Here is a 241,334-nt window from a genome sequence, read left to right as displayed (position 1 = left end):
TGCTATATCTATAGATGGGAGGAGATGGCTGGAGGGGCATCATACCTAGGAATATAGTAATATGAGTGACACTGCTATATCTATAGATGGGAGGAGATGGCTGAAGGGGCATCATACCTAGGTATATAGTAGTAATAGTGACACTGCTATATCTATAGATGGGAGGAGATGGCTGGAGGGGCATCATACCTAGGAATATAGTAATATGAGTGACACTGCTATATCTATAGATGGGAGGAGATGGCTGAAGGGGCATCATACCTAGATATATAGTAGTAATAGTGACACTGCTATATCTATAGATGGGAGGAGATGGCTGGAGGGGCATCATACCTAGGAATATAGTAGTAATAGTGACACTGCTATATCTATAGATGGGAGATGGCTGAAGGGGCATCATATCTAGGAATATAGTAATATGAGTGACACTGCTATATATATAGATGGGAGGAGATGGCTGGAGGGGCATCATACCTAGGAATATAGTAATATGAGTGACACTGCTATATCAATAGATGGGAGGAGATGGCTGGAGGGGCATCATACCTAGGGATATAGTAATATGAGTGACACTGCTATATCTATAGATGGGATTAGATGGCTGGAGGGGCATCATACCTAGGAATATAGTAGTAATAGTGACACGGCTATATCTATAGATGGGAGGAGATGGCTGAAGGGGCATCATACCTAGGAATATAGTAATATGAGTGACACTGCTATAGCTATAGATTATTATTATTATCGTTTATTTATATGGTGCCACAAGTGTTCCACAGCGCCTTACAAGGTACATAACCAAAAAGTGACTTACAGTAAAATACAATACAATGAAGGACAAGGACATGGATAATATACATTGATACATAGGTGGCCATAACACCCAATTAAGCAACAAAGCATTGTAGAGAGTCTGATGGGGAGAGGGAGAGAGTTCCAGAGGTGGGGAGCAGCACGGGCAAAGTCTTCGAGGCGGGAGTGGGAGGAAGTAATCAGTTGGCATGAGAGGCGATGTGCATTTGTTAAACAAAGAGGGCAGACAGGAGAGTGAAGGGAGATGACGTCAGAGATGTAAATGGGAGAGGAGTGTCAGGGCTTTGTAAGCGAGTGTGAGAACCTTGAATTGGGTTCTGAAGGGGAAGGGGAGTGCTTGTAGGAGAGGGGAGGCAGATGTAGAGCATTTGGAGAGGAAGATAAGCCATGCAGCAGCATTAAGGATAGACTGGAGAGGAGAGAGATGGGATTTGGGGAGGCCAGATAGGAGGAGGTTACAGTAATCCAATCTGGAGAAGACCAGTGAGTGTATTAAGGTCTTAGTAGCATCCTGAGTGAGAAAGGGTCTGATCCTGGAAATATTTTTAAGATGGAAATGACAGGACTGTGAGAGGTTCTGGATATGTGGTTTGAAGGAGAGGGAGGAGTCCAGGATAACTCCAAGACAGCGCACTTTGGGGCTAGAGGAGATAGTTGTGCCATCAATTGATCAAGAAATGGTGGGAGGTGAGGTTATGTGGGAGGGTGGGAAGATGATCATCTCAGTCTTGGACATATTAAGTTTAAGAAATCGCTGGGACATCCAGGAAGATATAGCAGAAAGACAGTTGGAGTTACAAGTGAGGAGAGAGGGAGAGATGACAGGAGAGGAAAGGTAGATCTGATTGTCATCAGCATAGAGATAATGGAGGTCAAAAAAGCTGATGAGTTCACCTAGAGAGGATGTATAGAGGGAGAAAAGGAGTGGTCCAAGAACAGAACTTTGGGGAACACCTACTGTGAGAGGATGTAGGGGGGAAGATAAGCCATGAGAGGAGACAGAAAAAGATCGATCAGAGAGGTAGGAGGATAGCCAGGAGAGGGAAGTGTCACATAGACCAAGGGAGTGAAGGATTTGCTGCAGGAGAGGGTGGTCCACAGTGTCAAAAGCAGCAGAAAGGTCAAGAAGAATGAGTAGAGAGTAGTGGCCTTTGGATTTGGTAGCAAGGATTTTGTTGCTGACTTTAGTGAGGGCAGTTTCTGTGGAGTGGAGAGAACAGAAGCCAAACTGAAAAGGGTCAAGGAGGGAGTGGGAGGAAAGAAAGGTGGTAAGGCGGTTGTAAACAATACGCTCAAGGAGTTTGGATGCAAAAGGGTGGAGAGAGATGGGTCGGTAGTCGGTGAGAGTGTTAGGATCAAGAGTAGGTTTTTTAAGAATGGGGGAGACAAGGGCATGTTTCAATGCAGAAGGGACAGTGCCAGATGAGAGGGAGAGATTGAGGAGGTGGGCAAGATGGGAACAGGCACATGGAGAGAGGTAGCGGAGGAGACCTGAAGGGAATAGGGTCAAGGGGGAGGTGGAAGGGGGGGAGGACTGGATAAGGGCCATGACTTCCTCTCCAGATACAGGGGAGAAGGATGTTAGTGTAGGTAAAATGGAAGGGGAGGGATGACCCGGGAAAGGAGGAGGTGTAGTGCTGGGGGACTGGTGGGATATGATATCCTGACGTATGGAGTCAATTTTAGATGTGAAGTAGGAAGCAAAGTCACGGGCAGAGAGCAAGGAGGGAAGGCGAGGAGGGGGTGGGCAGAGGAGGGAGTTCAGGGTGGTGAAGAGACGCTGCGGATTTGAGGACTGGGAGGAGATGAGGTACTTGAAGTATGACTACTGCCCTTTCCCTCTCTAAACTGTAGGATGAGAGCATAAATTTGAAATTGCGAAAATCTGCCTTAGAGCGTGACCTTCTCCACTGTCGCTCGGCGGTTCGGGAACACTTTTGCAGATATCTGGTGCATTTGGAATGCCAGGGTTGAAGTGTGGATCTGCGAGGGTGAGTAGTGATAGCCGGAGCAACAGAGTCAAGAGCAGAAGTAAGGGAGGTGTTGTATAGGGAAGCAGCTTGTTCAGGGCAGGAGAGAGAGAGAGAGCAAAGGAGAGAGAAGCGAGGTCAAGTAGGGGAGAAAAGGATACGGTGTCGATAGCCTCAATGTTACACCTAGTGATAGTGGCCTTAGGAGGTAGAGGGGGGGAAGGAGAGAGGGATAAGTTAAAAGAGAGAAGGTGATGGTCAGAGAGGGGGAATGGGGAATTGGAATAATCAGAAATATCACAACAGTGAGTAAAGACCAGATCAAGCGAATGCCCACTCACATGGGAGGATGAGGAGGTCCATTGGGAGAGACCAAATAAGGATGTGATGGGTAAGGAGTTTGGATGCAGAGAGTTCAGTGGGGATATCAACTGGAATATTGAAGTCACCTAAGATAATGGAGGGAAGGTCTGAGGAGAGAAAGTGAGGGAGCCAGGAAGCAAAGTTGTCAAGGAATTTGGAGGGAGGGCCAGGGGGATGGTAAATGATAGCTACTCACAGGTGTACTGGTTAGAAAAGACGTATAGTATGAACCTCAAATGTAGAGAATGTAAGGGATGGTTCAGGGGGTATAAGTTGGTAGGTGTAACCAGGGGATAGAAGGACGCCAAAACCACCACCATGGTGACCCCCAGGCCATGGGGTGTGAGAGAAGGTGAGGCCCCCAGAGGAGAGAGCTGCAGCAGAAGTGGTGTCAGAAGGTGAAATCCAGGTTTCAGTAATGGCTAGGAGATGCAAGTTGTTGGAGATGAAAAGGTCATAGGTGGGAACCAGTTTATTACAGACCGATCTGGCATTCCAGAGGGCACAGGATAAAGGGACAGTTTTGTGGGAGAGATGTGAATGAGATTTTCAGGATTATTGTAACGAGTATGTGAGATTGATTTGGGAACCAAGATGAATAGAGTGGAGAGATGGCACCAATGCTGGGAAGGGAACCTTTAGGTGGTGAGTAGGGGGCTTAACGAGATATGTATGGAGGTGGGATGTGGTGGCATGGAGAGGAGTGTTGGAGGAGGGATTAGCAGTGGGGTAGTAGGACCATGGAGGGGTAGAAGAGAGTGCAAGTGTAGTAGTGGGAGAGGAGAGGGAGGAAGGCAACCAGGGGAAGGTGAAAAGGATAAAGGTGGAAGAAGGGGGCAGAGCAGAGGATTAGGTAGACACTGAGTGAGGGTGGAAGATGGGAGGAGTTGGCTGGAGGGGCATCATACTTAGGAATATAGTAATATGAGTGGCATTGCTATATCTATAGATGAAAGATGGCTGAAGGGGCATCATACCTAGGAATATAGTAATATGAGTGACACTGCTCTAGCAAGAGATGGGAGGAGATGGCTGGAGAGGCATCATAATAGGAATATAGTAATATGAGTGGCACTGCTATTCCAATTGTAAAGTGCAACGGAATATGCTGCGCTATATAAGAAACTGTTAATAAATAAATCTATAGATGGGAGGAGATGGCTGGAGGGGCATCATACCTAGGAATATAGTAATATGAGTGACACTGCTATATCTATAGATGGGAGGAGATGGCTGGAGGGCATCATACATAGGAATATAGTAATATGAGTGACACTGCTATATATATAGATGGGAGATGGCTGAAGGGGCATCATACCTAGGAATATAGTAGTAATAGTGACACTGCTATATCTATAGATGGGAGGAGATGGCTGGAGGGGCATCATACCTAGGAATATAGTAATATGAGTGACACTGCTATATCTATAGATGGGAGGAGATGGCTGGAGGGGCATCATACCTAGGAATATAGTAGTAATAGTGACACTGCTATATCTATAGATGGGAGGAGATGGCTGGAGGGGCATCATACCTAGGAATATAGTAATATGAGTGGCACTGCTATTTCTAGAGATGGGAGGAGTTGGCTGGAGGGGCATCATACCTAGGAATACAGTAATATGAGTGGCACTGCCTATCTATAGATGGAAGAGAAGGCTAAAAAGGGCATCTTATTCATTAATATAGTAATATGAGTGGCACTACTGTGTGACTGAAGACTATACTATGAATGGGAATGTGTAGGGTGATGGTGGAAATGGGCAGTGACATTCATTTGTCTGATTTAACCCTTTGCCCTATTTCTCATTGTGTTCCTTACTAATGCAGATATTGGTCAATGCAGCTGCCTTATTTTTCCCTATCTGTATTATTCTCTATATACAGTTACCTTAACATACATAACCTGGTAACCTTTTCCTCCCGTGAATACACTCCATTTACTACAACTCTCTGCAGGATTGGAGACAGTTGTAGTAAATGGAGTGTATTCACGGGAGGGAAAGGTTACCAGTGGAGTACCTCAGGGATCTGTACTTTGTCCAGTGGTTTTTAATACCTATGTTGGTGATATTGCAAATGGTATTGAAGGGAAAGTATGCATTTTTGCAGGTGACTCAACAGGGTAGACACACCAGGAGGGGTAAAACAAATGACTGAGGATCTGGGTAGACTAGATGAATGAGCAAGAACATGGCAACTACAGTGTGATGTCAAAAAATGCAAAATCATACACTTGGGTCTCAGTAACCTAAAGGCTAAATATAGTATCAAGGACACTATAATGGAAAATACAGAGGAGGAAAGGGATTTTGGAGTCACCATGTCAGATGCCTTCCTCATTGATTTGGTGCATTGCTTGCCTGCCTTAAAGTCAAGTCAGATGCTTGGTTGCATAGGGAGAGGAATCAGTAGCAGGAAAAAAGAACTGATGATACCACTGTATAGGTCATTGGTACGTCCTCATCTCGAATACTGTGTTCGGTTCTGGAGGCCATATCTCCAAAAGGATATAGATACATTAGAGACGGTACAAAGAAGGGCAACTAAAGTGGTGCATGGCCTACAGCACAGAACTTACCTGGAAAGACTAAAAGATCTTAATATGTATAGTTTGGAACAGAAGGAAAAGGGGGACATGATAGAAACTTTCAAATACATGAAAGGTTTTAACAAGGTACAGGAGAGAAGCATTCTTCAAAGGAAGAGATGTACAAGAACACAAGGACATGCAGTGAGACTGGAGGGAGGTAGGCTCAGAGGAAATTTGAGGGAAAAATGACTTCACAGAAAGGGTAGTGGATAAGTGGAATAGCCTCCCATCAGATGTGGTTGAAGCTAAGACGGTGGAACAATTTAAACACGCTTGGGATAGGCACAAGAATAACCTTAAGAGAGAGATGTAAGGAGCAAATAGGGTTGAAGTTGCCAAAAGGTTAAATGAAAAGGGGCAGACTAGATGGGCCAAGTGGTTCTTATCTGCCGTCAAATTCTCTGTTTCTATACATATACTCTGGGATTAGGGGGCTCATTTATCACATCTTTCCCAGCTGGATACAAAGTACTGTAAATGAATATTACTTGCTTATTTGGTAGTGTAAACTGGTCTTGTTACTTCAATTTAGTGTAATCACATAAAACTATTAAAAAAAAAAAAGTCAGTGTTAATATACGACATTCTAGCAGACCCCAGGGACAGGAAAGTGATCAGCTGTCTTCACGTAATGGAGAATATATATATTGGTATTTCTATTAGTGTATCTAGATAGTTCGCCTAATGCACAGTGGCAACGCATTTGTGTATCTCACTGCATGCTATGAGCTGTGCCAACACAACCGGGCCTCTCATTGCATGCTACGCGCTGCTCCCACAGTGCCAACACAACCGGGCCTCTCATGGTACACTATGTGCTGTTCCCACAGTGCCAACATAACCAGGCCTCTCATTGCACGCTATGCGCTGTGCCCACAGTGCCAACACAAAATGGGCATCTCATTAAATGCTACGTGCTGTGCCCACAGTGCCAACACAACCAGGCTTCTCATTGCATGCTACGCGCTGTTCCCACAGTGCCAACACAAATGGGCCTCTCATTGCGCGCTATGTGCTATTCCCACAGTGCCAACACCACTGTGTACTTTATTGCACGCTACATGCTGTGCAAACAATGCCAACATTCTCATTGCATGCCAAGCGTTGTTCCAACAGTGGCAACACCTCCGTGTACCTTATTGTCAACTGCAGTGGGAAATTGGGGACAACCATATGTTCTTTGCAGGAAGAGGCATTCCAGACAAAGTGTAGATTGCTGTTTTAAATAGTTATCTGGTCTTCCTACCCTAACCCTCCCTCTCTGGTGCCTGAGCCTAACCTCCCCCTCTAGTGCCTAAACCTAACCTCCCCACACCCTAAACCTATCCCCCCTCCCTAGTGCCTAACCCTCCTCTCCACCCTGCTACTTACCTTTGGCATCCCTATGGTCGGGATGCCGGCGCAGGGATTTTGACCGGCGTCGGTTTTATGGCACCGGCAAGGTAAGCGTCAGCATCCAGACCGCTGGGACGCCGAACACATACCGTTCTAGTGCCATGAGGGATACTCCATAACCTAAAGGAACTGCATTGTCTGGGCTTATTGCCAATGTTAAGAACTGTGACAGCCAAAGCCAGAGTTACATGTTTTAAGCATCTGCATGGATCTTCTCCAGGTTCACCGGTTGTGTTTATTTCAGCTGCCAACAGCCTGCTCTTGTAGGTACGATACAAGTGGGGTAACCGCAGCATATCTGTCCCTCTTCAGATTCATAATTGTATCACATTCATATAAAGGCTATGCCTGGGACCTAGCAGTTCAGGGTGTGCTGGAACTGATTACCCAAGCCTAGACCTAATGAAGGGGCCCAGCAGCAGGGCCAGATTAACAATGGGCAGGATTGTGCTACAGCTCCAAGCCTCCACATAACAACAGGCCCATCATCACAGCAGCATGAGGATGATCAGCTACCTAGCTGGCCACACAATTGGCCATAAATCAGTTAAAAAAGTATTTAAACAGTATTTCTAATTTTTTTCACCTTATTCAGCAATTTTTCTATTTTTATGTATTTAGTGAGACAGTGTAGCTGATGGTGTAGAGGGGTGTATACACCCACTAGCCACACCCTTACAGCACTAGTCACAGCCTTCTCAGTATAGGCCTTTAAAATTTTTCAGCCCCAGACCCATGTGACCCTTTTTCCGGTGGGGCCACAGGCCAGCTGATGAGGGGGACAAATGCGTGTGGCGTGGCTTTGGAATAGTACATTACATTGTATTTTCGTGGGTGGCATAGCCATACCTCCTGGATTTTACCATCCCCCTTCCTCAGTACCCGGGCCCCGTTGATGTCTCGACGGCCCTGGGTATTACAGCCAGAGATGTTTGAGCTGTCTGTAGAATGTTTCCCCTGGGGCATGTCGATTGCAGCACACTGGCAGCATTCATTAGAATCCTGCCAACTTTACTGGAAATGGATTCAGTGCTGCTGCTGTCTGATTTGCACGAGGTGGACCCAGTTATAGCAGTCAGAGCTGCTAGCTTCCGTCTCCCATTTGCATGTTTTCAAACAAGGCTTGCACCCAAACATCATGGAGGATTTCAACGCTGTCTTTTCCCATACTCAGCGCTTAGGAGTTGGGAGGGCAGCCAACACGAGATGGGATGGGAGATTTCCTGATGCCATAGTGTACAGGAACCGTGGCAGTGGCAAATACAGGCAGATGCCTACTGGCCAACTAGAGTGAGTTTAAGTACAGATATAAACATTTTAAAACCATTTATGCATTTGCAAACACATTTATTAGGTCACATTGCACTGATGTGATTATACACAGCATGGATAGGAGAAGGAGAGCAATGGTGCATTAATACTTTAATATGTTCAGGAATAAAGATTTTACATTTAAACATGGTGCATTGGTTGACGCGCAGTGTCCCTCAATGGATACAGAGAAAAGGATTAATTGTAAAAGGAAAGGGTTTTTCTCTATCATCCAACTGGACACTGATGATGTACCAAAGCTGCCTGATTGGAAGGGTACACTCACAGAATAGGAGTGGACAGTAACCCCAAACTTATGATGTCCTTAGCTGCACAAACATTGGATTAGTAAAACTTGCTAAATGTATGGATGACGTAGCTGCCAGGCACAGCTGAAGCACCATACCACCCACAAGGTTCTCGCAGATCTGGTGGAATGGGTCTTCAGTTTGTAAGGAATGGCTTTTTCTATGGCAAAGTATGAATTGTTTGTGTGATGTCTAATGTCTGTATAGTATAGGACCAGCGCAATTTTCTGAGCTTAAGCATTCTTGCAAAATTTATGTTTAAAAGCCCCAACCATCCCCAAGTGATGAAGGGATCCTGCTCCATAGACTAATTCCAACCTAGTACTGGAATTACAATGTCTTGATTTATATGGAAATTGGAAACAACTTTAGGCTGAAAAGATGGTTTTCATGCTGAGAACAACCTTATCATCATTAAAAAAAAAAAAAAAAAAAAAAATGGGGGATCTGCAAGACAGAGATCCCAGCTCTGACACCATCCAGGCCATAAAAACGGCCATAATGTAATGCTTCAACACAGAACTAAAATCCCAGGGGACTAATGGAGGACTGAATGGTAATGTGCCAGACACAGCAAAAAAAAAGTCTGCACTACCAGAATAAGTGCTACCATATTATGGAAGTAAACTGAGAGGGCAGAAAATAAACCTTTAAGGAACGTTTTAACCCTTGATCTTAGTCATAACTGTAAAAACTGGAGCAAACAAGCTAAGAAGAAAGAAGTTGGACACGTCTACCTCTTTCACCAAAAGAGTTTTCAGGCTCTGTGATAGTTCTTCCCCAAACAGGCTTTTCACATGGTTAGTACCACATTGCTAGAGAACACCTTATTTTTCAGGATCAGCCGCACTATTGAAGGTAAAGAAAATTAATTTGATGACAATTGATGTCAGCACACCTGTAGCACTGCAGATCAGGTGTGTGAATTAATTAACTTGTTACACTATTGTATTGTTTCTTTTTCTCATTTAAATTTGACTGGTGAAGAAATTTGTAGCGATCACAAATAGGACATAACACTGTAAGCATTATACACAGTTGAGTCACATTATTACCACCAGCTAATAGCCAGAGTAAATGTTGTGTGCAGCACGGACAGCAGCTAGTCGGGCTGGGAGTGACTCAATAAGGTGCTGGTAGGTTGGCACAGGTATCTGGAGCCATGCTGACTGCAGTGCATCCCACAGCTGCTGGAGGGTGCGTGGTGGAGTATCCATAGAGCAAACACAATGATCGAGGTGGTACCACAGATGCTTAATTGGGTTCAAGTCCACGGAATTAGGGGGCCAGGGAAGTAATTGGAGGTCTTGGTTGTTCTCATCCAACCACTGTCTGACATCTCTAGCCATGGGACATGTCGCATTGTCTTGTTGGAAGATCCTATCCGCCTCAGGGATGACAATCGGCATGTATGGGTGTACGTGCTCTGCAAGGATGGATTCATAACCAAATGGTTTGAGGGTGCCTTCCACATGGATGAGTGGGCCCAGAGAATACCATGAAAACATTTCCCAGACCATAACAATGCCACCACCAGCTTGTGTTTTTCCAGCAGTGGTTGCAGGGTGTTTGTTCTCCGATGTTTCTCGCCTTACACGCTAACGTCCATCCGTGCGGTGAAGCAGAAAACGTGACTCATCGGAGAAGGTAACTCTTAGCCAATCAGCGGAGGTCCAATTTCAATACAGGCATGAAAATTGAAGCCTTTTCTGCCAATGCACCTTTGTTAGCATAGGTGCAGTGACCATCCGTTTGCTTCGGAGCCCCATACGCAGCAGGGTTCGCTGAACTGTCATATTAGACACACGTCTGGTGGCCCCCAGGTTCATTTTGACGGTGAGTTGCTCCACTGTAGCATGTCGGTCGACCCTCACACATCTTCGCAGCCGACGTTCACCCATCACATCAATGGCACATGGTGCTCCGCAGTTTCCACGTTGGTTGTTCGCAATGGTGCAATTTGTCCAGTCACGATACACCTTCACCAAAGTGGCACGTGAACAGTTCACAAACTGGGCTGTTTCAGAAATACTGCCATCCTTGGCCCGAAAGCCAATAATCATCCTTTTTGCAACTCGGATAAATCGCCCCTTTTACCCATGACAGCAAAGAGTGAAATGTGTGCAGATGGCCTATCGCACACATTATGTACCCACCAAGCCAACGCACGGCACATGACGTACTTCATGGGCTACGCTCTGCCGACGTCAAATGTAGGAGGTAGTCATAATAATGTGACTCCACTGTGTATTTTTTTTTATACAGCTAGTCCAGTGGTTCCCAAACTTTTTTGAACCACAGCGCCCTAGGGTATAAGCATTGTTTTCACAGCACCCCTAAGCCAAAAGTTTGATATTGAGAAATTCAGAAAAAATGTAGTAAAGTGAAGTAAATTCTCCTTACCTATCATACTTAGGGTCAGTTATGTGGTGGTGGACAGATTTGAGCTTCTGCTTGTCCACATATTTACATTACATTGACCATAAAGAATTTGATTTGGTGCTGGACCACCATCCTGAGGCACCCCTGTAAATGTCCCGAAGCACCCCAGGGTGCCATGGCGCACAGTTTGGGAACCGCTGAGCTAGTCACTCTAATTCCTTATGGTAAAATGGTCTGTGAGATGACAGGGTCCCATTTTTGAGGCAAATGTCCTGATGGACCTGATTATGATGATCATTAATAATTTATTTAAAAGGCACAACAAGGGTTTCAAATTGACATATGTACATACTAATACGGATAGTATAATCTCACATAATTTTAGTGTGAAGTTATAATTATGTAGAGATGACAAAGGTATGAGGGCCCAGCTCATAGGAGTTTACAATATATGGGGAATATTTGTGGCCTACAGAGTTAGGTGGAGCAATGGTAAACTAGAATAAAACAAAGTAGTTTAAAAGGCATACTCACTTGAAGGCTGGGACGCTGGATGAAAGTCTAATGGAACAAGGGAGGACATTCTAAAGGAGTGGCCTGTGGGCCTGATTCAGGTTCGATCGCAAGACTGCATTCGCATGCAGTCAGCCGATGTTTGCATTCTGCCCATGCGCGAACCGGCCACTGTGATCGGGAAGCGAACGCAGTGAGCACGCAGAGTCCTCACACAGTGATTGACAGGAAGTTACCGTTTGAGGGTGGTGACAAGGGGTGGTCAGAGAAAAGCAGGCGTGTCGGCATTTAAACGCTGTTACAGGGGTGTGCATAATTAAGCCCCTTCGATAGCATAAGCTGGCAGAATTCTAGCAGGCGACAGGAAGTTTAGCAGTTTTTGTGGTAGGGTCAGGTCAACCACAACTGTGCGGATGGTTCTGATGTTACCGATGTTTTCACTGACTTGTGGATGTATGTCATGGGAAGTGGGCAGCTTTATACAGAGTTGGGCATCTTGGTATAGAGCTGCGGTTGCCGTGTGATTGCATTCATTAGCATATTTTCGCAGTGAGCAGGGTGCATGCGAACGCAGCCTTTCGATTCGAACCAACCTGAACCAGGCCCTGTGATCAATCCTGAATGAGAAGTGGTGATTAAGGAGGTGAGGCAGAAGTCATTAGCAGAGCAAAGAGGGTGAGAGGGCGTATGCAGGGAAATGAGGATGGAGACATAGGGAAGAGCGATGATATTGAGAGCTTTGTAGGTGAACGGCATTTGGATTTAATTAATAAATATACAAGTGGAAATTGCGCTCTCTAGGACAAAACAAAATAATGCGACTTAATGATAAAAGTACCATCCAGGAATAGTTAATATCCCCCAAAGTTCCAGTGTCCTTCAGTCAAATTTCTTGAGTGATCAAATTAATTCTCCTTCTCCACATTCCCTTGAGACACCTCTGTTAATGTAGACCTCAAAAAGAACACAAGAAGAGCTCCACATAGCATAACATCGTTTAATCACCATTCGCAAAACGCTTGCGATCATGTGATTATTATATCACATGTCTAGTGTACCAATGAAATGGGTTATTGCAAATTGCCTATCAAAAACTCTTCCGCATCATGTGATCATCAAGACATAAGTCTGAACTTCTCATTAGTCCGGGATCAGCATCATGGATCCCGGATGTAAACAGTTATAGATCACAGAGACAATACATCAAATATAATGAAGGGATCAAGGTAGGTATAAAGGGACTGTGTGACATCTTTGACACCTGGATCCGGTAATCTATCTGTGCCATTAAGGGAATATATAGTACATTACAATTATAAAGTCCAAGATTGTCAAAGGACTTTAATGAACCATGAAGTCCTAGAGTGCATATAATACTATGTTTTAGCTTGTTAGTAGATACCTATGTATCCATTATTGGTGATTTTATTGTGTTAATAAATGTTTGAATTACTTATTTAAAACCATCCACCTTCATTTATTTTTATAATTTTATATTAGTGTGCAGCGCTGGTAACCATTATCTATTCATTTGTATCTACCCTAAGAGGCTGACACCCTCTATACCAGCTGCTCTCTGTCAGCGCTTGTGGCTTTTTTCTATTGCTTTAGCCATGAATAAAGAATGGTACCAAAATATCCTCCAAGAGCAACTTCTCCCAACCATCCCAGATCAGTTTGGTGAGGAACAATGCCTTTTCCAGCATGATGGAGCACCTCGCCATAAGGCAAAAGTGATAACTAAGTGGCTCGGGGAACAAAACATCGAAATGTTGGGTCCATAGCCAGGAAACTCCCCAGACCTTAATCTTACTTCAGTATAACATAGTAACATCTGACAAAAAGGCCTAAAAACACTGAAGCAGCAAACTTTGTGATAACCAATACTTGCGTCATTCTCAAAACTTTTGGCTGGCTCCTAGCAATGCAGGAGAGAGACCCTCATATACTTCATTATAACTCAACAAATAGATTTGGAAAGTAGTTACTGAGTCGACATTAATGCTGTCAACAGTCAAAATGTTGTCAGCATTTTGTCGGCAGGGCAATGACAACACGGTTGTAACATTATTTAGAGCATTTTAACCTCAATAGCATTATAACTTTAAACATGATTCTTTACTTTAATGTACAAGGTTATAATGCCAACACAGTTAAAATGCTTTATATAACATTACAACCATGTTGGAATTGCCCCTTCAACTTAATGCTGTTACCTCCACTAAACAACAGACGGTGCATCATGAGAGTCGCTGATCCACCGATGCTAGAAAGAAGCAGCTGTGCTTTGCCTGTACAGAAATGTTCTTAGTTTAATAACCCAGGAAAAAACAGAGCTGACTATGAACGTCTTTTCATTTATATATTATTTATTTTTATATTTTTTAAATAAACATTTTACACATTACAACAAAGTGTGGGCCTGTCACTTCTCGGGGGCTGTACAATGACACTGATTACTTCTGCAGCAGTCACACAATTGCTGATGTGCAGGGTAACAGACTGAGCATGTACAGTTTCTTAGGAATCCACAAAAAGAGCACATTGAGTGCAGATTTATATACATTTAAACCTGTTGATTATCACTTCACTGTAGTGTACATAAGTCACTATCTACTGATCATCATCCAGCTGCTGCAGTAAGGTACATCGTCTCCTCTCCAGCTCTCCCTCACTGAGCTCACTCTCTGATGTGTCCCAGCCTGTCTGAAACATTGGGAATAAAGAGGAGCAGATATATGGAGTTATATTAAATAGCCAAACGGAACAAGAGATCGTAAGAATGTCAGGTAATATAAATGTCCAACAAAAAGCAAGACCACAAAAATCTAATAGAGTATATGGCAAATTCATATTAGCAGAAGTAACATCTATCTATTCTATATATATATATACATACATTTTCTATATTTATATATGTATATACCTTCTAACTCATATTCAGGCTTCCACCAAATCAATCCTAGACTAACGGAAAGTGGTCTCATACTCATGTAATGAGGAGAACTGGTTCTAATAGTAAAGACAACAAGATGCTGGCAGAAGTATAATTCTGTAAACATTTAATTTGATTGGGACTAGAACCTTATTAGAGTTTTGGTAATAGGGATATTTCTTCTGGTGAGCCCATGGCAAATTTAGACACAGCGTACATGGTATGTAAAATAATAAAATGTAAGTGTGAATATACAAGGTTCCCTCAGAATGAAGCACAGCACCTAGCTGATCCGTATCCCTAACATTGCTCCTTATTGGCTCTTACACCACACATGAATAGTGCTGTGATTAGTAGAAATGCTGGCGGCCAATCCTTGCTCTCCAACAGCTAATCACTTTTAGATGAATGCCAATTGGCTCTTGGGGATCAAATGAAGAGAGATAATGAAGATGCAAGCCAATCACAATGCCGGCTGCCTGCTACGGTTCACCAGAATGGTCACCAGATTTGTGGCCTGGCCTGCAGATATTGTAGCTGATGACATCCTCCTCATTTGCAGCTAGCCCTAGTTATTGTGTAGATGTGCCTGTGTACGCTGCTCTGTCCTGGGTAGTAACACTCACTTACTTTCTCCTTCCGCGTGGCTTGCTTTAGTGATCTGCGGCGACTGTCTGCAGATTCCACTTCTTCATAATGGTCTCTCTCTTTCTCTCTCATCTGTTCGCTATCTTGCTCTCTCTCTCTCCTAATTTTCTCTTTTGCCCTCTCTGATTCGCTCTCAGGACTGTTCTAAAAGAGAAATGCCATTTCTTTTCTGACATCTTTTCTGGTAGTGAACACTCTAAAGTACTTTATGAAAGAGAGTGCTCTCTGCAGACTCACCGATTTGTGTCTCTTTTTCTTATTCTTCTTTTTTTGCCTCTTTGATTTCTTGGAGCTATGTTCTGGTCACAAATACAAATGGAGTAAATAACGGGCATCTTACACGTAGAACCTTACACTGCAACTGCATGGCTCTGAGCTGACACCACATAAACAGGATCAGGACAAGTTCTACCTGAATCAACTGAAGATGAGGCATCAGATCCAGACTCTGAATGAGTTCTCTTCTTTCTTTTCTGTGGACGTTGCTGGTGATTTTCCTCATCTGTGTCTGAAGCCTGGAAGAGCAAAGCACAGAAAGGAAACCAAAAGGAACAGCTGCTTGGTTGGAACACTCTAACTGCACACATCACATAGAGAAAAGGACAGCAACTATCCACATCCCTCGCAGCAGATACCTGGGCTGATGCTCGGAAGCCTTTTCTGCATCCAAAAATGTATTTACTGCAGCTAGATAAGTACATATGAATAGAAACATTTGCTATATACCCAGCTGTATTATTCATTTCCCAGCCATGAAAATGAGAGGTGGCAGGTTCTTCCTGAAAGGTGACATCCCCATTAGACTACTAGTAAGTAAGGTAAAATATCATATGCATTCATGGGTAATATGTTTTCTATTTTCCATTGAAAATATACATTTAGAGGCAGAGGTTCATTCAGAATCTAAAACAAGCCATTTCAGTATAGTTTACATTACAATATTTATTAAATATTAATTACAAGTTCCATATATAATGACATGAGACAATAACAACATGATTACAATGTTAATTAGAAGTTCATTCATACATAATGTTGGTGTGATTCTGCCAGGGCTAATGATCTCAATAAACATCTGATCCAATGGGGACAACCGGCAAACTAGTTGTACAATGCGATAACGTCACTTGTTCTGTCACTTCCCTGCCACATTACTTGTGCCCATAGGATCAAGCTGTCCAGCCCAAGCATCAAAAGGCCTATTTGTAACACATGCGTCTGGCCAAACTGGACATGGATCCAATGACTTAGGTCAAGCAGCCAGATCATCTACTCTGTTGTTTCTCTCATTCTAGTACAGAAATACCTATATACACATACTGAATATCGGTTATATTGTGTACCCTGTTATTTATACATGACAATCTTTATGTATATAATAAATAAAATTACTGGCTGCATATCATATAAAGAACTGTACATTTGTTTTAGTACCAGCGTATACATATATTTATCATAATACATTGCTCTAAATTTTGCACATAAGACTGATGATTAGACAGTTATAATGTATACACACGGTCAGATAAAAAGGACGATATAAATTATAACAATATCGTTTATCGTTTGATCGTTTATATTGTCCTTTTTTTTAACCCCTCCAACAACCAAACGATGGTCGATGCGTGGGCACGGATGGTCGATATCGACCATCGCCCGTGCATGCAGGCCAACCTGGTCGATATGGACCAGGTTAGCCTATTTACTATAGGGACCCATGATCGTTGAGTCGTTTGGGGGTTGGTGCATGTTGCTGGATGTTCGATATCGAACATCCAACTCATGCAGGACGATCAGACAACGATATCTGATCGTCCCGTGTGTACGGGCTTTACTATCTAAATGTACTGGCCAGACCAAAGGACATCCAGACCTTCGATTAAAAAAAAATAATATATACAGTATATATATATATATATATATATATATATATATAGAATATAGGAAAAAGAGAGGTCATGGGGCTGAGACTGAGTTGAACGTAAGCTTGTTTGCTCATCGTATCTTCTGCATATTCACAATGTACATGCTCAGATAATTAGGCCTTGCAAATATGAAAATGCAGATTAAACAAATCTATATTTGTGACCGCATACTTGTCGACATCTCGCTCCCTCCTTCCGGGAGGGAGCTGTCGGGCATTCTCGGCGGGGGGGCGGGTCGCAGCAAAAAAGGGGCGTGGGCGTTAAATGATGCAAATTTGGGGGCAGAGCTTGGGCGTGACCACGCGATCGCGTCACTGTGGCCCCGCCTCCTCTTCACAATGCCGATATTAATGGCATTGTGAAGCAGGGGGCGGGGCCACGATGACACAATTCAGTGTGAATCGCATCACCAGCCCCCTGCTGCCGAGGATTTACACTGTAAGGGGGCGGGTGGATGGGTCGCCGGGAGACTTGCCTGCATTTCTGGGGGCCAGGAGCAGCACCCAATTTTCGGGAGGCTCCCGGCCGCATCGGGAGGGTAGGCAAGTATGCCGAGAGACTGAACAAGTGTGGAAGAAGCGTTCCCAGGGCCTGATTCAGAGATGGACAGTATTGCACAGCATCAGGGAAGCGGCAAGGCAAGTACCATCCAAACAGAATGCAAGTACAGCAGGAGGTGCCTGTAAGAAATAGACACCTCCTGCATGCATCTGCGATCTAAGTGCAGCATCTGTAGAATGCTGCCTCGGATCACCATTGAGACCATCGCAACTATCCGTCGCAATGGTTACTGCTTTGGCCAGGCTGCGTAACCTGAAACGTACTCAGCCTGGCCGTCAGAACTGGACAGCCGGGTCCAGGAAGTCTGCGTACGATGATGCAGACCCCGGGCTCGGCAAGCCTCCAAAACAGGGCGTCTCTCCCATATTTTGGAGAACGGTCCTTGGGTCTGCCCCCAAACACCACCGCAGCATGCGGCTAAGAGGGGACTGTGAATGATCACATGTGCAGACCCCCAACAATCGGAGATGAACACAAACCATCGGGTTTGCGTACATCTCTGAGTCAGGCCCTCACATAGGCAAAGCTCAGTAAGAGCATTTGCTTTCAAATAAGGCCCATGCAGACCAGCACATAGGCGTATACATGCCAGCCGCTATAGGACAGGTGACCGCACACAATGATGAAGACGATGCTTTATAGTAAATCAGGCATATAAGCATCTGCAGATGTGTGCAGCTCAGCATTTGTGTGAAAATACCCTATTTTACTGTGTGCATTTCTTTTGCGTAATGTCGCCCCTTGGACTTCCAACTACGAATCTGCCCACTAAAGGCGTATCTGTACTAGATAAACTGAAAACAGAGAGGTGATTTAAATTCCTAAAAAAAATATATACAGTATATATATATATATATATATATATATATATATTATATATATATAATTTCACAAGAAGTAAACTGCAGGTTCATTTAGGCATAGCTTGAACAAAGGGCACATAGGGCCTGATTCAGAGCCGCTCGTAAGCGGCCGCTCGTTCACTCCGAGCGATGTTTGTCCAACTGCGCATGCGTACGGATCGTTATACGCATGCGCGAACCAGTCAGTGCAGTCGAAATTCATGTGCTCGCAAAATAGCGAATGCCTGATAATTTGAGTGACAGAATGAGGCGTATGTGGGTGGTAACAGGGGAAGGTGCTTGAAAATGGGGAGTGGAAATCCGAACGCAGGCGTGCTTAAAGGTCAAAACGGGCGTTTTATGGGTGTGCATAATTAATACAGCAGCGTCATTGACCACGTCACTGGGTTATTTCATAGCCAGAACTGCTCGCAAGATTGTGGTAGCAAAAACCAACCACAAGAATAGCGAGCAGTTCATACCCTGGTTGATGTACTCGATTAATCTAATAAATAGTGGACATGACGTAGGATGCGAGCGGCCAGGGGGTGTATTTTTTCAAAAAACGACCGCAAGTTTTGTTCGCTCATTCAGACCTAGAGGCGTGAACAGACCGCAAAGAGCGAACGGTTGATTTGAATAGCTACCCCTATTTTCTGGACGAACGAGCGCTAATTGCGTCCGGCTCTGAATCAGGCCAATAGTTGCCTGAAAGATTGCTGTATTAAATACGCTGTATGCCTAAATAAACACTTTTGGTGTTTGGAATCTGATCTTGAAGTGACGTATTCTTGTTAACTACATCAGTGGTTCCCAAACTTTTTTGAATCACGGCACCCCAGAGTATCAGCAATGTTTTCAGCGCACCCCTAAGCCAAATGTTTGTTATTGAGAAATTCAGAAAAAAATGTAGCGAAGTAGTAGAATTAAGTAAACTGTGCTGACCTGTCATCCTTAGGGTCAGTTATGTGGTGGTGGACAGGTTTGCGCTTCTATTTGTCCACATATTTACATTATATTGAGCATAAATAATTTGATTTGGTGCTGGACCACCAACCTGAGGCACCCCTGCAAGTGTCCCGTGGCACCCCAGGGTGCCGCAGCGCACAGTTTGGGAACCACTGAACTACATAATTACCAGAGGCGTATCTATAATTGGTGCAGGGTGTGGGTCCCTGGGTCCAGGGGGGCCCCACACCGCACACCCTGCGCCCATAGTATTACTTACCTCTCCGGAGTCCCACGTCGGCGCGGCGGTCCGGTGCTGTAAAAACGACTGGGAAATGGCCACCACGGCCATGTTCCCGTCGTTTGTGCATGCACAGTACAGGGAAAATGGGCGCCACGGCCATTTTCCCAGTGACCTGCGCATACTCTATAGACTCTGGGCGTCCTCTAGTGCCCAGAGTCTATAACTCCGGCGCTGGCCACGTACAGCTCTGTGCGCTGCCGGCCACTGGACAGAGAGATGGGGGCTCCTGTCAGAGACTGCACACGGGCCCCCTCCTCTCTAGAAATGCCCCTGATAATTACCACATCCAGACACCCTGCTTTTCTATATATATATATATATATACATTAAAACCTGTAACATTAGAACTGTCTAGTACTTGTAAGTCATGTACAGTCATATTCCGATGTGGCAAGAAAAAAATAAAAACTAGGGGAGAGTGAGCAGTTACTAAATGTCAGATGGTAGAGAGGAGATGTAAGTAATCACTTATACCCCTTTTCCACCTAAATTCCGGGTCCGACCCGGAGTTGGAACAAAGTTCCTATCCGGATCAGACCCGGAATTTTGCCAGCGCCGACTCGGGATATTCCCGAGTCAGCGCCGCTCACACCGCAGTCGGGTCTGCATAGACCCGGCTTTTGAGGAGTGAAAGTGGTCGCTTGGAGATGACATCTCCAAGCGCCACTGAAGCCGGACCACTCGGCCGGCTAGCAGCGCACTTCAGGTCATCGTGACCCGGAGTCCGCTGTTCTCACAGCAGGGTTTCACGGGCTACGCCCGTGTTAAACCCTACTAGTTACCTGGGTTGGATAGCCGGGTCACTCGACCCGGCGATCCAACTCTCTCCCCTTTTACACCAGGGAGCTGCCCGGGTTAACCCTTCAAAAACCCGGGTTTTAGCTCCGGTGTAAAAGGGGTATTACATTACAGTGACAGCAGATGAAAAAGCTTCATAATTCTAATTCAATTTTTCCCCAAAACACTTTTTCTGTTCAGCTCTTCCTTGTGTTCCAGAAGGGACGGTGTAATATTTCTGAATGCATTTCCCCAAATAGATAACTTGTGTTCCTCAGGGGAAAAAAATAATGTCTGTGCCTTTGCTATAAAAGATATTTATAGTTACCAGCTGTATTATAATTAGTTCCTTTGGTTAATTGACTTGCTCATTGAATTGATTTTCATTTTTATTAAGTTATCTATAATACTCCTTAAAACATAAATAGGTTTATATGGATTCCAGTTATTACATCTATACAATTATTTCCCCAAATATCAGACAGAGCGCCCCCACTATCCGCAGGATCTCCAACAAAGGAAGGATACGTTCCAGTAGATTCTTTATGGATTGCTATTGCAATCGCAGCTGCGATTATGCACACACGTGTGCTGTGAAAATATGCTAATGACTGTAATCGCAAGGCCGTCACACAGGCAGCATAGAGGCGCCCACTACCGCTATCTCTCATCCGTAATACCTTGCAGTCCTGCGTATACATCAGGAACATCAAGTAACAGTGGCCCCTCACGCAGAATTACAGCAGACCTGACCTTACTCAGAAATTGCTAACCTTGTCGCACGTAGTGTGTACTCAAGCTGCGTATTTATGCACGCCGTTCAGGCAGGCGCATCTGCGTTTCTCTTACCACTCCCCCATCACCAACCCCAAATGCTGATGTCTGTCCCTTGATCTGCGATGGCTTTGTATCTGCGCAGGTGACCGCAGTGCGATTGCAATACCAACTCACGCATTTGCACTGCAATACATACACATGCGCAGTATGCACCATCGGCCGATCTGCGTACGCTTTTGTGACCCGTAATGAATCAGGCCCTAAGTACTGTTGATAAAAAACCTTATTAGCGTTCTCACTTATCTGGATGCATATTGAGCTTTTTAGATTGTTCTTGATTTTTGTTCATTCCTGAAGGTCTTCAGTCTCCCATCTCCTCCTTCCAACTAAGCTTTTGAGGTTCTTTATGAACTTAATATAAGTAATCTGGTGTGGCTCCAAAAATGCTATAAGAGGAGAGATACTAATTTTGTAATTTAAGCCACTACAGGGTTTAGAGGATAAAGAAGTCAGCATCTATGGGCCTGGAATTCGGTCTAAAGATCTACAGTAAAAAGATAGACAATGTCTAGAAAGACACCAGGGGGTAAATTTACTATTGGTCGATTTGAGGAGTGATTTAGCACTTCTCAAATCGACTCAAATGGAATGTTTGAAAACCAGTGATTTTGCCAAATTTACTTATATTTGTTTTGAAGGTTGATTTGGCAAAAAAATTAGATTTGAGTCGGTTTTGAAGATTGATTTGCAGTTCGATTTGACATGTTCATGTCCAAATCGAACGGAAATTCACCCTTCAAAACTAACTGCAAATCCCCGACACACGAACTGCTTCATGCTTTCACTTTCAGCATGAGCAGTTCGTTGTCACACAGATACATACAGACATCAATGAGATGCCTGCATGTATCTGGCTGTAAAAAGTGTGTAAATAGTTACATTTAAAAAAAAAAAACCGTGAGGTCACCCCCTAAATCAGAACCAGCCCCGGACTGCTGAAACCCAGTTCTGGTTGACTAAGTACAGGGAAAAAATTACGTAGGGTCTCCCTGTACAACCAGCACTGGGCTATGGGAAGCAGGGCTGGTCCTGGATTTACAGGGAAAGAATTGCGTAGGGTTCCCCTGTAAGATCCAAAACCAGCCCTGGACCCTTTCTAACGGGGACTGATGCCACGGCCAGGGGAGCCCCATCACCGGGCCCCCCAGCCGCAGCATCAGCCCTGACCGTTAGTCAGTCCATGCACGGGATCCCTGGGGAGTTGGAGAAAAAAAAGGGGTCTCCCTCTCCAGGGCACCCCTAGCCTGGGTTGATAGCCCGGGGCTATCCCCGCCACCCCTGGGCGGTGGGTGGCGGGTTGATTGTTTAGGTGTTGTGTAAAAATAGATAAAAATAAACATTGTCTTTCCAGTAGGACCTGCAGTTCTACTATAAAGACAATGACCGTTAGTCAGCCCTGGCCTGGGCTGACTAACGGTCAGGGCTGATGCTGCGGCTGGGGGGCCCGGTGATGTGGATCTTACAGGGGAACCCTACGCAAATTTTTCCCTGTAAATCCAGGACCAGCCCTGCTTCCCATAGCCCAGTGCTGGTTGTACTAAGTACAGGAAGACCCTACGTAATTTTTTCCCTGTACTTAGTCAACCAGAACTGGGTTTCAGCAGTCCGGGGCTGGTTCTGATTCGAAGGGGGCGGGGGGGGGGGGGGAACCTCACGTCAATTTTTTCTAATTTTAACTCTTTCTTTGCTTTTTACAGCCAGATACATGCAGGCATCTCACTGATGTCTGCATCTCCCTGATGTCTGTGTCAATCCGACCTGCTCATGCTCAAATCGAAAGCATGAAGCAGGTCTATTGTTTTGGGGATTTGAAGTTCGATTTGAAGTCCGATTTTGAGGTCGATTTCAAATCGAATGATAGTAAATAAGGGTTTTGTGTGTTGGGCTATGTAAAAGTAGCAATGTTTTTCCGATGGTCGATTTGAGTCCAAATTCGATTTGAAGTCCGATTTTACATTCGATTTGGCCTTTAGTAAATGCCCAAAAGCAAAATCAAAGCCAAATAGAATGAAAATCGCACCTCAAATCACTCAAAATGCCAAATTGACCTTTAGTAAATTTGCCCCCAGATGTTAGACAGGCAATAGGTCTACAGGGACAAAAGGTCGACACACTAAAGGTCAACATGTAAGAAGGTCGACAAGTACAAATAGTCGACAGTGTCAAAATGTCGACATGTATATGGTCGATGTGAAAAGGATCGACACATATATATATAATTTTTTTTTTTTTTAGGGTTAGACACTTATCCAAACGGTTAGGCACTTACCCCAACGGTTAGGGTTAAGCACTTACCGGAGGGCTAGGCACTAGAAGGGACGATTAGGGTCAGGCACCTACCCCGACAGTTAGGGTTATGCACCAGGAGGGAGGGTTAGGGTGAAGATTAGGGTTAGAAAAAATATAATAAAAAATATGTCGACCATTTTCATGGCGACCATATGAATGTCGACATTTTGACCCTGTCGACAATTTGTACCAGTCAACCTTCTTACATGTCAACCTTTAGTGTGCTGACCTTTTGTCCCTGTCGACCTATTGTCTGTCTAACATCTGGTGTCTATCTAGCCATTGTCTACCTTTTTACTGAAGATCTTTCAATCCACATTCTATGGGCCTGGTGCAGAGTTGTATGCTAATTGCATCACTGCTAATTCCGCAGGAGGCGTCCTGTGTAAATATAGGTCTCCTTTCAGTCTTTGTGATCAGCTGCTGCGTCCAAGGATGCAGTCATCGGATCACTTGCATGAACATCGGCCACCTGAGTAACACGCAGGTGAAGTTGCGTTGAGAGGCGCAGACACTGGCCTCGGCGCACCCAAAAAATGGGGCCGACGCCTCTGTCTTCTGGGACATTAGCAGTCGCCGCCCATTCCCTACCCCCAATTGGCCTCAGGATGTCAATCATGCTGCGAATTAGGGGGCACTAGGCGATCTCGCAGACACTGATTGGCACATACACCGTCCAAAACCTGCGCATGTGTCGATCGCCCACCATGAGAGTTGTATGCAAACCATCAGGTTTGAGTACAACTCTAAATCAGGCCCTATGGGCCTCATTCAGAGGCGGTCGTTAGATGCAAGCGGTCACTCTGAATCAGGGCGGCCGCTTGTATCCTGAACGGCCGCCTCCTTGTCGATCGTTAAGCTGTGGGTTAACACCCACAGCTCTAACGACCGACATGGGTGATGATCGCGATGGTCTTGCGTGCACCCCTTGCATGTTGCAATGCAAGGGGTGCACGCAGGGTAAATATTGGCTACTTTTGCATGTAGCCCACAAGTGCTTGGCAGTGTTATTTTTACACTTATTTAGATTTGAGTTTGGACATGACCCTCTCACATCTAAGGGGTCTATTTACTAAGCTTTGTTAGGAGATAGAGTGAACGGTGATAAGGTACCAGCCAACCAGCTCCTATTTTACAAACACAGCCTGTGAGATGGCAGTTAGGAGCTGATTGGCTGGTACCTTATCTCCGTTCACTTTATCTCCTAACACAGCTTAGTAAATAGACCCCTTAATCTCTATGCACGTTACATCTGCCCAAGCTACAATGCAACATGGTTTTGACAAAGTGCACAGTCACTTGCTCTTTCTTGCTTTACTCTCATCTCAGAAACAGACCCATTGACTCAGCTGTAAAGGAGCCTACACACTTGGCGATATTTTCCCCGATCTGGCCGATTCCGACACATCGGAACAACAGATAGTGTAAAATATGCTCAAATCGTGGGTCCCCTATCACGATCACGGCGTGATGCGCGTCCCCGCTGGTCGCACATCGCATCGTCAGATCTGCCGTGCTGTAGGGCAGATCTGACAATCTGGAACACGATGCACTGAAAAAAAAGAAAGGATGCACCATGTATCGTTTGTACATACACCAAATTGTGTGCCAAATCGTGAGCAGGACTGCCGGGGAGCTGCCGGGGGAGTTTCAAGGGAAATCGTACACATTGTCGGATCGGCAGCACATCGCCAAGTGTGTAGGCACCTTAGGCTCTGCCATATGTTGTAAAGTACAGATCTCCCAATTCTTCTTGAAAGGACTTAAATAGGATGACCATGTGAATCCCCATTTTTTTGCGCTACAAGGAAAATCTAGAGATTATTTGTTGCATTTGTTTAAATATTCAGGTCGGGACATGGATCAACATGGTTGGAAAATTTTGATCCAAGAAGACTTGGTAGAATTTTTAAGTTCCTTATTTGTCGGTCTTTATATCTTTAGTATATAGATAATTAGGAAGGTGCCAGTATAAGAAAATTCATTGATCTTAAGGTGCCTATCCACTAGAAGACAGGCAAAAGACTGCACGATTATGACATTGTAATCGTGCAGTCATTTGTCAGTCTGTGATGTGCCTACACTGAACGAGCAGTCGTTCAGTGTAGGCACATCAATCATCTGCTAACATGCTGAACCTGACGTTATCGTCAGGTTGACCAGCATGTTTGCACGATGATAGATGTCTAAAGACCAATTTTTAAACAATCTGCAAACGATTATTGAACAATATCAATATAGTTATCGTTCAATTGCTCATTTTAATCGTCTAGTGGATAGGCACCTTTAGATTTTAATATTACAGAATCTAGGGCTGATTCTGAGTCACACGGCTCTCTGTACACGGATGCAAATGGCAAGTATTTGGATACAGTATATGCGCAGATGAGATTTTCCACATTTTTGTGTAATGTCTGCCCTATTCTGAGTTGGAAACAGCTTGGCCGGATTTGTTGTTCCGTGAAAATGAGACTTATGATAAGAACTTACCTTGGTTAACTCTCTTTCTCTGAAGTCCATAGGGTCCACAGGGAGACCTTGGGGTGTAGGTTGGATCTGGATCCCGGGCACCAGTTAAAGTTTTGCTCCCAAGATGCACTGGTCCATTCTCCTTATACCCCGCCCCTGAGTCACCTCAGTTGGTAAGTAGCCGGAGGAGGAAAAAGAGAGAAGGAAGACTGGAACACTTGAGAATCACACTCACAGAGAAGGAGACGGGAAACCGGTGACCAGCAACATAGTCCATATGAAGCCAGGTGCGTCAGTGTGAGTGCCCTGTGGACCCTATGGACTTTGAAGAAAGAGAGTTAACCTATTTAAGTTCTTACCATAACTCTCATTTTCTTCCTCAGGGTCCATAGGCTCCACAGGGAGACCACGGATGTCCCAAAGCAGTCCTTTTAAGGGTGGGGATGCTCCTGCGCTGAGAGGAGAATTCGGTGCCCAAAGGAAGCATCCTGAGAGGCGAAGGTATCAAATGTATAGAACCTTAGAAAGGTCTGAATTGAAGACCATGTGGCCGCCTTACAAAGCTGAATAGCCGAGGCGCCACAGCGAGCTGCCCATGAGGGGCCCACAGACCGAGTAGAATAACAGTAACAGAAGCCGTAACAGGCAAGCCTGCCTGTCTGTAAGCCTCTGAGATAGTCATACAAAGCCATCTGGACAATGTTTGTTTATTGGCCAGCCATTCTGTCTTGTGAAATCCATAGAGCACAAAATAAGTAGTCTGATTTACGAAGGGAACTGGTACGGTCCACATAAATCTGGATAGCACAGACCACATCTAATGAGGCCTCAGCGGCCGAGAGGTCAGGTGACTGAAAGGCCGGTACAATAATTTCCCGATTAATATGGAAATTAGAAACCACTTTAGGAAGAGATTCAGGGCAAGTGTGAAGCACAGCCCTGTCCAGGTGAAATATCAGAAAGGGAGGACGACAGGAGACCACCGCCAATTCTGACACTCTCCTGGCAGAAGCAATAGCCAGGAGAAAGAGAGTCTTAGCCGTTAACCACTTGAGATCCACCGAATCTAGTGGTTCAAAGGAGGACCCTGGAGAGCCTGAAGAACAACCGCCATATCCCAAGGAGCCACAGGGGGAAAAAAAGGGAGGTTGAATCCGGAGAACACCTTGTAGAAAGGTGTGGATATCCGGGAGCAGAGCTATCCTTCATTGGAACCACACTGACAGTGCGGAGACATGTACTTTCAAAGAGGCCAGGCAAAGGCTGAGGTCCAATCCTGCTTGTAGGAATGCCAGAATCCTGGAAATACGAAACACCTGAGAATCATCAACACCAGTGGAAATATATATGCCACACCCTGTTTTATATATTGTGGCAGAAGCAGATTTACATGCTCGGAGCAATGTGCTGATGACTGAGCTGGCGAATCCCTTGGACCTTAGGATGGATGTCTCAAGAGCCACGCCATCAAAGACAGATGATCCAGGTCTGGGTAAAGGCAAGGACCCTGAGACAACAGGTAGGGATGTTGAGGCAGCAGGAACGGAGTGTCGATGGAGAGACTCCGAAGATCTGAGTACCAATGATGTCTGGGCCAAGCTGGAGCCACCAGCAGGACAGTGCCCCGTCTTGCTTGAACTTCCAAAGAACCCGAGGAAGCAGGGATATCGGAGGAAAAAGGTACGCAAACTGGAAGGTCCACCGTACTGACAGAGTGTCCACCAAGCTTGCTTCGGCATCCCTTGTTCTGGACCCGTACACTGGTAACTTGTGATTGTGTCGGGAGGCCATGAGGTCCACCTCCGGGAGGCCCGATTTGTCCACTATGAGTTGAAATACCTCTTGGTTAAGAGACCATTCCCCTGGATGCATGTCGTAACAGCTGAGAAAGTCCGCTTCCCAAATGAGAACTCCTGGAATGAACACTGCCGAGATTGCCGGTAGGTGGTAATCCACCCACATCAGAATGCGTGACACTTCTGTCACTGCTGCCCGACTTCGAATGCCTCCTTGATGGTTGATGTAAGCCACTGTGGTGGCATTGTCGGACTGAACCTGCACAGGCTTTTTGTAAAGAATGTGACTTGCCATCTTGAGGGCCTTGTACATGGCCCGAAGTTCCAATATGTTGATGGCAGAGCTGCTTTGGCCACTGTCCAACGGCCCTGAAATGAGTGTGGGCCGGTCACTGAGTCCCAGCTCCGGAGACTGGCATCCGTTACGAGGCATCCAGTCCGGGATCCAAAAGGGGTGACCGTTGGTGAGATGAGGAGTCAGTAGCCACCAAGACAGAGACAGGCACACTTCCGGAGAGAGCACCATCGGCTGAGCCTTGATCTGGTGGGCTAAGCCATTCCATCTGGAGAGGATCAGCCTTGAGTGAAACTGAGCATATTCCACCATGTCGAATGTGGACACCATGGACCCCAACACCTGCATCGCTGAGTGTACTGACACCCGACAACTGCATAGGAATCTGCACACTCGCAGTTGCAGCGAGGAGATCTTTTCTGGAGTTAGGATGATTCCCTGCTGGTGAGAATCCAGAAAGGCTCCCAAATGAACCATCCTCTGAGGAAATTAGGGAGGACTTTTTCCAATTGATCAGCCACCCGTTTGCTAGTAGACAAGAGTAGGTGGTGCTGAAGCACCTCTGGAGAACCTGCCAGGCCCTTTTTAGAATCAGCGTCCGTCTTCCAGGAGCATAGCCACAGGGAGCGGTGAGCAGACACTGCAGCGGCCGAGACTCTGGAGGTCAACAGACTGGCATCCAAAGAAGCATCACCAATATAAGCAGCCGCATCTCTAATGTGGCCCACCAAAGACCTCTGAGTTTCAGGAGCCTACTCAGGTAAATTGTCCTCCAGAACATTTGCCCAACCTTCTATTGCCTTAGCCACCCATGAGATAGCCATGGACGGATGGGCAACCGCTCCTGAGAGCGTAAATTGATTTCAGGCACGTCTTCACCATCCTATCCGTACAATTCTTCAAGGAAGAAATGGAAGGCATGGGTAGTGTGGCACTTTTTATTAAGCGAGTAACATGAGAATCCACCACAGGAGGTGATTCCCACTTCTTACAGTGACCCTCACAGAATGGATAACATGAGGCCAAACGCTTTTGCGGTTGATACCTCTTACCAGGTGCTTGCCAAGCCTCTGCCATATAGTCTTACTGGCTGGTCAGAGAGAAGAAAAACTGCCGAAGTCACCTTAACCGGGTTAAACTGAGGGTATTTGAATTTAGGGGCAGGAACGTCATCCTCTATATCTAGTATGGATTGGACCGCCCACACCAAAGCTGGAACATTAATATTTGATTTAGGCTCCGTCTCCTGTGAAGGGGAATCAGAATCAGATGCATCAGACACTTCCCCATCATCCGATGACACGTCTGTATCTGATAGTTGTGTAGACTGGGATGACAATTCAGGCGTTTACATGCCTTCTTGGGTTTTTCATTCTGCAACATGGTCTGAAAGGCCATAGATGAAGCTTCCAAACTCTGAACTGAACTAGATAAAACATCCACCCAGGGTGGTTGTACAGGTTGCGTAACCCCTGGTAGGGAAAGACAGACTGTGGTACAGGAGTAGACTGCAATGCGGGATACCCTGAGAGGGAAGGATGGTTTGTTGAGGTAACCCCATATGGGGTAAAACAGCCAGGACCACCAGGGGACCCACAGTAGAGGCCAAGACCTGAGAAAAAACAGCCCGAGGGGTATCCTGTCCCGTCTTTGGGGGGGTTTGAGGGGCCAGGCAACTGATAGCACCTCACACATAATCCATCCTGAGTTAAATCCACCTTACATAGCATGCAGGAGAGTGGGTGCAGCATTGCGCTCAACCTCCTCGCCAACTATGTCTGACAATATATATATATTGGAAAATCAGGAAGCGCTATACTGGGCACTCACAATGTATGCAACTCACTGGTCCAACAATATGGCACCGTGCAGCACACAGCCGTATGTGACAGACCTCACAAATACTGTAATTTATATATGTGAGGAGAGAGAACCACCCTAACTACACCTGTTAGGACTGGTAGTAAAGGAAAGGAATAGATAAAAACTGACAGAAGAGAGAAAAGACACAGACAGTCAGTGCTAGCATAAGTCACATACAATGCAGAAATATATCATATTCTGCAAATTGGCACTACCATCAACTGCCCAGATTCAGTGCCTGGGAAGGCTATAGTGCTGCAAACACTGACCCAAGGGAGAGGTATGCAGGAAGACTGGACCGCACGCTGTCCTGAGAGATCTGCGATGTACCAAAAGCAAATGGCCGCCGGAGGCCTCAGAGGGGGCATGGCTGCAGGAGGAAAGAGCTCAGCAAAGCCAGACCTCAGAGGAGCTAAGGGGAGGAGCCGCTAAACAGGGAAGGCTGCCTCTCCGGGACGCTGGCTCCCTTACCAACTACAAGTCCCTGGTGATCTAGTGGAGCCCAGGGTATTGTGTGCCTGCCTCCACCGTCAGCGCCTCCGGTGGCACTGCTAATAAGCAAGCGGTGATCCGCCTTACCTATCCTCGTACATCCGGGATGTCCCGTGAGGCCTGGCTAGCACAGACCCCGGGGTCCCACTGAGATCCGCCGATCGATACTGGCATCACGGCACCGGCAGGGTGATGGAGCAGCAGCGCAGACGTCCTATGGACAGTCTGCTGCTGCCTGCTCTGAAAATGTTTAAAGACTAACAAAACATAAACTAAAATCAGCTTTGGGGCTGCTAATCAGCCCCCCTGCGTAAAACAGTGACCCGACTTCGCTGGGCACCAACTCAAACTGAGGTGCCTCTGGCTCGGGGGCGGGATATAGTGAGGATGGACCAGTGCATCCTTGGAGCAAACTTTAACTGCATGGTGCCTGGGATCCAGATCCAACCTTACACCCCAAGGTCTCCTGGTGGAGCCTATAGACCCTGAAGAAAAAATAGGACATTTTGGGGTAGCAACTGGGTGGCAATAAAGTGATCACATGGAACCACCATGACTTGTCATGTCATGGGCGTTTATCAAAAGCTCTGTGAGATTCTGAGCTATGCGTATGGAGAAGGGAAGCCTGTCTCTGACCGACCTCTTGCACCTAGCATGGGACTTGTGCGAGTGCAGACACTAATGATGATGGTTGCAGTGGCTGGCATAAAATCAATGGGCAGCACTGGTTTCCCTTACACACACAAATCCCTGCATTAGTTGATTGGATGCATTAGCATGAGGTGGTCAATCCAGCTACTGCGGCTACAGCCACTTTGTGTGCTTTTCAGAATCAGCTCCTCTGCGTTTGTGGATCCAAATTTTAAAGGGATGGATAGTAATCGTGGCAATATTCAGATATTTCTTAAGCATTGTAAATGAAGTTGCCACCTCTGTTTTTAATAAAGGTTATATGGTTGGGATGTAGTCAATTTACCGACGGTCAGCATGCCAGCCGTCGGAATCCCGTCTGGGGATTAAAGGTAGGTGTCGAAATTTCGATGCCTATCCTTAGCCTGACGCCAAAATCCCTACAGACGGCATCCCGAACCCCCGGGGGACTTGGGGTTAGGTACCCCCTGGGGAGGGAGGGTTAGGCACCACCGGGGGAAGATGTTAGGGTCAGGCACCCCCCAGGAGGGTTAGGTTCAGGGTGGCTTAAGGGGGGTTAGGGTTAGGCACCACCAGGGGTGGGAGGTTAGGTACCACTAAGGGAGTGTTAGGAGGGGGAGAGGGGTAGGGTTAATATACTTATGATCCCGTCGGGATTTTCACCTTTCGGCATGACGCTGTCGGGATATGAACTGGCGGCTACTCAGCTGCCAGTATTTCATACCCTACCCATATGGTTACTTCTCTGTCTTTTTCATAACATTTTAGTTGGAGACATTTCCTCGGCTGCTTTCTTACAGATTATACTTGATCAATCTGACCCCTGAAAGTAATCAACATAGGATAGGTTCTGTGAGCGCCAATCTGTGCCTAGCCAACTTTTCCAGGTTAACAAAAGTGTCACCAAATGAGCCTCCTAAAAGATCAGATGGGACATTTCAGAACTCTTATATGTGTAAAATTCTTGAATTGTTCGGCAACTGATGCGACACTTAATGCAGAAGAAACTCTTCTTAAGCCTATATTTCTGGTGGGAGGAGGTATAAGGAGAATAGAACTAGAGCACAAGTTCTCAAACTCGGTCCTCAGGACCCCACACAGTGCATGTTTTGCAGGTCTCCTCACAATCACAAGTGTAATAATTAGCTTCACCTGTGGATCTTTCAAAATGTGTCAGTGAGTAATGAGTACACCTGTGCACGTGCTGGGTGACCTGGAAAACGTGACCTGTGTGGGGTCCCGAGGACCGACTTTGAGAACCACTGAACTAGAGAATAGGAAAAACAGCAGACTATGATGGTGTATGTGCTCTGAGGATCAGCTAGTGATGTGTTAATTGTAAAGGAGACTCTGCAGAGAACTAACATGCCTCTGTTTTTCATCTGCCAAGACATAGTATACTTGAGTACATTTTCTTGATCTGATTTTGGGGAGGGCACTTATGTTTAGTGGTCTAGAACAAGATCTGCTGATTATATTTTAAAATGTTGTAGACCATTTGTGTGCTGTTTGTGGGATTTGAGGCTGATTACATTAAGATATATATTTTTTAGGCTTATGGTGATTAACATGGGCCAGGTAACTCCAGAGAGGGGGACATTAACATAGAACCATCAACAATAAACACTCCAGGTGGATCTCACATTGTAGGACCCACAGCCTGAAAAGCTCAATGTAGTTATAGTCATTGATGGCATCTCTCAATATCTGCTGGAAACAACTCATCACTCCTTCATGAATATTCTTTGTTCTTATATAACAATATGGTGTAGCAGGGTGCGTGATGTGGGCATGTGCATCCTCTCAACGCTATATCTGGTGCAGTGACTCCGCCTGGGTCTTCTACTGTAGCTTTTGTGGCATGTGGTCGGAGGAGACTCCCACCAGGGGGTGACTAAGGCGGGCCCTTGTACATGGGGACCGCACAAATGGACATGCCGTTTACTTTAAAAAACTGCTTTGATTTATTTGTGGCAGGGACGTGTAGTCAGGAGGCTCTGCCTCCCCTGTCATACTCTCTGTCAGACTGCAGCATTTTGACTATAAAAATGATTAGAATAATTCAAAGAAGATAATTATAATATCTTATTTGTATTATTCTGGTCGTTTTTGTAGGCAAAACTCCCCAAAATTGCAGCACTCCCTGGAAATACAGGGAGAGACAATAGATGAGGCAGTAAGGGTTCAGCCTCACCGTTGATAGCTCCGACACTGTCTGGAGCTAGGGACTGGGCCACGAAGCAGCCAATAAAACACAGAGAAAAAAGACTAATAGAGCCGTGCCTCACTGTGAGGGGGCATGCCTTGAGCTCTGATGGACACCTCTGACGATCAGTCTAGGAAGTACTCAGGCATCGGAGCTCAGCAGCACTGAGGAGGGAAGGAAGATGGAATATACACACAGAGGAAACACACAAAGGAGAAAAAGGTGAGGAGGGGGAGATGTTTGTGTGTGGGATTTTTTGCGTGCTAGGGGGATCTTCTGTGCTAGTGGGATATATGTGTGAGGGTGATCTATGCTACAAGGAATCTGAGTGCAGGGGAAGATCTGTGCAAGTGGGGCAGGTTCATCTATGTGTGTGTAAATCTGGCTCTGATACTAGCCAGTGCCTCCCCATCCATTGACCTCACCGCATGTCCCTGATTTGTGGGTATGTAGGATAAAGGGCAAATTAATAGAAAGGGGCTGCAAGTGTTGGTATAAGCAACAATACATGCAGTGCATAACAATAAACAATAAAATGGTATACAGCAGATTACAATTGAACAATAAAGATAATAAATAATAAATGAAGACATTCTGGCAGTGTGAATTGAGCACCTTCACACAACATCACACTGAATCAAGCGCACAAACATATGCCGGTATCCATGACTAACTAATACAATATAAATTTAACTCAATATCAATGTACTGTATATGGAATGGTACCATTGGTGCTTGAAGGGCATTGGTAACCCAGGCTGCATGTAAAGGTGGGTAGGTACACAATAGGCGACCCCCCCGATGCGACGGCCGATGGTGCTGATGAACGACATATAGGGTGGTCGGTACACACTGCACGATCTGGTGACCAACCACCCAATATGTCGTTCACTGGCACCATTGAACATGCCAGCGTTGGCTGCTGGGTCACTCCACTGACTGTGCATGGATGGACAACTGAATGACCTCGATGTCAGGCAGCGGGGGTGTGCATAGTGGGTGCACACTAGTACACACTAGACGATGTGCCCGATATGTCGGACAACATATCATATAGTGTGCATAACTCTTTGGATAAAAAAAAAACTTTGTATAATTCACCAAAAGAAATACAAGGCCTGATTCAGATGTGGACGCTATGACAATATTTACGCTGATTGAGCGATTGTTAGCCATTGCACATGCATGAAAGCCGCACTGCGGACTTGCAGCGATTGTTTTACGATTATGTTCACATAAAGGATTAATTTGTAAAGCGAGTGATAGGTAATCAGCGTTTGGGGGAGGTAACGGGTGGGTAGTTAGAAAAACGTTTAAACACTGTTTTCTGGGCATCCATAAATTAGCCACTGCGTCTTTCCCCGCAGCAGGAGAGCCCCCTGCGTGACTGGAGACCAGCTAGGTCTGTGACAGCTCAGACTTACTCAGGAGGCTGATGCCACCTAATCTGCGTTCAATGTTTCGAAAGTTTTCGGTTTTGTGTGTTAGAGGTGGATGTGAGTTGCTGTCAGTGAGAGTCTCTCTAAGCACTGGGCGGCAAGTGAGTCATTATCCTATTTTAGCAATTGCAATCCGTGAGACATTGCTGCTGCAACGGTATTTACATCCATATCTGAATCAGGCCCACAGCCATTAATATGATATACTATCCACGGTAGGGGTTTGGGTCTTGAACAATACTTTACAAAGACAAAATCTACAAAGTATAATTCCAATTTATGAGGTAAATACATTGGCGCTAAATACTTTTGACTGCAGTGAAATATAGTAATATAGTTTTTTGTATTTAAACTAGGTCCAACGGTAATTAAAGATACATTTAACTGTCTTGAGGAGGCTGCTACATGTATAAGGCCGCCTCTTATTTCATGACATTCTCCTAGAAAAGAAGTCTGTCTATCTGGTCTTAGACTAGCTTAAAAAGTCCAATAACTCACAGGGCTTCCAGGAAGGCCTCTTCTGCTTGGCTGCAAGCAAAACACTTCCCACATCCACAGCAAGCATATAGTCTTCCTCTTCCAGCCCTCATATGCCTCTCTATCTTAGAGCTCCTCTCCCTGCTCCTTTACCCTCGGTGCCCGCTCTTCTGTCACAGCAGATATTCAACTCTCTATCTTCAGCCAGTTTCTCCTCTCACTTCTTGCAAACCACTCTCCGCTTTGCATCCAGGGATGTGCATTCAGGGTAGACAGAGGAGGCAGAGCCTCCCTTGTCATACTCCTGAGATTTTATATAAAAATGATGAGAATAATACAAAGAAGATATTTATAACTTATAAATATCTTCTTTGTTTATTGTAATCATTTTTATAGTTAACACTCACCAGCTTTGTGAAGTTCCCTGGGACTGCAGGGAGACGAGAGATGAGGCAGCAACAGCTCAGCATCGCTTCTGTATAGTTAGACATCGCTTGCAGAGCTGGGGACTGGGCCACACCACGGGCAGTAAGCTGCACAGAAAAAGAGCTATTAGAGACATGCCTCTGAGTATCGGGGGCGTGCCTTGAGTAATGATGGACACCTTGCATGTGTCATGTGACTAGGAAGTGCACTGCAGTGTTTAGAGATCGAGCTCAGTCAGCAGCAGCAAGAGAAGACACAGTGATGCAGGTAGGAGAATCAATGGACACTGAAGTTTAGTGTAGTGAGGGGAGAGTTACAGTGAGTAGAGGGTGAGACAGGCTCCAGGGAATCAGATCCATCTCCATGTGTGCCTCCCCAGACATTGACCTCACCGCATGTCACTGTTTGCGTCCAACATACCTCTTTACCATTGCTTTCCTTATCCTTGGCAGAACCTGCGAGAGTAGTCGCACCAGCAACAAATTTCTATTTTGTTGGCAAAGGGGCAACACTTATGTTATTACATCTGGGGTCATTTTCCAGAACTTCCATTTGATCTTTAAAGTTTCTGAGTTTGGAGCTCTTGCAGACTGTGTATTACAACTGTTCTCCTGCTTCAGGGCATCTGTGCTCATTTTTAGAGGTATGACCAGCTGTGACTCCTCAGTGATAGATTTGGCTTCTGTCTGTCGGGTTGTTTTGACATGCTTCTTAATGTCACCCCATTTAGTTTGTGACTCCTCTAGATCTGAAGATGCTCAGCAGAGCTTTAACATTGAAGCATTTCAGTTGTTGTTTGGGACATGGTGAATTGGAGAAGGCAAATATGAAGGTGGTATAATCCAAAAAAAGAGGGGTAATTGACAGAGTGGGCACTTTCTCAGGATCTAGGGATAGACAATGCACCTGTCAAGAAGGGAAATTGTGCAATAATCCACAATATTACAAAAGAAAGAGAACTTGACTGTGCAGAGTCTTCCTAAAAAAGGGATCAACTATATTAATAATAAATGTCTCAGGAGTTCAGTCAATAATATATATAATTTAATAAATACAAAATTAAAACCACATAAAATATCACATAATAAAAAAAAACATTACAAGTAATATTCACTTAATGTGGATATAAGACTTTCCTACAGTATACATGTGTTGCTACAAATGTATGTTTTTGATTACACTGCTGTCTAACTGTAGACCATTACAAGGTAATAAGAATCAGTGATTAGACTGAATATATTAAAGGTCAATAGGAATAAAAAGATAAAGCTCATTAGTCGGTAAACAAAGCATATTATTAAGACAGTACTTTGTTTGGAACAGTGGGCCTGATTCAGAGCGTCTCGCTCTGACAAAGCGCTCGCTCTGAATCAGGGCCGGGCTTTTTTTTTTGGAGCATAGCTGTGGGTGACCACCCACAGCTATTGCGAGCGGCCATGATGATGGTCGCGATGGTCAAGACCATCGCGACCATCGGGCTTGCGACGAGACCCTTGTGGTAGGGTCTCGTTCATCGCAATCCCCAGAGAGCTTTCGGCTCTAACAGAGCCGGAAGCTCTCCACTGACATCACTCGTGATGTCAGTGGGGCCACCCCCAAATGGCAAGCGTTCCCTCTGGACACCTCCGTTTGGGCAGCCACCCCCCCCGGCCCGCCCACAAAACGGGGCGAGCTGTCACTCAACATCGACAGCTCGCCCCCTTTGGTGCGAGACCCGGAGCGACGGATTGCCTGTCGCTAGCCGGGACTCGCGCATGCGCACGATGGAGCCGGCTCCATCGTGCGCATGCGCTGTGGGCCACCATCGATCCGGTTGCGAGCGCTCAGCGCTTGCGACCGGGTCTGAATCAGGCCCAGTGTCTCCAAATTCAAAGTTTTAGTCTTTTGTGTGTTAAAAGGCTCAATATCCCATAGTGTAGTAGGTGATGTGCAGGGTTTCAATCAATCCTTAAAGATCCAGAATTTGTTGGACTGAGGTGCCAAGCTGGTGAATGCACCAGGGTGTGCAGTTAGCAAGAATTCCTTCTATACAGCTGGGCAGGTAGATGTGAAATTGATTTCCGCTATTCGTATATGCAGATGCTGTGAGCGGGGTTCCATTGCGGCAGCCTGTATTGCGGACTGAAGGTGCGTTGGGCTGTACAATAGAAGCTGCCAATAGGTGAAAGCAGAAGAGTATGGCCATACTAGAGAGCAAAAGGTGCTCATCACAAAGCTTGCATAGCATACTTGGAGACCACTGGCTGGTTGAAGAGAGAAATCCAAAAGAGGGTAGCAGGTGATTATTCCTGTATACCAGACTTTATGTATCCCATACAGATTCGTAGCAATGCAGGCTTCTTAAAAAATTTGCTAGTTAGTAGAACAGCCCGGTTGGTCTGCAGTTAGAATCAGGAGAAGCAAGTGCTCAATCTGTTTCTGTACAATCAGTACTTTCCTCAGGGGTGTTATATATGAGTTATTACTTAACCTGCTATTATGTTTATGAGGTTGGAAGAGTTTAGAGTGATGAGAACCTACAGTATGAGTGATGCGGCCCCAGATGGTTGGATGTAAAATTAACCAATGCTAAGCCATGTTTGGCTAGATGGCGATGTGTCCCAACTAACTAGCTGTAGGTCCAGGTGCCAAGACTTGAATATTGCAGGTAAAGCTGATTGAATTCAGTCTGTCATACCATACAGATGTAAACAGATCAGATAGATTAGTAATGAATACGTCTATTATATCTAACATTGAAAGTTTTAATTAATATGGTTCACATACTCCCTCAAATTGCACAGGTATGCTGCAAAGATATGACCTGGAACATATTAACTGAGGCGTTATGTGTCCACAGTCAGATCAGGCAGATGGCATTATCAAAGTGTTCCATGGGATGTTAAAAAAATTTGAGTGTGTAGCTAGGGATGGAATTGTGAGACTCACATTGGAACTTGATGTTTAAAGACGAAGCGAGAATCCCAGATCAGTCATATCAGTCATCATTATCAGTCAAGCCATACACCACTTCCTATTCCTTTATAAATACTACATACATGTGATTAATGCAGAAATGTACATCCGATGTATATCCGATTTAGAATTCTAAAAAACACCTTTCTGTTTTCAGTTTCTGGTACTGATGCACCCCAGGTCTCTTTATTCCTTGATAGATATATTTATCAGTAAAGCATCTACAGTTCAGAAAAATTACATTGAGAGTTTGAGACATACAAAATTAACATGGTAAAAAATCAGGATGACATATATAAAATACAGAAGGGTGATTGCCAGGAGTCTTTCATAAATTGATATGGGTTCATTAGATGCTGTGAAAATACCTGATTTTTCATAATTCCAGAGAAGGAACTACCTTTTGCTAGCATTGCACTGAGCAGTAGTAGACTTCATAAAGGCCTTGATACATGTATAATCAATGTGAACTGTGACCACAATCATTTGGGTTATGGCATACGGAGACTGCAAACAGTAAGAAGGCTTGTTGGGCAAGAGCAGTCCATTCTTGTAGTAGGACCCAGTTTTCAAAAACTATTCCATTTATTACTTAGCCAATGCAGACAATAAAGCACTGGCTCGTATACAGAGTGATAACAGATTCAATGTGCACTCCTCCAGTGTTACATACTTAAATGGCATGCCACCAGCCTAGGTACCTCACCTTCTCCCCTGCTCCAGCATTGTCCCATGTAGTAAATGTGTCTGGAGCTTTCTTCTTCCCCCTCTCTGCAGAGCTTGGGGACTGTGAATGAGAGTGCTTACGGTGGTGCTTCTTGGATTTCTTCGAGTGCTTCTTGCCTTTGAAGTGATGATGTTGACATTCATTCTACAAAAGTTATGAGTATGTGTTGGAGGCAATATTTTAACTTGTAAACTGGAAATCAGCAACAGCAGATACATAATGGACTTTTGTTTAACACAACCAAATAGTCATATTAATGCAAATTAGTGCACCATGGCTGAAAGCAGATATGACAATGTTAAGTGGAAACAATCTGCATCTCCATAGATCTGGAGCATGTTCAGTGGTCATTGGGCCTCATTCAGAGGCGGTCGTAGGATGGAAGCGGTCATTCTGAAACAGGGCGGCCGCTTGCATCCATGTCGGTCGTTAGGCTGTGGGTTAACACCCACAGCTCTAACGACCGCTAAGGGTGACGGTCGCAATGGTAAAGACCATCGCGACCATCGGGGCTTACGATGAGACCCTAAAGTAGGGTCTTGTCAACCTTAAGCCCCAGGGGGCTTCCTGCTCTGTTTGAGCAGGAAGCTTCCCACTGACATCACTGAAGATGTCAGTGGGGCCACCCCCAAACGGCAGGCGTTCCGTCAGGAACGCCTCCGTTTGGCCGGGCATGCCCCCGGCCCGCCCAGCAAACGGAGCGAGCTGTCACTCAACATCGACAGCTCGCCCCGTCTGCTACGAGACCCCTAACGACGGAACACCCGTCGTTAGCCGGGTCTCGCGCATGCGAACGACGGAGCCGGCTCCGTCGTCCACATGCGCACTGGAGGAACATCGACCCGGTTGCGAGCTCGTAGAGCTGACGACCGGGTCTGAATAAGCTCCATTATGTTTAAACTCTTGATGATTACTGATGACAGAGGCAGGGCCGGCACTTCCATTAGGCAGCTGTAGGCAGCTGTCTATGGCACAGGGACCTGAGGGGGCAGCACACTGAGGCTGCCTGGGACAAAAAAAGAAGGATGTCTCTGACATCTATATTATAATTACTGTTGGTGACAGCCCCGGATCTCTAAAGCTGCAGCCGCGGCTGCACCAGCTAATCTTTAATTACACCGGCAGCAACCTGCTTCTCTGGCCGTCAGTGTCATTAGCCTGGTACAAAAGGCAGGCAGCAGCTTGGACACCCATCCCCTTCCCTCTCCTCCCTTTCCCTCTCATACAGTCAATTATGCAAGCTCCGGCTCCCAGGCTGTACAAGAAGAACGAGGAGCCATATGAGCAACAAGAGCCAGGCAAAAGAACTTTTTAATGGCTTTTTGGTGTAGGTGATTGAGCTAATGGGGGAGTGAAGGAGTGAATTGTTTAATGAGTGCTATGGAGGAATGTATTAATTTGTGCTTTGTAGGGAGTTTAATGGGTGCATGGATTCACGGGTGCTGAAATGGGGTTAAGGAGTTCTGGGGTGAATGAACTAATGGATGCTGAGTGGGGGAGGTTAATAGATTATTGGGGGTTAATGGATGCTCATGGGGGAAGATAATGGGCACTGATAGTGTGAATTAATAGATTCTTGAGGGGAAAGAGTTCATGGGTTCTGGGTGTGTGGATTGGTGGTGAACAGATAAATGAGTCCCCTGTGGAGGGACATTAATGGGTGCTGACAGTGTGGATGAATGATTTAATGGGTTCTGGAAAGGTGAATTAATTAATGGATTCTTTTAGAGGATCGGGTTAATGGGTGCTGGTTGGGGGAAGTTAATGGATGCTGAGTGGGGGGTGAATTGGTAAATGGCGTTGATGGCCACCTGGGCATCTTACCTTTTGTCATCAGGTCCTGTTCATCGACTCTGATACGGTATGCTCTCCCTTATCTTGTGTACAGGGTCAATAAGTGCCAAATTGCTTCCCTTCCCTGTGATTTACAACCGCTAGCAATTACAATTATTATTACTATCTTTTATTTATATGGTGCCACAAGGTGTTTGCAGTGGGAAGTAGTCGGAATTCCGGCACCAGGATCCCAACCGCCAGCATCCCAACGGTAAGTATTAGGGTTAGGAGGAGGGTTAGGCACTAGGGGGAGGGCTGCTGTCAGTGGAGGAATGGAGAGGGCAGAAGGGAGTGCGAACAAAAAAGTGGTTGTAGATGTTGGAGGGATTGATGGCTTTATATGGAGAGTGAGGAGTTTGAATCGTACTCTGAGGTGGATGGGGAGCCATTGAAGTAGTTGGCAGAGGGGTGAAGTTGACACAGAGTGGTGGGAGAGGTAAATGAGGTGGTAGCAGGATTAAAGATAGACTGGTCAATATGTTGAGAGCAAAAAGAGCCCAACAGGCTATTACCAGCTTATTCCTAATAGCTAGTACCAGCTATTAGAGACAAACACCTCAACACCATCTATACTGTAAATCCCCTTACAATCACCACACAGCCGAACATTACACCTTATCTAATTTGGCTGCTATGTATTATCTTGACCAATGTGGACTTCCCAAACTTGACAAGATTTCGGCCTGCAAACTGAACTCAGGCATTACAGAGGAAGAAGTTGCTGAGACACTCAAGACCCAAACGCCCTCTAAAACCCCAGGACCCGATAGGCTACCTATGTCCTCTTATAAGGCCTTCTTCCCCGTTTGCTACATTCAACTCAGTTATGTTCAGTGTACAATTTCATGTTTACTCTACTAATTCTAATATTATTGTGATCCCAAAGTCCAATAAGGACCCCTCTAATTGCGCTAGCAATAGGCAAATTTCCTTAATATAAATTTGCAAAACTTCTTGTGAACAGACTTAACCACTATTTACCTTTCCTTATTGACCCCATCCAAAAGGACTTTGGGCCTGATTCAGACCCGGTCGCAAGCGCTGATGGTGGCCCAGAGCGCATGCGCACAACGGAGCCGGCTCCGTTATGCGCATGTGCGAGACCCAGATAGTGACGGGCAATCCGTCGCTCCGGGTCTCACACCAAAGGGGGCGTGCTGTCGATGTTGAGTGACAGCACGCCCCCTTTGGTGGGCGGGCTAGGGGGGTGGCTGCCCAGACGGAGGCGTTCCCATGGGAACACCTATAATTTGAGGACGGCCCCACTGACATCACAAGTGATGTCAGTGGGAGAGCTTTCCGGTCTGTTTGAGCCGAAAGCTCTCTGGGGCTTGCGGCCATGAGACCCTACCACAAGGGTCTCGTCACAAGCCCGATGGTCGCGATGGTCTTGACCATCGCAACCATCATCCTGGCCGCCTGCATTAGCTGTGGGTGGCAACCCACAGCAATGCGAGCGGCCAGGGGGCCGCTCCATAAAAAAAAAAAAAAAGACACCCTGATTCAGAGCGAGTGCTCTGTCAGAGCGTCCGGCTCTGAATCAGGGCCTTTGTTCCCACCAGACAAGCTCTTGATATTAAAGGGAGAAATGTTAATTTGATTGCCCTTATTAACAAATCGAATCTCCCCTCAGTTGTTTTGGCCTTGGACATGGAGAAAGCCACCTCCTCCATTTTAACAATCAGTCTCTGTTCCCCAATGTTTTCAGTTAATAACGGGATGCGTCATGGCTGCCCCATCTTCCCTGGTTTACGCTCTTTAAATTGAGCCGTTAGCTGCCAGGATTCGATAGAACTCAGATAGCTCACTCTCAATACAGAATCTCTCTATTTGCGGATATGTGTTGCTGGACATAGAAAAATGGCAGTACAATTCCTGCCTTGGATGCCAAGATGCCTTAAGCCATCCACAGCCCTGTCTATTCCCACTGTTCAATCCCTATGAGACCAACTAAATGAATAGCTTGATTTAGCTACGTATCCGTCCCCCTTGACCCCTATCTTGCAACAACCCACATTTTCCCTCTGGGTGTTACAACGTTTTTGCACATACATGGCTTTCCTCAGGCATTGACTGTTTTTTACACTTAGCTAAGGATTTTACTCCACGGTCCTTTGTGGACACTTGTGACCGATATTATGTATCTCCCACCCTGCATTTTAATATAAATAGTTGAAAACGTTTATTCAACATCTATGTAAAACTCCCAAACTGCAGCGCCCTTTATAGTTTGAATGGAAATGTATGTATAACCCTGATGATAGCGTGAATTTCTCTTCTCTATACTACCGTTATGTCCCCATCCTACTCTTCTGAGGAATCCTTCGAGGTGGCCTGGGAACAGGACCTAGGGATGTCAGTGGGCCGGTAGGGGTGGTTGCTTATCCACCAAGATATAGCAGAGACCTTCATTAATACGACTATACAAGAAAATGCCTATGAAGTCTATACCAGGTGGCATTTATTCCCCGCAAAGATACAATCCATTTATCCACATGCACCTGACCTGTGCTGGAGGAGCTGTGGCTGAGAGGTACTTACCTTCATATCTGATGGAACTGTCGGACTATTATAAGATTTTGGGATGATGTTGTGGCCCTACTGACCCGCATTTTGGGTGTCCAAGTTTCCAAGGACCCCCTGACCTTGCCGTTGTGCAAACCTGTTTGTTTGCTCCCTAAACCGGCAGACAAGCTTATTCAACACGTGTGCAATGCAGTAAAACTGCAAATAGTCACGGACTGGAAGGAGCCCAACTCACCTTCCATGACTGCTGTTATCAATAAAATTTGGTATGTGGCATCCATGGAATATATCACCAGCCTTCTGCACGATAATATTGAGGCCTTCTATAGGGTTTGGCATTCTTTGTACTCCCATAATGGTCGCTCTCCTCCAGGGGACACTTAATTTTGCACCTATGCATTCTGTTCCTTCACTCGTATATCATACACACTACACGATATTGTTATGTTTTTCTTCGGGGCCAGCTGCAGCCAGTGTGACCCTCTTCCCTGTTCCCCTTGTTAGTAATTTTATCTCCTTTTGTCTTTTTCTCCTTTTTTTGACTTGCCTGTGACTAAATTACCAGGATATTCCTTCCATTCATGTCCTCTTTATATCTGTATAAAAAATTGTTTGACAGCTTTATTTTTACACACTGTTCCAAAAGATACCTCATATAGTGACTGTTCCTGTCTACCCCACTCATCGTCCCCCATTATCGCTAACTGTGAGCCCAGACAAATGCTTATTTCATATACTACTCTTTGCTGAGGAGGCATTACACTATGGACATGTTGTTTCTTCTCTATGTATTATGCCTCTCATTACTGATGTCTCTTTATTCTTATTACCATAGCTGCTGTTACTTAATAAATAAAAATAGAGTTAAAAAAGATAGACTAAAGTGAAGAGATGCATGTGAGAGGAAGGCCAGAAAGGAATAGATTACAGTAGTCCAGGAGGGAAATTACATATGTTTTGGTGGCATACATTGGGAGAAAGGGTCTGTTTCTAGAGATATTGTGAAGGTTGAAGCGACATGGTAGTGAGATAGACTGGATAAGGCGTAAAGGAGAAGATGGGGTTATCAACAGGTAGAGGGTGGAGGCTAGGTAAGTGGCTCCAGGATGGGTGAAATACAATGAGTTCGGTTTTGGACATACATTATTGAAATTGAGAAAGTCAGGCGTAGGGGTGGAATTGGAGGAACAAGCAGTTGATAGGATCTCCAAACCAAGGAGCTGTAAAGGGAGAAAAGAAGGTGCCCAAGAATAGACCACTGGGAAACACGACAAGTAGATGGAGTCAGGTGGAGTTAGCAAATGAGATAGAGAAGGAGCAGTTATACAGTATATGTTATATCAATGCTGCATTTTTCTTCAAGTATAATTGAGTGTCATTCAAGTGAAATATGTTTGTTTCTATATTGTGATGACTTTACAAAGCATATTGTCCCTCATACAGTACTTTTGAATGTAATATTAATAATAGATTAATTATAGGACCTAACTAAAAAGTAGGACAAAAGCCGTAGATATGAAAGCACAATCAAACCTCAATAGACAGAAGAAACTCCTTAAACAGACGGATCCTTTCCGATTCCACTGTGATCTGATCAAAAGCACTGTCACCCACAAATCGCTCCCGTACCTGCAGGAAAATAGGAATGGTCTCACATAACAATCCCAGAAACATTGGAATGACAAGGACATTGTTCCTCATGTGATAACAGCTTAAATAATAAAAGTGATCAAAATAAAGGTTATTTAGGTCTTTCGTAGAAGGGTACTATTATCATTCAGCAACTTATGCTGCCTATAGACACAGGTCCGTGTCATTTATATATGTTTAGATTACTAGTTATATTGTCTGTTACCTGTCAGAAAATGGATTAACACTGCACAGATCTGCCTCCATGTGCATCAGGAGACAATGGACCTCATTCAGAGGCGGTCGTTAGTTGCAAGCGGTCGCTCTGAATCAGGGCGGCCGCTTGCATCCTGAACGACCGCCTCCTTGTCAATCGCTAAGCTGTGGGTTAACACCCACAGCTCTAGCGACCGACATGGGTGATGGCCGCAATGGTCAAGACCATCGCAACCATCGGGGCTTACGACCAGACCCTAAGGTTGGGTCTGGGCACTCGTAAGCCCCAGGGAGCTTTCTGCTCTGATGGAGCAGGAAGCTCCCCACTGACATCATTGATGATGTCAGTGCGGCCGCCCACAAAACGGTAGGCGTTCGTTAAGGAACCCCTACATTTTGGAAACCACCCCCCCCCCGGCCCAGCTACCAAACGGGGCGAGCTGTCGATCAACATCGACAGCCGCCTCTTTGGTAGCGAGCTCCACAGCGACAGAGTCCTGCGCCGCTGCGCGTGCGCAGGACTAACCATCGAGTCGGTTGCGAGCGCATCGGCGCTTGCGACCGACTCTGAATATGGTCCAATATCCCAAAGCAGTAAATGACTGTCAAAATGCTTGGCTCATCAGAAATGATCACACTCAAGTATAAACAATATGTATTTAAAGTGATATTTCCAAAGTAGTAAATTGTTATGTGCACAAGGGTATGTTTTTAAACATACTCGATGCTGAATAGCCTCAGGAGGGAGCCCCCGGAGCTATTCAATTCAATGCAATGCTTGGTCCGGCTAAAGGATTGCTTCTCACACCCTCCTGAGGGCGCGAGGAGAAACCCAACAAAAGTGCCGGCCGCGTGGCTGTTTACCAGCTCAGCGCGGCGCTAACAGCCTCACTTTAGTCTGAGAATGCCGGTTCTCACGACTAAACACCAAAGTTAAGTCGCGAGAACCGGCATTCTCTGACTTAACAGCGCGCTGAATTGAATAGCTCCAGGAGCTCCCTTACGGGGCTATTCAGCATCACATTGAATTGAATGACGGCCATTATGTCAAAATGAGAATGTCGACTTGGATATAATGTTGACATTGAACATTCGGCATGTCAACACTGACGGTATGTAGACATTGTTGATATGTTGACATACTGTTTTGTCTGTAATTCTGGGGCGAGATGTACTATAGCGCCTCTTTACATCTCATCAGCAGGAGTGGGGAAGTGAAAACTCCCCTTTCCGGAGATCCCTGACAGAGCCCACAGCCAGATGTGCTGTGTCTCACCTCCCGGCCGGCTCAACTGGGCATACGCGAGATCTGGCAAACATTGCAAGATCTCACGTGCAGCCCGGAGCCCAGCAGCTGCCGCAGTAGCCGGAGACAGTGCTGTCCCTGCTGTGGTTGGGCAATGACTGCTGCAGCTGTCAAAATCGGTCGCCACTGACCGTTCATACATTGGGTGACACATTGGCGCACTATCTTGTAGACATAACGTGAGCTAATACCGCTAAACCCCCATATCACCCCTTCATACATGTTCCCCTCTGTCCCTAACCTTAACAGTAACCTTAAACCTAATGGAAATGACAACATTATGACAATGTTAACATTTTGCAGGAGTCAATATTAACCATTTTAACCATATCAACCTCATCAATGTCAACCTTCTGCTGTTGATAGTCTGACTCCATAGCATTTCTAATCATAGTTTTTTCTGAGAAGTGAACAACAGATACAAGAATACTCATAAATAGATAATTGATACCTATGGTGAGATGCATGTACTCTCCAATGCTCTTCCACAGTGACGGAACAGGGAGGGATATAAGCAGACCGCGGCCTCTTCACCTATCCCTGTTCTGTCACCGGAACGGGTTCGATTCCCGTCAGCGGCAGCCCGACAGGAGCAGAGTTAGAAGCAGCGGAAGCCCGACAGCGCTGGAAATCCCGATCGTGGATAGGTAAGTATACACTAACCTAACCCCCCTAACCCTAATCCTCCTTAGGGGTGCCTAACCTAACTTCCCCCCCAAGTGCCTAACCCTAATCCCCCCTCTAAGTGCCTAACCCTAACCACCCCCTTCCCCGCTGCCTAAACCTAAGTCCCCCGGGGGGGGTGCCTAACCCTAAGTTCCCCCCGGGGGTGCCTAACCCTAACCCTCCCTCCCCCTAGCCTAACCCTCCCGGGGGGTGCCTAACCCTAAGTCCTCCCCGGGAGCCCTAAACCTAACCCTCCCCCCCCGCGGCTGTCCGCTCGTGGCGCCCGGCATCACTACGATCGTGATGCCAGGCGCCGGTCTCCCGGCGTCGGGGAAATGCGGGCGTCTACATCTAGACGCCCGGCATTTCACCCATGCCGGGATAAGACAGTCGGGAAGCCGGCTGCCGGTATTTAGGCAGTCGGCTTCCCGATTGCTTCCCGTCACCATCTCTACTCTCTCTATCCTTTGTCTAATAGTGTAACAGAGGATAGATGGCTCAAAAGCCAAAAGACACATGTGTGCAGAAAACATCTGCATATTAATATTATATTAGAGCAAGCACTGTAAATACCGTAGGTATTTTATCAGAGTAATTACGTGGCAGCTTATGACACTCATACAGGCCCTACACCATGTATCAGAAGGACAGCACTGTGAATGAGTATAATAAGCACTGAAGAATGCAATGCTAGCTAGGCAAGCTATCCCAATACTCCCTTCTTAACAGAACACTGTGGTACATAACATGACACTTATCTACACGTGCCACATGAATGTATAAGCTGCTATTATAGCCAATGTTGATATGTAACTGTTTACAAAAGGTTAAATCGGTGGAGCAGCAATGTGCACAAATCACCCCTTACATCTTCCCAGATGCAGTCTGATTCCAGAGGAGGAGCCGCTTGCTTCAACATGCTTTTAAATGCAGCTTCCTTCCTTCGAAACTTGCGAGCTTCCTCCTTTCCTCGCTCACGCTCCCGTGCCTCTGCTTTCTCCAACAACTAGGCCAAATGAAACAGGGTTAGTGCTTTGTGCTGGCCCTTCTCACACTATACATCCTTCCCCCTCTAACACTTTCCACACTTGGCAACTGCATTGTTTCACTTACACTATTAAATGTTAACTTAATGTTTCCTGCATCGAGTGTAGCTGCCCGCTTGTCAAAACTGATAATGTGAGCAAAGTCTTCAAAAGTAGTATTCACTTCCACGCTGAAGTTACGATCCTGAGGGGGATGAAAAGCGGACAAAATGTAGAAGACAGGTAGCAGTGCAATACAAAATAAAAGTTCAAAGAGAAGACGGCCCAAAATAAATCTTTAATTTTATCCCCCCTAATTCCATGAGTAGGCCGCAAAATTGTCCAATGTCTTGCATGCTCTGCAGTTTGGGGAATTCGAAATCCCCTGTCCACCCAGTGCTTCTATAATGGAATATTCTCTGCCGTTTGGATCTGAGCTCACTAAAAATGATGGCAGCTGCAGCTATTTAATCAGTGCTCAAAAATCAACGTGCTGGACAGTTCAAGATCAAGTATATTGTGACTTGATATAGTATTTTAATAGATATTTGCGTCATGTTGGCTTGCTTCTTGGCGGATTTGATCTCAAAATTGAAAATAGCACTAATATTAAGTGCAAAGCTTGACATGTTTTGCAATAAATATTAGCGCCGCTTCAAATTTTGAGGTCTAAGAGGCTGCTCTGTAAATAATCCCCTAAGATTTATTAAGTAGCTATTGTGTGCTAGAGCTCCGAGTAGAGTCCTCGGTGCATCAAAGACATTTTACTTGTGGATTATCAAAAAAAGCATAAACACTGTTGGGTTACTTCGAGAAAGCAGATTTTAGTTTTATTTTACTAAAGTGGTAAAAAGGGGCTCAGAAGTCTTTCATTTCTTTAAAGTTTATTTGAAACAAAAATGTGTATTTTTATCTATATTTTCTATTTACATTTGGTATTATTGTATATATTATATAAAAAGAGACATCTCCCTCATATTTCCCAACTGATAATACAATTAAATACCAAATATTGCTGTTATTTTTATGCTGACCTGTTGCAAATAAGAACATATTAAAGATATATGCCAGATAATAAAACTAACTTGCATTGTGATTTTTGAAATAAAGCTATTCTGGTATTTTATATGCCCTCCCATCAGCAATCATTGCAACAGTACTTCCAGGGGATGCTAAATGTTTGGTTTATTACTTTGGAAATAATGCTATACAGGTTGAGTCTCCCATATCCAAATATTCCGAAATACAGAATATTCCGAAATACGGAATAATTTTGGCATGACTGAGATAATGAAACCTTTGATTTTTGATGGTTCAATGTACACAAACTTTGTCTAAGGCACAAATTATTAAAAGTATTGTATAAAATTACCTTCAGGCTGTGTGTATAAGGTGTATATGACACATAAATGAATTTCATGTATGTACACAAACTTTGCTTGAGCCAGAAAACTATTGAAACTATTGTATAAAATTACCTGCAGACTGTGTGTATAAGGTGTATATAACAAGTAAATGCATTATGTGTGTATATTTGGGTCCCATTCACAAGATATTTCATTATGATATGCAAATATTCCAAAATACAGAATATTCCGTTATCCAAAATACCCCTGGTCCCAAGCATTTTGGATATGGGAGACCAGGGGCGGATTGGGACGCTTCCCGCTGGGCCGGCCCCTTTTTATGCTTTTTAGGGGCCGGCAGCCGCTTTTCCCTCACCCACCCCACTGCCAGCCCAGCTGCTGCGATCGGAGCTCAGCTCCGATTGGGCAGCGTTGCAGGTCCTGCGCATTGCTGGCAGCCACCCTTCCCTCAGCCACCCCTCTGCCGGCACAGCTTTCTGCCGCGATCGGAGCTCAGCTCCGATCGGGCAGTGTTTCTGAACCTAAACAAATATGGCCGACGGGGGAGCTCCCCCATAAGCCTTTGCAGAGCTCGCGTCAGTCACTACTGACGGCTCCGCCTTCACCTCCAGGACCATCTACTCACTGTATGTGCACGGGCAGCAATGGACTTCAGTACACAGAGGCACAGCAGTGGCCAGCACAGAGGAGCCGGCAGCCTACTGTGACAGTCAGTAAGTACTGTAAACTATTTATAGCCAACATATATCAGCCTGCCTATATATACAGTCAGGTGCATAAATATTGGGACATTGACAGAATTTTCATATTTTGGCCTCTATTCACCACCACAATTGCTTTGAAATGAAACAAACAAGATGTGCTTTAACTGCAGACTTTCAGATTTAATTTGAGGGTAATTACATCCAAATCAGGTGAACGGTGTAGGAATTACAATGGTTTCTATATGTGCCTCCCACTTTTTAAGGGGCAAAAAGTAATGGGACAAACTAAACAATCCTAAATCTAACTTTCACTTTTTAATACTTTGTTGCAAATCCTTTGCAGGCAATGAAGTCTGGAATGCATAGACATCACCAGACGCTGGGTTTCATCCCTGGTGATGCTCTGCCAGGCCTCTACTGCAAAAGTCTTCAGTTCCTGCTTGTTCTTGGGGCATTTTCCCTTCAGTTTTGTCTTCATTAAGTGAAATGCATGCTCAATCGGATTCAGGTCAGGGGATTGACTTGGCCATTGCATAACATTCTACTTTTTAGCCTTAAAAAACTCTTTGGTTGCTTTTGCAGTATGCTTCGGGTCATTGTCCATCTGCACTGTGAAGCACCGTCCAATGAGTTCTGAAGCATTTGACTGAATATGAGCATATCATATTGCCCGAAACACTTCAGAATTCATTCTGCTGCTTTTGTCAGCAGTCACATCATCAATAACTACAAGGGAACCAGTTCCATTGGCAGCCATACATGCCCACGCCATGACACTACCACCACCATACTTCACTGATGAGGTAGTATGTTTTGGATCATGAGCAGTTCCTTTCCTTCTCCATACTCCTCTCTTCCCATCACTCTGGTACAAGTTGATCTTTGTCTCATCTGTCCATAGGATGTTGTTCCAGAACTGTAATGGCTTTTATAGATGTTGTTTGGCAAACTCTAATCTGGTCTTCCTGTTTTTGTGGCTCACCAATGGTTTACATCTTGTGGTGAACCCTCTATACTCACTCTTGTGAAGTCTTCTCTTGATTGTTGACTTTGACACATATAAACCTACCTCCTGGAGAGTATTCTTGATTTGGTCAACTGTTGTGAAGGGGTTTTTCTTCACCAGGGAAATAATTCTTCTGTCATCCACCACAGTTGTTTTCCGTGGTCTTCCGGGTCTTTTGGTGTTGCTGAGCTCTCCGGTGCATTCTTTCTTTTTAAGAATGTTCCAAAGAGTTGATTTGGCCACACCTAATGTTTTTGCTATCTCTCTGATGGGTTTGTTTTGATTTTTCAGCCTAATGATGGCTTGCTTCACTGATAGTGACAGCTCTTTGGATCTCATATTGAGAGTCGACAGCAACTGATTCCAAATACAAATGTCACACCTAGAATCAACTCCAGACCTTTTACCTGCTTAATTGATAATGAAATAACGAGGGAATAGCCCACACCTGTCCATGAAATAGATTTTGAGTTGATAGTCCCATTACTTTTGGTCCCTTAAAAAGTGGGAGGAACATATAGAAACCGTTGTAATTCCTACACCGTTCACCTGATTTGGATGTAATTATCCTCAAATTAAATCTGAAAGTCTGCAGTTAAAGCACATCGTGTTTGTTTCATTTCAAAGCAATTGTGGTGGTGAATAGAGGCCAAAATATGAAAATTCTGTTAATGTCCCAATATTTATGCACCTGTCTGTATATATACACATATACACAGTGAATGTATGTATATATATATATATATATATATGTGTGTATGAACGCGCGGTCCATATGAAATATAATAAAGACTGCGGAACTAGAAGCTTGTTGTAGAATTCACACCTTGATAAAGGAGCTTAGTGCTTCGAAACGTTGGTTTATATTTGTATGCGATGATGGGTGTGTTGTTAGAGTGACACACAGGAGTGTTGCTGAAAGTAGGTGCGTGCAGAGAAGCTGAATCACTCACATTGGAGGCCATAGGCCATACTTAGATGGATAATCTAGCAGACGGTGCGTCTAATGGTAATGTCTAAATGCAAAAGTGGGTGTCTCAGTCCTTGCACATTCGGACGCACGGCTGTGCACCATGCAAGGGGTTAGTAGCAGCCGCGACTGCGTCTAATTTAGAATCAGAATGAGGGAGTACCCCATTACCTCAGCAGACCCCGCCCCCATCAGGGCTGCTTTCAAAAATTTCCCTGGCTGGTTTTCAATTCCAATCCGCCCCTGTGGGAGACTCAACCTGTAACACTAGGCAAAAACAACTAACCCTTTCATTTGCAGAGAGGCATAAAGAGAGTTTCATCAAGAACAGCAGATAAATACTGTACATACAATTATTTGCAGTTCATCTTCATTATTAATTGATAGAAATAAATAAATGAATGAATGAAACATAGAAACAAAGAATTTGACAGCAGATAAGAACCACTTGGCCCATCTAGTCTGCCCCATTTTGAAACATATTGTTACCTCAACCCTTATTGATCCTTACTTCTTCTGAAGGATATCCTTATGTCTATCCCATGCATGTTAAATTGCTCTACTGTCTTAGCCTCTACCACCTCTGAAGGGAGGCTATTCCACTTGTCCACTACCCTTTCTGTGAAGTAATTTTTCCTCAAATTTCCCCTGAAACTACCACCCTCCAGTGTCAGAACATGTCCTCTTGTTCTAATACTTCTCTTTCTTTGAAGAATGTCTCCTTCCTTTACATTGTTAAAACCCTTTATATATTTGAACGTTTCTATCATGCTCCCCCTTTCCCTTCTCTGCTCCAAACTATACATATTAAGATCTTTTAGTCTTTCCTGGTACATTTTGTGGTGTAGACCTTGCACCATTTTAGTTGCACTTCTTTGTACAGTCTCTAATGTATTATCCTCCTTCTGGAGATATGGCCTCCAGAACTGAACACAGTATTCGAGATGAGGATGTACCAATGACCTATACAATGGTATTATCACTTCTTTCTTTCTGCTACTGATTCCTTTCCCTATGCAACCAAGCATCTGACTTGCCTTCCTCATTGCTTTGTTACAATGTTTGCTTTCATTTAAGTCACCTGAAATAGTGACTCCTAGATCCCTTTCCTCTTCAGTAGTTTCCAGTATAATGCCATCAATACTACAGATTGAGTCTCCGATATCCAAAATGCTTGGGACCAGGGGTATTTTGGATAATGGAATATTTTGTATTTTGGAATATTTGCATATCATAATTAAATATCTTGGGAATAGGACCCAAATATACATACAGAATGCATTTATGTGTTATATACACCTTATATACACAGCCTGAAGGTAATTTTATACAATAGTTTTAATAATTGTGCCTTAGACAAAGTTTGTGTACATTGATCAATCAAAAATCAAAGGTTCCATTACATCAGTCAAGCCCAAAAAAATTCCGTATTTCGGAATATTTGGATATGGGAGACTCAACCTGTATATTTAGCTTTTGGATTTTTGAGACCCAAGTGCATGATCTTACATTTTTTGGCATTAAACTTTAGTTGCCACGTTCTTGACCATTCCTATAGTCTACCTAGATCATCAATCATCTACCTAGATCATCAATCAATCTGTTTTGCAAGACCTTAACTTTCTCAATTAGGGAGGAGTCGCTGGACATGCCGTGGAAGGAAAAGGAAACTCTGTCATTAAAGCGTTGCCTGCGGGGAGGGCCTCTGGTCCGGATGGTTTTACTAAACCATTTTATAAACATTTTGCGATCACTGTTGCTCCCATACTGACATCTTTGCTTAATTTTGCTTCAGGCCAGGACACCTTACCTACGGAAATGTTAGACGCTCAAATTATCACTTTACCCAAACCAGAAAAAGCTCCCACTTCTTGTTCAAATTTTCGCCCAATAGCACTACTTAATTCCGACATTAAAATGTACATTAAAATGATATCCACTCGTTTATCCACTATGATTCCTCAGTTGATCCATCTGGACCAGGTGGGCTTTGTTGGTGGCAGACAGGCATCAGACAACACCGGTAGAATTTTTGACCTGGCAGGAGCTGATGTTGAGGTGTCACCAGGAGTTCATTCTCTTTTCCGTGATGCCTAGAAGGCATTCGATTGCCTTCATTGGCAGTTTCTGAATGAGACTTTGCTGTGCTTTGTTTTTCAGGGTACAAATGTGGAATCAATTAAGGCTTTATATAGCAACCCTATGGCCAGGGTGTTTAGTAATGGCTTTTTATCTTCTCCTTTCCCCATTAGCAATGGCACTAGACAGGGATGCCCCCTCTCTCCCTTGATGTACGTATTGGCTATTGAACCTTCTGCACCTGCATTTAGAAGCTCGGGTGTTCTTCCCTGGTGTGGATGTTGGCCCTACGTCCCACAAATTATGAGGATATGCTTTTGTTTTTGACCAGCCTGAAGACCTCATTGCTCATCCTGCATAAAATGATAGATAGATAGAGTGCAGCTTCTCTATCTAAGTTAAATACTACTAATACCGTGGCACTACCATTTAACATAACCAACACGGTTTTGTCCTGTCTACATCCCAATATAGTTAGAAATAAAAATCTGAAAATTTCCTTTATCCTAAATCATAATGATGGCTGAGATACATTTTGATCCAATCCTTAAACACATAACTGAGTTTGCTGAACAGCTGGTTTCGCTTTGAGATCTCTTGGTTGGGCCATCTGGCGGTATTTAAAATGATGGTACTGCCGAAATAAATGTATTTAGTCTGCACCATCCCTTTTTTGGTCCCGAAACGATACCTAATCTGGGCTTGTAAATTGATAGTGTCCTATATTTGGAAGGGTAAGACACCACAATTAGCTTAACAACCTTTCACTAGGCCTAAACTTCAGGGTGGGTTGCAAGTTCCAGACCTAGTTGCATATCAGTGTGCATGCTTAGTATCACAACTTAGTGATTGGTCACTCCCCCCCCCCAATACTAAACTATGGGTAGTTTTGGAAAGGGTGTTGATTTTTGATTACCCCATGGTTGATTTAATCAATCTTATCAAAAGACTCATCTAGAGTGGTTTTAGATTCCCTCAAGACGTGGGATGACATATTGTTTAAGTATAAATGTCTTAAATTGCCAGCTAAAACTGTATCCATAGTTGCACTCGTTTGTTTAATCCCTGATCTTGTTACAACTACAATCTTAATTCCATCTGCCGCCTGGTGAATGATTTACCTATTTCCATATTCAGCATTGGGTGGCTAGTTCTGTCAAAATGAGCGGCTCTTTAGAGTTGCCATCCCCAGATCTTTTATTTTTTAACCACAATTTTTATTAAAAAAAAAAAGAAAAAAAAAGGAGAATACAATAATATCGAAATCAAATTTTTAGAGTTATAAATAACATCAATAAAATTGAAGTCATATCCGCAGCATATTATACAACACAAGTATTCACCTTAAATATTCATATCAATATTAATTGAATTAAAAGAAAAAGAGAGATAGAGAAGGAAATAGAAAACCAAAACAGGAAGAGGGAGGTGGGGGAGGGAGGGGGGGAAACCAATCTGAATACCTATATGTAAAATATCTTCTTCATAGAGAGGAGTATAATCACCTTATCTTGATATATAGGAGGCCGGGGGTGGGGTCCAGCATTTGACAATATCGTATTAGAACCCATCCTATGCACATAATACCACCATAGCATTTCTAAAATATAGTATTTAGAGAGACAAGGCATCAATCCTAGGGATAGTAGTAGTTGAATAATTAAACCATGGGTCCCAAATCTTATTAAATTTATCTGATTGATCCCTAAGAGCAAAGGTAAATTTTTCCATATTAGCAATAAACCAAATCTTGGAATGCATCCCCAGATCTTTTATCTAAAATAACGAGAGGTAATTCTAAGTGGCTTATTGGCTTCTGGTATGCCCATTGTCTTGGTGGTGGTAAAGCAGTTAAGACTAAAGCTGGGTACACACTGACAGTTATATTGGCCGATCAATTGATCGGCCAATATATCTGGTGCCTGTCGGCCGGTGTGTACCAGCGATATGTTTGTGAACGACGTCGTTCACAGACATATCGCGTCGACTGTGCTGCACAGCCGATGGACAGATATATCTGCAGATATATATGTCCATCGGGCAGTGTGTACAGGTGGTCTGCAGGACCCGCAGCTGCCTGGAAGATGATGGTCGTTCAGTGTATATGAACGACCATCATCTACAGATATATCTGCAGATCACTCAATCTGCAGATATATTTGCTAGGTGTGTACCAAGTCCCAAATTCAATGGGAATGGGATCTCCAGGAGTCCTTCTCATCCCAGCAATAGGGGTCTATTTATTTAACCGCCCACAAGTTGTCCAAATGCTACAGCAATTTGGAGGTACAGTACAAGGTGCTCCATCGGTTATACTTCACCCCAGCCAGATTACACATAATGAGGTGTTGGAGGAGTGTTGGAGATGTATTTCACATATTTTGGGGATGCTCCCAGTCAAGACAGCTATAGCGCAACTATGGAAAACTCCTGTCCTGCCTTCTATCTGTAAGGTCATTCATATGATACAGTTTGCCTTCCTGATGGAAATGTTGGACGCTCTGTATTCTACGTCTGCTTCCTTACCACTGATGCATGCAATGGTTTAATTGGCACGAATATGTAACCGACAGTGAGGGTGCGGACCTACTGCTTAGGGACACGCCTTTATCAACATAAGTTCTCTACACCAATAGCCTCCATTTTTAGTTCTGTACATATTTATAGTGCTGTCTGTTTTGCTTATTACTGTATTTTCTTTCCTTTCTTTTATGCTCTATTTATTGTACTGTATAGTTTTGTATATATGGACTGTGGTCCCCTTCCCACCCTTCCCCTGGTTTTCTAATGTACCTCCCATTTTTTTCTTTTATATTTCTGTGTGTTCTTTGAAAAATTAAATAAAAATTGTTGATGAAAATAAATGAATGAATGAGCACATCTCTGCAGTATGATACCACTTTTGCACACATCTCAATATACTGAGTTGTTTGCTGGTTTGCTAGCCTTACCTTCAAAATATCCTTAATGATTTTTTTCTCATCATGGAATCGAGCCTTTAGGTCCTCCACATAGAACTTAAACAGATCAAGCGGTGTAGAGCCTGAGGAATAAAGGAGGAAAAGGACAGGGAGAGACTCTATGTTTTTATTTCACATTTGGGCACCATTCCAGAGCATGAGAGCAAAACAGGAGTCTGGGGAGCAGCAGAAGAACCTAGCACTGCTCTGGACATATATGTACTTATAAACAGAAAAATACATTTAAAAGACCTAATGGCACTTAATCACATGTGGTCCGTGATTATTAAATAATTATAATAATATGTATCAATATATACTAAAAATAATCATTCAAAAAATATAATAAATCAATGCTTAAACAGGCCTGCAGCAATTTTTTCAAAAAGTACTCCAATCCTCTCAAGTTATATGATCTAAACAAAAGAAAAGAAAAATAAATTGTGCTGACCTGTTTATGCAATGGCAATACCCAACATAGGAGTCTGGTAATTAATAAACAAATACATTTATTATTAAAGATCATAAAAAAATATTGTATAATAAATTCACATTTAAGAACCATATTAATTAAAAACTGAGCAACCAAAATTTGTACAAAGTGCTACTGGAATGAGCTTTAGGGCAAAATTTACTAAGCGGCGGTTTGACGGCAGGTTCTATTCTGTTCTAAACCCCGGGGGGTTGGTGGCGGTTTTGCAGCGGTTTCTAAATGACAGCCCTATTCTATTCTAAAATGTGTTTTGATGGCAGTTTTGCAGCGGTTTTGGCCTTACTAAATCTGCATATAGCAAAACCGCTGCCAAACCACAGTCGAAACACATTTTAGAATAGAATAGAACAGGGCTGTCATTTAGAAACTGCTGCAAAACTACACCAAACCCCCTGGGTTTAGAACAGAATAGAACCCGCCACCAAACCGCCGGGGTTTAGAATAGAATAGAACACGCCGTCAAACCGCAGTTTAGTAAATTTTGCCCTTTGAGTCCAAATACAAAGTAACAAATATGTGGCTAAATGTTCCAATTGGATACTGTGCAGTTTCTTTTGAATCCTAGGCCTGTATTGAATTACAGGCGAAAAAGCCGAGATCAGCGAAAAGCGAGATGTTTTTCGCCTCATTCGCGTGTTTTGAGGCAACATTTTTGCCTGCTTAGTCAATGCGCACACCCACTTTTCGCCCTATTCAATTGTAAAACAGGAGAAAACGCATATGGGCAACTGCAGCAAATAGCGGAACCGGCAAAAAGGTCAGGTTTTTTTGGGGGAAAATGAGTCTGTACCCCCAATAAAGCTATCAATATAGAAGTGTATTATTAGCCATAATAAAACTAATTAGGGATCTTATTTTGAGTCAAAGGGCTGTTTTCTGCATATTTGCATAAGTGTGGAAAAATTATATTAAGCAATGTTTTTTATGAAAAATAATTGCTGTAGTTAAATTGGGGGTACATGTAAATGGATACTAGTATATTTTGGGGTTTGTAAAGTGCAGAATAAATAAATGTTAAAAACACACCTGCTGCAGCTACCTGCAATACTGAAAACACCAGTCCCATCCATACAGCACCCCAAAGTACCCATCCCAGTACTTAAGCCCCATTTTCCAACACTTTTTAAATTTTCGCCCCAAAAATGGCATATCTTCTTTTGGGGTGAATTAAGATATTTTTTTTCTTTTTCTTGCTTAATTAGTCACTAGGGGGGGGTCTAAAGGGTTCTGAACCAAGTCCCCCCATTTTTACCCCAAAATATGGATTTTGCACTTCTTTTTCTCCTGCCTTTTGGTGGAGACATTTTTTCGCCAGTTTTTGCCTATGGAGTTTTCGCCTAGGCGAAAACGTCCTGGAATTGAATAGGGCGATACTTTGAAAACTGGCGAAACCATGCACCGGCGAAAACTTATCGCTGATCGCAGCTTTTCACCTCTAATTAAATACAGGCCCAAATCAGAAAGACGCTCATTGCACCCCACAGTGCATACATAGAATCCTCTGTTGGAAATATCCAAATAAGAATAATGGCTACTAAACTTGGATAGTATTAATACTCTGTCTTTTTAGAAGATCTAATCTTACCCATTCTCCAGAGAACGTTAGAATACTCAGTTGTGCTCTCCCACTTCAGGTAAGTAAACTTTTATTGGATCCACTATACATAGATGTCCGGTATACTAGTATGCATAGTGATGTTCCTTAGATGGACTGATTCCCAGAGATAGCCTCACTGAGATGTCGCTGCACTTGTTCTTCTCACTGGTCCGGTGTGTAAGAAGTTTTTTTTGTTGCTCACAGTTTTTAATTAATATTGTTCTTAAATGTGTATGTGAATTTATTATACAATATTTATTTTATGATCTTTTAATAATAAATGTATTTGCTTTTTAATTGCCAGACTCCAATGCTTTGCATTGCCATTGCATATATGTACATGGTGGTCTCCTTATGCACTGAATAACAGTATTAATAATTACCCTATAGATGGTCAATAGCAGTGCAACCCTAACAGTGCATGTTTTCCAGATCTCCTGGTTGGTACACACTTCATTACTGGCTGACACATGTTAAAAAATCCACAGGTAAAATTGTATTATATACTGTACTATATCTTTTGTGGTCATGGTGTGGAGTGGGGAGGGGGTTTCCAAGCAAACGGAACCCCCCTGCATTTGCCTATGCTGCTCTCATACCTGCTGGGTTTCTTAACACCAATATTTATTTCAGGATTGATCCTTTGTAAGAATATTTTGTAAGAGGATTATTTATCATTCTACTATTGTGGAATTATTATAAACTTTTAGTTATAGTCACTATTTTCTATTAATTGATTGTGATCTGCTGAAAATGATGTGTGTGAGGAAACTCTCTATCTAACTATCTTGCACTCACATTTAGTAGTACAGCTGCTGGGGTGCAGACTTCAAGTAGGGGTCCAAAATGTTACATATCTGGGCTACTCCATATAATACAGATTAGAAGCCACTCACCAGACCACAGAATGACAGAAGCTGTACGTACTGGAGGAGATCAGGAGTACTGTATGCAGCTGCTCTTGTGGTTCCATACTCCAGGGAGGGTGATCGGCTGCTGAGGCTTAGAATGCTCAGTGCACAGCACTTATCTGACACCTGTCACAATCCCCAGGGTTGGGGAAACCTACTAATATCCTGCAATGTTTAGTCTATTTGGCTCATATTAGAGCCACTGAGTCTGTGAGTTAATCTATGCTGCTATATTTGGATTATGTATATATAACAATTGTTTTACTCTTCAATGTTTTCTCTTATACTTTCCTTATAAGAGTCCAGTAATATTTAGTTGGGAGGTATTTTCCAGCAAGTGTTGGGGTTTATTTAGTATTGTCATGCTTGGTTTTGTACACGGAGTAGGCACTACTTATATTATTTTCCTTAGTACTGGCTGATCACTAATTTAAGTACTGACGCACCGGACATTTATGGATTTACATTTTCATTAACTATTTTAAGATTTTTGTGAATTGTCTGTATAGAAATATTGCAGTAACTCCTATAAACAGTGATATTTACTGTGCTATTTAGTTGAGAATCACCTGTCTGTCCCAGCATGCTAGCAAAGCGCGAGTCAGTGCTTACTGACGGATAAAGCTCCATCCATGTGGACATGGAGTGTAACTGGCCAGTCTCATGTAGCTCATCCAGAAACACCTGAAAGACAGGGCGCACAGACATGCACATTAGCTGAGAGGATCCTAATGGGTATTGTCATTCATGAAAGACTGTGGAGCACAGATGTTTAGTAAAGTACAGATTGTCACTCATATACCTAAAGATGTAAACACTTCAAAAGTACAACAAAAACCCATAAAATAAAGAACTAAAAATTGCATAATAATAGAATATTTTGTTGGCCAACGGCAATATGAGTGCAGTAAAACTCTGACAGACTGATCTAGAACAGCATGGGAAATCAGAGGATACCAGGAGCGACCCAAATGTTTAAGCAAAGATTACACAGCATAATACTATCTGCTTCCAGGGATTCAGCAATTCCTACACCACAGTATGACAAAGTGATGCAGCAGTCAGTGTTTAGGTTACCACACCACATTACGAACATATTCATTTTTTAGTCGCCAGCTGTTCTACAATATAGGGAACAAACTTGATATTGGGCGTATACCACATAAATGTTTTTTTTTTTTCAAAAAGGAGAAACAACTAATCTGAAAGTAACACAACAACATTATATTATTATTTGATGCATTTATGGGAAATTTAGAGATGGTACTTTCTCCAGGAAGGCTGCGACTTCCAACAGCCAAGCATTGTTTTAGAATTTTGGGAAATGTGTTTTTGGAGATTTTTGTACTTGCTAATAATATTCTGCGCTTTTTATTCAGAACCCTGAAAAAATCAAGTAGGCAACTTGCAACGATACGAATGATAAAATCATTTAAGACAGCAGGTGGTAGAAACTCTATGCCAGCACCGGCTTCCCCTGACTTCTCGTGCGGACAGACGTCAGGTGTGGTGGAGGGTGACACATTGAGGATTTTGCCTTAGGAGCTCTTAGACTTCCATATGTGGCTCCGTGTCTTGGTTTCCGAGGTTGCCGTCATGGGAGCCGCCATGTTAGTCTTTCTCACCTGACTGTTCCTTCACCAATGGTAGCGTAGTCTCGGTCAGCTGACGCTCTTCTCCAATGAACTGCTACCGTAGGGTATATAACTGGATTCTTGACACCAGGAAGTTGCCTGTGCAACATCGTCACTACTTGTGTATGCTTGTCGTCATTCTGTTCTAGGTTCCTGTTCCTCACTCTCCAGTTATTACCAATTATCATCTCAATACCACCCTCCGTGCGTCTGGATTTGCACATTGTGTACTCAGTACTCAAAACTGGGTACAACTTTGAGTTATTGCCAAATATTATCTCGATATCACCCTCCATGCGTCTGGATTCGCACGTTGTGTACTCGGTACACACGACTGAGTACAACTACCGAACCATCCTCCGGTGCATCTGGATTCGCACGTTGTGTACTCAGTACTCAAAACTGGATGCAACTTTGAGTTATTGCCAAATATCATCTCGATACCACCCTCCGTGCGTCTGGATTTGCACATTGTGTACTCAGTACTCACAACTGAGTACAATTACCAAACCATCCTCCGGTGCGTCTGGATTCGCACGTTGTCTACTCAGTACTCAAAACTGGATACAACTTTGAGTTATTGCCAAATATCATCTCGATACCACCCTCCGTGCATCTGGATTCGCACGTGGTGTACTCGGTACACACAACTGAGTACAACTACCGAACCATCCTCCGGTGCGTCTGGATTCGCACGTTGTGTACTTGGTACACACAACTGAGCACAATTACTAAACCATCCTCCGGTGCGTCTGGATTCGCACGTTGTGTACTCAGTACTCACAACTGGGTACAACTTTGGAACCACTCTCCGGTGCATCTGGATTCGCACATCGTGTACTCTGTACACACCAACTGAGTACAATCACTGAATCACCTTCTGTACCAACGGTGCACCAGTATCCACACTCCGTGCAGTCAGCATAACCACCACCCTCCTCCAGTGCCAGCAGACTATCCTACTCCTCAGTGGACCTTCCCTCTTGTCATTCTGTACCACTACTGGAAGCAATCCCCATTGTGCCAACTCTGTACCGAAAGGTATAGAATACGTATTAGTACTTCTCCAAAGTACTTCCTCTGGGCCATAGCGGTGTACCTCTCTCCATTTCCCACTCGTATCAGATACCTGACCAAAGGGCCAAGACCTGCTTGCCGGGAGCAGCTAAACCCATATCCCGCTTGGAGGGGTCACTGGTGAACACCTTTCCGGCAGGTTAGACGCCGCACCTTTGGTCAGGTCTCGTCAACATCTGATACTTGTGGATGAGGAGAACTTACATTCAGGCCCTCGCCTCCGATTCCTTCCTCAACCCGGGACCATAGCTTTCAGCCCCTCAGTAGGGGAGCCCAGCGTGACACTCTACCTAGCTCCTAGCGCTAATCAATTAATATGTAGAAAATTGGCACGTGTAGAACCAGCAGCATATGTGGGGAGTCAAGTATCAGACTTCAAAAATGCAAAATTTAAACAAAGGAGGAAAACACTCTGCGTTTAGTAACGGCCTAATTGGTAAGAATGTAGCAGATTTTCCAATTTATTATTATTATAATTATTATTATTATTATTGTTGTTGAAGTGTATAGCAATATTGCTGTTAAAATTCAATGCTTTATATTAATCAACGTCAGATATATACATGTGTATATTTGTGTTGTGTGTGTGTATGCTTCCTATGTGTATATATGTATAGCTACTGTATATGTATATACATGTTTTTGCATATAGGGATGTTTATATGTGGGCATATACTGTATTTTGTGTGCAAAACATATTTTTTCTTATATTTTTCTACATTTTTCTTTATTTCTATTAGGTTAGCATGTTATGCTTTGCTCTGGTTTTTTATTTCAGTCGTAGAGAAATAGTGTTAATCAATATATTGTTCAAACTGAAAAACAAATAATGAAAAAAACAATATACATTAATTTAATCGAAAATTCATTTTTAGAAATTATGTGTGTTTGTTACATATACATTTTTTTAACTAATTAAACATATAATTATATATACACAGTATATATATATATATATATATATAGATATAGATATATATATATTATATATATATACACAAATGCAGAACACGAACCGGCACTCAGTCCAAATATCACTCACAGGCTGCCCTGGTGCCTCCCTAACACAAGCAGATAGTCAATCCTCGGATAAACTCAGGCGGCACTCCGGGACTTGAAAAAATATTGAAGTATATGACACCAATATATTTTTTCAAGTCCCGGACTGCCTTCTGAGTTTATCCTAGGATTGACTATCTGCTTGTATATATATATATATATATATATATATATATATATATATATATATAGCAACCCTCCAATTGAAAGTCAGTCTTGAAAAAGTCTCTAGGCGAACAGAGATGAACGCGTTGACGCCAGCGTTGCTGTATCCACAATTTTATTAGCAGCCAATTGTTCGGATTCACTACCTGACCTTGCCTCATAACACTGGCCCATTAGTGGCCACTATTCATCATAGCTATCTGCAACGGAGCAGCTATTGGGACGTACTAACACTGCCCGACATACTCCGGAAGGGTGAACAGTGTGCACACATCTGCAGACACTGAATAATCCAGCGGACTCTCAATGTCAAGACTCTAGGAAAGTTGGCCTCCTGTGATGGATCAGACTCTGCGGGCTGAGACGATGGTAACAAGAACTGAGAAGGTTTCAGATAGCTTTTCCTCATAGGGGAAATAAGACTTGAATCCTAGGTTTTGAAAGAATACGAGGTTTTATTGAACAAACAGAGGAGAGTGGGGAATGATGGGCAGAACCAGACCAAAAAGTCCAGAATAATAAGAACTCGAACCTTGAGAATCTGTGACGAGAAGGTATGAAGGTGGCAGCGTAGCAGGAGTGGGACGACTGATATTAGTGCGTGAACTCCACAACAAGCAGGACACTAGTCAGATGATGCTGAGTTATCCTCATTAGATGGATGCAGGAATCCTGAGTCCGAGTCACCGGGGTACACCCAGCAAGACAAGACGGAGATCCTAGGACAAAGGTATAGAGGTATATCCAGCTAGACTGTGATGACCTTGGCTTGCGATGAGTGTGGGTCCTGGGTACACAACGGTGCGTCGAACTCCAGATGTAGAACACTGAGATGCATCACGGAGATATGGACGAAATGTGCAGGTGTGCCACTATAGGTGCTTCGGGTTTTGTACCCAAAGTAGCGTCTTTAGACAAAGAGCAGGACACGGAGATATAAACGAAGTCAAAGACTAGACGATATCAGGAGCCAAATACTAGGACTTGAGAAGACGTTGTACAGGCACTGAATGAAGTCCATGAAGAATTTATATAGGCAGTGCCTGTCGCTGATTGGCGGCAGATTCCCAGCAGACTTGAGGGCTAGATCTGATTGGTCGATCCAACATCACATGGCAGAAGCAAGATGGATGCGCCCATGAACCGGCGTCCTCGCTGATGGTATTGGAGGACGATGCATTACTGCAGAAGAAGTATCAGTCCTCACTGGAGCGAGAGTTTGAGAATGATGGGATCCATGCTCGGTGCCAGTGAAAGAAAGGTCGGGGGTACGTAATTCTGCTGAGTGGACTTTGCATTGAGGCCTGGCGAGCGATCACATTCCTGACACTCAGCCTACTTTGGAGGGGTGAATAGTGTATACCCCTAGCCGCAGGCACGCGAACTCTGACCGGCTCATCATACTGGGAAGAGGTGAGATACCGGAAGATCGACTGGCTCACAGTACATCTTGGAAAGGTGAGCAGATTGCTGTGCGTAGCTGCAGCTATGGGCACCCCGGCCTTAACACGGTGGAGGTGAGAGGTGAGCGGATATATCCATAGTTGTGATCACGAAAATTAACCGTCCCCTATCTAATTCAAAGGGATTACTGGATAAGGGAGTTGCTTTCCAACAATTGAATATTGTGCTTTCATGCACTAGTGTCTGTGCTGGGACGCTAGCACAGACATAAAGACACATTTCTTTTAATAATGAAATCTGTGACTAGCTGCTATATACTTTTCTACTTCCTTACAAGTGTATATTGTAAGGAAGTATATATTGTATATATTTACAAGTGGATAGACACTAAACTACTACTAATGTTGGCCTGCATTTGAACTTGATAATTACAATAGCTCCTTTTAATAGAAGAGCAGCATTCTTATTAATCAACTGCGACGTTTCAACCCGATTGTTTTTATGTCTGTTCATATGGGTGTAAGATGTATTGATTACATTTGTGATACCTATTAGATTGTGTTATTTGATTTTCTTTTTTATGATATAAAACCTTATTATTTTTTATCGAATTAGAAAACCTGCTACATTCTTACCAATTAGGCCGTTACTAAGCGCAGAATGTTAAATCATGGCTTTCTGTCGATTTTACGGAGATTAGCATTTATTACATGTCACTTGGCAGTTCTCCAGTATTTAGTCAGAGCTCAATCGATCTTACAAAATTCCAGGTTATTGTATTCCCCAAGTGAGTCAAAAATTCGGGCATATTAACCTACTACTTTATATCAAATTGGGAATAGGAAATATGCCATGATTTGAATAGACAACAATAATTAATGGTCATAATATATGTAATGCAGAGCAAAGGCAGGATAAGTGAGAACTGGACCCCCAGCTGCAGCTCTCAAATTCTGAAAACCCCAACATTCACAATCCATACAGTGCCCTGGATGTAATAGTGTAGTCTGAACATCAATGCTAACTACTGTAATACTGCGCTTCCACAAGGCAATGGCATAGTAGTTAGCATTGCAGCCTCGCAGTGTGTGACCAAGGTATTATTTGTGTGACTTTTGTATGTTCTCCCCCATGTTTGCCTTGGTTTCCTCCAGGTGTCCTGGAGGCAGGGACTGATGCTAATGATGTTATATATTCTCCTTAACATGCTGTGTAAATGCTAGCACCAAATAAAGAAAAGATAATGAACAAGAGCAGGAGTGCAATCTTGGGCTCACTTATTCTGTGAGGATAGAAATCAGGACATGTTAAATTGCTTCTTCTTGCTAATTAATTATTCTCTATAAAGTGCTGTGTAATATGTTCTGCTATATAATAAAGGATAATAAATAAATACAATAATCAGATTTAATTAATATCTTTCCATAATACAGTTTGTTGTACTAGATATACAATGTATGTATGGTTGCACTTGTTTATCCAAGTCACTTTCGAGTTTTAATTCCTCAAAATCCTTTTAGCTCTCACCCTACTTCTGTAATGCTCTTCTTCAATAGTAGGGTGTTCTATTACTGCCACCTGCTGGTAGCAATTAGTCATATTTTCTAGAGGTGCAGCTCTTGTATTGATCTCTACTAATATAATGGGCAAAATTTACTAAGCTGCGGTTTGACGGCGGTTTCTATTCTATTCTAAACCCCGGCGGTTTGGTGACGGGTTCTATTCTGTTCTAAACCCCGGGGGTTTGGTGGCAGTTTTGCAGCGGTTTCTAAATGACAGCCCTGTTCTATTCTATTCTAAAATGTGTTTTGATGGCAGTTTTGCAGCGGTTTTGGCCTTAGTAAATCTGCAGATAGCAAAACCGCTGCCAAACCACAGTCAAAACTCATTTTAGAATAGAATAGAACAGGGCTGTCATTTAGAAACCGCTGCAAAACTGCCACCAAACCCCCGGGGTTTAGAACAGAATAGAACCCTTCACAAAACCGCCGGGGTTTAGAATAGAATAGAAACCACAGCTTAGTAAATTTTGCCCCTAAACTGAAATCCCCGTCAATCCCTGGTGGTTTTTAAATGACTACCCGCCGGTTCTATGTGGCAGTGGTTTCTGTTCTATTTCACTGTGGTTTCTATTGAAACCACTGCAAATTAGAAGCTATTCTATTTATATTAATTTAATAGTGCTATTATAGAAACAACATGCAGTTGACAGCATAGAAACTGATCACTGTGGAATAAAGCTATTCTATTCATTTTCTTTTTTTTTGTGCTACTCTTTGTTATAGAAAATCTCATTCAATTTATACAACAGAAACAGACCACAGTGGGTTAGAAGTTATTCTATTCATATAAATGTAATGGTGCTTTTGCAGAAACAACATTCACCTGACATCATAGAAACAGGCAGCCGACTACTCTTACTTGTGGGTTTATGAGGAGTGTAAGTGGTTTTGGTCTTAGTAAATCTGCGGACAGCAAAACCGCCCCAAACCGCCGTCAAAGCACACTTAGAATAGTACAGAATTGAATATCAAATCACCATGAATGTTTTAGACCATAGAAGAATAGAATAGAAAACCCAGATTTATCAAGCAGGGGTTTTGAAAACCATCATAAAACAGCCATCAAACCCACCGCTAAAACTGACAAGCCTTAGACAGGCGTTTTTGCTGAAATAGCAGGTAAATGTATAGCAAAACCGCCATCAAACTGCCGGGGTTTAGAACCAGCCGCTTAGTCAATTTTGCCCTATGTGTGATGTTAATTGTGCAGCTATTTTTTACTACTAAGGTATTGAGGTACCTGAAAGCATTCACGGTTTTTACGTTGCTGGCGCCTTTCCCGAAGCCTGGTTTTCTCCTTCTCTTCTGTTTCATCTTTTTCCAGGGCTCGGATGTGTTCCTCGAAGCAAATGAGTGCATCTTCCTTATCCATATCTAGAAATAAAAGCAATATAAAGTGACAATAGCAACTAATAGTTACACTTATTTTCTTTATTTAGTAACTTTTCTAATGTTATTTACTAACAGTGGTGTAAGTCCATTCCATGCACAACTAACTTGATTGCACATGATGTAAATAATCCCAAATGCTTGCCTATAAGATCATTGCCAACGTGTGCGGTTAACATTTCTGCAAGATGTGTATTAGGACTCTGTATCTATAATTTAAATAAAAAGGAGTAATAGCATAAATGACAGATGTCTCTGTGCTGTGCACATGGAGTCACACGGATCCCTGTTCATGGACACAAGCAGTGAGTTTTTACATAAAGAGCATGTACAGAAGTGAAGTTACGCATTTTGCGTATGTCCGTCCTATTCTGAGTAGGATGGAACTTGGCCAGATCTGTCTTTCGGTGAAATAGAGTGAAATAGAGTGTTTTGACAGTGGGAACTGGTCATTGACAATGCGATCGCACATAATCGCCCGGACTTGTGGGCATGTATTAAAAGCTCAGTGCAATTCTGAGTCGTGAGAATGGGGCTGGTGCAAGTGCAGACACTATGATGACAGTGTCGGCGGCCAGCCACGAGCTCCCACATTAGTTGGACAAACACTCGTATTAGCATAAGGCAGTAAATGTGGCTATCACACCATGATCTCAAAGTTTTCACATAAAGCCTTGTCCAACACTCAGCAGAATGACACAGTCCGATAGTTACACAGGAACAAAGCATGTCAATTGTCTTCTGTTCCTTCCACAGGTTGATAAATGCTAAATGCATAGTGAAACAAGCAGCACTACGTTCAGACAATAGAAACCTATTGAAATGGGAGAGCATGAATAAAGGTAACCAGGACATAACTCAGTGGCATTTTGTATAATTCTCCCAATGCTTCCCTGTTCCTTAAGTAGCTATGCAGCTTTGTGGGTATGGACCTATTTATTACTAGTTATTTCTATAGCGCACACATATTCCGCAGCGCTGTACAGAGAATATTTGGCCATTCACATCAGTCCCTGCCCCAGTGGAGCTTACAATCTATATTCCCTATCATATGCGCACACACATACACACTAGGGTTAATTTGAGTTGGGAGCCAATTAACCTACCAGTATATTTTTGGATTGTGGTAGGAAACCGGAGCACCCGGAGGAAACCCACGCAGCACAGGGAGAATATACAAACTCCGCACAGGTAGGGCCATGGTGGGAATCGAACCCATGACCTCAGTGCTGTGAGGCAGTAATGCTAACCATTATACCATCTGTGCTGCCCTATATGTAGTATTTTCCTCTCCCCTTCCTCCTTTGTTCAGATTACACTCCTTTAACCCATTCCCGCTTCCATTCCACTTATATTTTCATTTTGTCAGACTCCGGTGATATCTGAAGGTGAAGTGGCTCACACTTTTTGTGCTATGTGTCCATTCATTTGTACCACTAACAACTTCTCTTGTGTCATTTGTACTCTTGACACCTTTATTGTATCACTTTCTTCATTTGAGTTTACCATACTAACATACCAAATAACCAGAGTTGTAAAAAAATGGCTGGGGTCTCATGCATTGGAGGTGCAGCCAGGAGGAGCCTGCACAAAAACATCTTGGCATGGGGTATATTTGATCAGGCCCCCGTACATACAAATATAAGGAGACTGCAGCTATACAGGGGGCTGATGCAGAACGGATAGTACACCTGCTTGTGGATGTTTTCTCACTGCGTAGAACAGAGCGTATGCAAGTACAGGTGATGCAAAGTCATACAAATATATACGGATGATTTCATTTCAATTTTGCATCAGGCCACAGGTGTTTAAAAACTATGCATACTGCCAGTGTATTGTACAGACATTTATTGCATAGTATTTGTTTGATTTGTATATTGGTGAGAACAGACTCACTCTGCAGTTCTTCATCCTCTGCAAACATTGGATTATCCATGAGGTACTGCTGTGCCTCTGACCACGTGGTCTGGAAGCTGACATTGCTCATATTATCCAAGATATTTTTCAATGCTTGAACATTGCGTTTCCGCAGCTGCTTTGCTTGTTCCTAAACAACCAGAAGAAAAGTTTGTGTCTAATTTTCACCTTTACCTTTCATTGTGTTCTGTAGCATAAATATACACACTTTCCTTTTACTCAAATTATGTTACATGATAGAATATCAAGACACTAAGGTTGGCATAATGATTGTCTAACTAGCATCACTACAATGCTATATCCCACTACAATGGTACTAAATACTGAACAACAATGATGAATGTGTCAAACACTTGCCAATTTAATGCTTCCTTTATTGGATTAATGCTTCCTTTATTGGACAGTTGTATAGTTAGTTAAAGCATTGTAACCATGTCGCCATTATAATTTTAAAATTAAAGTTATAATGTATAAAGTTATAATGCTGACATGGTTAAAATGCTTTAAATATCATTACAACCGCGTTGGCATTGTCCTGTCGACATAATTGCTGTCGACATTTTGACTGTCGGCAGAATTAATGTTGACAATTTGTATGTATCCCATTTTGTTTAATTAAATCAGTAGTTACTGTCAACTTAATAACTACTTCCCCCAAAAAACTGCTGTATTTATTACATTCTGAAACTACAAAGCCTGTCTGCTATCCATGTTATCCACACTATTTAATTACAACTTTCCTACTTTATCCCAAATATGGCTCTTAGGAGCCTCATGTCTCTATTAAATAAGTCATAAGAGTAAAAGCACGTTGGATCTGTGGGCCTGATTCAGAGCCGCTCGTAAGCGGCTGCTCGTTCGCTCTGAGCGATGTTCGCACAACTGCGCATGCGTATGGGTTGTAATACGCATGCGCGAACCAGTCATTGCGGTCGGAAATTGTGTGCTCACAAAATAGCGAATGCCTGCTATTGTGAGTAACAGGATGAGGCCTTTGTGGGTGGTAACGGGGGAAGGTGCGGGGAGTGGAGATCCGAACGCAGGTGTGCCAAACGGTCAAAACGGGCGTTTTAAGGGTGTGCATAATTAACAAAGCAGCGTCATCGACCATGTCACTTGGTAGTCTTTTAGCCTGAACTGCTCGCATGATTGCGGTAGGAAAATCCTACCACAAGCACTGCGAGCAGTTCATACGCCTTTCGATGTACTCGATTAATCTAATAAATAGCGGAGATGACGTAGGATGCGAGCAGCCAGGGGGCGTTTTTTTAAAAATAGCGAGCGCATGTTTCGTTCGCGTCAACAGACCGCAAAGAGCGAGCGCTCTGTTTAAATATCCGGCCCATTTTCGGAACGAGCGAGCGCAAATAGCGTCCGGCTCTGAATCAGGCCCTGTATTTTCTGTTAAATCTGTAATGTTTCATTATTCTTACACTGTATTTTGAGTGCATATAGATGTGTTTCTGTTTTTCTGTTTAGAATGTGCCTTAATGGTAGAAAAGATGTGCTAGTAAAAGTCCTGGCCCATGCCAGAGCATAGAAATATGTCAGCTCATCCTGCCCAGTTGGGTGGAGGTTTGGTGAAACAAAAACTTATACAATGTGTTACCAAGAAGGCACAAGCGGGTGGCTGCCCACAGATAAGAAATAGCTGTTACCTTTTCTTTCTTTGCAAGGAAGAATAGTACATCATCATATATTTCTTTGCGATCTCGCTCTGGAACAACCGACCAAACTTCTTGTTCCCCAAACATCTGCTCAGCTTTCCTATAAAAACAGATCGTTTTACAGCATGTTACCAAATAAAGGTAGAAGGTGTAACTAAGGATGAGTATGTAACCAATACACTTCCGTAGCTCATGTTTTGTGCTGTTTTCTGTGACGCCATTTCAGAGCCCTCCAGTCTCCTGAAGTCAGTTTTTTAGCTTTATTAAGATATGTATTTTATCATACATCTGTAAGTTCAATTATGAGGTTTTCTGCTGTGGTAATAAATTTGCATCAATATAATATTTATACAGTAGCAAAAAATGGTAGAAGATAATAATTTGAAAACAAAACAATATAGATATGTTGTAATACCCTAGCACTAGTGGATATATATTTTTTTATTCATCATCATAATTATGAATTCACATTAAGATGTTTATTAAATGTGGGACATATGAAGAATAAATTAGTCAGCTTGGATCGCTATTGCGATCGCAGCTGCGATTATGCACGCAGTTCAACTGAGATAGTGATCGCTATGCTGCCGCAGCACTACGTCAGGACGTCCATTTTACCTTACACACATCCGTAATGTTTAGCAAGACTGTGAAAACATCAGTACAATAGAGTACCATCGCAGCCTCACGCACACCTGCACAAGCCCTGACCTTACTCAAAACTTGCTAACTTCAGCGCATGCCATCAGGCCTCAGACTGCAAAAGCCATTGCAGTGAATAGTTTATGCACGGCCATGCAACGGCGTTCAAACGCACTGGCATGCCTGCATTTCCCCGACCACCCCCGTCACCACTCACAAATGGAACTTCCTGTCACTCTGCGATGGGTCTGCACGCATGTGCAGTATAGAACAATCGGCCGATTGCGTGCGTATTAGCAACTGCGATCCAAGCTGAATCAGGCCCACTGTCAATAACAATCCCAATGATCTATAACTTGGCACATCCTCTGCCTTTATGTGTAGGACTTATCGTGTTTGTGTAAGGCCCTATTTGTGCTATATTGTTAATAACAAGCTTGAGTACATTTGTCCCAATATTAGAGCAAGGCTGCTATGAGTGTAAAGCAGTGATCTGTGAATGACCAGGTTGTCTGCTTTTACACAAGATAAAAAGCATAACAAAAAAACAACAAGTGGGAACCTGGTAAATTCCCCTTAATAAGATCAAGTTTAATTTAGGTATTTATTGCATTTTCTCTTTAGTTTCAAAGTCATTCATACCACATACTTGGCTACTCTCCGAGAATGTCTGGGACACTTTCGAAATTCAAAGATGGTCCAAAGATAGTAGACAACCCTCCCACATTGCGTGCACATCTGCATTGAAGTGGGCAGTGCGGAGCTGTGATGATAAGATTCGCTGTGATTCGTGTCATTGTGGCCGCTCCTCCCACTGCAAATGTGATGAATTGTGACATTCTGCAGTTTGTTGAAGCCGTAATGATGCAATACACAGTGCCACGCCACTTCCAGTATCTTCCAGAGGCAGTCCAAAAACGTAGGCAACTATGCTTTATGTCCAACGGTAAATATGGCCAAGCAGTTCCATATCTGAAGGCCTGATTCAGACCCGTTCGCTATCTGCATACGCTTGCTAGATGCATATGCAAATTTTTCAAAGTGACGCCACGGGAAGCGATCGCTCGTCAAGGCATAAACACGCCCACCATGTCTTAGTGAGCGGCCACTTTGTGTATGCGTACGCCCAATCGCACAGGCAAAGCTGCCCACCAGCAACACGTCATCTCCTGGAAGTCTATTAGAACATTAGTACATCGAGCACCATCGGATGCGAACGCAGTGCTTGAGGTAGCTTTACCCTACCGCAAGCATTGCGAGGAAATCAGTGCAAAAAAAAGGCAAGTGACGTGTACTATGATGCTGCCTGTTAATTATGCACGCCTCTAAAATGGCGTTGAAACACCCAGGCACGCCTTCGTTCGCATCTCCAACCCCCCCTGTTATTAGTGTCCTGCCCCTGTTAGTACTCACAAACGGCCTCTCCTGTCACTCATTACCCTGGGCTGCCTTTGCTGGGCGAGCGAGAGGGTTGCGATCGCAGTGTGTAGTTCACACACGCACAGAACGAAGCGTGTGAATGCGCGTACGCAGAACATCGGGCGGCTTGCAAACGCAAAGCGCTAGCGAGCGGCTCTGAATCAGGCCCTGAATTCCTTATGTACATAAGTATTCATCACAGGCATATTTCTTTCTTGTAGAATGTACAGTGTGTTCTGTAACTTGTTTCCGATATTGATTCCTAAGCATCTCAATGTTTCTGGTGTGTCAAAAGTTGGGGGTGTCAATGAGTTCTTTACAACACAAGGAATACTAATAACAGTTCTGTTAGTCATACCAATGTTTGTGCATAAATCTTTCATTTCCATACCGTCCCTTCCAGGTATTGTAATGCTTCAATAGGTATTGTACAATATGTAACTAGAGGCTCTATGAGGTAATGTGTAAGTTATCCAGGGACAGTAACTGTACATGTAGTACAGCATAAGCAAGAGAACTGTAATACTTGAAAAAGTGGTTAATATCATAATGGATCCAAACTTGATAGTGCCTCGTCCTCTGGAGGTCCCACTGGCCTTCACTGGAGCCAAAAAACTACTTAAGTCATTTGCCTGGACATCTATTTGCTCATTGATGCGCTTGGGGAGTGAAGGCTAGCCTGTCTGGTCCTATCAAACAGAAGAGCTACTACAGCAAAAATTGCTGAAAAAGTTAAGGCTGGCTATGATAGAAAGGTGTCAGAACAAACAGTGCATCGCAGCTTGCTGTGTATGGGGCTGTGTATCCACAGACCAGTCAGAGTGCCCATGCTCACCTATGTCTGAAGAAAGCACCTACAATGGGCACGTGTGCTTCAAAACTGGTCCATGGAGCAATGGAAGAAGGAGGCCTGGTCTTATGAATCATGTTTTCGTTTACATCATGTGGACAGCCAGGTGTGTGTGCATTGTTTACCTGGGGAAGAAATGGTACCAGGATGCACTATAGGAAGAAGGCAATCCAGCGGAGGCAGTGTGATGCTTTGGGCATTGTTCTGCTGGGAAGCCATGGGTCCTGGCATTTATGTGGATGTTACTTTAACATGTACCACCTACCTAAATATTGCTGCAGACCATGTACCCCTTCATGGCAGCAGTATTACGTGATAGTGATGGCCTCTTTCAGCAGGATAATGCGTCCTGTCATACTACAATAGTTGTTCAAGAATGGTTTGTGGAACATGACAAAGAGTTCAAGGTGTTGACATGGCCTCCAAATTCCCCAGTTCTAAATCCGATATGCTGGAAAAACAAGTCCGAGCCATGGAGGCCCTGTTTCACAACTTACAGGACTTATAGGACCTGCTGCTAATGTCTTTGTGCCAGATACCACAGGACACCTTCAGTGATCCATGCCTTAAAGGGTCAGAGCAGTTTTGGAGGCACGAGGGGGACCTACACAATATTAGCCAAGTGGTTTCAATGTGATCGGTGTAAATTGTAAGCTCCACTGAGCAAGGGACTGACATTATCTCTGTAAAGTGCTGGAGATGATGTGCACGCTAGTGTTAATATATAAATAACCCCTCCACGATAAAATTCCAAACTCCAACAGCAGTTCCAGGACAAGGGCCAAAAGTAGCTAATGCTAATAAGGACAATTGGGGCAATCTAAAATGATCTATTAAAACCTGCGAATTACCTTCTCTCCTTTTAGCTGCGATATATGGTAATATAGTCTCTTCCCAAAACAAGCAATTGAAAGCTTCCTCCATCGACCATTATTTGCAAATATGCAACCTTCCTCATTTATCAAATAGTTTTTGAATCAGACATCACCTCCAAAAAGATATCCATAGCTATTAAAGTTATGAAATCTTTGCCAACACCTTGGGCCTGATTCACAGTTGTACACTGTTAGCATCGCTGCTGCGTCCTTGGACACAGCAGCGATGCTAACATAAGCTAATGCAACAGGAGGCATCTGGTGTAAATAGACGCCTCCATCATGCTTGTGCGATCTACAGCTGCATCCGAGTACACAGCCATCACATCAATTGCGAAACCCTCAGCATAACCCTGAAGTTATTCAGATGGCTGTCTCGGAACCATAGCCGAGGCCAGGAAATCTGCGTCGGAAGACACAGACCCTATCCTTGGCACTCCCAGAAAATGGGGGTGACACACCCTTGTTTTCTGGAACGCTTGCCTGCCCCGCCCACAAACGCCACAGGGTTTCAGGCTGAGGCTTTGGGGAACTGCAAGAGACCTCTATGTATATCAGTCACTAAAATGCACCTCTCCATGCTATATGCCGCACTTTGTTACATGGATAAGGTGGGCGCTCACTATAGTTGCTCTGATGGATACACAGAACCTCAGTACTGTACCTGTAGCGAGTAGTTGAGGTCATCCTCTCATGTTGCTCTAGGAAACGCTGCAGCTTCTCTTTAGCTTCCTTAGCTCTGAGTCTGGTTTCCTCCTTTTCCTCCTTCTCGCGCTGTGATTTGTAAGCGTTGAATGCTTGCTTCTTCTCACTCAGCTTGGGCAGGGCACTACAGGAATATAAAGTTGTCCGCAAATAGCGGGCATCAGGCGGCAATAACAAGTTAATAAAATTCAAAACAGTGGGCGCATTGTTCTGAGAATACAGTCTTAAGAAAGTTAAACAACATTTAATACTTTCATTAGATGTAGATATAGATAACTCATTAAAGCATCATTGATAAAGACAAGAAAGTGACAGCAACCACTACTTTTTATATAAAGTTAAGGCCCCCATACATCAGAGATTGATTGCAGCAATTGTGCAATTTGCAATCGATTGTGTATAAAAATCTTTCCCTTTTTCAATCGATTGCAGATTGCAGAATTGCCACAATCGATTGAAATAGGGAAAGATTTTTATACACAATCGATTGCAAATTGCACGATTGCTGCAATCAATCTCTGATGTATGGGGGCCTTTACCTGCATGCACAGATGAAACAACATAGTAATCATTTGTAAAAGTGGACTTAAGCTGGGTACACACCTTACAGATATATCTGCAGATTAAGTGATCTACAGATATACTGTATCTGCAGATGATGGTTGTTCATACACACTGACCAACCATCATCTGGCCGAGGGTCCCGCTGGCCGGGGGACTTGTCGCACCCCCTCCCCACGGCCTTTGCTGCAAGTGTACCCGTAAATACTGCATGCAGTCCCAATATATCTGCAGATATATTGGGCATCGGCTGTGCAGCACAGCCAAAGCGATATGTCTGTGAACAACGTTGTTCACAGACATATCGCTGGTACACACTGGCCGACGCACACAATATATATTGGCCGATCAATTGATCGGTCAATATATCTGCCAGTGTGTACCCAGCATTAGTGAAATGCTGTAGCTGTGAAATTGCTGTTGTAGCTGGAAATGACAAAGTATAATGGTTCGGAAGAATCTGTCTCTGCCAGGAGCTCGATTGGTGAGTCATGAGAACATCTGTATATAAGAAGATGATGACATCATACATTAGTGATGACATCATATATTAGTCATTTAATTACCCACATTCTGCCATGGTATAAGGGTGCAATCAGAGCAAAATGCATGCCAAGCTGGTCTGCTAACTTGTGTATAAACAAATCCATTTTTAAAATATAAACTTGTAGTTGCTTACTTATTTTGTCAACCTAAGTCTGTGGAAGTGAATTAATACAGCAGGGTGATTTCACTCAATGCCCTAGACATAAAAAGGAGATATTTGTACTAAACCTAATTCCCTTTTTCTGAGGATACAGAGGGACACAGGTGATGGTTTCAGTTTGCCCTAGGGCAGTGGTTCCCAAACTTTTTCGAATCACGGTGCCCTAGAGAATCAGCATTTTTTCCACCGGAACTCCTGGGAAAAAAGGTTTCTTATTGAGAAATTTGGTAAGAATTAAATTAAGTGAATTGTGCTTATGTCACCCTTATGTTCAGTTATGTGGTAGTTTATGGGACTTTGTTTCTTTTTGTCCACATATTTTTTAATTGGCAGCCATTAGCACTGGTTTTGCCTATCACACTGACTAAACCGAAGGCACCCCCTGCAAGTGCCCTGAGGCACCCAGTTTGGGAACCACTGCCCTAGGGGTTACAGCACTGGAAAAAATAAGAACTCACTACTCCGCTCTAGAACAACCCTGTTCCCTTCTCAGTTCACATCAAGAAACAAGGAAAGCAGCAGAATAAGTTCATTCCTGGGTGAGTTGCTTTGTGATCCCCTACAGCAGTCCTATTCAACGAGGGGCCAATCTGACCCACAACACGATGCAAACTGGCACGCAAGACAGGGCGCTGCCAAGCAAAAATGCAGTTATTTTAGGTTTTTTACTTTGCCTTGTTACAGTATCTTGCACATGTGTGGCAGATGAGATCAATGTCATGATGTCATAACATCTCGTTACTTAAGTGAACAAGGAAAGAAGAAGATAAACATGGAGAGAAGAGCTTACAAGAAGGAAGTTGGGGGGCAAACAAAATCAATAAACCTATATAAAGGGTGCGGGCACAGAATCAATAAATCTATATAAAGGGTGCGGGCACACAAATAATGAATCTAGGAAAAGGGTGGGGTACACAAAACCAAGAAAGCTATACAAAGGGGAGGGGACAAAAACAATCAAATAGGGTCATTCAATATAATAACTGAATACCCCTGCCCTACACCCTGGATTAACACTATATCTGTAAGCATGAAAATCACCAGCAGAGGAATACAGATATTGAGATGTTCCAAACCCATCTTCAACAGCAAGTGAGGAATGCTGAGGATTGAGGATCCTCCACAGAGGTTGTGGCAAAAGCAAAGTTCCAGTTCCAGGCTATTAAAAATAAGGGTATGACCTTATTTGCTTATATAGCTATTTGCTATATAGTACTGTAACTGAAATATTGTATTGTATAAAGTACTCTTTTTAAATGTAGCAAAGCAGGTTTACTGGCAACCACTGTGATTTCTATCACTTGTCTTCAATGGGGTAACAAGCCAACTAGCACCACACTGACTCTAGCCAACTGAAGAATTTAGCCAACTGAAGGATACAAATGTGCACCTGGACAAATCATGTTGCAATAAAAGGTGCAAATACAATTTCTGCATGCAAAAAATGCTGCCTGCTTTTTGCATGTACAGATTTGTCCACACACACTTAGCCTCCTTGTGCATTAAACAGTCCTTCTAGTCGCGGCAAGCCATGGCATGACTTGGTAGCACTGAGTTTTCATGTGACTGTTTCCTTTAAAATGCTTCAAATTCGCAAAGCGATGCGAATAGGACGCATAACAGCTTATCCTGTGTAAATTTAAGTGCGGCATGCCTATATTCTGTGTGCGACTGTGGCTGTATCTGCATGTGAAATGCTACGTTATAGGGTCAGGGTTTCGAATGCAGATATACGCAGTCGCACACAGAATATAGGCATGCTGCATATCATTTTAATCAGCAGAAGCTGCTTGTGCATACTATTCACATTGCTTTGCAAACAAGAAGCATTTTAAGGGAAAAGTTGCACAGAAAGACGATCAACGCTATTACGCGTTATGTGTAATGCAACTTGTAGCGCAGGGAGGATAGATGTATGTGGACACATCTGTAGCACACAAATACTGGGCATATTTATTTTAATACAGATGAGCTAGGATGCAAACCCCAACACTAAAGCTGGCATATATCTTGCTCCGACCACTTCTATGTCCCCAGTCATAGCTAGTATTCATGTAGACTTATCAATCTCGTCACCTTGTGTACTTAACATTTAAAAGTCCAGGCTTCACTGAACCTGTTTAACCTTGAGTAATGGTTCCATGACTGTTTACACCCAGAAATGAAAATGGATGAGACTGACTATGTTTTAAATGTTCAAGGCCAAAACTACCACCCTACTAAGGTTTCCAAATAAGTAGTCAAAGGAATTGTTTGAGGCTCCTTTTTCATTATCACTCCTAGTTTTACCATTTTTATAACTTGGGGAAATGTTCACCATAAAATTGGCAGAGAAGGGGAACACGTGCATCGGGGAACGTGGCACCTGCAGGTTTTTTACTTTCCTTGAGAGGTTTGTAAAAAACAAACAAAACTAAATATGGGACCTAGCTCAGGCTTAGGTAGGTTTCCGGGATGGAAACAGCCATGGTAACCGCATATCCCTTGCCAGGGTGCTTTAGATAGATGATTAAAGCAGTCCAAATACTGACTGGGTCCACTCTGGTATCCCCTCAGATGTCTCAGGGCCTGATTCAGACCCGCTCGCAAGCGCTGAGCGCTCGCAAGCGGGTCGATGTTGCCCGAGTGTGCATGCGCACGACGGAGGCGGCTCCGTCGTGCGCATGCGCGAGACCCGAATAACGACGGCCAAGCCGTCGTTATGGGTCTCGCACCAAGGGGGGCGTGCTGTCGATGGTGATTGACAGCACGCCCCCTTTGGTGGGCGTGCCGGGGGCGTGGCTGCCCAGACGGAGGCGTTCCCATGGGAAAGCCTACCGTCTGGGGCCGGCCCCACTGACATCACTAGTGATGTCAGTGGGAGTGCTTTTGGCTCTGATAGAGCCAAAAGCACTCCAGGGCTTGCGGCTGCGAGACCCTACCGCAGGGTCTTGTCGCAAGCCCGATGGTCGCGATGGTCTTGACCATCGCGACCATCATTTTGGCCGCTTGCTATAGCTGTGGGTGGTCACCCACAGCTATGCGAGCGGCCAGGAGGCCGCTCCAAAAAGGAGCATGGACGGCCCTGATTCAGAGCGAGCGCTCTGTCAGAGCATCCGGCTCTGAATCATGGCCTCAGTCCCTTGGAGTGCTGCTTGACACTGCAAAGATAATGTAAAATGACCTGTCTGACTCGTAAGTAAAACGGTCAGGTATTTGGCACAGACGTAACTGTGGACCACCCTGTTTGCCAGCCCAGTGATCCTCTTTTAGGTCATGAATTTGAGGGAACCAGACATATCCACAATAGGAAGAAAACAAAAGCTTTGCCAAGACTACTGTTAGGCTGGGTACACACGTAAAGATTTTCTGTCCAACCATCCAACTAGTTTGCTCCTAAATGCCAGAAAACAGATGAAAATGGACGTTCAGACAAGTTTGTTAAATGTTTGATCTAAACAATTTGTTCAAACAACAGTTTTTGTAAATTTTACGGCATTTGGGAGCAAATTGATGATTGTCCTTTGCTTTCATACCTTACCAGATTTTAGTTCCAACCAATCAACTAGTTGGATGGTTGGACAGAAAATCTTTACTTGTGTACCCAGCCTTAGGTCCCACGCTAGTTCAGTCCATGTATCACAGTGCTTTGCGACTGGTCCACAAGTCTCATATGCTCAGAGATCTTAATATTACAAAGTAAAGCAGTGTTTGTAAGGCAGACTTTTATGAAAAAATTTATTAATTTAATAGATAAAAAAAAAATAATATACAGAACAATGGTCAAAGCTTGGGGAATTGTGTACGGCAATGGATCAAAAATACAAAAAGCTCAAACTGTCAGTTTTAATCAAATGAAAATAAAAAAAATGCCTGCCTACTGTATATACAAATACATTTATTAATAATATTAACAATTATAATAACCATCAAACAATACATGTCAAGTGGATAAATTATATACTTCTAGAGAACATATAAATCTGGATGAAATGTTAAGACGCAATAAATGCACAATGCCCAAAACTATAACTATAAAAGAAGCATTCCCACAGATAAATCATGGTGAATCTGTGTCTATTTCTGGAATGCTAATCTGACAGTAGTAAATATAATTACATTAGGGCTGCCTATAACCACAAAATTAATATTTCATCCAGTTTTATGTGTCTTATAGAAGGTTATCATTTATTCCACAGGTTCTCAAACTCGGTCCTCTGGACCCCAAACAGTGCATGTTTTCCAGGTCTCACAGAATCGCAAGTGAAATAATTAGCTCAACCTGTGGATTTTTTAAAATGTGTCAGTGAGTAATGACTACACCTGTGCACCTGCTGGATGACCTGGCAAATGTGAACTGTGTGGGGTCCTGAGGACAGAGTTTGAGAACCACTGATTTATTCCATTGATATACATAATATTTGCTCGTTGGGGTTGCTGTTTGGGATCATGTCTCTTTCCCAAAATAGCTCCAACACAGTGTTTCTCACCTGACACAACAGTTGGTCTTGAAATGCCAACTATGGGCCTGATTCAGAGATGGATGCTAATGCAATTTTCTCACAGATTGAGCGATTGTTTGCCATCGCGCAAGCGTATAAGCCACACTGCGATTACGGATGCACAGAAGAGCCCATCACAAAGTGACTGACAGGTTTTCAGTGTTTGGAGGTGGTAACGGGGAGTGGCCAGAAAGACGCAGGCGTGCCTGTCCATTTAAACGCTGTTACATGGGCGTGCATAAATTAGCTACTGTGAGCGCATGCGCAGCTCTGCGTGTCAGAAGAGCTCCCAAGGCTGCGGCAGATCAGACCTGCCACAAGGGTAAGATGTGCACCGATGCATGTTACCGATATTTACGCAGGTATATGTCTCTGCACGCAGGTAAGAAGGCAGCAGTGAACGTCTTTATGTTCAGGTGATCTTTGCTAACATTTCCATAATTCGCTGCTGCTTTGCGTATGAAATCGCAGCTGCGATCGCATTAGCATCCATCTCTGGGGGTATCCAATTAGGAGCAATCGGCGAAAAATAGGGATTTTCGACGATTATCCCCGTTTCTTCGCCAATGTTTTTTTTTTTACCATATCATATTATTTAATCCGAAATAATAGGATATTTCTCCCGAAAACTTATAGGATCCGCGATAAGCTCGCAGACCTATGTGTTTTCGCCATTTCAGTGGTGAAAAAACATCACTTATCATTAATTATTTTTCGGGACACATCGAAAATAAAGACCTGATAAGTGCCAGTGTCGGGCGGACCCCGGGGCTAATTGAATAGCCCCGGGGGATGCATTAGTGCCCGAACAATGTTAGGGGCTAATTTTTGTACCCCCCATAGGGAACAGAGTAGAAAGACAAAACACAAAAGGTGCAGGCCTGAGTGTGCAGGAGACAGTCCTTGCTGGCCAGGTACCAATTGTTCCTCTAGGAATGCTAGACCTGTTAGTGGTGGATATCCAAGCTGCTGTGGCAGACTGAAGTAATTTCGGAGAGTGGAGCAATGGAAGATTGTAGCAGACACAAGCATCTGTACACTTCAGTAATGCTGAATGCCTTGGAATATACTGTTTCTATTTGTCAGTCATGTCAGATTGGCCCCACACTCTTCCAGTGGAAATCTCCAAGGGAGGCCTCCTGGAATCTGATGCTTCTGTAACATGGGCAGAATTTTGGAAAACTCAAACCAGCATTTTACTGGCCCCAAACATGGACGTTCCATTGGTGACCTACCCTGCAGCAAGCCCTGTTGTCTTCCAGGAGGAAGCATAGCAATCGAGCCATCCCTGCCGAGGGCATGGAGGTCACAAGAATGGAAGACCCGCAATGGTGGTTAAGCATCCTCTTGACCCATGTTGTGAATGAAAAAGGGATACCACACTCCAGGGCCCACTGAGGCTGTCCCACAAAGTGTAAAAGGAAGAAGACTAAAATAACAAAATATATACAAAAAGGACAAAAGCCCTGTGCTCACCTTCTATGCAGAGTACTACAAAAAGAAGCAGGGGGGTAATTTGAAGAAGGAAAAGTCAGTTTTTTTTTTCAATTCCCAGTCTGCTAGGGGTAATCTAAGTCACCATCTGTGTCCCTATACTACTGACAGGGAAACCACAATTAGTAACAAATTCTATCAGGAATTTATCATTTTAGAAATATGGACACAAAGCTCTTACCTGTACCGTGGATCATTTATAATCATTTTCATTGCTTGCTCCCATGATGCATTAGAAGGAACACCCTGCAAAAATATACGAGTCACTTAATTTATTACATATTTTGTAATACTGTAAAAAAGTAAGCACTAAATATTTTCTTAATTTATGGATTAAAAAGATGTGACTGTCAAGTAAGGATAGTGTCAATAAGGGTTGGTGCAAACGCTGACTTGTGAGTACTTTTTGTATTTGTATTTGCAGGGCAAGATGGCAGCATCCTGGGAAGTTCACATAATGGTAAAGAGTTGGGCAGGTAGGGTATGTCTTGCTAATGTGGATTAGGCATACAAATATACAATCATGTTGTTTGTCCTCCCCAAGATGCACCCCATATAAGTGAGAGAAAGTTACATTTTTAGTACCTGCGGAATATGTGCCCACACTGTGGAACCACTAGCTGTTCCTTCCTCTACCCTTGGAAGGTACCAACTATCTAGGTACAACAAGTCGTTTTCAGCTATAAAATAAACTGAATCCCCAGCAGATTAGGCAGCTGTAGGGTAAACCGCCTTGGCACCAGGTTATAGCCCTCATCTCCACGCGCCAGTGTTTCATCAGCAGTCTCTCCCTACAGACAGCGCTGTGTTTCTCTTTCCAATGCTATTTCTCATTATGATTTTTTTCCTACAGGGTTTCTGGGCTTTGTTAATCATGTTTCCCAAGTTAGAGTTCTGGAAGGGTAGTTTGTACAGATCACTGTCCTCTTTTATCACCCTAGAGTGGGTCTCTTTCTGTATTTATACGTCCTTCTCTTCTACTGCAGTCTCTTTCCCTTCCCTTGCCTCTTTCATTCCTTGCTTCACCACACTAAAAAGGTGCTAACATCTCAGGCCAGCTCTCCTTTGCAATACTTCTAATGCTATCAGATAAACCTCAGTGCCGTACATTTTCTGCAGGGTATTAGGCTACAGCTTATCCTGCTATGTCTGTACCGACAAGGTCAGTGGTGCATGCAACAGTCTCGTGGTCTATTGCTGTGCTTTAGCTACTTTCAACAGCCTTTTACGCAACTCCTCCATTTTGTCTGTTTAGCTAGGTGGTAAGCAAATTCTGGCTACCCTAAACATCCCACAATGATACCACGTGTGTCACTGACACCTTCAGGATGAGTACGGAGATTTGATAATTAACCAGGCCCAAAGCAATATAATAGTGTTCATTTAGGTGTGTGCAATATATGGTATAGCAGTTAGTTTGAAAGTGGATCTACTTCATTACAGGGCATGATGCCATAACCATCTCCTGTTTTTCTCATTGCCTTACTGTATGAGCACTGAAGTGGAGGTGACTACATATGCCTGCATAGGAGCTTCCAGGTTCAGTTTTATCTCAGAATACAGCCAGCTGATATTGTGGCCAAATTGTCTGCAATATGCAGCAATATAGATATGGAAGTCCTCTGGCTTTGGTTCTCTCTGTTGTTGTTGTTTTTAGCATATATTAAATTCTATATTCTTCCTCTTATTATTATTATTATTATTAATAATAATACTTATTGTTATTTGTGTTTCATTTTATGTTGATTATAATTATACATATAATACCTTTATTTCTAACATATAAGTTATTACGCCCCTCTCCATTTCTTTTATGATCATCAAGTGATATGACAATTGAACTGCTTATACATCTTCAGGACCATTTCACCTGAAAAAGTCTTGCCAGATGACACAAATACGTTTTTGTATCCTTGCTGCTAATTCTAGATTGGTTCCTTGGACTTCTTCAATACAATCCCTTGTGTTTCTATGTGACAGAAAAACCACCTTCTCACAGCTATCTGTTTGACACAGGACTGATATCATGTAGCCACTGTTAGAAGTGTCTACTACCCATATGTAATCCTGAGTTTTTGACACTCTGCTATCTCTATGCTATACTGAGTTTCTGATGTCCTGATATATTGATTGCCCTAAAAACTCCAAAATCATTATCAATTATTGTATGGTTTCAAGTGTAATGACCATTTCTGAAACTTTCATAAGTTAACTGGCTCCACATGTGACATAATTCTTGACAGATGTAACACATATTGAATATATGGGCTGGGTACAGGATGCTGACGCTCTGGATCCCAGCATTCACAATCCCGATGCTGACATCCCGACAGGGTTAGGAAACTGACACCTGCAGGTAAGTATCCTAACCCTACCCCTAAACTTAACACTCTCTTCCCACAGCCTAACCCTAACCCTCCCCCCCAAAGCTTAAACCTAACCTTCCCCCCACAGCCTAACCCTCCCCCCCCCACAGCCTAACCCTCTCATAGTGCCTATCCCTAACCACTAACCCTCCCCTTAACCCCAATACTTACCTTGGGATGCTGCCAGTCAGGATGCCAGTGCTGGGATTCTGAATGGTGTTGGCATTCCAGCACTGGCATTCTAAGCGCCGGCATCCCGACAGCCAGGATATTAACTACATCCTGAATATATACATGGCATTAAAAGATAAAAGTCATACAAGCCACCATTTTATTACCCTTTGGCTTTTCATCACCAATATCAAAATTTAGGGCCTGGTTCAGAGCCGGACGCTCTGACCAGAGCACTCGCTCTGAATCAGGGCCCTCCTCCATTAAAATGGAGCGTCCTCCTGGACGCTCGTATAGCTGTGGGTGACCACCCACAGCATATACGAGCGTCCAAAAAGATGGTCGCGATGGTCTTGACCATCGCGACCATCGGACTTGCGACGGAGACCCTGCGGTAGGGTCTCCCTGCCACAAGCCCTGGAGTGATTTTGGCTCTATCAGAGCCAAAATCACTCCCACTGACATCACTAGTGATGTCAGTGGAGCCGGCTTCAGACGGTAGGCGTTCCCATGGGAACGCCTCCATCTGGCAGGCACGCCCCCGGCACGCCCACCAAAGGGGGCGTGCTGTCAGTCACCATCGACAGCACGCCCCCTTTGGTGCGAGACCCGGAGCGACAGCTTGGCTGTCGCAGTCCGGGTCACGCGCATGCGCACGACGGAGCTCCCTCCGTCGTGCGCATGCGCAGTGGGGAACATCGACCCACTTGCGAGCGTACTGCCGCTTGCGAGTGGGTCTGAATGACCCCCTTAATTGTATCTATTTAGTTCACCATTTTTATTACTATTCATTTCACTGGAAAAACAAGAGGGGTTTTCAAGAATGACTACTACCCTTTAATGATATCAAAGGAGGGGAAATGTATGGTTATCACAAAACATTGTATTTATTTTCACATGAAATAATATCATTGGTCACAATTTTTAAAGTTTAGTAAGTCACTTATTATCATCTCTTACAGTTGAAAATAGTAATTCTCATCTTTACAACTTACCTTTTCTTTCAGCAGGTCCTTAAATAACTGCTTTGCTTCTTCCTTAGTGCTCCATTGATAAAATCTTTTCTCTGGCTCCATTCTACTTCCATCCTCCATTTGGTGGCTATCGCTGCAAAACATGAAAAGCAAAGTAATCACAAACTAGAACATGCATTTATTCTTCCACAGAGGAGGCTCAATATATTATTGAATAAGTTGCTTCATTCCAAGAATCAGAGTCACAAGGAAAAGACAAAAGCAAATATGTATAATATATTACTGAATAAGTTGCTACATTCCAAGAATCATAGACAAAAGGAAATATGTATAATATATTACTGAATAAGTACTTCATTCCAAGAATCATAAACACAAGGAAAAGACAAAGGGAAATATGTATAATATATTACAGAATAAGTGCTAAATTCCAAGAATCATAGACACAAGGAAATATGTATAATATATTACTGAATAAGTACTTCATTCCAAGAATCATAAACACAAGGAAAAGACAAAGGGAAATATGTGTAATATATTACTGAATAAGTACTTCATTCCAAGAATCATAGACACAAGGAAATATGTGTAATATATTACTGAATAAGTGCTAAATTCCAAGAATCATAGACACAAGGAAATATGTGTAATATATTACTGAATATGGCCCTCATTCAGAGCCACTCGCTAGCGGCAGTACGCTCGTTCCGAGCGATGTTCGCACATCTGCGCATGCGTAGGGTTTTTAGTACGCATGCGCGAACCAGTCAGTGCGGCTGAAAATCGTTGGTACGCAATATAGCGAGGGCCTGCTATTTTGAGTGACAGAATGAGGCGTATGTGGGTGGTAACAGGGGAAGGTGCTTGAAAACGGGGAGTGGAGATCCGAACGCAGGCGTGCTTAAAGGTCAAAACGGGCGTTTTAAGGGAGTGCATAATTAATACAGCAGCGTCATTGACCACGTCATTTGTTTTTTTTTAACTCAGAACTGCTCGCAAAATAGCGGTTGAAAACACCAACCATAAGAATAGCGAGCAGTTCATACGCTGTACGATGTACTCGATTAATCTAATAAATAGCGAACATGACGTATGGTGCGTGCGGCCAGGGGGCGTTTTTATCAAATAAACGAGCGTATTTTTTGCTCGCTCGTCCAGACTTAGAGGTGTGAACAGACTGCAATTTGCGAACGGATCATTTGAATAGCCACCCCTTGTTTTTGAACGAACGACCGCAAATAGCGAACGGCTCTGAATCAGGCCCTAAGTGCTAAATTCCAAGAATCATAGACACAAGGAAATATGTATAATATATTACTGAATAAGTACTTCATTCCAAGAATCATAAACACAAGGAAAAGACAAAGGGAAATATGTGTAATATATTACTGAATAAGTGCTAAATTCCAAGAATCATAGACACAAGGAAAAGACAAAGGGAACATGTATAATACAGGTTGAGTCTCCCATATCCAAAATGCTTGGGACCAGGGTTATTTTGGATATCGGAATATTCCGTATTTTGGAATATTTGCATACTATAATGAAATATCTTGGGTATAGGACCCAAAACTAAACACAGAATGCATTTATGTTTTATATACACCTTATACACACAGGACCTCATTCAGAGCCGGACGCTATTTGCGCTCGCTCGTTCAGAAAAAAGGGGTGGCTATTCAAATGAACCGTTCGCTCTTTGCGGTCTGTTCACGCCTCTAGGTCTGAACGAGCGAACAAAACATGCGGTCATTTTTTGGAAAACTACGCCCCCTGGATTAATCGAGTACATCGACCAGCGTATGAACTGCTCGCTATTCTTGTGGTTGTTTTTTCCTACCGCAATCTTGCGAGCAGTTCTGACTATAAAATAATCCAGTGACGTGGTCAATGTTGCTGCTGTATTAATTATGCACACCCTTAAAACGCCCGTTTTGACCTTTAAGCACGCCTGCGTTCGGATCTCCACTCCCCGTTTTCAAGCACCTTCCACTGTTACCACCCACATACGCCTCCTCCTGTCACTCAAAATAGCAGGCATTTGCTATTTAGCGAACAAACGATTTTCGGCCGCACTGACTGGTTCGCGCATGCATATTACGATCCGTACGCATGCGCAGTTGTGCAAACATCGCTCGGAACGAACGAGCGCCGCTTACGAGAGGCTCTGAATCAGGCCCACAGCCTGCAGGTCATTTTATACAATATTTTTAATAATTTTGAGCATCTAAAAAAAGTTGTGTACATACATGAAATTCATTTATGTTTCAAATACACTTTATACACACAGCCTGAAGGTTATTGTATACTGTATTTTAATGATTTTGTGCTTTAAAAAAAGTTTGTGTACATTGAACAATTAGAAAGCAAAGGTTTCACATTCTCAGTCATACTAAAAATATTCCGTAATTCGGAATATTCCGTATTTCGGAATATTTGGATATGGGAGACTCAACCTGTATATCACTGAATAAGTTGCTACATTCCAAGAATTATAGACACAAGGAAAAGGCAAGGAAATATGTATATTACTGAATAAGTGCTACATTCCAAGAATTATAGATATAAGGAAAAGACAAAAGCAAATATGAATATTACTAAATAAGTTGCTACACTCCAAGAATCATAGATACAAGGAAAATACAAAAGGAAATATGTATATTACTAAATAAGTTGCTACACTCCAAGAATCATAGACACAAGAAAAAGACAAAAGCAAATACGTAGGTATAATACATAAATGAATAAGTGCTTTTATCTATGCTTTTTACTCGTGTCATTATACAAGGTTTTCTTAGGCTTGGGACCTTTTACAAAGCTGCTCTCTGGATACAACTAGATCAAATTAGCATTTATAGTAAAACTTATTCAACATAACACAAGAACATGCAATTATTAGTATTCTTGAAGCATTTAAAATGTAAATGCTATTCTGAAGAAAATAAGCATCAAAAAACAGGACAGTGAATAAGAGTACTTTAGGTATTTCTAGGGAAACTGGTTGAAAACAGATGACTGGCCAGACCTATTGATGATCTCTTTCTGGTAAGCTGTAGCATCCTCCTGTGCAGCCTCTATTTCAGCCGTGTCAATGGGCTCAGGTATATGGGGTTGTAAGATAGTCATCTCCTCACTGGGTGCCATCTCAGGATCAGAAGAAGCTGCTGTAGAATGAGGACTGGAAGCAGCAGACTGACTTTTATGCTCAATTCTGTGAAGGAAAACACATTGTCTGGTATAATCTCTTAGTATTTTATTTACATTATAAATTACCAAGAACAGTTCACATACAGTATATCTCAAAAATTAACTGCTGAGTTATACGTCAAAAAAAGAATTAACGGCCTCTCCCAATAACACTATTGTACAAGTAGGTCAATATATAAACATTTGCATAACTGAGGATTACCAGTATATTAAAATCAGGAATTTAGAAATTAAACCAATGAAAAGTTCCACACGTATTAGATTGTAAGCTTTTGCAATAAGGGCCATCATTAAATTTGCCTCAAGGTATGTTCCTATGTTGTGATTAATGTATGCTTGTTCTAACTTCCCACTCTAGCATACACAGGGCCTGATTCAGAGCCGGACGCTATTTGCGCTCGCTCGTTCAGAAAAAGGGGCCGGCTATTTAAATTGAGCGCTCGCTCTTTGCGGTCTGTTGACGACTCTATGTCTGAGCGAGCGAACGAAACATGCGCTCGCTATTTTGTAAAGACGCCCCCTGGCCGCTCGCATCCTACGTCATCTCCGCTATTTATTAGATTAATCGAGTACATCGAAAGGCGTCTGAATTGCTCGCAGTGCTTGTGGTTGGATTTTCCTACCGCAATCATGCGAACAGTTCAGGCTAAGAGACAACCAAGTGACGTGGTCGATGACACTGCTTTGTTAATTATGCACACCCTTAAAACGCCCGTTTTGACCGTTTGGCACGCCTGTGTTCGGATCTCCACTCCCCGTTTTCAAGCACCTTCCCCTGTTACCACCCACAAACGCCTCATCCTGTCACTCAAATTAGCAGGCACTCGCTATTTTGCAAACACACGATTTCCGACCGCTCTGACTGGTTGGCGCATGCACATTACGATCCATACGCATGCGCAGATGTGCGAACATCGCTTGGAGCGAACGAGCGGCCGCTTACGAGCGGCTCTGAATCAGGCCCTCAGTACTGCTAGATGTGGCTTACAAGGTGCATACACACACAATGATTTTTTGAACGATTATCGATAACGATATTGTTTATCGTTCAATCGGTGAAAAATCGTTCACTTTCTGAGTTAAAACGATGAACGATTATCGTTCACGTTTGTAGTTCAGTCAGACTGACCAACTCAACGATTTTCAGTAAGAGAATATGCAAAAATCGTTTGTAGTTAAAAAAAAGTTCATTACATTTTGTAAATGAACGATTTTAGTAAACGATTTTCGTTCATTTTTCCCTTGAAAAATGAACGAAAATCATTTACTAAAATCGTTCATTTACTAAATCGTTGTGTGTGTATGCAGCTATAGAGTTAAACATAAAACTCTTTAGTCGGAATATAAACACATTCATACTGTGCTTGCACACCAATAAGGCATATCGGCCCTCATTCAGAGCCGCTCGCTATTTGCGGTCGTTCATTCTAAAACAAGGGGTGGCTATTCAAATGAACCGTTCGCTAATTGCGGTCTGTTCACGCCTCTAAGTCTGAACGAGCGAGCAAAACTTGCGGTTGTAATTTTGAAAAATACGCCCCCTTGCCGCTTGCACCATACGTCATGTCCGCTATTTATTAGATTAATCGAGTACATCGAACAGCGTATGAACTGCTCGCTATTCTTGTGGCTGGTTTTTTCAACCACTATTTTGCGAGCAGTTCTGAGTAAAAAACTTCCCCTTCCCTTGTTACCACCCACATACGCCTCCTTCTGTCACTCAAAATAGCAGGCATTCACTATATAGTGAACAAACGATTTTCGGCCGCACTGACTGGTTCGCGCATGCGTATTAAAATCCGTACGCATGCGCAGATGTGCGAACATCGGTCAGAACGAACGAGCGGCCGCTTACGAACGGCTCTGAATCAGGGCCATTATATGCATACTTCCGAATCTAGTTAATTACGTATAATTTCACTTGCGTCTCTTTTAGAATGTAGAGGTGGGATGCAAAAGGGATGAGGGAGGCAAATGTAGGCAAAGAATATTAAGGGCTGTAAAAAGGCATTTTGCTTGATTCCTGAAGCAAAGATCTGTGGTGATGTTCCTGATCATCGGTAAGAACCTCTGCACTGTTAAAAATATATATAAACAAAATGTATTTCTCTCTCCTCCAACAAAAGTAAACCAAGCACCAGCACCCAAATTTGCCGACCTTTGGGCTGCACCCTCCAGGAGGGGGCAGCAAGGTTAGTAATGAGGGCATGGCCCTGTTAAGTGTTGGTACAAGGCCTCACTTGCGTCATCAAGGTTCCACCCCGGAACTATATAAGGCTGCGATTACTAGCATTATGAAGCAGGGAGAGGGGCCATGATAATGCAATTCAACGTGACATGGGAAGTGAACGGTCCCCAGGGCCGGCTCCAGGGGTCGGAGCACCCTGTGCCGGCCCTCTCCAGAGTGCTCTATCTTCGTGCGCGACCGAAAATGGGGGCGTGACCTAATTACCAAAGGCCACGCCCCCTACATGACGTTATTAAGAGGTGTGTCCGCCTCCAAATAACGTCAGGCTGGGGGGAGCCTCACTTGCTGGGCTTCCCCCAGCCCTCTCCCGTCACTGAATGGATGCCGTTCGAGTCTCCGGGGTCCAGCACCGCAGCACAGCTGCGGCGGTGGGGGTCCCCAACCCCGATTTAACCACCCGTGGGCCACTTTGGCCCACGGGTGGAACAGCAGGACAGTAATGTCCCGCTTAAATAGGGATGCTGAGGAGGGGTGCGCCCTCTATGGGTGGCGCCCCTGTGCGACCGTTTAGGTCGAACACCCCTAGAGCCGGCCCTGGCGGTCGCAGACAGCCTTTGGGAATCTCGCCCACTTTCAAGGCGTCCCTGGAGAGCCACCTGAGTGTAAGGAGTCTCCTGGATGTTCAGGGAGAATAGGCAAGTATGCCATAGATTGGCCACCAGCATTATCTGTTACCAGGCCCAAACAGCAAAGCATCCACAAAGAAAGCTACATCGAACACCAGGCTATGACATCACATTATAACAGGGAAACTTGCATAAAAATAAAACACGGCCCATACCAGAATAAACCAGCCATATGCTGAAAGCACTGGGGATCCTCCATACACCACTTGCAGCTGTGTGTTGGGATAATTATTGTGTAAAGGCCAAAATTAATAATTAAATATGTGACACCTGAACACAGCAAGCCCTGGCAACCAAAAGCTGCTTGTTTAAAAGCACCAGCATCTAGTATTTGCTGAGACCTATAGTGTCACTTGGTAAAATACTTAAAAAAAAAAACCACCCAAGATGTTGAAAGCCTTTTACTTCAAGTAACAAAGTAAACACACTCAAAATCAGTGTTGTGACTATTATGCATAGTTCTGATGAACCATGGATTGTGATCACCAATTGCATTTGTGTCAATAATATATCTAATTTATAATTTATTCTGTATATGCTCCCCAAAACGCTATGGCCTAGTCACATTGCACCTAGACATTTTGGTGTTGCCTTATCAGCACTGGGCTAGCTTTTATGGTGCCACTTTTTGTGGGCTTAATAACTGTAGGGAATTTAACCTGCATGCTGGTACTATTATAAGGCAACCCATATGCTGCCTGTTTTCCTTCGATATTGCTGATACTGTCAGCACTAGTGCTGGTTCCCCCACTCTTTGAGGGGAGAGGGGGTATTTTTTTATTTATATATCTATTTCTTCACAGTTAATGCAAGGTCCACACTTAAAGCCATGAGCATGGATCTGGTGCAAGTGGGAAAACAGCAGCAAGAGATAAGCTGTGCAAAGTGCATTAATGCACCATTATCATACTAGCCCACTCTACATTACTCCAGTTATAGCAGTTTCAGTAATTCACCTGGCTGGTGACATAAGTGGAGACTAAGGGGTAAATTACTAAAGTGAGAGTTTTTAGAAGTGAGTTTTAAAAGTGATGTTGCCCATAGCAACCAATCAGATTCTAGCTATTATCTTCTAGAAGGTGCTATTTAAATGTTAAGTAGAATCTGGTTGCTATGGGAAACATCACTTTAAAAACTCACTTCTAAAAACTCTCACTTTAGTAAATTTACCCCTAAGGCCCACTATTTGTAAGTTTGTAAATGTGTGATCACGTAATTATATACGGAGAACACCCAGACAGAGATGCAGGTAGGCCTGTCTGTAAACATATCAAGTATGGGTATCTGATGGCTGGTGCAAGTACACACTGATGATAATGATAATGATGATGGTCACCAGAACTAGCTAGCTGCTTTTCTTGCAACTGGTACAGAGCTGGATCCATCTTCAGATGTTCCAGGCTCAGATAAGGACGCTAAATGCACTATTTTTGCATGCAGCTGTTTTGATGCATATATTTCCAACTCCGCATGAGCACCAGGGGGTCTCAGACATTATGCAAGAAGACAGCAGATAGGTAGAGACTATGCAGGAGAACGTATTAGGAGTCTACACATTTATAACATAAAAATCATACTATGCCTCTCTTTAAGTGATTGTTATCAAACAATATTGAGGGTTGCTACTAGCATGTGCTACTGTATCTGGCTTGGCTCTCTCCTTGCTGGCAATAATAGGCAGCATCAGGAGGGTGAAAGGGTAAGTGTCACACCAAATTTATGGCATTTTCTGATTGAGAATATAAATGGCACATAAAGTGGTTAGGGGTAAAGAGATATCAATGTGTTGCCTTTGGAGCTTGTCTACACTCTGCCTTGGTTCTAGTCATAATCATAAATCCCAACTGTCCCTATTTCAGCCTCTAAAGGGGTGGAGTTTACACAAAAGATGGTGGAGTTTTACCCAAAGGTGGGCATTTCAGTTTGAATGGAGGCGGGCATGCACATATTGAAGTCGAGTTTGTCTGGATTTGCATATGTAAATGATGGTAGCTATGCAGAATTACAGTCTTAGGCTGGGTACACATTGGAGTGATATAATGGACAATATGTAACTTTCAGGCAAGTTGGAATGACATATCTTTCATATAGTGTATATGCTCAATCGCACCTTCATGTACATCATCAGCGGGGCGTCCCATCTGATGTGCTCCATGCTGATGACACCATGCAGGTGAATGTGGGATGGAAAGGTATATCATACGTTCCTACACAGGATCGTGCAGTTGCCCAATATATACCGCCTGTGTCATTTGGGAAACAAGTTGTTCCGATTTGTATCTAGCCACAGCCTTGTTCTTTTTATGGAATATATTTGTTTATATGGTCAACCTGTGTCTGGTTTGCACCATTGGTTTGGGATACAAGTCGTTCTGATTTGTATCTAGCCTTAGCCTTGTTCCCTTTTTGGAATATATTTGTTTATATGGTCATCTTGTGTCTGGCTTTCACCAGCTTACATGGTCTGTGTATCTTATTTCCCTGTTGTGCCTGGTCCTTTATTTTCTGTTTGTACTATTGCTTCTCACTCCTCGTCCTGTTACCCTCGCTGGTTTGGGTGCAGTCCTTTCAGTGTCTGTGTACCCAAAAGATCATCCACAGGGGAATAATGGCAGCCTATCCTCCACCAGTGGTTTAGTCTTCAGGTCATTCTCCAGTTCTTGTACCTGTGTGGCTCCTGCATCTGTCTGTTAACCATTGTTGTATCTGTATAATTTCTGATGTTCTGGTTCTGACTTATCTAACAATCATTAGATGATAGAAAACATGTAGTAACAGGTAGCTCCATATCTTTTTTTTTCACATACAGTATGCAGTTATTTTGATTAACTTTTAAGCCCATGGTGTTTTCCACATGGTCTGGAGCTGTGCATACAGTGGCGCCTTAAAAATCAACAAAATCATATTTATTGATATTCTGGGTCTGAATTGTGACCCATGTCTGATAACTCCCCACTGTCGATTTTGTCAAAAGAGTCTGAACCATACTGACCGCAAATATGCTGGTACTGCTTTTGGAAAAATTATCGGTATCTCCCATTTACTGCATAGCAGCAGTGAACGGGTGCCCTGCACACCTGCTATTGGTGCGCACAACAATCAACGGGTGTTAGGGAAGGGAGATAGCTTAAGCTGGGTACACAACTGCTGATTTATTGATCATTTGATCATCGAATGATATATCACAAGTGCATCAACGGGTGTGTGCAACCGATGTTATCAGGTCGGCCCTGCAGCACAGCCAATGCCGATATATATCCGAAAGATATATTGGTGCATCTGCATGTGTGTATGGGATACCTGCCGACCACCCCTACACTGGATGCAGGCACCTCTGACACTGACTTCACAACTGGGCGGGCAAATTTAAATGCTCGCCCAGTTGTGATGTCAGGCCAGGCCAATCTGCTGAATAATCTGTCATTATAGTGTGCATCCAGAATTAGCGCTTCATGAGCAATCACTCCCATAAGGTAGATTGGGCAGAAAGCATTTGGTAAGTGATCTAACAGTGACTGAGGTAAGTGTTCTATTATAACATGAGTCATTACAAGCAGGGTGAGCTAGGAGTTGCTAGGATTATAGGGAATATAGGGGGCTCCACAGGGGAGTGTAATTAATCTTTCGAGGAGAGAGACAACATCCCGTCTCCCCAACTATGCCCTTCATTTCCTCTGTCACCATGCTATCTTTCTGCTTCTTCCCTACAAAGGCACATCATTAATGATTGGGTGTACAATTATAATCTCAGTTTCTTGGGGGTTATTAGGATGGAACACCCTGTATTTTGGATATGAATTCCCACAGCAATTTCTGCCTTTATTTCAGTGGTTTAGAGACTATAGCTATTTGACAAAATAAAATATACACCATTTAAACTGAATTCTCTTTCAACATACATTTTCTATATTTATCATATTAGAAATTTCAACTCTTGTTATGTTTTAAGTCTTATTCTCCTTTAACTTAAAATAGGTTTAGTACAATAAATGAAACACTATAAAGTGTCATTTAGATGTTAGTGGTGTTTTTTATTTAATATATAAACAGAAAACCCCCTTTATTAGATAATTGTAGGTATAACTGGCTACAAATGGCTGTGTGTATGAACTAGGGGAAATGTCGCTGGAGTGAATATAAAAAGCAAAAGTGCAGCGCTAATAAAAAACACATTTAATAATAAATAAAATTAAAGAATAATCCAACAATTCTACTAAATAGTACATTAAACCATAAATGGTTGATTGAGCATAGGCACAAAGATCAATTATAAATCGACATGCATGTCTCACAAGAGCTTGTAAAATAGAAACACCGTAATTAGGCACAAAGTGGGATGCACCAGATCAAGTATTGAGAGTAAGTCCCGTTCAAAAATTAGTGCTTTTCCCAGTCATAAGGATACTCTACCATACGTGGATCAAAGAGTATATGCAGGATACAGTCAATCCAATCATCGAAATGCAGTGGCAAACGCAGGATTTCCAGAGGGGGGTTTCCACAGGGTTAATTTTAGAGGCAGTGTGGCCTGTTGTCAACAATTTGTAATTGCAGCCAGTGGTTGATGTATCATGACATCACCTCACTTTCCCATGAGGCCTGACTAAGAACTGCCATGCATCTGCTTTGTTTTGTGCTGTCAAGCCCAACAGATTTGATTTGTGGTACAAGCTCTACTGTTTCACACAGGCCCATTAAATCCATAAACCACCACTGTATATTCATGCTTTGTAATTTCCAGTTAAACTAAATCTAAACACATCACTCAGTAAACATACAGTCAGGTGCATAAATAATGGGACATTGACAGAATTTTCATATTTTGGCCTCTATTCACCACCACAATGACTTTGAAATGAAACAAACAAGATGTGCTTTAACTGCAGACTTTCAGATTTAATTTGAAGGTAATTACATCCAAATCAGGTGAACGGTGTAGGAATTACAACGGTTTCTATATGTGCCTCTCACTTTTTAAAGGGCCAAAAGTAATGGGACTGTCAACTCAAAAGCTATTTCATGGACAGGTGTGGGCTATTCCCTCGTTATTTCATTATCAATTAAGCAGGTAAAAGGTCTGGGGTTGATTCTAGCTGTGACATTTGCATTCGGAATCAGTTGCTGTCGACTTTCAATATGAGATCCAAAGAGCTGTCATTATCAGTGAAGCAAGCCATCATTAGGCTGAAAAATCAAAACAAACCCATCAGAGAGATAGCAAAAACATTAGGTGTGGCCAAATCAACTGTTTGGAACATTCTTAAAAAGAAAGAACGCACCGGAGAGCTCAGCAACACCAAAAGACCCGGAAGACCACGGAAAACAACTGTGGTGGATGACAGAAGAATTATTTCCCTGGTGAAGAAAAACCCCTTCACAACAGTTGGCCAAATCAAGAACACTCTCCAGGAGGTAGGTGTATATGTGTCAAAGTCAATAATCAAGAGAAGATTTCACAAGAGTGAATATAGAGGGTTCACCACAAGATGTAAACCATTGGTGAGCCACAAAAACAGGAAGACCAGATTAGAGTTTGCCAAACAACATCTAAAAAAGCCATTACAGTTCTGAAACAACATCCTATGGACAGATGAGACAAAGATCAACTTGTACCAGAGTGATGGGAAGAGAAGAGTATGGAGAAGGAAAGGAACTGCTCATGATCCAAAACATACCACCTCATCAGTGAAGCATGGTGGTGGTAGTGTCATGGCGTGGGCATGTATGGCTGCCAATGGAACTGGTTCCCTTGTATTTATTGATGATGGGACTGCTGACAAAAGCAGCAGAATGAATTCTGAAGTGTTTCGGGCAATATTATATGCTCCTATTCAGTCAAATGCTTCAGAACTCATTGGACGGTGCTTCACAGTGCAGATGGAAAATGACCCGAAGCATACTGCAAAAGCAACCAAAGAGTTTTTTAAGGCTAAAAAGTTGAATGTTATGCAATGGCCAAGTCAATCCCCTGACCTGAATCCGATTGAGCATGCATTTCACTTGATGAAGACAAAACTGAAGGGAAAATGCCCCAAGAACAAGCAGGAACTGAAGACATTTGCAGTAGAGGCCTGGCAGAGCATCACCAGGGATGAAACCCAGCGTCTGGTGATGTCTATGCGTTCCAGACTTCAGGCTATAATTGCCTGCAAAGGATTTGCAACAAAGTATTAAAAAGTGAAAGTTAGATTTAGGATTGTTTAGTTTGTCCCATTATTTTTGGCCCCTTAAAAAGTGGGAGGCACATATAGAAACCGTTGTAATTCCTACACCGTTCACCTGATTTGGATGTAATTACCCTCAAATAAATCTGAAAGTCTGCAGTTAAATCACATCTTGTTTGTTTCATTTCAAAGCCATTGTGGTGGTGAATAGAGGCCAAAATATGAAAATTCTGTCAATGTCCCAATATTTATGCACCTGACTGTACATGCCATACACTTGACAGTGCCTCCAAATGACAATGAAACAGCTCTTTATGTAAATGTTTATTACTTATGAGACAATAAGGGTCATTTACAAAGGTAAACTTCCTGATGGGAGTAGCTTGGTAATCAGGGTTGTTTAATTCTGAGTCCCTGCAAAAGAACTTGAATTTTACACATCCTCAGGGGATGGTTACGGGATGCCGGCAGTCAGAATCCCAATGCCGGCATCCTGATCAGGTTACAATCCAGACACCTCCAGGTAAGTAAACCTAACCCCTAACTCTACCCCTGCCCCCCCTAGTGCCTAAACGGTTGGCAGAAGGACCTCTTATGTCACAACTATGTGACCACTACTACAGGGCCTGTCAGCTACCACTTTTACTATCCACGTAGGCGTAGAGGGGGAATACAAACCTGTGGCGAGCGAAGCGAGCCCACGAGGGTATACTTTTGGCCCCATGTTCTGAACCTTGCTCGTCTCCCTGTTGTCGCGGGTCACATGGTTGTGACATCAGAGTTCCTTCAGTCCACTCCATTGTAGACCTAACCTAAACCCCCCTCCAAACAGCCTAAACCTAACCTTCCCTCCCATACAGCCGCAGCCTAAACCTAACCCTCCCTAGAGCCTAACCCAGTACTTACCTTCCGGATTCCGCCGGTCGGGTATCCCAGCGCCAATATTCTGATAACTGTCGGGATTCCGGTGTTAACATTCTGAATGCCAGAATCCCAGCGGTCGGGATGGAGAAAACCAAGTATAGACCTATACTTTCATTGCTCATGTGCTGCAAGACCACCGCAGCACATGAGCATTGCGATTTATATGCATGCGCAGTATAGAAAATATCACCTAACAGCATAATCAATTAGCATTGTGTCCGTCTCTGGATCAGGCCCTATGACACCAACATATCACGATGTGAAACCAAATATGCAGGATGCTCATCTTATTCTATAGATTGTAAGCTTGCGAGCAGGGCCCTCTTACCCTTATGTATGTTATGTATGTATGTCTTTTACAACCCAGTATAATGTTAATGTTGATTCAAATTGTAAAACGCAACGGAATTTGCTGCGCTATATAAGAAACTGTTAATAAATAAATAATTGTTTGAAATGCAGTCTGGTAATCTAATTGTATTCAATTATTTAGTGAGAGTGATCCCTAGACATAGACACATCTTGGAAGTAAATCTCAAGCATGATGTTTAATAACTTATACAGGGCTCCCATGTGTCATGGTTTTCCCAGGACTGTTGATCTTTTCTTTCAGTCTAGTAATCATTAACTCACAATGCTCATTTCTCATTGTTCAGGCTCCTTAGGTACACAGGTAAATAAGACAATTTGAAGTGAGCGCCTATTTTAACTTTAGGTCACATGGGCATCCCCGTTTTTCATTCCAAAATTATGCCCCATGTTTTTTTGATAGAATTGCAAATACTGTGGTTCTGATTCAGAGATTTACAGACAAGCACAGCCGCTCCATCTGCGTCTTTGTATGCAGTGGCTGCGCTAAAGCTGGATACACACTAGACTATTTTTTTTGACCGATTTGCCAGATTCGGATGGATCGGAACGAATTCTTAAAATCGTCTAGTGTGTACCCACTAAACTGGATGGTGCCCGCTCCCGTGTGGTCGTCAGCCGCATCATCAGGTCGGGCCTACATGCAGCTCAACCTGACGATGAGCCCGACGACCCTATGGAGTGGGATGCGGCAAGGGCTGACATATTGGTCGGTCGGGTACCGAATTGTCTAATGTGTACCAGCCGCCCGATATGTCGGCCCGTCGGCGCTCATCAGAAAGCTGGGTACACATGTCGTTTAGTGTGTACCTAGGTTTAGATAAGCAAAGAAGTCACAGGAGCTATCTTAAGTAAAAAGATGCCCACTGCAGGCTTCTCTGATCCACTGATGTGACAGAAAACGCAGCATCAGATCAAATGCGTGAACATCGGATATCTGAGAAACGCTCAAGTTAACCAAGGATGTCCGGCCAAACCACACTGCCAGGACCAGTGAAGCTGTGTCCAAGGACGCAGCCACTGGCTTTAGCATGCCCAGAAAATAAGGCCAACAAGCCCATTTTCTGTACTGCTGCCCGTCATTACCCCCCAAACACCAGCAGCATGTCAATCCTGCTGCGGCTTTTGGGGCTCCGTGACTGACATGGCTCCTGCACATGTGCAGATCAAAACATCAGAGATTTACAGAAATCAATCTCTGAATTAGTCCCTGTGCAATCTTACTTCTACAAAAGCTATAAGGGTGGAAAGGATGAAAGTGACAACCAGATATTCATTATCTAAAATGTGGAGCAGAAGGTACCGGAGTGGTAGGAAATATCTGAGGCAATTACCTTCTTGCTGTAGTCAGCCTAGAGCAGCGGTTCCCAAACTCCTCTATTCATGTGACTTGCACAATTATACTGTGCAAATGTGGATTGTGAGAATGACTCTGAATGCGACATGTTTGTTTGTAGGGACAGGACCTAGGTCTTTTGAGAACTTAGCAATGTAACTGATGATTACTCAGACAATATGGTTATATTAAGTATACTTTGCATATAGTTTTCAGTGTATTCAAACAACATTGTACATATCAGACTATTTTTCTCTTATATACTGTATCTGAGCACGCCTGCCGGGAGGACTCACAGGAGAGGGGCAAGATTTTAAATTCAAATACTGTTTACAGTGACTGTAAAAAGTACAGATGTGTCCTCATACATCTAGCCTCAATACACCACGCAGTGTGACTTGCCTGGCGTGAATGAGCCACCAGGTCCTGTGCTACTCTACTAGCGTCAGGTGTCTTTTTTTTGCTTAACATGCGTCAGGCACAATGTGATGTGACTGCCGATTAATTTGATATATAACACCTGTATATCTGTGTGCGCCGGAGTCTGTATATGAAGCACAGCGGAACTTGGGATGAAAAAAGCTGCAGCCGCTACATTGTAGCACTTCGTATACAGATTCAGTAACACACAGATATACAAATGTTGCATATCAAATCAGCACAGTCTGCCAGTGCATCCTAGTCACATCGCATTGCGACTTAGACGCATTTTCGGTAAAAAAATAAAAAAAAAACAGCGAGTCTCACAGGACATGGCGCACCAATAAGGGCTTTCTGGCGCGACTGCAGCATAGATGTATAAGGACACATCTATATGTTTATTTTCTTACATCATGGAATCAACGTGGATTTATATCAACATAAAATATGCTTTATTGCAAAAAAATAAATAAGAATTAGACATGCGATTTACTTCAAAATTCTAAAACAGAAAACTGGAGGTGTTTTCCATACAAGCAATCACATTCAATTTATCATTTATTTAATATAATATAGAAAATTATAGCTACAATCTGAATGGTTGCTATGGCAACCGAATGAGTTTCATCTCAATTGGTGCACGGGTGTCCGAATGCATAACCAGACAGAGACCAATGAATTGATTATATAAAATAATCTAGAAAAATTATAGCTACAGTCTGATTAGCTGCTATTGCAACACCTCCAATTTAAATTTTTAGAAGTCTTTGTAATGGAGCATACACACGGTCAGATTTGTCAGATGAACGATTGAACGATTTGACCAAAGTTTTGAATGATTTGAACGATTGAACGATTTTTGACTGCATTAAAATGAATGGAATCGTCCAAGTCTGACTGCAAACACATCAGATGTCAGATATCGTTATCTAACAAACGGAAACGCGCATCGTTCATCGTCCAGGCATGTCAGATATGTCAGATTTTCCTTCAGATATGAACGACTGAACGATTTTTAAATCGTTATCATTCAGATCTGAAGGAAAAATCTGACCGTGTGTATGCACCATAAGTGATTTTAAAAGAGATTAAGGGGTGGATTTAATAAGACTTCTAAAAATGAAAAGTGGAGGTGTTGCCTTAGCAGCTAATCAGAATGTAGCTATCATTTTCTAGATTATTTTATACATAAAATTCATTGGTCTCTTTGTCTGTCCGGTTATGCTTTCGGACACCCCTGCACCGATTGGGATGAAACCAACGTGGGGTAGTCCAGTTGGATCCTGGCCAGGTTTTAGAGGGGTTAGGTTCTCGGTCTGAAAATAATAGATTGTTGTTGAGGTCAGTAACGTCCGATCAAAAATCCACATAAATTATTTCTATGCACAAAAAAAGGGTTTCAACTGATTTCAAGCGAATGCACCTATGACCGATCCCGCAGTTGTTTTGGTTCCATGTGATAAAAATACAGAATTAGAACAAATTCCAGGTGAATCATTTTTGTAGCCACTGTAAATGCCTGCTTATCACCAGCTTCTGCTTGTGTACAATATTTTAAGTCACCAAAGGCCAGATTCAGAGGTGCACACAGTACCAATGTTTGCGCAGTTGTTTTGTTACTGCGCATGTGCGAAAAGTCTCAAAAAGATGGCATCTGTGATCAATGGACAGGGTGGAGTCAGGTAACCTAAAGTGATCGCAAACAAAGAGGTGGCATCAGTGTGTTTTGGCATGCGGATGCATTCTTTTTCGCAGCATCGCAGCCACAGTAGCCATATAATGTGAAAGTTACAAGGGAGGCTGTGTGCCAGGCAGGGGATGTTGAGGAGTCTTTGTTAGGGCAGATGGTGCGTCGATGGTGGAGAGAGTGAGCGTTGCTCAGATATGCCAAGTAGGGATGTGCAGGCTCGGATAGGTTCAAGTTTGCACGTTGAGTTCGGATTTTTCCCTCCAAAAAGACGGAACTCAGAAAGAGGCAAAACGTCATCTTACATGGACGAACATCATCATTCCTTTTGTCCAGGAATGATGATGTTCGTCCATGTAAGATGACGTTTAGCCTCTTTCTGAGTTCCGTCTTTTTGGAGGGAAAAATCCGAACTCAACGTGCAAACTTGAACCTATCCGAGCCTGCACATCCCTAATGCAAAGTGGGCGTCGCAGGGTTTGTTCAGTCTGTCGCATGGAAGAACACAAGAGGAATGCTCAAGCTGACATTTGCTCATTTTTGCACTTATGAATCTGAGAGAAATCGCAGCCACAGATGAACTGCGTGCACCTCTGCATCAGGCCCTAAGTGTATGTACTCACATGTGCCTGTATTGTACTACCCTACACTGCATTGACCTTCTAGTTATTGAAAGTGATTGTTACAATAGTAATCTTCTATTTATCCATAACTATCCTCACGGCATTTTTCATGACTTTCTGAAAGATCAGAGCGGCAACTAGTGGCATCTATGGTCCATTCATTGTTTGTAAAAACTACAGTGAGGGATAAAGGCAACACTGTTTTTATTATTTTAAGTTTTGTTGGAAAAAACACATTAAAAGCTAATGGTGAACTATACCACTTAACTCTATTAGGCTCATTAACGAATGTACACAGTACTGTACAAATGCTATGAACTCTGCCACTGAACTCAATGAGGAATATGCAAAGTACAGCACAAATGCTGCGTTGCGACATCATGCAACTATATATATGCGCACCTGTTTGTACTGGTAAGCTGCCCATGCTGGAAAGGCTTTGGCAATGTAACGAGAGGAGCTGGATGGATCAGGAGGGCCTGATACGGCAAGGATTGCAAGTGCAAAAACACACACACCCGGTCGATTGTTGCCTTCTGCGCATGCATCGCAGTGCGCAAGCCGGCCACTGTGATCGGGACTGTGATTGCAGTGACCTATCGCAGAGTGATTGACAGGAAGTACCGTTTGGGGGTGGTGACGGTGGGGTGCTCAACCGAATGCAGGCGTGCCAGTGTGTTTGAACGCCGTTACAGGGGCGTGCATAAATTAGCCCCAGCATCAGCATACGCAGCATGAGCTCGAGCTGCATACAGGAAGTTTAGCTATTTCTGGGTAAGGTCTGACCTGCCTTAATTGTGCGTGAGGCTCCGATGGTACCAATGTTTTTGCAGACTTGCAAGGTATTACGGATGTGAGTAAAGGGAAGTGGGCGTAATTTCGCATAATGTTGCATAATTTCGCAGCAAAACTGCATATGAGCTTGCTGCCGCGATCGCATCAGCGATCCTTGCTGACTCAGGCCCTGAGTGTTTAGCATGCATATGAGTGAACAAGGAAATTTGGTCTGAGCTGCATTCATGGCTTGGGCATATAAACTTATCTGGAATTGAATTCCATATCCAAGCTACCTTCTATGGGACCTGGGGGTAAGGAGGCCAGCAGTTCTGGAGACCTCCACTCTACTTTTCAGAGAATATGAAGCGGCCAGTGCATGTGCAGGGAAGCCTCGTTGGAGCTTCAGTTCCTGGATGCCCCAACATGCCCGTTAAGGGTCCCAACCAAGTAATGCAGCTCAAGCCAAGTATATTATGGGTGCAGGGAAATATCCCAAATGAGGAACCTCTGCTAAAGCACATGCTAAGAAGAAAAGAGTTGGGGTTTCTGGAGCATGAATTGAAGATAATAGGACATACTGTATCTATGTGCATCCAGCATTCACTATTCATACTAGTGCCTAATGAGCTTATCAATACCATAGTTTATTAAACCCTAATAAAAAAGTGCTAACCTTACACCCAAGTGTTCAGAGTGAATGCTGGGCAAAACATGGACATAAGACAAAAGAATATATTAGGACTTGCTGCATCCAGGTGCATGTACAATTCTTTATGAATGCTCGAACCTTGCAGTCAGTATACAAGCCGACCAGCACTTCAGATAAAGTTTATTAAACCCTATGAAGAAAGTTTGGACAACATGAGTGACATGCTGCATTGATGTATACCCAGATTCACTCTGAACACTCATAGTCACTGTATGCACCTTCTTATGGTTCCATAAACTCTACCTGCAGCACTGGATTAAGCTGTGTTTGCCAAATCATGACTGCAGCACATAGTCTAAGTGCCCATGCATATGAGCCTAAAATGGTTATTTCTTTTATTTTTTTAATAATATTTTTATTAAAGCAACAAGTGTTACATCATAGGATAATAGATACACAAATAATGCATACAACAATCACCAGAGAGTACACTTATTGGAAGCAAATGAAAATAAACCATATGATCCTTTGCATCAATTTGTATATCAATATACACAGTAAATGAACACATATTAGCAAAATTTTGCACAAAAGAGAAAAGGAAATAAGAGATTTGCTCATATACCTCCCCCATGTTTGTGTAAAGATGGATTTTTAAGCTATAAAGTTATATAGTTATTGGAGGGTCATTATCTACCATACGAAGCATGTACAGTACCATGTTGTATTTGAAAAATAATTTAGAATTTGTGTTTTGACCACTGAAGAAAGTGTTGCTATATAGCTCTCCCATACTGCAAAAAAAGAACTCAACCTTTGTCTCCCTTTCTAACGTAGTTCATACCCATTCCAACCTGAAAAGACAGAAAAGTTTGGCCTTAAAAAGGCTAATTGATGGGGGCTCATGATGCATCCAGATTTGTAATATGGCTATTCTTGCCGCTGCACAAAATGGTTATTTCTAATGTAATAATAGAATGACAATACTGACAATGAGACAAGAGTCTGGTAATTAAATATAATATACATTTTAATGTTTCCTATAACAGAAATTACACCAGATACAAATTAAATATTTGGAAAATGTACATAAACTTACCTTCCAAATTTAAGAATGATGTAGTGTGTTCTAAAGTGTACATCTCATCTGATTTTATGAGGTTAATGTGTTGGCTGATTCCTGCCCAATTACATTATAAATTTATGACTCAACAATCCATTCAAAACTACCTATACTGTAAATTGTAGTAGCCGTTTCTTAAAATGCTCCCTTTGCTGTATTACATTTTTACTCTATAACTCCCTTTCCCTCTGCAGAACTTGTGCCATGAGGACAGATCCTAGATGCCAGCCTTAGCAGGTGATTGAGAATTTCTAAATTATGGTAGAATAATCCTGGCGCTTCTGCACTAACTCCAGCTGCGCGCTTCTACCGCCTACCGCACACCAGTTGTGATGCTGGGAGGATAGGATTCTGCTCCTTAAGGGTCTTGGCACCTGAAACCTAGAGTAGTCTAATGTGTAAAGGAGGAAAGTGACAACCAGATAATATCAGTGGTAAGAAATATCTGAGCCACTTACCTTCTTGCTGCAGTCAGCCTAGAGCAGCGGTTCCCAAACTCCGCCATTACAGTCCAGGTTTTAAGTATATCTATGATTGAGTGCAGATGGTTAAATCAAATACTAAATTATGTCACCTGTGCTCAAGCATGGATATCTTTAAAACCTGGACTGTAATGGTGGAGTTTGGGAACCTCTGGCCTAGAGAATGAAATCAGATTAAAGCAGGTTATTGGAGCTAGCTGCTAAGAAAGCAAAGCTGTCAGCAGAAGACTTACCCACCTGGAAGGCAGCATAGTTTTAGGCCTCAAAATAGCTAAGCACAGGGAAGGCATCGAGGGAAAGTAGACGAAGGTTTCCCATCTGCGTATGCATCTGTGCCGCACTGCACATGCGTCCCGCTGGTTACCGCACAGACACGCAGATCCATGCAATTTCCATGGGCATTTCTGAGTGGTAACTGGTGAGGTGGCTACCAGATGCAGGCATTGAAGTTGCACGGACACTGGCAGCCATATTCAGTGTGAACATTGTGATAGTGTAGGTTTGGCTAATGGTGTATCTTTGTACACACATCAGTGGATTTGCACCACAGGTAGTGGGAGTGTCAATAGGATGTCCATCAGCCACGGCATTAGAATAAAGGCGCAGTAGCGGCTACGACTAAAGTTGCAGCTGCTACTGCAATAACATCCACCTCTTAATCAGCCCCAGTATGTCTATCACTCTAAGTATTCGTATTTTGCATGAGGAATTAATATTCAAATAAATAAATAATTCATTGTCAAATTCGCACCCTTTTTTACACCACAATTGTTCACTACTCAGAATACCTCTGGCAGAAGTCTTGTTCTACTGCAGATTTCCTTAACTTAAATTACTTCTCACCTGTTTTGATACTGCCCATGCCCTGCCCAAGCAATAAACAACAATCCACCTGTTCTGGAGTTTGACTCCTATTCCATCAGCGCCTCCTTGCTTCCTCCCCAAGTCATTGCAGATCACTTTATAGGTAATGTAAATATATCCAGAGGAAGGTGTCCTCTTTAACCTTCTCTTGTTTGTTTCTTCTTCCCGAATGCCACCTTTTTTACTTGTTTATTCAGCTATTAATTGAAACATTTCTTAGGCTGCCCTCTTCTCTACTTGCCAAAGTGACCCCATTCCCTCTAATCTGATACTGTAAGTCTTCTTCCTCCGACCACAGGGCCTGATTCAGACCCGCTCGCTATGATGCGTTCACACGCAGCAGTTAGCAGCCTGAGTATGCAAATCCCGCGATCGCTAGCAAGGCATTAGCAAGCCCACTATGTCTTGCCGTGCGATCGCGGTGTGTATTTAGACGCCCACCAGCCTGACACAAGACGCCCACTTTCCCTTAGTATCACATGTCATCTCCAGGAAGTATATGAAACCATCGGTAACATTGAGTAACATCGGACCCATATGCAGCACTTGTGGCTGACCAAGCACTGCAGTGTGTAATTCAGCCATGTGACGTGTATGCTGACGATGCATCTTAATTATGCACACCCATGAAACGGCGTTCAGACACGCCTGCGATCGCACCACCACACCCCAGTTACCATTGACCACCCCGTCACCACACACAAACGGCACGACATGTCACTCATTCTAGCGGGGCATCTGTGTACAGGGTGTGAACGCTTCGCGATCGCTTGAACTGGTTCGCGCACTGCATCTTATACGCATGCGCAGATTGAAAACATCGGCAGGCTACGTGCGAACGCAGTCTAGCGAGCAGGTCTGAATCAAGCCCACAGTTCCCACTCTAGTCCCCATCCACTGCATTCCTTCAATAAGCAATAATCACACAAATGTATAAAATAGATCAAATGTAATCTTATGTCTCATCACGTGTACCATTCACCTCAAAATTATTAAAATAGTGATTTTGTCTGGCATTGTTGTATTTGTTTTCATTGCAAAGGACTCCTTGATCTTCTGCCATTTGGATTTTGTAAAGTGCAGTCTAGAGACGGCCCCTGCTTAAGTAGTAAACAATGTTTACATTGTAAATCTAAGGCCCCCCATTTATTAATGATCGCTTTTGCAACGCAATTAGGGCATGTCCACACCACCCATGATTGCATTGCAAAATGCGATCATAGTGGCCGGATGTATCATACGGGTCATGCAGGGACATGGGCTCCGAAAGGAGCACGTCCCTGCGATGTCTTCGGAGAGCTGCCGGCCAGTGCCGGGACTGCTGCACATGAGCAGTCACACTGACTGCACGTGCACAGCCGCTATAGCCGGGGAGGGTTCCGGTGGATCCCTCCACCAACTAATTATGCGCGGTGTAGTCCATAGGCTACAGCGGATAACGTCATCTTCAGATAGCGTTAGCTGCGGGGGCCAATATCTTGAATGGATAGCATTCCATATATTGGTACATTTGGCAGCATCGCATCCCCCATAGAAACCTATGGGGGATGCGGCTGCCAGCGGTAATGGAAGGATCCTTAATACATACGGGGGATACTTAGTATTTACGGTAAACTCCCTAAAACGGGTGTTTTCGGGGATTATACCTCAGATATACTTTGATAAATGGGCCCCTCAATATTAATTTTCTATGCTTATACTACTGCATGAGTTGGCTGTCTCCCACAATGTTCACCACTTTCTTTTCAAAATGTAGTTTCTTCCCTAATCAGTGTGTGGGCCATCAGCAGTTTGGGGTACTCTGTGCAGATTGATGCCCTTTTAATGAACTGATAATTGTGCCCTTTAAGTGGTAAGGTCATGCAATACTAGCTTGAGAATAAATGTTCAGCTGGCAATTAAGTGGTGTGAGATGATACTGGCATCTTTAAAAGAAGAATATATATTGGTAATAAATCTTTCACATAATTTATTTTAAGTAATGCTATAATTGGATGCTGAATAGGTGATTCACTGACTAGCAGCTTCACATATTGTATTGCTAATTGCTCCTAGTTAGCCTGGATCCAGTTTAAGGGCAGATTGACTGGGGACCCAGCATGGAAACCCTCTCTCTCATCACACGTATTTACTTTGGCCATGAAACTTGCAGCTAAACTTCTGCAAGCCAGACATCTTCTGAGCTAGTAGGTCTCACTGTGGGCCAGTTAACCAGAAAACCTGCCGTTAGCAAATGCCCACCTACAGTTGCACTAAAAATTATGTACAGACTCATTAGCACATTCTGGGGTTACATTAGATTGGGAAAAGTCTGTTCATTTTTCTCATTGACCCTATTTCACGCATAATACATGAGGTTTCCAATTCTTAACTACCGTACTTATGTATCCTAATTCATAATAACTTGGCTAAAATTAACCCTATGAATAGTCTTCCTGCTGTACATAAAATTACAGCGTAATGTAAAATATGGAGTCATGTTATCACAATGATATTTCTCCTATAGTTTAAATACCAGAATGGAGTCACAATTCTATATATCGGAAAATCAATCAGACTTATCTTTTATTATGGGATCACAGGATTACCATCTGGGACCAGGTTTTGGCAGATTTTCAGACGTACAATACAGCCACTCTGGGGGCTAATGCAGAGCTGAACATATGCCTGCTTGCAGATTATACTCACATGTGCATGCTGCGGAAATGTGCACACACAAGTACACATTATAATCACATTTATACATAGGACTGAGGTGGTGTACATGGGTTGTAATGTGGCATGCAGTGAGAAAATGTCTATGGAGCTAGGTAGAGTTGCATGTAAGCAAAAATGTGCCTGTGTATCTTTTTCACCTAGTATATAGAAACACAGAAATCGACGGTAGATAGAACCTCTCCTCCCATCTAGTCTGCCCTTTTTTTTTTTTTTTAACCTTTTGGTAGCCTCAACCCTATTTGATCCTTCGGTCTTTGTAACTGCGCACTGATGATAACTAGGAGCAAACCAGACGCAGTCACATCGCAAGATCTGTACAACTCGGCATATGAATAAATATATGCGCCTGATTAACTTACTAGTAACGGTTTGCTGGTGGTCAGAGTCGCAAAGTGCATGTATCCCAATTGTTACCACTCAGAGACGCACTACAGAATCGGAGTGTGGATCTGTATATATTAGTCGGTGTACCTGGGAGGTAACGGGGGTGGCTAAGCTGATACAGGCGTGTTACTAAAAGCGCAGTGTTCTCCCCAGGCTGTTTTTGGAGGGTGCACCACCCGGCAAGAAACAGCCTACCACCCGACACTTTGGAAGCCTCCAAGTGGGGACAGTATCTGGGAGCTGTATAAAAAGGACCTGCGCACACAGGAGGCCATACGCAGACGGAGAAACTGCACCTAACATAGGGCTGGCGGTGTGCCGATGGTGAACCTAAAGACGCACTGAGACGAAAATTCACCACAACTAGTGGGCGTCTCAGTTTGTAAACTAAACTACAGCAGCATTAGCATGAGATGCAGATACACCTGCGTCAAACTCAGTCAGGTAAAGTCACCTTCTTTGAATTCTGGCCCTGATTCAGAGCCGGACGCTCTGACAGAGCGCTTGCTCTGAATCGGGGCCGGGCTATTTTTTTTTCAGAACGGCCGCCTGGCTGCTCGCATAGCTGTGGGTGTCCACCCACAGCTATAGCGAGCGGCTAGGAAGATGGTCGCGATGGTCTGGGGCTTGCGACGAGACCCTTGTGGTCGGGTGTCGTTGCCGCAAGCCCCAGAGAGATTTCGGCTCACATGGGAACGCCTCCGTTTGGGCAGCCACTCCCCCGGCCCTCCCACCAAAGGGGGCGTTCTGTCACTCAACATCGACAGCACGCCCCCTTTGGTACAAGACCCGGAGCGATGGATTGCCCGTCGCTATCCGGGTCTCGCGCATGCACACGACGACTCCGTCGTACGCATTCGCTCTGGGCCACCATCGACCCGGTTACAAGCGCTCGGCGCTTGCGACCGGGTCTGAATCAGGCCCTGTGTGTACACCACCCTGAGCAGTAGAATAGTAGGGAAATCTTTATTGTATGGTAACAATGTTGGGACACAGAGCCTGATGCAGATGTGGATGCTATTTCGATGTTCACGGAGTTGAGTGATTATCGGTGGACTGCACATGCATCTTAGCCGCAAAGCACATGCGCAGCGCTTGAATTTCAATCAAATGCGACTATGGTTGTAGTGAGGAATTATTTGCAAGTGACTGACAGACAGGGGCCATATTGCTGGAGGCAACAGGGAGTGGCGGCTAAAACCTCTGGCGTGTTGTTACCGTTTTCAGGGCGTGTATCTGCCTACACCTGCGATTCCGTATGCAGAAAACATGGCGCCAGTGTCTTAGTTCCCACGGTCATTCTGCACGACTCAGATGGTCGACTATGGAAGGATCTGCGACCACTGCTGCTTATTTGTATGCAGTTGCTTGGATCTGTAAGGCCGCCGGTGGGCGTCTCCATACATTTCCAGGCGGATGTAGCATTAGCATATTATCACATGGCAGCTGAGTACAGAATCCCAGCTGCTAATACATTAGCGAGCACATCTGACTCAGGCCCACAGTGCAGAACCTCTGGTACACCTCTCCCAATGACTAATCCTGCACTTGCAGGGGTTTAAATAGTATCGTTTGGACAACAAAGATGTCATTTTTCAGGTGATTTAAAAGTGTTTTTCCAACATTTAGTATAAACATATTTTATTGTATCCCAAAATACTGTAGAAATGTATTTAATGAAAAACACCTGCTATTATTTTTTTTACCATATACCACTAAAAATGTAAAACCATTTGGCACCTTTATAAGAACCTCCAATGCTTTCCTTATGGCCACTAGCAGCCTTCTATACTGCCCATGCTTCTATTTCAGGTGCCATTTATTTGGGGTTAAGGATGATTGCCTCACTTTTCATGCACTTCTGCCTGGCTGTTTTTTGTAAAATAAATAAATAAATAATAACAAAAAAAAAAACAAGAACACCCAACATCACCACAATGGCAGCGAAATTCTAATGACATTTCTCGGGCACACTGCAGAAATAAGCAATGATGTGCGCAATTTGCTTGCAAAACAAAGAGTAACTCTACAAAAATAATTTAAAAGGGGAATACAAATCATTGGCATTATCGCAACGTACCATTTTGGGAACACACATTGCGTCCACTGGCATCGCAAGTTTTCCCTCTCACCACAGAAGTATGTGCGCAGGTGGGCATCATAGTGATACCTGGATGCACAGCATGAGATTGAAACCGACTCAATATTTTAGTGCAAATACATACCTGAATATTCTCAAGCAAGCTGAAGAGCCACAGAAAGCCCCTAGAGGTCTGTTTGTATACCCATAAGAAACAAATATAGGTTTTAATTTAATTGAGCTATAAGTCTGCAATGCCTAAAATGTAATACATTTTTAAAACATAGGGGCTGATGTAAAGTTGGGGCGTATTTCAAAAGTGTAAGCACAAAATACACTTTTCCGTACTGCACATGCAAATTAAACATGCATGCACCATGTCTGTATGCAAACAGCTGTCTGTCGCTCCTCTCTATATTCAGAGTGGTGGAATGTGGAAAAGGGGAGGTCTAGTGTAGCCGGAGTTCAGTAAGGGTGTACCACACATCTTACGTACTAATGTAGGGATGAAAGGAAAACTGGGTGGCTGTAAAGCATGTGGTCCCCAAAAAATGCTGATACTACTGTTAGTCTAGACGGGCAGCCAGGGGTGATGCCATTATAGTAAAGAAACCTGCAGTGTGAGGTTCCATATGCCATAGTGCCAACCAGCCCTTGTCAGCACAAGACTTTATTGCGTAGAGATCAGGCCCGCAAAAGAATTAAAAAAATTCATGGTGTCCAGCTATAAAAACAAAAAAACAGCCCTTGTTTAAAACACGACGGCTATTCACAATGTCTAGACATATTGCAATAAAGTGTGGGTATACTGGATGCTCCGACATCGAGGGCCTGTTGGGAACTGTAGTGTAACTTAGAAAAAAGTGGTCATAAAAACACTCATATACACAAACTTTCAAATAATTTTATTAAAATTTACCCCCCCCCCCTCCCCCCACAAAACCCGCATTCACCACTATTATTGCTCACCTTGTTCCTGTGGTCTAGTGTGGTTCTCCCACTGTAGGTAATCCAACGGATAACATTTTTTTTTTTTTTTTTAATAACCTTCATTGAACAACAAGGTCTTGTTCCTTATGGGGATGTGAAGCAATACAGTAGGGATTTTCTACGGTTTGAGATCAGACCATGAGAAATCCTCATTTTAGTACATAGAAAATACATACTGCTAGTGTTTGATACACTTGAAGCATATCTTACAGAAAATACTCATGTTATGTAACATGTTGTGTCACAGGCATCTCCTGTGCCTCTAGAAATTGTACTAAATGTATACTTTATGTGATGCAATATCTGTCTATGTTTTAGCCGTACATTGTGTCCAACTCAGCATCAGCCCCATAGTATTTACAACCAATGTGTGTTCCGTTGAATTATTAATGTACTATAGATTTTTCTTTTACTCACCTTTTATTTTAGGTTACAGGTCTTCCGATTCCGACACATCGGACGACAAAAACTTTTTTTTAAAAAGTGTAGTGCGCGCTCCTGTGGGTTCGTCAGCCTCATTGCTTGATCGGAATCTGTATGATTTACCACCGGCCGCAAATCCAGACAGCCGAAGCCCAGCAGTGAAGATCCCGACAGGTGAGTATTTTTTCTATTTACTAACCGAAACCCCCCCCAAGTGCCTAACCCTCCTCTAAGTGCCTAAACCTAACCTCCCCCCTTCCCCGCTGCCTAAACCGAAGCCTCCCGGGGGTGCCTAACCTTCCCCCGGGCGTGCCTAACCTGCAACTCCCCCGGGAGCTCCTAACCTAGCTCTTCCCCCAAACCAACCCCCCCCCCCCCCCTGGCTGTCCGCGCCCGGCTTACCTTCGATCGGTAAGCCGTGTGTCGGGATCCCGGCGTAGGTCTAATGACAGGCGTCGGGATTTCAACGTCGGTCATTAGGCACTTGCCGGGATTAGACAGTCGGGATGCAGACAGTCGACATTTAGACCGTTAGCATCCCGACTGCATACCGCCTAATCTTATGTGGAGCATGTAAGATCAGGCGATGCTGCAGAAGATCCCATGCAGCGCCATGCAGGGGGGGCGGCATATAGGGTGGTCGGGCACCGGATCGCCCGATATATCTGACCTTCGGCAGCCAGGTCAAGTGTCGTATTGCTGGGTACACACCATTTAGTGTGTACCCAGCTCAAGAGCGACCTGTTCTTTGGTTCTGTGAAATGGCCATTTCTGGGTGGCAATTGGGCAGCTCCTTGCAGATGCATGTAATAAAACCATGTCATGGGACTCTCCTGGGTGTGTAGCCAGAGTTCTATGCTATTCTGAGACGCATGTATGTATCAGCTGCATCATTTGTAAACGGCATGGGGCAGGTGCCAATGCTAATGACGACGGTAGTGGCTGCAGATGAAAAAACAGTGGCAAAACGTAGGTAGCCGTGTGAACAGACGAATTAGCATATGGTAGTTGGCGCGGCCGCCTGAACTTGTGGCTGTTTTGTGTGCGACTCAGCATCAGGTCATATATGTTTAAATGTTACATGGTACTTGCAGGATTAAAAATGTTTCATTTGGATAATACATTAATGAGAAAATCTTTCTACTCATAGTTAACAGAAGCAATTTATAAGAGAAGTAAAACTAGAAAGGTAAGTAAGGAATAGCAGATTACCGAACGAGATTGTGTTCCTTGCACATACATCACACACTATTCAAAGCAAAAAACATTTGTGATTTGAATTCATTACTTCTAAACCCATATATCTGTACTAAAAAGTTCACCTGCCATGCACATGAAAGCAATGTATCACTCACCCAGCTTCTTCCTCCTGCTTTATCAAAACTGCAGAGAGAACACAGGAGATAGCCCTATTGTTAAATGTAAATTAAACTCTACATTTGAATAATTATAGATTATCCCCTGGAAAAAATAATCAGGAAATGATAAATACATTCATTTCCACATTGTGCACTGCAAACTGGATTGGACTCTGGGCCTGATTCTTAGTTGCATTTACAGTGGTCGCAATTCGGACGCTTCCTGCTAACTGAAATCCATTTGTACATCCAGCTGTATTTGCAGCCGGCCGCATATGTGCAACCACAACGCCTACAGCCCTCCACTTGTCAAAGCAGCTGTAGCCACTATAAACTGCAACTGTACTAGTACCATCCTTGGTGCAAGAGATCTGACTGAGATAGGACGGAGCTCTGCATATGCCACTGAATAGCCAGCATCTCTGTCTACATGGGCAAACGTCCCCATGCCGTCCAGTTACGCCCATTCAGCTGTAAATGAGAGGCAACCAAGTTGGTTTTACTTGTAAATGCTCTAAATCATGACCGACCACATTTGGAACAGTGAATCAGGTCCTATATGTAAGGAAACTGCAAGATTAATCCGTTCTTAGAGTAACCAGGTTTTAATCAAATGAGTCCTCAAAACTCCATTTTATCTCACTATGTGCTGGCGGGATACATGTGGCTTGTCGACAACCAGAATGTTGACAAGCATTATGGGGACAATGGAATGCAGACACCGTGATATCGACAAGTGTTTGAAATGCTACTTTAAGCATTTTACTCATGGCGGCAGTATAAGTGTCAACACGATGGTAATTAATCACATTAACAGTTGCAATGCCAACAGGCATCAAATGCTGTAAGTTTCACACTTGCTAACATCACGGTGTCTTTGTTCCAGTTCCACAAAATGCTTGTCAGCATTCTGATGGCAGCAGTTATTTCTTACATTTCAGTCAAAGTAAACAGAATCCGGCTCCTTGCAAAACAGTCAACTTGGAACCATTCAAGGTTTTAGGCCTGATGGTGATATGGACATTCTCCTTCTTACCCACTGAAACAATAGATTATTAAGTATTAATCTTGGGGAGGATATCTTCTTTATGATGTCTATATGTACTGAATTATGACCAATGAAAGCATGCACAGAAGTGCTGACTACCAAAACACCTACTGGACTTTAATCGCTGGTGGCTGACAATGCAATCAGCTGGTAATCAAGATCAATATGTGAATGTGTGGTGAACATCTGACTGCACTAGTCTTACCAATCTGGACATGGGGCCTGATTCAGACCCGCTCGCGAGCGCTGAGTGCTCGCAAGCGGGTCGATGTTGGCCCAGTGCGCATGCGCATGACGGAGCCGGCACCGTTGTGCGCATGCGCGAGACCCGGATAGACTCCGGGTCTCGTACCAAGGGGGCGTGCTGTCGATGGTGAGTGACAGCACGCCCCCTTTGGTGGGCGTGCCTGCCCAGATGGAGGCGTTCCCATGGGAATGCCTACCGTCTGGGGCCGGCCCCACTAACATCACAAGTGATATCAGTGGGAGTGCTCTCGGCTCTGATAGGGATTGCGGCAACGAGACCCTACCACAAGGGTCTCGTCGCAAGCCCGATGGTCTTGACCATCGCGACCATCTTCCTGGCCGCTCGCTATAGCTGTGGGTGGTCACCCACAGCTATACGAGCGGCCAGGAGGCCGCTCTAAAAATGAAGGACAGCCCTGATTCAGAGCGAGCGCTCTGTCAGAGCGTCCGGCTCTGAATCAGGGCCATGGATCTAAACAATTGGCAATCACGTCACGTGTGACCAGCTATAAATGCATAAAACCATGAGCCAGCAATGCTATCAATGTGGTGGGGTTTATGATCAAGAACTTGAAATTCTTTGTATAAAAGCCACTGCCTAATATAAATTGTGGCAAATCACTTACCCTCTAATTCTTCTAAGTCTTTGGGTTTGGTCCAGCGTGACTCCTTAGTCTGAGAGTTGTAATAATATGGTTTGCCTGTGTCAGATTTATATTCCTTCCAGCAACACTGTGACAGGAGCAGCTGCAAAGTAATAGGCAAGAAACCCTCTGTTGACTGCACAAAATTGTTGCAGGTCTATCTAATCTTTCTGATTCCTTGCAGCCTGGAGTCCCTTCAATAATAAGATTTTTGTTTCATGCCCTACTATGATACACTTTGTCCTTGTACATTCTTTTCTCAGTAGCAGCATAAACACAATGCAACCAGAAAATATCTAGTACATTTTAAAGCCTTTCCATATGTAATCATTCTTAGAGCAGATACAATTTTTGAATAATTAAATATGTAAAATAATAGAACACAAGTTGTGTATCTGTAATTTAATTCATAGAAAGGTTTGTTTACACCACGATCTTCCTGCGGTAATATGACAGAAGTATGACAGTAGTCTTGCTAAGACAACTGCATCTTTGACAATGTAGCTTTCTGCCTTCCTGCATGCTACCATTCCGCTTCTCACACCATTATATTACAGATGGCCATCGACCAACAATGGTTGATGGTTTTGTCATTGAAGCCAAAGAGCCGATAGTTCTCCACCATCTATGGCAGACAGGACGTGTGTGTTATAGAGCTTAGTTCTGCCCCTGACATACCCAATAGCCATGCCCCCTTCCCTTAAGAGCCTGCCCAATGTAACCCCCTTCCCACTGTGTTACAGCCGCTGCCTGCACTGTGAAGATTATCGCTGGTGTAAACCATTGATGGTTTCCAGCCATCAATGTAAATCACTGATGGCGCCATCGATGGTGGACTCTACAATGGCCATCCCTAGATGACACTATCCCTGTTACATGCAGCCCTATCCCAGCTCCCTGAGTTTTGTTACTAACAAAGTATATGTGTGCAGTAATTCATAGTAACCAATCAGACATTTGCTTCCATTGTTAAGTTGCTCTAGTCTAGATGAATGAACGCTATTTGATGACTGATTGGTATGGTTACTGCAAATTTGCTATGTGGGTGCTGTTACACAGACACATTGAGCGAAAGCCCTTTTCCAACTAGAAAATCACTAGTATTCTCCTGTGGTGACAAATTGAAAGGGGAATGATCTTCCTCTATCACATGGGAGTGATAAGGCTCTGAAAATGCTACATGCAGCGTCTTTTGCGCTTAATTGCTCCTGTGTTATGATTTCCTTTGAACCTGCCACCACATATCAACTACCGGCAGTCATAGTACACTACCCTTTGCTTATAAATAAAGGCGCAATTATGCAAGTCGTTAATTGAAGTTTAAAAATGCTTATATGCTTTAAAGTGAGAAAGACAAATCCACTTTAGGTTAACAAATGACTTGTTATTGTAGAATAGCTATATATTTGAATGAATAAACAGTTGGCGCTGGACTAATTATCTACCTTGGCAACCTGCAGCCTCTATAATGGAGTAATTACCAATCCCCAAAAAAGAACCAAATAAATATACAAAATAGAGGCGCTGATTGTCCAAACAAATTTATTTAAAACACAATTTTTAGATTGCAACTACTAAAATATCATTGCCGGCCGCCACAAATCAGATCATATAATCCACATAAAAATACAAACTTTATACGGTTACATAGATAATACACCTATTATATTTTGAGTATAACACTATGACTTTTCCCATATGCCACAGAAGCCGTTGACGTGATAGTAGGCGGGGAAACGTGTAAAGAATACCAGCTCCAAACCACAAGTGCTGTGAGCTGGGACACTGTCCTATAGCGTGGGAGTCTGTATTGTCGAAGCTGGAATTTTGCGAATGGCCGCCTAAGCGCCATTTTAGATAAACTCACACTTTAGTACATGTGGCGATATTACTATTAGCATCATGCGATTGCATCTGTGACCATCGCCATAAGTTACGGCGATTCATCAAAAGCCCATTTCATGACTTTATGTAGTTTGGGTGCTCTGGATAAAGTGTGTATATTATTATAATTCCCCTAAAGGATATATTTCAGAAATGGCTGTACAGTATGTCAAAATTGGATTGCATTAGCTAAACAGAGCAAATGGCCACGTGACAACTAGCCTGTGTAGACAAGCTTCATAGACAGGGCCGTTTCTAGGGGCAGGCGACCCGTGCAATCGCACGGGGCGCACCGCCTCCTACCCCTGCTGCAGATACAGCCTGTTAATTGCCGGACGCCTGCTGAGATTCAGTTACCAGCGGGCGCCCGGCAGTGCGGAGCAGACAGAGACGGAGACGGAGGCTCCGGCTCCCACAATGTGCACTATGGAGGACGTCATGACGTCTTTCCCATAGTGCAGAGAGAGGAGCAGCCGAGCGGAGCGGACGCCGCAGCGGGGCTGAAGGTGAGTATTACTGTTTTTTGGGGGGTTTTTGTGCAGGCAGCCTGGACAATACTTGGGGGGAGGCACTACCACTGGGGGCACCTGGGCACTACTACTGGGGACATTACTCTGGGGGCACTTCTGCTGGAGGAGCCACCACTACTGGGGGCACCTGGGCACAGCTACTAGGGACATTACAAGGGGGGCATTTCTACTGGGGGAGACACCACTACTGGGGGCACCCGGGCACTACTACTAGGGTCATTACAAGGGGGGCACTTCTACTGGGGGAGACACTACTACTGGGGCAACCGGGCACTACTACTAGGGACATTATAAGGGGGGCACTTCTACTAGGGGAGGCACTACCACTGGGGGCACCCGGGCACTACTACTGGGGACATTACTCTGGGGGCACTTCTGCTGGGGGAGACACCACTACTGGGGGCACCCAGGCACTACTACTGGAGACATTACAAGGGGGCACTTCTACTGGGGTCATTGCTTAGGAGGCAACACTACTGGGTGCATTACTCAGGGGCCAGGGGCACTTCTACTGGGGGCACTACTACTTGGGGCACTACTACAAAGGGAGCATTACTATTGGGGGCACTAATACAGGGGCATTAATACTGGGGAATGTATACAGGGGACACTACTACAGGGGGCATTCCTATTTGAGGGCAATACAACTGGGGACACTACTACTGGGGCACTACAACAGGGACCATTACTGATGGGGGCATGACTACAGGGGACATGACTACAGGGGGCTCTGCATCAGTTACACTACCACTGTGGGCACTGCATAAGGGGCATAAATACACCGGACACTGCATATGAGGACAACTACAGGGGGCACTGCATAATGGCCACTTTTGCCTGAGAGCCAGTGGGGGGGAAGCCTAAGACCTGTCAGGATGGAATGGCAAGGGAGGGGGCTGGAATAAAGTGTGTATTATGTGAATCATGTTTTTTCAATGTGTTTTATGTGGTTCTGGATTTAATAATGTATTTGAGGTGGATGTGGTTTTAAAACGTAGTTTGTGTGTCTCTGGCTTTTCCAATATATTTTATGTGGAAGTGGTTTGTTTTAGGTGGATCTGGCTTGTATTTTCAATGTGCTGGGCTCGCTCCCAACGCGACTAAAATCGGGTGTGATGCAAGGTCATACTTCTGCAAATGTCACACCAAAGGCATGCACACAGAAATGCGGCGTGGGCTTGTGACAGCTAGGCCACACCCCATTTTTTGAGCGCGCGCCTCCGGCACGCGCATGCTGTGTCTTTTGTTTAGCTACATATATTTTTCAGCGCTTTGCCTCTGACAGGTTAGACACCCCTGTACTCAGTAGTCACGGTGGCTGTCATTCTGTGGTCTTTCTAGATCACGCTCCCTTACTGTGATACCACACCCCCTCACGATGATGCCACGCCCACTCCACAATATTACTGCTTCGAGGGGGGGCGGGCGCATTTTGACTGCTCGCACTGGGAGCCTCAGACCCTAGAAACTGCCCTGTTCATAGACATAACGTCTGCTCTCACTCCAGGTGGCCCTGCTCGAATACAGCAAGAGGGTCGTTTGTAGCACCTTACATTAACAGGCTTCCTACAATAAAATACCTTCAAAGCCAAGAGTCTTATCTGAGGTTTGGGTCTTGTAGCTGTGCTAATTTGCATCCACACAGGCCCTGGGAGAACAAAGACCAGTATTTTTGAGCCTGAAAAGGGTGGGGGCTGCTGGGGCATGAGCAAGGCATGGAACTATAAGGCTCAGCATTCCACACTGCTAGGTGTTCACTTAGTTTAAGTGAGATTTAAGTGCACCATTTCTCATACACACATTAATACGCACAATTGCGCAGTTAACTAGTCGCATATTAGCGAATGCATAAGATCCTGTATGAAAACGCTGTTTATTAGCTTCATCTGCCCCAAGTTAACTAGTGTCTTTACATCACACCCCGCATACTTACACATTACATATTCACATAAAAGGTTTAATAAGCTTTAAAGTATAAGATTTAAGTTTGTTAATTTAGCATAAATGCTGTGAAATAAAGATTATTTGGTAACTAAGGTTTTATACATGATAAGTAAGCCGTGATTGGTATTGTTCTGATGCGTACTCTTTCAACAGTATTCCGGTCGCATCGGTGTGCATCATGCATTCTCAACCTATGGACCGCAGAGACTTCAAGCAACAAAATGTACATTATATGAACAACTGTTAGGATGTTGCGTGAGGCAGGAAACCAGAGACACCCAGTTGTTAGAGGCTGGGTTGTGTCTATTTGAATCAACCTGTTAAATGCCTTGTAACATATGCCCTCTCCTTTAGGACCAATGGTATTAGCAACAAACTTCTCTATTGTGTTGTTTATTTCTGGGGAGTATAAATATGTGTGCTGACCCTGGGTTCCTAGTCTTTGTGCTGAATGCTGATTGACGAGGGGTTTCTTGCTGATGCCTAACATCTGGACCAGAGAGCGTTGCATATGTATAATTGTACTTGGGTCTGTATAATCTCTTTGCGCTAAGATTATATGAGGATCATAGCGTGTAACTGCTGTACTTTTACTTGAATAATACTTTGTGCTTTGGAACCACAGATTCTAGGTCTGGAGTCTTTATTTACTGTATGACTGCGTACGCAAATTAGCGTCATCCTTAGAGGTTTATAGGTAGGATATTAGAAGGTATAGGCAGGTGTATATAGAGGTTCAAAGGCAGAATCCTTAGTTGGGGGCTCATCGTAAAGTCACTTACCTATTCACACGGCACATACGGTTATCGATATCTCAGCAAAGGGTGGAGTGGCACATGCAGGGTTTACCTGTAACCACTTTGTGCTGAAAGATCGCTATCCATTTTCGTGTGAGCCAAGGAAGCTGACTAGAATCCAGGGACAAGAGAGGAAAAAGTTTGTTTTCCTTTGTTGAAAGAACCTAACGTTTAAAGGGGTGCCGCAGTATTGAGCACGCGGCTGAGTCGCAGTTTTGCGTACGCAGCTAAATAGTTGTCATACGGTTGTGTGGTAGTCGCATTATTGTGTATGTGACTGGTCGCACAATAGCGTATACGTACTTCCGGTTGTGCTGCCACGTGTTTAAATAAAGCTGTTGAGGTTTAAATTTTTCAATTGTTATCAATATCTGGGTTAACGTGTATTTTTCTGCGCAGGAAAAAGTGTGTAACAGTGAGTATTTGTTGGTAGGGGTAACTTGTTCCCTACAGTTAGAGGTACCGTATGACCTTTAAGGGCTAAGTGCTAGTCGCTCAGTAAGCAGCTTACCGTTCTATACACAGTAGCAGGTGTACATGTTGTCTTTGTTGTAGAGAGGTGCGTGGAAGTAGCCGACATAAACTTCCATAGGTGTGGAAGTTGCCTTACTAAATCTTATCTGGGTGTGGAAGTTGCCTTTTTCAAATCTTATCCAGGTGTGTGGGCGCTGCCGTTTAAATCGTCCACAGGTAAGTGAAAGTATCTTGATTGTCTTTCACCAGTTTAAATTTTTATTGAAAAGCATAGGAGTTGTCTCAGAATGGGGGCCATGCAAACAATAGAGATGTTAGACAATGATGTGCTGCTAATGGCAGCGCCGTTTGGATCGGCCCGTCGTATTATGCATACTAAGTACGGTACTTATGCGATAAGGTATTGTGATGCATGGTTTAAAATGACGATGAAGAGTGTTAGAATTGGAAGTTTTGATAAAAATGTACTAGATAATGTCCGGGATCACATCAGTCTGATGCGCTCCCAAGAGAAAAAGGTCAAATATTATGAATATTTAAAGTTGTGGCAGCATGAAGGGGATGCGTGGCTTAAAAATGTGCAAGCGACGCAAACTAGCGTTGCGAGTGCATTGCCAGAGAATACATCCGCGACGCTAAATTGCAATCCGGGCGAGCCGCAAAATGGCGCGCACGTGCAGCAAGGTAGCGTTGTGGAGAGTATTGCACGCAGTTCATGCTCCCCACCCCCATCTTATGTGGATGGAGGTGCAAGTACAGTTACCCAAAATACCCATAAAAATGTAACAAGCTATTTGTACACTCTCTTAAGCAACCATAAAGAAAATGTTTATGATGTGGATGATGAGCCTATTGTAATGTCTGCCATTTCCCATGCTGTGCAAATTATAGATGCTGCATCACCACAATCACGAGTGGTGCCGCCATCTCCATCGGGAACAGCAAGGGAAGTGCTAACACCCTCTGCACCCGTAGAGGAAGTTGTTAATACCATACGTAGCAGCAGATTAAACCCCCAGCCAGGTAACAAGGTCAAAAAGGTAGCAGCGCTGCCAGTCTGCATCCCATTCGGACAATAACCGTTCCAAATGGAAATGCAAATGCGAACGGTGTAGTGTCCACGAGGGAAGTAGTAATGCATTGTCCCTGGACAAAAGCAGAACTAAATTCCATCATAAATAATTTCCCCGATCCCAAAAAGGAACTAGCCAAATGTCAAAGATTTTTGAGAAATTTGGGTAGTTCTCATGAGCCAACTAATAAAGATTGGCATGTGGTGTTAAGGGCCTGTCTACCACGCAATACCGACGTGACAAAATTTATCACGGATTGTGTATTGGATGGTGACGTTCCCTTAACAGACCAAGTAAACCAAGGTAACATTTCCCGCATTGTAACTCAATTGGGTATATATTTTCCGGTAGTAGTTAACTGGAACAAAATTTTCACCATTAAGCAAAAGGAGAGTGAATCTGCAGAAGATTATTACGACCGGGCTCTGCAGGCTATCACCCAGTACACTGAGTTAGAAGATATTAAAGATAGCACTCTCCACAGGGGAATGATAGTCACGGTACTCATGGACGGTCTGAAAGAGAATTTAAAGACTCGGTTCAGACCTCACAACCTGGCTGGAGGGGAGTCACAATAGATACCCTCATAGAATCTGCCATATAACATGATAAAAACATCTCAAAGAAGAGAGAGACCCCGAGCGAAAAACTAATGGCTGTCGGTATACAAGCTCTGGAGGGAATGACAGTAACATCACAGCCAACAGACACACTCGCATCTGCACACACACTTACACCTGAACAGTTATATGCCCTCACTAACCCCACGCAACAACAAACACAGCTCTATTCCACAAACCCTATACAACCACAGGTCCCATACTACTCACAAACCTCATATTCCCCACAATACCCTTACCCTCCCTATCCTTACCCATATCCACCACCTTTACCCTCTGCTCAAACCTCACAACAACATGTGTCTTCACCTGATCCACGAACATGTTTTAATTGTAAACAAACAGGACACTTAAGTAGAAACTGTACAGTAAAAAGAGTAGGAACCCCAAAATAGGGAAGACCTGGACATCCCCATAAGGGATATGCACAGAGACCAGCAAATGTCCAGCAGGCACCAGCTCCAATTGTGGCTGTAAATGCTTTATTGGAGAATGGTAGCCAACGCTAGGGGTCAGGTCATATCTATAATCTACAGATAGTCAGGTTAACGGGAAGTACTAGGGAAGAACCGGTCATGATGGTTGATGTAGCTGGTACTGAATATCCTTTTCTTGTAGACACAGGGGCGACCAGGTCAGTGATAAAATCTCCCGTTAATTTACAGGTGACCAACGAGACAGTACCAACAATGGGTGTAACAGGTAAAGTGGAACATTATCCTTTAACAAAGTCCACAAAGGTTACTATTGGGCCGTTGCATACCAGGCATTCTTTCCTTCTGGCTGCTGCGACTCCTACTAACCTGCCGGGTAGAGACTTGTTATGCAAGATGGGATGTGTTATATATTCCACCCCTGATGGTGTATTTTTAGAGAGAGAGTTGCACACGAGCTGCGGGATATGTTGGACACTCCCCAAAGAATAATGTATCACTCTACAAGTTTAAATGAAAATCCATCTCAGGTAGATGAAATGTTGTCCCAAATTCCAGATTCCCTTTGGAATAAGGATGGACAGGACACTGGATTAATGGCAAACGTAAGCCCTGTAATGGTAAATTTAAAAAGCGGTAGGCAAGCTCCAAAAATTCCCCAGTACTCACTAAAACAGGAGGTAGAATTAGGGGTTTTTCCAATAATTGAGCGATTATTGCAACAGGGAATTTTAGTTCGTACAGCTAGTGTAGCCAACAGTCACATCTTCCCGGTGAAGAAGAGTGGTGGGAGGGGTTATAGGCTTGTACAAGACCTTAGAGGTGTTAATAAGGTAGTAGAGAGCCAATTCCCTGTAGTGCCAAATCCAGCTGTCATCCTGATGCAGATCCCACCAAATGCAAACCATTTCACTGTCATTGACCTCTGTTCTGCTTTCTTCTCTGTGCCTCTCCACACTGACTGTCAGTATCTATTCGCATTTACATACAGAGGTGTACAATACACATGGACACGGTTACCACAAGGTTTCATAGACAGCCCCAGTATCTTCTCCCAGGCATTGCACGACTGTTTACAATCTTTTCAACCTGCCAATGGATATGTTCTAATTCAATATGTGGACGATTTATTGCTATGTTCTGACTCGTTTATGTCATGTTTGAATGATACTAAACTTTTGTTGCTTTATCTCTCGCATACAGGACACAAGGTGGCTAAGGACAAACTACAGCCATGCCAATCCAGAGTAAAATATTTGGGACACTGCCTAACCCAGGGGTTAGGAAATCTTACAAATGATAGAATCCAGGCCATACAGAACATGACACTGCCGCAGAATCAACAGCATATTCGTACCTTCTTGGGAATGTGTGGATACTGTAGAATGTGGATCCCAGGTTTTTCTATTTTGGCCTTGCCTTTACAGGAATTAGTCTCTTCCTCAAAGCCCGATCGTGTCATACACACAGAGGAAACAGAGCAGCCATTTCTTAATCTTAAGGATAGTCTGACAAAAGCTCCTGCTTTGGGAATACCCGATTATGAAAAACCTTTTGATTTGTATTGTACGGAAGCCGATGGTTGTGCTGCAGGTGTCCTTACACAAAAACATGGTGATGCCAGTAGGCCCGTAGCATACTACAGTGCCCAATTGGACACTGGGGCAAGATCACTCCCCACTTGTTTAAGAAGTGTAGCAGCTACCGGTTTATTGGTGAGTAAAAGTGAGGATGTAGTATTGGGTCATGATATGATTGTCTACACTCCCCATGCTGTATCTGCTCTGTTGAACTCAGCTCAAACCAGACACGTCTCTTCGGCTAGGTTTACCAAATGGGAACTAGCTCTAATTGCACCCGCAAACATCACTGTTAAACGTTGCAGCACGCTGAATCCAGCAACGTATTTACCATATGTACAACATGATGTACAAAGGGTGGAAGGAGGCGAGTTGCTGGCGGGAGGTGAGTTCAGTGGACATAATGATACGCACGATTGTATGGAATATCTGAATCAGACTTTTACTGCTAGACCTGACATACATGACACACCTTTAGAGAATGTGGATGTGACTTTTTATATGGATGGGAGTTGTCATAGACAAACAGACACAGGTGAATTATGTACAGGTTATGCTGTTGTAAATGACACAGACATCATAGAAGCTAAACCTCTTGGTCCTCCTCATTCAGCCCAGGTGGCAGATTTAGTAGCACTAACTAGAGCGTGTGAACTGGCAGCAGGCAAATCTGCTAACATTTACACTGACTCGAGGTACGCGTTCGGGGTGGTGCACGATTTTGGGGCTCTATGGCGTCTGAGAAATTTTATGACAGCAGCAGGCACACCAGTTGCACATTCCCGACACATAAAACATCTTTTAGAAGCAATCCAACTGCCCAAAGCGATGGCAGTAATTAAATGTAAAGCCCATACATGTGAGGATGATCCGGTGTCACTGGGCAACAACAGAACCGATGAAGCTGCAAAATGGGCAGCAGGGTTAAAAATGTTTTCTCCCACTGAAAGAATTCTGTCTTTCCAAACAATAGATATGCTGAAAGTAATTGAGATGCAAAATTTGTGTTCAATTCAGGAAAAGTCCATTTGGAAGTCCAAGGGATGTGGGCAAGAGTCCTCCGGGCTCTGAAGGGACGGACAAGGTAAACCAGTAGCCCCCAAGGCATATTACCCCAGCCTGGCTGAGGCAGCACACGGTCTGACTCATCTGGGAAAGCAAGGTATGTGCAAGTCGGTGAGAGCATACTGGTGTGCACCAGGTTTTTCTTCACAAGCAGAAAAGATAGCAATGTCCTGTCTGATCTGCTTGAGGAAGAACATAGGGAAAGCGATCCCTACCGAACCGTCCCACATTCCACCGACTGATGGACCTTTCCAGGTGATACAAATTGATTTCATCCAATTACCACCCTGCAGGGATCTTAAGTATGTATTAGTTTGCAGTGATGTATTTTCTAATTGGGTTGAGGCCTACCCAGCGGCCACTAATACTGCTGCGTTTACTGCCAAGAAAATAGTTCAGGAATTTGTATGCAGGTACGGTAACCCTAAAATCATTGAGTGACAGGGGTACTCATTTCACAGATGATGTTTTTCAAAATATGTGTAAGCTGATGGGTATTAATAGCCGACTTCACACCCCCTACCGAACGCAAGCCAGTGCCAAGGTAGACAGGATGAACGGGACTATTAAAAATAAGTTAAGTAAAATCATGGCAGAGACTGGACTAGGATGGCCAGAAGCGTTACAATTGGTCCATAAGGACCACTCCTAGACTCCCTCTAAATCTGTCCCCATTTGAAATACTGTTCGGTAGACAACCTCATTTGATTATAAGTCCACAGGAAGACTTGAAGGGTAACAACGAGGTAACTGTAAAGTATCTTATATCAATGAGTAAGCAGTTAAAGCAACAGCAGCAGAAACTGAAATTGTTGTCCCATGATATGCCTGAAACTAACTGTCATGATGTTGAACCAGGAGAATATGTTATGATCAGAAATTTCTTGCGTTCAGGTTGTTTGACTGATCGGTGGGAAGGTCCGTACCAGGTGCTGCTGACAAGTACTACATCTTTGAAGGTGGCTGAGAGAGATACCTAGGTCCATTCCACTCACTGCAAAAAGGTCAATCAACCGGTGGAGAAACAAGTCGGAGACAAGGCTGATAGCGTGAACCTGTCGCTCGCGAGCTTGTTCCGGGAGGATTGAAAAGGTCGTAGTGAGATACCTGAACTAAGAGAAATTTGCAGGTCTTGTTGTGACAATGGACGGGCCTGCTGTGTTCATTTTCATATTCTCTTTTAGAGTGTTCACCATCCTGATTGGTTCGGGAATATCCAGTTTCTGTGATGGGAGACCGATTGCGGAAATGGGAGCTGATGGCAGTGCTGATGGAGTGGAGTCAGGAGGAGTGCAATGCCAATCAGGGGAGTGTCTGACCAATCTTAGTACTGTTATTGTTAAGAGAGCTGTAAGAGAGCTGTCATTCCGGATACTCGGGGACGGTGTGGAGGTTTATCGTCTGAAGATTCCTGTATTTGTGAGCTTTGTGGGTCCCTAGTTGATGAGAACTGTATCCAATGGTGCCAACCTAAATATAACCCGTACTGTGGTGGGTATCCTTTAGAGGATTATCATAGCATGGTAGGCAAAGTGTTAAATCAAACTGATTGCTGGGTGTGTTCACATGTGCCACAGGGACAGCATAATGTAGGGTTGGTGCCATTTCCGCTGAATATCACGGAAATTTTAGAATTACAGAAAGGGAAAACATTGGATGGAAAATTTCTCTCATCCAAACCACCTCATTTCAAACTACATCAATTCCAAGTAGATAGATCACTTTTGTGTTTAAACATAACCAACTCCAATAAACCCGGGAGTTGGGAAGTGACGGGGAATAATCAGACGATGACCTTCTCACAAAGAGCTGATAATGAGTCGATAAACCATTATGCTCAATTAAATCTAGTGGGAAACATTTTAGGTACCAGTATACATTGAGTTCCACCAAAGAAATTATTGGTAAGGTGCCAGATGGTTATTGTGCTAAAATAATACAGCCAGAAACTTGCATGTACCAGATGGAAGACCCAGAAATTGGATTGTTTGCAAGGGAAACGTGCTTAATAATAATTATGCATACCATTCCTTATGTTCTCCCTGATAATGTATATTTTATATGTGGAAGAAAAGCGTATAAGAGGCACTCTCCGAGTTCCGAAGATTTGTGTTACCTGGGAAGAGTAGTCCCAGAAGTTATGACCCTCACACATGTTGAAATGCTTGGTATACATAAAAACACACCATCTCTTCATATCTTCACACACAATATGAACACAGAGGCAAATGAAATATGATACCTGGTGATGTGCACAAAGCCACTCAGTTAATTAGTGAGACAACTGGCTTTCAAGTTTTAGTCGCATTGGATCCCACCAGGATCGCTCGGGGTACATTAAACTTTAGATATATTCAGGAACTTGCTAAATTGATAGATAATATCACCGAGATGTACGATGACACATTCAGGTATACAGGGAGAGAATTGCAAGCGTACAAGAAAGAACTGGTGCAACACAGGCTAGTGTAAAATTATTTAACTGCTGTTACTGGAGGGTATTGCGTAACGTTGGCCACCCAATTTGGAGTAAAATGTTGCACCTATGTCAGCAATGATACCAGCGACCACAAGGAGGTGATAGACTGGAAGATGGATGAAATTCTGCAGCTAAAATGGGAGTTTCGTAAGAACCATAACGCTTCAGTGGCTGAAGTAGGGGAGAAGATAGAAGGATGGGTTTCATGGCTGAACCCAGTGAAATGGTTCTCAGGTGTAGGGGAATGGGTCCAGGAAATGATCGCCAGTATAGGCAAATTCTTAATCCTTATACTGATTGTCATCATAATAATTGGCATATGTGTCCGGTGTGTTCCTATTGTGTTGAAGTGTGGAAAATGTAAAAATAGAGGAAAACAAAAGAACGAAATTATGATGGTGGTCAGTATGAATACCGAGGTAAATACAGAACTGCATTACAACCGTGAACTAGGAAATACCATCATTTAATGTATTATATTTAGACATGCATAGAATGTATTATTGAAATGTTATTTTTAAAAAACACCTCAGATAATGTAAAGTCTCAATTCCCCTTCAAGACTGCCTTTATAGGACTGGTGTATCCCCACACCTTTCACATGATCTTCCAAGATCCGCGGTGTGCGTATAATAGTAGTTTTATGTCCCCACTCAGAGACACATTATTGATGGATTAAGAACCACCTTGTGCCATCCCATAATAACACTAAATAGTATATAAATGTAAGCCTAAATTATATTTTAAAATCAGATTGTTAGAGCATGTTGTTCACTATCAAAGGGTGGACTGTCGAAGCTGGAATTTTGCGAATGGCCGCCTAAGCGCCATTTTAGATAAACTCACACTTTAGTACATTTGGCGATATTACTATTAGCATCATGCGATTGCATCTGTGACCATCGCCATAAGTTACGGCGATTCATCAAAAGCCCATTTCATGACTTTACGTAGTTTGGGTGCTCTGGATAAAGTGTGTATATTATTATAATTCCCCTAAAGGATATATTTCAGAAATGGCTGTACAGTATTTCAAAATTGGATTGCATTAGCTAAACAGAGCAAATGGCCGAGTGACAACTAGCCTGTGTAGACAAGCTTCATGGACATAACGTCTGCTCTCACTCCAGGTGGCCCTGCTCGAATACAGCAAGAGGGTCATTTGTAGCACCTTACATTAGCAGGCTTCCTACAATAAAATACCTTCAAAGCCAAGAGTCTTATCTGAGGTTTGGGTCTTGTAGCTGTGCTAATTTGCATCCACACAGGCCCTGGGAGAACAAAGACCAGTATTTTTGAGCCTGAAAAGGGTGGGGGCTGCTGGGGCATGAGCAAGGCATGGAACTATAAGGCTCAGCATTCCACACTGCTAGGTGTTCACTTAGTTTAAGTGAGATTTAAGTGCACCATTTCTCATACACACATTAATACGCACAATTGCGCTGTTAACTAGTCGCATATTAGCGAACGCATAAGATCCTGTATGAAAACACTGTTTATTAGCTTCATGCACACGCATCTGCCCCAAGTTAACTAGCGTCTTTACATCACACCACGCATACTTACACATTACATATTCACATAAAAGGTTTAATAAGCTTTAAAGTATAAGATTTAAGTTTGTTCATTTAGCATAAATGCTGTGAAATAAAGATTATTTGGTAACTAAGGTTTTATACATGATAAGTAAGCCGTGATTGGTATTGTTCTGATGCGTACTCTTTCAACAGTATTCCGGTACCATCGGTGTGCATGCATTCTCAACTTATGGACCGCAGAGACTTCAAGCAACAAAATGTACATTATATGAACAACTGTTAGGATGTTGCGTGAGGCAGGAAACCAGAGACACCCAGTTGTTAGAGGCTGGGTTGTGTCTATTTGAATCAACCTGTTAAATGCCTTGTAACATATGCCCTCTCCTTTAGGACCAATGGTATTAGCAACAAACTTCTCTATTGTGTTGTTTATTTCTGGGGGGTATAAATATGTGTGCTGACCCTGGGTTCCTAGTCTTTGTGCTGAATGCTGATTGACGAGGGGTTTCTTGCTGATGCCTAACATCTGGACCAGAGAGCGCTGCGTATGTATAATTGTACTTGGGTCTGTATAATCTCTTTGCGCTAAGATTATATGAGGATCATAGCGTGTAACTGCTGTACTTTTACTTGAATAATACTTTGTGCTTTGTAACCACAGATTCTAGGTCTGGAGTCTTTATTTACTGTATGACTGCGTACGCAAATTAGCGTCATCCTTAGAGGTTTATAGGTAGGATATTAGAAGGTATAGGCAGGGGTATATAGAGGTTCAAAGGCAGAATCCTTAGTATGAACCCTCTAGACCCTCTGGATATAGCTGCACACTGGGGACGCTGCCAGCAGCTGGGAGGATAAGGATATGCAATTACTTAGACACATGGCGGACTGGATCATTGGATCCTAAAAGAGCTCATTTATGATCCCATGCTGAGGACGGAGTACTAAAGGGCAGTAAGTTGCTTGGATACCAATTAACGACAATTGAATATAATAGAGTGGAACTTTATCATTGTCTATTTCTATATACATTCCAGTTAAAAGACTGAATTACTGGGAGATAAGTGCTGATAGATAAATGTGGAAATCCCTTTATGTATGGATGCATATTAACATCTAATTACAAGTCTGTGGATTCTTTTTCTGCTACTGTTTGCTACAAACTTGGAAAATAACATTGAAACTATAACACTGGACATTTTTTTCTGCTATTTCTTGTTACAACCTAATTAAGAACTGACCAGCTGGAGCAACACTGTTTGTGGCATATGGGAAAAGTCAGTTCTTCAAATGCATACATAATTGAATAGTTTTGCTATTAAATACATTTCTGTCAGTATTACAACTTGATGAAAAAGTATACTAAGTAGAGACTAAACTGCCTATTTTCTAAGTGATAGTCAGCTATATAATTATACGGTTCTAAAATACACCAGTGCCATATATAGAGCTGAACCTGTTTGATTAGTTATATCAGGTTTTTACTAGTGTTGTTAAACTGTTCTATGAACAGAGATTAATTAAATGATATATTGAGGCTTAAGGTGCCTACACACAGCGATATTTGACACGATTTGCCCGATTCCGACGCATCGTGACGACAAATCGTGTAAAATATGCCCAAATCGTGAGTGGCCACTCAGGATCACGATGCCGATGCGCATACCCACAGGTCGTACATCGAATATTCAGATCTGCCGTGCTGTAGGGCAGATCTGATAATCTCAGTCGCGATGTACTGGAATAGTTAGGAGGCACGATAGATCGTTAGTCACATTGGAGAGTTTTTAACACCAAGTCGTGCCCACGACTACCGGGGAGCCGCTGGGGAGAGTTCAAGGGGAAACCGGACACAATATCGGATCGTAAGCACATCGCCAAGTGTGTAGACACCTTAAGAGTTATACTCAAAATATAATAGGCGTATTATCTATGTAACCGTATAAAGTTTGTAATTTTATGTGAATTATATGATCTGATTTGTGCCGGCCGACAATGATATTTTAATTGTTGCAATCTAAAAATTGTGTTTTAAATAAATTTGTTTGGATAATCAGCGCCTCTATTTTCTATATTTATTTAGCTATATATTTAGCTAGGGCAAGGACGCAATTATTTCTAAAACTACAGCCCATATGTAATAGCCTGCGATTTGCAGAAATTGAGGAGATTCTGGCAATTTAACCCATAGATTTAATGCAGCAATAATTTAGAATTTGAAATCACTAAGTATGGTAGTTGCTTTATACCAGACACTGAAGTTTTCTCAATGTCTTCTTACCTCTGTTTTAGATTTCAGCTCATCTGGCTTCTCCCAGGTGGACTGTTTGCTGTCTGTGTTGTAGTAGTAGGTACGCCCATCTGGAGCTTTATGCTCAGTCCACAGAGACTTCTGTGGAACAAAAAAATAAATAAATTATGCATATATTTTTTTAACCTTGACAAGCACATTAGCAAAAAATCAGCAAGGGTTGTCTTATATATGCAATCATTACAGCATGCACAGGCTACATTAGATGTGCAAATCTGTGTTGCCCCAAAAATAGCCTGATGCAAATGAAAATTGTCAGTATCGGGCATGTTGAAGGTGTCTATTGTGACCACACTCAGAAGGCCCGCTGAAAGGGGTCTGAACATTAGGCCAACTACCAAATAGTTAGATCACATCCCTAATAGGTCATTAATGTGTATAATCAAATTTGGTAGTTACCCTGTAACCTAACTCAGTTGCAGAGTCACTACATACAGCTGAGCTGATCGAACACACTGCAGAGTGGGATCTTATTTGCACTGCGCATGCACAGATTCTCAACTGCGATTGAGGCACATGGGAGACGCAGATTCTCAGAAATGTTTAGAAAATGTATTGAGCATTCCTGGGCGGACACTGGAAATGGCTATGCGGATGCACAGAGATGGTTGGTCTTATAGGGGTGTCGCTGATGATGGCTGTGTACAGAGATGCAGAAATGTTCACATAGGCCACATTCAGATGGATAATCTGTACCTGCTATAGAGCTTGTATAAGTTTCCATGATGCGTAGCAACATTAGCATAAAGTAGCACATGCGACTGCAACAAAATACGCCGATATGGATGCAGCTGTGTCTAACTCATGCCCGGTATGTGGGCAGCATCATGTAACCTTGCAATGGTGTGACTCCTGCAATGGTAGTCTGTTCAGAAACGGTGATATTTACCGCACAAAAAATGTAAATGCCTTATTAATGGAATACAATTAGGGAAGACTAAAGCTGGGTACACACTTTGCGATATTTTGAACGAATCGCCTGATTCCGATGGATCGGAGCGGCAAATAGGTCAAATCGTCAAGTGTACAGCCACTATGCCGGGCAGGGTGCGCTCCCATGTGGTCATCAACCACATCGTCAGGTTAGTCTACATGCAGCTCAACCTGATGATGCGACTGACGACCCCTATGCAGCGGAATGCAGCAGAGGCCAACATATCGGGCGGGTGGGCATCGGATCGTCTAATGTGTACCAGCCCCCGATATGTCGGCCCGTCAGCAGGGGCGTCGTTAGTTGCATCGCTGGGTACACACATTGTGTACGTACCCAGCTTAAGAGTGAAAATGACTCAGGATAACTAGCTGACAATAAGGCATAGTGCCAGTCAGTGACTGCAAAGGCCCAAGAAATCCCAAGGTACATAAAAAAGGGCTAATGCTAACATAGTATTAATATCACATGTTGAATATGGGGAACACTTTTTGCCCCTTGTAAGTAGGGTATAGGAGAACTTGAGTTCAGGCAACTTCATTAATAAAGAGAGTGGATGAATTACATTATAAATAGAGGCTAGGCTGGTTTACTTACAGAAAAAAAGATCTTAGAGGCTACTATATAATGTGTACAAAAATATCATTACAACTAACTTTTCACATTCACGACAAAGGGTCATCAACTGTGAATTGTTTTACCATTAGCAAATGCAAGGGTAGTTAAATGTAGGATAAACAGTAGGATTGATAAAGGGAAATTTGTCTAATTTTCATTTTTGCAGTAAGCAAGGTTTTTTAATTAAATGCTTGATGACTTGAAGATAGATTAGGGAAGTCATTTTAATATGTTCTTCCTCTGGTTGCATATAGAAAAGGGTCATATAACGTCCAATTACAGTATTGGTGTTGATATACTTTCTATATTTTTTTGTTTTTTGTCAACATTTATTACAAAAAGATAAAAAAGTCTGCATAACTAGGAGTAAAATACAGAAGCAAGCACACACACACACACACACACACACACACACACACACACACACACAGTCGAGTCACATTGTTATGACCACCTCCAACATTTGACTTCGGCAGCGCGTAGCCCATGAAGTAATCACGTACCATGATTATTGGCTTTCAAGTCAAGGGTGGCAGTATTTCTGAAACAGCGCAGTTTGTGTACTGTTCGCGTGCTGCTGTGGTGAAGGTGTATCCTGACTGGATAAATGGCACCATTGTGAATAAGAGGCATGGAAACTGCAGAGCTACACTGACCTAAGAGGTGAACGTCGGTTACGAAGGTGGGCCGACCGACACGCTACAATGGAGCAGCTCACCATCAAAATGAACCTGGGGCCACCAGACGTGTGTCTAAAACAACAGTTCAGCGAACCCTGCTGCATATGGGGCTCCGAAGCAAATGGATGGTCACTGTACCTATGCTTACAAAGGTGCATCGGCGGAAAAGGCTTCAATTTTCATGCCTGTATCGGAATTGGACCTCCACTGTTTGGCCAAGAGTTGCTTTCTCCGATGAGTCACGTTTTCTGCTTCATCGAACGGATTGACGTTGACATGACACGCGAGAAACATCGGAGAACAAACACCCTGCAACCTTTGCTGGAAGAACACAAGCTGATGGTGGCAGCATTATGGTCTGGGGAATGTTTTCATGGTATTCTCTGGGCCCACTCATCCATGTGGAAGACACCCTCAACCGATTTGGTTATGAATCCATCCTTGCAGAGCACGTACACCCATACTTGCTGATTGTCTTCCCTGAGGCGGATGGGATCACCCATCAAGACAATGCGACAGGTCACACGGCTAGAAATGTCCGTCAGTGGTTGGACGAGCACTGCCAAGTCTTCCAAGTACTTAAATTGGCCCTCCCTCGAACTTGAACCTAATTGAGCATCCTTGGGACCACCTCGTTGTGTTTGCTCTATGGATACTCCACCACGCACCCTCCAGCAGCTGTGGGATGAAATGTAGTCAGCATGGCTCTAGATACCTGTGCCAACCTACCAGCACCTTATTGAGTCACTCCCAGCCCGTTTAGCTGCTGTCCGTGCTGCACACGGCGGTTACTCTGGCTATTAGCCGGTGGTCATAATAATGTGACTCGACTGTGTGTTAAAATAAAACCTATATTTATATTTGACTTGGCTGTAAAACAAAACCTTATTGATCCTGCAATTATATACCCATCAAGTGTGTTACACTGTGCACTTATAGGTCCGATCAGCCAAATATCGCACAGTGTATGGCCGCCACCGAGCACAAGAAATCTTTTAGCATGCCGAACAGATGTGATAATTGGTGTTCGGATCTGACAGTAGATACACTCACCAGCGTATGGCAATATCAGATAATTGGTATGCCTGTCTGTCTGATGGTAAGTTTTATCTCACAGTGTATTAACAGTATAAGTAATAAAAGTGTAATTCCTGGAGCAAATGATGCGTAGCATAAAAAAAAATCAAAAAAAAAAACCCCAGTCTCCTCATGGTGGTATAAGACACCTTAGTGCATGAACGGAATAATTGAAACTAAAGAAGGTTTGGTGTGAAGGGTTAAACATTTGCAGTAACTAGGAAATTCAGTTTTGCAGTATGCTAGGGGGAATTTATTATTTTTTTCAGTTTAGTAGCGAGGCTGAAAGAGTGTGCCTAGAATCAGGGGAAACCTTTTTTGCAATGTCCTGAGAGGAAGAACTGTCATCCACAATCATCTTCGGTATCTGCAATTACACAGAGGAAAAAGAAGTGAGCACACAGACACCTAGAGAATTGCTCTCTCTTACAAAGGATGCATATTTAGCATGCACCTATTCTTATATCTAACACAGTACATACTCTTACATATATGCTGAGCGAAATACTGACATGACAGACAAACCCATTATATTCACTACAGATTACTTAGAAGGTAAAGTGGATGAGATTAGAGATAACAATATCCAATATTAAAATATATATAGCTCAAATAAACAACCATAATTGACAAAGCATGTTACACTCTGTCACATGTATGTCATGTAAAAATGAGGTATTGCCTCTTGTCTGTGTTTTTACACATCAGGACATAATTAACAATCATCTTGTCCTCAACTACTCCTAAAATGTGATAAACCTCATCTGACAACATGCCATAATAGATTTTACTGTCATTATTTGTTCAACGTAAAAGAAGCTTTGTGCGGAAAAGTATGTATGTACTTACTACCTCCATATAAAGAAGGTAATCTGAGCCAGGTGCTGCTAATGAAGCGAACTTCATTATTTGGTCTTCAGGAAATGCTACCAGCTCTGCTGAAAGAAGATCCTTTGGCAGTCGGGTCACACAAGCGGTGTAATGGTTAGCATTACCGACTCACAGCACAGAGGTTGTGGGTTCGATTCCCAATACGGCCCTAACTCTAGGGGGTATATTTACTAAAGTGAGAGTTTTGAGAAGTGGAGATGTTGCCCATAGCAATTAGATTCTAGCTAATATCTTCCAGAAGGTGCTAGTTAAATGTTAAGTAGAATCTGATTGGTTGCTATGGGCAACATCTCCACTTCTCAAAACTCTCACTTTAGTAAATATACCCCTAAGCTTGTTTAAGACCTGAAGAAAAAGCAGAGGTTTAGGTTTCAGGAGCAGATATTACCGATGATTGAATGAATCTGGAAGTCAGACTTGCTAGCGCTGATTCCTGCAGTTAATGTAGACATAAATAGACACATGTACAATAATAGCAGCTCAAGTCTCCTCTCAGGTACTCTGATGCCCCCAAAAACTGGGTATCGCACAAGGTAAGGGGGCAAACCAAGCAATGGAACACCACAAGGTCAGGTCAAACACAGTAGTAGGAAACCAAGGTACGCAAGACACAGGCCCTCATTCAGAGCCGTACGCTCTGAGCAGAGCGCACGCTCTGAATGAGGTATGCGCTCTGCTCAGAGCGTACGGCTCTGAATGAGGGCCGGGCTCCATTTTCATGGAGCGTCCTCCTGGACGCTCGTATAGCTGTGGGTCACCACCCACAGGCTATACGAGCGTGCTTTGTGATGGCCGCGATGGTCGAGACCATCGCGACCATCGAAATTGCGAGCCGGAGCCTGCGGTTGAGGTGAGTGATTTTGGCTCTATCAGAGCCAAAATCACTCCCACTGACATCACTCGTGATGGGCCGGCTTCTGACGGGAGGCGTTCCCGTGGGAACACCCCCGTCAGGAAGGCACGCCCCCGGCACGCCCACCAAAGGGGGCGTGCTGTCAATCAACATTGACAGCACGCCCCCTTTGATCGGACACAACGAGCGAAGGACTTTCCTTCGCTCGTCGCGTCTGGCGCATGCGCACGACGGAGCTCCCTCCGTCGTGCGCATGCTCAGTGCATAACATCGACCCACTTGCGAGCGGACAGCCGCTCGCGAGTGGGTCTGAATCAGGCCCACAGACAGCAGCAAAAACAGAAGGCTCAAGGCCACATATTAAGACTGAGACAGGACCAGGACAAAGAAACACTTAGATATGGATATCTCCCTCTACACATCTAAAAGGAGCCTAACAGTTCCTTTGGACTGCACTACCACCTCTATGCTGACGATACCCAAATTTACTTCTCTTCCTCTGCCTTCTCCCATGTCACCTCTTATCTCATCTCATATTGAATGGCACCTCACTTCCAGAAAGTCTATATTTAAAAAACTGAACTTCTCTTTCCTCTAGGCAAGAAGCCCCCTAGTCCCAACATTTTCCTCTTTGTTGGGAACGGAGCAGATTCTGAATTTGGGAGCAAAGCATAAAAAGCATAAAAAAGGACAAAACCGTGCTGCACTGCAGATGGGGCAGATTTAAATGTTCAGAGTTATTTAAAGTTGAGAGGGAGGTATCTAATCACAAATCTAAATCCCAGTGTAAAAAAATTTGAGTTATGGTAGACTTACCTTGATAACTCGTTTTCTTTGAGGTCCATAGGGTACATAGGGATACTATGGGGTAATGTGGTTGGAGAGATCCAGGCACCAAACAGTTAAAGCTTTCAGCTCCCAGGATGCACTGGGCCATCCTCCATATATACCCCACCCCTAGCCAAATGCCTTCAGTTGCGTAACCAAGCCTCAAGGCAGGAGAAGGAAAGAGGAGAAGGAAGAACAATTGTACACTAGAAACACTCTCAAACAAGATGAGGGAATCTGTGCCCGAAAGAAAAATAACCCAGGTGCGTCATAGTGGGTGCCCTGTGGACCCTATGGACCTCGAAGAAAGAGAATCAAGGTAAGTCTACCATAACTCCAATTTTCTTCTTCAGGGTCCATAGGGTCCATGGGGATGTCCTAAAACAGTTCCCCTAAGGTGGGGACGCTACTGAGCAGAAAGGAGAACTCATCGCCCAAAGGAAGCATTCTGAGAGGCAAAAGTATCAAAGGTGTAGAACCCAAACAAAGTGTGGACAGAAGACCACATGGCTGCCTTACACGACTGTTCAGCAGAGGCACCACGATTAAATGCCCATGATGGCCCTACAGACCGAGTAGAATATGCGGTCACCGTGCTTGGGACAGGGAGATCAGCCTATGTGTACACCTGAGAGATAGTCATGCATAGCCATCTCGCCAGAATCACAGAGCTGGAAAAACCCTTGGCTCTTAAGATGAAAGATTCAAGAGCCACACCATCAAAGCCAGACGAGGTAAGTCCGGATGTCGGCAGGGACCCTGCATTAGCAGATCCTGCCACAGAGGTAGAGGATACGGACTGTCTATGGACAGATTCTGTATGTCGGTGAACCAATGACGTCTGGGCAAAGTCTGAGCCACCAGTATTACTGTTCCGCCTTCCTGCTTGAATTTCCTGAGAACTCTTGGGAGGAGGGAAATCGTGGCAAAAATAGATACACCAGCTTGAAGTCCCATCTTACTGCCAGTGCGTCCATGAATGCTGCCAATTGGTCTCTGGACCTGGACCTGTACCTTGTGGTTGTGACGTGACACCATGAGATCTACTTTTGGTAGACCCCACTTGTTTACCAGGAGCTGAAACACTCCCGGATGGAGAGCCCACTCTCCGGTGTGTCCTGAGGACTTACAGTAGGAAGTCTGCGCCCCAATTGAGAACTCCGGGTATGAATATTGCAGAGATGGCCGGAAGATGATGTTCTGCTCAAGTCAGAATGCTTGTCTCTTCCTTCACTGCTGCAAGACTTTGCAGGTCTCCTTGATGATTGAGGTAGGCTACTGTAGTTACGTTGTCGGATTGGATCTGGACCGGCCTGCCCTGGAGCAGGCCCTGTGCCATGATCAGTGCATGTATACTGGTCGCAGTTCCAGAATGTTTATTGGCAGATGACTTTCCCGATTTGTCCATCTTCCCTGAAAGGTGTGATGACCGGTCATTGCCCCACATCCGCGAAGGCTGGCGTCTGTGGTGAGAAGCACTCAATTTGCTATCTAGAATGGATGCCCTTTTTTCAGATGGTCCTTTTTCAGCCACCACAGGAAGGAGAGGCGAACCTCCGGAGTGAGAAGAATCCTCTGGGACCTTATTAGATGATACTGTCCGTTCCACCTGGAGAGAATCAATCTTTGCAGAGGCCTGGAATGGAACGGAGCCTACCCCACCATGTCGAAGGTGGATACCATTGATCCCAGGACCTGCATTGCTATAGAATGGATACACTTCCTTGCAATAGGTTTGCGTATCCGCAATGATAGGGCTGTAATCTTGTCCTCTGGCAGAAACACCCTTTGTGCCTGAGAATCCAGAAATGCTCCCACATGTATCATCTGCTCTTTTGCAAGAAGAGATGATTTTTTCCAATTGATGATCCAGCCGTACCTTTATAGACAGGCAATTGTCAATTGAACATGGTGTTGCAATACAACTGGAGTCTGTGCCAATATCAGAAGGTCATCCAGATATGGAAGTATTCTGATACCATGATGCCTTAGGTAAGCCGTCATGACTGCCATAATTTTGGTAAATACCTGAGAGGCTGTCGACAGACCAAAAGGCAGTGCCTGAATTTGGTAATTTTGCTGCAGAACGGCAAACCGTAGAAATCCTTGATGGGATGACGTAATGGGAACATGTAGATACGCATCCTGAATGTTCAGGGAAACCATAAAATCCCAGGCTCCATTGCCAAAATAAGTGACCGGAGAGTTTCCATACGAAACTTGGGAATATGGATAAACCTGTTGAGGGTTTTGAGGTTCAGAATAGGGCGAAAAGCCCCATTTGGTTTCTGAACCAAAAAAGAGATTGGAATAATAACCCCTTCCCTGTTGTGACACAGGGACCGGGATTATTACCCCTGCCTGCAGTAGAGATTGAATAGCCTCCTGAAGGGCCAAAACCCTGACCACATCTGATGGGGGATCTGTGCAAAAAAACTAAAGTAGATGATGCCTCCTGAAAGTGAGGGCATACCCCTGAGAGACCACTTCTCGGATCCAGGCATCTGTTGTTCTTTGACGCCAATAATCCACAAATTGAAGAAGTCGGCCTCCCATCCTGGGATCCCCCAGGAGGAGGCCCGCCCTGTCAGGCCGAAGGTTTGTCGCCCTGTTCAGAAACTGGACGTTTTGTCGGCTCGACCTCCTAGTTTATCGCCTTGCTGTCTTCCGAAAACTAGCGGATTTGGAGAAAGAGTATTCCTTAGGTTTTACTGTAGGCGTTGATGGCAATCCTGCTGATTTTTAAGCTGCCAGAGTAGAAATTATCTGGTCTAACTCTGCTCCAAAGAGTATCCTTCCCTGGAAAGGTAAAGTTTCTAGAGCCTTATTTGATTCTGCATCAGCCTTCCAGGGACTTAACCGAATGGCCCTACGTGCTGCTACTGAAGCTGATGATGCTTTGGAAGCTAAAATTCCAGCATCCACTGCAGCTCTTCTCAAATAGGAAGCTGCTTCCTGTATATGGGAGATAAACATCATCTGTTCTCTGGTAGCCATTGGTAGAGAATCTTCCAATGCCCCTGTCCATTCTTCAACAGCTCTAGCTACCCAAGCTCCAACCATAGCTGGACGGTTAACTGCTCCAGAAGCTGACATTCTTCAATCTTTCTGTCTGTAGCGTACTTCAGAGATGATGCCGATTAAATGGGCAATGTAGCAATTTTAACAAAGTGCAATACTTAGCACATGCAGTGGCTGGGAAAGGATACAATGATGTTAATATGTTATTGACAAAAAAACATTTATTCGGGATACCCCATGCCTCCTCGGTAAGGTCAGTGAGCTGCTCAGATATAAGAATCTCCGTTTTGACCCCCTTTCGGTGGTGATTAAACAATGGAGCCTTCTTATTAGGGGCTGGTTCATCATCCTAAATATCTAGGACTGATTTAACCGCCTTCACCAAAGAAGGAACATCCACTGTGTATGGAAGGTCTTCCTCTCCCGACCTAGACTCTGGAGAAGAACCCTGAATCTGATTTCTCTGATGATGCATCTGAACCCATAAACTGAGCAGATCGTCTGCGGTTAGGTGCCTTAGTAATAACCTTCTTGTTTTCAACATTTGAAGGCCCCATACTCTAGAGTGGCCGTAAACATTCCCCCAAGAAGGATGCATAGGAGGTATAAACATATCATACTGTGAACACCCCATAAAAGAAGGCATTGTGGGAGAAGCCATGCGATCCACAAACTGCTTCATTACCTGAGACAAAGATGATACCCAAGTAGGCTCTTGTATATTGGACTGATGTCCTGTGAGGACAAACTTGTCATACAGGATTTACATGAAATCAGCACAGGAGCCTCTACGTCCCAACCCAGACGCAGGAAACCTTATTGAAGGACTGCGTCTGGGTCCGAGCTGCCGGGGGAGCACCTACCTCTCCTAAGCTGCATCAACCAGCCGGTTACGCTGGCCTCATGGCAGCAGATGTGTGTCTGCTGCCGATCCCTGGCGTCAGACGATAAGGCCCCGGTGGTCTAGTGAGGACGCGGACAATCCCGGGCCCTGACTGCAGTGGCTTCTGATGCGTCTCTGACACCAGAAGCAAGGAGTGCTGCGCGCGATTCCCCATAAGCGTGGAATCGCCTTACCTGTCATCTCCGTGCGACCGGTTGCAGTCCAGGTCCCAGCATCGCTGCAAGCAAGCTAAGCAGAGACCCGCTGACATCACCAGCACAATTACTGATGTTTTGGCCTGGCAGAGGTAGATGGAGTCGCATTATCTGCGTCTTAATACAGGCGCTGAGTACTGCTGACACAAACATAAGAAATAAAAGCTAAGGACTGCACGAGCAGTTGCATGTTACAAAAAGGTGTGTCTTGATCCTGCCGCACCAAACGAACAACTGAAGGACTGTGGCTAGGGGTGGGGTATATATAGAGGAGGACCCAGTGCATCCTTGGAGCTGAAAGCTTTAACTGTTTGGTGCCTGGATCTCTCCAACCACATTACCCCATGGTATCCCTGTGGATCCCTATGGACCCTGAAGAAGAAACACCTATTTATGGGTTACATGTAAAAGCTGCCAGTATTTACCCTGCATGAAAAAATATAAGTGTATATGCACCCTTTGCATTGCAACATGGTTTGTCCAGGTGGAAAGTTAATTGCTTTTTTTGCTTTACTCCCAACTCAGAATCAGCCCCAATTTCATAATCTCCTCGGCTCTGAAAGTTCAATGTCAAGGTATCACTCGACAGATTTCCAGAATCTGGCCGTTCCTCACCCTGGAAGCTACTAAAACTCTCATTTATGTCCTCATCATTTCTCACCTTCTTAATTCCCTCCTTGCCCATCCTCAATTCTCCTGGCCACCTCATTTTCCTCTCTCATCGCTCTACCTCTGCTGCCACTACCTTCCTGTCCCTCCCTCCCTTTGCTCTGCTAATGATTGCTACCTCTCCTTTTCCCTGATCACCACTTACCAGCCTCACATTCAGGGCAGTCTGTGCCCTCTTCTCCCATTGTGTCCACCCATATCCCCATAGATTGTGTGCTCATTTCAGCAGGATCATCTCCCTTTTGTCTTTCTTTTTACATAATTATGTTAATTGCTCATTGTAATTATGCAGCTATGTCTGTACTTCTGTATCTTGCTGTCAATTTATATCCTTTTGTACAGTGCTACAGAACCCTTGTGGTGCCTTATATATAAAAGATGACAATAATATAAGGTACAAAATGAGTCAGCAATCTCTAGTTTTTGAGCAGAAGAAAGAGACAGGTAACACAATACAACATGGGGAGAGACATACCACAACAGGATGTAGTTATAATCCCGACTGTCGGGATGCCGGCATGGGACACCCGACACCAGTCAGAATCCCAGGGTTGGTATACTTACGTGGTTGTGTCGGGATTGTAACCCAGTCAGGATGCCGGCATCAGGATTTTGAGGGCCGGCATCCCGTACCCAAACCGCCACAACACATGCTCCAATAGCCGGCACGTCTGGCTAAAGCACAGAAGTAGACATTTACATTTTGCTGCCCATCAGTGTGATAAGGGTTACAAGGCCATATACAAAACTATTTCAAGTCAATTATTATACGGTGAAAAAGACCACTAACATATGCAGAATATGAATACAATTATCTATGTCCCCCGGACTGTGTCACAAGCAATTTATAAGTTTACTATCAGATCAAAGATGGCTTTCATGAAAAAATGGTCAGGAGAATCACCTTTTCGGCCAAGAAACATTGCAGTATGGCATGGGTTTGCACAATAAGGAAACAAAATGGAACTGAGCATCATGGAGAACAGTCACTTTGCAGCCCAAGGAGATGGGAGCCTTGCAATAGCCTTCGTCCACTTTATTGTATTTGTATTCTAGAGGACATCTGTACGACAAGCTGTTGGGTCATGCAACACCACAATGATCCTAAGCACACCAGCAAATTGACAATTGAATGGCTGATAAATAAAATAATAAAAGCTTTGGAATGGCCAAAGTCCACATCTGAACCCAAAGTAGACTATGGCAGGGCCTTAATAGAACTGTGCATAATAAATGCGCTCAAACATCAATATACAATTTAGAAGACTGATAAACTCAAACAATTACTACTTTGACTTAATGTTTCTGTAGGTGATCCTAAAAGCTACTGAATTATGAAATCTACTTATTATTTCATGCATAGCTATCCATATTGACTTTCTCTTGTCCAATAAAATATGACAAACCAAAATCTGTTACGTGCCCTTTGCAACATGAGATTAGATCAGTTAGATTTTAGGACTTTGCGTGGACAAGGTGAATGGTAAGTATAACATGACTTGAAAAAGGTTTTACTTTCTTTTCACAAGACTTTAGAAAGGCCAGCATATTAGCAGGGAAGGAATAGTGGGCCTGATTCATTACGGATCGCTACTGCGATCGCGGCACCGATTACGCACACAGATCTGCTGTGAAAATATGGTAATGAATGCCATCGCACAGCCAGCAGAGACGCCCACTACCGCTATCTCACATCCGTAACACCTTGCAGACCTGCATATACATCGAGAACATCGGACCCTCACACACAATAGCAGGTCAGATCTTACTAAGAAATTGCTAACCTCGTTACACGCAGTGAGTACACAAGCTGCGTATGCCATTGCAGTGGCTAATTTATGCACGCCCAGGTAACGGCGTTGCAACGAACAGGCACACCTGCGTTTCTCCGACCACTCCCCTGTCACCACCCCCAAACGCTGACTACCTGTCACTCACTCTGCGATGGCTTTGTATCACTGTGAGTGATTGCAGAGTAATCGCACTGCTAATTCACGCAGGCGCACTGCGATACATACGCATGCGCAGTCCGCAACAATCGTCCATCTGCGTACGCTATCGCAATAGCGATCCATGCTGAATCAGGCCCAGTAATCGTAGTGATTTAATTTGTCTATGAGACCTCTAGAATCATGGCTGCCATCTGAATTCAAAGAATTTAACCATTAACATTAGTTGTTTATATTTTATGTTACTTCCTAGTTATTAATAAACATATAGACCATTTGGATTGTACAACATTTTATCAATTCAGAATACAGATTTACAAAGCAGAAAACCTTAGGGTAACGTTTGAGCTACTCACGGTAGGAACTGGCTGAGTCACTGATGCTAAAAATAATCAACACACAGAAGAAAAGAAAATAAGCATTTGTGGGGCTACAATGCAAATCTTACAAAGGAAGGGAAAGCAAAGCAGTAAGGTATATTAACATGTAGACTGCAAAAGGTTAAACATAAAACAAATAGTGAAATATTAACAGTGTACTTCACTACAGGGATCCCTGTCTCCCCTATGGCCCTCCTTCCCTCTCACCACAACAGTATACTCACAGCTCACAGACTCTGCTCCTGGAGCAGTCGCCTGCTAAGAGAAAAATTGAAGCATTACTCGTGCACTCAGGTACTTGCCATTAAGAGAAGCCACAACCTGCTTTAGACATACTGTATGGGTGCTCAATGTATCACTATTCATATCTTCAGTCACATGAGAAACAAGTAATGGCCAATTTAGCACTATATACTTACTCATATAATTTGCAAAGGAAATTAACAAGTCTATAATGATACTCATAAACTTCATATAAAATGTTAGGAGATAAGTATACATGTTATCCAATGAAAAGTGAAAAAGTGAAGAATGCATGAGAAACACAGTGGCATCATTATCCAATAGGCGTCTTTCATCTACCTCTAATCAATACCCCAACATATGCAGATAAAGGATTTGAACAATATAGGTCGTAGCATACAACAGATCTCAAAACTTAGTAATATTTCTGATTCTACCTAGTATATTTCAAATTGTTCTCATCACATATCTTGAATGTATGACATATCCTTACTGCATACCTCCCAACATTTGCTGAAGGCTAATCGGGATAGCCGTGTGTCGAAGGCGCGCTCCCAAAAAGGGGCGTGACCAATACGTAAAGGGGCGTGGCCGACACATAAAGGGGCGTGGTCTAGCGGCATGCCCCTTTTGCATCACTAAGAGGCGTGCCCAGCATCTCTGAGATGCTGGGCTGCCCCTGGGCTTCCCAAAGTACCGTGAATAGATGCTGTGCGCATGCACACAGTATCTATTCTCGCTCTGCATACACGCTGCTCTGCTATGCAGAGCAGCAGTGTATGCTTCCCCCAACTGCCCCCCCACCGCGGGACACTGCGGCCCGCGGGTGGGACAGCGGGACAGTCCCAAAAAACGGGACTGTCCCGCTGAATGCGGGACAGTTGGGAGGTATGTTACTGTTGAAATCATACTCCACCCAAAATTAAAACATTAGCTTTGGGTGGGATTAGGTGACTTAAAATAAAATGCAAATATCCATTTACTGGTGCCTGGTGGATACAGCGATTCAGCAGGTTCCCGCCATGCATTTAACAGTATGCACATAAGAAAATCTCTCCTGCTCCGATGGATTTTGTTTGGGTTGACAAAGCACCTCCTTCTGTGAACTTCCAGGCATGGAGGAAGGGTTTTGACAATCACAAAGAAACATAAATTACATGTGTCCAGGTATGCAATCACCACATCCACCAAGCACTTATAAGTAAAGCTTAATAAAAAGGCATTTCATTTTAGGTCACCTAATGCTGGCCATACACATACGTGCGATTTTATGTTGGTAAGATGTGTTGCACGATTGCCCTTGAAATTCTTCCCTTGAAATTCTCCATACGATGTGGTCAAATAGTGTACGATTGATCGTTACAATCATACGATAAGATGCATACATGTGTATCACATTGTACACAATAGATCATAATCTTACGGTTTTGCAGTAAGATCTACGATCCAGCTATACGGCTCCGGGACGCACATCGGCATCATAAACACACAGAATCAACACACGATGTGCACGACTGATCGTTACGATTCATCGAAATTGTCCACATTGTGTACAAAAAAATAAAAATCGCACCGTGTATGTCCTGCTTTAGTCTTGCATGGTATTGGCCCCTAATGTCTGAGCATATAAAGTGATACTTGCTATGGAGTGAAGAACAAGAGAGACTGCTGGTAATCCCAGCAAGTCCTTCTGTTGTGCTTAGTGAAAGACATCAACAATTGAAAAAAAAAAGTGACATTTTTAAATACAGAAGGAATAAAACTAGTTGTTTAGAGAAGTCCATGATATCAGGTTGTGTTATTCCAGTGTGGGCTATCAAACCAAAGTGTGATGCTGCAAGTTGGTGAGTAGAGTTTAATGAATGCAGAAAGATAAACCAAACAAGCACAACAGTCCCCTTTTTGCCTTTTAGAGCAAACTAAATAATAATAATAATAATAATAATAATGATCATAATAATAATTAATATTAATAAAACAAAAAATGGATGTGCCACCAAAGTTGTGTTTGAAACGGACTACTCATTTTCTGATGTGATCATATGTCTAGATCCGTGTTTCCCAAACTCATTCCTCAGGGAGCACTAAAACAGTGCATGTTTTCTAGGTCTCCTCACATAATCACAAGTGAAATAATTAGCTCCACCCTTGTTTTTAAAATGTGCCAGAGAGTAATGAATACACCTTCGCACCAACTAGGAAAAATGAAAACCATGCACTGTTAGTGCTCCTTGAGGAATGAGTTTGGGAAACACTGGTCCCTGAATGGCCAGATTGAAGGCTGATATGAACACACACAGCAAGCCCACATATGACCATATCAGAAGTGACCCCACACAAAAGCCCCTTGGTATACCAATGACACATGCAGACACCCTTATGATTGCCTCATGATTCACAGAGGGAAGGTACTTCCCAGAACTGTAACACTGCAGGCGGTACAGACTGTCACAGTCTACATCTGCAGCAAGCCAGGTTAGTTGTAAAGTCCACGAATAACACTTTGTAATGTAAGAAATGCAAACCACTTATCCTTACTAACCATTATCTTTATGATTAATTAGTAAAAAGTATGTTTCTGGACAATGTGTCTACTCACCAACCGCTGGTCAATTCAGAACTTGTAAATCCCCTTTTTTACCTCCATGTCATATCCATTATCTTAGCAGAAAGATAGGTATCACATGGGTTGGGTACGGGATCCCGGGATCAATTCAGAGAATGAATGAGAATTGAACTATTACAGTGTTGGATTATTCATATCCAGAAAGACTTATGCTAAGTCTACCAAACACACCTATGCCTTAGCACATATGTTCATATGACTTTAGGGATGGTTCATACAGGTGTCTTTGCCCAATATAGGTTCATGGACAAGAAACATATTAAAAAGAAGGCAGACAGGTAGTCATGGGGCTGAACACATGTTAAAATCCCGCATGTTGATTTTTACACTGTGGGTCTGCAGCAAATGATTATAAATCATAGAGAAGAACAGGAACATTTTATAATAGTGTTCCTTCCAGTAAAACATAGTCTTATAATTAGCGGACATATTATTAAATAGGTTAAAGTTACATTAAAAATGATGTTTTATGTTACTATGTTTATTAGCTTTATGTTTCTCCATTCAGCACATAACAATTGTTTGCAGACTATACTCTTAAAACTGCTGTATTGTGTTTATTACCTATTTAGAAATGGAATAGTAGGGACCACATGTCTGATAAATGTATTTCCTGCTGTCAGCTGCAAAGCATTTATGGTAAAATACCAATGGAATATCAGTCTTACATAAAATACTCTTTACTTATCTTATTTAATGAACTTCCGCAGAAGCTTTTGTATGGACTTAAACATGACTTGACTTGAAACTGGTTGCCCTATACAAAGGCTACCAGTTTCTTTTAAATGAAACCTGTACTAACAAATAGAAAAATATTTTCCTAAAGTGTCCCACTCTCTAGCCAGAGCCCCGACAGCTGCTACATTCCGCATATTTTCATGGGTCGCCACTGGTTCTGTGATCCAGAGCTGGCAATCAATACAGCTCACTATCTTTAAACAGCTGCAGGGGGGAAGGCGAGCAGGTAGACCAGTCACAGGACAAAATCCCTCTGGCTAAGTGTCAGTGGCACCTTAGGAAATATTGGTTAGTGCAGCTTTAACACTGAAAAAAATTTCCCATATCTTAACTGAAAATACTGACCGTACTAGTACTGTTTGTTACCGTGGGTAGCATCATGGCTGGCATCAAAGGAGGCACCAAACTTGGGATCTTTGGGGAAAATAAAATTAAACAAATAGCGAATGAACTACTGTAATTGGAAAACACACCAGAGTCAATACCATAAGAGAACGAAAGATGAGGGAGCTATAGATGTAGGTAATTATTACTCAGAAGTAAATACCAAGAATATTAGACCAGTTAAAGTCACCTCATACATGGTATTATTATCATCATCCATTATTTATATGGCGCCACAAGGGTACCGCAGCGCCTCACAAAGTACATTAACAAATGAGCAAACTCGTAAAACAGTGACTTACAGTACAAAACAATACAGAATAATAAGAGTTTATAAACATTGCTGCAGCGATCATAACACTCAAAAAAGCAGCAGGGCGTCAGCTACCAAGTGTTAAGTGCCCTTGTGGAGAGTTTTGAGTAGATGATCGTATGAGTGAGGGAAGGAAAAGCACTGTGTTTTATAAATTAGGTACTAGAAGAAACCAAATCAGTTAGAAAATCTTGCCTAGTAATTTTACACATTCTAAACTAATATTAACCACAAAATGAAAGGAATATATCTAGATCACAAATGAGATAAAAAAAAAAAGATAAAGGCAAATAATTATAGGGGCTTTATATTCATGTGCATAACAGGAATACTAGACATGAAACACACCCTCTAAGTAGTCTGCTCCCTTCACCTACCAACAGTGGAGCAACCAGTTAGTTGGTTGGACTAATGCCCATGAGAATGCATCCAGTCAATTCTCTAGGAGACAATGACATTTTTGAAACACAAAGTGCATCAATAACACTACAGATTTCTAGTGAATTGATATGAGATACAAGGCATTACTTTGAGTTTATTTAGTTATAAATATTCTGTCAACATTCCTTCAATACTGTAACAAGATTAGGAAACATATCATGATACAATAGTGTCATCCAGTCTTATATCCCTCTCTATTGATTATTTTATATATATATATATATATATATATATATATATATATATATATATATATATATATATAATAAAGTCCCCCCTGTTCGTTTGGGCTAATCTCTTGAAGCACTGAATGGGTTTTGATGGGGTGTATGAACGAGAGCCGAGCAGTGACGATTTTATTGAAGCAAATTCACAGTAAACAATCTTGCACTAAGCATCTGGCCAGGGTGCTGAAACTGCAAAAGGCAGTGAGAGCCAATCAGAGATAGCAATGTGCCTGTTGCTTAGCAGCAGCCTAGAGAGAGGAGGGAGTCAGGGACTGAGCAGGGTCACGCCTGAAGCATTCAAGCACAAAAGAAAAAGGATGAAATGTCATAGGTGGTGCACTGGTTGTTAAAACGTAACATTTATTGTTATAGAATTAATATCCAATATGCAAAGAAGGAAAGCGAAAATTGATTAAAAATATATAGATGTGTCACAAAGATAAAGAAAATGGTGATTAAAAACTGATTGCGGCGCAAGTGTCTGCCTCTGTTATGTCTCAAAAAATAGCTGATATAGTATTTATATTCACACCTGTTTGGTATTATCAGAATTCAGCTAAATAATTAGTGTGTTTGTGCAACTGTAGAGAAATTGATACAAACTTAGAATTCTCTGTCTGTTATAAGATCAGATATGGAAGATCCTATATAGTCTCCAGGTTTCTGCTTATCTAGCAGATATAGATCGGATGTATAAATAAAGGCCGTTTGGGCACATAAATCTCTGCCCTAAAACGGATTACACATGCACAAACAACACATATAGATCGTGTTTTCTATATTAGGACATGAGGTCAGATCACATGCACCGCTACCGACGCGGCGTATCGCTACACTGGTTTTGTCAAGATCTATATGTGGTGTCTGTGCATGTGGATCCCAACTTAGGGCAGGGATTACTATACCTGAATTGCTGTATGATTGATTCTGAATAGTAACGTCACTCATACATAGAGTGCCTTATCTGCATATTTCCCAGCATACATGCCAGGATAGAAGAACTCTCTCTAACTAACTGTGAGAGGGTTTGCGAATGCACTATTATCACTGTGAATTATTATTCCAAAATATCTCTATAACCAAATAAAGGAACAATATGTCTCATTAAGATAGTTTTTCAGTGGCACAACATAATTGTTTCAGCACATTGTTAAAACTACTCCCTGAGAAATTATCACTACTGGATGTAAAAGAACAATATATACTCTGATAAACTGTATAAATATATCTATCAATATTATCAATTTTAAGTCAACCCATGGTCTGCTAGATAAGCAGAAACCTGGAGACTATATAGGATCTTCCATATCTGATCTTATAACAGACAGAGAATTCTAAGTTTGTATCAATTTCTCTACAGTTGCACAAACACACTAATTATTTAGCTGAATTCTGATAATACCAAACAGGTGTGAATATAAGTACTATATCAGCTATTTTTTGAGACATAACAGAGGCAGACACTTGCGCCGCAATCAGTTTTTAATCACCATTTTCTTTATCTTTGTGACACATCTATATATTTTTAATCAATTTTCGCTTTCCTTCTTTGCATATTGGATATTAATTCTATAACAATAAATGTTACGTTTTAACAACCAGTGCACCACCTATGACATTTCATCCTTTTTCTTTTGTGCTTGAATACTATATAGATGTCTGTGGTAGCACCCCTCAGTTATATTATTTGATTCCTATGGTATAGAATATGAGGGTTTATGTTTTCTCTCTTTTTTAAGAGGAAATATAGTTTTTCTTGTGCGACTGTAATTGCATAACTGGTCACGCCTGAAGCAGACAGAGTTAGAGAGAGCCTCCAACGAATGCATGAAGAAGCCCTGATGCAGATACAGTAGCCAGGAAGGAGCCAGGGGAGGCATAGCTACAGAAAAAAAAAAAAAATTATCAGAACACCATCAAATGATTTTCATTCGATGATGGCAAAACACTACCATTGGAAAAGAAACATCAGTGGTAAGTAACCATCGGATTCCAAAGTCCATCCCTACACTAAACCTGCAGACCGACTCCTCCACAGCGTGATGTTCCTGCTCAGCCACATGCCCTCGGTGAACAGGAGGCACCTCCCATGGAAGTCAGCATTGTTCTCGGACAGGGGCACAACAGGAAACCCAAGAAATAGAGACTACATTGTGCAAAGAGGACATTTCTCATCGCCATGTTCGGCAGCTGGGGAGGGGAGTGCATGGAGACTGCGGAAATATGCACAGGGTGCCCCAGCCCTAGAGACATACTGCTGATGCAGCTTACGGTAGCTGCAATACAAATCTCTCATCCATGATCCTCCTGCCCTTCCCAGCACATCCCAGGGTCAGGGCCCCAGCCAGCTGCAGGGCAGCAGCAGTGGGGGTTGTGATGACACTGGTGAGATGCAGCTGGCAGGAGTGAGAAGTAGGGCGTTGCGATGAGATGCAGGGGACTGTGGTGACATGGCGTAGGTTATGAGATACAGGGTGTTTTGGCGAGATGAAATTGCTACCATGAGAAGCCGGGATGGGTCACTAGTCTAACATATAATGAAATCTTGCTTAGTATTACTAGATCAAAACTTTTGGACAAAGTGTCACTTGCTCAAGTAAGCCTCTTAAACTGGGTACACATTTGTCGAAAATTTGTTAATTCGACAAACGATATATCGTGAGTGCATTGGCGGGGGTGTGCACCAGATACGTCGTTCACAGACATATCAAATCGGACCTGCAGCATGTCCAGACGACTCGCCGACTACACATACACTTGCTGCAGAGACCGCCGGCACTGACATCACAACTGGGCAAATGAAAATGCCCATCCAGTTGTGATATCAGGTCAGACATATCGAGTGGCCGATTGGTAAACTATACACACGTACCAATCGGTCACTCTGCTGACCGATCCATCATCTAAATGTATACCCAGCATTAGGTTTGCAGATGTACAGTGCATCCGGAAAGTATTCACAGCGCGTCACTTTTTCCACATTTTGTTATGTTACAGCCTTAATTCAAAATTGAATAAATTCATTTTTGTCTTCAAAATTCTACACACAATACCCCATAATGACAACGTGTACATTTTTTTTTTAGATTTTTGTAAATTTAATTAAAAAAAACCCACTAAGAAATCACATGTACATAAGTATTCACGGCCTTTGCAATGAAGCTCAAAATTGAGCTCAGATGCATCCTGTTTCCATTGATCATCCTTGAGATGTTCCTACAGCTTAATTGGAGTCCACCTGTGATAAAATTCAGTTGATTGGACATGATTTTGAAAGGAATACACCTGTCTATATAAGGTCCCACACTTGACAGTGCATGTCAGAGCACAAACCAAGCAAGGAATTGTCTCTAGATCTCCGAGACAGGATTGTCTCCAGGCACAAATCTGGGGAAGGGTACAGAAAAATATCTGCTGCTTTGAAGGTCCCAATGAGCACAGTGGCCTCCATCATCCATAAATGAAAGAAGTTTGGAACCATCAGAACTCTTCCTAGAGTTGGCTGTCCGTCTAAACTGAGCGATCGGGGGAGAAGGGCCCTAGTCAGGAATGTGGCCAAGAACCCGATGGTCAGAGCTACAGCATTCCTCTGTGGAGAGACAAGAACCTTCCAGAAGGACAACCATCTCTGCATACAATCCACCAATCAGGCCTGTATGGTAGAGTGGCCAGACGGAAGCCACTCCTTAGTAAAAAGGGCATGGCAACCCACCTGGAGTTTGCCAAAATGCACCTGAAGGACTCTCAGACCATGAGAGACAAAGATTGAACTCTTTGGCATGAATGCCAGGCGTTCTGTTTGGAGGAAACCAGGCACCTCTCATCACCAGGCCAATACCATCCCTACAGTGAAGCATGGTGGTGGCAGCATCATGCTGTTGGGATGTTTTTCAGTTGCAGGAACTGGGAGACTAGTCAGGATAGAGGGAAATATGAATGCAGCAATGTACAGAGACATCCTGGATGAAAACCTGCTCCAGAGCGCTCTTGACCTCAGACTGGGGCAACGGTTAATCTTTCAGCAGGACAACGACCCTAAGCACACAGCCAAGATATCAAAGGAGTGGCTTCAGGACAACTCTGTGAATGTCCTTGAGTGGCTCAGCCAGAGCCCAGACTTGAATCCGATTGAACATCTCTGGAGAGATCTGACAATGACTCTGTACCGACGCTTCCCATCCAACCTGATGGAGCTTGAGAGGTGCTGCAAAGAGGAATGGGCGAAACTGTCCAAAGATAGGTGTGCCAAGCTTGTGGCATCATATTCAAAAAGACTTGAGGCTGTAATTGCTGCCAAAAGTGCATCAACAAAGTATTGAGCAAAGGCTGTGAATACTTATGTACATGTAATTTCTTAGGTATTTCTTTTTTCATTAAATTAGCAAAAATCTCAAAAAAACTTTTTACATGTTGTCATTATGGGGCATTGTGTGTAGAATTTTGAGGAGAAAAATGAATTTATTCCATTTGTAATAAGGCTGTAACATAACAAAATGTGGAAAAAGTGACGCGCTGTGAATACTTTCCGGATGCACTGTATATGGATCATACAAACAAGTATTTTTGAAGAATGTCTTTTGAAAACTTTAACAATTTAAAAGACTTGAGCAAAAAACAAATATTTATTAGGTGATATCTAAAAATAAATAATGACAGGGATGATGTTTCTGTGAGGAATGGAACACAGTGGTGACTTTATAGCAGTAACAAATTTACGACAATAGATCGCAGTTCACAAATTGCAGGGAATGAGGAAGGCCACAGAAGAAATTCACTTTTTACATTTTTTTAAATCTTATCTTCATTTCTTTTAGTTTCAGAAGCAACCAGCAGTGTTTCTATAGTCAGTCACAAGCTATTTGCATATACATAGCTGAGATTCAGCACCTAAAAGACATCTAATCATGTTGAATTAAAAACATGACTATTTTAACAGAGCAGCATCACATTATGTAGTGGAGAGGTTGCCAACAGTGAGGTTCATGTTTCAGGACAAATACTTAGTGATTGCGGCAGCAATACCTTTCAACTTACAAGAACATTTTCTTAAGGGAGGGCTGTCTGTATGTTATGGCATAGGTCAGGAGGTAGCCATCCCTGGTCCTCGTGAGCTACCAACAGTGCATATTTTCCAGGTCTCCTCACAGAATCACAAGAATCACAAGTGAAATATTTAGTTTCACCTGTGGATCTTTTCAAATGTGTTAGTGAGTAATGAATACACCTGTGCACCAGCTAGGTGATCTGGATAACGTGAACTGTTGGTAGCTCTCGAGGACCGAGGTTGGCTACCCCTGGCATAGGTAATTCAATGAAGTACTAAATCATCTCAGCCACCCCTTTGTTCTTCGTTCGATAATGAGTTAAGTTTTATGAGGTTGGTAATCAGAAACATTAATCTTTTTTTAAATATCAAAAATACTATTTTTTTTAGAAGGAAGAGATAAAGTAAAGTAAGGAGAAAAATAAATAAACAGATAATGAATGCATCATCCATATAAAACATGAGAACAATCTGTGCAGCAAATACTTGGACAAGGCACATACAGAGCACATGAACTACATAAACTGTACACAGTGTATGATGTTATGAAATTAAATATAGAATATCCCAAAGTATCATCATCCCAGAAACTGATACATCTCGCCAAAAAGATGTGTCTGTATAAATATGAAGGCAGATGTAGCATCCACTGGTGGGGTATATACTTTTTGAATAGAAGTTAAAACTCTGCAATTTTTGCAAATATATTCAATGTATTTAAATATCAGATTTTACATTTGAACATGTGTAACCAAATTTATATACTGTAGATTAATGAACCTAGGTGGTGATAGTGAGCCACTGCTTCTATGTGGGGATTGAGGGATCTTCCCACACAAGTTAAAAAAGGGGGTCTTCCCACACCTTAGGGCTGCCAGAGATTACAACCCAGGTGGGGTTGTGGAAGCCAAGCAGGCCAGTGGGCCTGGAAGCCAAGCAGGCCAGTGGGCCTGGAAGCCAAGCAGGCCAGTGGGCCTGGAAGCCAAGCAGGCCAGTGGGCCTGGAAGCCAAGCACAGACCTTCAAGAAGCAGACAGGACTGAGACTTTACGTGCAGTTTTGGCAACCAAGCCAGGCCCGGAGGCCAGTGTCCATACCTGCAAGAAGCAGGGAGGACTCTGAGACTGTGTGAAGTTTGCAGACTAGCTTCCCTGTTAGATAGGGTTGAAGAAGTGAGGTAGTGCCCTGGTTGTTTGTTTATTTTCTGTTTGCTTTGTGCTGACAGCAGTAAAGCCTCCTTTATTTGTTTAACCCGAACAACCTGCGTGGTGACCTTATTTTGAGCATCTAGGGCCCGATTAAGGCTTGGGAATAGAGCAAGTAAGAGCAAGTAACTGTGCAAACCATGTTGCTCTGCAGGTGGGGCAGATGTAAAATGTGCAGAGAAATTTAGATTTAGGAGACGTGTGTCCAAACGGCCATCTAAATTGCAGTGTAAAAATAAAGCTGTCCAGCAATTTTGGGGTATATGAAAAAGCAGCCAGTATTTACCCCACATGCACAAAAATAAAATTTAAAAAAATGTCCCCCCCCCCCCCCCCCCCCCGCCAAGCCGAACCAGCCTGTAACAAGTGGGGAGGGATGGGGTGGGGAAGAGTGTGATGTGCTCCAAAGTTTCTGTTGCCGGACCTTGCTCCAACCCAGCCCTGGCGATGCTGTCCGGGGATGATTCTGCTTTTCTCCATCCTACACAGCCAGCAGCAGCACTTCCAACTGTTACTACGCTGCTGCTGGGAGAGCTACTGCTGGCGACGGAGGCTGGAGATGAGCAGAATTAGTCACCACACTGCCCAAAGGGAGGCTCTGGAGTCTGCCCCCCTTGCAGGTAGGACCTGTGCTGCAGTTGTTGCCTCATGGAGGTGTGGGAGGAGGCAGCACACACACAACTGGCACAGTCAGGAGGGCATCGCTCACAAGAGGGGAAGGGCCCTCCTGTCTTAAGTGCCCCAAGCCCTTCAAAGGCTTAATCCGGCCTTGGCCAGCTTTCATTGTGTTATATAAAGTGTGACATCCCAACTTTATCTGTACCTCCACATGGGCCATCCCACACAACCCTGTGTGCCACACAGCACGGGGGTGACACTAAAAACATTAGTAAAATAGAAGGTAACTCTCCGTTCTGGTGTGGCTCTATTCTCCAATATTTTGTATGGCAGCATGACTGAAGGCAGGGTATTAGCCTGCAGCTGCCAGGGTGGCTATGGAAGCAGTACAACAAACTGTAAATGCCATCATGGCCGGGTCATGCTCTCCTTGACAATTCTCTATGCCTGCTACAATTACAGTGTAGAGGCAGAAGAGAGAGGTGAGCATCTCACAAAGTTCAACTATAATAACATATCTATATTGTTACCAAAGCATCCGCTTAAAATTAATATAGTCTAAACCAGTGGTATCCTGGTCCTCAAGAGCTACCAACGGTGCATGTTTTGCAGGTCTCCTCACAGAATCACAAGTGATATAATTAGCTCTACCTGTGGATCTTTTCAAATGTGTTAGTTAGTAATGACTGCACCTGTGCACCTGCTAGGTGGTCTGGAAAACGTGAACTGTTGGTAGCTCACGAGGACAGAGGTTGGCTACCCCTGGTCTAAACGTAAATGGTAATTCCATATCAACTGATTCAATTTACTTTCTTACCTTAGGTTTCCTAATTGTTTTTGCATTCTGTATACTAAACAAGACATCAAAGTGGACTACAAATTTTGAAGAGGAGTTCTTGCCACAGCAACCGGTCAGATTCTACTTATTTATCTAGAACCTTCTAGTAGATAATCGCTAGAATCTGATTGGTTGCTAGGGGCAACATCTCCACTTCTATAAACCTGCACTTTAGTAAATATACGATACACAAACCTATTTTTCTCAGGCCAGGATTAATATATTGTCAAAATAAAAATGTTAAGAGGCTTTAATTTGATATTTTTGACATCTTATAGCTCTGAAAAACTACATGAGCTAGAAGAAAAAAAAAAAAAAAAAACTTACTTAAGACATTCTTTTATAGTATTACGTGAGTGCAGCGATAAAAGTAAATGGTAAGGTAATTTGCATTGGGTCCCTTGACCCGAAATAACCCCATATCATTATGTACACAACATGTAAAAAAATAAAATAAAATCAACTACTAAAGGTTACCTAGGTTTCCTTAAGAAACAAATCAGAGTTCACATTGTAGACAAGTTAATTGTTCACCTATTTCAGATTGAAAATACCTTCCCCAGGAAAGGCAGGGTTGGCTGGTTTTAACCAAATGTTGTTGTTTTTTTAAAACTGTTTTTTTTTTTTATTATGCTGTGAATAGCCCAGTGTTGCGGCCCGGCGGAGGTAGATGGAGTCGCAGTATATGCGTCTTAATTCAGACGCTTAGTACTGCCAACCCAAAAACATACAATAAAATAAAACAAAAAATAAAAGCTCATGACTGCCAAAGCAGTCCCGTTACAAAGGTGCTTCTTGATCCTGCCGCACCAAACGAACAACTGAAGTTCTATGGCTAGGGGTGGGGTATATATGGAGGAGGATCCAAGGCATTTTGGGAGCTGAAGCTTTAACTGTTTGGTGCCTAGTCTCCAACCATAATATCCCCATGGTATCCTTGTGGATCCCTATGGACCCTGAAGAAAAGCCTATTATAAGGGAATCCCTGTGGTATTATTCCACATTCTTGTTGCTTGTGGTCTTCATTTGAGTGAGCTGAACCAATACAGTAAATTCACACACACAACAGAGAAACAGGGAGGATGAACCAGATCAGAGAGGCTCTAAATCTGCCTAGCATCAGATAAGACTCCACAAATTCCTCCCCTAACAATCCCATAGGACAGGAGTTTGTGGAGTCTTAATGCTTAAGACAACTTATGCTGGCCATACACTAGTGCGATTTCGTACCGATTGCCCGATTTTCGACGCGTCTTACGATGAATCGTGTCGAAATCGTGTAGTATTTAGGTAGGATACGATCCGATGCGCGCTCCAGCCGCTTTTAAAACGTATCGTATGATCAGATGTGCAGCCCATCATATCTATCGTAATCGTATGGAGATCGTGTGTGTTAAAAAGCATCAAATCGTGCTTGTGGGAGTTCAAGGGAAAACGTACAATGAATTGCATCATACTAGTGTATGGCCAGCATAACATGCTTAAGCTTAAAGGGTAAATAGCCCCAGGCAATGCAGAGAGAGACACCTCATGGTTTATTCTCCTTCATGTCTATTTCACTTCATCACCTTCAGTCCTACTGAGACGAGTGGAGGGAAAAAAAGACTTAAGCTGGCTCTCTTTGATGAGATAAAAAATCCTAATAATTCAGGATGTTAATGTTAAAAAGCATTAAAATATAGTTGATCGAGAGGTCTAATAGATAGCAATATTTCACAGTATCAATATAATATGCAAGATTAAATTTTTTTTCATTAAAGCATTAATGCAAAAAAAAAAAAAACTAACAAAAAAAAAAAAAAAAAAGGTTTTCACCATATTAAAACAATTGTTCGTTTTTCTTTCTAACCCTGACTTTGGGCGGGGTTTTACTTTCCAGGCTGGCCAAAGACATTCAATTACTGCCTGCGGTAAGCCTGCAACTAGCCCAGACAGTGCACATAACATGGATTTGTGCTCGCACCCTCCTGAGGTGCAAACAAAAATCTGTCTTAACTAGTGCTTCCGGGGCTAGTCGGCTTATCGCAGGCAGTAATTAATTAAGCTCAGGACGCTTAACCTGGGAGCTATGGATTACTGGGCCTCATCTATGTTCTTACCGCAGTAAATAATTGAATAGCTCCAGGCACTTAAACCAGGAGCTAAAACCCAGCAGTAAGTCCTACATCTAATTGAATCCCCCCCCTCCTCCCCGAGAGACAAAATATAACTTAAAAACTAAATGATTCATTGCAATTCTGGACAAAATCATACTGTGCAGTGATATATACATAATCTGCTAGCAAAGACATGAAGAAATTCACCTGAGTTAGGGGGGGTGGACCTGCCATAGGTGGAATCATAGGTGGCATCATTGCATGTGGAATTGGTGGCATTGCTGGAGGCCTCTGTCCAATTGGTGGCAACCCAATAGGTGGAAATGGAGGTGGTAACCCAGGTGGTGGCATCTATGAGGTGATACAGTAGGACAATAAAATGTACTCACTGAAATGCTCAGATAAAGAAGCAAATATGATAAATAAACCATCTCTGAAAGGGAACAAAAATCACTAATGATAACTAAGTGTGTATACAGTAAAAAGTCATTGTGTTGTAAAAACATGAGGTTTTAAACGCACATAAGTACTATTGTTATAGCAAGACAAACACTGGACTATAAACAGCCTTGCGTCTACCTGTACAAACATGAAATAGCTCAGGATACAGTACATAACATATAAATGGTGTTTTGGCTGAAGGTCTGGGTTGTATATGAGAGTTATTTGCACACATGGAAACTGCTATATATATTGCTGGGAGTTACTGTAGTAACATTTTTCTATGTAGTTAGGTTTTTGTTTCATTCACATAAACTTAAGAGTCATCTGCTCAGACATCAAACATTCCTAACAATTATTTATTTTTAGCTCCTCCAAGTTTGGAATGAAGAGGCATGTAGGTAAGTGTGTTATGTCTCTAAGGCCTTAGCCATGAGATCATGGCTTTATTATTGTGATCCATCCCCACCACAGATATAAAACTATAGCTAGGAAAGGGTGGCCCCTAGGGCTTAGCTACATGGGCACATTTCCCCACTGAGCTTGGAAAAGAGAGAACACAGACAGGGAAAGAGTACTGAATATGTAACATTGAGCAGAAGCGTCCACCGTTTACGGATATGACAGAAAACAGATCAGACCGTAAATGTGCTACATGTAAATTTAACATTTTCCCTGTAAACTCTGATTTCTGTTTAAGACCTTCTGTGTCTATAGCCCTAGAACCTGATACCAATTATTAGGCAGAAAGTCAATAGGTGATGGTGGACCTAAACAGAATTTAGCATTGCAAAACCACTGCTGACCAACTGAGCAGCAAAGTTAAAGTCTAAAAGGCCTATGTACCAAATAGCTTGGAAAAGACAGATTTTCTCTCGCAGTTCAACAGTTTTCAACAGCAAATAAACTGCAGGGACAGCTGAGCGAGCAGCTACACTAAGCACAGTTTTATCATCTAGCTGGCAAGTCATTAACCATTCTGGACATGTGTGACCTGTCACTGCCAAATCACATATGCACACATTATTATTATTATAAATATATAGTTTTATTTATTTATTTTTTAAAGTACACTCTAATTTTTTTATGACTTTGCACCTGGAAGCCTGAAAAATGGCTGCAGGTGCAACTTTATAAAAAATGAGAAGAAAAAAGAACAAAAAACATAAACATACCAAGTGCATCTACACTTACAGCCGAAGAGACACAACTGGGTTGTAATTGAGTGTTCTCACATAGGCAAAGCTCAGTGAGGACGTCTTGCAGCAACTGGAGGCTATGCAGAGCTGGACATAGGCATGAATATGCTATCTTCCAGGACTAGCTTGTCTATGTAGTATAGGTTAGGTACAAATGGGCATTGATAATAATGACTAGAGCCAAACCACACACAGGGGAGGTCTCATGTCCAGATGTGTACAACTTGGTGAATAGAGGCATTTTACTTCAACTGTACATCAGGCCCAACCAAATACATTAAAATAAGGTTCAAGTCTGACAAGGAATAATCATCTTAAATTGAGTAAATTATTAAAACATTGAGGGGAATTCCACTCAGCGTGAATTGAATAGCGACAAGGGGGAGCCTTCCGGAGCTATTCAATTGACCGCGCTGTTTAGTCCGACTAATCATTTCTTCTTGCCCCCTCCTGAGGGTTTGAGAAATCAGACTACAAACTGCCGGCCGCGAGGCTGTTTGCGCCGCACTAAACAGCCTCGCGGCCGACACTTTAGTAAGAGGATGACGGTTCTCGCGACTAAACACCCTGCTTAAGTCACGAGAACTAGCATTCTCCGGCTTAAGTGCTTCTATTCGGACTTAACATCGCTGTGAATTGAATAGCTCTGGGACCAACATCCCGGCGCTAGTCACATCGCAATGATTAGAAATCGCACTCATTATTATTTAACCATACATGCATAAAATAAAGATAATTGTGCATATGGATTAAATGTTCCATATGTTTGTTATCTGAATACAAAAGGCATGATGACATCAGCTACCTAAATAATTGGTTGAAATACAATAAAAAGCAACTGGATTTATACCAGCCTGCTACAAGAATAATCATCCCATAAATAACTCATTTTATTTACAAGGTAATCTTTCAAGAATGACAGCATCAGTTTAGACACCTTAAAGGACACTTACAAAAGGTGGAGGCATCAGAGGAGGAGCAGTAGGAAAAGGGGTTGTCTGACCAGGGGGAGCTGTTCCTGACTCTGGTGCTGACTGAAAATGAGAAACAATTTGCCTTTAAGTATCAGTCGGGCTAAGACTAAGAGAAGAAAGAAAGAAATTCCCATTTTGAACCAATTCAGTATAATTTGTGGAATCCTAACAATTTAAATACAAACTTTTAAAATCGAAAGACAATACAGCTGATTTCACAAATCCACCTTCACAATTTTCTCATTAACCCTGTTTAAGTGATGGATTGTTTAGGGCAGTGATAAGGATTGCTTCATGTTAGGTGAAGCCCACTGACCCAACCATGAGGAAAGGTAAACAGGCTTAAAGTAAGTGGTGCGTGTGTGTAATATATTATATATATATATATATATATTACACACAACCATACTGACCGGCACTCTCCAATTTGAATAATACAACAAACACTCAGATGCCCTCCACACTTGCAACTTAATTGACTATGCTCTGATGTTTCAGAACCTTTATGTACCTTTATCAAGGATACCATCAAAAAAGAACAAAGGTTCTGAAACGTCGGAGCATATTCAAAAAATGCTGTCAGCGTGTTGGATATATGAAAAGTTTATTGATTACATTGAAAGTACCATATATATGAAACAATAAGCAGTCGTTCCATATCTAGCGAGCTTGAAATAAAAAAATAAAAAAAAACACTTATTGCACTGACCCAGCAAAAAAAAAAACGAAAGCAAGCCCCTCAGTGTGACAGTTGCTAGTTTAGCCTCACAGCTGAATATAAAATTCACATACATCTATACACCCCCCACACACACATATATGTGAAGTTTTATAGTTAATACTGCAGTCTTTGTGTATAACTGTACATTTAAATACATTAAACTTCATCTTACATGTTATTTCCCAGATTGTAATTTTCTCTAGCATTTTATGTATCTGTGATCTGTGTTAGCAATCATCATTTAGTGCCATCGGCAAATATGGACACCTTACAGTCCAAGCCAATGGGAGCTCATTTGTAAAAAGATTGACACCAATACTGATGCCTGTCAAAATGAACCATAAACAATAAACGCGATCTAATCATTTAGTAAATATAATATTCACCAGGCATTCTTGTTATGGCATTGCAATAAATAACCCACTCTAATGGTGCATACACACGGTCAGACTTGCTAGATCAATGATGAACAATTTGACCAACGATTTCATGAACAATGAACGATTTCTGACAGTATTAAAATGAATTAAATCGTCCAAATTTGTCTGCAAACACAGTCGATGTCAGATATCGTTATCTGACATGCGGGTACTCGCATCGTTGGTCAATGCATGCCCTACATGTCAAAGATATGAACGATTTTTACAATCGTTATTCATATCTGATAGAAACATCTGACCGTGTGTAAGCACCATAATTCTGAGCATGTATTTTTTAATCGTTTTTATCATCTTTAAAAATTAAATCAAACTAACCAATTACAGCATCAACTGAGAAGACTGTGTAGGTAAAATATAGTCAACTTCCAGATATTATGTAATGGTCCAACTATGTCAACTCTCTATCACTTAGCATGTCTCTGAAAGGGAACGCATATAAGGATTGTATTTCACTATGTTTATATCTGCCATCCTGATCTAACAACTGCAACAATTACTTTTAATAATTTTAAGTCTGCTACTAAAGTATTGTCAGAAGATTGGTAAGAGATGATATTTTTAAAGAACTTAACTGTACAAAAACAAATCCATAAATCTAGAACCTTAAATAATGCTAAAGCTATTAAAAAAAATAGTAACCTTAAATAAAATGCTAAAGCTATAAAAAAAAACAACTAATAGTGGTAAGAAGTGAGGGGCTATAGGTTACACATATTAGAACATACACACCTATGAAAAGAAATACATTTAAGACCAGTGGTTCCCAAACTCAGTCCTCCTATTGGCACCTTAACAGTCCAAGCTTTAGGGTATCAACGCTTGAGCACAGGTGGCTTAATTAGTACCTTAGCCTATTTGATTTAAACATATGTGCTCAAGTGTGGATATCCTTAAAACCTGGACTGTTAGGGTGCCTTGAGGACTGAGTTGTAGGAACCACTGCTATAGAGAATACCCTGCATGCAGCATCCATACTGTCTGTAACTTATTCACAATCTACCATCAGCAAATTAAATAGCTTCACATCAAATAGGATCCTATAAGCACTGTATGACATATATAGCCTATTACTGCAGTCACATCACCCGCACGTCTCTATAGCATTGTTCTAATGACCCCTACAAGGATAATAATCTGACAGGAATATCCCCAGTAATACTACACATACCCCCAGGCTGCACAGAAACTCCTGCATACTCCATATACCAGCAGCACGGTATTCTGTATTCCTGCGTATAGAACCTCCTCCAACACCGTCCGGAGCCCCCAGCTCATACTACACCCGTCTACAACTCTACACCACAACCCTTCCTACTGCACACTGTGTCCCACTCTATTACACACAGAGCAGCCGGAGGCGCCCCATATACTCCCACCAGTGTCCCATTCCCCATCTGCAATGATCCCACCAGACCCTCCCCGCCAGCATCCCCCGGTAACCGGGACCCAGATAAACAAAAATCGGTTACCATCCCTGCTTCTGCCGTGAGCAGCCACTGGCCCCACCCCCTCAACAAGCTGCACGCCTATTGGCAGAGATTGGCACGGGAGGCGGGTCAAGCGGTGTAATCTGTACTGTGCCAGGGACCATCGCTCTCTGTCTGCCCTCCTCAGACTGGGGGGAGAGCAGTGACTATGCTGCAGCTACACAGCTCACTGTACATACTGTACACACACAGTACATGTACTGTATGTTTATATATGTATGTGTTTGTATATGCATAGCTATCTATCGAATATATATCTATATATAGATATATATCATATAGATATATATCTATATATAGATATATATATATATTATATATATATATATAATATATATATATACACAGATATATATACACACACACAAAACTGATAGGGGTCAGTTAAAACGGCTGTTGGGCTTCTGCTGTAACAACATTTTCTATACCCTATGTTTATTTGATGTAAACACACCTCCTGAATGTGAGTGCTGGTCCTGTGCGTTATCTTGAGTGTTCTTATACCCAGGGCCGGTGCAAGGTGTCTGGGCGCCCTAGGTGACATTTAATCTACCGTCCCTGCTCCCTCCAATACTACACACATTAGTAATGCAAATTTATAATATGCTACACAGCAGTGTCCCAAATTCATAATATACTATAGAAATGCCCCAACTAATATGGCACACAACAGAGCCCCAAAAGCATAATGTGCCTCCAGTGGCGGTTCTAGGGGTGGGCTAACAGGGCAGTCGCCTGGGGCGCCGGCCCCTAGAGGGCACCACTGAGTCCCCAGAAGGTAAAAAAAATAAATAAATCCCATAATAAAAAAAACAAAACAGCGCCGGTCCCCCTCAGGCACCCGGCTCCCTCCCTGCAAAGGCAGCCGAAGCTCACTCCAGAGCTCCAGCTCCCGTATAGAGCACTATGGGAGGGATGTCACGACGTCTCTCCCATAGATCCGTGGTGGAGCCGTGGTCAGACCGGACAGCAGTGGACGCAGGAGCGGGGGCCTAAGGTAAGTATTGTGTTTGTATTTTTTATTTTTCAGAAGGGAGGCATGGGGGCATTACTACTAGGGGCATGTCTATAAGGGGGCATTACTACTGGGGGCATGTCTATAAGGGGGCATTACTACTGGGGGCATGTCTATAAGGGGGCATGTCTATAGGGGGCATTACTATTGGGTACTTGTCTATAGGGGGCATTACTACTGGGAGCATGTCTATAAGGGGCATGACTATAAGGGGGCATTACTACTGGGGTATGTCTATAAGGGGCATTACTACTGGGGGCATGTCTATAAGGGGCATTACTACAGGGGGCATGTCTATAAGGGGCATTACTACTGGGGGAATGTCTATAGGGGGCATTACTACTGGGAGCATATCTATACAGGGGCATTACTACTGGGGGCATGTCTATAAGGGAGCATTACTACTGGGGGCATGTCTATTAGGGTCATTACTACTGGGGACATGTCTATAAGGGGCATTACTACTGGGGGCATGTCTATAAGGGGGCATTACTACTGGGGGCATGTCTATAAGGGGCATTACTACTCTGGACTTGTCTATAGGGGCATTACTACTGGGAGCATGTCTATAAGGGGCATTACTACTGGGGCATGACTATAAGGGGGCATTACTACTGGGGCATGTCTATAAGGGACATTACTACTGGGGGCATGTCTATAAGGGGCATTACTACAGGGGGCATGTCTATAAGGGGCATTACTACTGGGGGCATGTCTATTAGGGTCATTGCTACTGGGGGCATGTCTATAAGGGGGCATTTCTACTGGGGGCATGTCTATAAGGGGGCATTAATACTGGGGGCATGTCTATAAGGGAACATTACTACTGGGGCATGTCTATAAGGGGGCATTACTACTGGGGGCATTCCTACTGGGGGCACTACTATAGGGGGCACTAATGGGGGCATTCTAACTTTGGGCACTACTATAGGTGGCATTCCTACTGAGGGCACTACTATAGGGGGCATTATTACTGGGGCACGACTAATGTGGGCATTGTATTAGGGGCACTACTACTCAGTACTGTGGGCCTTGTGTATAAGGGGCACTAATTTGGGCATTGTGTAAAAGGGGCACCACTGTCTGTCATAACATGAATAAGGGACTAATGTGTGGCGTAATTTGAATTAGGGATACTGTATTATAAAGGGCATTACTGCATGTGGCATAATGTGTTATACAGGGCATTACTGCATGTGGCATAATGTGTTATAAAAGCCATTACTGCATGTGGCATAATGTGTTATACAGGGCATTACTGTGTGTGGCATAATGTGTTATAAAGGTCATTACTGTGTGTGGCAAATGTGCTATACAGGGCATTACTGCGTGTGGCATAATGTGTTATACAGGGCATTACTGCATGTGGCATAATGTGTTTATAAAGGGCATTACTGCATGTGGCATAATGTGTTATACAGGGCATTACTGCGTGTGGCATAATGTGTTATAAAGGCCATTACTGCGTGTGGCATAAAGTGTTATACAGGGCATTACTGCATGTGGCATAATGTATTTATAAAGGGCATTACTGTGTAAGGCGCATTACTGCACATGGCAATTATTCGCCACGAGGGGAGAGCTTGGGGGAAGCCCAGCACCTTCATAAGTGCTGGGCATGCCCCACAGTTTGATGAATTGGGGGTGTTCCGCAATGACACGCCCCCTTTCCGGAGGCGCGTGTGCTTTCAGCGCTTGCAGAGGAACGTCATCTACAAAAAGTTGTTGGGGTTTTTTTTTGGGGGGGGGAGGGGACGCAACTGTGAACTTTCGCCCTGGGCTCCACAATGTCTAGAACAGGCCCTGTGTGCCTCATAACATTGCCCCCAATTCATAATATGCCATAAACCTGTGCCACAAATACATTGTATGCTACACAGCTGTATTCCCAATTTATAATTATGCTATACATCAATGCCTCCAATACATATGCCACACAGCTGTGCACTAAATGTATTGTATGTCACTGCCGTGAATTATGCTATACATATTGCCACACATGTGCCCCAACTTCTTTATATGTCAAACAGCTGTGCCCACAATGCATTATGCCTGGTCACTGCCAAGGCTAAAGGTCATTACTCACTCCTAATTCTTCTAGATCTCTCTGCTGCTTTTGACACTGTTGAGCACTCTCTTCTCAAACAAACACTACAATCCCTAGGACAAAGCTCTTTCTTCGTTCTCTTCCTACTTATCCGATTGCTCTTTTACTGTTCGTTTTTCTGATTCTGCCTCCTCTTCGCTACCTCTATCAACTGGAGTACCGCAAGGCTCTATCTTAGGTCCTCTACTATTCTCAATCTATACCTCCTCTCTTGGCAAAATAATCCACTCTTTTGGTTTTCAGTACCATCTGTATGCGGATGATACTCAAATCTACCTATCCTCCCCAGATTTATCACCATCTGTATTGGTCCGTGTCACTGAATGTCTTTCTGCCATTTCATCTTGGATGTCATCTCGCCACCTGAAACTTAATATTTCTAAAACAGAATTAATTATATTTCCACCAGCCAATAACAGTTACCATCCTGATCTCTCAATCTCTGTTGATAACTCGACAATCCATCCTGCCCAACAAGCTTGCTGCCTAGGTGCCATACTTGACTCTGAACTGTCCTTTGTTTCCCACATTCAATCTGTCTCAAAATCATGTTACATACATCTAAAAAACATATCCAAAATTCAACCATATCTCACACAAGACACTGCAAAACCTCTAATCCATGCACTCAATATTTCCCGCATTGACTATTGCAATAGTCTCCTTACTGGCCTTCCCCAAAACAGGCTATCGCCATTACAATCCATTATGAATGCAGCTGCGAGGCTTATCCTCCTTGCCAAACGTTCATCGTCTGCTGCACCACTCTGTCAGTCCCTCCATTGGCTGCCGGTTTTCTACCGTATTCAATATAAAATACTTTTACTTACACATAAGGCTATTTACCAAACCACACCAGCATACATCTCTTCACTCATTTCAAAATATCTCCCAACCCGACCTCTCAGCTCAGCACAAGATCTACGTCTCTCATCCCCACGCATTACTTGCTCCCATTCACGGTTACAGGACTTTCTTCGGACTGCACCCACTCTATGGAATGCCTTACCACACACAATAAGACTTTCTTCTAGTCTCCAATCCTTCAAGCGTTCCCTGAAAACTCACCTCTTCAGGCAAGCTTATCAGATTCCTGAACCTCCTATATAACCTTCACAGCTTCCATATCTAATTACATCTGATTTCACAGTCCGCACACAACCTCACACATCATCTTTCTCTCACATCCTCATGACATTTGGCCGACATTCCTGTGTGACTGGATCAGGCAGCCCACCAAGAAACTCTCCATTCTGGCTGGACCAAAATTGCAATATATAGCACCTATCCTTGTGTATCAATGCCTATTTCCCTATAGATTATAAGCTTACGAGCAGGGCCTTCCTACCTATATATCTGTGTGTTACTACCCAGTTTTGTTCTATTTATGTTTCCAATTGTAAAGTGCAACGGAATATGCTGCGCTATATAAGAAACTGTTAATAAATAAATACATATCCATGCCCCAATATATATGACACACATCTGGGTCCCAGTATATAGTATGTCAGCACCAATTAACCCCCCACACATACACCTCACCCTGCCAGCACTCATTAAACCTACACACACACACATACTGTACACTTGCGTGTGCTGGGCTGCTGTGACTTAAGAGGGAGTGGGAGCGGTGCCGGACCCGGGTAATTTGTACCCGCTCCCCTCTCTCGGCGCCCCTGACTACATTGTATTATTTATGTCAAACATGTATATTGCTGTCAGTTGTTGGGGCGGCACGGCAGGCTGCCCCACCCCCTCTTGCATCAGAGCAGCTGCTGATCCTGTTTAACATGTAGCAGCACATGCCAGGCGGCAGTTTATGTTCGCAGAGAGGTTGGAGCTATCCAGGGCTGTAATTAGGGGTGTGTAAGCAGTGCTGGCACAGAGCACAGGGCTCCACTAGCTGCCCCACAGTGTTTATGCATAGCAGCCTGTAACAGCTACTAGGCGGATCTAGTCTGGACTGCTGCAATGCTTCACTTCACCCCCTCCAATCACCCATGCATCAGAGCAGCTACTGCTCCTCTCACTGTAGCCTGGTAGCTTTGCACCTTTCCTTATTGTTTGTGACCGCCAAGGCTGATGACAGCCAATGCTAGTTATAAAGCAGTATAATGACCAGAGCCCTTTCATTTGTAGTTTTATACATTTCACAGTATTGTGTGGGTATTTACACATATCTGTATTGTGGTGAGAGGGGTTGTCTCTCACCTGAATTGCCCACATTCTGGTGGGATAAGCTCCCTCCAAGGGAGAGGAAAACAAGATCTGCACATTCTACAGTTACAATAGAAGTTTGGAATTCCAGGTTTTCTGGGCTGCACAGCTCAAAGTGGAGATAGCCAGCAGGAAGTCAGCAGCTGATGCCGGACAAACTGGCTAGGTGATAGGCTGGGGGTGGTGGTTAGCATTAGGGTGCCAGGACCTGGATGGTCCACAGACATTAGCACAAGGAGTGCTGGGACATTTACTTTTATGTTTGCTTATTTTCTGTTATGTTCCTGTGTGTGTCCAGGCCTATGCTCATGTGTGCTAAGGTGCAGTGTTTGCTGCTATTAAAAAGTCACTGTTTTACCAAGTACCTGCCTGTCTGGAGTCCTCATTTCTATACCCCGTGTTACATGTGGTGGCCCGTACGAGGACCTGCACTGCTGTGTTGCAGTGCAATTGCTAGACACCAACGGCCTATCAAAGGAACTGACAAGGCAAAACGTTCAGTATACGAGAGTATGGTTGGTGAACCAGAAAAACCGCAGTTATATTAAGTACACTGTAACTTGCTATGCATTGTGCAAAAGCGGTTTGTGTTCTCAGAAAAAAAAAGTTACTTTGCTTTGTTTTTACTTAGGTGCTTGAGATATAACAAATGCTGATTAGTATCTTCACCAGCTAGTACGCTGTCTAATTAAGTTCACCTGTTGACTGAACAAGAGCAAGACACACATATTACTGAGGTCTAATTGAGCACTGCAGTGCTGGAAGAGAAAAGGCCATTTTTTTTTCCTGTGTTTTGTTTAACCCCTGCATTGCTGTAGAGAAAAAAAGCAGTGTTTTCTTTTTCTGTTAAACGTGAATTACAATTGCTTTGCTGAAAGAAAGAGATATTTATTTGTCTAAAATGGCTTTTTATCTAAAAGCACCTACACTTATACATACATCTCCCATTATAAAAATGGAGGAAGTTTTTCGCACTATAGTAAATTTGTTGGCCTCTCACCAAAAGACAGAGAAGCAAATGTTAGTTAGTGACCTATTCAATGGGCACAACAGGTGCTGGGCATCTGAAGAAAATGTCTGCCTAAGATGACCAAGAGGTGTATTTGCTGATATTTGAGAGGGTGGCACAGGGTTTGGCCAGCAGATATTGGGCTGATAGACTTGCCACCTAGCTCACTGGTAAGGCTCAGAAAGCCAATGCTGATTTGCCCTCTACTGATGAGGAGAAATATGACCTAGTCAAAAGTGCTATCCTGGCCAGGTCAGGTCTCACTCCTTCTGGGCAAGTGCAGCGCTTCCATGAATGGGCCCTATTACCAGGGGTTCCTATTCGGAAGCAGGTTGCAGAACTCGCCAGACAGAGGCGGAGTTGGCTCCAGCCAGGAGACTGCACTGCCGCTCAGATTGTAGAAATTATGGTTGTTGAAAAGTGTATAAGAACCCTAGTGCGGAATATGCAGTGCTGGGTCATACAGGCTGATCCTCAAAATTTAGAGGAATTAATTACAGTGTTGGAGCAGTATGAGACCGCAGGAAATATGACAAAAATGCCAGAAAAGAAACCAGGGAATGAGTGACCCTTTCAGATGGCATCCCATTGGCCTGTGACCCCGACTGTGACCCCTCCTCAAGGAAACACCACTGGAGATGCCAGGGTCGTTTGCTATGAGTGCAGAGAGTCAGGTCATATAAGGTGGGACTGTCCCAGAAAAACAGAGCCTATGGAGTGTGGGGTTGCTAGTATGGGTGCTATGTACCCCACTTTTTGCACAATGGTACCCCTGGATTCCAGACCCCCATTAATGTGGGAAACTGTTGCTGAATGGCCGAGAACTCCCAGCTATTATAGATTCAGGGAGTGAGCTAACCCTGATCTCAGAGGCTGTGCTGCCCAGGGTAGTAGAAAAGGTGCCAGGGTTAGTGCTCTGTGTTCATGGATCCACAGAAAATTTCTCCTGGGTGCGAGTGAGCCTCACCATAAAGGGGCACGCTTATGAGGTGGTCGCCGCGGTTGGTCCCAAGCTCCCCTATCCTATGATACTGGGATGCAATTTCCCAGGATTTATTGAGCTCATAAAGGAACCACAGAGACAACGCCAATGTAAAATTTCCAAGGTCCTACCTCAGAAAAGGGAGAACAGTGGTAAAGCAATGCCAGTCCTCTTTGGAGAGAGAACCTCTACCTGAAGGAGTGGGCGTAAAGCAGCAACCGTATTGCATTCCTGAGGCACGGCGACAAGCTATCCGGCAAGAAGAAAGTCCGGTCCCTGTACTTCTTACTGGACTGCTTGGATGTCGCACTGGCTCTTAGAAGGATACTTTGTCTGTGGGACAGCAGAAAAGAGCAGAAACCGGTATCCGCAAGGAAAGAAGGGTGGCTGCTCCTCTGCCAGAACACACTATGTTCAGGGGGTATGAAGAAGACACGCCTGGAAAGGTGGTTCAGAAGGCTGAATGGTCTTGGCTGTTGCGAAAGGAAAGGTGCGCTTCCCCAAGCTTGGAAAAGGGAAAGGGGGGGGGGATGTGTGGTGAGAGGGGTTGTCTCTCACCTGAATTTCCCACATTCTGGTGGGATTAGCTCCTTCCAAGGGAGAGGAAAACAAGACCAGCACATTCTGCAGTTACAATAGAAGTTTGGAATTCCGGGTTATCTGGGCTGCACAGCTCAAAGTGGAGATATGGAACTTCCTGTTTTCCAGGTCACCCAGAGCCAGCAGGAAGTCAGCAGCACTGGAAGGGTTTAAAACTCTCACACACCTGTTGCTCATTGCTCCTGATGCCGGACAAACTGGCCAGGTGATAGGCTGGTTAGCATTAGGATGCCAGGATCTGGAGGGTTCACAGACATTAGCACAAGGAGTGCAGAGACATTTACTTTTATGTTGTTTGCTTATTTTCAGTTATGTGCCTATGTGTGTCCAGGCCTATGCTCACGTGTTCTAAGGCGCAGTGTTTGCTGCTATTAACAAGCCACTGCTTTACCAAGTACCTGTCTGTCTTAATTTCTATACCCCGTGTTACAGTATATAATATAGTTCAGCGCCTGTTTGAATCGCCAAGTTATGTTATAACCTATAAAGAATTAAATTTTTTAAACTGGGAACGGAAGGGCAGGGTGCAACCAATAATGTTGTGCCTAGGGGCAACCTCACCATTAAATCCACCACTCATTGTGATATTTTAAATATATGTAATTATGTGTTAAAAGTGTGTATATCATGATAAATACCCATTGTGGGTGCATAGTTTTTTTTAGCCATTCACAGTTAATTACAATTGTAATTTAAGATGCAGATGTGCTCTCTGCACTCGGTAGCATAAATATCAGACATTAGAGGTGGGAGGCCACATCCCTGACAAAGTCTTTGGATGGTCTCCCACGTGATTAGCCTGCTTCAAGCTTGGAGTCACAGTGAAGCTGTGAGCTGTATCCAGGATCTTTTGGAAACTTATGTTTGAGATAAGCCTGCCTCTATATACCATTTGAGCACATTTTATTAGTGTTTTAAAACAAATTGTTTACAGATTTATGCTATGGAAGTCTCTCTATCATTAATTTACAGCAAAACCAGATCTTTTATCAAAGTTTTAGAGAGATTGTTTTTTTTTTTTTTAGATAAGCCTTTTCACATTGTTTACAAGTCAAGGGTCCATTTGGCTGTAATATCTTAATAAATAAAAATATATAGGTTTTACGCTAATCTGACATATGTTAATGTACCAAAACCAGATGTGGCAGAACTAAAAAAGATCAAGACGCAAAGATAATTTCATCAATGTTTGTATTAAATAACCTATTCAATAAAAGGCATGAAAAGCATATATATTATCGTATTCTACACACTGCATACATAACAGCATTATAAAAAATCTAACTAATCATGTATAGATGGAAACATCCAGTAGCTGGTCCTTTTCAGTCCTTACACTGTATAGACTTTCAGTGACAGGCACAATTTGTCCAATTTGAGTCTCACCAAGCAGGTTGTAAAGATAATTAAAAGTCCGCTCCTCCACTTCCAGACCTCCGGGTCTAATGTGATATGAGCCCCATTGGGCTAAGTTGCTCCATTGCGCGGCTATGAGGTAATCGCTCAGCTGTACTAGCGGTTCTTCTGGGCAATAATTCCGTCAGCCTGTGACAGCCCCACACAACACTGCATGTAGAGCACTCTGCACACCAGTATGATCAGCAGGCCTCCGTCTTCTGTCCATTCTGAGGCAAACGCTGGAGACACACGGACCGGCCGCTGTTAGTCCCACCTCAACAGATATCAGACCAGTAAACAAAATCCTCTGAAGTCTACTGACGTGTTTTGCTTCCTTAATGGAGGCTTTATCAAAGAGTATAGCCTTCAGGACACAGGTAACCAAATTTATACCTGCCCTATCTTATTGTGATTCGTTGTCATAATTTCCAATTAGTCAACACCTGTTCTAACAGGTGTCATCCATTGTGCTAATACAAAGCTATTACTTACATGCTTTTTTTCAAAATATCCATTATAAAATGCAAAATACACATTTTAAAAGGTGGTATCTTGATCTAATACATATAATCTATTACACCACTACACATACATTTTATTTTTCATTCCAGCAATATCAAACAATAAAAGTAAAAATACGGATTAGGAATTTAAAATTAAAAACAATTTACCTAAAAATTCAACAGGTCTTACTGGGATTCGAACCCCAGTCTCTCACCTTCATATACAGAATCACTACTGCTACACTAGGTAGCTAGTTGATACATGCACAGAATCAATATAGATCTTAGTGGATACTTTTTTTATTTATAACTAAGGTGCCTACACACTAGACGATATTTTACACGATTCGCCCGATTTTGACGCATCAGAGCGACTAATCGTGTAAAATATGTCCAAATCGTGAGTGTCTATTCACGATCACTATGCTGATGTGCGTACCCGCTGGTCGTACATCGCATCTTAAGATCTTCCCTACTTCGGGCAAGATTTGCCAATCTCATACACGATTTTGTGCAATATATAGATTTTGTGCACGATAGATCTTAAGTCAGATTGGACACTTTTTAGTACCATATCGTGTCCTGGAGTGCCGGGAAGCTGCCGGGGAGAGTTCAAGGAAAATAGCTCACGATATCGCATCGTGAGCACATCGTCTAGTGTGTAGACACCTTAAGGAAATTAGACTTTACTGTGAGTTATAATATAGCATATAATAGTTAAACTTTATCTAGATCATATTTAATGCACAAATTACTGCTCAAATGATGTATTAGACATCAAGCTATAGATAAAAGAAAGAAAAAAATTAAGATTAAATATCTAAATATCAAACACCAAAGCCTAACCTACATCTATCAGATCCCTACCAATACACTATACAGTATATCAAATGTTAAGTGTATTTCAAAGGGACTAGACAAGTCACTTATAAGAATCTAAACAGAAACAGAGAAGGTATGACTATTTCTATTGTAATGGAAGAAACAAACTCTGGAGAAACCCCAAAGTCTATACCAGATTAATGACCTTTAACTTCTAAATACCATGTTATGAAAATCATAAGAACATACTCCCCCAGATGTAAAACTTAGTTTATCCTCATCGGTATATATATATATATATATATATATATATATATATATATATATATATATATGTATGGAACCAAAATCGGTTGATAATCTATCCCATCCAAAATCTACACCCCCTATTTCTTTTAATGAGCGAATTACTCAAAGTCAATGTTGTCGTTTGTCCCTGAAGGAAACAAAGTTTGCAACCTAAATACTGTATCTATAACACTTCTTTGGCACATAATTTATGCCGATCTCCACCTCAACTAGTAGGTGGTATATGTTGGACTCCCATAATGGTGATACCTGTTGTATCACCATTATGGACATCAGCAAAGTGTTGAGAGACACTGAAGACAGTATTTATTCATTATGTTTAACCAATGCTCCCTAAACCTAGTCTTCAGTGTCTGTGTAGTTCTTCCTATGTATTGTAGGCCACACGGGCACTGCAATACATACAGCCATGGCCAAAAGTTTTGAGAATGACACAAGTATTGGTTTTCACAAAGTCTGCTGCTTCAGTTTTAATGATGGCAATTTGCATATACTCCAGAATGTCATGAAGAGTGATCAGATGAATTGCAATTAATTGCAAAGTCCCTCTTTGCCATGACAATGAACTTAATCCCAAAAACAACATTTCCACTGCATTTCAGCCCTGCCACAAAAGGACCAGCTGACATCATATAAGTGATTCTCTCGTTAACACAGGTGAGAGTGTTGACTAGGACAAGGCTGGAGATCACTCTGTCATGCTGATTGAGTTAGAATAACAGACTGGAAGCTTTAAAAGGAGGGTGGAGCTTGAAATCATTGTTCTTCCTCTGTTAACCATGGTTACCTGCAGGGAAACACGTGCAGTCATCATTGCTTTGCATGAAAATGGCTTCACAAGCAAGGATATTGCTGCTAGTAAGATTGCACCTGAATCTACCATTTATCGGATCATCAAGAACTTCAAGGAGAGAGGTTCAATAGTTGTGAAGAAGGCTTCAGGGCGCTCAAGACCGCCCAGCAAGTGCCAGGACTGTCTCATAAAGTTGATCCAGCTGCGGGATCGGGGCACCACCAGTGCAGAGCTTGCTCAGGAATGTCAGCAGGCAGGTGTGAGTGCATCTTCACGCACAGTGAGGCGAAAACTTTTGGAGGATGGCTTGGTGTCAAAAAGGGCAACAAAGAAGCCACTTCTCTCCAGGAAAAATATCACGGACAGACTGATATTCTGCAAAAGGTACAGGGATTGGACTGCTGAGGACTGGGGTAAAGTTATTTTCTCTGATGAATCCCCTTTCAGATTGTTTGGGGCATCTGGAAAAACGCTTGTCCGGAGAAGGAAAGGTGAGTGCTACCATGAGTCCTGTGTCATGCCAACAGTAAAACATTCTGAGACCATTCATGTGTGGGGATGTTTCTTAGCCAAGGGAGTGGGCTCACTCACAATTTTGCCTAAGAACACAGCCATGAATAAAGAATGGTACCAAAACATTCTCCAAGAGCAACTTCTCCCAACCATCCAAGAACAGCTTGGTGACGAATAATGCCTTTTCCAGCATGATAGAGCACCTTGCCATAAGACAAAAGTGATATCTAAGTGGCTCGGGGAGCAAAACATCGAAATTTTGGGTCCACCGCCAGGAAAATCCCCAGACCTTAATCCCATTGAGAATTTGTGGTCAATCCTGAAGAGGCGGATGGACAAACAAAAACCCACAAATTCTGACAAACTCCAAGCAATGAACGAAACAAATGCAGGTGCACACTCTAACCATGCTGAACCTAATAATACTGCTAAATTGCATCAAAGAGGTTCTTAGCATAATGATGGCCATAATTATGGGCCTGCCCACCATATCCAGGTGACCTCCATCAGGCAGGTCCCTAACACTCCTATGGAAAAAATACAGGGCACAGGATTTGTTTCATTTTCTGCTTGCAGCACTACAAGTCTCAGCAGGTAGCACCTCACATTGTGCTTAGGGTGTGCAGTCTAGGGCCCCTCTCCCTATAAACTCCAAGCATTGATTAGGCAGGAATGGGTGGCCATCAGTCTGTATGTGGCCCACAAGTTGATTGACAGCAAGCAAGGGCGAATTGCAGAGGTCTTGAAAAAGAAGGGTCAACACTGCAAATATTGATTTTTTGCATAAACTTAATGTAATTGTCAATAAAAGCCTTTGACACTAATGAAATGCTTGTATACCATAGTAACATCTCACAAAAAGGTTTAAAAACACTGAAGCAGCAAACTTTGTGAAAACCAATACTTGTGTCATTCTCAAAACTTTTGGCCATAGCTGTAGATACAGAACATGGTGTTACGATTGATAAATTAATTTCTTGCAAACTTCTCTTTTGTTTTGAAAGAAACGATATTGCTAACTTTGTTAACTATATGTCACAAGTCGCTCATCCGAACGCCGAGGGACCATTCGCTGAGCTCCTCATATCAACTGTCCATCATCCCAGCTCTGTCCTGGATTGGTTCCTGTGGCTTTTTCCTTCTGGTGCGAACGCTGCTCCGATGCCGGTGATAGCATTTCATGTGTTTCCGGTTCTCGCATTGTCTCCTGTTTTCCAGTCGAGTACCCAGTCCTCCTGTCAGCATTGATATTCCTGCAGTTTGTGTCATCTAGGCGGCACGGTCCGCATACCTACTACCTGACGTTTGTGTCATCCAGGCAGCACAGGCCGCACTCCAGCGTCCAGTTGCTTGTGTCAACCCGGCGACACAGACTGCATTCCTGTATCCAGCTGCTTGTGTCAACCCGGCAGCACAGGCTGCAATCCGGCGTCCACAGTGTGCAATCCAGCATACCACCGCTTGTGTCAACCCGGCGGCACAGTCCATAATCCAGCGTCCAAAGTGCACAATCCAGCGTAACATCACGTGTGTCAATCCGGTGCCACAGGCCGCAAACCAGCGGCCAAAGTACGTAATCCAGCATACCACTGTTTGTGTCAACCCAGCGACACAGGAAACAATCCAGCGACTACTAGCCAAGGCTTACCAGCCCTCAAGGCTTCTGCATGGCCCAAACGGCCACACCTTGTTCTTCGGCCCCTAGGCGACTACTAGCCAAGAACTCTCCAGCCCTCAAGGCTGCTGCATGGCCCAAAGGTCGCATCTTATTCTTCGGCCCCTAGGCCACTACTAGTCAAGAACTCACCAGCCCTCAAGACTGCTCCACGGCCACAGCTAGCCAAGCATACCAGCCCCCAAGGCTGTTAAGGGACTAACATATCTCTGTTAATACCTCAGTTCCTAACATTATCACCGGACAAAAAGAATTGTTTTGAGAACTTTTTGTTACATAGAGGTATTCATCTGTCTTCCTCTTTAGTCATGGACCCTGGCATCCCACGAAAATTCTTGCAGCTCAGATTCAGGTTCTGACCTGGAGAGTGCAGGAACTTTTCCTCCGAGTGGAGGAGACTCGGGCAGCTCCTGCCCATCCTACTGTAATCGAGCCTATATTGAATATGACGGACCTGTCTTCAGGGAACCGCAAGGACTTCTTAAACTTTAAGAAGTCCTCTTCCCCACAGTACTCAAGTCACCATATGCTCAAGTTTCTGTTTCTGCCTTCGTTGATAACCTGGCATTCTTTGAAACATTAGGACTCACTCCTGAACCGTTATGTAGTCCAGTCACTGTCATCAGTTTGGATGGCAGAAATCTTTCCAAGGTTCCGATTGCTTTCCGGACTCCTCCGTTACAATTGGCCATTGGAGCTCTGCATCTGGAAGAGTTATCGTTTCTTGTTCAATGTCTGCTGACTCCCGTCGGACTGGGATTACCTTGGCTAAAGAAGCATAACCCAGTGATCCAGTGGCAAACTTGTGAAATACTGCAGTGGGGATCCTCTTGTTTTGACCACTGTCTTTCTCGTCCTGTTCGTCTAGCTGCAGCCATTCCCTCAGAGTCTCTGCCAATCCTCGCTCCCTATCGTGACCATGCCAAAGTATTTTCTAAAAAGAAAGCCGATGTTCTACCACCTCATCGGTCCTTTGATTGTGCCATCAATCTTTTACCTGGTACCAGGCTCCCCAAAGGCAGGTTATACACATTGTCTGTCCCTGAGAGTAAAGCTATGCAGGAATATATCCAGGAGGCTCTGGAAAAGGCATTTATTTGGCCATCCAAGTCCCCGGTAGGAGCAGGTTTCTTTTTCATTCAGAAAAAAAATGGATCGCTCTGGCCTTGCATTGATTTTAGAGGATTGAACAAGATCACAGTCAAAAATGCGTATCCCTTGCCGCTCATCTCAGTCCTCTTCGATCAACTGTGGGAGGCTTGTATTTTTTCGAAGATTGACCTGCGGGGAGCATATAACCTTATATGCATCCGGAAAGGAGATGAGTGGAAGATGGCATTCAACACCCATTTGGGTCATTTTGAATACCTTGTTATGCCATTTGGTCTCTCCAACACCCCAGCCGTCTTCCAGGACTTTATCAATGAGGTCTTAAGAGATTTCCTGGGAGTCTTTGCTGTAGTCTACCTTGATGATATCCTCATTTATTCCAAGTCTGTGAAACAGCATCGACAGCACATAAGACTGGTGTTGCAGAGACTTCTTGACAACAATCTACAGTATATGCAAAGTTGGAGAAATGTGAATTCGAGGTGTAAGAGGTCTCCTTCTTAGGTTACATCATCTCATCTCATGGGTTCTCCATGGATCCTAATAAGGTGAAGGCTATCTTGGACTGGAAGCAACCCACATCGCTGAAGGCCATTCAGCATTTCCTTGGGTTTGCAAATTATTATCGCAGGTTTATCAAATTCTTCTCAATCGCTTCACCCATTGTAGAATTGACGAAGAAGGGGGCTGATGTAGCTAATTGGTTCTCCAGCGCCATTCATGCTTTCAACTCTCTCAAGATGGCTTTTATGTCTGCTCCTTTCCTTCATCATCCCAATCCAGATCTTTCTTTCGTGGTTGAGGTGGACGCTTCTGAGATCGGAGTTGGAGCCATCCTTTCTCAAAGGGATATGGAAGATGACAAGCTACTTCCATGCACCTTCTTCTCTCGGAAATTTGATTAGGACGAGAGAAACTATGATGTGGGCAACCAAGAGCTTCTGGCCATTAAGTGGGCGTTTGAAGACTGGAGACACTGGTTAGAGGGGGCTAACCATGTTGTCTCTGTTCTGACTGACCATAAAAATCTATATTGAAACTGCCAAGAGACTGAATGCTAGGCAAGCACGATGGGCCCTGTTCTTCACCCGCTTCAATTTTATCATCTCCTTTCAACCAGGTTCCAAGAACGTGAAGACGGATGCCCTTTATCGTAGTTTTCCCTTCGCTCATTGTCTTTGTATTAAAGAAGAAACCATCATTCTGGGGTCCTGGATTCATCTAGCCTTGACTAGAACATTGGCTGATTCCCTTAGGCAATGACAGTCTGAAGCTCCTTCTGAAATGCCTCCAGGATTGATGTTTGTCCCTGAGAAATCTCGTAAGGCAGTCCTGAACGACTTCAACTCGTTCAAAGCTGTTGGTCATCCAGGCATCGCTAGGACTCTTGAACTACTATCTCTTTCAGTTTGGTGGCAGTCCGTGTCTCGTGATGTTCGTGAGTTTGTGGCGGCTTGTGATGTCTGTTCCAGAAACAAGACTCTCTGGACTACTCCTTCTGGCCTGTTATGTCCACTGCCTACTCCTTCTAAGCCTTTGACCCATATTGCCATTGATTTTGTGGCCGATCCATCTTCTTCCCGCTGTCCGATCATCTGGACAATTGTGGATCCATTCTCTAAGATGGTTCATTTTGTCCCCCTCATCAAGTTGCCCTCAGCCAAAGAGTTGGCAGTGCTCTTCATTCACCATATTTTTAGACTGCATGGACTTCCATCGGATATTGTCTCTGATCGAGGGACCCACTTTTGGAAGTGTTTTTGTGCGGACCTGGGTATCATTGTCAGCCTGTCATCCGGTTACCATCCACAGTCCAACGGACAGACGGAGCAGGTCAATCATTGTCTGGAGCAGTACCTCCGCTGTTTTGTCTCTAAGTGTCAAAACTGACTAGGTTCCACTTCTGCCCTTTGCTGAATTTGCATACAACAACTCCAATTCTGCTTCCTCCATCTCTCCTTTTTACTGCATTTTTGGGATGCATACTAGGAGTAATTCTTTTGAAACCATGTAAACTAGAACTTCATCTTCTGTTTCAAGGCTACAGTCAGTCTGGAGGGGGGTGCACCATTCTCTCCTTCAAGCATCCGGTCGGTCCAAGGTTTGGTCTGACAAACACCTGTAATTTCAAAGTAGGAGACTTGGTTTGGCTGTCCTCCAGGAACATTAAGCTACGCCAGACATCACAGAAGTTGGGCCCAAAATTAATTGGCCCATTTAGAATAATTTCACAAGTTGATCCTGTGTCCTTTTGTCTGAAATTGCCTAGTACACTAAGGATCAACAATATATTTAATTGTTCTCTCCTGAAGCCGGTGTTCTTTTCCTCCAGGTTTACGCCTAGGTGTTCAGTCAGGACTCCACCAATGCTCGTCCAGAGTCGCCAGGAGTATATGGTGGAGAAGATCCTTGATTCCAGACTAACGGGGCAGCCTTCAATTCTTAGTCCACTGGAAGGGCTATGGACCTGGGTTCCCGAAAGAGCCTTACATGCTCCTATCCTGAAGAAAAAGTTTTTTGAGAACTTACCTGGGAAACCTGGGTTTAGAGGTTCCTTAACCCCTTGTCACAAGCCGCTTATGCGAATGCCGAGGGACCATTCGCTGAGCTCCTCATATCAACTGTCCATCATCCCTGCTCTGTCCTGGATTGGTTCCTGTGGCTATTTCCTTCTGGTGCGAACGCTGCTCCGATGCCGGTGATAGCATTTCACGTGTTTCCGGTTCTGGTATTGTCTCCTGTTTTCCAGTCGAGTACTCAGTCCTCCTGTCAGCTTAGATATTCCTGCCATTTGTGTCATCAAGGTGGCATGGACCGCATACCTACTACCTGACGTTTGTGTCATCCAGGCAGCACGGGCCGCACGCCAGCGTCCAGTTGCTTGTGTCAACCCGGCGACACAGACTGCATTCCTGTATCCAGCTGCTTGTGTCAACCCAGCAACACAGGTCGCACCCTAGCATCCAAAGTGTGCAATCCAGCGTACCACCGCTTGTGTCAACCCGGCAGCACTGGCCGCAAACAGGCGTCCAAAGTGTGCAATCTAGCATACCACCACTTGTGTCAACCCGGCGGCACAGTCCATAATCCAGCGTCCAAAGTGCACAATCCAGCGTAACATCACTTGTGTCAATCCGGTGCCACAGGCCGCAATCAAGCGTCCAAAGTACGTAATCCAGCATATCACTTTGTGTCAACCCAGCGACACAGGAAACAATCCAGTGACTACTAGCCAAGGCTTACCAGCCCTCATGGCTTCTGCATGGCCCAACGGCCACACCTTGTTCTTCTGCCCCTAGGCCACTACAAGCCAAGAACTCACCAGCCCTCAAGGCTGCTGCACAGCCCAAAGGCCGCTTCTTGTTCTACGGCCCCTAGGCCCCTGCTAGCCAAGAACTCACCAGCCCTCAAGGCTGCTGCACGGCCCAAAGGTCGCATCTTGTTCTTCGGCCCCTAGGCCACTACTAGCCAAGAACTCTCCAGCCCTCAAGGCTGCTCCATGGCCGCAATTAGCCAAGCATACCATAAAAATTAAAAAGCAGAAATCACATAACCTGCACTTAGTACAAAATTCCACCAGGGTATGTCCCTTTTGTAATTTCCAATCACTTCAATTGTGATATGTGTATCATGTAGTAGTCCTTAGGGATAAACCTTCTCATTGGATGTAAGTTGTACTCTAAACAATAAGAAAGTTGCATATAGTGAAGCACAGTTTAATAAACAAAAAGGTACTACATAAAACATCAAGACAATATAGCAGCATTCATCCCCTAGATCGGGTGTCCCACATAGACATATGGGGCCAAATGTAATAGGGTGAGAGTTTAGAAAAGTGAGAGTTTCTGACACTTTTTAAACTTTGCCAATTTAATAGAGTCCAAAAACAAAGTAACAGAGCGAACTTGCATGTTTTTTTAGACTTAAAAAACTCTCAAGATTTAAAATCTCATTCAGATGTTTTCCCATTTTGAAGATAAAACTCAACCAATGTGAGAGTTTACTGCTAAACTCTCACATTTTCTAAACTCTCACCCTATTACATTTGGCCCATAGAGTTGCAATTACCGGATAGCAAAGAGAGTTGTCAACCGGCAGTTCTCAATGAGCATGTGATGTTAACACATCAGAGAAAATCCCAGGTGTTCCACTGGACACCGCTCACCTCCCCGACTGTCCGGCTCTGCAAGACTTCTGTCAGTACGTGGTATCTTCACCGACTCATTTTTACCCCTGATTCTGGGATCTTTTTCAAGGTATAATCCAGTAGTGAATGCTGCTCCAAGCTCTCCACAATCCTTAAATACCAGGCCCATCACAATGCCGCCACCGCAGCTGATACCTAGACATAAACCAACTACAACATCCATGATCCGTTGCAGCAGGGAGCACATGTTTCCTGTAAATGTTGCATCATATCCAGAACCTCCGGATCATCACTGGGCTTAATATAGTCCGTATCTCTTAAATGAACGTGATCATGTGTTCCCCCAACTACATCATATCCGGTATTGTTCTCAATACCTGCTATTGTTGCCATAGTGATTTATATACTGTGACACAGTTAGGTTAGGGGGTCCCTCTCCTGGGTAGAGGACTCCTTCCTTACACACACACACAGCAGCAGGGAAGCAGCACATCAGTCTGGATGCAAGTACAAGCTGGTCGGCGCCAGTCTTTATTGTATAATGACAGAAATATAAAGAAAACATAAATATAAATCCTAGCCCTGTCGGGGCACTAACTTCACAGGTAGTTCCCTCACTACCAGAACCTGGCAGGGCCTAATGCCCTCGCCAGCAACAAAGCACAGCACAGTACTCACAAATAGGTTTTTCAAGTGTCTCTGAGCAAACTCCCTGCCTGCTCTCCCAGGTGAGACAATCAGCCCTCAACACACTAGGCTTATATTGGCCACCCTCAGGTGGGAACCCAATCAAGCCTGTTACCAGGCTGCGAGAACCAAAACCTGGAGTGGCCGTGGGTGGAGCCCTCCCTCTCCTCTCACCCACAACCCCCAGGTCCCAAACCGGCTTTTCAAAAAGCCGAGACTCAAGCCTGCTACACTGCAGACTTTCTCCTGGGGATTTAAAACACATAAGACAGGAATCTGGGATAAATGTCCCTGTCACAGACCACTTTACCAGTGATCCTATCACATATCCCCCCCTTTGTTTCGACCTATGGGGCGGAACAACTGAAGCCCCCAAACAATGAACGCGTGACAACGCGTCTGCATTAAACAACAGGCCCCCTGGCCTGTGTTCCACTGAAAATTTTAAAGTTTGTAACGCCAAGAACCATCTCGTAATTCTCGCATTACTGTCCTTATTTCCGGACATCCACTTCAAAGGGCATGGTCAGTGATCAATTTGAACTTTCTTCCAACCAAGTAGTACCTGAGAGCCTCTAACGCCCACTTTATGGCCAACGCCTCCTTCTCCACTGTGGCATCGGGTAGGCATCGAATTTTGAAACACTGTTCAACTTTCGGAAGTCATTGCAGAAACGCACACTCCCGTTGGGCTTTGGAATCAACACTATGGGACTTAACCATTCACTATGTGATTATTCAATAACCCCTAACTCTAGCATATTTTTCATTTCTTTCGACACCGATTCTCTTTGTGCTACTGGTAACCTATAGGGCTTTAGATTTACTGGAGGGGCTCGGTCGGCCGACAGTACCGTTCTATCTTTCCAGGGCTTTAACAGATTTCTATGGTATATTTGTTCCGGCTTTCTTTTCCCCGGCTGGTAAACTTTGTAATTGACCTGTCCCACTCTTTCTAAGATTTCAAAGGGGCCTTGCCATTTAGCCAAAAGTTTATTTTCCACAGTGGAAACCAACACTAACACTCTGTCCCCAGGAGCAAAGCTGCGTAACCGAGCATTGCGGTTGTATACCCTCTGCTGTGCCTGTTGAGCCTGTTCCAGGTGCTCTCTCACTATCGGCACCTCTACAATAGGCAATGGAACTAGTGGACCCTTAAAACGTGGTCTGGGAGCATGATACTGACACTCAGGGCAGGATGCGCAAAAGTCAGATACCTCTTTATGAAGCCCGGGCCAGAAAAACCTCTGCATTATTCGCTCAGTGGTTTTCTCTACCCCTAGATGACCTGCCGTTATACGACCTTGGGCCAGATCCAACACTGTTCTTCTGTAGGCTTTGGGAACTATTAGTTGTTCCACAACATCTTCCCCCTTCTTAGTCACCTGATATAACCAATCCTGACACATTGCCATGTGGGGATAGGACAAAGGACTATCAGGGTCTATGGGTTTACCATCAACTACTTTTACATTCTCCCTGGCTTTTACCAAAGTAGGGTCATTCAACTGCTCCACGGCAAAGACCTCTCTTCTGACCTCTAAATCAGGCAGATGATCCACTGGCCCAACAACACTTCCCACCTCAATGGGAGGCACATCAGTTGGCGGGCCACCGTCACGCTCCGCATTCTCTAGTTCGCCAACCATAGTAGGAAAAGGGAATAACTCTGACTCAGAAGAAACTCCCTCCTCCACTATATCGACAACCTTCTCAAGTGGACCGGGGTTGTTCACTTCTGGAACAAAACGGCTTTCCCACAATTTCCAGAAGTGAGCAAAGTCTCTCCCCAATATTGCATCGTACATCAGACCAGGCACCAAACCCACAGAAACTATAGCAGAGCCACATGGTGTCTCGATGTTCACCTCGGCAGTAACATAATATCGATTATCCCCATGTATGCAGGTCACACCAACAGTTTTCCCCTTATGCCTCAAGGGGTTCACCAGCTCAGCTTTTATAAGTGTCACCAAGCTACCAGAGTCTAACAGTGCCTCTACTCGGTTGCCATCTACAGTGAGTACACACATGTGCTTATCAGTCCCAGCCTGCCGGTCATCCGTACAGGCTGTCTGTGCAAAGAAAGACACCCTGCGGTAGACATGAGCAGTATCACATTGCATAGGTTCAGTTGTAAGTGAACAATTAGCGGAAATATGGCCGAAGTCACCACACCAGAAACACTGAATCAAATTAATGTCTAGTCGTTTACGGGGCAAGAACCTTCCTGGCCTGGCAGGCCTGTCTCCAGGTTCTACACCCTCAGTCTTAGGTACATCCCACCGCCCAGCACCCTTCTCCCCTGGAACAGTCTTACCAGTGTCTGTGGGAGTTCGCCGGTGCGTCATCGGGGCTTGGTGGGGCATACTCCTCAACCGCCACGTACCTCTCCACTAGCTCGACCAACTGGTCCGTGGTCTTAGGGTCTGCATGGCTCACCCACTTGCGCAGAGTCGCGGGTAATGATCGCAGGTACCGGTCCATCACGACCCTTTCCACGATCTGTGGTCCCGTCAGCGTCTCGGGCTGTAGCCATTTTGAGGACAGATGGACGAGGTCATGCATCTGTGAACGTGGAGGCTTGTCCATATGGAACTCCCAGCGGTGGACCCATTGGGCACGAACAAAGGTGGTGACTCCCAAGCGAGTTAGGATCTCCTGTTTTAGTTTTTATAGTCCTTGGCATCAGCCAGGCATAAGTCGAAATATGCTTTTTGTGGCTCTCCAGACAAAAAAGGTGCCACCAGACTTGCCCACTGCTCCTGGGGCCAACTCTCCCTTTCGGCCGTTCTTTCAAATGCGGCGAGATAGGCCTCCACATCATCGCCCGAAGTCATCTTTTGGAGGAAGTGACTGGCTCGTACGGAGTGAGTGGTGGTGGGAGCACCAGTATTATCATCTCTGGGCCGGGCGACCAGGTGCTGTACCACCTCTCTTATGGCCTGGCTGTTTTCCGCTAAGGCCTGGCGGGTTTCCTCAATGGCGACCTGTTGAAGTCTGTTAGTCTCCTGCTGAAGTTTGTTTGTCTCCTGCTGAGCTGCTGTAGCTTGAAGCAAGGCCTTAATAATGTCCTCCATTTTGTCCTGGGGCTTAGGTTGGAAGCTGAACCTTGCCTCTCTGAGCATTGGCTGACGCCTCCTCTATGGGACTCCAAGGACACAGTGTTATTTCGACACTCACAAATTGGGTGTCTGTCCCTTTAATTTCTTAAACGGAAAGTTTTCCTCTCGCTGCAACTTCAGTGTGTGTGGTTACCCGCATTCTCCACCATATTGTGACACAGTTAGGTTAGGGGGTCCCTCTCCTGGGTAGAGGACTCCTTCCTTACACACACACACAGCAGCAGGGAAGCAGCACACCAGTCTGGATGCAAGTACAAGCTGGTCGGCGCCAGTCTTTATTGTACAATGACAGAAATATAAAGAAAACATAAATATAAATCCTAGCCCTGTCGGGGCACTAACTTCACAGGTAGTTCCCTCACTACCAGAACCTGGCAGGGCCTAATGCCCTCGCCAGCAACAAAGCACAGCAGAGTACTCACAAATAGGTTTTTCAAGTGTCTCTGTGCAAACTCCCTGCCTGCTCTCCCAGGTGAGACAATCAGCCCTCAACACATTAGGCTTATATTGGCCACCCTCAGGTGGGAACCCAATCAAGCCTGTTACCAGGCTGCGAGAACCAAAACCTGGAGTGGCCGTGGGTGGAGCCCTCCCTCTCCTCTCACCCAAAACCCCCAGGTCCCAAACCGGCTTTTCAAAAAGCCGAGACTCAAGCCTGCTACACTGCAGACTTTCTCCTGGGGATTTAAAACACATAAGACAGGAATCTGGGATAAATGTCCCTGTCACAGACCACTTTACCAGTGATCCTATCACAATACACAAACAAGAGCTTTTAATCACGTTCTGTCATATCCGGAGACGCAATGGGCAATCATAATGCATCAGTCCATGGGGAGATAGTATCCCATTAATGAGATCCTCGATAAGACACAATAAATTAGATATATAAAAACAATATATAAAAAGTAATATTTATGAAGTATTAAAACAGCTGGTGACAGAGACTATAAAGTGCAGCCATGCAGTGAAGAGTGCAATAGTGCCGAATTATCACATATATGTGCAAATGGTACAGACAAAGTTAAAAAAAAACATTTAACCTCAGGGCAACTACAAAGTAACCAATTAAAATTGTGGCAACTGTCCGCTCCAATATAGGAGTTAGAGTCTGTGGGTTTTGAATAGTTAATGGTTTGAATGCTGTTACCTTCTGTCAACACAGTTATATCTAAAAAGTTAACTGAGCCTTCACTTTCTAAAAAGGTAAATTTGATATTTAAAATATTGTCGTTAAGATACTTATAAAACTCCTTTAAAAGAGTGCTTCCACCTCTCCAAATAAAAAAAGATGTCATCTATATACCTAGTCCAGGACACCAGGTTTGCTCCAAGGTTTGCTCCAGGTTTGCTCCAAAAGGGTTGCGGTTCCAAATGCAATGCAATCCCACTGACCATAAATATATTAGCATAACTTGGAGCAAACTTGGTGCCCATCGCGGTCCCCACCTTTTGGAGGTAGAAGACATCATTAAAAACAAAGTAATTATTTGATCAAATAAACTGGACTCCTTCTATTAAAAAAATTTGCAAACCAGTTTCCAAATCACTATATCTAAGGCATCTCGTAATCGCCTTTACACCTTCCTGATGATCTATTATGGTTTAAAGTGATTTGACATCTGCTGTGACCATAATATCATATTCATCCCATTGAATAGTGGAAATAAAATTGAGAAAATCTTTTGTATCCTTCAAATGGGATTGATTCTTCGCAACCAAGCATACCAGCCACCAAGGCTGTTGCGGGACTAATTTATCTCAGTTAATACCTCAGTTCCTAACACTATAAAGTTACAAGTGATGCACCTGGTCTGACCACATCTGTAGCAACCTAAGGGAGGAGAGAGGAGCCAACTGATACCTGATTGTACAGTATAGAGCACTAGGAGCCAATATGCTTTTAAGATTTCTATTTTTCTAAAATATTACTTTCAAACCTTATTTGATTGCCTTATTGAGGATGGAATCTTGTTGGAGTATACTGAAATCACCTACAAGAATAGTTTTAATCCTAGATGATTGATTATTAAACTTAGAAATAAAGTGGATCTGACCATCACCCTTACCAAGTTTAGTTTTGATCCTAGGAACCAAAAGAGAGGCCCTATCAAACCCCATCGCCCTATTTAATGCTGATTATAGAAGTGGTCTAGGGTATCTCCGGCAGTGCTGACAAGTGCTAGCAACATTCCTCTCCAGCACGTGACAGGATAATGTCATCTGAAGCTATGCTTTGCGGATCTTATTAATACCTTCCTCATAGAAAACTATGGGGATGGCTGGTGGCCAGAAAGCAGGAGATATATCTGATATCTCCTGTTTTCTGTAATGTTTCGTTCACTTAATTCTTCCCTTAAACATGCGGAAACAGACCTTTCTGAATGTTGTATATTAAGAAATGAGGGGGCCCGTGTTCAGTCTCTGTCCGGGTTCCCTCCTCTGTAGGCAGTGATGCAAGGGAGTAGATTCTGGTGCTGTGCCAGTGTCTACTGCACACGCACAGGTCTCCTGGAAAATCGCACAGCGGGCATTTTCCCTGCAATTATTCTACTACGCATGCACAAATCACCAGGAAAGTGCCCACAGCTCTGATTTGTGCAGTGCTGACACTGCTGACATGGGACTCCAGAGAGAGAAGTATTACAAAACATGGGTGCATTGTGGGTCCCACTGGACCCAGAGGCCAGCATGCACCACACACCCTGCACCCATTATATATATGCCAATTCACGCCATAAATTCACATTCTACACACCTTTATCTAATTTATATAATGTGGACCTGCAAAAAAAACTCATTTTTGAATGGTAGCACATAAGTAAGTATTCTCATATACCTAATCCAGACTCAGACAGGAATGCCCCTGATCCGCCTAAACTTTGGCACCACCACAGATGCCACCATCTTGGCCCACAAATCAATGCACTCACCCATCAAAACTGGTACAATTGTACTAAAGCAAAGGGAGCATTCTTGATGTTTTTTTTCAGTTTTTGTTCCTAAATACCCCTTAGAATGAAAAAGAAAAAAGAAAGAAATGTCTTCATGAGTTAAAATAATTTATTTTTGTTGCCCTGGGAGTCAGTTTAATCACAGACCTTCTTTTAGTTTGAGATCTGCAGGGATTTAAAGTAAGAACATACATGTTGGAGTATATAATTAAGGTTACAGTATAAAGATTTCATTTAAACATCATTCATATTTACCTCCACTAAGAAGAATAATAAAATAATATTGACAATATGTAAGTAACCAAAGTGATTTGCACAATAAAAAGATTTGCTTCAAGCAGACAATCCGTTGCTTTTAGGACTAATTTGAAGTACATTTTAAATCTTTCAATGCCAGTGATAATCTGAAAGTTTACTTTTGTGTGAAATTACTGGGATTCAAAGATTTGAAGCATGTTGAGCTCAATTATGCAAGCCCCCGCCTGAACCCTCAGGAAGCCCGGGCCAGGGTAAATAGTACCCGCTCCCCCCCCCCTCTCGGCGCCCCTGGGTGGGGGGGGAGAAACCAGGTTCTCTATCGGCAGACTGAGATTTCATGGCTTCTTTTGGACATCTGCGATGGCTGGCCTGCATGACTCCATGGTCACTACGCCGGTCAGGGATCACGCAGATGATCCGATGCTGCATCCGTGGACGCAACTCGGATCATTAATACATGACGCCTGCTGCTGCATTAACATAATAGCAAGGAATTGCAAAGCTGCTTGCGTGAAGCTTTGCTATTCCATCCAGTGCTGAATCACCCCCAATCACCCCAATGTTACATATTTTATACAAAAATTTACAATTACAAGTAATAACAAAATAACAAGTGACAGTCAAGAATAAACAAAAACACAAAAAACTACAGTTGCGTAAACGAGTGAATTAATTGTTCACAAGTTAGAACAGATGGCTAGCAAAAATATACTAAAAATCTGCATTTAAAAGGAGTGGAATAAATATAGTTTGCAACTAAGACATCTGCTTATATTATTTTTTTTAAATGTTAGTATTTAATTGAGTCATTTGGGTGCAGCAGGAATTGGTTAAGATATGCTTTTGTAATATACCACCCTTATTTTCATCCTAAACTTGTAATATAATTCAATAAGTAAAGCTAGGTACACATTTGTAATATATATCTGCAGATCGACTGATCTGCGGTTGTTCATACACACTGAAGTACCATCACTATCATCTGGCTGGGGGTCGTGTCGCGCCCCACTCCCAGGCGGCCTTTGCAGCAAGTGTACAGGTGGTCGTCTGACCACCCGTACACACAGCGTGATATCTGCCATTGGCTGTGCTGCACAGCTGACGCGATGTCTGTGAATGACGTCGTTCAGACATATTCTCTGTACACACATAATTTTCGCCTGTTTTCAATTATCCCCATATTCAATTTCAAAGACTTTTTGCCAGTGCGAAAAGTTTTTGTTAAAAAAACAGGGATAACTTTTTCTCCATGTAATACATGGTGAAAAAAAGAGCAGAATTGGAGTTTAGGGGTGCAGGCTTAAAAAAAAATAGCCTACACCCCTGGGAGTGCCCCTAAAAGTATTCTGTGTCAAATTTTTTTTTTAAAAAGTCCTCATTACACCCCAAAAAATGTACTTTAATTTTGGGGGCGAAAAAAAAAATATTGGGGAACAAAGTTTTAATGTAGCATAATTGATTGTGGGGGGGTTCCCATGTATGCGCCAGGTGTTTTCTAGAATGCGGCTGGTAGCGGCAGGTGCAATTTTGAAGTATTTTAATAAATGGCTTTAGGGACTTAAAAATATGCTTACACCCATTTTCATGTACCCCAAATGTATTTATTTTTTTTGTTGAAAGATAAGTGCTATTCTTCACAGGCGCATTTATGCACCTGGCGCGGCTATTAAATAACCTGACTATGCACCTTCCGCAGGCCAAAACGGGGGTACCCATAGTGATCCCCCATGTCAGGACATCTTTAGGGGGTGCCAGGATGTTTTCCCGAAAATTGCCAGGACTTTTCCATGCTTATCTTTCCGCCGGGTCCCGTTTTCGCCAGATCCAAATTGAATACAAGGATAAGCGGGCATGCACCCAATATAATATCCCAGGAAAAACCTCCGATGATGGCAAAAAGTCTGAGCTCGGACTTTCACCTCAAATTGAATACGGGCCTAAGGGCCTGATCCAGCAGCTGTGAATTTGCATGGAACACAGCTGCGAAAATATGCTAATGCATGCAATAGCACCGCCGACATAAAGACGCCCACTGCTGCTTTCTCACATTCCGTCCACTGTCGCTCTTCTGTTTAAACATCGGTACCATCGACAACTCACGTAGCATTTACACCGGGTCTGACCTGCCGCAGACACTGCAAGTCTCGTTGCACACAGTGAGCACTCAAGCTGCGTATGCAATCGCAGTGGCTAATTTATGCACACCCATGGAACAACGTTCAAACGGACAGACACGCCTGCGTTTCTCTGACCACTCCCCCGTCACCACCCCCAAACACTCACAGCCTGTTACTCACCCTGTGTTGGATTTCTCTGTGCGTGTGTAATCGCAGTGCGTTCGCAGCGCACGTGCAGTGTGGCTTATACGCTTGCGCAATGGCTATCAATCGCTCAGTCTGCGTATGTAGTTGCATTTGCGAAAGCTGCTGAATCAGGCTTTAAATACAGATTTCTGATTTGTACTAGCATTTTGACTCTATACCTCAGGGCCGTAACTAGGGTAATGCGGCCGGTGCCATGGCACAGGGCACTGCAGGGCAGGGGGCGCTGTTCAGGCCTGTCAATTTTCTGTTTATTATCATTCTCACTTCCTCTTGGATGTCATCCCCAGCATCTCCTGGCCTCCCCATCTCTTCCCTGGTCCTTCCCCATGAGGCCATGGCCCTTTTTTGGATGCGTTATATCCCTATTTGAAAAATGGGGGGGCGTCAATGTTCTTTCTGGCACAGGGCACCAAAAAGTCTAGTTACGGCTCTGCTATACCTCTTTTTGTATCTGACATATTTAATAAACATTTCTATGATTACGTATTTTGTAGTGCTATTTCTGACAGATTCCAATTTTCCAATTGTATCCCATATAAGTATACAGATGAGTTATAGTTTTTGACACCATGGGGGGCTATTCAATTGGTTTGGGCACCTGTTCGTGGACTGGGGCTGCCTGGCTGCTGTGACTCTGTGTTTGCAAGCACAATGCATATAGCGCAACGCAGTTCCCAAGTCCCCTCATCAGCATCACATGACGCATCACGTCCGTGATGCTCATGAGGGAACTCAGGTGGATGCAGTCATAGTCCCGGCAAGTGGGATGCCGACGCTTAGAATACCAGCGCCGGAATCCCAACACCTGTCAAGAACCCGGCACCAGCATCCCGAGGTAAGTAGTGGGTTTAGGGGGAGGGTTAGGGGTTAGGTACTAGGGGGAGGGTTAGGATTAGGCACTAGGAGGGAGGGTTAGGGTGCGGGAAGGGGGAGGTTAGGCTTAGGCACTAGGAGGGGTGGGAGGCTAAGTTTAGGCACCGGGGAGGGATAGGGAGAGGAGAAAGTTTAGGATACCTACACCAGCATCGGGATTTTGAGCGCTGGCAATCTATACCCAACCCAACTCAGGAGCTGCTCTGTGAGTAACAGCTGCCAGCAGTGAGTGAGTGCACAGTGTCGGACAAAAAAGGATGGATAGCTATGTAAGGTAGGCCTCCCCTGGGTGCTCACCGGCTAGCTGTGTGTACCGGACTTTTCATTTTTTTCATCACTGGTCTGGATGTGTAGTTTCCACATGCCTCACATATAATAACCTTCTGCTCATATCTACTACTAATCATAATATCTGACGTGGTAATCCAGTTATGCAGCTACCCATTCATTTCTAGTAGCCAGTGGCACTTACAGTATGTAGTTTCCTCCTTTGCTTACTCCCTTATCTTAGAAGCAATGGTAGTTTTTGCAAAAGCAGACTATGGAATCCTACATTTATAGGCTAAAAGTAAGAACAAAGGGAAAGATATATCAAAGCTTGTCTATGTACTTTGTAAGGTGCTGCGGACCCATTATGGCACCATATAACTAAAGAATAATAATAATAATGCCTTTTATTTATTATAAATGTTGTCTGATATTTTCCTTATTGGGTGGGCAAACTGCACACCAGTACACATGGTTTACTGCTGCCACCTAGTGTCTAAAATGTGGCACAGTCACTCATGTCCATCTTCATTTGACTACCAAATATAGATGATGATATTAGTTAAATCTGTTTGAAATATAACCATTCTTATGCTGCAAACTTGTGTATGTTACAGCTATATGTTTAGTTGCTGGGACCTTTCTGCCCTCGGTTGGTGAACTACAAACTCGTTTTTTGAGTTTGAGGTTTGTGTTTACAGCTCACAGTTAAAATAAACCTAGGGTGTATATAATGGGTGCAGGGTGTGCGGTGCACATGGGACTACACCGCACACCATGCACCCATTTATTCAACACTTACCTCTCCGTAGTCTGGAGTCGGCGGTAGCATTGCTGTACAAATCACCTGTAAAATGGTCGCCAGAGCCATTTTTCTGGCGTTTTGCGCATACAGAGTAGGGAAATAACCGGAAAAATGTCTGCCATTTCCTCGGTGACCTGCAGATGCGCAGTAGACTCCTCATAATACGCACCTGAAATAAACTATAATGTAATGTCTGTTTCAGCTTAAATGGATAGATTCAAATTCAAATTTTAAATTTGCCATTCATATTGGAAAAAAATATACAGCAGCTTAACCATGTAGGGGGAAATGTATCAAGCCTTGAAGAGAGATAAAGTGAAGAGATGTATTTCTATTTTTTTTTTATTATTAATATATGTATTATAATTCTTATTCTCTTCTGTTTCATTTTTTGGTTTTGGACCATGTACATCTAGTAGCTGAGATCTAGAGAGTGAGAGAGCATACATTTTGGCATCTTGTAACAAACTTCCTAGATAACCTCGCATCTTGTAACAAACTTCCTAGATAACCTCACATCTTGTAACAAACTTCCTAGATAACCTCACATCTTGTAACAAACTTCCTAGATAACCTCACATCTTGTAACAAACTTCCTAGATAACCTCACATCTTGTAACAAACTTCCTAGATAACCTCGCATCTTGTAACAAACTTCCTAGATAACCTCGCATCTTGTAACAAACTTCCTAGATAACCTCGCATCTTGTAACAAACTTCCTAGATAACCTCGCATCTTGTAACAAACTTCCTAGATAACCTCACATCTTGTAACAAACTTCCTAGATAACCTCACATCTTGTAACAAACTTCCTAGATAACCTCGCATCTTGTAACAAACTTCCTAGATAACCTCACATCTTGTAACAAACTTCCTAGATAACCTCGCATCTTGTAACAAACTTCCTAGATAACCTCACATCTTGTAACAAACTTCCTAGATAACCTCGCATCTTGTAACAAACTTCCTAGATAACCTCACATCTTGTAACAAACTTCCTAGATAACCTCACATCTTGTAACAAACTTCCTAGATAACCTCACATCTTGTAACAAACTTCCTAGATAACCTCGCATCTTGTAACAAACTTCCTAGATAACCTCACATCTTGTAACAAACTTCCTAGATAACCTCACATCTTGTAACAAACTTCCTAGATAACCTCACATCTTGTAACAAACTTCCTAGATAACCTCACATCTTGTAACAAACTTCCTAGATAACCTCGCATCTTGTAACAAACTTCCTAGATAACCTCACATCTTGTAACAAACTTCCTAGATAACCTCACATCTTGTAACAAACTTCCTAGATAACCTCGCATCTTGTAACAAACTTCCTAGATAACCTCACATCTTGTAACAAACTTCCTAGATAACCTCGCATCTTGTAACAAACTTCCTAGATAACCTCACATCTTGTAACAAACTTCCTAGATAACCTCGCATCTTGTAACAAACTTCCTAGATAACCTCACATCTTGTAACAAACTTCCTAGATAACCTCGCATCTTGTAACAAACTTCCTAGATAACCTCGCATCTTGTAACAAACTTCCTAGATAACCTCACATCTTGTAACAAACTTCCTAGATAACCTCACATCTTGTAACAAACTTCCTAGATAACCTCACATCTTGTAACAAACTTCCTAGATAACCTCACATCTTGTAACAAACTTCCTAGATAACCTCGCATCTTGTAACAAACTTCCTAGATAACCTCACATCTTGTAACAAACTTCCTAGATAACCTCGCATCTTGTAACAAACTTCCTAGATAACCTCGCATCTTGTAACAAACTTCCTAGATAACCTCACATCTTGTAACAAACTTCCTAGATAACCTCGCATCTTGTAACAAACTTCCTAGATAACCTCACATCTTGTAACAAACTTCCTAGATAACCTCACTTCTTGTAACAAACTTCCTAGATAACCTCACATCTTGTAACAAACTTCCTAGATAACCTCGCATCTTGTAACAAACTTCCTAGATAACCTCACATCTTGTAACAAACTTCCTAGATAACCTCGCATCTTGTAACAAACTTCCTAGATAACCTCGCATCTTGTAACAAACTTCCTAGATAACCTCGCATCTTGTAACAAACTTCCTAGATAACCTCACATCTTGTAACAAACTTCCTAGATAACCTCGCATCTTGTAACAAACTTCCTAGATAACCTCACATCTTGTAACAAACTTCCTAGATAACCTCACATCTTGTAACAAACTTCCTAGATAACCTCGCATCTTGTAACAAACTTCCTAGATAACCTCGCATCTTGTAACAAACTTCCTAGATAACCTCACATCTTGTAACAAACTTCCTAGATAACCTCGCATCTTGTAACAAACTTCCTAGATAACCTCACATCTTGTAACAAACTTCCTAGATAACCTCACATCTTGTAACAAACTTCCTAGATAACCTCACATCTTGTAACAAACTTCCTAGATAACCTCGCATCTTGTAACAAACTTCCTAGATAACCTCACATCTTGTAACAAACTTCCTAGATAACCTCACATCTTGTAACAAACTTCCTAGATAACCTCACATCTTGTAACAAACTTCCTAGATAACCTCGCATCTTGTAACAAACTTCCTAGATAACCTCACATCTTGTAACAAACTTCCTAGATAACCTCACATCTTGTAACAAACTTCCTAGATAACCTCGCATCTTGTAACAAACTTCCTAGATAACCTCGCATCTTGTAACAAACTTCCTAGATAACCTCGCATCTTGTAACAAACTTCCTAGATAACCTCGCATCTTGTAACAAACTTCCTAGATAACCTCACATCTTGTAACAAACTTCCTAGATAACCTCACATCTTGTAACAAACTTCCTAGATAACCTCGCATCTTGTAACAAACTTCCTAGATAACCTCACATCTTGTAACAAACTTCCTAGATAACCTCACATCTTGTAACAAACTTCCTAGATAACCTCGCATCTTGTAACAAACTTCCTAGATAACCTCACATCTTGTAACAAACTTCCTAGATAACCTCACATCTTGTAACAAACTTCCTAGATAACCTCGCATCTTGTAACAAACTTCCTAGATAACCTCACATCTTGTAACAAACTTCCTAGATAACCTCACATCTTGTAACAAACTTCCTAGATAACCTCACATCTTGTAACAAACTTCCTAGATAACCTCGCATCTTGTAACAAACTTCCTAGATAACCTCACATCTTGTAACAAACTTCCTAGATAACCTCACATCTTGTAACAAACTTCCTAGATAACCTCGCATCTTGTAACAAACTTCCTAGATAACCTCACATCTTGTAACAAACTTCCTAGATAACCTCGCATCTTGTAACAAACTTCCTAGATAACCTCACATCTTGTAACAAACTTCCTAGATAACCTCGCATCTTGTAACAAACTTCCTAGATAACCTCACATCTTGTAACAAACTTCCTAGATAACCTCGCATCTTGTAACAAACTTCTTAGATAACCTCGCATCTTGTAACAAACTTCCTAGATAACCTCGCATCTTGTAACAAACTTCCTAGATAACCTCGCATCTTGTAACAAACTTCCTAGATAACCTCGCATCTTGTAACAAACTTCCTAGATAACCTCGCATCTTGTAACAAACTTCCTAGATAACCTCGCATCTTGTAACAAACTTCCTAGATAACCTCACATCTTGTAACAAACTTCCTAGATAACCTCACATCTTGTAACAAACTTCCTAGATAACCTCGCATCTTGTAACAAACTTCCTAGATAACCTCGCATCTTGTAACAAACTTCCTAGATAACCTCACATCTTGTAACAAACTTCCTAGATAACCTCGCATCTTGTAACAAACTTCCTAGATAACCTCACATCTTGTAACAAACTTCCTAGATAACCTCGCATCTTGTAACAAACTTCCTAGATAACCTCACATCTTGTAACAAACTTCCTAGATAACCTCACATCTTGTAACAAACTTCCTAGATAACCTCGCATCTTGTAACAAACTTCCTAGATAACCTCACATCTTGTAACAAACTTCCTAGATAACCTCACATCTTGTAACAAACTTCCTAGATAACCTCACATCTTGTAACAAACTTCCTAGATAACCTCGCATCTTGTAACAAACTTCCTAGATAACCTCGCATCTTGTAACAAACTTCCTAGATAACCTCACATCTTGTAACAAACTTCCTAGATAACCTCGCATCTTGTAACAAACTTCCTAGATAACCTCGCATCTTGTAACAAACTTCCTAGATAACCTCACATCTTGTAACAAACTTCCTAGATAACCTCACATCTTGTAACAAACTTCCTAGATAACCTCACATCTTGTAACAAACTTCCTAGATAACCTCACATCTTGTAACAAACTTCCTAGATAACCTCGCATCTTGTAACAAACTTCCTAGATAACCTCACATCTTGTAACAAACTTCCTAGATAACCTCGCATCTTGTAACAAACTTCCTAGATAACCTCGCATCTTGTAACAAACTTCCTAGATAACCTCACATCTTGTAACAAACTTCCTAGATAACCTCGCATCTTGTAACAAACTTCCTAGATAACCTCACATCTTGTAACAAACTTCCTAGATAACCTCACTTCTTGTAACAAACTTCCTAGATAACCTCACATCTTGTAACAAACTTCCTAGATAACCTCGCATCTTGTAACAAACTTCCTAGATAACCTCGCATCTTGTAACAAACTTCCTAGATAACCTCGCATCTTGTAACAAACTTCCTAGATAACCTCACATCTTGTAACAAACTTCCTAGATAACCTCGCATCTTGTAACAAACTTCCTAGATAACCTCACATCTTGTAACAAACTTCCTAGATAACCTCACATCTTGTAACAAACTTCCTAGATAACCTCGCATCTTGTAACAAACTTCCTAGATAACCTCGCATCTTGTAACAAACTTCCTAGATAACCTCACATCTTGTAACAAACTTCCTAGATAACCTCGCATCTTGTAACAAACTTCCTAGATAACCTCACATCTTGTAACAAACTTCCTAGATAACCTCACATCTTGTAACAAACTTCCTAGATAACCTCACATCTTGTAACAAACTTCCTAGATAACCTCGCATCTTGTAACAAACTTCCTAGATAACCTCACATCTTGTAACAAACTTCCTAGATAACCTCACATCTTGTAACAAACTTCCTAGATAACCTCGCATCTTGTAACAAACTTCCTAGATAACCTCACATCTTGTAACAAACTTCCTAGATAACCTCGCATCTTGTAACAAACTTCCTAGATAACCTCACATCTTGTAACAAACTTCCTAGATAACCTCGCATCTTGTAACAAACTTCCTAGATAACCTCGCATCTTGTAACAAACTTCCTAGATAACCTCGCATCTTGTAACAAACTTCCTAGATAACCTCGCATCTTGTAACAAACTTCCTAGATAACCTCACATCTTGTAACAAACTTCCTAGATAACCTCACATCTTGTAACAAACTTCCTAGATAACCTCGCATCTTGTAACAAACTTCCTAGATAACCTCACATCTTGTAACAAACTTCCTAGATAACCTCACATCTTGTAACAAACTTCCTAGATAACCTCGCATCTTGTAACAAACTTCCTAGATAACCTCACATCTTGTAACAAACTTCCTAGATAACCTCACATCTTGTAACAAACTTCCTAGATAACCTCGCATCTTGTAACAAACTTCCTAGATAACCTCACATCTTGTAACAAACTTCCTAGATAACCTCACATCTTGTAACAAACTTCCTAGATAACCTCACATCTTGTAACAAACTTCCTAGATAACCTCGCATCTTGTAACAAACTTCCTAGATAACCTCACATCTTGTAACAAACTTCCTAGATAACCTCACATCTTGTAACAAACTTCCTAGATAACCTCGCATCTTGTAACAAACTTCCTAGATAACCTCACATCTTGTAACAAACTTCCTAGATAACCTCGCATCTTGTAACAAACTTCCTAGATAACCTCACATCTTGTAACAAACTTCCTAGATAACCTCGCATCTTGTAACAAACTTCCTAGATAACCTCACATCTTGTAACAAACTTCCTAGATAACCTCGCATCTTGTAACAAACTTCTTAGATAACCTCGCATCTTGTAACAAACTTCCTAGATAACCTCGCATCTTGTAACAAACTTCCTAGATAACCTCACATCTTGTAACAAACTTCCTAGATAACCTCACATCTTGTAACAAACTTCCTAGATAACCTCACATCTTGTAACAAACTTCCTAGATAACCTCACATCTTGTAACAAACTTCCTAGATAACCTCACATCTTGTAACAAACTTCCTAGATAACCTCGCATCTTGTAACAAACTTCCTAGATAACCTCGCATCTTGTAACAAACTTCCTAGATAACCTCGCATCTTGTAACAAACTTCCTAGATAACCTCGCATCTTGTAACAAACTTCCTAGATAACCTCGCATCTTGTAACAAACTTCCTAGATAACCTCACATCTTGTAACAAACTTCCTAGATAACCTCGCATCTTGTAACAAACTTCCTAGATAACCTCACATCTTGTAACAAACTTCCTAGATAACCTCGCATCTTGTAACAAACTTCCTAGATAACCTCGCATCTTGTAACAAACTTCCTAGATAACCTCGCATCTTGTAACAAACTTCCTAGATAACCTCGCATCTTGTAACAAACTTCCTAGATAACCTCGCATCTTGTAACAAACTTCCTAGATAACCTCACATCTTGTAACAAACTTCCTAGATAACCTCACATCTTGTAACAAACTTCCTAGATAACCTCGCATCTTGTAACAAACTTCCTAGATAACCTCGCATCTTGTAACAAACTTCCTAGATAACCTCACATCTTGTAACAAACTTCCTAGATAACCTCGCATCTTGTAACAAACTTCCTAGATAACCTCACATCTTGTAACAAACTTCCTAGATAACCTCGCATCTTGTAACAAACTTCCTAGATAACCTCACATCTTGTAACAAACTTCCTAGATAACCTCACATCTTGTAACAAACTTCCTAGATAACCTCGCATCTTGTAACAAACTTCCTAGATAACCTCACATCTTGTAACAAACTTCCTAGATAACCTCACATCTTGTAACAAACTTCCTAGATAACCTCACATCTTGTAACAAACTTCCTAGATAACCTCGCATCTTGTAACAAACTTCCTAGATAACCTCGCATCTTGTAACAAACTTCCTAGATAACCTCACATCTTGTAACAAACTTCCTAGATAACCTCGCATCTTGTAACAAACTTCCTAGATAACCTCGCATCTTGTAACAAACTTCCTAGATAACCTCGCATCTTGTAACAAACTTCCTAGATAACCTCGCATCTTGTAACAAACTTCCTAGATAACCTCGCATCTTGTAACAAACTTCCTAGATAACCTCGCATCTTGTAACAAACTTCCTAGATAACCTCGCATCTTGTAACAAACTTCCTAGATAACCTCACATCTTGTAACAAACTTCCTAGATAACCTCGCATCTTGTAACAAACTTCCTAGATAACCTCGCATCTTGTAACAAACTTCCTAGATAACCTCGCATCTTGTAACAAACTTCCTAGATAACCTCGCATCTTGTAACAAACTTCCTAGATAACCTCGCATCTTGTAACAAACTTCCTAGATAACCTCACATCTTGTAACAAACTTCCTAGATAACCTCACATCTTGTAACAAACTTCCTAGATAACCTCACATCTTGTAACAAACTTCCTAGATAACCTCACATCTTGTAACAAACTTCCTAGATAACCTCACATCTTGTAACAAACTTCCTAGATAACCTCGCATCTTGTAACAAACTTCCTAGATAACCTCGCATCTTGTAACAAACTTCCTAGATAACCTCGCATCTTGTAACAAACTTCCTAGATAACCTCACATCTTGTAACAAACTTCCTAGATAACCTCGCATCTTGTAACAAACTTCCTAGATAACCTCGCATCTTGTAACAAACTTCCTAGATAACCTCACATCTTGTAACAAACTTCCTAGATAACCTCGCATCTTGTAACAAACTTCCTAGATAACCTCGCATCTTGTAACAAACTTCCTAGATAACCTCGCATCTTGTAACAAACTTCCTAGATAACCTCGCATCTTGTAACAAACTTCCTAGATAACCTCGCATCTTGTAACAAACTTCCTAGATAACCTCACATCTTGTAACAAACTTCCTAGATAACCTCACATCTTGTAACAAACTTCCTAGATAACCTCGCATCTTGTAACAAACTTCCTAGATAACCTCGCATCTTGTAACAAACTTCCTAGATAACCTCACATCTTGTAACAAACTTCCTAGATAACCTCGCATCTTGTAACAAACTTCCTAGATAACCTCACATCTTGTAACAAACTTCCTAGATAACCTCGCATCTTGTAACAAACTTCCTAGATAACCTCACATCTTGTAACAAACTTCCTAGATAACCTCACATCTTGTAACAAACTTCCTAGATAACCTCGCATCTTGTAACAAACTTCCTAGATAACCTCACATCTTGTAACAAACTTCCTAGATAACCTCACATCTTGTAACAAACTTCCTAGATAACCTCACATCTTGTAACAAACTTCCTAGATAACCTCACATCTTGTAACAAACTTCCTAGATAACCTCGCATCTTGTAACAAACTTCCTAGATAACCTCACATCTTGTAACAAACTTCCTAGATAACCTCGCATCTTGTAACAAACTTCCTAGATAACCTCACATCTTGTAACAAACTTCCTAGATAACCTCGCATCTTGTAACAAACTTCCTAGATAACCTCACATCTTGTAACAAACTTCCTAGATAACCTCGCATCTTGTAACAAACTTCCTAGATAACCTCACATCTTGTAACAAACTTCCTAGATAACCTCGCATCTTGTAACAAACTTCCTAGATAACCTCGCCTTCTAAAATCTGATAACATGATTTCCATTTGTCTATGAAATTCTTCCTCAATTTCACAATTACGTCTAAGGGGCATATTCAATTAGGTGCGAAACGTCTGTTTCTGCGGAAAAGTATCGCCGGTGACGTCATTTCGCCAGGTGACAAGTCATCCCCGCATTCAATTCCAAAGACTTTTCGCCGGTGCAGATAGTCAATGCATTGGAATGGGCGAAAAAGATTCGCCTATGAAAGCTGGCGGAAAAAAGTGCAGAATTGGGGTTTTGGGGTGCAAACATGCAGGAACCACCCTGCACCCTTGGGACAGTCCCCCAAAGGTAAACTGTGTCAAAACAAGTTTAAAAAAACACTTAAGAACACCCCAAAAAATTACTTTGAAAAAGAGGGCGAAAAAGTACAAAGTTGGGGGACAAATGTAAAAACTAGCGAAATAGACTCCAGGGGGCCCCCAAGTATGCCCCAGGTGTTTTTAAAATTGCAGGTGCTTGCGGAAGGTGTTTTTTTACGTTTTTTAAAACTTCACTTTAGCAAATTTAAAATATGCTTGCACTAATTTTCATGTACCCGAAATTTGCTGGGACTACTTATTTTCTGCAAAAAAACCTGCTAAATGCTATTCTTCACCACTTCTGTAAAAACGCTAATTAGCATCTATTGAGATCATTTAAGTACCCCAACTACCTTCAGCAGGCCTATTCGGGGGTATCTAATCTGACAGGACTTTTCGCCAGGTCCGAATTCGCTGGGTCCCGTTTTCGCCGATTTCTAATTGAATACGGGGATAAGCGGGGACGCGCGCAATACTTTTTCGCATGGAAAACCAGTGATGTCGGCGAAAAGTCCGGCATGTGAAAATTCGGGGACTTTTCGCTCCTAATTGAATATGCCCCTAAGTCTCAGAAGCTGATTCTTAGGGATATTGGATGCCTCTAGTCCCTCAGGCGGCGGAGCCCCGGCCGTTCAAAGCGGGGCCACCCGGCCGGAACCGCCCCATGTTAAGTCAATGGGATTTTTGTCCAACTTTGGCGGATCATAGCTCCGCGCCCTGGGGTCCAAATTTAAGTGGGACCGCTCGTTGGATAGCCCCACTCCCCCTCTGCCTGCACACCAAATCTCGGATACCTGAGCCCTCAGCGTCCAGAGACACATCCGTTCGAAGGGAGGGCGGGTCAAAATCCCGACAACTGACTTTGCGCAGCTGTATCTCCTGTCCACATGCTCGTAGGTGGTACCCCTGGATAGCTAAGTACTAGGGCTACTTGCCTACTTAAGTCCCTAGCTCTTCAGGGGCCGGAGCTGCGATCGGTGAAAGTTGACCTGTCTTAACCGGGGACCTCTCCATGTTAAATGCACTTGGCGCACTTCGCGGGGAGCTCACATAGCTCCACAGGCTTTCAGTGTAGAGCCTTGAGGAACACCTCATTCGGGAGCCAACCAATGCGGCCACAGTGCCCTCATTGGGACTTAAGCTCCCCAGGGCCCCTGGTCGGACCAACGGCAGTCTAAAGACTTTAAACCGCATTTGATTGGAAAAAGCTAATGGTGAGGTCTTTTGCACCCTATATTGGGGGTAGGGGTAGGAGATTTGCCACTGTGAGGAGCCATCCGCAGCTCTGGGAGACGCTTCTATTCGGTAAGCACCGGTCGCCAGACTACGTGGCACACCCACCATAGGGTTCCTGGGGGGCTAATATTTCAAGCAAGGTGGCGTTGGATAGCCCCATCGCTTCAACGTCCCCACACCGAGTTTGGTGAATATTGGCCCCTAGGAACCGGAGATATAACCGGCGCAGTGGAAGGATCGCTCAACTTTGACCCCGTCCAATATGTACTTCCCAGGGGGTCTAAAATTTTATGAAAGGCGGCATTGGAAAGCCCTCCCCTGACCATGCATTCCCTCCAAATATGGTGAATTTAGCACTTCAGGGGAACAGACGGCGCCTTGTGAAAGGGAGTCTCCTTAAGCAGGAACAGAGTTTCATAGGCACCCGCTTTAAGTCAAGGCGACTCAAGCCCATCTTTTTCTGGGGTACACAGTGATTCCCCCAATTTATACTGCACTTTTCGTCTGGTTCACATTCGCCGGGTACCGTTTTCGCCTGTTTGGTAATTGAATACGGAATAAATCGGGAGTGTGCACGAAGGTGGCGAAAAGTCGTGTACGCGGAACTTTTTCGCCAAGGCAAAACTAATTGAATACGGACCTTAGTTGGACTTTGGACGCTTTACGCGGCACAAGCTCCCTCACAGCTGCAGTTTCTTGTAACAAGATTAAGGATTGAACAAACTCAAAAGAGGGGGATAAAGGATCCCAAACAAAGTAATTTTATTGAAATGTTTGATTAAATCAATGATATTCACCCTTAAAAATAGAATACCAGTTAATTATTAATAAAATTCTAATATTAAAATACTTTTTATTCAAAACTCAAACCCTCTAGGGGTGGTGAGAACTGACAGGTGATAAAGTGAAAAATAGGTCGACCAATATTTTTTATCACGCCTAATTTAGAACAATTGAAATAGCCCTGGCCATGTTACAGATTTGGCATTGATAAATCATAATTATCACAACTAAAAAATTTACAATTGAATAGCGACTAAATTGTATCACACCTAAACACATGTTTATCGCGGGATAAAATACTGTGATAAAACAATTGAATTCCTCCCAATGTATCAGAAATTTCTTGGAAAAGTGATGGGCGGTGACTGGTATGCTCTGGCGTGATATGGGAGTGTCGCTGGCTTGTCGCTTAAGTGTTTGCATACACAGATGTTTCATCATTCACATAGGAAGCCATACTCAGATGGAAAATCTGTAACTGCCATAGGGCTAGTTCAAGTTTCGATGGTGGCATCTAACTAAATACAGTCTGAAAGTGAGCGTCTCAGTCCTTGCACATTTGGACGCACACTTGTACACAAGGGAAGTGCTCTGTAGCAGCATTTGCATAAAGTCACAGATCCACAACCACCAAATAAACCGCAGCCACTACCTCTGAATCAGCCCCTAATGTGTGCTCTCCTCTTCTGTTTGTTGTACTATGAATATATACATATATTTATATAAATATCTATAGAGGAGTAGTATGTAAGGTATGTTTGCAGACTTATAAATACTCCTCCCCAGGAGAAGAATTAGGGAGGAGAAGCAGGTGGACGGAGTTGGGAGCAGGGACGACTGGATGACGTCATTAAGCCCCGCCCCCTCATGGGAATTCGCCGTGACGGCGCTTATTTAAAATAGGGGCAGAGCCAAATGATGCAATCCTCATAGAATCGCGTCATTATGCCACGCCTCCAACGCACGGACTAGCCGATCCCCGGTAATATTCACCCCATTCTGCCCACTTCACTAGGAAGTGGGCAGAATGCGGGAGAATTGCCTACCCTTCCTGGGAGTGCGGGGGGTTACCCGAAAAATCAAGAGCCTTCCATAACTGCCGGGATGGTAGGCAAGCCCACAGCAGACATATTCAAACCCCAAAACATTGCCTCATTTAATACACAGTTTATTGGATTTAAGTCTCCGTGTGCCATTCTTTTTCTGGATTTATTTTATATATATATATATATATATATATATATATTATAGTATTTAGAAAAGAAGTAACTCAAACAGGCATTTACAATAAAACTTGTCTTAAGAAAATACATTTTAGCCCAGGACATTACGTCTACGACCGCCTCGATGTTTGTCTAGTGCACATGCGCACGAGGGAGCCGACTCCTTCGTGCGCATGCGTGAGACCCGCTACGACTGACAGCGCCGGTCGTAGCGGGTCTCTTTCCAAAGGGGGCGAGCTGTCGATGTTGATGGACAGCTCGCCCCGTTTGGAAGGCGGGCAGGGGGGTGGCAGCCCAAACAGAGGTGTTCCCATGGGAACGCCTGCCGTTTGGGGGAGGCCCCACTGACATCACTAGTGATGTCAGTGGAGAGCTTCCGGCTCTGACAGTGCCAGAAGCTCTCTGGGGCTTACGACAAGTGAGACCCACTGCCTAACGACCGAAACAGAGGCGGGCGGTCAGGGTGCAAGCGGCCGCCCAGTTTCTGAGCAACCGCTTGCATCCTCCGACCACCTCTGAATGAGGCCCTGAGTTCCTGCTTGTTCCTGCTGTAAAATAGCACTGCTTGGTATATTTGGGATAGCATTCAGTACTATATAGTTTTATTAAATGTGTAATAAAAATGAAAAAAAAAACTCCTATACTAACACTAATGTATATTCCTTCAGCCAACAAAGCCTTTGAGTACTCTGGTTTCAGAGGCTAATTCTCTTACTTGTCTTTCCCACTAAACAAGTCTTTGGCAAGCAGCGCTAAGTAGTCATCACATAATATTAGGGCCGGATTATAGGTGGGGTGAAAGGGGCGGTCGTCCTGGGGCCCCCACACACTGGGGGCCCCCACACATTTCCCCTACCCGGCCCACTCTGCCACCTCCCTTGCCTGTTCGGGTTCCGCAAGCATAGCTGACCCGCACAGATGCATACTGCCAAGTCGGGCCCTTCCCCCTACTCACCTTCCAGTCCTCAGGTGGAGTGGATGTGCTCCTTGGCGCTCTTCTCGCTTGCCTGGCTCCCCGCTCTACTAGCCCAGGCTGCTGCTCCTCTGTGAAAGCTGGGCCAGAAAGAATTTGGCAGCCGATGGAACGATGCGCACCACTCATGGCCACTGGGGTCGTGATAGGTAACACACTGGTTCCTGGCCCTCTCCTTGTATGTGTGCATGTGTGTATGTGCGCGTTCTGCCCTCCACTGCCCATTGTGGCTGTGATAGGGGGCTCCAGCCAGCAACCTTGCATTGCAAGATTGCACCTGGCTGCCCAGAGACCACCCTCCCTGCCGGCTCTACTGCCCCAGTGTTCCTTACAAATATCACCTGCCATGTGTGGTACTATCATGCAGGGGCATAGACGTGGCAACAAGTAGTTAGCGTCAATTGGTCGGGGCCCCCACAAGTCTTAATAAGGCCCTGCATAATATATATATATATATATATATATATATGTATAATTTGTACCAGGGGCGTCTTAAGAGAGGAGGGGGCCCATGTGCACTTCCTGTGTGGGGCCCCCTCCTCTCTCCCTGGTGGCCGGCAGCCGACAGATGCAGCTGGCCGACCACCGGAGCATTAGTAGACTCCGGGCACTATAGTGTGCCTGGAGTCTACTGTGCATGCACAGAACGCCGGAAAAATGGCTGCGGCGGCCATTTACCGGTGTTCCGAGCAGCGGACACCCGACGCGGGACCACGGACAGATACGTTTAAACTAATATGGGTGCAGGGTGTGCGGTGCACACTGCACCCATTATAGATAGGCCACTGATTTGTACAGTCATTGTTTCAAATTGCAATTATTATCAATGACTGCGGGGAAATGTCTTTTATATGTAGAGCCTAGTATAATTGCAGATCAAAGCCTGATTTACTACCTTATGCTAAAGGGAGTTTCCATTCGGCTAATGCAATAATCCTGCAAGTGGGAAGCCGCACCACCCTCTGTTTTATTGTTCAGAGCCACAAGCATCATCATTAGGATTGGCACCAGCCCCATGCTTTGTGCAAGAGATCTGCCTGAAACAGGCTTCGCCTTCTCCATAAGCACGACTCAGAATAGCACAGGACACAAGCTACACTCCCGCAAGACAGGACAGTTCCGTACGATCGTATTGTTGCTGCCATGATCTGGCCCATCAGAATAGGGACAGAGATATGCAAATATTTGTAAACTCAGTTCTGCACCTTTTACTTTGTTCATAGTTATATATTGGAAAACTAGCAATTTTCAGGTATGTTTCTGTTAAAGCACCTTATTAATAAAAACATGTCCATTTTTTTTAATAAACCATAGTTTGTGTTTTCTTAATGTATTATTCATATAACAGGTGGTATATGCTTCATACAAGCAAAGGGGATGGAGATTGAGATTGGTGAAGATAGGCGTGTAGCTATGCTCATTATGGTGCTAGCCACACCCGGAGGCACACACCACACCCCCACAACATTGGTCACACCCCCATATCAGTAGTCACACTCCCTGCGGCATCACACAATAGGTCCTTCATACATTTCAGCACCAGGTACATCATGACCTTAATCTGGCACTGGGGGCCCCAGGGCAGGACTGGAGTAATTGAATCTAGTGGGTAAATTTACTAAAGTGAGAGTTTTTAGAAGTGAGTTTTAAAAGTGATGTTGCCCATAGCAAATAAATCAGTTTCTAGCTATTATCTTCTAGAAGGTGCTAGCTAAATGTTAAGTAGAATCTGATTGGTTGCTATGGGCAACATCTCTTCTAAAACTCACTTCTAAAAACTCTCACTTTAGTAAATTTACTCCTAGGAATGGTGAACGATACTTCTACTCATTCAGTATCACCCTGAAATAGACACAGGAGAATAGAGTAAAACTAGGTTAAAGAAGTATGTTACCTGGCAGTAGCAGATATGCTATTAGGGTAAGCTTTCTGTAAAATATATATTATATGATAAAAGTATATTTGATGTAGATAGATAGATAGATAGATAGGTATGTGTATGTATCCTGCTAGGACCTTGCACGATGAGACTTTCTCTAGTGCTATGCATGCTGGCCTGGGAGGGAGTTTCAGTTCCTGATGTGTTCTTCTGCACTCCAGGGTCTTACCTTATTTGCAGCACATCTACATGGTGACAGAAGCGGGATACCATGGCTGAAGGACTCCGCCGAATCGCCCCACTTGTGTTTGATGAAGATATTGCTGACAGATGGGTGCAGTTCAGGAGAGAATGGGCGGTGTAACGCATTGCTGGACTGTCTGAAAAATCTAAAAAAGGTACAAGCATACACATTGCTTAATCTGGCAGGTGCAGAGGCAGTTATTAAAGCAGACACATTTACATATGCAGAGGGGGAAGACAAGGAAGACCCAGATGTATTACTTGCAAAGTTTGAAGAGATTTGTATGCCTGTTAAAAATGTCATAATGGACAGACACACATTCAATTCCATGAACCAGAAAACTGGGGAAAATATACAATCATATGTGTCCACTTTGAGACTGTTGGCAAATAAATGTAATTTTGGAGCCGTAACCGACAAGGTGATCAGAGACTGCATCGTATGCGGTAGCTGCATTGACTTAGTACGAGCACACTTACTACGAGAAAAAGATCTGACCTTAAACTTCGCCATTCACATCTGCATACTACATGAGCAATCAGAACAGGGCACTAAGGCGTTATGGAGGGAGGCTGACATGTGCCCAGAATATGTAGTAAAAAAAAAAAAAACAGTAAAAACTGCTCAAAGCCCGCAGCATGTGAAAGGCACTGGGGACCTCATTCAGAGGCGGTCGTTAGATGCAAGCGGTCACACTGAATCAGGGTGGCCGCTTGCATCCTGAATGGCCGCCTCTTTGTCAATCGCTAAGCTGTGGGTTATCACCCACAGCTTATCGACCGACCAGATTGATGGTCGCGATGGTGATCACCATCGCGACCATCGGGGCTTACGACGAAACCCTAAGGTTGGGTCTGGGCACTCATAAGCCCCAGGGAGCTTTCTGCTCTGATGGAGCAGGAAGCTCCCCACTGACATCACTGATGATGTCAGTGCGGCCGCCCACAAAACGGCAAGCATTCCTTAAGGAACGCCTCCGCTTTGGAAACCACCCCCCCAACCCGCCTACCAAACGGGGCGAGCTGTTGATCAAAATCGACAGCCGCCCCTTTGGTAACGAGCTCCGGAGCGACAGAGTTTCTCTGTCGCTCCAGGGCTTGCGCATGTGCAGTGCGGCCGCTGCGCGTGCGCAGGACTAACCATCGAGTCGGTAATGAGCGCATCAGCGCTTGCGACGGACTCTGAATAAGGTCCTGAGTCCCTGAAAAAAACGTCCAGCTTCTGCCTGTTTTTTTGCCAGCTGGGCAAAACCGGCAGGTGTGAAATAGGCCCAAAGCTGCCTAATGGTAGCGCTGGCCCGACTACAGGCCATATTACAACTATGGGAGACGCCATGCATTTGCATGAGAGACATGCCCTGCTTTTAACAAACACTGCAACAAGCTTAACCACTTTGCAAAGTGTTGCAGATCCAGACATACACTGACACACAGTGAGCCACATGCAAGACAGGGAGAAAGACAGACGCATAAAGTCAATTACGTGGGCACAGAGGGCCTGATTCAGACCCAGGCGCTAGATGCGTATGCTCGTTCTCAGCGTATGCAAATTCGGAACACACCCAGCAAGGCAGGCAATCGCACAGCAAGGCACAAGCACGCCCACTATGTCTTTGCGTGCGTTCACTTTGTGTATGCAGGCGCCCACCAGCCTGTCTTAAGATGCCCACTTGCGCACGTCATCTCCAGGAAATGTATGCAACCATCGGTACATCAGGTGCCATTGGGAGCATTCGCAGCGCTTGAGGTTGACTTTACGCTACCGCAAGCACTTCAGTGTAAAAACCAGCCAGGTGACGTGTGCTATGACGTTGCCTGTATTATGCACGCCTCTGAAACGGCATTAAGTTGCTCAGGCACGCCTGCGTTTGCACTTCCACTCTCCCATTTCTAGTGGCCTGCCCCTGTTACAACCCATAAACGGCTTCTCCTGTCACTCATTCAGCTGGCCTGTCTATGCTAGTTGAGCGAACGCTTCCTGATCTTTCGCAGTGGTTTGCGCACAATGAACCATCGGCAGCTACGAGCTAACACTTCTTAGTGTTCAGGTCTGAATCAGGACCAGAGTCAACAGCACACACCGCTGATACCATATATTGTGAAAGCGTAGATCTAATTGCAAACCAAGGAGAGATTTTCACCAACCTATGTGATAAAGATTGGCAATACATTGAAATTAAAATCGACAACACTGTCAAATGCAACTTAATGTCCAGGACCCTGTTGCACAAAACCAGCCAGCAGGCATCAATAGACCACACAGGCACTGTGGTATATGGAGGTCAAAAAGCTTTTGCCCTTCTGCTTAGGACACCAGCGTTACGGTTTGACAGGTGTACCGCTCCAGTCAAACTCCCCACCAGCCACTGTCAAATTATTAAGACCATGGGCACCGCCACCATCGAATACACGTCTGTACATTTGCTATTCCACATAGTAGATAGTGTCGTTAGACCATTGCTCAGACTGCCCGACAGCATGCGCCTTGGGTTGATACATTTGGGCCTGAAGTACACATGATACAACAAGACACTCCAGAGTTCCGTGACTTTAAGGATTTATTGACTTGCGACACCATCGGCAACTACCTGTCATCTACCACATGTGCTTGGATGAATCAGTCACCCCTACACTGTGTGCATCACGGAGGGTTCCAATCGCTATGAAGGATAAAGTCCTAGCTGAGTTGGAGCACATGACCGCGCTTGGTGTATTAACCCCTATTGAAGAAGTGACCCAATGGTATCTGTAATGGTGGCTGCTGTAAAAAAAAAAAGATGAGACCGTCAGGATTTCAAAGATGGCGCAGTGGATAGCTACCTCAGCGCTGCTGGTGTGTCTGCTAAGCCCGGACTCAGGACTGCTGCTGCAGTATACCAGGGATGAGCTCACGAGGCTGAAAGATCTTACCTTAGCTATGCCGTTCCTTTCCTGGCCGGAAGTTTTGGAGGTGGTGGACGGGGGTGCAGCTGCTCTGTGTGGGTCCAGTGGTGTGGAGGCTGTTCTGCATGTGTTTGGAGGTGGGGAAGCTCCCTGGAGGATCAGAGGGGCCGGAAGTGTTGGAGCTAGAGTGGCTCTCTGCAGGACTGGCAGGGGGAGCTGGAGGACTGAGCCAAGGACAGTGGAGCTGGTGCTGCCTGGGGCTGGAGATGTGGAGGGGCACACGGCTGCTGCTCTAGCAGGTTTGAGAGGCCAGGACATGTGGGGGCTCTGGGCAGGGTCAGAAGGAAGCACTGGAGGGGGAGGAGAGCTGGAGCCCTGGTTACGTGGAGGAGGCAAAGGCATCGGTCTGCACTCCCAGCAGTGGTTCTGGCCAATGTCCGTTCCTTGAGCAATAAAATGGATGAACTGTTGTTGTTCCTTGTTGGAATTTCAGGGTCGGCTGTGCTATGCTTTATGGAAACTTTGCTAGGGGAGCACATTTCTGAGAATTTGCTGCAGCTGCCGGGATATGGGCTATACAGAGCGGACCGGGATAAGGAATTTTAAGGAAAAATAAAAAAAAGGAGGGGGGAATTGTTTTTTTTTATATTAGGCTGATGTATGGATGTCACAGTATTAAATAGGACATGCAGCCCTCATCTGGAGTCTTTTTTTATTAATTGTAAGCCTTTTTACTCACCAGGGGAGTTTGCCTGATGTATTTTGGTTGGGGTGTATATCCCCCCACAGGCTTGTATTAACGAGGCACTACAAAATCTGGCTGCCTCTATAATGGACTTAGAGAAAAGTGACCCAGATTCTCTGTTATAGTACTAGGTGACTTAAATAAAGCGAATCTCAGCCGGTAATTACCAAGGTATAGGCAGCATATTACGTGTCCAATGAGGGATGCTAATGTATTGGAACACTGTTATACCATTTTGAAGGAGGCCTATCGCTCTGTTCCCCAGGTAGCTTTGGGTCTTCGGATCACTGTTTGGTTCAGTTGCTTCCGACTTATAAGTAGAAATTAAGGACTGTGAAGCCTGTGGTTAAGACAGTGAGGAAATGGGCTAATGAGGCACAATTGGAACTCCAGGAGTGTTTTGATTGTACAGAGTAGAGTGTTTTTGAAGCTGCTGCTGTTGATTTGAATAATTTTACAGATACCATGTCATCATATATTAGTTTTTGTGAGAATATGTGTGTGCCGACAAAAACATTTAATGACAAACCTTGGTTTACAGCAAAACTTAGGCAGCTCCATCGGGTCAAGGAGGCGTATAGAAGTGGAGACAGAATTCAGGGTTATCTGACCTGGGTCATGCCCAAAATGAGCTGATTGGTGATTGTGGAGCAGTCACCTCCCAATTTTTATGACCTCACAAGTTTACCCGGGCTGCTATAGGCAACAACTCCACTTCTATAAACCCACAGTTTAGTAAATATACCCCCAAGAGTGTGTCAATCACTTATCTCGCATTGGCATTAACTAGTATTAATTGCTATTAGTGATATTCTATGTAGTTGCAGCAATCCCTACATGGGACCCCTAAATTGCCCTCAGAATTATTGTTAGATTTATTCTGGGGGGGGGGGGGGGTCTGTAGTGACTAAAGTGTCAGATGCCCCTAATTTATTCTCATCTGTCTGGCATGGTTACACTTGGGTTGTTACTGTATTTCATCTGCAGAGGGGAAAATATATTAAGATATATACAGTATACTAATACAGAATAAATGTTCTTGAAATTGCCATTCTATGTTATTCTATCATAGGTTCCTGGATTTCTTGCTCTTTCAGACTTAGTATCTGCTGATTTTCAGATGATACAAGTGCAGCAAAGTCCATAGGGTTCCACAGGATACCTTGGGGTATAGGTGTGACGTCAGTCGCTGGGCACCATAGAGTTAAGCTTTTCAGCCTCCCAGGATGCACTAGGGTCCCCCTCCTATACCCCGCCCCCGAGCCAAGGCACCTCAGTTAGTCATCAAGCCATAGGCCGGAGGAGGAGAAGGAAGAGAGAGAAAAAAGATCTGGACACATACAAGAATCACATTCTCACCAGAGGGAGACGGAAAACCGGTGACCAGAGCAAAGCCCATCTGCAGCACAGGTGCGACAGGGCGGGAGTCCTGTGGAACCCTATGGACTTCGTAGAAATAGAGATAACAAGGGTAAGTTCTTACCATATCTCATATTTTCTACTTCAGGGTCCATAGGGTATCCACAGGATACCTTGGGGATGTCCCAAAGCAGTATCCTTTAAGGGTGGGGACGCTCCTGTGCAGAAAGGAGAATCCGCCACCCGAAGGAAGCATCCTGAGAGGCGAAGGTGTCAAACCTGTAATACCTCACGAAGGTATGGACAGAGGACCACGTAGCAGCCTTGCAGATCTGAACTGCCGAGGCACCACTTCGAGCTGCCCACGTAGGACCCACAGACCTAGTGGAATGAGCCTTCAGAGAAGGAGGGACCGGTAGGCCTTCATGAAGATAAGCTTCAGAAATAGCCATACGGATCCAGGCTGCCAAAGTTTGCTTTGAAGCAGGCCAACCCTTTTTACGGAAGCCATAGAGGACAAACAAAGCGTCCGACTTCCTAAACGAAGAAGTGCGGTCAACATAAGTCCTTAAGGCCCGCACAACATCCAAAGAGGCCTCACCCACGGAAAGACCCGGTGAGTTAAAGGCCGGAACAACTATTTCCTCGTTAACATGAAACTGGGAAACAACCTTGGGAAGAAACTCGGGCCGAGTGCGGAGCACTGCCCTGTTCCCATGAAAAACCAAGAAAGGGGGTCTACAAGAAAGAGCCCCTAACTCAGAAACACGTCTGGCCGAAGCAATGGCCAGAAGGAAAACAGTCTTAGCTGTTAGCCATTTAAGATCCACTGAGCCCAGTGGTTCAAACGGCGGTCCTTGGAGAGCCCTCAGGACCACAGCCAAATCCCAAGGCGCCACAGGTGGAACAAAGGGCGGCTGGATGCGGAGAACACCCTGCATAAAGGTGCGCACATCCGGGATTGTAGCAATCCTACGGTGAAACCAGACAGATAGGGCCGAAACCTGTACCTTCAAAGAAGCAAGGCGAAGCCCATGATCTAGTCCCGCTTGCAGGAAGGCGAGAATCCGAGACAGACGAAACTCCCGCGGTGCATAACCTCTCGGTCGACAACACTGGAAGAACGTATGCCACACGCGATGGTATATCCTCGCGGAAGACGGTTTCCGAGCTCGTAACATGGTACGCACCACAGAGCTGGAAAACCCCCGGGACCTTAGCATGGCCGTCTCAACAGCCACGCCGTCAAAGACAGCCGAGTCAGGTCCGGGTGAAGGCAAGGACCCTGAGACAGAAGGTCCGGTCGTAGCGGCAACCGCAGAGGACTGTCCACGGACAGACCCCGAAGGTCTGAGAACCAGTGCCGTCTGGGCCACGCGGGAGCTATCAACAGGAGCGTCCCTCCTTCCTGTTTGAATTTCCGGATTACCCGTGGAAGGGAGACCGGAGGGAACAGGTATGCGAACCGGAACGTCCAGCGGACGGACAGAGCATCCACCAGAGACGCCCCTTCGTCTCTTGTGCAAGACCCGTACACCGGCAACTTGTTGTTGTGCCGGGACGCCATGAGGTCGATTTCTGGAAGACCCCACCTGTCCACCAGTAGTTGAAAAACGTCCGGGTGCAGGGACCATTCCCCCGGATGAACGTCCTGGCGACTTAGAAAGTCCGCCTCCCAATTTAGCACTCCCGGGATGAAGACCGCTGATATGGCCGGAAGCTTGCGCTCCGCCCAAACCAGGATCCGAGAGACCTCTACGAGAGCCGCCCGACTGAGAGTTCCTCCTTGCCTGTTTATGTAGGCCACGGTGGTAGCGTTGTCCGACTGGACCTGCACCGGGCGACCCTGGAGAAACCGCTGTGCCTGCTGGAGAGCATTGAAGACCGCACGGAGTTCCAAGATATTTATTGGAAGCTCCGCTTCTGTCGGCATCCACCTGCCCTGGAACAAGTGTGGACCCGAAACTGCTCCCCAGCCCCGAAGACTGGCGTCCATTGTCAACAGGACCCAATTTGGAACCCAGAACGGACATCCCTTGTTGAGGTGGGTCGTCTGTAACCACCACGCAAGGGACAGGCGAACCTCCGGGGTGAGCACAATCGTCTGGGACTTCAGAGACTGAGGCAGCCCGTTCCACTTGGACAGGATCAGGTGCTGCAGAGGTCTGGAGTGAAACTGGGCGTATTCCACCATGTCGAACACCGACACCATGGAGCCCAGTAACCTCATCGCCGAGTGTAAGGACACCCGGCGGCTGTGCAGACAACTGCGCACCCTTGACTGTAAAGCAGAGATCTTGTCCTCCGTCACGAAGATCCTTTGCTGTCCCGAGTCCAATAAGGCTCCAAGATGCAGAATCCTCCGAGACGGGATTAGAGTGGACTTCTGCCAGTTGATTAGCCAGCCGTGCCTTTGCAGCAGTGCAATGGTCAGGTCCAAGTGGCGTAACAGGAGCTCTGGAGATCCTGCCACCAATAACAGGTCGTCCAAATACGGCAACATGCGGACTCCCTGCAGCCGCAGAGAAGCCGCCATGACCGCCATCACCTTGGTGAAAACACGTGGTGCTGTTGCCAGGCCAAAAGGTAACGCCCGAAACTGGAAGTGGTCGCTGCGGATTGCAAACCTGAGGAACTGTTGATGGCGCAAAAGAATAGGGACATGCAGGTAAGCGTCCTGTATGTCCAATGACACCATGTAGTCCCCAGGTTCCAGCGCCAGAATGATGGACCGTAGGGTCTCCATCCGAAACTTCGGGACCCGCAAAGACTTGTTGAGTGCTTTGAGGTTGAGAATCGGACGATATGACCCATTGGGTTTCTGTACCAAAAATAGATTTGAATAGAAACCCTGGCCCCTCTGGGAGAATGGAACAGGCACTATAACTCCAGCCTGGAGCATAGTGTGCAATACCTTCCGCAGCTCCGTAGCCTTGTTCCGGTCTGATGGTAGACCCATGGTGAAGAAGCGAGCCGGGGGTCTGTGCCGGAAGGAGAGGGCGTATCCGTGGGAAACCACCTCCAGAACCCAAGTGTCTGTCGTAGTGGTCGACCAACACTGGGCGAACTGTAGCAGGCGGCCTCCCACCCTGGGATCCCCCAAAGGGAGGCCCGGACCGTCAGGCCGCAGGCTTGTCATCTGGCTTGGGGGCCGGACGTCTGGTACTCCATGCCTGCTTCCGGGGCTTGACCGATTTCTTAGGGCCAGCCTGTCGAGGAAACGACTGTGGTTTGGGCCTGCCCTGGGCCCTAGATGACCGAAAGGACGATGGTCCCGAACCAGAAGGAGCAGCGGCCGACGGGAGACAAGCAGATTTGGCTGCCGCCAGCGTGGCCACAATCTTATCCAGATCCGGACCGAAGAGAACTTCTCCGGTAAACGGCAACGCTTCCAGACCTTTCTTGGAATCTGCGTCCGCCTTCCAGGATCGCAGCCACAAGGTGCGACGAGCAGCTACCGCTGCTGAAGAAATTCTAGACACCAGAGTACTAATGTCTAGAGCCGCCTCGTTGATGTAGGTGGCCGAATCACGGAGATTGCCAATCAACTCCGCCTGTTCGGCCGGACAGTCGGATTCAAAAGAAGCCTCTAATGAATCCGCCCAGTGCTCCATCGCTCTGGCAACCCAGCAAATGGCCATAGCCGGCCGTGCTGCCCCCCCTGCAAGGGAATAAGCGGACTTCAGGCAGATTTCTACCTTGCGGTCCGTAGCATCCTTAAGGGAGGACATGGATGGCATCGGCAATGTGGCACTACGGACAAGACGGGTCACGTGAGAATCCACCTGTGGAGGGGATTCCCACTTAGCAAAATAATTATCCGCTAACGGATAAGCCACCGCCAGGCGTCTCTGCAGCTGGTATCTTTTGCCAGGTCGTTTCCACGCCTCCTCTAAATGGTCCACCAACTGACCCGAAAGAGGAAAGACTGTGGCATCGCCCTTCACATCTTTGAAAAAGGCATACTTAGATTTAGCCGCTGGGGGAACTTCGTCCTCAATCACCAAGGCTGTGCGGACCGCCCGAATAAGTCCAGGAATATATACTTTGGACTTAGCATCAGCGTCCTTAGTATGGAGAGGTTCCTGATCGTAAGGATCCAGAATCTCCCCATCATCAGACGTCCCTTCGTCATCCTCATAAGGAGCGGACAGAGACGCCACCGGCCTTTTATGAGGCCGCATCACAGACTCCCCTTGCAACACATCCGACAAGTGCTGTACAGAACTCGTCAGGGAGTTAACCCACGCTGGCTCCTGAGAACCCGGGAGCGGGGAAATAGGGAGACTGTGGGGTACCACCAATTGTCGTGGGAACCCCTGCATGGGTGACGACACCACAGACTGCTGGGACAAACCCATCGGAGTAAACGCGGGCTGCGGAGCTAACTGGCCCACTAAAGCTGTTAACGCCTGAGCGAAACAAGCCCAGGGCGGCTCCTGTACCGGTGCTGTAACCGTAATAGGCCGCGCCATGGACAAACACTGCCGGCAAAGGCCCTCCGCGCTACCCTCCCCCTCCGCTAACGGTACTTTGCACGTGGTACACTGTAGCCGGAGGGGAAAATCACTTTCAGACATGATGGCACCACGTATGTGACCTCTCTCACCAATTAAGTATTAAATAGGCGAGAGACCACCCTGCAGCACCGCACCGCAAGGGCTTTAGCAGAAAGAACAGGGACAGTAATAAAGCTGACAGTTTAGAGAAGAAAAGTTACAGGCAGCGCTAGCACAGTCACATACAATGCAGAGAAATAACAATTCCTGCACTAACAGCGCTGATCACTCAACTACACAGACACAGGGCCTGGTAGGACACAGCGCTGCATACACAGACCTGAGCCACAGCGGAGGAGAGGTATGCGGGGGGACCCAGACCACGATGCTTCCGTCCAGCGCTTCCAGCAGCGTTCACCATGCGTTCTGGAGAAGATGGCCGCCGAGGAGCAGAGAGGAGGCTGGCCTGGGGGAGGAGCGCTGCCACAGGACCAGTCGGCAGCATGCAGAGAGAGCTGTGTGCAGTGGGGGAGGCGCCGGCTGTGAGACAGGGAAGGCGCGCTCCCCTGGCATGCATTTAACCCCTGGGACGCCGCAGCGCTACCGCTCTGCTGCGGTCCGCTGTCCCAGGGGGTAGTGGAAAGCGCAGGTTGGTCGCCTGGCTCCACGCTGCAGCCAGTCCCCAGGGAGCCCCCTGCCTGGGGACTTAGGACCATGTGACCAGCGGGGACCCACCGCGGGACCCCGCTGCTTACCTTTGTCCCCCTTGGATCCGGCCATGGTCCGGAACATCTGGGGTCACCGCTAGCTGTGACCCCAGATGCTCACCAGCATCCCCGGTTCGGTACCGGCGGGGGTGTAGGGTAGACAGCATGGACGTCAGGACTGACTGTCCAAGCTGTACATCCAGATGTGCAGCCACAGCTGCACTGAAGAAAGCTTCAGGGGCTCTTCTAGCCCCCCACTCCGACAGGTGCACCCGACGCCGGCCGGGCACCAAACTAAACTGAGGTGCCTTGGCTCGGGGGCGGGGTATAGGAGGGGGACCCTAGTGCATCCTGGGAGGCTGAAAAGCTTAACTCTATGGTGCCCAGCGACTGACGTCACACCTATACCCCAAGGTATCCTGTGGATACCCTATGGACCCTGAAGTAGAAAAGTTGTTATAGCTCTTGTAGCTTTAGCTTGCTGAGGGTATAGATATGAGAGTTTGGATTATTGTGCAGAAATAAATAATTGCTCCTGATCTGCTGTTATTCTTTGATAGTGTACGGTCTATTCAAATTGGCCATATATCAAGTGGCCTTTACACCCATTCACTTGCAATGGTATGATGATGTGTATTTGTTGTCAGGACATTTCACTTCACAAGGAGGAGAAACTCCTATTTTTATTTTACTGGTATGTTTTTGTCACCATTCACTTATAGAACTTTTACTGTTCCTCTGTTAATCCTAAAATAGCATTGGCCTTAGATTTCATAACAGGGATTGCCGCCTATATTTATGTAGCTCCACGCTATATTTTGTTACCCGCTGCTGTGTTTAACCCCTTTCTTGGGCTGTCTGTAATCAGAACAGTCAAGGCGGTATAGTGATTCTACACATGGCTATACCCGGCTGTGTGTGACTGGCGGCTCCTTTGCGAGTCTGCTAGTACGCACATTATATATTGTTTCATATCTGTTATGCACAATGAGTAATATTCCTCATATATTTTATAGAGAGGGATTCCCACTGTCTGTGTAGATGCAGCTTTATATCTGTTGTAGTGTTTACCTCCTTCCCGGACTGTATATGATCAGAGCGGTCAGGGAGGTAAGGCATTTCTGTATAGGGCTACAATCCGCCGTGTTTTGCTGACGACTCCCACGTGAGTATGCTAAATACATATCAAGTACCATGCTAAGTTTTTATACACAGTTGCGTTGAACACACGACGCGTGTTTCACCATTCTTGATTTTTCCATATACACCAAGAGTGCGCCATGTATACTCTCTTTTCTCTCAAACATTTTTCTATAATCTCACACTGAGGGGGTCTATGTACTAATAATCGTGGAACTGCCCCATTTATTAAGGATTAATATCGCAAGGGTGATTAAATTTTTTCATATTTTGGAACTTTTTAGGAGTATAATTCTAAGATTATGAATACATCCTATAGCTTAGGCGGTAGCCTATAATAAAGTGCTCCTTGCTAAGAGAAAATGTAATTTACAGGTTGAAAACAGAATGCATAATAGATAGTAACTGGAATAATTAGTGCAGAGGAGAGCGTCGGTACTATGTTATCTTGGCCTACGGAAACTTGTCTCAATTAACCCTAAAGCCAAAACAAATCACTAAACTTAACCGCCAGATTCAACAGGGTCTAGGATTTGCAAGTTCTACCAGCATATCATCGGAATATAGTGAAAAGCAGCACTTCAAGCTACCATAGGTGGTATTTTCTTTTAACTGCTAGCCTCTAATACATTCAGTAACTACGGCTCATTAGGATTACAATTAAGACTACCATCAAGACTATAGCAAAGACTATTAGATGTACTATTTCAAATGTTAATCTACAGCTCACATGAATATCAGATAGTTAGGAAGCTGTCATTTACCAGCAGAAAATACTGGGACTAGTAAACGCAGGTTCAATTAGCTGCAAAGTTCCATTTAAATTAATTCAGACTGCTATATAGAAATAAAAAAAATGTATGCATCGTCCCCTTTAACTGGACCCGATGGCAGGATCACCAGATTTTAATTGTCTATTTAGCTTCAATCCTGTGGCGTTGGCCATTTGCATTTGATCACATAGGATCAAATTGTAATGAACACATGAAAATACAGTCAGGTGCATAAATATTGGGACATTGACAGAATTTTCATATTTTGGCCTCTATTCACCACCACAATGGCTTTGAAAGGAAACAAACAAGATGTGCTTTAACTGCAGACTTTCAGATTTAATTTGAGGGTAATTACATCCAAATCAGGTGAACGGTGTAGGAATTACAACAGTTTCTATATCTGCCTCCCACTTTTTAAGGGGCCAAAAGTAATGGGACAAACTACACAATCCTAAATCTAACTTTCACTTTTTAATACTTTGTTGCAAATCCTTTGCAGGCAATTACAGCCTGAAGTCTGGAACGCATAGACATCACCAGACACTGGGTTTCATCCCTGGTAATAAATGATTAATAGTGGTGCGCTCTGGGGCAATTGTTATATGTGGATAATGGGCCCGAAAAAAATGAAGGAAAAAAATGAAGGAAAAAAATTTTTTTTACTTTGTTGCAAATCCTTTGCAGGCAATTACAGCCTGAAGTCTGGAACGCATAGACATCACCAGACGCTGGGTTTCATCCCTGGTAATGCTCTACTGCAAATGTCTTCAGTTCCCGCTTGTTCTTGGGGCATTTTCCCTTCAGTTTTGTCTTCATCAAGTGAAATGCATGCTCAATCGGATTCAGGTCAGGGGATTGACTTGGCCATTGCATAACATTTCACTTTTTAGCCTTAAAAAACTCTTTGGTTGCTTTTGCAGTATGCTTCGGGTCATTGTCCATCTGCACTGTGAAGCGCCGCCCAATGAGTTCTGAAGCATTTGACTGAATAGGAGCATATAATATTGCCTGAAACACTTCAGAATTCATTCTGCTGCTTTTGTCAGCAGTCACATCATCAATAAATACAAGGGAACCAGTTCCATTGGCAGCCATACATGCCCACGCTATGACACTACCACCACCATGCTTCACTGATGAGGTGGTATGTTTTGGATCATGAGCAGTTCCTTTCCTTTTTCAAACTCTTCTCTTCCCATCACTCTGGTATAAGTTGATCTTTGTCTCATCTGTCCACAGGATGTTGTTCCCAGAACTGTAATGGCTTTTTTAGATGTTGTTTGGCAAACTCTAATCTGGTCTTCCTGTTTTTGTGGCTCACCAATGGTTTACATCTTGTGGTGAACCCTCTATATTCACTCTTGTGAAGTCTTCTCTTGATTGTTGACTTTGACACATATACACCTACCTCCTGGAGAGTGTTCTTGATTTGGCCAACTGTTGTGGAGGGGTTTTTCTTCACCAGGGAAATAATTCTTCTGTCATCCACCACAGTTGTTTTCCGTGGTCTTCCGGGTCTTTTGGTGTTGCTGAGCTCTCCGATGCTTTCTTTTTAAGAATGTTCCAAACAGCTGATTTGGCCACACCTAATGTTTTTGCTATCTCTCTGATGGGTTTGTTTCAATTTTTCAGCCTAATGATGGCTTGCTTCACCGATAGTGACAGCTCTTTGGATCTCATATTGAGAGTCGACAGCAACTGATACCAAATGCAAATGACACACCTAGAATCAACCTCAGACCTTTTACCAGCTTAATTGATAATGAAATAACGAGGGAATAGTCCACACCGGTCCATGAAATAGCTTGAGTTGATAGTCCCATTACTTTTGACCCCTTAAAAAGTGGGAGGCACATATAGAAACCTTTGTAATTTCTACACCGTTCACCTGATTTGGATGTAATTACCCTCAAATTAAATCTGAAAGTCTGCAGTTAAAGCACATCTTGTTTGTTTAATTTCAAAGCCATTGTGGTGGTGAATAGAGGCCAAAATATGAAAATTCTGTCAATGTCCCAATATTTATGCACCTGACTGTATATAAAAAATAATCAGCATGAACCTTGTAACACATGTGCCAGTTTAAGACTACCCCTAAATGTATTTATTTTGTTTGATGCATGCGTTTGTGCTTTAGGTTGTGTCCTGGTAAAGGAGAACATATGCATTGTAATGGTCTTTATCTACAATAATAAGAACCAACCATATGCACAGCCATGAAACAGGGCAACATATTTTTAGCGTGAACAAAGGTTTCTCCAAATCAATGTACTGAATATCAGGAATATGAGAAAAAGGCATCAAGTATCTGTACAGGATTCATTTAATTGTTTGTAAGAATTAAAGTACTTTAGGGATAATGTTTATATACAAATGACACTGTTTTACAGCATTCTTTTCTGATAAATGATTTAATTAATGAGCATAAGATGAATTAGCTGAGTCCATCCTATAAATACCGTTAGGTGGGTCATGGAGCCCTACAGAGCCAAAGTGTCTTTGATAAGTCTCCGCATTGTAGTGGTGACAGACGTACCCAGAGAGTCAGTAATCTGATAGGAGATTTTATACAGATAGGGCTGCACATCCTTCAGGCTGGTGTCGAACACATTATCCACCTCGGATTGCGTTGGCATTTTTGGTAGATATTCGTGTCTGTTCATCACTTCCACTATGTTAATAATCTTTTCCCCAAGTTTCTCTCCCACTTTTTCTCTGCAGATTTGCCGCTCCTGTTCAGTAGCCAGTGATACAATGTTGACCTTGATGGTCCAAACCTCCCATGGGATGCATTCATCGGAGAAGGGCCAGCGGGACTTCTTCTTCTGGAAGAATTCCAGAGACACCTGTCCGATGCCATCATTTCCAGAATTCCTCAGTGCATCCTAGAATAGAAATGATAAACTGAACAGCAGAACATGTCTCATAATTGCGCATAGAAATAATTATTATTCAATGTTACCTAAACTTTTACTATTCCTTTAACATACGAGGAAGCAGCTGAAAATTGGTTCTCTTTTATTGCTAGTGAATAGGTCTGATGATCCCAATTTTCTCTGCATCCAGTTTAGGCCTAGAAAAAAAAAACTCCTTATTGTGTATAATCAGGGCTACTCCATTCAAAGCTTGAACTCTAGGAGTGAAGGGTATCATTTATAATGACATGCTGCTTGTATACAATCCAGATTATGCATGGAGATAAAGTAGACCTGTGTATTTCCCTACACCAGAGGTTCCCAATCACGGTCCTCAAGGCTCCCCAACAGTTCAGTTTTTAGAGATATCCATGGTTGAGCACAGGTGATATAATTAGTACCAAAGTCAATTTGATATAACCACCTGTGCTTAACCATGGATTTCTCTAAAACCTGAACTGTTGGGGAGCCTTGAGGACCGCGTTTGGGAACCTCTGCCCTACACTAATAGTAACAGGCTGCTAACGTTTGTGTAATAGAAAGCAATTTTCAGCTCCTTCATTAATTACCTTATTTAATTTCATTGCCCAAGAAGAAATGTTACCGAGTGTATAAAGTCTTTATATAACTCATTACAAGGCGGTGAAGCACGTAATGGATAATTACTTCCCAAGCTGTTGAAAGAGGGCATTGGATATCTATTACTTGTTATTCAGTTCGCTTTAAAGTTAGAAATAGGTCTCATGTAGAATTGTACTTTAGTCCTTTTTAGTTTGCACATACTGATGTGTCCTCATACACCTAGCCTCTATACACCAAAGGGCGCACTACTGAGACACACCGAGAGGAATAGCGTACTGTATTTTTATTTAGATTTTCTACCTTATACGCATAGCAGAATCAGTCACCTGTACTAGAGACACTGGGATGCGACATTAGCCGCACAGGAACTGGTTCTACACATGTATAAATGTCGCAAATTAAGCAAAACAAAACATGACGTGAGGAACAGCCGAAGCCCTGTGCAAGCCCGTTTTACAAATTCAGTTGCAAATTTTGCACATCAAACTAATCAGTGTAATCTAGCAATATAATTATGTTGCTCCCAGCTGTTTTATGTATGCGAATAAGAAGCACATTTTGAGCAAGATGCTTGGTGCAGCAAAATGACCAAAGACCTGGGTCACAGAGAGCCTATTTGGCGTGACTGAAGCCAGTGTAAAAAGGACACATCTGTAAACACCCACCTGCCCCCATGTACCTAGGCACCAGGATTGGGGGGGGGGGGGGTTTAGCCCACTAGAAACACTACGAGCATTCCACACCACCCACCACTGCAGGCCTCAAACTAGAGCAGTGGATTGCAATAAATGCTCTGCTCTTCTGAGAGAATCTCCGTTGCACCCACTGAATCACAACCAATTGTAATGGTTTACATACAAGTCCGATTGTTAGATATCTGCACTGCGCATTTGCGGTCTCTATCTGAGAGTAAGCTAGCAGTTCCCATAAGCCGCAGCATGCAATTGTAATTGACATGCAGCAGCCATTTTGGGGCGGGGCCGGTCAAAGTGTTCCTGAAATCGGGGGCGTGGCGCCTCAGTTTTCTGGGAGTGGCGAGGCCAGGATCCGAGTCTTCCGATTCAAATTTCATGGCCCTGGCTGAGCAGTACCGGCAATCATTCTGAGCAAGCGTAGGGGCTTACTGAGATGACCGATGGTGATAAGATGCGGTGTCTTCGCACGCAGCACTCGGTTAGTCAATGCTGTCAGGGGGCATCTTATGACCTCAGATGCCTGATGCAGTATTAGAATATTTTCTCATCGTTGCTGCATCCAAAGACACAGCAATGATGAGAATAGCATACATCTTTGGATCAGGCCCTTAAACATTGGTGATTATTAATCTTTGCAGCAGCTGATGTTATCCACAGTAAACAGCACCTCCCCCTGCAGCAGAATGATACATAGTTGCCTTATGTCTGTTCACTAGATACATTTTTTTTATTTGAGAGGTTTACATCTACAAGCTCTTAAAACAGCTTGTATCAGTTACATACGCACTGTATTATGCACATTTCTACATACTTGATTTCTCAATTAAGAAACACACATCTATTAATATAGTGAAGTAACAACTAACTCACTATTCTATTTAACAAATACAGCAGAGCAGTAAGAGCTATAAACTCTTGCACAAAACAGTACTATTGACACTTAAACAAAGAACTATAATTCACCTTTCAAAATAGAGCAAATTTTTGCTCCTAAAGCAGGAGGTTCCCAAATGAGGTCCTCAAGGCTCCCCAAAAGTCCAGGTTTTAGAGCTATCCATGATTGAATCAAATTGACTGAGGTACTAATTTAAAGTCACCTGTGCTCAACCATGGGTATCTTTTAAAACCTGAACTGTTGGGGAGCCTCTATCCTAAAGAGATAAAAGAGCTACAAAACAAAGAGCATGTAAACATTAAAAATCAAAAGGCCATTGAATTTATCCATCAATGTTTTAAGGGCATCTGAAGAAGTCCGACGGCATATAAGTAGCACCTGTAAAGGTCAGATACATATTAGAAGCTTCTGGAAGGGTCCGATGACATATAAGATGTGAAATAGGGTGATGGCATGTAAGGGGCATTTGGAGGAGACTGGTTACATAAGCAGCATGTGGAGAGGTCTAATGGCATATAAGGGGCATTTGAGGGGGTCTGATGGCATATATGAGGGGCATCTGAAGGGGTGTGATGGCATATAAGGGGCATCGGCTAAGATCTAATGGAATGTAAGGAGCATATAGAATGGTCTGATGAGGCATGTGGTGGAGTGTAATGGCATATAAGGGGTTTGTGGAAAATTCTGATGGCATATTATTAGGGGCATGCGGAAGGTTTTGAGGCATATAAAAGGGCATATAGAGGAGTACGATGCCATATAAATGGGTATGTGAAGGTGTCTAATGCAGGCTCTATATATAGATGCAGAGATAGGACTGGCACAGTAGCAAAAGATTTTCTACCCCTGCAATACACCAATGTAACTCTATTACCAATGATATAATGTCCCTTAGTAAGACACAATCACCACCAATACACCCTGGTAGAAGACCAGACACAGAGTACATCATCATGAGTAGTAAAATACACCAAGTTTGGAAAGAAATGTCCAAATGTTAGATGCCAGGGTCAAAAATGAGCAGTGTTGAAATAAAAGTGTGAGGGCTATGCACATTACATACCAGCCTGTGACCTAGTAAAAATATCCTGCACACCAGGGGCGGATCTAGACATTTCCTTTAGGGGGGGGGGGCGGTATAAGAATTAATCCTGATAGGTGGATCTGCCACGGCTGCATACAGGCTGTGTGCCCACCAAATAGGCATCACACCATCAGGCGGTGTGACTGCAACATAAGCATTACACAATAGGCACTCAAGCTCCTCTAGTAAACACTGGTTATAATGCCAATGGAGTTCCTAGTGACAGCTAGTAGTAATAGTAATCATGGTTCACAATGTACAGATGTGTCCTCACTCGTCTTTGCTGCAGTCGTGCCAAACAGCCCTTCTTGGCAGATCTGGTCCCGTGAGACTCTGCTAGCTCCGGACGTCTCTTGTGCATCTTTTTTTGCCAAAAATACATCACAATGTGATGCGACTAGGACGTACCAGGAGACTCTGCTGCTTAATTTGATATGGGACACTTGTATATCTGTGTGGGAGTCACTCAATCAGCAAACAAAGTTCTATGAGGCAGCGGCCGCAGATTTTTTTCCACAAGTTCCGTTACAGTGTCAGCCACATACAGATATACTAGTGTCGCATAGCTGATTAATCAACACAGTATCCTGGTGCTTCCTAGTCTCATCGAATTTCCGGCAAAAAAAAGAAGCTCAACGCTAGCAGAGTTGCAAGAGACCTGGAGACTTAAGTGCCTATCCACTTAAAGACATGAAAACGACTGCACGATTAGGACATTGTAATCGTGCATTCATTTGTCGGCCTGATGTGCCTAGACTGAACTAGCAGTCGTTCAGTGTAGGCACATCAATCATCTGCAAACATGTTAAACCCAACGTTATCGTCAGGTTGTCCAGCAGGTTGGCCCGATGATAGATGTCTAAACAAAAAGCGGGAGCGCGCATCACTGGTCGTTTTAGACAATTTTGCAAACGATTACGAAATTGTTAAATTGCTCAACTCAATCATCTAGTGGATGGGCACCATAACTCACGCCAGGCATATTGCGCTGCATGGCATATTGGGAGGGAATTAAATTCTGCGCGATGCTGAATAGCCACGGGAGTGAGCCCCCGGAGCTATTCAATTAGACGCGCTGTTTGTTCCGACTAAAGGATTTCTTGTCAAACCCTCCTGAGGGTGCAAGGAGAAATCCAACTAAAGCGCAGCGCTAAACACCATGCAGGCCAGTACTTTTGTCGGAGAATACCCGTTCTCGCAACTAAACACCCAGGTTAAGTCTTGAGAACCGGCATTCTCCGATTTAACAGCTTCCTGACAAAGTAGAATAGCTCTGGGAGCTCCCTCTCGGGGCTATTCAGCATCGCACTGAATTGAATTCCCCCCTATGAGGCTACATAAGAAAGGACACATCTGTAGAATACCATATCGAATTACAAAATGCCAGGAACCATTAGAATTGGAGCCTGGCATTTAGCGCTTACAGATATAGCACTGGTGATGTAGGGATACTGGGTCTGCTTCAGAGATGGGCAGCCGCTGCGACTTTGTACTACCTTGGTTAGAGACTACTCCTGCAAGCTTCCCCGATGTGCTGCTGCGTCTAGGGACGCAGCCTCGGATCATCTGCATGAACATCAGTCATCTGAGTAACCCTCAGGTTACTCAGGATAGCCTGTGTTTTCACGCTGCTGGGGCTAGTGAAGATGCGTCAGAAGACACAGACACTGGCCTCTTCACGTCACGAAAATGGGGCCACCCCATCCACGCCCCCAGATGGCGCAAGTCAATCACTGCACACTATCTTGCAGAATGAGATCTACGCATGTGCAGATCTCACACCATCGTAGATGTATGTACGTAAATCCTCGGGTTTGCATACATCTCTAAATAAAGCCATCTGTCCAGGGAAACTCTTGGCATATTATTAATCCAAAAATTATTATTTTAATGATCTAAAAATCAACATTTTCTTCAGTGACTCACACAATGCTGTTGTCAGAGTATAATGTTTTTTCTTTTAGTTTAAAATAATTCCAAATGTCTTACCTTAAATTCACTGACTGCTTTGCGCAGAGCTCTGTCCAGCTCATCTGAGGAAACCCTCACATATGTAAATTCTATGAAGTCACAGTCAATGTCCTGAGTTCCTACAGTACCAATGGAATAAGTCCCTTCTTTCTTATAGTGGAACTTGCCAGTGCTGCGGTGAAGAAGTATAGAATGCAGGACGGCCAGCATTGCCTCCTCTACCTGACGGCCCTCCACAGACACTTCCAATACCTCTGAACGGCAATTCATCGTCACTTAATAAGTCCCCAGCCGTGCCTGTAGTTAAACAAAATGCAGAACAGTTACGGCACTCAACCTCAAAGCTTGGCACAGCTTTTAGACATAGTAACTTTTAGATAATATAGTCCTGCAACCTTCATGTTTTACATACAGTTAAGTCTATATATTTGGACACTGATAACATTTTCATGATTTTGGCTCTGTACGCCACCACAAACGGATTTGAAATTAAACAATGAAGATGCAACTAAAGTGCAGACTTTTAGCTTTAATTCAAAGGTTTGATCACAATTATTGTATGAAATGTTTAGGAATTGCAGCCATTTTCATACACAGTCCCCTTTTGAGAGGCTCTCAAATAATTATAAATACATTGTCGAGAATCCTAAATAGGCAATAACTGAAGTCTGGATCCCATGGACATCAATAAAGGCTGAGTGTAATCCTTTGTCATGCTTTCCCAGGCCTTTACTACGACTGTCCACAGTTGTTTGTTCGTGGATCTTTCTGCCTTTAGTTTTTGTTTTCAGCAAATAAAATGCATGCTTGATCAGGTTGAGGTCAGGTAATTGATTCGGCCTTTGCAGAATATTGCATTTGTTTGCCTTAAAAAACTCCTGGGTTGGCTTCAAAGCATATTTTAGGTCATTTTCCATCTGTACTGTGAAGCGTTGTTCAATCAACTTTGTAATTCATCTGGCTGCTTCTCTCACATTATCAATAAACACTACTGACCCAGTGCCATTGGACGTCATGCATGCCCATACCATCACACTGGCTCCATGTTTTACAGATTATGTTATATGCTACAGATCATCAGCCATTCCAAGCCTTCTCCATACTTTTTTCGTCCCATCATTCTAGTACAGGTTGATCTTAGTTTTATCGGTCTGAAGAATGCGGTTTCAGAACTGGGCTGGCTTTTTTAGATTTGTTTTTGGTAAAGTTTAATCTGGACTTATGAATGGCTTGCACCTTGTGGTGAACCCTCTGTATTTGCTCTTGTAAAGTCTTCTCTTTATGGCAGACTTGGATAATGATATGCCTACCTCCTGGAGAGTGTTCCTCACTTGGCTGGATGTTGTGAAAGGGTTTTTCTTTACCATGGAAAGGATCCTGCTATCATCCACCAATGCTGTCGTCCGTGGACATCCATGCCTTTCTGTGTTGCTGAGCTCACCAGTGCATTCATTTTTTTCAAGATGTACCAAACTCTTGATATAGCCACTGCTACGGTTCCAGCTCTCTCTCTGATGTTTTCTTTGTTTTTGTAGAATAAGGAAGGCATGTATCACTTCAATTGAGAGCTTTTGACCACACGTTGTGGATTCACAGCAACAGCTTCCAAACGCCACACTTGGGAGCATATTCAATTAGGTGCGAAAAATCACATACTTTTCGCCGGCATCGCTGGTTTTCCATGTGGAAAAGTATTGCGCTCGTCCCCGCATTCAATTAGAAAACGGCGAAAACGGGACCCGGCAAATTCGGACCTGGCCAAAAGTCAGATTTGGGGAAATCAGCCTGACACCCCCAAAAGATGCACTGACATTGGGTATCACTATAGATACCCCAGAATAGGCCTCCTGAAGGTATTTGGGGTATTTAAATGAGCTCAACAGCTGCTAATTAGGGTCTTTGCAAAAGTGGTGAAGAACAGCATTTAGCAGTGTTTTTTTGCAGAAAATAAGTAGTCCCAGCAAATTGGGGTACATGAAAAGGGGTGCTAGCATATTTTAAAGTTGCTAAAGTGACATTTTAAAAATCTTTAAAAATCCACCTGCCGCAACCACCTGCAAAATAAGAGATCTGTTAAAAAAAAGAAAACATCATACAATGGACACAAAGTTAATCAGCCATAATAACAAAGATTACAAAATCCACAGAAATAGGCGGCACTATTATAGGCAAGTCCTTCATAAATTTACATAATGCGTTAGTATTAGTAATAATAGGAACCCATCTGATGGGGTTCACCTTGACTTGTTGGATGTGCTCACGTTTGGCCAAATATGTGCCAAGAACCTCATATATATTTGCAGAGGGTTTTTTTTAAATCTGTTTTGGCTATCAGTGTTTTTAGGGCCTGATGCATCATGGATCGCAACTTTAACAGCATACGCAGATCGGCCAATGGTGCGTACTGCGCATGTGTAAATTAGCATTGTGATCATCTACACAGATACAAAGCCATCCGAGTGAGTGACAGAACGTCAGCTTTTGGGGGGTGGTGAAGAGGGAGTGGTTGTAGAAACGCAGACGTGCCTGTCCGTTTGAACACCATTTCCTGGGCGTGCATAAATTAGCTACTGTGACGGCATACGCAGCTTGAGTACTCACTGCATGCAAAGACAGTTGCAATTTAAGGTCAGACCTGTTGTAATTGTGCGTGAGAGGCTGATGGTACCGATGTATACACAGGTCTGTGAGACCTTATGGATGTGCGAAAGCCGTAGTGGGAGTCTCTATGCTGGCTTTGCAATTGCAAACAACATCATTATTTTCCCAGCAGATCTGCATGCGCAATTGCAGCTGCGAAAGCAATAGCGATCTGTAGTGAATCAGGCCCTTTGTGCTTAGTGTGCATCAGCGTTTTTTATTCCTGCATGGCACTACAAGCCTCAACATGGTAAAACCTCTTACTATGTTCACAATTAGGCAGTAATAGTCTCTCCCCAACATTATAGCATGAAAGATAAAACCCAGACTGATATGAAAATGTTCATTTCTCTTTTTATTGACAGAATGCTTGCACTGACAATGCACACACATGACGGGCCAAATGTAATAGGCTTTAGAAAATGTGAGTTCTATCATACTTTATAAACTTGGCCAATGTAATAGCGTCAAACTTGCAAATTCACGTTTTTCAGACCCAAAAAAACTCATGATTTAAACCCTCATCCAGATGTTTTCCCATATTCAAGATACAACATGACCAATGTATTAGTGTGAGAGATTACTGCTAAACTCTCATTTTCTAAACGCTCACCCTACTACATCTGGCAAAAAGTGTGTAACGGTTGTGCCCAGGCATAACACTGATGGCCACATGCAAGCGGAAGAGCATTGCAAGGTGCCAGTGTATTTTATTACTACTACACTATTTATAGGGCGCCACATGTGGTCCACAGAACTGTACATAGGAGAAACAACAAGGCAGTACCTGATAAACACAATACAGTAAGCAGTACATGATAACAGTACAGTAAGCAGTACAATATAGTGCACAGTTAAACAGCACAACAACTCTCAACACAGCTACTGGAGAAAGGGGGCAGGAGGGAATATTCAGTGCAAGAGTTACAGTGGAGTGTCATTGGCATGGAAATGATACTGGAGACTGAAGGAGCTGGTGAGTTCACCCAGGTACGAGTAGTACAGAGAAAAGAGCAGAGGGCAGAGCCCTGCAGGATGCCCACGGGAAGTATAGATAGGGGTGAGGTGGAGCTAGAGATGGAAACAGAGAAGGATCGGTTGTTGAGGTAGGTGAGCCAAGAGAGAACAGTGTCAAAGAGACCAGTGCTCTGGAGTCTGTACAGTATGAGAGCGTGAACCAAGGTAGCAGAGAGATTCAGGAGGATAAGCCAGGAAAAGTGGCCCTTAGATTTGGCCGAGAGAAGGTCGTCGGTCACTTTGGACAGGGCAGTCTCGGTTAAGCGGAGAGTGCGGAAGCCAGATTGGGGAGGATCAAGTATAGAGTTGTCATCGAGGTAGCAGGTTAGATGGTTGTAGACAAGCAGCTCAAGTATATGGAGGTTTTTTTTTTAGAATGGGTGAGACAAGAGCATGTGGAGAGAAAATAGATTGAAAAGGTGAGCAAGGTGGGAACAGGCAGTGGGGGAGAGGGAGCGAAGAAGGCGAGAGGGGATGGGATCCAGGGGAAGGGAAAGGGCTTCATCACCCGTGGTGGGACGGAAGGAGAACAAGGGGTGATGGCTGAGGGGAGAGGAGGGTGGAGAGGTAGAGGAGGGTGGAGAGGTAGAGGTGGCAGAATAGCGATGGATGTCCTCGATTGTGGAAGTGAAGAAGGATGTGAATGCAGGCAGTGTTGGAAGGGAGGATGAAGGAGTGTGCTGAATATAACAAACAGGCAGCGGGGATTGAAGAACTGAGATGAGAGACTTAAAAAAGGATTACCTAGCGAGGGAGAGGGCAGAACTGTAGGAAGGGAAGATGAACTTAAAGTGCACATAAATGGGAGAAGATAAGGGGGGATTGGTACATAACAGCGACATGGATATGAACGGGAAGGAAGAGATGGATAGGGTGGACCTCGGAAGTGGAGAAAGGGAGGGCTTGAGTGGACGCTACAAAAAGGTACAGTTGGTGGAAGAAGGATGCCCACACCCGCGCCTGGACGGTCATTAGGTCGGACGGAGTGGGTAAGGGAGAAGCCCCCATACGAGAGACAGTAGCGTCAAGTGGAGGATAACCCAGTTTCAGTGATAGCAAGAAGGTTAAGAGAATTGGAAATAAAAAGGTAATAGATGGATCTGGCGTTTAAGAGGGCACAGGAGAGGAAGGGAAGATATGGATGAGATTGGCTAGGTTGGTGGTATGAGGGAGTGGGCTGGATATGGATGTGACAGGGACGAGGAGATATACTGGCCGACTAAGGGAGCCTAGAGTGGGGAGCTAGAAGGCAAGAGGGTGGCTTGGGTACTAGCGGGGGATAAGAGAAGAACAGTATGTGTACACAGACAGTAATGCAGTTGGTAGTGGGCAATAAAATAAGGCAGAAAATAATGCTAAAGAAACAGTAGGTAGTAAAAGGATAATGGGTAGAAGGCAATAAAGGCATTACAATATGGTAAATATGGAGATAAGTAGTGGTCAGTTTGTAAGCAGAAATAATACAATCGGGTTCAGTCAGGTGTGAGCTGAGTGGAAGTGCGGGGGCACAGCAGTCAGGGATGTGGGGGGAGATGAGTGGGAGTGCGGGGTACAGGAGTCAGGGATGAGCTGTGTGGGAGTGCATGAGCACTAGGTGCAGGACACAGCAGTCAGGAATGTGGGGGGGGGGGGGAGCAGAGCACAGCAGTCAGGGATGAGCTGTGTAGGGGTGCAGGAGCTCGGGATACAGCAGTCAGGACTGTGGGGGAAGCTGAGCGGGGGTGCAGGACACAGCAGTCAGAGAGGGATGAGCTGTGAGGGGCACAGCAGTCAGGAATGTGGTGAGAGATGAAAGTTAGTACCTACAGAGTTAGAAATGAATCGGTCCTGAGAGTGTCAGATCCGAGGCTCCGGGCAGCTGGGGCTAAAATCCGTTCACGAATCGGCAGCGAGACTCACAGGAGCGGAGAGCGTACAGGCCAGGAGAGGTGTAGGCGGGCCAAGGCAGCGGGGACGGCGTTCACCACCACCCCAGGTGGGTCACCACTCAGGTAGCGGCAGGGCCCCCAGCGGGGGTGAGGTGACCGGAGGCGCAGCGGAATAATGCGGAGCACTAGGCAAGTCTGTTCAGGTCAGCCGAATACAGCGCGAGAGGAGGGCAGGCCGGGGGGTAGCTGCCCGCACTCAAGTACAGGGACGAGGAGAACGTGTACCGGGCACCATACTCAACCATTACAGCTGCTCCTCCTGCCGCTGACAGCCCAGGACCAAAACAATGGTCGTCACCGGCTTGTACCACGGCACTGATAAC

At 43.7% G+C, this 241,334-nt stretch overlaps 2 protein-coding genes across 12 annotated transcripts in view; both read right to left on the bottom strand.

Annotated features, from left to right (window-relative positions):
- Positions 1-13,997: 13,997 nt before the first annotated feature.
- Positions 13,998-169,009, bottom strand: PRPF40B (pre-mRNA processing factor 40B). 9 transcript variants are annotated; one of them, XM_088446345.1, is made up of 28 exons: positions 168,749-169,009; positions 166,399-166,479; positions 164,013-164,156; positions 152,986-153,054; positions 149,258-149,291; positions 149,010-149,035; positions 139,658-139,711; positions 136,009-136,119; positions 119,292-119,412; positions 117,369-117,396; positions 90,945-91,130; positions 87,941-88,052; positions 84,590-84,654; positions 77,126-77,290; positions 72,667-72,775; positions 70,988-71,138; positions 68,943-69,076; positions 61,371-61,485; positions 57,792-57,883; positions 48,803-48,919; positions 48,558-48,695; positions 45,406-45,501; positions 39,490-39,654; positions 35,810-35,935; positions 15,644-15,746; positions 15,469-15,530; positions 15,214-15,375; positions 13,998-14,354 (listed from the first exon to the last, which is right to left on the bottom strand). In XM_088446345.1, the coding sequence occupies exons 1-28, from the start codon at positions 168,773-168,775 to the stop codon at positions 14,262-14,264; spliced, it is 2,886 nt and encodes a 961-aa protein (XP_088302471.1). In that variant the 5' UTR covers positions 168,776-169,009; the 3' UTR covers positions 13,998-14,261. The 9 variants fall into 9 exon arrangements, with proteins under 9 accessions (XP_088302471.1, XP_088302542.1, XP_088302601.1 ...); XM_088446416.1 differs by having other exon boundaries at positions 13,998-14,350; XM_088446475.1 differs by having other exon boundaries at positions 149,258-149,288.
- Positions 169,010-229,589: 60,580 nt separating this feature from the next.
- Positions 229,590-241,334, bottom strand: part of ATG101 (autophagy related 101) — an 11,952-nt gene continuing 207 nt past the window's right edge. The window contains exons 1-3 of one of the 3 annotated variants that reach the window (XM_088446248.1): positions 240,886-241,334; positions 235,445-235,723; positions 229,590-230,169 (exon numbers count right to left, since the gene is read on the bottom strand). The exon at positions 240,886-241,334 is cut by the window's right edge and continues 24 nt beyond it. In XM_088446248.1, coding sequence (XP_088302374.1) covers positions 229,765-230,169; positions 235,445-235,696 — 657 coding nt within the window. In that variant the 5' untranslated portion in view covers positions 235,697-235,723; positions 240,886-241,334 and the 3' untranslated portion in view covers positions 229,590-229,764. The remainder of the gene's footprint in view (positions 230,170-235,444; positions 235,724-240,885) is intronic. The other 2 variants (XM_088446207.1, XM_088446216.1) reach the window with 2 other exon arrangements.

The sequence above is a fragment of the Taudactylus pleione genome, unplaced genomic scaffold (assembly GCF_031769625.1).
Source record: "Taudactylus pleione unplaced genomic scaffold, aTauple2 ptg000005l, whole genome shotgun sequence".
NCBI lineage: Eukaryota > Metazoa > Chordata > Amphibia > Anura > Myobatrachidae > Taudactylus > Taudactylus pleione.
This window is presented reverse-complemented; position numbering and strand designations above follow the sequence as displayed.

Bases quoted from the DNA above. Each gene is read 5' to 3' on its own strand.
- PRPF40B (XM_088446345.1), bottom strand. From the start codon at position 168,775: ATGCAGGAGTTTCTGTGCAGCCTGGGG. The intron at 119,413-136,008 runs GTAAGAAGACAT...ATTACTTTGCAG, and splicing joins AGCTGAAATCTAAAACAGAG to CTGCTCCTGTCACAGTGTTG. The intron at 61,486-68,942 runs GTACCTCAATAC...CCTGTCTTTCAG, and splicing joins AAAACCGTGAATGCTTTCAG to GTGTTTCTGGATGAGCTACA.